The 256,388-nt window shown below is 35.9% G+C and overlaps 6 protein-coding genes, 2 long non-coding RNA genes and 1 pseudogene across 12 annotated transcripts; 7 read left to right on the forward strand and 2 right to left on the reverse strand.

The window, feature by feature from the left end:
• Window positions 1–4,277: 4,277 nt before the first annotated feature.
• Window positions 4,278–34,184, forward strand: LOC120417027 (transient receptor potential protein). Of its 2 annotated transcripts, none has more exons than XM_039578967.2 (14): window positions 4,278–5,112; window positions 11,079–11,223; window positions 11,283–11,378; window positions 11,449–11,591; window positions 12,141–12,342; window positions 12,428–12,601; window positions 19,254–19,488; window positions 19,556–19,854; window positions 19,916–20,476; window positions 20,645–20,809; window positions 20,880–21,108; window positions 32,591–32,753; window positions 32,811–33,198; window positions 33,274–34,184. In XM_039578967.2, the coding sequence occupies exons 1-14, from the start codon at window positions 4,892–4,894 to the stop codon at window positions 33,952–33,954; spliced, it is 3,702 nt and encodes a 1,233-aa protein (XP_039434901.1). In that variant the 5' UTR covers window positions 4,278–4,891; the 3' UTR covers window positions 33,955–34,184. The 2 variants fall into 2 exon arrangements, with proteins under 2 accessions (XP_039434901.1, XP_039434903.1); XM_039578969.2 differs by having other exon boundaries at window positions 20,880–21,102.
• A 20,398-nt stretch (window positions 34,185–54,582) lies between these two features.
• On the forward strand, window positions 54,583–67,871 carry LOC120417040 (cardio acceleratory peptide 2b). Of its 2 annotated transcripts, none has more exons than XM_039578987.2 (4): window positions 54,583–54,834; window positions 61,830–62,009; window positions 66,524–66,751; window positions 67,199–67,871. In XM_039578987.2, the coding sequence occupies exons 1-4, from the start codon at window positions 54,747–54,749 to the stop codon at window positions 67,318–67,320; spliced, it is 618 nt and encodes a 205-aa protein (XP_039434921.1). In that variant the 5' UTR covers window positions 54,583–54,746; the 3' UTR covers window positions 67,321–67,871. The 2 variants fall into 2 exon arrangements, with proteins under 2 accessions (XP_039434921.1, XP_039434923.1); XM_039578989.2 differs by having other exon boundaries at window positions 54,584–54,834; window positions 66,524–66,771.
• Window positions 67,872–76,424: 8,553 nt separating this feature from the next.
• Window positions 76,425–190,396, forward strand: LOC120417021 (guanylate cyclase soluble subunit beta-1). Its single transcript, XM_039578960.2, has 11 exons — window positions 76,425–76,583; window positions 94,617–95,288; window positions 107,472–107,545; window positions 184,537–184,637; window positions 185,358–185,847; window positions 186,314–186,492; window positions 186,565–186,676; window positions 186,739–186,898; window positions 186,958–187,040; window positions 187,101–187,647; window positions 190,235–190,396. The coding sequence occupies exons 2-11, from the start codon at window positions 95,286–95,288 to the stop codon at window positions 190,394–190,396; spliced, it is 1,911 nt and encodes a 636-aa protein (XP_039434894.1). The 5' UTR covers window positions 76,425–76,583; window positions 94,617–95,285.
• LOC120417030 (40S ribosomal protein S2-like) lies at window positions 121,241–122,720 on the forward strand (annotated as a pseudogene).
• On the reverse strand, window positions 160,322–163,242 carry LOC120417024 (uncharacterized). The gene is made up of 3 exons (XR_005605414.2): window positions 161,602–163,242; window positions 161,378–161,530; window positions 160,322–161,312 (listed from the first exon to the last, which is right to left on the reverse strand). It is a non-coding gene; the product is annotated as an uncharacterized LOC120417024 (long non-coding RNA).
• A 2-nt stretch (window positions 190,397–190,398) lies between the features above and the next one.
• On the reverse strand, window positions 190,399–191,877 carry LOC120417022 (uncharacterized). The gene is made up of 4 exons (XM_039578961.2): window positions 191,275–191,877; window positions 191,003–191,216; window positions 190,852–190,947; window positions 190,399–190,784 (listed from the first exon to the last, which is right to left on the reverse strand). The coding sequence occupies exons 1-4, from the start codon at window positions 191,594–191,596 to the stop codon at window positions 190,400–190,402; spliced, it is 1,017 nt and encodes a 338-aa protein (XP_039434895.1). The 5' UTR covers window positions 191,597–191,877; the 3' UTR covers window position 190,399.
• Window positions 191,878–198,240: 6,363 nt separating this feature from the next.
• Window positions 198,241–199,095, forward strand: LOC128092396 (uncharacterized). The gene is made up of 2 exons (XR_008211725.1): window positions 198,241–198,507; window positions 198,889–199,095. It is a non-coding gene; the product is annotated as an uncharacterized LOC128092396 (long non-coding RNA).
• A 13,188-nt stretch (window positions 199,096–212,283) lies between these two features.
• On the forward strand, window positions 212,284–225,641 carry LOC120417020 (protein mesh). Of its 3 annotated transcripts, XM_039578958.2 has the most exons (11): window positions 212,286–212,821; window positions 220,761–221,368; window positions 221,423–221,560; window positions 221,616–222,205; window positions 222,262–222,438; window positions 222,498–223,524; window positions 223,583–223,712; window positions 223,783–224,071; window positions 224,131–224,318; window positions 224,389–224,736; window positions 224,803–225,410. In XM_039578958.2, the coding sequence occupies exons 1-11, from the start codon at window positions 212,473–212,475 to the stop codon at window positions 225,126–225,128; spliced, it is 4,170 nt and encodes a 1,389-aa protein (XP_039434892.1). In that variant the 5' UTR covers window positions 212,286–212,472; the 3' UTR covers window positions 225,129–225,410. The 3 variants fall into 3 exon arrangements, with proteins under 3 accessions (XP_039434893.1, XP_039434891.1, XP_039434892.1); XM_039578959.2 differs by lacking the exons at window positions 224,389–224,736; window positions 224,803–225,410 and adding an exon at window positions 225,478–225,641 and having other exon boundaries at window positions 212,284–212,821; XM_039578957.2 differs by having other exon boundaries at window positions 212,285–212,821; window positions 224,389–225,410.
• A 6,960-nt stretch (window positions 225,642–232,601) lies between these two features.
• On the forward strand, window positions 232,602–246,935 carry LOC120417032 (probable 2-oxoglutarate dehydrogenase E1 component DHKTD1 homolog, mitochondrial). The gene is made up of 6 exons (XM_039578975.2): window positions 232,602–232,799; window positions 232,856–232,999; window positions 233,260–233,943; window positions 244,379–245,632; window positions 246,056–246,657; window positions 246,723–246,935. Exons 2-6 carry the CDS (start codon window positions 232,915–232,917, stop codon window positions 246,822–246,824), a joined length of 2,727 nt encoding a protein of 908 aa, XP_039434909.1. The 5' UTR covers window positions 232,602–232,799; window positions 232,856–232,914; the 3' UTR covers window positions 246,825–246,935.
• Window positions 246,936–256,388: the final 9,453 nt, after the last annotated feature.

Consider the following 256,388-nt stretch of genomic DNA (forward strand, 5'->3'; position numbering starts at 1 on the left):
AAACATTGGAAAGTGATAAACATTGCATAAAGAAGATAATTAGCAAAAAAAATGTGCACTGTATTCCGCCGGGGAATACAGTGCACAATTTTTTCGCTAATTATCTTCTTTATTCAATGTTTATCACTTTCCAATGTTTTTCACTATGAGACATGTGTTGCTCTAATTTATACGGTTACCCTCCTTCTGGGTCGAAAACTCAAAATAACTGCGAAACACAATGAAATCAAAAATTGTTCTTAGCAAAAAAAAAAAAGAAAAAAAAGTTAAAAATGTCAACACAAAATACCGTACAAACGCAAACTATAGGAAAAAATCCGTACAAAAGTCCAGTCGGACAAAAATACTCGAGAGATTTAAAAATCCTTATGGTAAGAATAAAACCCGTACAGTAACAGAGAAACAGAACAAATAGAGTAACAGAAAAAAAAACTAATAGACAATCTACTGTTAACTTGAAACAAACCAAAAAAAGGGCAGGACGAAGTTTGCCGGGAAAAGCTTGTTTTAATTAAAAAATAACCAGAAGCAACTTACACAGAAAAAAATAATGTAAATTTGGATGCTGTAATTTTGGAAGGTTGAATATTACCTCTTTTATAATGTAATTTTACCTCAATTTAGACTGAAAAAGTGACATTACACCAGAAAAGTGGTAAAATTACAAATTTCCAGAGGTAAAATTACACCTTTTTTTTGACATAAAAGATGTACCCCTTCCCAGATGTAATATTACCATGATTTTTTTTTTCTGTGTAGAGTAGCTTGGTCAAAATTTTCAACAAATGTTTTGATTTGGCATATTGTCCCAGTAGTTGGAAAAATGCCAAAGTAATTCCGATTTTGAAACCGGACAAAAATCCTGCCGATGCTTCAAGCTATCGGCCCATTAGTTTGCATTCATCTATTAGTAAATTATTCGAAAGAATAATGCTTAATAGAATGATGACGCACATTAATGAAAATTCAATTTTCGCTGATGAGCATTTTGGATTTCGTCTTGGGCTTTCAACGACTCATCAGTTGTTGAGAGTTTCAAATTTGATTCGAAGCAACAAATCTGAGGGCTATTCTACTGGCACTGCTCTTCTAGACATAGAAAAAGCATTTGACAGTGTTTGGCATAAAGGTTTGATTTCGAAATTGAAAAGGTTTAATTTTCCGACTTATATCGTGAAAATTATAAAAAAAAAATGACGGATCGTACTCTGCAGGTATGTTATCAGAATAGCAAATCTGATCAACTACCTGAACGTGCTGGCGTCCCTCAAGGTAGCATTTTGGGTTCAATTTTATAAAATATTTTTACTTCTGACTTGCCTGATTTGCCCCCAGGATGTCAGAAATCACTTTTTGCTGATGATACAAGCATCTCCGCCAAAGGTAGAAGCCTTCGTGTCATCACAAGAAGATTACAAAAAAGCTTGGATATTTTCAATTCTTATTTGAAAGAATGGAAAATTACTCCAAATGCTGCAAAAACTCAACTTATTATTTTCCCTCACAAACCAAGGGCTGATTTTCTTAAACCAAAAAGTCATCACATTATAAAGATGAATGAGGTAAATTTAAAGTGGCAGGATCAAGTGAAATATCTTGGATTTGCTTTTGACAAAAACCTTACTTACAAGGATCATTTTGAAAGTATACAGGTGAAATGTAACAAATATATTAAATGGTTGTATCCACTTATAAACAGGAATTCTAGACTTTGTCTCAAGAATAAACTGTTAATTTACATATATACAAATTTTCAGACCTTCCATGCTTATGCTGTGCCGATCTGGACAAGCTGTTGCTAACCAGGAAGAAAAAACTTCAGAGGATTCAGAACAAAATTCTGAAAATGATTCTGAAACTTCCTCCCTGGTTCAGCACCAGTGAACCTCATCAATTAGCCGAAGTTGACACTTTGGATGTTATGTCCAATAAGATAATTGATGCATTTCGACAAAAATCATTGCAGTCTTCAGCTGTATTGATCCGCTCTTTATATAGTTTATAAGTTAGTTTTAAGGTATCCCTTTTCCCTTTTGTACATGTAGGACCTCCTACATTTGAAATCACTGAATAGCGAAAGCTACAATATTTCATGAATAAATGAAAGTTGCTATTATTTAAAATTGAGCTGAAAAGTCATCGATTGTGATTGGACACTCAATAATATTTTAACTGAATGAATGTACATGGAAAAGAAAATGAAAATGTACATGAAAAAAGAAATAAATTAAAAAAAAATAAAATGCTTCTACAAACAATACAAAGAAAACAATTTTTTGATTGAAACATTCTGAATCAAGATTTGAATATTTTTCTAAAACGAATTTATTACTTTGATGAAAATGATGAGAACCATTGTTTGTTAACATCTCTAAGAAAAAAGTTTTCCGAATGTTATTCTTCCAAATTTTCCCATAAAACGTTAAAAATTGTTGTCGATCGGTACATCGATCGAAAGATCTCGAGATTTGCCTCCAAATGAAAGATAACGGTGTTCATTCTGTTCAACTATCCATTTAACATGATGTTATGAACATTGGACGATCTGTAAACTGTTCCAAATATGAGGAATGGCTATAGAGTCCCAGTTGGGAGGTCCATGCGAGATGGGTACGCCCTGCTCATGGACTCGCTCTTAGGTACAGAAAGCGTCGAAAATCGATCATTATTTTTAATTGGGGCGAATCGAAACTACTGTCTGAATAGGAACAGCAAATTTTAGAGCATAATAAAGCCCCAAGTTTTAAAATCGAATTTACTAATTTTGTTGTTACGTGTGTGTTTTAGTTGAAAACAATCAAAACATGATGCTAAATCTGGATCCTTTCCACCTGACTGACGACGTCCACAGGATGGCGAAGATGGAGCTGATCGACGATTGGCTCCAGCGAGTGCTACCGAAGTTCTGGATGGGGTGTGCCACCTCAGTCAATCACCTGCTGCAGCGGTTGTCCCCTTGAGATGTAATATTAGAATTAGTAACGCCTCCTTTCCTCTAACCATCCCACATCTATTAACTATTTCGAAGGTTATTTTTGCAATTTCTTTCTTTCTCTGTCCAATTCGTGTCCTGTCCCAAGTAACATTTTTTTCCTGGAGTTCTACAAGAGCTCTTCAAGATAGCTACAGCATAGCAGTTTGGACCGCGGTAGGATAAAACTCTCTTCAAGTACTCTTCCAAACTCTTGAAGAAGTAACTCTCTCCCTATTTCGAACAAATCAGCTGTTGAAAGGTAGTCCATATCTCAGCTCAGGATAACAATGGCACCAATGTTATTGTTAAAGCAACCTAATAAAAATGAAAATGAAATGAACAATCAAAACAAGTTTGTCATAGGCTGTGATTTTGTTGTCTTATTATAAAAGTATTCTAAAGTTCCGCAGATTTAAAACATTTTCAATAAAAACACTTCAATTGAATTTTCATACCGCAAATTGAATTTTTCAGTACCCGACTGCCTCGAGTCACGTGATCCCCGGTTATTGCACCCATGAACAGGGATCACATTTCGGGTAACCTTGTGGTTACGTAAACAAAACGCACAAAAAAAGAAGGCCAAAACCTCCCTCTAAACCAATCACTGTGCGATCTGACCATGTCCCTCAACAAAAACCTCCCGACCGGCCGTCGTTCAACATAAGACAATTAGAGCCAGGTGTGTAAGTAACTAGCTCACGGTCATGTCATCCGCTAGTTGTACCAAACGACAGAATAACCAGACACTAAACTTCCCGTAATTGAAAACCATGCAGCGGCCGGCCGCCCTCCCAAATGCCGGGGCAAACATGTGACCAAAACCGCGCGCGCGAAAGTCGAGGAAAATCGCGTGGAAAAATGTATCGATGACTTCGGGAAATAGAAGAAAAAAAGTGTGCAAATGTGTTCGGAAAAGCAACAGCAGACACTTTTAGTATTTTAGTTTGGGTTTTCAAAAGGTTGTATGAAGGATTTGTTAACAAAAGAGGGTTTGAAGGTCGTGATTCAGGTAGTATCCGGTTAACCATTTCCAAAGGTAATTAAATGTACAGACCTGGAGGTCCTGCGACGACCTTTTGAAAACTCACTCCGTAAACCCGATTCTGGCTTAACTTCTCAACGCGAAGCAGACAGACGGATACGAAGTCGTCCTTTAGGCTGGTCGAAGGTATTGGAGAACTGTTGCTGCTGCTGTTGCTACTGCGTTACATCATACTAATATTGACATAATTTAGCTAATTGAATTAGTGGCCGGACTTTGGGGGAACCCTTGTTCGAGTGCTCGCCAAGTTTCGCGCAACTATTCGCGTTTCGTGAGTCGACCTGGCTGGAGCTGCTTCGAAGTGGCAACACCAACGGTTTTCGGTATTCGGTTATTGGATTATCGGATTTTCAGTGAAGTTCTGTGCAGTTAAGCTTAAAATAAGAAACTAAAAATGTAGCAATATGGTCTGTTTTAGCATCTGAGGATGTTTTGTGAAAGAAGATAGTAAATCTACAAGTTCCTGAAGAAGTGCTACACCTTAATTTAATTAGTGATATTGTATAACCAGAAAACTGGCCATGAATCATTGTTTTAGTGAAAAATAATCAAGAAATAAAGTTAATTAATGTTACAAGTTGTTCGACAAGTGTTTAAGAAAAAAGAAGTTACTTTGTTGCAGCGATCGATTCGCGAATCCTTAGCAAATTCAATTAAGAGTGTAATTACGAAGATAAATCCCTCCTATGGGAATTGAAGCCACCGCTAAATCCCCAAACAGTGTGTTAAATCAGCGTAAAATCCGCTCAGGAATCGATAATCCACCAAAAACCCGGTCCGCGACTCCAATGGTTGTCCGCGGGCCACGAATCGATATCGAGGAGGATTAAAGTGTGACCCAAGCCAAGCCATAAACCAGCGCAGCCGCCGCCATGTTGAAAAAGCCGACCGAGTCCCGGGAGAACCTGGTCAGGTCGGCGGGCTCGCTGGCCTCGACGATGGCGGGCGATGGCGGGGACGCGGAAGCGGATAACCGCTCCCTCAAGAGTTCCGTGTCGGTGTTCGATCGTGAGGTGCCGGACATCATCCTGACCCAAACGGAGAAGAAGTTCCTGCTGAGCGCGGAACGGGGTGATTGCGCAACGGTTCGGAGGTACGATTAGGTCAGGGAGGGATTATCGTGCTTTGAGAGTATGGTATCGTGTTCTGACAAACAAGATTGTTTCCCTCGGAACCAGGGGAAAGACATGTTATTCTATCGGGAACCTGAGGTTGGCATATCAGCATTTTGACGTTCGCTTAATGGGAAGTTGGCAAGCAAGTTTCTATCACAACTTTTGCAGAATGAGTTTGCAAATTTTACGGAATTTAGAACGAGTCCTTAACCTGCAAAACATGCGTTAATTTCACCTACTTTTGATGTTTGTTTTCTTTTGGATAAAAAATAAACCTTCAAGTCTGGAGCAACATTTGAAAGGGGCGGTACGACATTGCTCTTACGGCCTTTCGTCCCATTTAAACGCGTGCAATGAAAGGCTTACGGCCAAGCAATGTCGTACCGCCCCTTTCAAATATTGCTCCAGAAGTTAAAAACTAACATCAAACTGTATCGATGTTTAAAACGGCTGGTTCAGAGCTTATCCCGAACAGACGGTAATAACTAAATTCATGCAATTTCAATAACAAATACTGTTAAAATAACAGAAAGTGTTATGGAATATTCTTGCAAAATTAATTATTGCATAAGAGTTCAATAACAAAATTTGTTATCGGTCTGATATTGATTGAAAGCTAGAACAACTTGAGAATAACATTTTTTGTTATGGAAGAATACCTCAAACTGTTATTGGGATGATCGGATTACTTGTTAAAATAACAAAAAATAATAACAAAGATTCGCTCGAAGAATAACTTCAAATGTTATTAGTCTGTTATTACTATAACAATCCAATAACAAAAAAATCATAACGACGAATAACAAATTTTGTTATAAATAACATGAAATGTTATTGGCCTAGTATTTTCCAATATCAAAAAATGTTATTCCCAAGTTGTTTCCGTCTGCTCGGGATTCTATCGAATTAGCACCTATTCATCAAATTGATATTGACTTTAAATTGTATTTAGTTTCATTAGCAGCTCAACAAAAAATATGATAAAACAAACAAACTATTCTTCAACCCTTCAATGAAACCTTCTTCAGAAGTAATGTAATCCCTTGCTGGATTAATTTAAATATAAAAGTGTTGGTTTGGGAAATGGTGGTGAAATTCAGAAAATATGTTAACGACGTCGATGTTTCATTTATATACTAATCAGGTACAATTTAAAACCATAGAATCAACCAAATGGAAATAAATAAGGCAAATTCAAATTTTATTTCAAGTCAAAAATTTTGTATGATAGGCTTGAAACATCAACTGGTGTGGGCAGGCATAATGTACCGCTTCCCGGACAAACTGTAATAACAAAATTCATGCCATTTCAATAACAAATACTGTTAAAATAACAAAAAAAGTTATGGAATCTTCCTGGAAAATCCATTTTTGCATAAGGGTTTAATAACAGTTTATGTTATCATAACAAAATTTGTTATTGGTCTGACATTGGTTGAAAGCCAAAACAACTTTGGAATAACATTTTTTGTTATGGAAGAATAACTCCAACTGTTATTGGGATGATCGGATTAGTTGTTAAAATAACAAAAAATAATAACAAGGATTTGTTCGAAGAATAACTAAAATTGTAATTAGTCTGTTATTACAATAACAATCCAATAACAAAAAAATCATAACGACGAATAACAAATCTTGTTATAAATAACATAAAATGTTATTGGCCTAGTATTTTTAGATATCAAAAAATATTATTCCCAAGTTATTTCCGTCTGCTCGGGTTGTTTAATCTTCAACATTGGTCCAAAAATTATGATATTTTAAGAAGCTACATACATGTAAATCGGTAAAATTTGTTTGTTTTGAAATTGGATCACATATGTGTATTTTCAAAATATGAGTTAAAAGCAAAAAAAAAAATTGTAAAATTTGGTCCAAATTTGTAAAATAATTAAAATGTCTTTGATTGAATAAAAATACGTAAATAAGCAATATGCAATGAATTCGGAAGTTTACAATCAATTTTACAAGTTATTTTCTATGAAAATATAAAATTTTGCAAATATTTTTGCCCTTATGATTTTTCAGGAAAATTTTGAAGGGGGAAGCGACAGAAACCCGGAATAAAATGGCCTCCCGAGCAGACGGAAATAACGTGGAAATAACATTTTTTGATATTTGAAAATACTAGGCCAATAACATTTTAAGTTATTTATAACAAGATTTGTTATTTGTCGTAATGAATTTTTTGTTATTGGATTGTTATTATAATAACAGACTTATAACATTTTTAGTTATTCTTCGAACAAATCTTTGTTATTATTTTTTGTTATTTTAACAACTAATCCGATCATCTCAATAACAGCTGGAGGTATTCTTCCATAGCAAAAAATGTTTTTTAAAAGTTGCTTTGGCTGTCAACCAATATCAGACCAAAAACAAATATTGTTATGATAACATAAACTGTTATTAAACTCTTATGCAAAAAATGATTTTTCAAGAAGAATCCATAACACTTTCTGTTATTTTAACAGTATTTGTTATTGAAAAAGCATGAATTTTGTTATTACCGTCTGCCCGGGCTTGTAAAAATTATGAAAATTATGCTAAAGATTTTCATAATTAAAAAACGCAAGTATTTGAATTGAAAGATTATTTTACCAATTTTAACAAAAAAATCATAACGACACATAACAAATCTTGTTATAAATAACATAGAATGTTATTGGCCTAGTATTTTCAAATATCAAAAAATGTTATTTCCACGTTATTTCCGTCTGCTCGGGTAATGGGTTTGTTTCTAATTAGTACGCTTGTTCGATTTGTTTGTGGCATCTCAGTCGAAAAAATAAAACAAACAATTTTGTTGTTTCAAATTTTCCGACGTTTTGGCTCAGGTTTGAGCCGACTTCGTTATGCAAAAAGTTTCTGAAAGTTTTCTCCTCAAATTTAGTCTATCCATTCTCGATATATCTTGGCACCCGTAAATGAACTTTGTCTTTCCAGAAAAACGCGTTGTAAGTTTGACATTTTGCTTCGAGCGTGCCAAATAATCAAACTTAAGGTGAAATGGGAAGGCACCGCCATCTTGAAGTAACGATTCGAGTTTTTAAACGGAGTTTTAGGAAAAATTTCGCGTCTAAGAACTGGCGTTCCGTATCACCTTAAATCATGTATAACTCGATCTCACTTTGAAAATTAAGTTACTGCTACCTTTTCTTTAGAATAAAACGTTACTTAACCCACCCTAAGGTGGTTGAAGCCTTTCTCACATTGATAAAGTTATATTATTCATTTGATAGGGTTGTTAGATCTTCAATCTTCAAGGGTGTTGGAGAGATCATCTTACTACGCACCAACGATAGGCTAGACAATAGATCCGGACAACATATTCATCAAAATATCTTAGATCTAGCTTTGACCAGTGTTAAATTAAAACTTAAGTGCTCATAACTTTTGATAGCATTGTCAGATCTTCAATGTTTTGGACTCGTTAGAAAGGTCTTACAAAAACACCCTTTCTACAATCTTCCGGATTTTTGTTAAAATCGTTTTTTAGCATAACTTTCCTAGTACATACTTTACAAAACTTCATAATTTTAACTAGGGTCTTGTGGGACCCAAGACGAATCGAATGAGCGCCAGAACGGTCCAAATTGGTTCAGCCAGTCCGGAGATAATCGAGTGCATTTTTTTCGGTGCACGGACTTACATTTACTATGTATACGTGAAGGTGGGTCTAGGAGGTCGAATTAAGAAGTTCATTTTTCGAGTGATTTTAAGGCCATGTAAGGTGAGGAAGGCAAAAATCCTTTTACTCAAGTATTTCTGAATTTGCAGAACATTACGAATAAAAAACTTTCAAAAACACACGAAAACCTGGTTCGAAGTGGTCAGATACATCACATTCTTGACAAAGTTTTTTTTTAACGTCAACATGATGAATATATATTAGCCTGTCCATTTTGAGGTCATGGAAGAAATTCTACGTGCTCACTTCTTAAATGATAGATTATGATGTTATGAACAATGTTTTCTTAGACAAGAAAAAATAATAAAATACTTTCTCGAAACACCTCTTCAGTTCATTCTAGGAATAAATATACAAACTGTTTCATTTGCTCAACTGAATTATGTTCCATCAGTGCGAGCGGATGGTTGTGTTTGTTTACAAAGTGAAAAAAACAGGATTGTGCATGCAAAAATATTGAGTGAAGGGACGCGCTGGACGGGGGGGAAATCATTCAATTATGTTCCATCAGTGTGAGCGGGTGGTCGAGTTTGTTTACAAAGTGAAAAAAAAAACAGGAATGGGCAGAGTCCGATTTGCGATGCCTTTCCGTCGGGTCGCAAGAATTTCCGCGTCCGTCGCAGTGTGTTTTTCGTTTTTTTCCGCGTGCGTGTGTGTGTTAAGGTGCGGCTGGCTCTGGTTGTCCCGATGACAGCTAGCCAGTCCAATTTGCGATCCCTTTCCGTCGGGTCGCAAGATTTTTCGTGTCCGTCGCGGCGTGCAACAACAACAAAACCCTATCATACCATTTCATCTCGATAAACATCGTAACTCGTCGTTCGCAAAGTTAATCAGTACCTCACTAAACATCAATCATTTAAAACTCGTGAAATCATCTTAAGTTAAAAATTACACTGTTTAACTCTTCAGTTTTAATTACAAATGATTTTGGTTCTATCTTTCCACAGCCGGCTGTTTAAGACTAAACCATTTCATTTGAAATTTAACAACCGATAAACGGGAAATGTCTCATCCGCAGCATCCGATTGTTTGCCTTGAGAATAATATGTAACACCTTTCAACAAACATTATGATTTTGGGTCGCATCATCATCTTCTATGATGAATCCTGACCAAACACCCTATCCTACTAACAAGTTTTCAGGTTCCTGGCGCTCGTGGGGTGTAAGCACAGAGTAAATCAGCTGCCCTAGTAGCAACCTGCGCTAACTAACATTCCCGACCCTTGAAATCGAGGTCTACAAACTGACATGGCGGGCGCCGTTGGTGGCCAATGACTGTTACCTATTCGCAATTGATCTAGCTTTAGCAATCATGGTGTTTTATCTTTTCGGCGCATTCATACATGCTGTTGATAAGGGAAACACTACTAGATCGTCGAAGCCTATGATCAGTAGTGCTGAAAGGATATTACGGTTCTGTTCAGCAACGGAGGGGCAACCATGGGTGATCTCTCATGCTCATGCTCAAACTGTTTCATTTGTTCAACTGTTCAAATGATATGTATTTGTCCATAGATTAAGATGCACTATCAATATTTGACCAAAAATTAAGTTTTTGTGTTCTCCCAGGGGGATTTACGTAAAAAAAACGCATTTTTTAAATACTTTTTTCAGAAATGCTCATTTAATTTAGGGTAGCCCACTTTTCACAGTAAAACTAATTCAAGCAGCTTGTAGCAAATTTCTCCACAAACTTTTTTCTTTCCGAGAAAATGCAATTTCGACATCCCAGAGCCGAGATATTTTAGTTTGGAACATTTGTATACTCTAAAAAGTAATTCTGCAAAGTTACAAATAACTCGCAAATTAAAAAAAAATATAATAAATGAAAAATAACTCTGGGTTATTCGTAAGGTACATAAAATTTCCCATAGAATGACAATCTATTTCATTCACCTTCTAATTTTAACGGTTTTTTTTAAACTATTGTTAAACCTTTTTGAATAAAAATCCCTATTTTTTCCTGGCGTCAAATTTTACACAACAGCCCATTTGACACCAAATTTTTATTACTTTACGGTTTCGAGCTATAAAGCACGTAAACGTGCCTTAAAAATCTAGAAAAATGAAAGGGATCGCCCCATTGTCAAGAGATATCATAAGATGAACCTCGGATTCATAATCAGGGATACAAATTACAAAAAGTCTCACAATGAGAGGTCTGGAAAACTTTTTTTCCAATTTCGTTTGAGTTGGCGGAGAATTATTATATTCTAAATAATTCAAAAGGTGTGAACTATTTTAAATTTCAGAATCATCGAGGAGTACAAGAACGACCCGGACGAGTTCGACATCAACTGCGTGGACCCGCTGAACCGTTCCGCGCTGATAGCTGCCATCGAGAACGAAAATATCGAGCTCATCCGGCTGCTATTGCAGTCCGGAATCCGCGTACAAGTAAGTCATGTTGCTCAATATAGATTTGCTGCACACTTATTTCAATCTCATCTCTACAGGATGCCCTCCTCCACGCCATCAAGGAGGAGTACGTGGAAGCGGTGGAAACGTTACTACTGTGGGAGGAGGAAAACCACGTGCCCGGAGATCCCTACGTAAGATATGACGCCCATTCATAAATCCCAACAACGCTAATCCGGTGCCCGCACCAATTCTCTCTTCCAGAGTTGGGAAGCCGTGGACCGGTCCTCTTCCTCGTTCACCGCCGACATCACGCCGCTGATTTTGGCCGCCCACAAGAACAACTACGAGATCCTGAAGATTCTGCTCGACCGAGGGGCGTCCCTGCCGATGCCCCACGATGTGCGGTAAGTTGTGGGCGGGATTGGGGAGGGGTCCTCCCAATGCAAAATCACGTAAAATGATTTATTTAATCACCGACGACGGTGGGGAAAACTGTTGCCATGATGCAAATTTATTAGCTGTACGTGCTAATTCGAGAGGTGGTAAACGACGGCGGTACATCTTGGCATGACCTACCTTAAAATTAAGGAATCTGCCGGTTTCGGATCTTTCCCGGCATGCCGAGTCACGTTTCGACCAGATTACTTGGAAAGTGGCTAAATCTGGACTAAATGATATTACTCACAATGGCATCGTCAAATCATCGGAATAACGTTGACCATGAAAAGCCGTGGGTTGAGTCCGACTCATCATTATGCATTTACACATTCGTTGCAGTAGTTGTATCTTGCCACACAATAAGTCAATTACCAAAGAGTTGAGCAGCATTTCTTTAATTTTAATTCTCATTTTTCGGATTAACACTTGTGGCAAGATAAATCATGGAAACATTTCTACAAACAATAATTGTTTCAATTCTTCACCTTACTAACAAACTCTTGCGAATTTACCAGCTGCGGATGCGACGAGTGTGTAACGTCGAGCGAGCAGGACTCCCTCCGCCACTCCCAGTCACGTATCAACGCGTACCGAGCGCTCTCGTCCAGCTCGCTGATTGCGCTCAGCTCGAAGGATCCGATCTCGACGGCATTCCACCTGTCCTGGGAGCTGCGCCGGCTCAGCCGCATGGAGTCCGAGTTTCGGGCCGAATATTCGGTAGGCTTTTTGAACAAACTTTTTAAAACTTAATGAAGAAATCTCATTTTTAATAATAAATTAATGTTTTTTTTTTGGTTTTTAGACCATGCGTCTCAACGTGCAGGAGTTTGCCACCTCTCTGCTCGACCACGCCCGCACCTCGAACGAGCTCGAAATCATGCTGAACTACAGCCCGGGCGAGATCGACAACTGGGAGCCCGGCGAGCGGCAAACGCTGGAACGACTCAAGCTAGCGCTCAAGTTCAAGCAGAAATTGGTGAGCCTCTCTAAACCATTGGTTTTGGCATGGTTATTAGAGTGTAACAGAAATGACTTTTTGGCGAGCATTCAGGGGTTTGTTCTGGTGGGCATACTGAGCCCAAACCCAAAATATGAGCTTGATCGGACGTAACAGAAGATGGCGCTTTGCATTTGAATTTTAAATGGGATTTGACCCGTAAAAAGAGATTTAAAAAAAAATCCATTTTCGAGGCACTTTGGCCACTGAAGCATTTATTTTCAACATTACTGGCGTGTAGGCCAGATCCTTGCGCATCTTTTGGTATATATAACATTTAAGTTTGGAGCACTCCGGAGCTCGGTAAAGACCTTCAAAGTTTGGCATTTTTTTCAAAAATCGGCCCCGGCAAAAAAGATATGCGTTGCACCTCGCGACGCCCGAGGCGTTATTTGATTTTGCTGGGGCCGATTTTTAGAAAAAAATGACAAACTTTGAAGGTCTTTACCGAGCTCCTGGGTGCTCCAAACTTCAATGTTATTTATACCAAGAGATGCGCAAGGATCTGGCCTACACGCCAGTGATGTTGAAAATAAACGCTTCAGTGTCCAAAGTATGTGAGTGGTCCAATCCAATACCCACTAACCGGTAGCGAAATTATGGGAAAGTATAATTTGTATCAGACTGTGTATATGCCGAATGCTGATACAGCTTATCTCAGTCCCGGGTATTAGGTGGTGACAGCCCTCGCGCTGCTTCCAACGACCCATTTCAGAATGACAGAGCTCCTTGCGGTCCACTTCCGAGGTCGCTGGGCATTGTTTGGCCCCGCCTTAACATAGAAGCAAGCACCTGAAGGAAACTCGATCTATATTTAGACTTCCAATCCCCTCAGGCAAATCAGGGATCAGCGTGTATTTAATATGAGAAGATAACATGTTTCAACACTACGGATCAATTCACTGCTAGAGTGTAAACCTTCTGATGGCCGACTGCTTAACGTCCCAGACCACCAATCCAAAGGTGTGAGTTCGAATCCCACCTGATTCATTTTAGTTTTTATTCATATTCAAATTCCTGATTCCAAATTTCAAACGTACCGACCGGGATTTGATCCCTGAACCTTCTGCTTGGGAGACAGAAGCCGTAACCATTAAGCCACGGAGCCGGTTATAAACGCTTCAGTGTCCAAAGTGCCTCGAAAATTGTTTTTTTTAAATAAAATTGACATTTTTGAAAAAAAATCTCTTTTTACGGGTTAAATTCCATTTAAAATTCAAATGCAAAGCGCCAGCTACTGTTACGTCCAATCAAGCTCATATTTGGGATTTTGGCACAGTACACAGCTAAAAAAGTAGTAATCCAGCTGCGTGTAAAAGGCCTGGGTGTAAAATAAATATTGCATTATTTTATGCAATTCAATGTAATTTTATACCTTGAAATATGTAGCCCATCAGTATGGGAAACCTACTTGACCGAAATGTCAAGCCCATATATGCGTTTATCCTTTCGGTCTGATGGCCGAGTGGGCTAAGGCGCCAGTCCTTACTGTTGGTGCTGGGTTTGAATCCCATCGGTTGCAACTTTTTTTTTGTGTTTGCAAAAATTGTACATGCAGTGTGTAATATTAAGTGTTTATTGTGACGAAGGTGATGTGCATGCTTTTGCATGCGATTTTACCATCGGATTTTTTGCTGTGTATGCCCACCAGAACAAACCCCTGATTGCTCGCCAAAAGGTCATTTTTGTTACATCCTAATGTTATTCAGTTGAATTAACCATTTTGTCTAAATTACCAATACAACGACATTAATTATTCAGTAAAAAGGGCTGAATAATTTGAAAGACCTATACAATAACCTATCTTAGAACAATGCCAATCAGGCTTTTTATAAATTTTGTGACTCCAATTTAAACTCTGACTTCAACTCCTGCTTCTGGAAATTAAGCGACTCTGACTACGCCTTTCAGATCATTAAAATGACCCGACTTCACCGACTTCGACTCCGACTCCAACAGTGACTCCAGCAAAGTAGTTGAAAATTTACTAAATCCGATTCCATCTCCGACTACGGGTCCTAAAAGATTCGACTACCGCTCCGGCTCCGTTTCTATACCCCTGGATTAAATGACAAATTCTCAATTATCCGAGGGTTTGTTTGGGACTTCGTATAATCGAATCAATCGGGCAGGTTTTGAAATTACTATGGAATCCAACCCACTAAGGAAGAAGTTTTCTTTTAAATAGAAAAAAGTAAAAAATATGGAAATTTAATCAAAAATGAGAATTCATAATTCAATTTTATTGCCTATTTTTATAAGGATTTGGGAAGTATTAAATAACCGTGATATCAATTTTAAAAGGATTTGAAAACGTTCAATATTTTTAATATATTGTAATAAAACTTAAGTTCTAAATATAATTGTGTTTCAAGATTTTATTTTATTTTATTAGATTGAAAATCACGATGCTTAACATGCGGATAACATAGGAAGAAAAATGTTCTAAACTGAAATCATCAAACATTTAATAACCTGAAATTATTTAAAATTAATTTCAAATCAAATCATCAACTCTGGACATAATTTGAACATCAAAGGGAAAGTTTTCTTAAAAGATGCTCTAAGTTAAAATATTGAATATGAGTCAATGAGTCATTTATATAAATCAAGAGAACGCATAATTTTGAAGAAATTATTTTCAATGAAAAAAACGAAGAAGCGGTTGAATCTTCATAAATGTGAAAAACAATCTGAACATGACAGATTTTTTAGTCCTAATTTTAAATTATATTTAAAAAAAACAAAATGTTTGAACCAAAATTATTTGGCTTGGAAACAAGCAAATTATTATAATGAGACTTTTTTTTAATTTTTCGCCAAAATTTCCTCTCGAATATAGGTACCAATCGAGCTGAAGAATTTTCAGTTGGCGTTCAATCGATGGGAAGTATTGTAATTTGGGTGATTTATATTTTATTCGAAAATGTGCAAAACACAAATTGCAAACAAAACAATTTAAATTTTCTTTTTCAATTTTAATTTTGATTCGATTCGTAAACTCATTATGTCGTTGCGTGTTAATGCCGCTCAAAAATGGTCAGTTCGGGCACTAATAACTTCGTGGGATTTTTTTTTGAAATTTTTGCAAACGCAGCATCATTATTTTAGATTTACACCAACCATAAACTATGTTTAAACTCAGTTTGTTATGTTTCAATTGACTGATCAAAAGATAATCTGAAAAGAGTCACGCAGGTGCTTTGACAACTGCAGTGCTGCAAGCTAATTTGACAGATGTGCATGTAGTGGTGCCAGTTTCAGTATTTTAAGATGTCCGTTCTCTAATAAGCTCCTGGCTCTCTAACATCGCAGAATGACACTCTTACCGCAGTTCTTCGTCATCCGTAAAAAAAGAAAAACCTCTTCTAACCGATCGAAACTTGAAAACACACACAATTTTCCTGCAAAAATGTCAAAAACTAGACAAATAAAACACATACCACTGATTATAAAACAGCTCATTTACCAGTAAGAAATAAGTCATTAGGGTGGAATCTAGTTATATGGGAAAATTGAAAATGATTAATATCAAAAAAAAAAGCAACACATTTTTTAGGTCCCTTTTAGGGTCCCAAAGAACCTCTCAAAATTTGGGAGAAATGTGTTAAGCCCACGTTTGGCGCAAAACGTATGAAATTTGTATGGAAAACACTATGGGAAAAGTTGCATTTTCACATTTTTGAATTTACAAAATTTATGCTTTATTATTATGAAACTAACACCCTAGACGTATAGCCCTAGATATCCTGAACATCTCTCACGAAGACAGTATGGTGCTAAAGTGCGTCAAAAAAAAAAGATACAGAGTTTTTTCAAAAGTTGTGTATAGAAATTATCAGTGAAACCATGAAATACAAAACAAACATGACTGTTCTTAAACTCTAAAACTCAATCGTGTGCGTTTGAAAGTATTTTTTTCGAAAAGTTCAGCTAATTTTGCATAAGAATGACCCCTTGGACGATTGTTGTGGCTTGTGCACTGCTTGTATGTGGGGATTTTTCAAAAATAAAAAAAAACAAACCGGATACACTCACTCATCACAAAAACATTTTTTTTTTAAATCTGATTCTCGCAATGCACGAGTCACAACAATCGTCCAAGGGGTCATTCTTATGCAAAATTAGCTGAACTTTTCGAAAAAAATACTTTCAAACGCACACGATTGAGTTTGAGGGGTTAAAAGTTCGAAAAACTGGTCAAAAATTGTCAATTCTAAAATTCTGATAACTCGTGAAGAATACATGCAAACCCCTTATGTCTATATATCAAAATTTTTGTTTTTGTCTGCTCTACAACTTTGTAGAACATTGTTACACTCTAAAATGTAACCCTGCAAAGTTAGAAAAAACACGTAATTTTAAAATGAAAAATTTTGTTCTAAATGAAAAAATGACCCTTCTGGGTTATTTCAGATTCGAAAAGTACATTAAATTTCCCATAAAATGACATGTCTCATGATTTTTGACAGTTGAGTAACGGGAAATGGCAGCGATTTTAAAACTATTTTTTAACTTTTTTGATGAAAAATACGTTTTTTCGGAATTTTGAGTACGCTATCAAATCGGGCGTCTAATTTTACACAAAAGTCCCTTTGACACCAAATTTCTATCTCTTCACGGTTGCGAGCTACAAATCACTGAAAAACGTGTCTTAGTAAAAAACCAGAAAAATGAAAGGGGTCGTACCGCCCCACCGTCACGAAATATCGAAAAATGGACCTCGGATTCGTGATCAGGAACCAAAATAACCCCTTAGAGCAAAGTTTTACGCAAATCGAAGAGGGGTCGGGGCAATTGTTGTGTGAGTTGGCGGAGAATGACCCAGATACAATTATGTTCAAATATTTATCGCAATGATCATTCTAAAAAAAATCAAAGGCTTGCATAACTTTCAAAATAAGTTAATATTGTGATAACTTTTAACTTTAAATTTTGCTAAGAGTTAATATATAAGGGGAAAAGTCCCAAAATGCGTGAAAATTTGATTTTTGATCAGGACTTTTAATTAGAATGAAATTTTATAGCAGGGACTAGATGGATGTATATTTTGTGAAAATTTTAAAATTGCACAACATGAATAAAAAATTGTGCGAAACGTAAGTTTAACCAAATCCAACAACCAAACTATTGAAATATTTCAAGTTTTAGTTCATTTTTCACATGCGACCCGCGGTACTACGACAAAATACAAAAACGGTTCACGAGGTTGAGCTGGCTGAGGATCACTGACCAAGACCAATGAAAAACACTCCCACAATGCTATTTCCCAGAAATCTATTGGCCAGATTTAAAAATTTCCCAGAATACCATTCCCAGAATTACCCAATCAACAAAATCCCCAGAATTATTGCATTTCCCAAGTTGATTATTGATGTTGTGTTAGGTACTAAAAGAAAACATATTTTTAAAAAACAACAACAATGCAAAAGCTATTTTTTTTTGTTTCTAAGCAACCAATTCTTTTTGAAGAACTAAACATGTTAAAAAGAACGCAAAAACTCCCAGAATTGAATAAAATCATCTTTCAAATAGTCCAATAAATTCGTCACGTAAAAGAAAATTGTGAAAAGTCACGCAAACATTTATTTAATTTTTTTAGCTACTGATTTATTCTTCACAATTCGTTTTTTGTAATTTTTTTCAATCGTAGATATGTCCATTCAGTGAAACGACCGTTGGCAAAACGTGCCATTCGGCGAAACGACTTTAAGCGAGATTTTTTGTCAAATTCTAATTATTTTTTGAAAGAATCTCTATATATATTTAACCTTATTTTATTATTTATATTTATATATATATATATATTAGAAAAAACATCACTGGCCAGATCCTTGCGCATCTTTTGGTATAAATAACATTGAAGTTTGGAGCACCCTGGAGCTCGGTACAGACCTTCAAAGTTTGGCATTTTTTCGAAAAATCGGTCCCAGCAAAATCAAATGGCGTCTCGAGCGTCGCGAGGTGCGACGCATATCTTTTTTGCCGGGGCCGATTTTTCGAAAAAATGCCAAACTTTGAAGGTCTGTACCGAGCTCCAGGGTGCTCCAAACTTCAATGTTATTTATACCAAAAGATGCGCAAGGATCTGGCCTACACGCCAGTGATGTTTTTGGTAAACGCATTGGTGGCCAAAATGTCTCAAAAAGTGACATTTTTGATAAAATCTTTTTTTACGGGTTAAATCCCATTTAAAATTGAAGGGCGGAGCGCCAGCTCCTGTTACGTCCAATCAAGCTCATATTTGGGATTAAGGCTCAGTATGCCCACCGGAACAAACCCCTGAATGCCCGCCAAAAAGTCATTTTTGTTACACTCTAATATATATATATATTTTATATAGAGAATTGATAATTTGAAGATTTGAAGTTTTAAGATACCAAAAAGAAAAGTGAATATCTTTGGGAATGGGCTATTCTGGTGAATGCATTTTTGAGAAATAATATTTTGGGGAATATTCTATTCTGAAGAATGACATTCTGTATCATGGAATTCTGCGGATTGGAATTTTACGAAAATGGATGATGAAAAGGAAAACTTTTGACAAAAAACATATCCAGAGAAAAACGAGATAAGGTCAAATCAGAGACATGAAAAATTGAGGAAACCAAACAATCTCTTTTCCGCACAGTTTGTAGCCCACCCCAACGTCCAGCAGCTGCTGGCAGCGATCTGGTACGAGGGGCTGCCCGGCTTCCGGCGGAAATCCCCGATGGGCCAGATCATGCAGGTGGCCAAGCTGGGCGCCATGTTCCCGGTGTACAGCCTGATCTACATGGTGCTGCCCAACTCCGCGATGGGGCAGTTTATGAAGAAACCGTTCGTCAAGTTTATCGTCCATTCGGCCAGTTATGCGTTCTTTTTGAGTAAGTTGCTGAAACCTCTGAATTGCCTATATTTTTGATTTAAATATTCTTTTGCTATGACTTCCAGTGCTTCTCTGTGGTGCCTCGCAACGGATCGAGCTGCAAGCGCTGGAGCTGTTCGGCAACGAGTGGCTCCAGGGAATCGTCCGGGAATGGAAACGGAAGGAGCGCGGATCGCTGCCAGGGCTGTGCGAGTGCTTTGTGATACTGTACGTGGTGGGGCTGATATGGCACGAGATAAAGTCGCTCTGGAACGATGGGTTGCTCGAGTACGTGTCCGATCTGTGGAACATTGTGGACTTTATCTCGAACTCGTTCTACATCGGCTGGATCAGCTTGCGGTTCACGTCCTGGTTTACGGTTTGGGTAAGTTCAGAAGTGATTCAATTGCTTAAAACTACAAAAAGTTCTTCATTTCTTCTTAAAGCGCGACGAAAACATGGGCCTCAACCCGTGGTACCCCCGCGAGCAGTGGGACCCCTTCGATCCGATGCTGCTGTCCGAGGGGGCGTTCGCCGCCGGCATGATCTTCTCCTTCCTCAAGCTGGTGCACATCTTCTCGATCAACCCGCATCTGGGACCGCTGCAGGTTTCGCTCGGCCGCATGATCATCGACATCATCAAGTTCTTCTTCATCTACACGCTGGTCCTGTTCGCCTTCGGGTGTGGCCTCAACCAGCTGCTGTGGTACTACGCCGTGCTGGAGAAGAACAAGTGCTACCATCTGCCGTCCGGGTTGCCAGACTTTGAGAACTTTGAAAAATCGTGCGCAATTTGGCGCCGTTTTGCGAACCTGTTTGAAACTTCGCAGTCGCTGTTTTGGGCCTCGTTTGGACTGGTGGATTTGATGGCCTTTGAGCTTGCCGGAATCAAGAGTTTTACGAGGTTTTGGGCGCTGCTTATGTTCGGTTCGTACAGTGTCATCAACATCATCGTGCTGCTGAATATGCTGATTGCCATGATGAGCAACAGCTATCAGATTATTTCGGTGAGTTGTGGGTGGAGAAAGTTAGCTCTCTGGAAAGGTGACATTTTCTTGTAACTCTATGAACACAGACAAATCGTAAAGTTTTTGAAAATGATATTCATCAATCTCCAGAGAACTACCTAAACGAAAAGGTGTAAACACGTGTCCCCTCATGATTTGCGGTATTAGGAACGTTCGGACAGCGAATGGAAATTTGCCCGCTCGCGGCTATGGATGAGTTACTTCGAGGACGGGGACACCCTTCCGCCGCCGTTCAATCTCGTGCCTTCGATCAAAAACTTTGGCAAACTATGCAAATGCAGCAACGAAAAGCGACCCACAACCAGCATCCTTGTGAGTTCCCACTCTAAATCTTATCAGTACTTTTACAAAACAAAATTTTTGCTCGAAACTCAATTTCCAGAAGCGTAACCGCGAAAAGGCCCAACGGCGCCACGAGAACGTGATGAAGCTGCTGGTGCGGCGTTACGTCACGGCCGAGCAGCGCAAGCGGGACGACTTTGGCATCACGGAGGACGACGTCATGGAGATCCGGCAGGACATTAGCACGCTGCGTTACGAGCTGATCGACATCTTCTCGCAGAACGGCATGAAGACGCCGCACGTGAAGCCGTCGGACGGGGGCAGTGCGTGTCTGTACCTCTTACTTCCGCCTCATTTCGTTTCATGGCGCTTTGGTTGTAGTTGTAGTTTCGGAACGCTTGAAAAGTGCTTGCTAGTTATGTATATTATTCTATGAAATTTTAAACTTTAAAAACTGTTGAGGAGAAATAATGTTTTTTTTTTTAATCAAAGCATCTTGGGCTGGTTACCAGTACTGCCCCTGATCGCATAAATGTCCCATATGCATTTTCATCGTTTTTGAGTTATTGATGCAGTTTTGTTTAAAATCGTGAGATCTTTCAGAAAAGCATATTACATCTAGTACTTTGTTCTAGAAATCTGGAGGAAATCCAGTTTTTCGTGAAAACTTAACACGTAGCCTTATGTGTGGGACAAACTTGCCTTGCGTTTTTCTCAGGTTGCTGTTTTTGCATATGGGACATTTATGCGAACATGGGCAGAGTAGATCTTTCAAGGCATCGCGACTTCGAACACTAATTGTTATTTTAATCCACAACACCTAGACCTGTTGTAATGGTTTTTTTTAGTAAAGATCCCCTTATGCGTTTAGGACATATAATGACCCCTCAGGTAGCCCCGGGACCTCCGGAACCGGTTCCGTAGAACAACCGTGGGGGACAAAATCTAGAAGTCACGGAAATATGCCATGCGACATGTCAAAAATTATCTACTGGCTCTGGAAAGTTTATTGCTACCCCTCAAAAGACTGTCCGAGGCCATCTGGACACTTTAGCCACCTGGAACCGGTGAATCCGGAACATGGTAGAAAAATTTTATCTGTGATTCCCACAGTTCGACATGTCAAAAAATATCTACTGGCTCTGGGAAGTTGCTTGCTTTCCCCCAAAAGACTGTCCGAGGCCAACCAGACACTTTGGCCACCTGAAACCGGTGAATCCGGAACATGGTCCATGGTAGAAAAATGTTGTCTGTGATTTCCATAGTTCGACATGTCAAAAAATATCTACTGGCTCTGGGAAGTTGCTTGCTACCCCTCAAAAGACTGTCCAAGGTCATCCGGACACTTTGGCCACCTGGAACCGGTGAACCCGGAACATGGTCCATGGTAGAAAAATGTGATGTGAAATTCCAATAGTTCGAAAAGTCAAAAAATATCTACTGGCTCTGGGAAATTCTTGCGTTCCCTCAACCGATTGTCCAAGGCCATCCGGACACTTTGGCCACCTGGAACCGGTGAATCTGGAACATGGTCCATGGTAGAAAAATGTTATCTGTGATTTCCATAGTTCGATATGTCAAAAAATATCTACTGGCTCTGGGAAGTTGCTTGCTACCCCTCAAAAGACTGTCCAAGGTCATCCGGACACTTTGGCCACCTGGAACCGGTGAATCCGGAACATGTTCCATGGTAGAAAAATGTTATCTGTGATTTCCATAGTTCGATATGTCAAAAAATATCTACTGGCTCTGGGAAGTTGATTGCTACCTCTCAAAAGACTGTCCAAGGTCTTCTGGACACTTTGGCCACCTGGAACCGGTGAATCCGGAACATGTTCCATGGTAGAAAAATGTTATCTGTGATTTCCATAGTTCGATATGTCAAAAAATATCTACTGGCTCTGGGAAGTTGATTGCTACCTCTCAAAAGACTGTCCAAGGTCATCTGGACACTTTGGCCACCTGGAACCGGTGAACCCGGAGAAAAATGTTATCTGTGATTCCCATCGTTCGAAAAGTCAAAAACTATCTACTGGCTCTAGGTAGAATATGTATATGTTCCGGGTTTACCGGTTCCAGGTGGCCAAAATGTACGGATGGCCTCGGACAGTCTTTTGAGGGGTAGCAATCAACTTCCCAGAGCCAGTAGATATTTTTTGTCACGTCGAACTATGGGAGTTTCACATCACATTTTCCTACCATGGACCATGTTCCGGGTTCACCGGTTCCAGGTGGCCAAAGTGTCCGGATGACCTTGGACAGTCTTTTGAGAGGTAGCAACCAACATTCCAGAATCAGTAGATATTTTTTGACATGTCGAACTATGGAAATCACAGATAACATTTTTCTACCATGGACCATGTTCCGGATTCACCGGTTCCAGGTAGCCAAAGTGTCTGGATGGCCTCGGACAGTCTTTTGGGGGAAAGCAAGCAACTTCCCAGAGCCAGTGGATAATTTTTGACATGGCATATTTCCGTGACTTCTAGATTTTGCCCCCACGGTTGTACTACGGAACCGGTTCCGGAGGTCCCGGGGCTACCTGAAGGGGTCATTATATGTCGTAAATGCATAGGGGGATTTGTTTTTGATAATACTTCAGTTTTTTACACTAACACTGCACACTGTAGAAGAAAAATATTGAGTAACCATAAAGTGACCCCACTGGCCAAAACAAAGGTACCCCAAGGGAATCTGCGATTAATCCGGAACAATCCGAAATTCGGGCCCAACTCAAAAATCATTCGAAACTAGACTAAAAACTGGACCTGCCCTGAAAGTTTCATCAAAATTGGATGGAACGAACCGGAGATATGATTTTTTACATTTTAAAATTTTGTTTCTAAGGAGGCATGGCCTTTAGGGTGTTAAAATGTTTTGTTGATTCATAATTATTTCTGTTATCAAAACAAATCTAGGACTTTTTGCGGATGTATTTTTTTTCCGAAAACATATAGTTTAAAAAAAATTGTGATATCAAATTCGAAATAAACTATTTACTAAACTGTACCTAGACTCTGGAAGAATAAAAAAATACTTTAAAAAATTATTTCAAATATTATTTTCAAAATTTTGCTAAATTTTAATGAATTCATGAATGCTTTTTTTTTCAATGAAGTTTCGCGTATTTTTCTTTTGAATAAATATGCATCAAATTAATATTAAACCTGCAATGAATTCTGAATAATTCACAAGTGATTTAAACCTTCCTAATTTACACAATTTTTTTTCTGTGTATATTAGGGTGGTCCAAATCCGGACTTTTTTGGGGCTACCCCCTGAAATCAAAGATTGACCCATCACTAAGCTAAATTCCAAATTTGAGCTCATTCTAACCATGGGAACCCCTCCCTCCAATCGCATAAAGTTTGTATGAGAAAAATCGTCAAAATGTATGGAGAAAAGCAACTGTTTTATTTTTTTACCTGTGGAATGCGCCATAATTATCCGATTCTTACCATTTCTCAAATGTAGAACCTTCATTAAATTTAGAACAACTTTCCCGAAGACACCATATTTTTAGGATTTTTTCCCGCGAAGTTATTAGCGCCCAAAACTGACCCTTTTTGCGCGGCCAGCTGTAAGGGGCTACCTAACAACGATGTTTATTTCCAATTCGTACACGCACGTGCTCTCTCTCAGGTTCAAACTCTCTCACGAGCTTGCTCGCCTGCCTGCCTGCCTGTTTACCTACAAGCGCGCGCTGTTTCTCTGCTTGGACTTTTGTCGTCGTCGTCGTTTTCGTTTGCTATTCGCTGCGCTGCGTTCTTGACATGTTTATTATAATTTTGAACGAAAATACCAGGTTTGTTTTGAGATATAAAATTTAATGTAATATGTGATCAACAAAACGAAAAAAAAACACAACAATAGATATCATATGCGTGTGAGAGAGAATACAAATTTGATGAATTAGTTCATCCATGAATCGTCATCTGTTTTAATCCAAACCTAATTGCAAACGTTTTGGATTTTAATTTATCGGCTTTTGTTACAATAAATACCATGCAGTTTTTTTAGATAAAAAAGGAAGGAATTTTCTTTAGATTTTTTTTTAAAACTGAATCCAAATGAGTATCTTAAAGGAAGGCCGCAACTGCAAGATCTGAAGGTAGTTAACTATTGTGCAGAAAGAGATGAGATCCTGAATCGAAAAATTTACAGGTAAATTGACAAAAAATGACAAACAGTTGCAATATTTGTTGCAGGTGGTCTAGGAACACAGAAAGAAATTTCCAGAAAGAATAAAAAAAATAATTTTAGAGAGTATTAATGAAAATTTGCAGCAATAATTGTAAAATTGCCTTGATTTGTTCTGATTTGTACTAAAGTATATTTTTGTTAAAGAAAACTACCTAAAGGAACAACATTTGTATTACCTGAAGATTTTTTTTATATAGAGTTTATTGTTTATTCGTCAAGCTTATGTAGACTACTTACAATTTTCTTACATACTAGATATTATTTCTATTGTACAGATTTTTTCGTAGTTCCGGTTTAGACATGTCGAAATGTATGTACTGTGAATTTTCATTATAAAAGCGCATCATTTGATTTAATGGCGAATTTTTTAAATAATTTGTCGTGTATGCAGTTATTCTAAAAAGTGGTGAATTTCTAAGAGTACGGCTTGGTTCATGAATACTATTGCATATTACTGAAAATAATGCTGCTGACTGTATGCGTTGAGAAATAATGTCGTTGATGAAAGAGAGCATGGCAAATTTACGACGTTCTTGTAATGATTGTATGTTTATGAGCATGCAGCGTGCTTCATACGATGGGAGAGGAAATGCAGTCCAGTTAAGTTTACGTAGTGCGTACAGTAAGAATTGTTTTTGGACAGATTCAATACGTGCTTGGTGTACGGCATAGTATGGATTCCAGACGATACTACAGTATTCCAAGAGTGGCCTGACATACGTTATATAGAGTAATTTAATAGTATACGGGTCCTGGAAGTTGAATGCAAAGCGCTTTATAAAGCCTAATGTACTTTTTGCCTTGTTTATTATTGTGTTATAGTGTTCTACAAAAGTTAGTTGTGAGTCTAGGATGACACCTAGATCACGTACTACTTTGCATTTTTCTACTGGTTGGTTTCCTAATAATACTGTTATGTTTGGTGTTTCATGTTTTCTGCTGAAGGCAATGGAATTACATTTCTTTACATTCAATTGGAGTAGGCTTTTATTACACCATGTGTAGAAAAGATTAATTTCGTTTTGGAATACATGACTGTCATTGGCATTTCCTATTTCCATATACAATTTCATGTCGTCTGCATATACAAGTACGTTAATTTTTTTAAGAATGAAGGAAATGTCGTTTACATACAAGATGAAAAGAAGAGGTCCTAGATGGGATCCTTGCGGAACCCCAGAGGTGACGTGAATTGATTCCGATAGTACATTTTGGAAGCGAACAATTTGTTCGCGCTTAGTCAAATATGACTTAAGCCATTCCAAAAGATTCGGTTGAATTCCAATTTTCTGCAGTTTGAAGATTAATAATGGTATGTCGATTCTGTCAAATGCCTTACTAAAGTCTGTGTAAATTGCTTCTACGAAATTGCGATTATGCATTGCATTCAGTGTAAAATTTACAAATTCTAAAAGGTTGGTGCTAGTAGAGCGGCCTTTAAAAAAGCCGTTCTGTTTACATGTGATGCGGTTTTTTACTTGCTGAAAGATTTTTTCATTTATAATAGATTCGAAAAGTTTTGGAATGCAAGACAAAAGGGCAATTCCGCGATAATTACGTATGTCTGATTTTGGGCCTGACTTGAAAATAGGCACCAAAAAAGACTTTTTCCATGTTTGTGGGAATTTTCCTGTATTTATTGACATGTTGAAAAGATGATGCAGTGGATATGTCAATTCTTCTGCAAGGTTCTTTAGGAATGCAGGTGCTATTCCGTCGGGTCCTGGTCCTTTTGATGAGTCTAAGTCCTTCAATGCCTGGCGTACTTCCGTTTCTGACAAAGAATTGACTAAGACGTCATTTGGAAATTCTGGTATATATGAAAAGTAGTCGCGGTCGCGGTCTTCTTCGGAAAATGAGGTGTATACTTCTTTGAAAAATTTTGAAAAAAGATTGCAAATTTCTTTTGAGTTACTGCCTACATTTTCGTCCAGTTGCATTTGCGATGGGAAGTTACTACTTTTGGATTTGGATTTTACGTAATTAAAGAAATTTTTCGGGCATGATTTGACTTCAGATTCGACTTTACTATTATATTCTTCGTTGGCAGAATTGAGTGCAGAAAAAAAATGGTCGGAAATATTCAGATAATTCAGAAGATTTGTGTCATTTGTATTGTTTCTGTATAGTTTGTAGGCTTTTTGTTTTCTATTTTTTAAATTTCTTAGTTGTGGAGTGAACCACACTGGGTATTTATTGCCTGTGTTATTACGTCGTCTTCTTCTAGTAGGTACGGTTTCAGATGTTATAGTGTTAATTTCCGTATAGAATTTTCCTACTAATTCGTCGACATTTCTTTCATTATTAAATAAATTTTGCCAGTCAATTGCAAGTAGTTTACGTTTGGCTTCTACAAAGTTTGTTTTATTGTATTCCAGGACTTCTTCATATTCCCAGTCAATGGGCAAAGTGTTTTTATGGACATAAATAGAATATTCAATTGCTGTATGGAAGACTTCATTCTTCCAAAGGGGGGTTACAGATTCTTGTACATGAAAGTCTTCAATACAGTTAGTGAATAAAAGGTCTAAAAATGAATTTCTTTGGTTTTTTACATGATTGATTTGGAAAAGTCCATAATTTGCAATATTGTCAAAGAGAAAATGCAAAGTTTCATTTTCCTCAATGACTGGGAGAAGAATTGCTTCATTTTCTTGGTCAGATATAAATTCGACTTTGCTTTGATTAAAGTCGCCATAAATGTGAAGTTTTACTTCCGGTTCCATTTTTGATGTTATGATTTCTACTGTTTTAAAGAATAGTTCATACGACTGTTTATTTGCATGGTCCGGCGGAAAGTATACTGATGCAAAAATGTGTACTTGGCCTGCAATAGTGGCTTTGGCCCAGACTTGTTCAAATTGAAAATGTTTTTCAGTTACAATTTCTTTTGGATTAAGTCTGGCATTTATGGCTAAGAGGACGCCGCCTCCTGACTTTTTCTGACTGAGATTTAAATTTCTATTGCCTAGGAATACAAAATAATTGTTTCCAAAAATTTCTTCAGGGTGGACGCTTTCGTCCCAGTTAGTTTCAGTTCCAAGAATAATGTCGAAAGAATGTGAGAGAATGTTTAAAGAAATTTCCTTCATTTTGCCTGGGCTTTTCATGCGATTGAAATTCTGACAATAAATTAGAATTTCATTCGCATTCTGTTGTTCCGTTGAAGAAATTTTTGGAGACATACTTAAATTATTAATAGTACTTACTGCCTCTTGCGAGGGTGTCATTTCTTCTTCCGTGCTAGAAGGCGTCAATGCTTGTAAAAATTCGACGATGTAGTCGGCAGGTAAAATTTGTTGGCGGCTTCGCGCGAATGCTGCAGGTATTGAAGTCTTCTAGTTGTTACATATTTCCTGTAGGTTTCCAGGTCGGTGAGGGTTTGCTTAGGTGAAATTCCAATTGTTGAGTTGTATTCCATGAAGATGTTCATAAGATGTTCAGGTTCAGTAGGCAGGCCATTGGATGCAAAAAAGACATGCATGCTGGTTAGTGTTAGTCCGTCTATGCAGACGTCCGGTTTTTGGTCCTTCAGATACGCCAAGTATAGTCTGAGATTGTCATAGACTTTAATTTCGCGGAGTCTGGCCAGCAGGAAACGGCCATCGCCGACTGCAGACTGTTCAGTTAGGCGTACTATGGGCGGCTTCATTGGGTCCAGACAGAACATACTGTCTGTTACTTCAGGAGTTTGTGATGACGTTTTTGCTGGCTGCGGCGTGGTGGCGTTTAGAGGTGGGACGATTGGCGTTTTTTCCTTCCGGTAGGGGTTGATGGTTTCCCCTTTTCGGAAGTTGATGAAGTTTGAATTCGATGTAGTTGGAGGTTGGCCAGAAAATTCGACCCTTGCCTGGTCTAGAAGTTCCTTGTCGGACAATTTGGTTGACGAATGAGTGAAAAAGTTGCTGCTACTTGCGTTGTCCTGGTCGAATTGATTGTCCTTTAAGTTAAAATGTGGCGTACTTGGGTTTCGGCCTGCGTCAGAGTTGCAGTTGGTCTGGTGCTGTTGCCGACGAAGATGTTGATGTGATTGTTGTTGCTGCAGGTGTTGCTGTTGCCGGCGTTGCTGATGATGTTGTTGTGATTGTTGTTGTTGCTGGTGCTGAATTTGTTGACGATGTTTTCGGTTGCGGCGACGTGCTTTTTCGGCTTCCTTTTCCTGAAGACGGCGAGTCCGCTGCCTGGCGTCGAAGTCGGTCCAGTCTGGCTTCCAAATTTTTTTGCTGCCGATAAGTCGCCAGCCAGATTCGATTTCCAGTACGGTTTGTTCGTTTAATTCTTCTGCCAGTGATTTTTGCCGGACTTCAATTTCATTGTCTTGCAGTTTATTGATGGATGAAGTGAGGGCCCTCACTTCATCGTGGACTGCTAAAATTATGTCCGAGGGGCATTTTTCTGCTGAGGCAATTGTTTTAATTATGTCATCCCGGTGGGATGACGTAATTTCCTGGATACGGCAGAATGATTCAGCGAGTTTTTGATTCTGGTCCGAGGTGGTGTCTTCAAATGCTTTTCTGACTTCGTTTAAGGGGAAGTCCATTGCCGGTGCCTGTGTTAATACTGCCGAAAGTATTCGACTTGCGATTTCTGCAGATTTCTTAATTTCTTCCTGCAGGCCTATGATTTTATTATGCAGTTCATTAAGGGCTTCTTGGTTTGTCTTGTCATTGGTCTTGATGTGAGTCAAGATCATATGACTGCCTTCTAAATGATGCTGCATTATTTTTCTAATGTCGATTTCCATATGTAGGTTATTTCGACAAAGGCTGCATATAGGAAGTACATGTAGTTGCAAGTCGTCTTCGGAGCCACGCTTGACCCCAATACAGGCTGCGTGAAATTTTCGATTACAAATGCCCGTACAGTTCCAGAGGTATTGTTGGTCGAAGGGTGAAGAGCACGTCGGCACATAGCACTGCATTTTGCTTACGTTTGTTAATAAGTGCACACGCGACGCGCGACAAAAAAAAATAAATATGTTTACGTTTACGTTTGTGGACTGGGTCAGTGAAGGTAAATAAAAATAAAGTGTAGAGCGAATTAAAAAACGCGTCCGTCCGGTAAAAAGACTCAACTGCAACTGAATTGAATCATTATCATGTTTCTTTAGCAAATACGAAAAACTGCGTGTATTGCTTGGAAAAACAAACAAACCCTGTTCTCATGACATTTGCTGTAATTTTTTAATTGAGCCTAAGCTGTCTTTTCTTTAAACTATTTTTTTCAGCGCATTTTTTTTTTGACATAATTTAAGAATTTATATGCTAAATATATCTCAAAACAATCCTGCTATTTGAGTTGAAAATTATAATAAACATGGAAAGAACGCAGAGCAGCGGACGGCAAACGAAAACGACGACGACGATAAAAGTCCAAACAGAGAAACAGCGCGCACTTGTAGGTAAACAGGCAGGCAGGCAGGCGAGCAAGCTCGTGAGAGAGTTTGAACCTGAGAGAGAGCACGTGCGTGTACGAATTGGAAATAAACATCGTTGTTAGGTAGCCCCTTACAGCTGGCCGCGCAAAAAGGGTCAGTTTTGGGCGCTAATAACTTCGCGGGAAAAAATCCTACAAATATGGTGTCTCCGGGAAAATTGTTTTAAATTTAATATAGGTTCTACATTTGAGAAATGGTAAGAATCGGATAATTATGGCACCTTCCACAGGTAAAAAAAATAAAACAGTTGATTTTCTCCATACATTTGATGATTTTTCCCATACAAACTTTAAGCGATTGGAGGGAGGGGTTCCCGTGGTCAGAATGAGCTCAAATTTGGAATTTAGCCTAGTGATGGGTCAATCTTTGATTTCAGGGGGTAGCCCCAAAAAAGTCCGGATTTGGACCACCCTAGTGTATATACAGTATTAAACTATATTTACTTGACCACTTTTTCCGTCTAAATGATGTTATATTACATCATTAAAGAGTTAATATTACACCTATAAATTTTACACCTTCAAAATTTACACATTTTTTATCTATATTCGTACACCATATTCTTGATTTACACAACGAAATAGGGGTGTTTAAATCGAGAATCGTATAAAAAAAGAATGTCCATGACTCAAATTGAGAATCTTACTTCAATCAAGAATCTTTTGGATTTCGAAGTTTGTCGGAGAATTTTCAAAATGTATCAATTGTATTTTGTTAAGATATGTTATTAGAACATTTTAGCATGGTTTTGGAACACCTGGGATGTTCTAATCCATCCGAAACTTCCGGGAATTTTGTGCAACTGGCTTACCAAAGAAACAAATCGGGGGCATCCAAGGATTAACAAAAAAAAGTGTCTGATGCTATGTTAAAAAAAAATGTGCAATATTACATCAGACACTGTAAAAATTTCAAAAATGGTTTCTGTTGGTTTCCACAATATTACACATTTTTTAGGTAAAATTACTCAAAAAAGTTGTTCAACCAACCATTTCAACCTTTTATATTTCTTTTTTTCTGCGCATTTGGCCCTCAATTTTTAATCAATGATATCTTGGAAACTTTTTATCCGATTTTTTATGTTTAATAGTAAAACTCGTGTGATTTTTTTCGTTTTGCCCAACCACCCGAAAAAAATATGTTCAGATTTTCAAAAGGGCTTGAATCGAAGTATTTGGCCCTTTTGAAATGTTGGTCAAGTCATATAAAAATCAGCAAATAAACCTGATTATTCAATAATACATTTCACCTCTAAGTTTCTGTGAGCTCATAATTTGAAACATTTTTTTTTTATTTTATTTTATTGTCCGTCAATTGATCTAATATCGATCGAAAAACAGCACTGTAGCACGAGAATCCTTAAAAACATTTAATAAACAAAAATATGTGTGTAATTTGTTTGGTGCCAGGTTGGTGTAACTATTTCGATGTTTGTTGTTGTTCATTCATTTATATACTATTTAAGTCATTCTCCACGGAGAAAAAAGAGTTCCCAAAATCGTGAACAAGCGTTCATGAAAATGGGAACCACGAACAAAGTGTTCAAATCTCATGGTACGATTTCGAAAAACGTACCATGGAATTTGAACACTTTGTTCGTGGTTCCCATTTTCATGAACGCTTGTTCACGATTTTGGGAACTCTTTTTTCTCCGTGTCTGCATTTCATTCAATGTCAATTGGGTGTCACAAACAGCAAAACAATGTCATAAGTTTTACAAGAGCTCAAGCGCTAGTTTTTCAGCTGTCAGATATGTTGGCAGTATTTAGCGGAACCATACCATTGCTGGTTTTATTTTAGCACTGGTTCCAGAAGGGAATAGATCACCAGTTGTGTTGGCCCAAGCCGACATTTAAATCCCGACCTACCACTTACGAGGCTGATGGGTTACCACTAGGCTATGTGGCTCGGTCAATATGAATAAATAATAATGTTTTATTAATAAACATTGATGTTGCAAAGTTGTTTTAAGTGACTTCCAGAATCACAATTTTCTTCTAAGATATTTAGATTTTTTTTTACAAAAATATCTTCAATTTTTAGTTTTAAGATTGCTTCATTTAACCGTCATTGCACCTCAGTCTTCACCATGCATATTGCACACATGCTTCACAATTTAGTTTTGTCTTAAACCGAAAATAAAACATTTTCTTCTTCAACCTCCTCTCTAGTCGCTGGCAAGAAGGGTCGCGTCATGGAGCGCCGCATCCTGAAGGACTTCCAGATCGGCTTCGTCGAGGGCATCCTGAACGAGCAGTTCAACGGGGACAACAAACCGGTTGACGTGTTCAGCACCATCGCCAAGGCCATCGGCGGAAAGACCAGCGCTAAAAAGTACGTTGTGCTATCTTGACGCAATACAACTGTTTAAAACTTTGATATTCTTCGCAGAAAACCCGAAGACTGGAACGCCCTGGTCCGCAAGAACACCACAGTCCGGGATCCCATTGGAAACTCGACCGAGGCCATCATGCGCCGCAGCCGGCAGAGCTTGCGCAAGCAGATCATCGACAACTCCAACCAGGGCCTGGAGATGGACACGAACAATCTGGTCGCGTTCAACCCGAAGCTGTCGGAGGTGACGCCGGTGACGCGTGTGGCGTACGTCAAGTTCATGACCACCAAGCTGAAAAAGGACATGAAGGACATCGAAGGAGGCGAATTGGAGGGTGAAGATGAAGGTGGGGCTGAAAATACGGCCGGAATTGCGAACGAACGGCGAGGATCGACCAAGCGGAGCTCGCTGAAGAAGCTGGTCGACCTGAAGGATAAGATCAATGTGAGTTTGAAACATTTTGAATTTATTTTAAGACACGGGAAATATTTTTAACCGTCTTCATAATTCTCTTTTCAGAGCATTGAAGCCGCCACGGCTGATAACAAGTCTCCTACATCCCAAACGACATCTCAAAAAGAAGACGACATTCCACTCCGAGAGTCCCCACCCACATCCTCCTCCCCGGTCACGATCGAACCCCCTCCGGGACTGGCCAACACCACCTTCAAGGATGAGGACCACCGCATCGACATGACCAAGGTCCGCGTCCGCTCCCCGGTCATCGAAGACCCCAACGAGGATGGCGTAGCCAGTGAAGACGGCGACGGTCACTGTCTGTCCCCGAAACGAGTCGACAGCATCCCGGAGCGACCTAACTCGCCAATTCCGACGTCCAGTCCACCGCTGGATAAGCGAACCGACGCCGGCAAGCCAAGCGCGGCGGACGTTTTGAAGGCTGGGTCCATCAAGAGTCGGACCACTTCTCCGCCTCTGGCAGTCGAAGCCGGTTCCTCATCCCGGTCACCCACTCCGACCCGGTTCGCGGAAAAGATGGTCAAACCCAGAACACCAACCCCGCCAAAGTCCCAAGACACCCTGTCGCCCACCGGTTCAACCAAGTGCCCGCCGTCCCCAACGCCATCCAGCCGCCTGGAACCGCCGAAATCCCCCGCCCGAAGTGCGTCCCCGTCGCCCTCAATCTGCTCCGACAAGGGCAAGTCCAAAGTCACCGGCAAAACAATAAGCGGTTGGATGTAGAAATTAAATTACTCGCGGTATTTTGGCTAGTATTTCCCTCCGAGTTCCCCAAACCTCCACCCCCAGAAAACCCCACCGACCAGCGTCCCTCGGCGACGACATTCCGGACACCAATTTGTGGCCCGGTTATGACGGTTTTCATTCAAACGTTGTGCGTTTTACGAAATAATAAAGTGATTTGAGTTGATTCTTGAATGTTAATAAATAGAGACGAGCAATCTTTGCTTTGATGTGTTGTCTTTCAATGTGGCCCAATTAGGGCGGGCTATTTTCGGTGGGGTAGGGAAACGAACGGTAGAGATGACGTGCAATAGAGATTTGCCTCGGGAGCAGATTGACCTAAAAGTTGTTTACAACTATGGTCAGGTGAGTAAACGTATTTTACATTTGAAATGCCACAAAGACTTGAAACACAGCATAAGAACAAGTTTTAAGAAAAACTAGTAATTTTTCAGTAAACGTTCAGAAAAAAGATAATTTTATTTTTGTTGCTGATTTTCATCATACAGTCCGTACACGATCATCTGAAGCGCGATTATCCGCAAATTCTATAATCCGAAGTAAACTTTGATGTGATGAAAATTTTGTGTTTAATTCTATGTGAAAAAGACACAATAAGTTTAGAACAGTTTTAGAACATATTTCCAGCCTGTTTTAGAAAGCTGGAGATTAAACTCCCGGATTTTTACATTTGGAATTTGCCTGCCAGATATTTCCAGATTGGAATCTTTCCAGAAATAAAACAATGTTAATCTGGCCACTTGCCACTCTGCAATGCACTTTTTGTTATACATAGGATATTTAATAAACTGTATTCTTTTTGTAGGGTCTCCCAAATCAGGTAATTGTAATATGCAATATGTTATAAAAAAAATCCCGAAAAATCAATGATTTGCAAATAATTTTTAGAATTTTGACCAGCATTTCTCAATTTTGATTCAAGCTTTCTTTGTAATCCAACTTTGATCTCGGAATCATTGTAATGTTATATAAAACAAAAAAAGTGGCATTCTCCGCTAACTCAGATAGGATGGAAGCAGAAGGTCGAAAGACCCAAGTTCGAATGGATAAAAATTTTAAAGGGAGAAAATGAGAAAAGGTTTCTTCCAAAATTAGTTATTTTAAAATTTTAATACATATTTTTTCGTGTTTGGTGCTAATCCTCCTAATTTAAATAGTTTTGCGACTTTTTTTTCTTCTTCCATTTTTTTTCAAAAGATAGTGTTGTGTTGTGTAGTGTAACATTTCATTTTAATTCTGTTCATTTTTGAGAGAGCAAAATAAAAATATCCTAAATGTATTCCTTCCCGTAAAAAAAATCCGTTGAAGTTGAAATTTACCTTAATTTGAATAATTTTGACACGCAGCCATTAATTAATCCTCACAAATAATTTGGCTATCAAACTTGCTGTCCTGTACACAGGAAAACAATTATTATGATATTCATCAGGGAATGGTGACAGATATTGTGCCAAAAAAAAGTGTAATATTATATCAGGAACCGGTGAATTTCCATCAGGTTCACATTTTTTAGGTAAAATTACTCAAAAAAGAGGTAATATTCAACCAACAAAATTTTCAAGCTACTGAAATTCAACTTTTTTTCCTGAGTTTACAATTATGTTACCAAATATTAATCAAAACCAAGATCAGAACAACTTTCAATAAATTAAAAATTTCTCGGAATTTCCCGGTAAATTTGTTGAAAATCTACCATCTTGATATCCCAATCTATTACAGTCCAGACTCGAATATCCGAAGGCCTCGGAAATATTTCATTTCGAATAATCAAAACTTCGGATAATCGAATCACGAAAAAAAAAATTATTTGGCTGTCTAATTTTTGATTGTCAAACTTAAGTATGATCCCTAAACTATGCTAAAGTGATTTATAATTTTTATATACATGATGGTGGCCAATATGGCAGTGATGAAATATTGAAAAATGCATTTTATTATTTAATAGGCATTCAAAAATCCAACTTTGACTACAATGGGGTCGCAGAACTCGAATTTGATGTTTAAAACAAGAAAAAGAAAAAAACCAAAAAAATTTTTTTTCGTGATTTGATTATCCGAAGTCCCATACAAACCTTCGGATAATCGAACTTCGGATAATCGAAACTGTACTACACAGTAAAAAATTGTGTAAATTTGGAAGGTGTAGTTTTGGAAGGTTGAATATTACCTCTTTTATGATGTAATTTTACCTCAATTTAGACTGAAAAAGCGACATTACAACAGAAAAGTGGTAAAATTATACATTTTCAGAAGTAAAATTACACATTTTTTTCTGACATAAAAGATGTAATATTACCATGATTTGTTTGACTGTGTACAAGATCACGCCTTCTATCGGATGGGGAAGTAAAACGGCGGTCCATTTGCGTAAAAAGTGGTTTTGAGTGACTCACCACACATAACTTTCGGACGCCTAGAAATGAGCAGAAACTTGCAACAGAGACTACAAAAGAACCGGGGGTCGTTAAAGTGGATTACTTTGCTTTTTTGTGTCATTGGTTCACCCATACAAGTCCACATACAATTTTGGCAGCTGTCCATTCAAAAATTGTACGTAAATATTCAAACAGCTGTAACTTTTGAGTGAATTTTCTGATCAACTGAGGACTATTGAGAAAAAAAGGTACATTGGAAAAAATGCCGATTTTTTAATTAACTTTTTTTTCAAAAAAAACTTTATTTCCCAAAATATGTATTTTTTGATTTACGAAATTTTTTATATGTTTTGGGGAACAAAACCCCGCATTTTTCGAGCCATAGTCGTATGGTGTCATCCATAAAGTATGTCACGCTCTAGGAGGGGGGGGGGGGAGGGGGCGGAGCGATAGCCGAGAGTGTTGGGGCGCGGACTTGGTAATCTGAAAAATGACTCTCGCCGGATTGATGTTATTTTTGGGGTGAGTAGACCTAATATTTTTCTTCGGTACATGCTTTTTGTGTACACGTTTTCTCCTACAATATTACATGCTTTTGCTCACAAAGGTGATGTGCATGCTTTTGCATGCGATTTTACCATCGGATTTTTTGCTGTGTTCTCAATCATTCTGCTTGTATCTATTTAATATTTTTTCACTTTGCAAAAAACAATTCTAGACCTATCAATGTCACCCCGGTTTACGGTAGCAGTTTTTCAAGAATGTAGTATTCTTTCAAAGATATGTAATCCAAGTTTGACGATACCCCTATTGAGAATCGCTGCCTCAGAGCAATGTTTGACGAAAATCGAAGAGGAGTCGGGCTACTTTTTCTGATTAAGTGTGCAAAACAAAGAACAAAGAATGACCGATTGATTACACAGCGTAACAAAATATTTTTTTTATTTTTTGGCAGCACGAAAAAAAATGCTCCTCTAGGGATCGGCTTCCCGAACAAAATGCAACCTGGCGCATATTTTTATTGTTATCCTAACTCGAGATATTCAATGCAGAAGTTTTGCATATGAATCACCCCCCGTCGGAAAATATTTTTTATTTTGTTTTCTCTGTAACTTCTGATCAATTAGGTCTTTTTGGACGCTTCCGGTGTCATTCGACGGTAAATTGTTAGAAAAACTCAAGATTTGGTCCCATTGGCCGGTTCCCGTAACCGGTTCCGGAGGAAATCCGGAATATTGGCCAAAACTGTGCAAAAACTTCAAAATTTTGAAGTTTTTTGCTCTTAATGCGAAGTGAACGCACTATAGCATAAAACAATCCATACAAACTAAAAAAATGTTGGTCCCAGCATGTTTGAAGGTGTTTAATTGAAAAGGTGGCCATTGAGAACCGGTTCCGGTGAATCCGGATCCGGAAACTCCGGAAAAAATTAAGCAATATTTTCACAATTCCAATGTGTCAGACAGATATAAATAAAAGTGTTGTTGAAGCATTCTTTGCTACTTCATATTCATATTACCACACAAACATGGCCAAGTGGCCAACGGGAACCTGCTCTGAATGTTCCGGATCAGGGAACCTGTGGAATTTTTTTTTTTTATTAATTTTATGAAGCAGTTTTTATTAAGACATTTTTAATGTATCTGGAAAAAATCAGAATTGATTCAAAATCAAAATCAGAAATGTGGCCAAGTGGCCAACGGTAACCTGTTCTGAATGTTCCGGATCATGGAACCAAAGGACACTTGACATTTTTTTAATTTTAATGGCAGTTTTTTATTAAGAAATTTTCTAGGTTTCTGGAAAAAATATGAATTAATCCGAAATCAGAATCAGCAATGTGGCCAAGTGGCCAACGGGAACCCGTTCTGAATATTCCGGATCAGGGAACCAGTGGTCACTTGAAATGGGTATTAATTTAAAATAGCATAATTTAATTAGGAAATTTTCTAGTTTTCTAGAAAAATCAGAATTAATTAAAATCAGAATCAGAAATATGGCCAGGTAACCAACAGGAACCCGTTTTAAATGTTCTGGATTAGGGAACCAGTGAACATTTGAAGTTTTTATCAAGTTTTCATATAACATATTTATATTAATGAAATTTAAAAATTCCTGTAAAAATTAAGAACATATTCGATATCAGAATTAGAAATATTGCCAAGTGGCCTACGGGAACTCGTTCTGAATGTTTCGGATCATGTTACCAGAGGAAACTTGAATTTTTAATTAATTTTAAAAACTTGACTTTTTTTTGTTTATTTTATAAAGCATATTTTCATTAAGACATTTTTTAGATTTCTAGAAAAATCTAAATTTATTTGAAATCAGCATTCGAAATGTTGCCAAGTGGCCAAGTGACTGGTCACAATTTTTATTAATTTAAAAAATATAGTGGTTTATTTGAAATCAGAATTAGAAATGTTTCCAAATGGCCAACGGGAACCCGTTCTGAATGTTCCGGATCAGGGAACCAGTGGTCACTTGAAATGTTTATTAATTTAGAAAAAAACATATATATATTAAGAAATTTTCTAGTTTTCTAGAAAAATCAGAATTAATTCAAAATCAGAATCAGAAATGTGGCCAGGTGACAAACAGGAACCCGTTTTAATTGATCCGGATTAGGGAACAAGAGAATATTTGAAATTTTTAAGTTTTCAAAAACATATTTTGATTAATGAAATTTTAAAATTCCTGTAAAAATTCAGAATTTATTTAAAATCAGAATTAAATATGTTGCTAAGTGGTCAACTGGAACCCGTTCAGACTGATCCAGATCAGGGAACCAGAAGACACTTGAATTTTTTTTATTAATATTAATAAAGCATATTTTCATAAATGACATTCAAAAATTCCACTTAAAATCTTAAAATTTTAAAATTCCTTTAAAAATTCAGAACATATTTGAAATCAGAATTAGGCAAGTGGCCGACGGAATCCGTTCTGAATGATTTGGATCAGGGAACCAGAGGACACTTGAATATTTTGTTATTAACTTTAAAAATGCAAATTTTAATTAATGAAATTTTTAAATTCCTGAAAAATTTAGAATATATTTAAAATTATACATAAAAATGTTGCAAAGTGGCCAACTGTTCCGGATCAGGGAACCAGTGTTCACTTGACTTTTTTTTTTATAAAGCATATTCTAATTATAAAATTTTCTAGATTTCTAGAAAAATCTAAATTTATTTGAAATCAGAATTGAAAATGTTGTCAAGTGGCCAACGAGAACCTGTTCTGACTAGTCACAATTTTAATTAATTTAAAAAAAATATATATTTACATTACTGATTTTTTTTTCAAATTTTTGGACAGTTAATTTGAAATCAGAATTAAAAATATTTCCAAGTAGAAAACGGGAACCCGTTCTGAATGTTCCGGATCAGGGAACCAGTGGTCACTTAAAGTGTTTATTGATTTAAAAAAAGCATATTTTAATTAAGAAATTTTCAAGTTTTTTAGAAAAATCAAAATTAATTCAAAATCAGAATCAGAAATGTGGCCAGGTGACCAACAGGAACCCGCTTTAAATAATCCGGATTAAGGAACCAGTGAACATTTGAAATTTTTATCATGTTTTCAAAAACATATTTTGATAAATGAAATTTTAAAATTCCTGTAAAAATTCAGAATTTACTTGAAATCAGAATTAGATGTTGCCAAGTGGCCAACGGGAATCCGTTCTGACTGTTCCGGATCAAGAAACCAGTGGACATGCAGGGTTGCTACGGGAAAGTCGAAAGAAAATCCGCGCTGACCGAAACCTCAATCCGCGCGAAATTCACGCTATATAAAAAAAATCGACAACAAACATTCAAGAAACATTATTTCCAAAGAAAAAACTAATACAGAAAGTATTTGATAAAAAAATGAATCTCGTTTTATGTTTAAAGGAATGATAGCAAAAAATCATTTTAAAAAATACCTAAAGAGACGTCATAAAAAGTGTCACCAAAAAAATCTTTTTTCAGAAGGACACTACAATAATTTTGACCAATATAAACGAAATAGAAAATTATAAACCAATATAAACAAAATTTAAAAATCTACTAAATGAAATTTAACTTCATAAATATAAGCTAAAAAAACCAAAATCTAAAATTTGAATATGATTAAATTTAAGATTTCGAAATTCTAAAAATTCAAAATCTATGATACAGATTGTATTCCATATTCCACACTCAATTTCGAATAATCCCGAAACAAATTGCATTTCCGATATTTAAATATTTTCTTCCAAAAATGAAAGATTTTAGGATTTTAAGAATGTGAGAATTTAAGAATTTAAGAATTCAAGAATTTAAGAATTTAAGAATTTAAGAATTTAAGAATTTAAGAATTTAAGAATTTAAGAATTTAAGAATTTAAGAATTTAAGAATTTAAGAATTTAAGAATTTAAGAATTTAAGAATTTAAGAATTTAAGAATTTAAGAATTTAAGAATTTTGAGAATTTAAGAATTTAAGAATTTAAGAATTTAAGAATTTAAGAATTTAAGAATTTAAGAATTTAAGAATTTAAGAATTTAAGAATTTAAGAATTTAAGAATTTAAGAATTTAAGAATTTAAGAATTTAAGAATTTAAGAATTTAAGAATTTAAGAATTTAAGAATTTAAGAATTTAAGAATTTAAGAATTTAAGAATTTAAGAATTTAAGAATTTAAGAATTTAAGAATTTAAGAATTTAAGAATTTAAGAATTTAAGAATTTAAGAATTTAAGAATTTAAGAATTTAAGAATTTAAGAATTTAAGAATTTAAGAATTTAAGAATTTAAGAATTTAAGAATTTAAGAATTTAAGAATTTAAGAATTTAAGAATTTAAGAATTTAAGAATTTAAGAATTTAAGAATTTAAGAATTTAAGAATTTAAGAATTTAAGAATTTAAGAATTTAAGAATTTAAGAATTTAAGAATTTAAGAATTTAAGAATTTAAGAATTTAAGAATTTAAGAATTTAAGAATTTAAGAATTTAAGAATTTAAGAATTTAAGAATTTAAGAATTTAAGAATTTAAGAATTTAAGAATTTAAGAATTTAAGAATTTAAGAATTTAAGAATTTAAGAATTTAAGAATTTAAGAATTTAAGAATTTAAGAATTTAAGAATTTAAGAATTTAAGAATTTAAGAATTTAAGAATTTAAGAATTTAAGAATTTAAGAATTTAAGAATTTAAGAATTTAAGAATTTAAGAATTTAAGAATTTAAGAATTTAAGAATTTAAGAATTTAAGAATTTAAGAATTTAAGAATTTAAGAATTTAAGAATTTAAGAATTTAAGAATTTAAGAATTTAAGAATTTAAGAATTTAAGAATTTAAGAATTTAAGAATTTAAGAATTTAAGAATTTAAGAATTTAAGAATTTAAGAATTTAAGAATTTAAGAATTTAAGAATTTAAGAATTTAAGAATTTAAGAATTTAAGAATTTAAGAATTTAAGAATTTAAGAATTTAAGAATTTAAGAATTTAAGAATTTAAGAATTTAAGAATTTAAGAATTTAAGAATTTAAGAATTTAAGAATTTAAGAATTTAAGAATTTAAGAATTTAAGAATTTAAGAATTTAAGAATTTAAGAATTTAAGAATTTAAGAATTTAAGAATTTAAGAATTTAAGAATTTAAGAATTTAAGAATTTAAGAATTTAAGAATTTAAGAATTTAAGAATTTAAGAATTTAAGAATTTAAGAATTTAAGAATTTAAGAATTTAAGAATTTAAGAATTTAAGAATTTAAGAATTTAAGAATTTAAGAATTTAAGAATTTAAGAATTTAAGAATTTAAGAATTTAAGAATTTAAGAATTTAAGAATTTAAGAATTTAAGAATTTAAGAATTTAAGAATTTAAGAATTTAAGAATTTAAGAATTTAAGAATTTAAGAATTTAAGAATTTAAGAATTTAAGAATTTAAGAATTTAAGAATTTAAGAATTTAAGAATTTAAGAATTTAAGAATTTAAGAATTTAAGAATTTAAGAATTTAAGAATTTAAGAATTTAAGAATTTAAGAATTTAAGAATTTAAGAATTTAAGAATTTAAGAATTTAAGAATTTAAGAATTTAAGAATTTAAGAATTTAAGAATTTAAGAATTTAAGAATTTAAGAATTTAAGAATTTAAGAATTTAAGAATTTAAGAATTTAAGAATTTAAGAATTTAAGAATTTAAGAATTTAAGAATTTAAGAATTTAAGAATTTAAGAATTTAAGAATTTAAGAATTTAAGAATTTAAGAATTTAAGAATTTAAGAATTTAAGAATTTAAGAATTTAAGAATTTAAGAATTTAAGAATTTAAGAATTTAAGAATTTAAGAATTTAAGAATTTAAGAATTTAAGAATTTAAGAATTTAAGAATTTAAGAATTTAAGAATTTAAGAATTTAAGAATTTAAGAATTTAAGAATTTAAGAATTTAAGAATTTAAGAATTTAAGAATTTAAGAATTTAAGAATTTAAGAATTTAAGAATTTAAGAATTTAAGAATTTAAGAATTTAAGAATTTAAGAATTTAAGAATTTAAGAATTTAAGAATTTAAGAATTTAAGAATTTAAGAATTTAAGAATTTAAGAATTTAAGAATTTAAGAATTTAAGAATTTAAGAATTTAAGAATTTAAGAATTTAAGAATTTAAGAATTTAAGAATTTAAGAATTTAAGAATTTAAGAATTTGGAGAATTTAAGAATTTAAGAATTTAAGAATTTAAGAATTTAAGAATTTAAGAATTTAAGAATTTAAGAATTTAAGAATTTAAGAATTTAAGAATTTAAGAATTTTGAGAATTTAAGAATTTAAGAATTTAAGAATTTAAGAATGTAAGAATTTAAGAATTTAAGAATTTAAGAATTTAAGAATTTAAGAATTTAAGAATTTATGAATTTAAGAATTTAAGAATTTAAGAATTTAAGAATTTAAGAATTTAAGAATTTAAGAATTTAAGAATTTAAGAATTTAAGAATTTAAGAATTTAAGAATTTAAGAATTTAAGAATTTAAGAATTTAAGAATTTAAGAATTTAAGAATTTAAGAATTTAAGAATTTAAGAATTTAAGAATTTAAGAATTTAAGAATTTAAGAATTTAAGAATTTAAGAATTTAAGAATTTAAGAATTTAAGAATTTAAGAATTTAAGAATTTAAGAATTTAAGAATTTTAGAATTTTATAATTTAAGAATTTAAGAATTTTAGAATTTTAGAATTTTAGAATTTTAGAATTTTAGAATTTTAGAATTTTAGAATTTTAGAATTTTAGAATTTTAGAATTTTAGAATTTTAGAATTTTAGAATTTTAGAATTTTAGAATTTTAGAATTTTAGAATTTTAGAATTTTAGAATTTTAGAATTTTAGAGTTTTAGAATGTTAGAATTTTAGAATTTTAGAATTTTAGAATTTTAGAATTTTAGAATTTTAGAATTTTAGAATTTTAGAATTTAAGAATTTTAGAATTTAAGAATTTAAGAATTTAAGAATTTAAGAATTTAAGAATTTAAGAATTTAAGAATTTAAGAATTTAAGAATTTAAGAATTTAAGAATTTAAGAATTTAAGAATTTAAGAATTTAAGAATTTAAGAATTTAAGAATTTAAGAATTTAAGAATTTAAGAATTTAAGATGTTTTATGTTTAATGTTTTAAATTTTATATTTTTTAGTTTTCAATTTATTTTTTTTTAATTTTGATTTTTTTTTAATTTGAATTTTTTTATAAATTTTGAATTTTTGATTTTTAGGTTTTTTGGAGATTTTTAAAATTCTGAATTTAGACATTTTGGTTTATTTTAATTACGATTTTGGAAATTCGAAAAAAAATTAATCTGAATTAAAAAAAAATTTGTTTAGAAAAACTATTAAAATATAAAAAAAAGTTTCAAATTGATGAAATTTAAATTTAGAAAAAAACATTACTCAAAACTCAAAAGAAATTACATATTCAGAGGCGGACATATTAAGAAATGAGTTAAGTGCAGTAATAATTTTATTTGAGAAATTCTCAACCATACATTTAAAAAATAATCTCTACATAATCTTCATCTTTATTTTTCGACGGTTCGTATTAAGAAAATACAAACATTTTCAGAAAAAAAAATCTATTAATGAGAAATTTACATTGCAATCAATGGAAAAAAAAAATCAAATTCGCGTAATTCTTGATAATATTTTTCTTAATAACTTGAAAGTAATTCTATATATTAAACAAGTTCTTCCCGGCAAACTTCGTCCTGCCCTTTTTTGATTTTCTGACGTATCTTGCTTATTTGCTTATTCAGCCTCCTGTGATCAAAATTTGATTTTACGCAGCTTTTTCCATACAATCTGCAGATTTTCCGGAATCGGTTCCAGAGTGGCCAAAGTTGTAACTTTTTGGGGTAAGAACCTTCCTTGGACTTATACGAACCCAACGCAACAAAGAGCACCTCGATACGACGTTCCGTGTTGAATTGATTCGCGTTCGAACAAAACCGTCGAAATTTTTTATATATATAGATAATAAACATTGTGACCAGTCAGAACAGGATCTCGTTGGCTACTTGGCAACATTTTTAATTCTGATTTCGAATATGTTCTGAATTTTAACAGGAATTTTAAAATTTCATTAATCAAAATATGTTTTTTGAATACTTGATAGTAATTTCAGATGTTCACTGGTTCTCTAATCCAGAAGATTTAAAACGGGTTCCTGTTGGTCACCTGGTTACATTTCTGATTCTGATTTCAAATAAATTGTGATTTTTTCCAAAAATTAATAAAAAAAAATCACTAATTTTTTTTTTAATTAATAAAAATTTTGACCAGTCAGAACAGGTTCTCGTTGGCCACTTGGCATCATTAATATTTTTAATTTTAAATAAATTCAGATTTTCCAGCAATTTGAAAAAAATTAAAATATGCTTTATTAAAATTAATAAAAAAAAAATCAAATGTTCTGGGACTGGTTCCCTAATCCAGAACATTTAATACGGGTTTTTGTTGGTCACCTGGCCACATTTCTGATTCTAATTTTGAATTAATTCTGCTATTTCTAGAAAACTAGAAAATTTCCTAATTAAAATATGCTTTTTTTTTAAATCAATAAACATTTCAAGTGACTACTTGTTCCCTGATCCGGAAGCTTGGAATCATTTCTAATTCTGTTTTCAAATAAATTGTGATTTTTTCCAAAAAATTAAAAAAAAATCAGTAAGATAAATATATTTTTTTTAAATAATAAAAATTGTGACTAGTCAAAACAGGTTCTCGTTGGCCACTTGACAACATTTTAAATTCTGATTTCAAATAAAATTTCATAATTGAAATATGCTTTATAAAATAAACAAAAAAAAAGTCAAGTGAACACTGGTTCCCTGATCCGAAACAATTGGCCACTTGGCAACATTTTGATTTCTAATTCTATATATATTCTAATTTTTACAGGAATGTTAAAATTTCATTAATCAAAATATGTTTTTGAAAACTTGATTCCCTAATCCGGATTATTTAAAGCGGGTTCCTGTTGGTCACCTGGCCACATTTCTGATTCTGATTTTGAATAGATGCAGATTTTTATAGAAAACTAGAAAATTTCCTTATTAAAATAAGCTTTTTTTTTTAAATAAATAAACATTTCAAGTAACCACTGGTTCCCTGAACCGGAACATTCAGAATGGGTTTCCATTGGCCACTTGGCAATATTTCTAAATCTGATTTTAAATAAACTGTGATTTTTTACAAAACTTAAAAAAAAATCAGTAAAATAAATATATTTTTTTTAAATTAATTAAAATTGTGACTAGTCAGAACAGGTTCTCGTTGGCCACTTGACAACATTTTCAATTCTGATTTCAAATAAATTTAGATTTTTCTAGAAATCTAGAAAATTTTATAATTAGAATATGCTTTATTAAAACAACAAAAATTAAATGAACACTGGTTCCCTGATCCGGAACAGTTGGCCACTTTGCAACATTTTTATGTATAATTTTAAATATATTCTAAATTTTTCAGGAATTTAAAAATTTCATTAATTAAAATTTGCATTTTTAAAGTTAATAACAAAATATTCAAGTGTCCTCTGGTTCCCTGATCCAAATCATTCAGAACGGATTCCGTCGGCCACTTGCCTAATTCTGATTTCAAATATGTTCTGAATTTTTAAAGGAATTTTAAAATTTTAAGATTTTAAGTAGAATTTTTGAATGTCATTTATTAAAATATGCTTTATTAATATTAATAAAAAAAATTCAAGTGTCTTCTGGTTCCCTGATCTGGATCAGTCTGAACGGGTTCCAGTTGACCACTTAGCAACATATTTAATTCTGATTTTAAATAAATTCTGAATTTTTACAGGAATTTTAAAATTTCATTAATCAAAATATGTTTTTGAAAACTTGATAAAAATTTCAAATATTCACTTGTTCCCTAATCCGGATCAATTAAAACGGGTTCCTGTTTGTCACCTGGCCACATTTCTGATTCTGATTTTGAATTAATTCTGATTTTTCTAGAAAACTAGAAAATTTCTTAATATATATATGTTTTTTTCTAAATTAATAAACATTTCAAGTGACCACTGGTTCCCTGATCCGGAACATTCAGAACGGGTTCCCGTTGGCCATTTGGAAACATTTCTAATTCTGATTTCAAATAAACCACTATATTTTTTAAATTAATAAAAATTGTGACCAGTCACTTGGCCACTTGGCAACATTTCGAATGCTGATTTCAAATAAATTTAGATTTTTCTAGAAATCTAAAAAATGTCTTAATGAAAATATGCTTTATAAAATAAACAAAAAAAAGTCAAGTTTTTAAAATTAATTAAAAATTCAAGTTTCCTCTGGTAACATGATCCGAAACATTCAGAACGAGTTCCCGTAGGCCACTTGGCAATATTTCTAATTCTGATATCGAATATGTTCTTAATTTTTACAGGAATTTTTAAATTTCATTAATCTAAATATGTTATTTGAAAACTTGATAAAAACTTCAAATGTTCACTGGTTCCCTAATCCAGAACATTTAAAACGGGTTCCTGTTGGTTACCTGGCCATATTTCTGATTCTGATTTTAATTATTTCTGATTTTTCTAGAAAACTAGAAAATTTCCTAATTAAATTATGCTTTTTTAAATTCAGCAATTCCCCACGAATACAGCATGGAAAAAAAACAAAAATGCTCGGATCGGGCTCAAAATTTTTCTGGGGGTTCCCTGGCCGAAATAATTCGACCTGTACTTTTTTGTTTGGCCATTACCGTGACCTACGCCGTGTTAAGGTGGTCTGAAAAATGGCCATTTTCGTCAATTTTCGCAAAAACCCTGTTTTGTAATTAAAAGACGCAACTTTTGGTACCCAGACATGTATAGGTCATCGCTGAAATTTTAAAGTTATCGCAGTTTTAGTGAAAAAAGTTGATTTTTTGCCAATTTCGTCATATTCCGGTTTTTGCGCGCGGCGCGTCAGAAAACACGGATTTTATTTTCAAAAAATCATATCTCGGAATCCTGTTAATGAACTCCTCCCATTTTTTAGTATGTTATGTAAAAATGTCAGGGGAATCCGATAAAAATATTTCCAGACATAGGCTCTTTGGTCCAGACACCGTCAAAACGGCATTTTAAAGTTGCATACGCCCTTTTCATATGTTAGGCTAGATTTTTGAAACTTCTTACTATTTTTCCTTGAAAGGCCAACTTATCACCTTTCATTTGCGTATAAGACAATTGAAATCGGTTGAAATGGCGAGGAGTTATGATTTTTCGAAAAAAAAAAATGGTTTTTGCGAAAATCGACGAAAATGGCAATTTTTCAGACCACCCTAACACGGCGTAGGTCACCGTAATGGCCAAACAAAAAAATACGGGTCTAATTATTTCGGCCAGGGAACCCCCACAAAAATTTTAACCCGATCCGAGCACTTTTGTTTTTTTCCATGCTGTTTTCGTGGGGAATTGCTGAATTAATACACATTTCAAGTGACCACTGGTTCCCTGATCCGGAATATTCAGAACGGGTTCCCGTTGGCCACTTGGCCACATTGCTGATTCTGATTTCGGATGAATTCATATTTTTTCCAGAAACCTAGAAAATTTCTTAATAAAAAACTGCCATTAAAATTAAAAAAATGTCAAGTGTCCTTTGGTTCCATGATCCGGAACATTCAGAACAGGTTACCGTTGGCCACTTGGCCACATTTCTGATTTTGATTTTGAATCAATTCAGATTTTTTCCAGATACATTGAAAATGTCTTAATAAAAACTGCTTCATAAAATTAATAAAAAAAAAAATTCCACAGGTTCCCTGATCCGGAACATTCAGAGCAGGTTCCCGTTGGCCACTTGGCCATGTTTGTGTGGTAATATGAATATGAAGTAGCAAAAAATGCTTCAACAACACTTTTATTTATATCTGTCTGACACATTGGAATTGTGAAAATATTGCTTAATTTTTTCCGGAGTTTCCGGATCCGGATTCACCGGAACCGGTTCTCAATGGCCACCTTTTCAATTAAACACCTTCAAACATGCTGGGACCAACATTTTTTTAGTTTGTATGGATTGTTTTATGCTATAGTGCGTTCACTTCGCATTAAGAGCAAAAAACTTCAAAATTTTGAAGTTTTTGCACAGTTTTGGTCAATATTCCGGATTTCCTCCGGAACCGGTTACGGGAACCGGCCAATGGGACCAAATCTTGAGTTTTTCTAACAATTTACCGTCGAATGACACCGGAAGCGTCCAAAAAGACCTAATTGATCAGAAGTTACAGAGAAAACAAAATAAAAAATATTTTCCGACGGGGGGTGATTCATATGCAAAACTTCTGCATTGAATATCTCGAGTTAGGATAACAATAAAAATATGCGCCAGGTTGCATTTTGTTCGGGAAGCCGATCCCTAGAGGAGCATTTTTTTTCGTGCTGCCAAAAAATAAAAAAAATATTTTGTTACGCTGTGTTATTTGTCAGTTTTTGTATCTTCAGCGATACAATCATCTATGTGATTCTTCAAGATTTTGGTGGATAAAACCGGTAAGTATTTTTTTTGGGAAAACTGTGCTTATTTCAAGATGTTTTTTGATCGTCCAAGGAGAGAAGGAGCAGCCAAAAGACAAACTTTTCCACGACGTATCGCCTAAACTTACCTACCCCTGTAGGTCAAACTCCCATTAAAGTACGCTCAAACATTCATTTTTTCTCCGTTACGTGCACCGCACAACCATCGATGATGGTTGTTCGATTAATCCCGCTCAACGTACCGGCACCATCGACAGCATAAATACCTGCAATTTATTTGAGTTTCGCTAATTTCGCCCATCGTTGTAACTTTGCCTTTCCTCAACCACGGCCAAAGGACTTTTCATTCATGCGAGATCGCCCTCGCGCAACACGTGGGTTGAACGAAAATTGATCTCCGGACATTTGTTTTAATGAAATTCCGATTGTGCTCAGCTTTCCGGCGTGGAAAAATAAAGTCCTCCTTTCTTCTGGAACCAGATTTAGATCGACGTCGTACGAAACCAGGAGGGCTAGAAATACGAGTTTTATTTTTATAGTTTTCTCACAGTATGAGCCCGAAATGTATGCAAAAGCGGCGGGGTTTGACGGGACAAGAATCGATTGGAAAGATGGTCGCGCCGGCTAGGTCAAACCGGCCTCAAGACAGTTTACTGAGGGTTGTGGGATGAGATAAGTTCGAGAATCGGGTGTGGAAAGCTGTCATTCGATGTACTACCCCCACTGACACCGAAGTCGACCGGTGAGGCTGGGTTATGGTTATTTCTTACTTTGACACGAAGAAAAAACAGTTTTGTGTTTTCCCCTTGTTAGCTGTTATTTTATTTTGTTCTATTTACCCAATACAAATATTTTTATACATTGAAGTTTGCTCTTCTCTTAAGTTTACTAAAAAAATTAAAAAAAAATATTTTCTTTCTATGTCATTTATAGGTTAATGATTTTTTACGGTATTTTAATTTACCTGACCTTTTAGGTTACCATGTTTTTTTGCACAAAAGTTAGATATGTTTTTTTTTGGAATCGGTTAGCAAAATTGATAAAATTAGTTAATCATTTATGATTTTTTTTTGTCAAAATAAGTTATTTTTGACTTTTGAAAACATATCATGATATTTTTATTCGCACTAAAGATTTAATGCTTTTAGTCTTTCTTATAATTGAAGTTAACTATTTAAAAAAGGAAAGATAAACTTTTACAGTGTAGGTATTCTTAAAAATTAGTGGCACTTCATGTTATTAATAGTTAAAAATTGTTTCGGCAGTTGTAAATATTTTACAAATTTGATGTTCCTCGGCTCTGACCAAGGAAAAGAGGCTTAGAGAATATAAACATACAAACTAGTTTAAAATAGTTAAATAAAATTTGCTCTCGTTTTATCACAATTCAAATGGTATAAATAGAATAACAAAAAAATATGTAAAGTAACACACTTTAAGAGGTGTAAAATACATTTTTGCTAAAAATCTGTCTACATTCGCAAATATTTTTAATTTGAGTTTTTATAAGAAAAATATATTTCGTGTTAAAAAACTGAAAGCTGCTTATCGAAATATTACAAATATCCAAAATATTATTGATCTCTCTATTTTTTAAACCAATTCACAGTGGACAAATACAGGTGATAAACGGATCTTCTGATGCTGTCAGTTTCTGCCTGTCAAAAGTATCATTTTAAATGTAAAAAAATACGAGGAATCGATTGGTGATACTCTTATTAGCGGCAAATGACGGCAAGTGGTCCATTTAACCACATTTAGTCTTTTTTGGGGTGTTTTTCTCAAATATCTTCAACTGCCGTAGTTTGCCGCACTTCTAAAGTATCTTATTTTATGTGAAAAATCACGAGAAATCGATTGGTGCAACTCTCAATCGCGGCAAATGACAGCAAGGGTCCATTTTGCCCCATTTACTCCTTATTTATGTGTTTTTCTTTAATGTTGATTTGCCGCCAATGGAAGTGTCATCAATTGATTTCTCGTGATTTTTCACACAAAATAAGATACTTTAGAAGTGCGGCAAACTACGGCAGTTGAAGATATTCGAGAAAAACACCCCAAAAAAGGCTGAATGGGGTCAAACGGACCACTTCCCGTCATTTGTCGCGAATAAGAGTATCAACAATCGATTCCTCGTAATTTTTTACATTAAAAATGATACTTTTGTTAGGCAGAATATGACGGGATCAAAAGAACCGGTTTTTCACCCGTTTTTGCCCACTGTGCAATTTCAAACGGGTGTCCAAAAAAATCTTTTGCTGAAATTTGATTCCAAAGAGTAATTTTGGAAATTTATTTATTTATTTATCTTGCATTTTTTCATGTTTTGTTATTTGGAACAAGATAAAAACTGTCTTGAATTGTTTTTATCATATTCTCAAGGCACTCTCTCAAAATGCACAAAACCTCCTATATTTATCGTATCAACAAGTACAAAACACAAATGGTACACGACGGGTTTACTCTCAAAACCAACTCAATAAATAAAAATGCAGGGCAGTGATTGAAGATTTTTTTTTATTTCTCCCCGGGCAGACGGTAATAACAAAATCAATAATATTTCAATAACAAATCCTGTTAAAATAACAAAAAGTGTTATTATTTTATCCTGAAGTTCAACATAAAGAAGAACAAATAATAACAGTTTCTGATAAAATAACAAAATTTGGTATTGAAGTGATATTATATTGAAAATGTTTAATAACACGCTAATAAGAGGAAATGTTATACATTTCAAAAAATCTCCTAGTAACAAAATTTGTTATTCGTTCGGTATACTGACTTAGGAATAAAATTACCATAAATCGCACAAATGAAAAAGTTTCTAAGTGTCCATAACACAATCTGTTATTATTTTTTCTTTTGTTAAATATGTTTAGATCTTTGGGATAATTTTGTCTAATTTCGTCGGGGTCATTATCTTGGCCATGAAATGGGGTCCTTAAGCTAAAGTTATTTTAAAAAGTAGACATTTTGAAAGCTGATTTTTTTTAATTATTTGATATACTTCCTAAGGGACTTTGCTAAAATTGGCTAACACTATGGGATAATTTTGACCAATTTCGTCGGGGACATTATTTTGGTCATGAAATGGGGTCCTTAAGCTAAAATTATTCTAAAAAGTTGAAATTTTGAAAGTTGATATTTTTAATTATTTGATATACCCCCTAAGGGACTTTGCTAAAATTGGCTAGAACTATGGGATAATTTTGACCAATTTCGTCGGGGTCATTATTTTGGCCATGAAATGGGGTCCTTAAGCTAAAATTATTCTAAAAAGTTGAAATTTTGAAAGTTGATATTTTTAATTATTTGATATACCCCCTAAGGGACTTTGCTAAAATTGGCTAGAACTATGGGATAATTTTGACCAATTTCGTCGGGGACATTATTTTGGTCATGAAATGGGGTCCTTAAGCTAAAATTATTCTAAAAAGTAGAAATTTTGAAAGTTGATATTTTTAATTATTTGATATACTCCCTAAGGGATTTTACTAAAATTGGCTAGAACTATGAAATAATTTTGACCAATTTCGTCTGGGTCATTATTTTGGCCATGAAATGGGGTCCTTAAGCTAAAATTATTTTAAAAAGTTGAAATTTTAAAAGTTGATTTTTCTAATTATTTGATATACCCCCTAAAGGACTTTGTTTAAAATGGTTAGAACTATGGGATAATTTTGACCAATTTCGTCGGGGTCATTATTTTGGCCATGAAATGGTGCCCTTAAGCTAAAATTATTCTGAAAAGTTGAAATTTTGAAAGTTGATTTTTTTGATTATTTGATATACCCCCTAAGGGATTTTACTAAAATTGGCTAGAACTATGAAATAATTTTGACCAATTTCATCGGGGTCATTTATTTCACCATGAAATGGGGTTTCAAGCTAAAATTAATCCGATAAAATTAACTTTTGAGAGTTAATTTTTTTTTTTAATTTTGTTATATTCCCTAACGGAATTGATTTATTTATTGAGAATTTTTGAAGTGTGAATAACAAAAACTGTTATTATTTTCACAGAGCCAGGAAGTCGGAGCTGACGTTGAAGTTCGAGCTGGAGTGAGACCTCGGAGACTGCATCGGATTCAGCAAATTTTCAGCAACTTTTACTTGGAGTCAGAGTCTCTGAAGTCGAGTATTTTTGGAGAGCTGAAGTGGTCGTTGACGTCATATCCTGCATCCAGAGTCGGAGTTGTCTTCAAGTATGGATTCAAAGTCGCTTGGAGGTACCCAACTCTGCAGCCCTGACTAGTACAGAGGAGTTATGGCAACTGCAGGTTTATTTGCAAATTACAAATAAACCAAAACAATAACTTTTTTTGTCATGGAGACATATCAGTTCAATAACATTTTTTGTTATTATGCTGCTCCACCTCTCCGCACAAAATAACAAATCTTGTTATTCCTTCATGATTCCTTCTGTGTTATTGGTTTGTTATTGCAATAACAACATAATAACAGTTTAAGTTATTCTTCGAACAAATCTTTGTTATTGATTTTTGTTATTTTAACAACTAATCCGATCATCTCAATAACATATTTCGATCTTCTCACAATATCAAAAACTGACCTTCCCAAGTTATTTCCGTCTGCTCGGGTCATCAAAAAAATTGTAGCCGGTTGTAATGAGATTTATCTAGAATCAATTGGTATATGCGAAGTTTGTTTTCAGATTATATGTAGTTTACAAATTTCAACAGTTGAACAACAAAACAATGCCCAAAAAAAATTACTTGCTTTATCTTATAAAAAAAATAGAAATTGAATTTTTAACAATTTTAGATCAATAAGCAGTTTCCTTTTTCCTTCAGTGAAATATGTTTTTTCTAATCACAATATCATCATCCCGTTTTTTTCTGCTTCTCCCTATTTTCCCCACCAAAACAATTCACCGCAATCCCAGTGATTCGACTCCCGAAACAACACCGGGCCAGTGAGGAGTTTAGAGCCCATCTTTATTAGCATCATCAGGGGCCACAGCATCAGCCAACACCTCACCTGTTTGCTCGTTGCTGTTACCGTGATTTTGCACCCCCCGAAACCATCCCTCCCTCCTCATTCCGTCCTGGGAGATGTCCTTTCGACCACCCACCACCTTCTAGTCCTGTTGCTCGGTACTGTTTTAACCCCCTCTAGCGGACATGCGCCAGTTGCCTGTTGCTTTTTCCCGGCTGGTGTGTGCTTTCCAGTCCAGAGGCCAGTGCAACCTAGTATATAAAGGAGCCAAGATCTTACGATAAGGCATCATTCGCCAATCTGCAGGTCTACGGGGAACTCACCTTAACCTTAACACGTGAATTTAACAAGCTTTTCAGTGAAGTGCTAATTTAGTGACAAAGTTTGTGACTTTAACAGTTTCATCGATTTCGAAAAGAGGACTAAATCGCTGGAACCAGAATGCTTCCCGTTGCACAGCTGAAGATGTTGGTTTACGTTTCGTTGGTGCTGATCGTGCTGTCCACGGCCAGATTCTGCCGGGCTGAGGGTAAGGTTCTGGAATTGGAAAACTGTATGTTGGAGAGCAAATGGCAGAAGTTGAAAAGTTACACGTTTGCGTGCTGTTATAGAACATCGAATATATTTTTAAGCTACGATTGATTAATGCCATTCAAAAGTGGAAAATTATAATCTTTAGGGTGATTTCAAAATAAATCAAAACTTTTAAATATTCCGGAAGTTGGACATGAAATACCCTAAAAATAATAAATAGAAAGATAGTGGAATACGTTCAATAGAAACAAACAGTCAACATTCAAACAGTTTGAAGTCTTCAAACAAGTGTATCTACCCTAAAATAACATCACTAACAATATCGAATGGTTGAAAAAAGCTAAATATTTTAGTAAATTGAAATGTGCTTATGATGACTGATACCATAAATTCCAAGAAAGTGATGAAAAAGTAGATATTAAAAAGTGTTTAAACTGTACGAAATGTATCCGTATGGTACGAGTGTTTATTAGGGTGGGTACGTTTTTCAAAAAGTTCTCGGATCAAGTTTTAGTATGGTTCCCCTTGTAGGGCATGCCCATAGGGACTTTCATGCCAAATATCAGCTAATTTGGTTGTAAACTGGCTGCGCGCATCAGGGTTAAAGTTTACATGGGAATTACTATGGGAAATTGGAACTTTTTGTTCAAACGCTCCTACAGGTCTGGGAAAATCACGCGCCAACTTCTGGTATGGTCAGGCCTAAGGGGAATGGTCTGGAGAACACTTTCCCGAAGAGAGCACACGGATTCGTTGTACCTAGAGCTGGCGCATCGGCAAACAATCCGATGTCTCCGGAATCAACGGTTTTCCCAGAAAAAGCATCAAATTTTCCTTAGCATGCTATGAAAGCTCGATGAACACCGCGACGCCATACGTCAGGCAGCTACCACGTGGTTGAAATATTTGCAAAAAAATTACAAATTTGCTATGCAAAGATTCTGAATTCGACTAAATAATATCAGGATTACTCGAAATGATCATTTTCTATTTAAAAGAAGGTTTGCAATTAAATATTCCAGCCGTTTCTCACCCACGCGGTAGCTGCCTGACGTATGGCGTCGCGGTGTTCATCGAGCTTTCATAGCATGCTAAGGAAAATTTGATGCTTTTTCTAGGAAAACCGTTGATTCCGGAGACATCGGATTGTTTGCCGATGCGCCAGCTCTAGGTACAACGAATCCGTGTGCTCTCTTCGGGAAAGTGTTCTCCAGACCATTCCCCTTAGGCCTGATCATACCAGAAGTTGGCGCGTGATTTTCCCAGACCTGGAGGAGCGTTTGAACAAAAAGTTCCAATTTCCCATAGTAATTCCCATGTAAACTTTAACCCTGATGCGCGCAGCCAGTTTACAACCAAATTAGCTGATATTTGGCATGAAAGTCCCTATGGGCATGCCCTACAAGGGGAACCATACTAAAACTTGATCCGAGAACTTTTTGAAAAACGTACCCACCCTAGTGTTTATACAAAGAACAGATTTCTAGCATATGGATTTTGAATTCTTTATCTAAAATCTAAAGCATAACTTTCAATGTCTTAATACCGATTACACATATTGGATCTGGATTATTAGATTTTTTTAGCTTTTTTATAATTTTTTATAAATTGATTTCTTTCAAAAATTACAATAATATGCAAATACTTTTCAAAGTTAATATTGCGTACACTGCAAATCAAGTTTGGAATAAATCAGAACTGTTTGATTTATTTAATAATGCTGATAAAGAATGGAGCTATTACCTTCTAAACACAAAATTGGCAGTAGTTAAAAAATAGCAACGTCTTATCAGCACATTCATTATATGTTCGATATTCAATTTTTTTTCTTTCAATTCATATGATACAATAATTTTAAAAATTTTGAAATTTGTTTTATTTAGAGATAAGAATATTTTAAAAAAAGTTTATATAAAAATGACCGAGCCAAGTAGCCTAGTGGTAACGCTTCCGCCTCGTAAGCGGTAGATCGGGGTTCAAATCCCGGCTCGGACCAACACAACTGGTGATCTTTTCCCTTCTGGATTCGATTGCTTAGTAAAGGGAAGGTAGTGTATCGTCGCAAACTGGACCTTATCAAGACACCTTAGGAAGACAACCTATGGAATGTTAACATTAACCTTAACATGTTAACATTAAACTGTCACTGAATCCGCTTTGTAAATGCCGGCCCCGATACTCTTTACGGGTGTTCCCCTCAGGAACAGGGAAAGATTTACTTACTTATATTAAAATCAAACCAATTTTTGTCGAGTTATCTTCAGTTGAAAATTACAGGCTATTTTTTTCATAAATTAATTTTTTTATGTCATTTTCGGTACTGAGACCTGGTTAGGACCGAGTCGGCTTTTGTAATTACAGTACAAAAGATCATGACGCATTTTCATCGATCACAACTGTCCAATTTTCAAAGTTTCAGAGTGAAAATTGTAAAATGTAAAATAAATTTTTCAAAGATGATGTTTCTTGCTTCCGGCAAAATCGGAAGTTTTTTTTTTTTTTTGAAAAGGCCCTATGAACAAAACTTTTATTTTTTGGGTGTTTTTGAACTCAAGGCGGTTCTTAAAACACCCAAAAAGCAAAAATTGAGAATATTGTTTATAGGACCTTAAAAAAAACTCTGGAAATGATTTCAACATTTCAATGGAGCAAGTGTTGTAAAACATATTAAACATCAGTACAGTTGTTTAAAAATAACTTGTTTAAAATAATCAAAGTTCTGACAGAATTTTTTATTTGCGATTTTTGTTTTGCGGTGCTGTAAATTAAAATTTTACAAAACTTCAAAATATGTTTTAAGTTATTTAATAATGCTTTAAGTAATCATCAACGCAAGAAAATGCATTTAAACTGGTTTTCAGTTGATTGCACGTCTAATTTCATTAAAATTATGAAGCATTCTTAACACGAATGCGAAAATTATGGTAAGGTGTCAATAATAAATAATAATAATTATAATGAAGTATTCTGAAAAAAATATTTGTTTGCCCTTTGGTTTTACGAGCCAGCACTGAAGGAAGAGGGGGGGGGGGGGGGGTCTTGACATAAACTATGTTTGCAAATTTCCTATAAAAAAATTATAAAAAACTCAAAATCGGTCCACTTTATCGATAATTCGGTCAAGTAGGTTAAATAAACCTATTCTAAACAAACACCTATTTTAGGCATATGAAGAGTTTGTTGCTCGAATTAAACTCCAAAATAACTGTTTAGTCCATAAACTTACCAGCTACAGTTCCGCCTCGAGTAAGCACAAAAATTAATGCCAGTTACTGGCCAAAAAGATCGAATTAAATGCATATTTGATGATAACTTCTATTTTGAGACACCATTTCTCATCACTTTGATTGCTCACAAATCCACACAAAAAATGAGAGCTCAACAGCTTTTCACTTATGAAAAAAGGGTGTGCAATTTTATCAGAAAATCTCCCAAATTTCCAATAAAACCTTTATAACTGTGTTCTCTTATTCCAATCACTTTACGTGCTTCAGGAAAAATGTTCCCTACATTATTTCCCATAAGAAATAAAATTATCTGAACCATAAATCATGTCCATGTAGACTCATAATAATAATAATTGAAATAGGCGAAATTTCGTCCCATAGGAAAAAAGTTCAAAAACTTCAAACGAGGATAACTTTAAGATTTTCAAATGAACGGGGATCTTCCACACTTTCATATGTATATGACAGTTTTCTAGCTATTTCTCAAAAAATACTACCCCTTCCCAAAAAAGACCCCGTGGCTCCCAACTACCGGTAACATGTTCTTTTGAACATGGTTTAGCCACTTACATGAAACATAATCCCGAAACATGTTATTCGAAACAGCGCCAGTAAAAAAAAACAAACGTCCTCAGTCACTTGACATTTTACCTATTCTCGTCGAAGGAAGCGAAAACCGAGCGAGAAGCGAAAGCAAATAAAGAACAAAGGCCGGCCACTAACACCTCCAGCGGCGTGTGTAAGGGTGAGCCAGTGAATATTACGCCCATTTAAAATGCTAGTCTTTATTTAAAAAAAACTTCAAAATATTTTTTTCGAAAAGATCGACAAATTTTACGAATATTTCATGTTTTAACATTGAAAATCGGACCATTAGTTGCTGGGATATCGAAATTAGAAAATGGTGGGTTGTTTGGGTGAGACTTAGAAAACTTCAAATTTTCGTGTTTCTTTTTCTTAAAGCGGCTGTATTTCAGCAACCCGAGGTCCAATCTTCAATGTCTCTTAGACAATTTTAAAGCAAATTTTCTGAACTTTCAAAAAAAAATTTAGAAATGGTCACTCATGGTCACTATTTTTAACAATCAAAAAACTGCAAATATTTCTCTAAAATCAAACTTTCGGTGGCTATATCTTGAAAACAAAGCCCTTTATCAAAAAATCTGCTCTGTACTTTTTGATTGTAAATTCAATTTTACATTAAAAAATTACGTCAAATTTGTTTTTGCATGAATCTTGGATTTTTTCCAAAAATCACTATTTTTTCAAAAAATCATAACTTGGCGGCAGATTTTTTACCATGTTTCCGTATGGCTCAAAAGTTGCGGATTTTTGTCCCCTAAAACATATCAAAAAAACTTGGAAATTAAAAAATATTTTGGGAAATTGACCATTTTTGAAAAAAGTTGATCAAAAAATCTGCTAATTATGTTTTCCGTGTACCTATTCTTTTCTTAATATCAGAAAATTCACTTTTTTTTTTGGATTTTCACAATTTTTCTTAATGATCAGAAAATTCACTCAAAAGTTACAGCTGTTTGTATATTTACGTACCATGTTTGTATGGACAGCTGCCAAAATTGTATGGAGACTTGTATGGGTGAACCAATGACACAAAATAGCTTCTTTGGCCATAGGGAAGGCCCCCACAAAGTTTGAGCCAAATCAAAAAATATAAAAAAAATGTCGAAATCGGCCGATTTCGCAGAGAGTTGTTCAATTGGGAAATATTTTTGTAAAATGCTTGTAAAAGGAATAAATAACTATAAGTAAATGTCAAATTAAACAGAAATGTTAACAAAAAGCTGTTCTATTGGTTGGTGTACTTGGTTTTAGTAAAGTTCAAGGAACACCCTAAATTATTCAGCATCATTCAGACACGACCGCTTAGTAGGCTGGGAATGGTTATATTTCCCATACTTTTCACTTGCAAATTTGGTGTAACTACAAAATTTTTATGGAGACTTGCATGTGAAAACTAATAGTGAAAAATTGCTTCTTTTGTCATAGGGAATGTATGGAAATATCGCGAAATAATTAGCGAACACTCAATTAGGAGAACTACTCAATATCATCAAAAAGGTTCAATAATGTGACTTTTTTGTATTCTAATATTTTCTAAATTTGATTAATACCAAAATAAGGTATCTAATGTCATAATCTGGTGTTGTTCTAAGAGTATTTCTGGTATTCCCAAGGTAATTTCAAAAATGGTTTCAGCCGTGTTTCATTTGTTTTGGCGAATGATATTTTAGCAACTTATTTTGGTTCCCCAAGGGTGTATTTGGTTCTGAAATTATACAAGTAAAACTTCTTTTTGAATTTAAATGTTATGCCTCTAACTCGAGAGTTCAGTATTAACGTGAAGACTTCCATCATTGCCATGATTTTTCGTTCAAAGATATAAATTTTGCGCCCTTATCAATATTTTGATAAAATTCCTCCTACAAGTTGTTTAGAATAGTGCCCTACACATGCTGATTCCTTTTGGTAACGATTATCCTATTCCTTGCTAAGTTATGGAAATCGTCATTAATCAATGATTGCCAACTAGGGCGTCAATGACTGTACCACAAAATTATATAAATTTTGAAGCACAATTGATTTAGATCAAAAATTCCTTCAGTGGCTTCAAGAAGGCAACAACCGGCACATGCTGATTCATTTTGGTGCAGAAATTCGTTAAATTGAATTCAATACAGAGAATTTTAGAGTGATGATCAATTTTCTTCGAAAATGATCAACGGCTTCACCTTAAGTGTAATGGAGATGTGATTTAATTTGAAATTAGTTTACTCTCTAACCTCATCACACCAAGGTGACATTCAATCATCTCGCCACTAATGTAGTTCAAAATGGCAAAACGAGATTAAATCTTGAGATAGAGAGAAGATTTCACTAATTATCCACCTAATCATCTTCAAATAGAATCACCAAGTCACATTCTGCAAACTGCAGCTTATTCCGAGATATTGTCATCCCCGCAAAACATAGACTATTATTACCACCCCGTCATAAGCCCCGTGTCTGAGGCTGCGACTGGTACAGAGATTGCCATTGCGGAGTGGCAAACCATAATATCACATCATAATGCCTACACAATCAAAGAGCATAAAGCATATCTCGCTCAAATCGCTTAAGGCACTTGCCAGTTGTGAGGGGGAGGATAATTAAAGTCCCATTATGAGCGAGAGCCCCAGAACGAGACTGGAACAGAAATGCAAATCTAGCACAGAGAAGGAAAAAACAATGCGAAATGCTGAAAAATAAAGATTTTTCTAATGAAAGCTCACTTGAAGCCTCCGGGAAACTCGCTGGTAAGCCTTAGGCTCATGATCAGCATGACAATTCCGAACGAGGACAAACAAGTACAATTAGAAGAACACACAGAAAAATTGTCACGATACATTTTCACTAAATTCACTATTTGTGAGAAAAAAAAACTATTAGTAAAAGTAATGCCAAGCAGTCTTAAAACATTCAGTGTTTTCGGTTTGCTCTGAAAACCCAATTAAAATTAATTAGTGAATATTTACAATTACAAGTTTAAGCTTTTGTGACTTTCAACATAACGTTAAAAATTGAATTTTATTTTCTTGGGCAACTTAAAAACATTAATGTTTGCTGTGAAAATGGTTAAGTCACTGCGACCAAGCCGTCAATGAAAAAACAACTTCCCGCGATAATTTTAATCTATCCTGCTTGTCTTCTGTTGCTATTGTTGTTTTCTTTCAATTGTCGCGGCCACCAACACACAAACTAGCTGATGGAAGTCAGGACGGTAGCATGCTGGGCGAATCCACCCGGCACAAGCGAGGACCCACCGTGGGACTGTTTGCCTTCCCCCGAGTTGGTCGCTCCGATCCGGCGGATCTGCTCGAGTGGGGCGATCTGGTGGAGCAACAGCAACAGCAGCAGCAGCAATTGGGAGCGGACGATTATGGTTAGTATGGATTGTACTTGGGTTTTTTTAATTGTTTTTATTTATTGATTTTTGGAAATAAACTTTTTTTGTAGGTACTCAAAATATTTTTGTTTTATTTTTAGCTTTTCCTGACATTCGTTTTTAGCTGTATTGAAAATGAAATTTAAGATAAATGATATTGAAATGTCTTGCCTTTTAGTAATCACATCAACCAACCTGATATTTTTTTCTTAAACTACACCTATTTTAATAAATTTAAGTATTTTTTTGTCGTTTTAAGTTTCCTTCTTTTAACTTTATTTATTTATTTAGATTTTCTATTCCATATAAAGGAAATTCTCTTATGTTTGGCAGGTTAAGCACTCGCTCCTAACTCCATCCAAATTGCCGATTTTCACTATTTAAACAACTAATTTTGCAAAACTTTTGATAGAAACTTGCTTGCTCACTTCATATTTAGCTATTTATCACTCGATTTCAGTTGAAAACGCTTTTAATTAGCTTTAATTGAATGTCAAAGCTCTGACCTGCCAACATTAGAGGCACGCTGGAATTAGATGCTGTTCCCCTACTCATTCATTCGGTTCAAATATTGTTGTGTGTTCAATAGGGTGACAAACATGAATTTAAGGAACACCCCTTGGCTCGATTTCTTATGCAAAATTATGCATCTTGAGCCAAATCAGTTAATGTTTCGGGGATGCTGTTGAGAGCTGGGGGTGTCACATAGGATATTCCCAAAAAAAAAAACATTTTTCTTGTCACTCTTATCTCCATCTTTTTAAATTAGATCTTTTCATATACAAAATAAAAAAAGTTCAAAAATTCGAAGTTGTCAAAGTAAATGGTATTAATTTATCTCTTTTGTGGATTTTTCTCTCCTCATATCAATATAATATAAATATTCATAAAAGATGATAATTTACACTTTTTTTCAATGAAAGTTTGGGCATCTGTGTTACAACCATTTTTATACTGTGTGGAAAGTATAACTCTTCATTTGAAAGCCCGGAAAAAATGTTTGTCTTTTGGTAAAAGTGTCAAAATTTACATAATTTAACACTGCAATTATTGTCGTCCTGGTGAGTAGTAACAATCATTGATCATTTAACGATTCTTAGCAAAGGTATAGCAGTTTTTCACTTTTCTTAATTTTGGAAAGATCTTTTCATAAAATTTCAAATCAATACTTTTTCTATGCATGAAAAGTTATTGCGGAGTAACAGTCTAAACGTGGAACAAATTTTCATATGTTTAACCCTCTACTACCAATATCTTTTGATAGCAACATAATTTGGTACTTTTCAAAAGTTACTGCATACGATTCTATTTTGTCATGAAATCAAGAGTAAATTAAAAAAAAACCCTATGTACTATGGGTTGCTACACCCAAAACTGGCAGCGCTAGTCCGAGAGAATGATGGTCTCGAGTCGAGAGAATAGTGGTACCATTCACGGACGCAGAGAACACAGCTCGAGATGGGCGATAGAACTATTCTCTCGAGGTTCATTTGCAAAAAAAGTTCATCCGTCAAACAAAAAACCAAAAGTGTCGACAACGGGAATCGAACCAGAGACCTTTGACAAACCAATCCAATGACTTAGCTGCCTCGGCCACCACAGCTTGGTGACCAAGGAGAAGTCAGAAGTCGATGTATGACACTTGTTGGAGATTTATTGATTCAACTAACGAATGAACTCATTTGTTATGATGGTGTGAGTTGGTACCATTATTCTATCGATTTTGGCACTGAGCCCTCAATAAATTTTGAGAGAACGATTATCTCGATTCTGAATTTTGGGTGTATGCGAACATGATCTTTTGGAAATTTAATCGAGAAAAAATGAAAATGTTGTTTCAAATACTTTGGCTAAGATGACCTCTGAAAAAATACGTTTTTCACATTCACATTCACAGAAAAAAAATCATGGTAATATTACATCTGGGAAGGGGTACATCTTTTATGTCAGAAAAAAGGTGTAATTTTACCTCTGGAAATGTGTAATTTTACCACTTTTCTGGTGTAATGTCACTTTTTCAGTCTAAATTGAGGTAAAATTACATCATAAAAGAGGTAACATTCAACGTTCCAAATTACCGCTTCCAAATTTACATTATTTTTTACTGTGAAGACTTCTTCATTTCAATGTATTTCAACATCTTAAATCGATTTAAAATTGGATTTTTGATGATTTTTTAGATCAAAGCTCATCTGGAGGTTTCATTTTTTTTTGTTTTTTTTTTCAAAATTTAAATATAATTCTAAAATTATTTCATTGGTAAATGATCAATTTCTTATTTCTTATAACCTTCAAACATAAAAAAATCTTAGTATTATTACATCTGTAAAACTTTACTTAATCCACCCTTAGGTGGTTGGTGCCTTCCTCTCATTCAAAGGGTAATGCTATCCAAAATAGACACGCTCATGGGAAGGTCTTTTTAGGTCTCATGATATATTTGGAATACGTTTTCATCAAAATATCTGAGATCTGGCCTCCAAAAAGTGTTTAAATAACACTTAAGTGCTTATAACTTTTGATAGGGTTGTCAGATCTTCAATGTTTTGGACGCGTTGGAAAGGTCTTTTGATTACCTGTTCAACGACGGGTTGCATGATAGATCCGGACAACGTTTTCATCGTGATATCTGAGATCCGGCTTCCAAAAAGGGCATAAATAACACTTAAGTGCTAATAACTTTTGATAGGATTGTCAGATCTTCAATGTATTGGTCGCGTTGGAAAGGTCTTTTAAATACCTTTCTAAAAATGTATAACATGTCGGGGTTTCTTACAAAAACCACCCTTTTTACAATCTTCCGGATTTTTGTCAAAATCGTTTTTTTAGCATAACTTTTGAAGTACTTAACTAAACTGCATAATTTTTAATAGCGACTTATGGGACCCCAAAACGGATCGAATGACGCCAAAACGGACAAAATCGGTTCACCCAATGTCGAGATAATCGAGTGACAATTTTTTGATCAACATCCCACCACACACACAGACATTTGCTCAGAATTCGATTCTGAGTCGATAGGTATACATGAAGGTGGGTCTAGGAGGTCTAATTGAGAAGTTCAGTTTTCGAGTGATTTTATAGCCTTTCCTCAGTAAGGTGAGGAAGGCAAAAGGTACATCGTTCATGTTAGAAAAAAATTCTAATTTAACCTCCGAAAAGGTGTAATTTTATCACTTTTCTGGTGTATTGTCTCTTTTTCAGTCTAAATTGAGGTAAAAATACATCATAAAAGAGGTAATATTCAACGTTCCAAATTTACACAATTTTTTTACACGTGCTAAGAATAGACGTGATTCTCGAATTGCCACGACTTGCTGTCATTCGTCAAGGGTAGAATTGCTGATTGTAAAAACCCATGACTGCTGGCAGCATAGTGGCAAAATACTAGTTGGATTGCAGCAAGTTGGCGATTAAACCCACACAAATAAGAGTGGACAACCTCCAAAAAAACTCCAAGAGATCTTTTTTCTTTGTTTTGATATGTATAGAAAACACTTGAAATTTATTTAGAAAAATATGTTTTTACGGGAATTGTTTAATAAACTTATCAACTACAAAGCCCTCAAGCATTTGACGTTAATTTAATCGTCAACCTTTTTTACAATAAATTGCTTAAAAAAGTGCTATTAGGGAGACTTGATCCCTGCATTTTTACAGTCACTGGAATCACCCTGGTTTGGTATTTCGTATTTCGGTTTCCTTCAGTATAGTTGTAAATGATTTTCTGCAGTTTGCACCATTTTTCCAATATTTTGTAAACACAAATTACCAGCTTTTGCAAACATGCTCAATTTTGGTCTAAAAATTAATATTTTAAGTTTAAATTTTTTTACATACTAAACTTGTTATATTTTGAACAAAAACTTTCAGGCTTTACGTGAACTTGCTGTAACTCATAGAAAATCAGTAGTTTGGATGAGTAAGAAACATTTTGCATAAGTTTTCTTCAAAATTTTGAAAGGGGGATCAAGTTACCCCAAATATTTTGAAAATGCCGGTTAAAAATATTTTTTTTAAACGCTTGGCATGACTCGAAGAGTTCGTCTGAATAAATACCCTTATCAGCCAAACATAGTTGAATGTTTAAGCTTTCAATTCATGTAAAAAGTTCATTGTTTTGTAAGAAATTAAGAGAGTTATATGTGCGATACAAAAAAGGGGATCAAATTTCCCCACTCTCCCCTACCTTAAAAACACTCCGGTAGCCGATTTCGTAAATAATTGCACAATTTAGAGAATTGTTGTTGATCCTGCATCAGATTTAAACTGGATTATTTCAATAAAATGTGTTATGTTAATTGCTATGTGAATGCTTAATTTTCTTGTTTTGTTAAGACCATGTTCAATTATATTTTTTTATATTTCAATAAAGAAATAATCAATACTCCAGAAAATTATTTATCCAAGAAACTTAATTGCAGCAACTTCTACTCAATCCCACTAATCACTGACACACTTTTCGTTCTCCTCCGACCAAAACCCACAACCACCTCCCTTTTAATCCACAGAGGACTACCCGTATCGAACCGGGCTCGAGATGGCCAAGCGGCAGGGCAAGCTCGTTGCGTTCCCGCGGGTAGGTCGCGCCGGACCGAACCGGTACTGGTCGTCTTCCTCCTCCACCGGCAGTGGCCTGCAGAAACGTGCCAGCGGTAACTCCGGTGCGGCAAACTCGGCCATGTGGTTCGGACCGCGACTGGGTAAACGTGCCCACGTGGCAAACGCCGAGATCAAAGGTGAACAATTGTAAACACAGGTGAATTACTTGTTCGATGTTGAATGGTGGAATTAAAATGGTTTGTTTTATTTTTTTTCTATTTTTACATCTGCAACAACAAATCTTCGTGTTTTCATAACTAGATGATGATGGTTACGACTGGTGCATGGGATAGAAGCACGATTTCTTTTTTTTCTTCCTGGGGAATGACATTCCGGTGTCAAATTCTGATTGTCCTGAAATTTTGCAGCATTCGCCTAGGGATGCTGGAAGATTTCACTAATTAACACTTAGTTGCATAAAAGAGTTCAATTGTATTGTCGCTTAAAGATTAAATTTAAAAAAAATCGTCAATTCTATGAGAAACTAAATAAATCTCTTTAATGCAACTGGGTAATATGAAAAGATTGTTTATACCAAATGCTAATACTCTTTACTTTTATCGAACATCAAATTAAATAACCAGGAACCGAAGTCTACACACCACGCTTGGGCCGTGATCCGGAGGAAAACCAAATCGCCATCAACAGCAGACTGGCTGACTTTGGACGACTCTTCCACGGATCATCGTTTCCACCGGAAAATTAAGCTAATTACGAGAAATTGAGAAGAAAAAACCCTGCGAACTTTAGTTAAACACGCAAGCACTGATAAAAAACAACAACAAATTGAGATAAAATTGTTCGTCAAAAGTTCATGACACATGTTCTAAAAATAAAAGTAAATAAAAAGGCTGGAGAAAGCTTGTTTCGCAAGTGAACCATCAAGGGTCATTGAAAAACAAGCTTTCTAACAAAAAAAAATATTTGAACATTTGACTTACAATTTTTGTTAATAATTTAAACCAAAAAAAATGCGAAAACGCCAACCGTAACTAAGCAAAACTAATCGTTCTACACAGTGTATCTAACTACTACTACGAATGGAATGTCACACAGCTCGGTTTGTCCCTCTGAAAACACACAATATTTAAACTAAAAAGAAAGAAAAAACTGCAAACAAAAATGATAAAGTAATATAAACACATACACATGTAATGTTGCTACTGTTCACGTTCGAAGAAGACAAAGAAAGTTATGTATACAAAGTTGTAAATAAAAGGATGGAAAAATATGTTCTTATTTTTAAACATTTCGAAATGTGGTGTTTGATTTTTCTAAGTTTTTCTCTTCATACTGTATTTTTTAGATTTTTTTTATTCGCCAGCTGTCCCTGAAAAAATGGTACCTGAATATTTTGGAATATGTTTCTTGATAACGGAATTCTTTTGCAAAGTTGTAGTTGTAGAGTTTCGAGATTCTCAACACTATGACAGCCGTCCATTGCCGGCCGCTCCCATCTCCTACGCACAGTCAGGTTCAAGGATAGGGGGTTTGGAAGACGGAAATTGTATGATGCTTTAAGAAGATAAGGGAAAGTCTCCAAGATATCCTCAAGTAAGTTCCGCTTGGAGTTGGATGGTTTTTTGGAAGCAAAATGGTCTGAGGAGCCATCCTAGGCGAGGGGTAACGACCGTTTGCATTGTTGTTCGAATTTATCTTGCGTTCTAATTTCTAATTGGAAAGCTTATACATTCTTCTCATTTCTTATTATATGAATTCTATAAATCGTCCAGGCTATTTTTAGAGGTTCAATTTCGAATACCCTTACGAGTCATCTTTGGTAGTTCTGAATATTAGAATGCATTTTTTTCCGATTCTTGGATTCAACTATACAGCAATTCCTTTTGAAAAGAGCCTAAACCGAAAAAAATGTTCCGTCCGATCGGGCTCAAATTTTTTCTAGAGGTTCCTTGGCCAAAATAATTAGACCCGTATTCTTTCTTTTGGCCATTAGGGTGACCTACACTGTGCTAGGGTGGTCCCAAAAAGGGCAATTTGCGTCATTTTTGGCAAAAACCACATTTTTCAAAAAATCATAACTCCACGCCTTTTTAACCGATTTTAGGTTGTCTTGGACGCAAATGGAAGGAGATAAGTTGGTCTTTCTCAGAAAAATAGCCTTAAAACCGAAAAACCTAGCCCAACATTTGAACAGGTCAAATGAAATTTTAAAATGCCGTTTTGACGGTGTCTGACAATTTTACGTATTAATTCAAAAACCGGAGGTGTTCATTAACCGGATTCCGAGATATGATTTTTTGAAAATTAAAACTGGGATTTCCAGTCCGCCGTTCGCAAAATCGAGAAAATGACGGAAACGGGAAAAAAACTACTTTTTCACTAAAACTGCGATAACTTCAAAATTTCAGCGCTGACCTATACCGTAAAACGGGGTGACTTTGATAGCCGGGGTGACTTACAATTAAAATACTTACGGCAAAGTTTAGAATCATACTGACTGTGGTATAGAAGTGTTCAAAGTACCTAAAGAAGAACTGTTCATAAAATTTTGAAAAGTTTAAAAAGTTAGTTAACTATGGTTAGGAAAATATTGATGAAAGTCATTAATTTTAACTTCTTAATGTGTCATGATTTTCTCAATGAACATGATTTTGAATCGGAAAACGGAATGCATTTTCGGATTCCTTGGACAATTTTCCACTATGAGAAGGTTAAGTAAGTTTGTAAATAATAAATATATGTGTTTTTGAAACACAATTAAAAAAATCTCCAAATTTATAGGCAAATTTCAGTTGAACAAATTTCATGTAAAATGTGAAAACTTTTGATTCGTGCTTCGAATTCAGTATTAAATGCAATATAAATTGATAATTTTATAAACAAAACTAGTTTTGACAAATTTCAGGCAAAATTCCGACTTTTTAACAATTTTACCTAAAATTTATATGTATTTTCTTATAAGCTTATAAATTTAGTAAACTAAATATAAACATTGATTTTTTTTCCTTAAAAACTATATCAGCTACTTTAGTGATGGTACATTTAACGTACAAATAAAGTTTGAACATCTTAAATATGATTTTAACAAGAAAAACTATGACTATCAAAGTCACCCCGGAATTTAAACTAAAAATTTTTAACGTCACTATTTTTTTAAACACTATTGAAAAAAACTTTTTTTCCAAAATAGTGTATGGACTTTGTGTGGCCGACCCCAGTGCATGTTTTAAAAATAATAATCTTGAGAAAAACCTTACCTGTTTGAAAATATTCCAAATACAAATTGAAATCCTATCAAAGTCACCCTGGTTTACGGTACATGTTTGGGTACCTACCAAAAGTTGCGTATTTTTGTTATGAAAATTTTGGGACCCAAACATGGGGTGTACCCCATTTGGCATAATGGATATTTAGCATAATGTCTTCCACAGGGAGGGACATTTGGAAGAATGGACGTTAGACATAATTGGTCCAAGACATCAGGGAAGTTTGGCATAATGGCCATTGAGCACAATGGGGTTTTGGCATAACTCGTTCAAAAACCATCAGGGACGTATGGCATAATTGACATTTGGCATAATTATTACTACACCCAAACGGCGGTCGCATGATTGTGATGCATGGCGGCATGAAAGTATATCAGAATCTGCATGAAAACTGTTCTCATGCATTTTTTGCGATATAGGGGTATGACATTTGAGTAATTCTCGCTGAAAGTGGACCACTATTTACACAAGGTGCTCAAAAATCAAAAGCAATGTACTTTTCCAATAGCCCCCACCAAGTTATGAAAGAAACCATGTTTGGTTGGTTGAATTTGTCCTCACCTCGGCGCCACGAAGCTAAAACATTTTTTTTAATTGGTTATTTTTTGACTTAGGCGCGTCTACAAAATTGCTAATAACTTTGCAAAACTTCAACGAACCCTTAATGTTTAGGGGTGTTTCGGAAAGGAAATGAGCAGAGCTTTCGAATGAACTTGTCAGAAAAATACCGTTCCATACATTTTTTAGCCACAAAACACCAATGTATTTTTAAAAGTCATTTTTGAAGGCCGGCGCCCCGCTTTATCGAAAAACTGACAAATCCATTCGAAAGCTGAGACGATTTCACATAAAGTACCAATAAATCTAAGGTGTATGTTTCTCCTATCTTTTTTATTCTAATTTTGATTCTGAGAGCGCAGCGCTCCGTTCGTATTTCGGGCTCCCAAAATGTTGCATTAGCTTGCCCCAATTTAAGATTTTGTCAAACAATATAGGTGCTCACTTTTTAAATGATAGTTTATTGTCCAAGGATCAAAATGCACTTTCGATAATTGACCAATATTTATGTTTTTGGGTTCTTCCAGGCAATTTAATGTCGAAAAATTGTTTTTTTGTAAAATGCTCACTTACAATTGGGTGGACTTTTTTTCAGTAGAACTAATGAATGTAGCATGTAGGAAATTTCGCTACGAACATTTTTCTCCAAAAGAAAACGTAATTTCGATACTCCAGTGCCAAGATATTTTAGTTTTAGTGAGAAAAAAAAGTGCCAATTTTACAAATTTCTCAGAATTAACAAGTACGGCCCATTATTTACAAGCGGCATATGTTTTGGAGGCCAAAGTTTGGTTTCTTATAGTTATTTTGGTCGTTGAATTCGGATCTGGAATCAAATTTCAGATAAACAGTGAACAGTGATATTTTAGTCACGCTCAAATATTATTTGCGTGTATTTCCCATAGCCACATAGGGATCGGCAGCCGAAGCCGCTAACCACCGCGCCACGAGGCCTCTCTAAACAATCAGAAGTTGAAAAAACATTCTCTATAAAAAATCCGTGTGTAAAATATCAATTAAAGGTGAGCGAAAGATGAAATAAGACCGAATTCACTAGCGATTAAAATTACAGCATATTACCGCAAATAACTTTTGGACGTGGCTCCAAATTTAACAGTTAATCTGAAATTTGATTCCAGATCCGAATTCAGCGACCAAAATAACTATAAGAAACCATATTCTGGCCTCCAAAACATATGCCGCTTGTAAATAATGGGCCGTGCTTGTTAATTCTGAGAAATTTGTAAAATTGGCACTTTTTTTTCTCACTAAAACTAAAATATCTTGGCACTGAAAAATGTTCGCAGCGAAATTTCCTACATGCTACATTCATTAGTTCTACTGAAAAAAAGTCCACCCAATTGTAAGTGAGCATTTTACAAAAAAAAAGTAAAAAAACAATTTTTCGACATTAAATTGCCTGGAAGAACCCAAAAACATAAATATTGGTCAATTATCGAAAGTGCATTTTGATCCTTGGACAATAAACTATCATTTAAAAAGTGAGCACCTGTATTTTTGACAAAACATTAAAATGGGGCAAGTAAATTGCAACATTTTGGGTGGCCGAAATGCAAACGGAGCGCTGTGCTCGCAGATTCAAAATTAGATTAAAAAAGATAGGAGGAACATACACCTTAGATTTATTGGTCCTTTATGTAAAATCGTCTCAGCTTTCGAATGGATTTGTCAGTTTTTCGATAAAGCGGGGCGCCGGCCTTCAAAAATGACTTTTAAAAATACATTGGTGTTTTGTGGCTAAAAAATGTATGGAACGGTATTTTTCTGACAAGTTCATTCGAAAGCTCTGCTCATTTCCTTTCCGAAACACCCCTAAACATTAAGGGTTCGTTGAAGTTTTGCAAAGTTATTAGCAATTTTGTAGACGCGCCTAAGTCAAAAAATTACCAATTAAAAAAAATGTTTTAGCTTCGTGGCGCCGAAGTGAGGACAAATTCAACCAACCAAACATGGTTTCTTTCATAACTTGGTGGGGGCTATTGGAAAAGTACATTGCTTTTGATTTTTGAGCACCTTGTGTAAATAGTGGTCCACTTTCAGCGAGAATTACTCATTTTTACACGTTACCGACAATTATCGACATTATCGACGGCTTTTTGGTTGTATTTCACAAAAAAACCCTTATCAGAACGAAGATTGAACCACCAACTTATTGGTTATTGATCCGACACGCTACCACCGCGCCATGGACGCTTGATGGGATGGAAGTGAAAGAGCACCAACATATGCTTCTCTTTGGAGTGTTGCTCGGGGACGGGCCAGCATTATATGTGTTGGTGAGAACTGCAGATCGCTGAAATGTTTACACGCGGGCAAAAATGATCTACGGGCTTGCTGCAAAAAATGTTATAAAATGTGAAATGTGAAATGCAAATCCACTGTTGCAGATTTTGAGATGTATTTTACCTTTGGGTTTAGCTAAATATTCCTCATTGTAAAGAGTAAAAATTTATTGTATTTTTTATTTTTTTTTTTATTATGGCCGTTGCAAATATTTTGCAAAGTATATGTCGCTTAACTTAAAGAAGGAATAACACACAAAAAGATATACTCTTTAAATTCTCGACTGTTGCTTTCTAATGCAATTTTTCCATCTTTTATTCAAAATTTATCTTGAAAGAGGGAAAAGCTCTCAAAAGATTCACATTTTGAACTTCTTTTTTATCAAATTCGATCTAAAGAAGGGATATAGATTTTGCCCTTCTTCAAATATTTTGTAATTAATGTTTTTTAATACAATTTTTCCATCTTTTTTTATATTCAACTTGAAGAAAGGAAAATTTCTTGAAGATGTACACTTCAAACATTTCTCTTCATTTTAGCACATTTTTCCTCTAAAATGCAAATAGATCTATTTTTCGAATAAAAGTAGGGAAAATACATAAAAATGACGAATATGTCAAACAATTAAATGATGGCAAAAAGTGAAACTTCAAAGAGAATTTACCTTCTATAAGTTGAACTTTAAATAAACGAAGAAAAAATTTCATAAACAAACTCAAATATTTAAACAAAAATGCAAAATATTAAAAGAAGGGCAAAATGTACATCTGATTGGAGATTTTGCCTTCTTTAATTTATTTTTTCAATAAAAGAAGGGAAAATTGCTTTAAAAACTTTATTTTCATTACTCTTTGAATTTAAAAAAAAAGCAAACAATGCACAAAAACCTTGTTGCTAAATATTTAAAGAAGGGCAAAACTTACACCACATTATTCAATTGAATTATAAAAAGAAAGAAAACTGCGTATAAAAATATGTTGCAAACTATTTTAAAAGCAGAAAAATGTACAAAATAAGAAGATTTTTCTTTTTCAAATCATTTTTTTATGGAGTATGAAAAATTACATTAAAACGCTTTTTTGAGAAATATTTTAAAAAGGGGAAAAAATTACAGAGATGCTTGATTTTTGAAAAATTATCATAATCTCTAAAGGTTCAATTATCTGTTAAAAAAGAAAACAAACTGTTAATTATTATTCTTCAAAAAAAAAAAACAAAGCAAAAATGCTAAAATTATAATTATGCCACAATTCCATTCTGTCAAACGTCCCTGATGCCTTCGACCAATTATGCCAAACATCCATTATGCCAAATCTCCTTTGGAAAACCCTTTATGTCAAATGTCCATTATGTCAATTGGGTACACTCTCCTTTTTTTGCAGTTTTTTTTTAAATGGTGGCCAATTATAAATGAAGATATCTCAGTAACTATTGATCCGACTTTTTATGTAAAAAATGCGTGGAATTGTCTAATCTCTTTGAATCAAATATAAACAAAATTTTAAAATCAAGACCATTTTTTCAAAAGGGTCGAACTTTATAGCTTAACCCTTTTCAACAATTATTCTAGATTTTTTTTTCTCAAAAAATTTGAATTATTCAGCAAATTGGCAACCCTGCCAAATGTAATTTGCTCTAGATGAGTCATAGCTTGAAGTTGCCTTTTTTGATCCTCGGAAATAGTTATTTAATTTTTGTGTGTTAAAAGATCATCTCTGGCCGTTGATTTTACTTAAATTCCCTATTTTTTATGTAAAAATAATAAAATAAATAAGTTATGCAGTGATTTTAGTCTTGTCTCATATTATGGTTTGATTCACTTCGCTGCGACTTACAAGCTTATGATTGAAGTTCATATCAAAAAAATCAGAGTTCCCAAACGATCCGGTTAGGCTAGGTTCACCAATAAAATTAATTCGGCTTAAACCTCCCTTTGTGGTTCAACCCTGGTTCAGTGAACCATGAACCATGGCTTAAGCCAGGCTCACCAGGCTAATGAAAACCATGACTATGCATTAGGGTGCCCAGAATATGGGACTTTTTATCAAAACCTCGCTTCACAAGCTGAATATTGTTCCTTGACCTATTTTAGGACTCTGGGCCAAATATGAGCAAAATCGGTCATCATTTACCCATTGATACTCGGAGGTGAAGTTTGTATGGGAAAAATCGAAAAAATGTATGGAAAACCCAAGTTTCTTACGGTTTGGTCTGCACGGTGGGCTACTTTCATCCAAATATTCTCAAAAGTGAGATTCTTATTGCAAATTTAATGCTCTACAACTTTGTAGAACATATCAAAGCTGTAAAACTCGATCCTGAAAAGTTATTAGCTATTTAAAAAAGTCATTTTTGTATGAAAAACAGTTTTTTCACCAACTTTAGGCTCGGGTATCAATGGGTTAATCTCATCAAATTTCGCTCAAAATTTACACAGATGCTTAAAATAACCCAAAAAACCGTTTTCCGCTTGTGGAGCAGGGGGTCATTTTTTCTGGGCACCCTACTATGCATAGATGTTAAGGTGCAACAATGCTACCGTGTAACAAATTGATGATGTAACAATGTTACAGTGTATCGAATGATACGGTGTAACAATGTTACGGTGTAACAATGTTACGGTGTAACAATGTTACAGTGTAACCATATTACGGTGTAACGGATGTTACGGTGTAACAAATGTTACGGCAATGGCAACACTGCAACATTAGTTACACCGTAGCATTGTAGCAACTTTGTTACACCGTAACTTTGTTACACCGATACATTGTTACACCGTAACATTCATTACACGTAACATTTATTACACCGTAACATTCTTTACACCGTGACACCGTAACATTGTAAACTTTTTGAGATACATTAAATAACGTTTATTTTTTGAATTAATTTTTTTTAATTTTGTGCAAATAGAGATAAAAGCCTTTTATCAACCTTTGAATTTTGGGACTACACATTAAAAATAGACGTAACACATTAGGATTTTTTTTATTTAGCTTAAAAATTCAGTTTTGATCAAATGCCAATTTTTATTTCCATCCGTTAAATTCCCCGAACTATTTTACATCAAAATAGCTCTTCGGATTTGCTTTAATAAAAATACTTTTAGTGGCCTAAAATAACTAGGACCCCAATTTGAATGAACAAAATGTTTATAAATAATTCAATAATTATTATTTGTTTGACAATAGGATACAAAATTATTGCAGCAAACCGTTTATATAACGAATTTCAACGATCCAATAAAACCTAGTAATAGAATGAAAGCTTTTGCCAAGATAAACCCAAATCCTCAAACCCAAAATGTTGCAACTAACGCCCTCTGTTGCCAGGAATTAAACCTAAATCGAACACCGCACACCCTCCCAGTATTATCCATTCAGGATATAAAACCCGGAAAACCGTAACGCCACCCTCATCCTGTGCGCCGAGTGTCCCTGTGTTCAAACCACTCCTCTAGCAGCCAGCACTCGAACCTTCGTCGAGGATAATATCCTCCTAGCTCACTCTCCCACTCAATATTACTGCGCTCTCTCTCTCCCTCTCCCTTTCTCTCTCTCACTTCCGGCAGAGAGTTCCGGGAGCGCGCGCTCAGTGGGAATCACAAAACCGTCCGCGGTCGCCCGTTCGCGGACCAGTCTCGGTCGGGATCTCGTGCGCAACGGTAACGCGGTAACGGATTAGTGCAGAACCTCAGCGGTCCAACTCGTTGTGGTGTCCTCCCGCCGCCCATTGTTCCGGAATACTCCTCCCCTGCTTCTGCTCCCAAACGGGAAGTCGGGGTCGGGAGAGCAGGAAGTACTCCGCCGTACTGCGCTGCACTGAAGGACAGTGTGGTGCGAAGGGAGTTTTGCTGTGTGTGGGTTTGTGTGATGTGAGGGTGTGTATTTGTACCAGTGTGGGGGAGTTCCTTCTTGGGGAAGACGAGTGCTCCCAGAAGAAGCTCCCGAACCCTTCCCCTTTGGAGGGGGAAGATGGGAAAGGTTCGGCAAAGTGGACATTCTGGCACGTCGTAGGAGAAGGAGGAGGACGGGAAAGTGGTCCAGGATATGATAAGAGAAGAACCAGAAGAGACGTGATGGTCACCCCAAAATAGATGACCAAGGAAACAAAGCCAAGTTCGAAAGAAGTGGCAGTGGCATTTTCAGCATCCGAGAACGGAAGTAGCTGCCGCTGCTCCTTAACCTGCAGGCTATACCCCAGCTACTAGGAATATCAGGGATCTGCAGCAGTAGCAACAGCAGGAGTGTGGGAAATATTAAATTCCATTCTTGTCGTCGTCGTCCGGACTTTGTCATGCACACCATATGAACGGGGACCATTCGAAGGCGAGCACTGCTTTGGGAGGAATTTTTGCCCTTATTTATGGCGTTTTTTGTTCTGTTAATCTCAGAGGAAAAGCACATATTTTCGACCGAATCAGCGGAGTTTGGGGAATGCAACGAATGTCGCTCGAATTCCCGATTTGATCCAACTTGAATTGAGAAGAACATTAGCGACTAAATCAGCCGGACTCAGCTAATGGATATTGCTTTCAAGTTTCTATCCTCACTTTAAATCATTTAGTTATTTGTTAGATTTGAGTGAATTTCACACATTTGAGTGGAACTGTGAGTGAAATCAGCAAAATCCAACTTAAAGCTAAACTGAGTAATTTTGGATTTGTGTGTCAAAATAGAATTGTACATGGAAATGAAGCATAATTTCAATGAATTATAATTTGTATGAGGCTGTATTTTTTAAGCAAACGCTATTTAACATTACTTTAACTGAAGAAAAAGATAAAGATGAATCGGAAGATTTGCTGAAATCTATACATACCTGAAGTATTTTAATAATCCAATAAACCAAATTTGTATTGTCTGCTTTCTGGTTGTTTTTGACCTGCTTTGAGGTTTTCAAAACACCAGAAAAGCAAAAATTAAAAATTTGATTTATCAATGTAAGTGCAAATAGTAAATTTGGTCAAATTTTTTGTCAAACATCTTGTCAAACATTTTCGGAAGTGTAATATATGAAACATTCAAAATGACTGATTAATTTACATCACTTCCACCGTGGGATTCGAACTCATGAAAGTTGACAGTTGAATCTGAATGATTATCATCTAATTCAGTCAGACAAAATTTGATAATATTTAGAACAATAAAGCTGTTGCAAATATTTTACAAAGATTTTATCCCTTCTCCATATTTTTTAAATTTTAGTGTATTTTCGATGCACAGTACCGCAAAATCCGTAATATTGAATATTTGGCCCTTTTGAAATGTTTGTCTTGACTAAAAAAAATTTTTTCGAAAAGATCGGAAAATTTCACGAATGTTTCATGTTTTAACATTGTAAATCGGACCATTAGTTGCTGAGATATCGACATTAGAAAATTGTGGGTTGTTTGGGTGAGACTTAGAAAACATCAATTTTCCTGTTTTTAAACCTTTGCATGGCAATATCTCAGCAACTAAGGGTCGTATCAACAAAGTTTAATAAAGCTAATTTTCTCAGCTTTTCAAAAATATTTTTTTACAAAAGTAGGCAAACATGTGCACTAATTACAAAAAAATGAATAACTGCGATTATTTTCAAAAAAGTCACCCTAAAAATGGATTTAACTTGAAAACGGTGCACTTTATCAAAATTTCACTACAGTACTTTTTGATTGCAAATTTGATTTTACATCAAAAAATGAAGTTGAAAAATTTTTGCGACCAATTTTTCGATTTTTTGAAAAAATCAGTATTGATTCAAAAATTTATAACTCGCTCAAAGATTTTTTGCACAACCTGGAAATTTCTGAAAAGTTGGCATTTGATGTCCTCTAAAACATATAAAAAAAAAAAAAAAATAGTGTTTTTTTGCAAATCAAGTTTTAGTGACAAAAAATTAAATAAAAAATCCCACTATTTTTTTTACCGTGTATCATTTTTTTTCAGTGTAGTCCATATCCATACCTACAACTTTGCCGAAGACACCAAATCGATCAAAAAAATCCTTCAAAAGATACAGATTTTTGAATTTTCATACCAAATTTGTATGGAAAATTATATGAACAAACTAATGATGCAAAATGGCTTCTTTGGGCATACCGAAGGCACCAAAAAAGTTTCAGTCGGATTAAAAAATACAAAAAAAAAATCGAATGACCGAAATCTGAGAGAACTGCTTTAATGTGCTTTGTTTTAAGCTGATTATTTTTTTTTTGTAAATTTTGCAAAAACATTTTATTTTCGCTATTTATTTCATTCATATCAAAAAAATTACAATGTTCATGAACATTTTTAAAATAGATTTTTTTTCTATTGCCATAATTATTTTTAAATATTTAAACGATAAGTCAGACACTGGTATTTTCAAACATCAAAACTTAAAAAGAAGGAGAAGCTTATTAAAAACTGTTATCTAAAATAAAACAATGTAAAAGTTAAAGAATAAGATCGTATAACAACTGAATTGATAAAAAAACTGAATTTCAATGTTATTCAAACAAATTTTCTCGGCTGTTGCCATGTAGTTTTTTGATTTTTTATAAAATTAAATGCTGAGATCGGAGGGGGTAAGACGGCCATGCTCTTGTTTCACTTCTAAATTTTATGAAAGTTACTCAATTAAAGGATGATACACCTTATGCTACATAAGTCACTTTGAGCAATTTTTTTGCAAAACAAATAAGTGATTTTATAACATGATTTTGATAGACCACAAACTTTGCCTTAACACTCAAACTAGCTTGGTAATTTAAGTGTTTATTATCAGTGTGGCAAAATATTATTTACTTGAAAAAGTGCTTGGTTTATTAACTGTTTTATAATCATTTTTGAGCATTTTACTAAATGTTTTACAATCATGATAATAATGTCCTTTACAAATATCTGGGTTTAATGCATTTTTATCTAAGTTCGCTAAGTTGCAAAAAAAACAGTGGCCATATTACCCCCGGAAGAGGAGAGAGTATCAAAAAGCACAGTTTTTTTTTAAATAAAAAGTAAAGAAAGTTGATTTAAATGATACCCAGTTAGATAATTTCTACGAAGAAGCTGGGTTGAGGTAAAAATAACGATTTATTTTGATTTTTTATGAGTTTTACCTTAGGAAGGCTGTCTTATCCCCATCTGCCCTAACCCCGTAAATTCATATTTGGATGGCTTTTTGTTGGGCGAAACGTTTTTCAACCAAGAGATTTTTTTTGAAGGGGTGTGACAGAAACCTTGAAAAATAAATTGAAACAAATGTTATTGCGACCAACAGTATTTTTAATAAATTTTCCTAAAGTTTCACATGCGGCCATATTTGAAAAAAGTAGGTAAAATGGCCCACAACGTTTATTTCGCTGAGGACCACTTGTTTAAAGCCAAACAAAATAAAAATAGTTTTTAAATAGGTCACTTAAAATTTGACTTGCTGTTTTCAATGTCAGATGAAAAAAGATTCCGTTATGAATAAATGGTAAATTAATTATTTAATGTTTACGGTTCTTAACTTTGAAAAAAATTAACACAAAACCAAACAGGATTAAAACACGATAAATAATTAAAAAAATGATTGATAATATTTTTGATTTGATGTCAGTAAACGCTTCAATTTCGTCAAGGTATGATAAACCTAAGCTCCCTGAACAAGCTCTCATCTGCAGAATTCAATTTCAGTGGATTCCCTTCCAAATTAATGAAATAGTAAATTTCGGGTATTAATTCTATGAAATAATCTTAAGAGCAACCATGCGCACCCACGTTTCTCTATTGGGATAGCTAAAATAAAGAGGTACGCATGGTTGCTTTTGTAAACAGGGATGCATCAAAAATTATATCGATGGTTCCCGAAGATTTAAAAATACTAAAATGTGTGCAAGAAAAATCCTCTGATTGATGCGCACTGCAAAATTCAATTCTGTCGATTAGAGCGTGTTCAGGGAGCCCAAATCTACCATAACTTGACGAAACTCAAGCGTTTACTGACATCAACTTCAAAAATGTCTAGTTGTGTAATCCAATCCATCAAAGATAGCAAGATGTGTAAAAACATGGGTTTTCTTCAAATTTTTCAAATAGATGTTACATTGGAAAAAAATTACAAAGAATATGCTTCAACAACGAAACAAAAACTTTAATTTATGAAATAATGCCACGGAAGTGGAAAGTGTCAAACAGAAGTCAGAAAAGTTCTGACACGTCTGGCATCCGAAACCATCAGTAAAATCAAGCAAAATTTCTCCCCACCAAAACGAAATCATTCCCAGCAAACTTTCGCTCTACCAATAAGGGAAATCGATCAATCAATCATCTTCCGTGATGAAAGTGACAGGAAAGTTGCTGGCTGCTTTTTGTTAGCTTACGAATCTTTACAGTTCATTTGAAAACGGAAGTTTCCGGGAAAAGTTGTTTTAGCAGCTGGGAAAAAGTTTTAATTTGTCGTTAGAAGTTCAAATTACGCAACTTGATGCTTTCATTTTATACTTTGCAAACTAATAAATCATTTGAAGGTCTGAGATTGATTTTTCCAATTAAATTAGAAGGTCAGAGTAAATCAACAAATTCTGCGAAATTTTGTGCTTCTCAAAACTCGCCTCAAAAACACAACTTCTTCCTCTTATCCCCTGCTCCAAACCGCAAAAACCCCAACCAACCTCATTCATCCTTTCGGAGCATCAAACAATCCTGAGAGAGTTTGTGTTATTCCATTCGGTCACGGTCCAACAGCTGGAATAGTCCACTTTTTCAAATCCCTCCGGAAGGCACAGAGGGCGGCCTCGCCACCACACATGTGTACCATGTCCCAAGCTTGTACCAGTGTGGGGAGATTGGGTGTTTTTATTTGAGTAACCGATTTTCCGGACTGGGTTCGCTAGTGCAAACAGGACCCATGTTTTCCGATTTGTACTTGTGAAGAACATGTTGTGATTGTGAAATATTTTGTGTTTTTCTTCACTTGCAGAAGAAAATTCTGCTATCTTTATAAAAAAAAGAAGTTTTGGATTTGTTTTTCAAACAGTACTGAAAAGTTTTTTAAATATTTTGATTTATTGGGTGTTTGGTTGCGGGATATTAAGCTCTACATTTTAGGAAAATAATGTCAATAACTGCTGATTTTTCAACACGGGCTGTTAGAATTGAGCCTCTCAAGCCGTTTCAATCGACTGAATGAAGTTGATTTTCGGCAAGCAATCAATAGTTCAAATTTCGGGCCCAAGTTTTTGACTTATTTTGAGATATCCTAAGTCGTTCAATGACTTACTAGAGTTTAGGTCAGTGGGTCTACCGCAGTAACCAGCAAGATGAATTTTGAACTAAGATCATACACCCACAGTTGGTCAGCGCCATCCGAGAGAGTGAAGAACAGTATAGAACAGTAGTATAAAGGTGCTGTGAACGGATACAAAGGGTAAATCCCGAAATGGACGAGAGCATTATTCTCATGGGTTCATTTTCAAAAAAGTTCATCAATAACAAAAGTGCCGATATCGAGACTCAAACCCAAGCCCTTTGACATATCGAATCACACCACACCACCACAGTTCGATGACTACAGGGAGAATGGAGTTACGTGGTGCTAAACATTCAATATTACGCCCAATGGCCAAACATGGGCACTAATTTTAGAAAATGAGTAACTGCGACTTTTTTGAAAAAAGTTACCTAAAACTGGCTACCGTAAAACGGGGTGACTTTGATAGGTTTAGTATTTTTCCGCAAAATGAAGAGTACAATTAAAATACGTACGGAATTATTTAGAATCATACTGACTGCGGTAGAGAAGTGTTCAAAGTACCCCAAGAAGAACTTTTCATAATTTTTTTACAAGTTTTAAAAGTTAGTTAACTATAGTTAAGAAAATGCTGATGAAAGTCATTATTTTAAACTTCTCCAAGTGTCATGATTTTCTCAATGAACATGATTTTGAATCGGAAAACGGAATTCATTTTCGGATTCTTTGGGCAATTTTTTCACTAGGAGAAGGGTAAATAAGTTTTAAAATAATAAATAATATGTGATTTGAAACACAATTAAAAAAAATCTCCAAATTTATAGGCTATTTCAGTTGAACAAATTTCATGTAAAATGTGAAAACTTTTGATTTGTGCTTCGAATTCAGTATAAAATACAATATAAATCAATAATTTTATAAACAAAAGTAAGTAAAGTTAATCTTTCCCTGTTCCTGAGGGGAACACCCGTGAAGAGTATCGGGGCCGGCATTTACAAAGCGGATTCAGTGACAGTTTATTAATCAACTTAATGTTAACATGATAAGGTTAATGTTAACATTCCATAGGTTGTCTTCCTAAAGTGTCTTGATAAGGTCCAGTTTGTGACGATACACTACCTTCCCTTTACTAAGCAATCGAATCCAGAAGGGAAAAGATCACCAGTTGTGTTGGTCCGAGCCGGGATTTGAACCTCGATCTACCGCTTACGAGGCGGAAGCGTTACCACATGGCTACGTGGCTCGGACTATAAACAAAACCAGTTTAAAAAAAATTCACGCCAATTTCGTCTTTTTTAATATTTTACCTAAAATTTATATGTATTTTGTTAAAAAGTTAATAAACTTAGTTAACTAAATATAAACATAATTTTTTTTTTCTTAAAAACTATATCAGCTACTTTAGTGATGGTACATTTAACGTACAAATAAAGTTTGAACATCTTAAATATGATTTTAACAAGATTAACTATGACTGTCAAAGTCACCCCGGAATTTAAACTAAGAATTTTTAACGTAATTTTTTTTCTAAACACTATTGAAAAAACTTTTTTTTCCAAAATAGTACATGGACTTTGTGTGGCCTACCCCAGCACAAGTTTTAAAAATAATAATCTTGAGAAAAACCTTACCTGTTGGAAAATATTCCTAAAACAAATTGAAATCCTATCAAAGTGACTCCGGTTTACGGTATAACTTGAAAACGGTGCACTTTATCAAAATTTCACTAATGTACTTTTTGATTGCAAATTCGATTTTACATCGAAAAAAGAAGTTGAAAAATTTTTGCGACCAATATTTCGATTTTTTGAAAAAATTTGTATTGATTCAAAAATTCATAACTCGTTCAAAGATTTTCTGCCCATTCTGGAAATTTCTGAACAGTTGGCATTTTATGTCCTCTAAAACATATAAAAAAAATAAAACCGTGTTAAAAATTTTACCGTGTATCATTTTTTTTCAGTGTAGGCCTTGTGTGAAAACTCAAAAATCTGTATCTTTTGAAGAAATGTTTTGATCGATTTGGTGTCATCGGCAAAGTTGTAGGTATATTCACCATACCTACAACTTTGCCGATGACACCAAATCGATCAAAACATTTCTTCAAAAGATACAGATTTTTGAGTTTTCACATATCATTTTTGTATGGACAGCTGCCAAATTTGTATGGAAAATTATATAGTAAGTAAAAAAGTAAATCTTTCCCAGTTCCTGAAGGGAACACCCTTGAAGAGTATCGGGGCCGGCATTTACAAAGCGGATTCAGTGGCAGTTTCATTCTCAACTTAATGTTAACATGTTAAGGTTAATGTTAACATTCCATAAGTCGCCTCCCTAAGGTGTCGTGATAAGGTCCAGTTTGTGACGATACACTACCTTCCCTTTACTAAGCAATCGATTCCAGAAGGGAAAAGATCACCAGTTGTGTTGGTCCGAGCCGGGATTTGAACCCCGATCTACCGCTTACGAGGCGGAAGCGTTACCACTGGGCTACGTGGCTCGGACTATGGAAAATTATATGGACAAACTAATGATGCAAAATGGTTTCTTTGGGCATACCGAAAGCACCAAAAAAATTACATCATCCTGCATAAATAAATGACAAGGTCAAGACAAGAGCTGTTGCCGATTGGTGCCCAACTGGAACCGGCTCCGGTGCTCCGTAGGACTTAACTATGTCAACTATGTTTGCAGGATGATGTATTAGAATGATGCCTTGAAGTTTTGCATCATTTCCGACATTGTTCTGTGAAAAAGTTTTTGTTATATTGATCAAAACCCCAAATAGGAGAGCCGAGGTACCCCAACGGAATCCGGAATATCTCCGGTAAAAATGGACCATATTTGTCCCCCATCTGGCAGTTTAAAATATAGACAAATCTGGATCTTTAGCAATCGGAAGCATCCAAATTGGTAAATTCTACCAAAAGTTATGAAATTTTTAAGAAAAAAAGGGAGTCAAATTACTACCCGAGCGTTTGAGTGTTATTGTTTACAACGATGAAGCTTAATGACACTTTGTAGGGGAACAGCATCTAATTCCAGCGTGCCTCTAATGTTGGCAGGTCAGAACTTTGACATTCTATTAAAGCTAATTAAAAGCGTTATTAACTGAAATCGAGTGCTAAATAGCTCAATAAAAAGTGAGCAAGCAAGTTTCTATCAAAAGATTTGCAATATTTGTTGTTCAAATAGTGAAAATCAGCAAATTGGATGGAGTTAGGAGCGAGAGCTTATCCTGCCAAACATACGAGAATTTCCCCTACGACAGCAATTTTTAAAAATTAACTTCGTTGCCCTTTTTGACAGAAAAGTTCCTACTTGACAGCTCGTTCCAAGGGGACCATAGTTGATCCATCGAAAAAATGTTGTCGTGTCAATTTATTTTCTAGCATTAAAATGAAAAAAAGTGATCAGAAATGGTTACTAATCGTGTTTTTTTACCGCTGTACATAAAATTTACATAGGGCTTTAGGATCCTATTATTGTTTATTCGTCAAGCTTATGTAGACTACTTACAATTTTCTTACATACTAGATATTATTTCTATTGTACAGATTTTTTCGTAGTTCCGGTTTAGACATGTCGAAATGTATGTACTGTGAATTTTCATTATAAAAGCGCATCATTTGATTTAATGGCGAATTTTTTAAATAATTTGTCGTGTATGCAGTTATTCTAAAAAGTGGTGAATGTCTAAGAGTACGGCTTGGTTCATGAATACTATTGCGTATTTCTGAAAATAATGCTGCTGACTGTATGCGTTGAGAAATAATGTCGTTGATGAAAGAGAGCATGGCAAATTTACGACGTTCTTGTAATGATTGTATGTTTATGAGCATGCAGCGTGCTTCATAAGATGGGAGAGGAAATGCAGTCCAGTTAAGTTTACGTAGTGCGTACAGTAAGAATTGTTTTTGGACAGATTCAATACGTGCTTGGTGTACGGCATAGTATGGATTCCAGACGATACTACAGTATTCCAAGAGTGGCCTGACTTACGTTATATAGAGTAATTTAATAGTATACGGGTCCTGGAAGTTGAATGTTATTGTCTTGATTGGTTGAGTTATGTCCGAGAACCAGCGAGTTGAAGTTACCGTTCCAACTTTTTTGACGGGTTCAATTCTGGCCTAACCCTTGGAGATTCCCTAGGGAACCTGTAATAATGACTATTTGCATGTTTTGTCCAAAACTAATGTTGACCAATTTTGCTCATATTTGGCCGAGAGTCCTGAAATGGTTCAAGTATAACAATATTCAGCTTTATACATGAAGGTTGTAATACGAGCTTTTTGTGAAGAGTTCATTTTTGGAGAAGAATTATAGCATGAGGAAAGGCAAAATAATCGAACTTAAAGTTGATCCTTAAGAGCTTTAAGAGCCTTTGTCTGAAAATGTTTTTATCGGATTCCTCGGACAATTTTACGTAACGTATGTAAAAATGGTGAAGTTTCATTAACAGGATTCAGAGATATGGTTTTTGAAAATGGCCCTAATGGCCAAACACAAAAAAAATACGGAACCCTCAGAAATTGGTTTAGCCCGATCGGATAACTTTTATTTCGAATCATGCTGTTCCGGGGGGTCCTCTAAAGCCCTATGTGCAACGATAAAAACACGATTGAAAACCATATCTGATCACTTTTTTCATGTTAATGAGCAATTCTCTACGAAGTCGGTTTTTTTTTTTTTTGAGGCCATTTTGCATCAATAGTTTGTCCATATAATTTTCCATACAAATATGGCAGCTGTCCATACAAAAATGATGTTTGTAAATTCAAAAATCTGTATCTTTTGAAGGAATTTTTGATCGATTTGGTTTCTTTGACAAAGTTGTAGGTATGGATAAGGACTACACAAAAAAAAATGATAAACGTTTAAAAAAAAATGTTGGTGATTTATAATTTAACTTTTTGTCATTAAAACTTTATTTGCAAAAAAACACAATTTTTATTTTTTTTTTTCAAATTTTAACATTGTAAATCGGACCATTAGTTGCTGAGATATCGACATTAGAAAATGGTGGGTTGTTTGGCTGAGAATTAGAAAACATCAATTTTCCAGTTTTTAAACACTTGCATTGCAATATCTCAACAACTAATGATCGTATCAACAAAGTTCAAAAAAGCAAAATATAGAGAATTTTCTCAGCTTTTCAAAAATATTTTTTTCAAAAGTGGGCAAACACGTGCACTAATTTAAAAAAATGAAAAACTGCTACTATTTTCATAAAAGTTACCTAAAAATGGCTTTAACTTGAAAACGGTGCCTTTTATCAAAATTCCACTAAAGTACTTTTTGATTGCAAATTTCGATTTTTTGAAAAAATCAGTATTGATTTAAAAATTCATAACTCGGTCAAAGATTTTTTGCACAACCTGGAAATTTCTGAAAAGTTGGCATTTGATGTCCCCTAAAACGTATAGAAAAATTCAAAATAATGTTTTTTTTTGCAAATCAAGTTTTAGTGACAAAAAGTGAAATTAAAAATCCAAAAAAAATTTTACCGTGTATCATTTTTTCAGTGTAGTCCTTATCCATACCTACAACTTTGCAAAGACACCAAATCGATAAAAAATGCCTTCTAAAGATATTGATTTTCGAATTAACATACATCATTTTTGTATGGACAGCTGCCTAATTTGTAAGGAAAATTATATGGACAAACTAATGATGCAAAATGCCTTCTTTGGGCATACCGAAGGCACCACAAAAGTTTCAGTCGGATTAATAAATACAAATAAAAACGAATGACCGAAATCTGATAGAATTGCTCTAATGCAAAAAATAAATTAACAAGACAACATTTTTTCGATGGATCAACTATGGTCTCCTTGAAACAAGCTTTTCAGGAACTATTTTGTTAAGAAGAACCGCGAAGTTATTTTTTTTTTAATTGATTTGAAAATCCATTTTAAATCCTTTGCGGTAAAAAAATAAGCTTGATCAGTGTGAACAATAATATCACAAATTTAATTTTAATTTTAGGACCCAATTGCTTTTAAATAAAGCATTCAAAAATAAATTAATGTCAATCCTGTGTCACTCAGATGCCAGACAGATAAACATAACAACGATTCATTTCCTACGACAAATTCTCCAGCACACGACACAAACGCCATAGTTGGAATAGAGTAAATCTTCCTTCCCATAATCGGATTCCGGGATAAGCCGGGTGGATAGAGCTGAAGCACACAATTAATATTTTAATCCCATCGTGCGCAATTGCAGTCTTTTTGCTGCGACACTTGACATTTTCCTGGGGAAAAGACAATACAGTGCCAGAAAAGGTTGTTTTAAGTTCTTGTGTAAGTCAATTAGTCAGCAGAAATTCGAAGATTAAGGATTCGATGAAATAGCAAGTTTATTAAATTTCTTGGTGGCCTTTTTCTGCGTGTGAAAATCCCAACAAAAAAGCTTCTGCTTTACCTTCAACCGCTGTGTTTTCCCAAAAAAAAAACTCGTCCAAAGGCACGATCTTAGGAAAAGGATAACGCAATTCGTCACCAAACAAGCACAAACACACACACAGGCAGGCACAAAGGATCCTTTTTGAAGGGGGTAAAAGCTTGCCGGATGCCATAGAAAAGTGTTTTGAAAGATGAAAAAGGAAAGTCCATTTTGCTTCTTCTAGGGGAAAGTAACCTATTTTTATCAACCTAGTTTCAAAATGAAGAATTGTGCCAAACATTTGGACCTTTCCCCTACATCCTTCCACAGCACTCAGAAATGATGCAGTGGGCAAAAATTGAATTAAGATGATGATAAATTTTTGAAGCCCTTGAACCTTGAGCTTCGTGCGTGCGTGAATCCGTGAAGGAAACGACCTAAAAAAAATGTAAAATCGCTTCACTAAGTTTGCGAGAACCCCTACAAGTCTGGAGTTTTTTTTGAAAAGGTCTTATAAACAAAATTTTCAAATTTTGCTTCTTGGGTGTTTTCAGAACCGCCTTGAGTCAGGGGTATTCAAAAACACCCAAAAAGCATAAAGTGAAAATTTTGTTTATAGGACCTTTTCAAAAAAAACTCGGGAAGTGTGTGAATGTATTCGACCAGATAACGGAGCCTGGCGAGGGTCATTTTGGAAAGTGTGTGCAGTGAAAAATATGTTTCCATACACAACACTCACCCGCACACTCGCAGTTGGGGTTCTCCTTTTGAATTGTTAAACACGTGGTGGGGGGGTGCCGAGAAATTTGTGCTGGCGCCGCCGCGGGGCTTGCACCTGCCAGGAAAACAGCGATTAAAACATGTGTTCAACCGATGATCAAAGGTGTCTGTCTGTGTCTGAGTGTGTGTGCCGGTTTGGTCGTTTTTGTGTGCGATTTATACACACATGTGATGCGGAAAACAGGCGAACTTGCCGGAATGGGACGGGTGAACAATTACTAGGCTGTGTTTGTAATCTGGATTACTAGCACTATACAGAAATAATCACGTGAAAATTTGATCAAAATCTTTTCAAGTCTGAATAAATTTGATAATATCTCAACTAATAAAATAAAAATAAATTATTCGCTCTACAGCATTGCCTTGGCGTTCTCGATTGCGAGATCCCTACTCGAAACTAGGTGTCCGAAGGCTTGATTGTTGAGCAATTGCAAACCTCTTTTTACACCTAAGCTTCCATCCACCCCGGGATTCGAACTGACGAACTTTGGATTGTGAGTCCAACTGCCTACAAGCGACTCCACCGAGACCGGACCCAGGGAACCGACTCCTACACCTGGACTGAGCTAACGACCTAACCTCTAGGTTAGACCGGTGCCAACATTTACTTCCCCGTCCGACTGAAGGCGTGAGCAGACAAATCTTGTCTCGAAAAGTGCCACCGGGACCATCTGGGATCGAACCCAGGCCGACTGGGTAAGAGGCAGCCACGCCTACCCCTACACCACGGGTCCCGGCTACTTTCAACTAATGAAAACACAATTTTGAAAATTTTAAGAAAAAAAAGTTCAAGATGGTATGTCAGAGACATAACCGAAAGACATAGGACCAAACAATTTGAATGAGTTTTTGGATTGCTAGTGAAATCTGGAATAAGATTATTTTATTTTGTTTCATAGATTTGTCGGCAAAATTGTCATAAATGTTCCCCCAAGGTGAACCTTCCATGAGGGCATCGGCAACTCCAGGTTGTGGCCACTACTGTCGAAATGGCCATTTGCAGGTTCCATATCAAAACTATGAATTTTGATACCCATATTGCCAAAACTCGTATGGTTCTGTAAATGTCCCCCAGGCCCCGGGGGAACCTTCTTTAAGGGCACCGGCCACTCCAGGTTTTGGCCACCACTGTCGAAATGGCCATTATTATGTTCAGTATCAAAAACCATGAATTTTGATACCCATATTGCAACAACTCGTATGGTTCTGTAAATGTCCCCCCAGGCCTCGGGGGAACCTTCTATGAGGGCAGCGGCCACTCCAGGTTTTGGCCACCACAGTCGAAATGGCCATTTTTCATGCGAACCGCCGTATCATAGCGACTTCCACCGGTCCGCTTCGCTCGAATTTCCTCCTTCTGCTGCTGGGGTTCTTCCTTCTGGTTGCTGGTCCTCTTCTTCTATTGGCTGCTGCTGCTGCTGCTCCGCGCCGGCCTGACGTGCACAGTTCGAGTGCTCGTTCCAAAGTGACTTGCTTTTGCGAAATTTTCTGCTTAAATAGCGGCACAGCCGGAGAACGGCACAAAAGGGGCGCGGCCTCGAATGCATACGCTCGCTCTGATTGGTCATCTGCCCGATTTGTACTGAAAATTTACTCATTTTGATTGCATGTTTTAAGTGCTTTAACTATGTTTAGTCAAACTTAAACGATAAACTGAAGTCTTCCCCTTTCGATTGGTGGTTCAACCGTCTGGATTAATTCACACGGAAAAAAGATATAAGCGTTCGAAATGTCCCCTTTTTTTGAACGCTCAAATGTGACGCTTTGGATCGAATTTCTGAACTGGCCCCCCAATATAGTAAGTAGAGACATAGTCCTATGTCAAAAATGCTTTCTTCATGATAACAGATAATGTTACTGTTGGTATAACGTCCCTATGATGCGGTGACTCATCTGCTGACAACGACACTAAAAAAATATTAACGTTAAAGTTACGTGAAAATCTTTGCAATAAAAACTGGGTCATTCTCCGCCGACTCACACAGCAGTTGCCCCGACCCCTCTTACTTTTTCGTGAAACTTTGCTCTAAGGAGTAATTTTGGTCCTGATCACGAATCTGAGGTCCATTTTTCGATGTCTCGTGACGGTGGAGCAGTACGAACGCTTTCATTTTTTTTTTTTTTTTTGTTTTTTACTAAGACACGTTCTTCAGTGATTTATAGCTAGCAACCGTGAAGAGATAGAATTTTTCCCGTAACTCAACTGTCAAAAATCGTGAGACATGTCATTTTATGGGAAATTTAATGTACTTTTGAAATAACCCAGAAGGGTAATTTTTCATCCAGAACATATTTTTTCTTTTTAAAATTACGTGTTTTTTTTCTAACTTTGCAGGGTTATTTTTTAGAGTTTAACAAGGTTTTAGTTGTAGTTGCAGGTTGTAGAGCAAACAAAAACTAAAATTTTGGTATACAATCATAAGGGGTTTGTATGTGTTATTCACGAGTTAAAAGAATTTTACAAAAATGTTTTTTTAAAAGTGATGATATTGACAATTTTTGACCAATTTTTCGAAGTTTTAACCCCTAATACTAAATCGTGTGCTTTTGAAAGTATTTTTTCAAAACGTTCAGCTAATTTTGCGTAAGAATGACCCTTTGGACGATTTTTGTGGCTCGTGGTCCAGATCACAAAATTAAATGGCGAAGTTATGTAGCTTTGTTATCTTCAGAAAAGTTGTTGCAAACAAAATGGCGCAACTTTTGGATTGGAAGAAAATTAGGATGGTTCACGATTAGGGTGATTTGGAAAATCTAACTTTTCAGGAATATTTTTGGGATTTTTTTTGTCTTCTAGAAAGTTGTTGAGCTTGCCAATCCAAGCAAATTTGACGAAGACACCAAAATTTTATCCCGCAATCTACGCCTTCTACGATTGATTGATTGATTGAAAGCATCTGAGCAAACCTTCAAAAATAAGTTTTTTAAACGATTCGAAAGAAGAGATTTGACCGGAGATTTAGCTCTGCAAACGCTGACAAAATCTCAGAGGTATTTTTCTTTAAACTCGAGATATCTTCATTAGAAAATGTCTAATTATCAAGGGAAAACCATATTGGACCACCCTAACGAAATTCGAATATAGTCCAACTAAATGTTTTTTTCATGTAATTTTGCCCACTGAATCTGAATCTGCCGTCAGAATTGAGTCAAAGTTTCAAAATATCGATATGGTCTTATTTTAAAATTTAGCCTTCGCCTTTTTGAGATATTTTAGTTTTAAATTTGCTTCTTTTTTACCTTAAAATGGCTGTAACTTTTGACCCTTAATTCCAAATTGACTTGTCAAAAAATAAAAATGTTTGTTTTTTGATGTTCTAAAAGTGTCCCCAACATCAGTTTTCTCTAAAACATAACCCTGATTGCTACGTTCAACAAAACTGATTTTTGAAGGTTTGCTCAGATGCTTTCAATCAATTTGGTCGTAGAATGCGTAGATTACGAGGTAAAATGTCTTCGACAAAGTTCCTTGGATTGGCAAGCCCAACAACTTTATAAAAGGCAAAAAAAAACTGAAAAATATTCCTGAAAAGTTAGGTTTTTCAAATGACACTAATCGTTAACCACCCTAATTTGCAGCCAAACCAAAAGTTGCGCCTTCTTATTTGCAACAACTCTTCTGAAGACACCAAAGCTTGAAAACTTCACCATTTTCGAAAATTTGCTATCTGGACCATTATGCAGTGCTTTTTGTAGATCAAATATTGGTTGAAAAATTGATTTTTGACATTTTTTTAGATCGAAGCCCGCCTAGAGGCAGTGTTGGGTAGTGGAGGGTTAAATTTAAGAGAATAGTGATATTAGGATCACTTTTAGAACATTGAAAAACAAACATGTTTTGGACTTATTGGTTAAAACTTAACTTAACTTAAAAATGCTTGAAACTTAAAAATTTTAATTTCTAGGAAAAGCGCATGCAAAATGTCAGGTTAAATTCGAAAGTAGATATCTAGAACTTCAAACGCTTAATAAATCTTTGAAAAGGTCTAATTGTCGAGGGAAAAGTGTATACCAGAGGTGCCCAACCTTTTGGTTGTGATTTTTCAAAAGTATGACGGCCCGAGAGAGTAACAAAAAAATAAACTTTCTTTTAAAATATTTATATTAAAACTTTGGTCACTGCAAATGTTTTTAAATTAAAGTCCAGGGTGCACACACAAATTTAAAAATTCAGAGCCCTGCTGTATGTAAAATTGTCCTACATTTGGTTTTCTTTGTTATTTTGCCCGCTGAATCTGAAAATCAGAATTGAGCAAATGTTTTTCTCTAATGCTAAATTAGTAATAGAAGACGTAGATTGCGTGATAAAATGTTGGTACTTTTGACAAAGATGCTTTGATAAACAATTTCAACCACTTTGTAGAAAAAGGCATTTGACTTGCACCAGGAATTTGTTAGCTCAGAGAACGATCGTTTGACAATTGAAGATTTGAAGATACCATAAAGAAGGGGATGTCTATGCCATGTATAATTCTCATAAAAATATGCCCTTCTTTGATAAAACAACAACAATAAACATTTCTGGGGAATGGGCCATTTTGGCGAATGGATTTCTAGGGAATGGCATTCTCGCGAACAGCGATGGAAGAATCATCATCAAAAGAAAATCAGTGAACGTTCATCAAGAGAAAAAATCCGAAGGGAACTTGGCTCTCCTCTCTCGCGCACGAAAGATCGGTAAAAGGAACCTAAAAAAATCATCATCTTGATTAATCGGCAGAACATCTTTTTCACTAGTACACTTGCAGGTGTAACGTCACACGTCGAAAAATGACCTGTCACTTTTTGTAGATGGACAATATGTGTAAACAAAGCAAAAAAAATAATTTTAAGTGATGCTGACAAGGAAATTCACAAAAAATCATCAATAGATTGATTTTCTTGGAGAAGTTCGGGAGCGATTTTCTTTTGCGTGATTTGCCTCCTCTCTCTTTCGCGGGTGAAGTAAGCTCGCAAGCGAAAATGATTTTTTTGCGATTATTCCATCCCTGCTCGCGAATGAAACTCTTGGGTATTGAATTCTGGAGAATGGGATAGATCGAATAACCAGGGTTATTAGGTCAAAATTTGAAAAATCTGGCAATGTATCGATTAAAAATCTGAAAAAAAAATCCGGTAGACAAAAATTTAACAATTCTGAATGGTGAAGGGGAGGGAGGATATACATTAACTCAAAGTTTGTAGAATTCAGATGGTTTAACTGATTTTATGGCCTCCAAATTTTTAAATTAACATTTTCTTAAAGAAAAAACACATTTTTTGGGGCCGGAAAGGGGTGAATCTATATTCTGGCTGGCACTTGAAAAATCTGGCATTCCCAGATTATTCAGGCAGCCTGGAAAACCTGCGAATAACTATCAAACGGACCAATCTTCGATTTCTCAATGATACTATATAGTGGAGTTTTAAAACCTGGACCAGTCTACCCACTCTCCCCACCTCCCTCCTGCCAACCACACATGCCATTAGTCAGTCAGTGTCAGTGAATGGTGGTGCTACTGCCGATTGCTGACTACCATACTATACTGACACTTTGCCATTCCAGGAAAGACCAGGACACCAACTAATGACGACGTCAACGGTAGACCCGACTACGATGCTGCTTCTGCCACTGCTGGTCCCTGCAATGATGGATCGATTGTATTAGTGTGGTTTCCCTACACCACCCCCTTAACCCGAGACCACCCTCTTCCCAAGTGGGTTTTCCGGGCGGCCATTCGTCAGCAGTTGTCAACGGCGAGTTAAAGTGCGAAACGTTGCTGCAGCTTGTTGCGCTCCACAACAGCTGTCAGCTTGCAAACTTCAAAACCTCGTAAAATTAGACCGCACTCTACCGGCGCAAGTGAAGGAGTCCTGTAAGCAAATCCAGAACCGGAAGGGAAAATCGATACGCGAGTGAACTGAAGATTGTGTGTGTGTGTGAGAGAGAAAGAGTTTAACAACAAACAACAACCGCACACTCTCCATTCTGGGAGGAAAATTCCCACGGAAGAAAAAGAAGAAGAAGAAGAAGGTGGGTGGTGCTGGTACAGTGGTGGGTGGTACACAAGAGTGATAATTAAGAGCGAAACAAGCTATAGCTACTGTAGGTGCTACTACTCTCATCATCATCATCATCCTTCAGCCGCAGTCAACCAGCATCCAGGTCAACGCCGGGCTGAAAAGCGGGCTGCAAATCTTCGGGCCAGATTAGTGCTAATAACCGGCCATAAAAATGGTAAGCGAATCCGCGATGGAGCTTTCTTTCGTTTGTTCTACAATATATAAAGGGAGGGTGGGCAGAGTGAAAAGTGATCCCGGGCGCTTTATTCGCGGCTCTAAGAACTCCAAAAACGTTAAATTGACGAGCTTCTTGGAGGGCTTTATTTCCCGTTAATTATAAGAATTAGGATCTGATTAAGATGCATAATCAACGATAATGAGAATCGGTTAACTCCATCAAATTTTAGGGGTTTTCTTTGATTTTTTTTGCAACATTACAAAGTTGGCCAGAATAATCAGGGGGCAATTTTTTTTAAATTTTAATGAAATTTTAAGTTTAATCAACTGAAAACCAGTTAAAATGCATTTTCCCGCGTTTATAATCATATTCAGCTTGTTTTAACTCCTTTGAAAACATTTTAAATTTTCAGGAAATACCAATGTACAGTCCCACGAAAAGTTTTTTTTTTGCGAAAAAAAAATCCGTCAATACCTCGATATTTTTAAAACAAATGATTGGAAAGCAACTGTACGCCTGTAAAATACATTTTAAAACACTTTTTTCATCCAAATGTGGAAACCTAGGCTTGTAATTGAAATTTTTATATTTTGTACGCTGTATTAATAATCGTCGCAAATTGTGACTGACGCGGGTTATCTGCATACTGAAGCTATCAAAATATCATATTGCTAGTTTTATATTTGCTTTTTTCCAAATAAATGTTTAAAATGAATTTTGTTTAAGCATTTAACTGCCGCTCGAAGCTAGTCCGTCCCATATGTAATTTTGTCAATTTTGAGGTAATGATGCATATCGGTTCAAAATCATGTAAACTATCAGAAAAACCAATAAAATTTAGTACTTTGTTCTAGAAAACCGGAGAAAATTCACTTTTTCCTAAAATTCTAACACGTAGCCTTATGGGCGGGACAAATTTGACATGCGTTTTTCTCGGCTTGCTGTTTTTACATATGGGACGGACTCGATTAGAGCGGCAGTTAAATAACTGTAAGTCAAAAAGATGTGTGACTTGGACTGACATATTAATAACATTTAAAACAGAAATACGCTGAATTTTCTACTTCAAGAATGATTTTATTTTAATATCTGCGATTATCTTTGATAAAAAAAAAGTTGATCTTGAATCTTGAAAGCGCATTCCGCTGGTGGAACTTTACTCGTTTCCTCGACCAGGGACTTGAACTTGTGTGGGTTTTCCTAGACCAGATAAGAACCGTAGATCCTAAAAAATCTGCACCGTGAACCTACGGACAAAGCAGATATCTGAGCTGTAGGAATCGGGATCAATCAGTTTCATGTTCTCGACGGTCAGGGTAGAGTCACTTACGACTAAAGACCGTGTGGCAGCCGCTGTAAACTGCATTTATCACCTCAAAATGAGGCACTCCTCCCGAGCATGGGTAAATAACAAGGGAAATGCGTAATAATACCTTTCTCTGATATCAATACCACATTTTGGTATTCCTGGACCCTTTAAAATTTGTCTTAAGGATTATGGAAGAGCAAAATGTGGTATCATACCAATTTAAGGTATTGTTTTGATATTGCAAAATTGCAGCATTTCGAACACCACATTTTGGTATTCTTATGGTATTACAGTATTTATTCAAATTCCTCTGAAACTATGGAAAATTTTGACCAATATTGACAAAATAATTAATTTTGCACTAAAATGATATCTCAAAGGGAATGCCTTCATTGAAAACCAGAAATTTCAAACATGATTTTAAACATTTTTGATATACCCCCTAAAGAAATTACTTGAAATTGTGGAAAATTTCCTAAGTCAGGATGCCACATTTTGGTATTATTTTGGTATTGAAGTGTTTCATCAAATTTCTCTGAAACTATGGGAAATTTTTATAAATTTTGTCGAGATAATTAATTTTGCGCTAAAATGACTTGAACCCAAAAATGTTAAAGCTGATATTATTATTTTTTCATATACCCACTAAGCTTTTTTTAAATCGTTGAAATTTCTCTAATTCGGGATTACCAAATACGTTGAAAAACGAGTCAATCGACAGATTATTGAATTTTGGTGAGTTTCAATCCAGTTTCATTTTAATAACACTTATTTTTCAATCTTGTTATTTTTCAGCACAGGCCGTTCATCAATGACAAATGCATTCGATGTGGTGAAGAATATCACTAAGAACAACATGGAACCATCAGGTGAGTACACCCAAACGAAAAATATATCTCAAAATCTGCAACAGTGGATTTGCTGCAAAAAATGTTATATTTTATTACATTTTTTGCAGCAAACCCATCGATCATTTTTGCCCGCGTGTAAACACGTCAGCGATCTGCAGTTCTCACCAACACATAGAATGCTGGCGCGTCCCCGAGCAACACTCTAGAGAGAACATTATGTTCGCGCTCTGTCCCTCACCATTCATCAAGCATCCATGGCGCGGTGGTAGCGTGTCGGATCAGCAACCTAGAAGTTGATGGTTCAATCCTCGTTCTGTTAAGATTTTTTTTCTACAATACAATCAATCTGCCGTCGGTAATGTCGATAATTGTCGGTAACGGGCAAAAATGTCATACCCCCATATCGCAAAAAATGCATGAGGACAGTTTTCATGCAGATTCTGATATACTTTCATGCCGCCATGTATCACAATCATGCGACCGCCGGTTGGGTGTAGATTTGGCTGTTGCATATGGATCATTTCCGTTTTTTCACTAACTGCAACTGATGCACTAAAAATGGTAAGAAAATACCAAATTTTGGTATTACTTGTGCAAATACCAGCGACCAAAATGTGCTCTTGGTTGCCCAGTAATAGATGGTAAAATACCATGAAATCATACCAAAATCATGTATGTACCACAGGAATACCAAAATCTGTTTTTCCAGGGCGCGGGAATACCTAAAAATAAAACCATGGCAATACCATGTTTTGGTATTCAAGCAATGTTCAAAAATCCAGAAGACCTCAACTTGGTATTGAACTGGTTTTATTTTGAGGTATTATTTTACCCTTGGAATAACATGGTTTGGTATTGTTTTACCCTTCCACATACAAGACTTTGGTATGATTTTATGGTATTTTACCATCTATTACTGGGCAACCAAGGGCACATTTTGGTCCCTGTTATTTGCCCAAGTAATGCCACAATTTGGTATTCCCGTGTTATTTACCCCTGCTCGGGCTTCCTCCTCCCGATCTGCTGTTCTGCTGGTTGGCCGTGACCTTTTCCGTTGGTGGATCTGCCTGATGCATAGATGAGCTAAAAAACCCGAATCACGGCCTTCAAACGGCCATAAAACGAGGACAAAAGCTGGAAAACCCAAACTTCATACGCTGGTGCGAAAACCGTGCGGCTGATAACAAAAATCCAAACATTTTGTCAAGAGTGTTTTCCTTCGGAACCCAAAGTTTACTTTCATTTGTTTGGCGGGATGATACCAACCCACATGCCAAACGGCGGGATTTAAAAGCCATTGTTTTGTTTTTGACATTAGTTTTCATAAAGAATACCTTGCAAACAAATAAATCCAAGATGGCGACCAAAATTGTGGAAATTAAATAAACATTGAAAAATTTTGAGGGTGTAATTTTAAAAGACTGAATATAATTTTTTTTATGATGTAATTTTACCTCAACTTAGACTGATAAAAGTGACATTACACCAGAAAAGTGGTAAAATTACATATTTTCAGAGGTAAAATTACTCATTTTTTCTGACATAAAGGATATACCCAGTCCCAGATGTAATATTACCATGATTTTTTTTTACTGTGCAGGCAATCGACAGTTCAAATTTTTCATAAATCGAACTGACGTCGACAACAACGTGACTACATAATTTTCCCATGATTCGATAATCCGAAGTTCCTAAGAAATCTTCCAAAATTGAACTTCGGATAATCGAGGATTGAAATAATCGATCTGGACTGTACTTGGTTTTTTATATGTGGTTGGATCAGTTACTTCATGTCGCTGGTTCTCCGTTATAACTCAACCAATCGAGATGAATCCTTTTTCCGATTTTTTTGTTCGCATAAATTTCAGATGTTATCAAATAGATTTCTGCCAAGTTCAAAGATCATCTAGACAAGCTTACGAATCAAGGGAAAATCAATTTGACGTTTTGACGTGTATTATCATTGATTTTGGAATTACATTGCACAGTGGTCTCGATCGCAAAATTCGCCGTTTTGAAGCTTTGTTGTCTTAAAAAGGAATGTTGCCAATAGGAAGAGGCAACTTTTGGCTTGATTGAAAATTAGGTTTTTTCATGATTAGGGTGTTTTTGATAATCTATCTTTGCTGGATTTATTTGTCTTCTAAAAAGTTGAAGGACTTGTCCATTTCAAGCAATCTACGCCTTCTACAACCAAATTTAGAGAAAGGATCTGAGCAAACATTTAAAATCAGGTTTTTGAAAAAAAAAACCCTAGATGGTTAAGTTTTAAAGAAAAGTGATGTTCAGCACTTTTAGAGCTCTAAAAAACAAAAAAAAATCCTTTCGTGTCAAAAAGTCACTGACATAATAATGAACTGTAGTTGAAAGGAACTCCAAAACTCAATCAGGTTAAAAAAGAACAAAAAACTAATAATAAAAAATAATAATAAAATAATTGAATTGAAAAATTTAATATTCAAAAAGGCTTCAATTTACCAAACTTTTTAAAAATAGTTAAAAAATAATTTCATAAACATTTATGAAAATGTTTTTGAAAAATCTATCTTAAATCCAAATCTAATTATTTATAAATAAATTTAAAATAAATTGGCAATAATTTTGCTAACTTTATGACTTAGTGCGGAGGATTTTCTTTCAACTTTTTTTTTCATCAGTTCGATATTGGTGTTATTTGCATTTTATAAATAACCATTGAAGTGGGTACAGATTTTGAAAAGTTCACAGATTAAGTTTTGATGTGGTTCCCCTTAACCATAGAAATTCTCACGCTCATTTGGTTGAAAACTGGCTGTTCAAGCGGGTTCAAGTTTATACAGCGATTCCATGTCAAACAGGAAGTACAAATCTAAAGTACCGTAAAACAGGGTGACTTTGATAGAATGACCAAGAAGGTTAAAGCTGCCAGAAATAAATGAATTAACAACAACAACATTGATAGCCGGGGTGACTTTGATAGGTTTGCGATTTTTTCGCAAAATGAAGAGTACAATCAAAATACGTAAGGAATGATTCAGAAACATGCTGACAGTGGTAGAGAAGTGTTCAAAGTACCTCAAGAAGAACTTTTCATAAATTTTTGAAAGGTTTATAAAGTTAGTTAACTATAGTTAAGTAAATGTTGATGGAAGTCATTATTTTGAACTTCTCAAAGTGTCATGATTTTCTCAATGACCATGATTTTTAATCGGAAAACGGAATGCATTTTCGGATTCTTTGGACAATTTTCCACTAGGAGAAGGTTAAATAAGTTTGTAAATAATAAATAATATGTGGTTTTGAAACACAGTTAAAAAAACCCGATTTAATCCCACCTGGGGTGAGATAGAGCCTTTCTTACTAAAGAATATAACGATGGTACTTCTTTCAATTCATAACATTGACTTTGTTTAGAAGAAGAAGAAAGTCTTATGATGAAAGCAAAGTATTATACATGATATGATTTCCAAAAGAAACAAAAAACGCCATTTTCACATAAAGAATATTTTTAATCGTACATATTCTTAATCAAACAAGCGTTTATGACAAACGCGAGCATAGCAAGCTTCACATGCGCCAGTGACAACGCACACCACGGTAGGCGCAAAGAAAACCCGAGGTATAAGTGAACCGCGTGTGCCGCACGGTGCAGGGAAGATAGCCATTCAGCTTCTTCGAATGTGACAGAGTCAGAGATAGCTATTTTTACAACCGCACCACTACACACTCAATCACGAGTACCTTAGGTAGAAAGCGATTGGCGTCGCCAGCATTGAAAACTTTGAAAACGATATAAACGATGAAAAGCTTAGAAAGCTCCAATTGGAATCCAATGAACCCTGTTAAATAAACTTACGAAATCACGAAAAAATTAAGTCTACTTTTAGGCGATTTTCGGAGCACACGGAAAACAAATAGATTGTAGCCGGATGAATGTCCTATGTCACAAAAGTTTTTAAATAAACATTGGACAGTTATGCAAAAACAAACAGGGCAAAAGAAACCGAAAAGCTACGATATCTTACATGTTGTAGGAAACATCGGTAGACAAGCTACTACAAACGAGTATAAGTCGAGCCAGCAAATATATGCGCCAGCATTCTCGCGCCAGTATTCGAAGCTCAACTTGACGAAGCGTCGAAGCGTCGAAAATCGATGCAGTGTGATTTTTTGACGATTTTTCCGATTAAAATTCATGCTGAATCGACATATTTACGAAGATGGAAATGACGTCCTGGCTTAAAGTAAAACCTATACCTTTCTTTAGTAAGAAAGGCAAAAAGTAAATCGTTCTAAAAATTGATCGGGATTGCCGATCGATGTCGAATTTGTTTCAGATGCTCACTCATGGTCTGTACTATGAATGTAGCAAGAAATTTTGAATAAAATCAGAAATGAAAAATGTTGGTGAAGGTCACCAGGTGGGCTTTTACCTTTTTTTAGGGATTTTTTTTTCTTCTGGTAGGTTAATCAAATGGCTCTAACTCCAGAACCAGATTATGGATCTGGATGAAAATTTGGGAGGTTGTAGAGCTCGAAAAATGCAATTTTTGAGATAAATAAAAAATATGAAAATGAAAAAAATTGACCATATTTTCATTTGAAAACTGTGTATTTTGTTGAAAGGTCTGGCCGCATCCGAAAACAGATGGATATTTCGAAATTTGCGCGGCAACTCGCCCAGGTTCAGCACACTAGCTTTCATCTGCACTCAGAAGAATCGAAATCGGATATATGCGAGCTGAGAACGGCGCGACACAAAATTTAGCAAAATTTTACCACATACGAACATCACTCGACCTCCACGGAATTTATTTTCTCAAAATTCGAGGATTCGAGATAGACGAGTTCTGTCAAGGTGAATCGATAGAGCGTCGAAAATCGATGCAGTGTGATTTTTTGACGATTTTTCCGATTAAAATTCATGCTGAATCGACATATTTACGAAGATGGAAATGACGTCCTGGCTTAAAGTAAAACCTATACCTTTCTTTAGTAAGAAAGGCAAAAATCTCCAAATTTATAGGCATTTTCAGTTGAACGAATTTCATGTTAAATGTGAAAACTTGTGATTCGTGCTTCGAATTAATTATAAATTGCAATATAAATCGATAATTTTATAAATAAAACTAGTTTTAACAAATTTCAGGCAAAATTCCGACCTTTTAACAATTTGACCTAAAATTTATATGTATTTTGTTAGAAGCTTTTAAACTTAGTTAACTTAACATAAACATTGATTTTTTTCTTACAAACTATATCAGCTTCTTTAGTGATGGTACATTCAACGTACAAATAAAGTTTGAACATCTTAAATATGATTTTAACAAGAAAAACTATGACTATCAAAGTCACCCCGGAATTGAAACTAAGAATTTTTAACGTAACTATTTTTCTAAACACTATTGAAAAAACTTTTTTTTCCAAAATAGTGCATGGACTTTGTGTGGCCTACCCCAGTACATGTTTTAAAAATAATAATCTTGAGAAAAACCTTACCTGTTGGAAAATATTCTTAAAACAAATTGAAATCCTATCAAAGTCACCCCGGTTTACGGTACACCGATTTGGCATAAATTTGGCAAGGGAGTTTCTTGGCAAAAATAATAAGACCCGTTTTTGATTTGTTTGGCGATTAGGGTGCTCCTATCCGAATAAGGTGGTTCAAAAAATGACGTTTTACGTCGATTTTCGCAAAAACCCACATTTTTCGAAAAAACATGTCTCCGGGACGGCTAAACCAATTTAATAGCTCCACAATTAAAAAAAATGGTTTTTTGTTGGGCTTTTCAGGAATAATATGTTAAGGTCCAAAAAACTAGCTGAATATTTGAAAAGATCCTATGAAAAAAATATTTGAAGATTTGATGTTCTCGAGACTAAAGAGCTCACATCTGAAAATATTTTTCCCTGATTCCTTGTAATAATTTACATAACGAATCCAAAAATTGCGAATATCTATTAATACGATTCGGAGATATGTTTGATATTTCGACGTAGCGCGCAAAAACGGGAAATTGACGAAAATCCAGTTTTTATGTTGAAAAAATCATATCTCCGAATCGCAATTTTATGATATTTTATGTGAAATATTACAATATTACAAATATTACAGGGAAAACTATTTTCAGATATGAGCTATTTGGTCCCGAGACCTTAAAATCAGCAAATGAATTTTTCATATGACCTTTGAACCAAATTGGAGCACGTTTGATTTGTTTACGTCCTTGTTAACGTGGAATCGCTGTATTTGTGAATTACTAAAGGAAATTTTGATTTTCTTATGCTCTCGCTTCTACAGGTCTGAAGAATACAAACAGCAACTTCTAGTAAGGCTATTTATGGACGGAATCGTCTGAAGAACAACTTTCCTGAAAAGACCAGGTCGATGCGTTCAACCCTGATCGGGATAAACGAAAATACATTAGGGGTCGTCGGAATCAACGGCTAACCCGTGATAGGAGTATTTTCACCATAGAGCAATTCTCTGAGATTTCGGTCATTCGATTTTTTTGTATTTTTTAATCCGGCTGAAACTTTTTTGGTGCCTTCGGTATGCCCAAAGAAGCCATTTTGCATCATTAGTTTGTCCATATAATTTTCCATACAAATTTGGCAGCTGTCCATACAAAAATGATGTACGAAAATTCAAAAATCTGTATCTTTTGAAGGAATTTTTTGATCGATTTGGTGTCTTCGGCAAAGTTGTAGGTATGGATACGGACTACACTGGAAAAAAATGATACACGGTAAAAAAAATTCGGTGATTTTTTTTCTAACTTTTTATCACTAAAACTTGATTTGCAAAAAAACACTATTTTTAATTTTTTTTATTTTTTGATATGTTTTAGAGGACATAAAATGCCAACTTTTCAGAAATTTCCAGGTTGTGCAAAAAATCATTGACCGAGTTATGAATTTTTTAATCAATACTAATTTTTTCAAAAAATCGAGATTTTGGTCGCAAAAATTTTTCAACTTCATTTTTCGATGTAAAATTGAATTTGCAATCAAAAAGTACTTTAGTGAAATTTTGATAAAGTGCACCGTTTTCAAGTTATAGCCATTTTTATGTAACTTTTTTCAAAATAGTCGCAGTTTTTCATTTTTTTAAATTAGTGCACATGTTTGCCCACTTTTGAAAAAAATATTTTTGAAAAGCTGAGAAAATTCTCTATATTTTGCTTCTTCGGACTTTGTTGATACGACCTTTGGTTGCTGAGATATTGCAATGCAAAGGTTTAAAAACAGGAAAATTGATGTTTTCTAAGTCTCACACAAACAGCCCACCATTTTTCAATGTCGATATCTCAGCAACTAATTGTCCGATTTTCAATGTTAATATATGAAACATTTGTGAAATTTTCCGATCTTTTCGAAAACAATAATTTCAAAATTTTCAAATCAAGACTAACATTTCAAAAAGGCCAAACATTCAATATTTCGCCCTTTTAAAATGTTAGTCTTGGTTTAAAAATTTTGAAAATATTGTTTTCGAAAAGATCGGAAAATTTCACAAATTTTTCATAATTTAACATTGAAAATCGGACTATTAGTTGCTGAGATATCGACATTGAAAAATGGTGGGCTGTTTGTGTGAGACTTAGAAAACATCAATTCGTCAGCTGTGTGCTATCTTGTGACATAGACCATTTAGTACTATTCGAGAAAATCGATTTTTAAAGTTTGATGATAAATATTTTCAAAATTATGAATGATAGAGCCAAACTTTTTGAAGCAATCGATTCGTATACTATCGCTTAGCAAACGCTCCAAGTTTCAACTAATTTGGTTACACCAGTTAAAAGATACAGTAAATTATGTAAACAAAAATCTGAAAAGCACGTGTCACAAGTGTGTTTTGAAAGTAAAATTGTACTACGTGTCACAAGTGTGCACAGAATTCCCATACAAACTAAAATAAGCTCAAATCAATAGTTTAACAGACTTAATCAGTATATTTTCAAAAGCAAAAGATTGCATTGCCCTAAGAAAATGTGTATCAACATAAATTTGTGAAAAACCAGAAAAAATTTAAACATTTTCCAACAACATGTATGACGTGTCACAAGTGTGCACGATCATTTTGATGATAAATTGGTCTATGTCACAAGTGTGTATTGCGATATCCGGGAAACGGAAGCGAGTTTCCAAAATCGGGTTAAAGCATCTTGTAGTGTTTGTTAAGTATAGCAAAACGTCATCATTAACTCATTTCCGACCAAATTGGTCTATGTCACAAGATAGCACACAGCTGACGAATTTTCCTGTTTTTAAACCTTTGCATTGCAATATCTCACCAACTAAAGGTCGTATCAACAAAGTCCGAAGAAGCAAAATATAGAGAATTTTCTCAGCTTTTCAAAAATATTTTTTTCATAAGTGGGCAAACATGTGCACTAATTTAAAAAAAATGAAAAACTGCGACTATTTTGAAAAAAGTTACATAAAAATGGCTATAACTTGAAAACGGTGCACTTTATCAAAATTTCACTAAAGTACTTTTTGATTGCAAATTCAATTTTACATCGAAAAATGAAGTTGAAAAATTTTTGCGACCAAAATCTCGATTTTTTGAAAAAAATAGTATTGATTAAAAAATTCATAACTCGGTCAATGATTTTTTGCACAACCTGGACATTTCTGAAAAGTTGGCATTTTATGTCCTCTAAAACATATCAAAAAATAAAAAAAATTAAAAATAGTGTTTTTTTGCAAATCAAGTTTTAGTGATAAAAAGTTAGAAAAAAAATCACCAAATTTTTTTTACCGTGTATCATTTTTTTCCAGTGTAGTCCGTATCCATACCTACAACTTTGCCGAAGACACCAAATCGATCAAAAAATTCCTTCAAAAGATACAGATTTTTGAATTTTCGTACATCATTTTTGTGTGGACAGCTGCCAAATTTGTATGGAAAATTATATGGACAAACTAATGATGCAAAATGGCTTCTTTGGGCATACCGAAGGCACCAAAAAAGTTTCAGCCGGATTAAAAAATACAAAAATTAAAATTGAAGAAAAAAGACCGATTTCGTAGAGAATTGCTCCATAGCAATATTTTCTTATAAGGAGGTTTAGAATAAAGCTAAATATAGTCAGGATCACGTGAAATGCAATTTTAAAGCGATAATAATCTACGTGAATCCACTTGTTGGCCCTGGCAAATCTGTGTAACTTAAGATTTTTAGTTGTAAATCTTTAAAATAATGTTAACTTTCTACATGTATTATTGGAAAGAGGATCACTGATAGATAATATACCAATCTAACAATATTTGACAAACTTTTTAGTTTCTGGTTTGCCCCGGTTGATTTTCGTTCTCGAAAAAACAGTTTTTTAAAACAATCAAACTGTCGAACCATCAGCAGGGGAGACATTGGGTCTGGGGGAGAGATTGGCTCATTAGGGTGGAATCGAGTTATATGAGAAAATTGAAAATGGCAAAAATCCAATCAGCAACACATTTTTTGGGTTCCTTTATAGGTCCTAAACAAACTCCTAAAATTTGGGAGCCCACGATTGGCGCAAAGTGAATGGTTTATATAAAGTTCTGTAAATTTTTAATATCCGATCTTACCCCAAAACAGAATGTCACCTTGCTGACGGAACTTAAAATGATATCGTTGTTCTGAGCTGTTAAAATTTGTTTCAAGAAACTTCTTTAAAATTCTAATCTTACCAAACTTAGCCTACCAAAAGATTCTCCACCATTAAAATTTGAACGCAGAAAAACAAAACAAAAATATGTTTACTTGTGCGCCAACAAGATAAGCTTAATTTAATTAGAACGGCAAAGCAACAGCTCCGCCCACACCCACTCAACGCGAATCCTTTGCTCGCAGGGCGAAAAAGTTTTTAATGAAAATTTAAAGCTACACGCGGGAAAATGCACACCACGAATTGTTTCTAACTGTGTTAAAGTGATGCTGCTCAACTTCATGGTAATTGTTTGAATTTATTTGTTTTGCTAACAAAGTTTGTTTTATTTTCTCTCCCAATATTTCACGCCCTCGCTCACACTAAAACGCATCGGCAGTACGGATTTGTGAACTACGCGCTGGAGCTGCTGGTGCTGAAAAACTTCGGAACAAACATATGGGAACAAATAAAGTAAGTACCTTTAAAGCTCTTTTTTTTTGTCCAAACCGCAAACCAGTCACTCAATATGTAAAAGCCTTCGATATCGTTGAAAGCTCTCCTAAATTTATGGATTATTTCCCCCCAAACCTCCCCACCACCCCTTGAACGCATACATCAAGCGGGACTATAAACTAGGAAAATATCCATATTCAATTGCATCGCCATATTTATGAGGCAGGCACTCATAAATAACATCGAAGCCGAAGCCAAGAAGGCGTTCATTGGCAGGATATTGGCACCACACCGCCAATGAATACATAATAGCTAGAAACGCAGCTGGGAGGGGTGGTGAAGAAGGGGTAGGGGAGTTCCTCTCAGACCTCAAGTGTTGATGACATCTTGCCTGAAGTTCTGTCAAGGCACAGAAGATTACGCAACATGTGATTGCATTCTTCAGATTTATAGATCGTTCAATTGAATTCAATTAATCATAACGAGATGTAATACACATTTGCCACAGTGTCACAAATTGAGCAATCATTTTGTCAGGATGTGAATATCGAAGAGTGTTGTATGGGTGGCAATCAACGAACAAGTCAGGAATAACTCGGAAGAAACTGTGACATTTTTGTATCCAAATACTTGGAAATCAGTTTTGTTCTGTAAATTAGCAAATTCAAACTTTTGATATTTTTTTAATAATAATTTCTTAAAAAAGCTTGTGGGTAAAATAAGACTGAGCAACTGGTTAGATTATTTGTTTCAATTTAGTTTTACAAAAATCATGAAATAAATAAAACATAAAACATAAAACATAAAACATAAAACATAAAACATAAAACATAAAACATAAAACATAAAACATAAAACATAAAACATAAAACATAAAACATAAAACATAAAACATAAAACATAAAACATAAAACATAAAACATAAAACATAAAACATAAAACATAAAACATAAAACATAAAACATAAAACATAAAACATAAAACATAAAACATAAAACATAAAACATAAAACATAAAACAGAAAACATAAAACATAAAACATAAAACATAAAACATAAAACATAAAACATAAAACATAAAACATAAAACATAAAACATAAAACATAAAACATAAAACATAAAACATAAAACATAAAACATAAAACATAAAACATAAAACATAAAACATAAAACATAAAACATAAAACCACAGAGAACAGATGTACATCTAGGCTCTAACTTGTGTGTAAACAAAGTTGCACAAAAAAATGCTTTGCATACAATCTTGCATCAAAGAAATTAGAGTGTGCAGGATACGCTTGGCGGCGCCACCGTTGCGGCTGAGAATACTTGACTTAACAATGAAAAAGGCTCAATAATTCCGAAAGAAAATAAATGTTAACCTCGTTTAAATCGAAAATTCCCTTCTGTATAATTCCAGTTGACTAAAAATAATGCAAAAATGCATAAAGATTAACGAAAACCTAACAGAAATTTTATTCAAAAATGATTTTTCAAGCGACAACTTAAAATAGTCCCTTTACACATGTTATGTCCGATTTCGTTTTGTTTACCTTCTTTGGCGCGTAAAATTGCAACCCTCTGATGAAGGACAGTCAGACATTGGTCTGATGTCGTTCGTACGGAATGTTTTATGTAGTGATTAGATGGTCCAACGTTCTGCTACTGTAGGCCATCATGATTTTGGAAGTGGCGCTATCTAGGCGGATGGTGCACACCCTAGCTCTTTTCAACGTATTTTGGTTTGAATTTTTACACACGTTTTTCAATGCTGTTTGTTCAATGATATACATCTGTTCTCTGTGATAAAACATAAAACATAACCCTGGTAAAAGGCTCGTTTGCCACGCAGTTTTTTTTTTTGAGTGATTAGTGCTAATTATTTTTCTACAATGATTAGTGAGTTCAAATTGTACAGTGGTAGCGAGCGGTTGATGACAGACATTGTGTGTGAAATAGAAAAAAAAAGTGGTGTACTAATTTGTTTGTATAATTAAATAAGTCCTTCATATATCATCGTTGATCGAAAGCCACAACGCCGTGTGCAATATTGTATTAAAATATGAAATGATGTTTAAGGGGTTACATACATGTAGAAAATCACAACATTTGTATTACAGAAAACATATTGAATCCATTTAAAACATGATTTTCAATCACTCCTGAAAGTTTCATGAATATATTTCATGATTAAACAGTAAGAGACGACTTATGCTCAAAATTTTGCCTTTCACAAAGCGAACTGTCAAACTTTGTGAGCGTTTTTCTCTAAACACAAAGTTGATTTACGGGTGCCACGATATCTCGAGATAGGATGGATTAAATTGGCTGAAATTAGAGGTGAAAATCGCAAGACATATCCTGTGTGCATGAAAAAGTCCGATTTTGAAATTTTGCTTTAAAAAAACAAAAATAAAAAAAAACTTTATATAAAACGATTTTTTATAAGAAAAACATAAAAAAAAATTATCTTTTTTTAAAATAAACTTTTTGAAAATCGGCCTTCGTCATGCACACAGAACCGGTTCAACGAGTCTTCACCAAAATTATGAGCCGATTAAATAGCTTTATCTCGGCAATGATACAACCAAATGTCTTCAATTTGTTTTGTTAATAGATGAAAATGTATATTTTAATGTGCTGAAAACAGATTTAAAAAAAGTTTAAGTGCGCACTCAAACCAACCTCTAAAATTTTTGCCAATCTACATGTATGTAACCCCTTAAGTGTTTAAAGTAAAATTACTGTAAAAAACTCCTTTCTATATCATCTGTGATCGAAAGGTACGCTGACGGTTTAACTCCTCTGGATAATAGTAGTGCAAAATATTAGTATTGAAATGACTGTGCGTGAGTGCTTTGATGTGTTAATAAGAAAGACCTTCCCATAGCATCGTAGCTCGGAAGGCATCGAAAACCAATACCCTATCCGGCAAACAGAAAGAAAAGAAGATCGGAAGGCACGTTGACGGTTGAGTTCGTCAGATGTGTCGCGTTGCAACATTTTTTGCTATATCAAGAACTTTGCGTGGTGCGTGAGTGTTTTTGTGTTGAAAAAAATATTCCCATAGCTTCGTAGCTCGGATGGCTCGACGTTGGGACCAATACTTTATCCTACTAACCTAAAAAAAAACAATCCCGTGATGCTTGAAGGAGATGCTGTGGATTCAACGGTCTCATGCGGTGTCAACAGGTATATAGCGAAAAGCTGTGTGCTTGATGAGTCTGCAACTTCAACTATCGGACTAACATTCCTCCCTTTTGTCAAACTGCAGGCTTCTTGGGAGGGCCCCGGTATTGACTAATAAAGAAGGGATCTTCAGAGGTTAAACAGTGAATGGATGGTTGGCTCCCACTGATCATTTTTGATTCATTGTTTAACTTCAGCTGATCTGTCAATAACGGAGTAGCAGCTCATTGTCAGTCAACCATACTCATGCTCATGAATTTTTCGGCAATCCCGCCAATGTCTCGTATGATATCAAAACCTTTCCAAAACTTAAACGTTATTACAGATTCGGATTAGAAATTGGTTGCACACACACACACACAAGTTTTCATTTGCCACTTCGATTACTCCGTGGTGTTGCAACAGATTGAAAAATTGCGAAATTTCGACCCTTTTTGGTTTCAAACAAATTAGTAACACATGTTTTAGTTATGATAAACATTTTTAATTGTTAATCCAGGTACGATTCATGATTGGACCAATAAAAAAACGAATAAATATTTTAAAATGTTCGACCTTTCAACCAAAACGTAAAGTTTTTGTCGCTGGAGAATGTGTCAAAAACAAAAAAAAACATCCACACAAACAACATAGCATGTTGAAAATCATAAATAATTTTGTGAAGAGGATTTTTTAAGATTAATCAATTATCTTCATATTTCGTTCTAAACTGAAAGTGACTTTCTCTCGAATATCTTGCAAAAGCATAACTGACCTTTCTGATTCTTCCGATGGCCCACGAAGGAATAAAAGTCCAAATTTTTGAAGTTTTCGTTCCACAGAAAAGCCTTTTTTTAGGACGATTATTTTTGGCTTGAGCTATTATTAATTTACTCAAAATAAACAATTTTCAAAGAAACCAATTAACCCAAACCATCGTTTTCTAACCCCGTAAAAGACGATCTAAACTTTTCTAAATGACTCCATCACATCCCTCGATGGCTTTTATCACATTACATCACAATATTTATTAGCCGGAAAAGACTTTTCATCGCTAAACTTGCCGCCATGAATCACGGTTATTAGCACCTTTGCTAAGTTTCCTTCCGTTCCCCACGTCAGAAAACTGACCGGAAAAGGGGGCCATTATTTATCGTGTTTGGCCTCTCACTGAGTGTGTGGCCCAAACCCAAAATGGCCATCATTTCTCCAACCAAAATGCATAACCCTTCAAACGAACACACCCATAAAAGTCGTAACATGTTCCCCTCCTTGGCGGGAAAACAATTGCTGTTGGGAAATCGGATGAAAGGGTACAAATTATGCTCATCTGTTTGTGAGTGTGAATGTTTGTGTGCGTGTGTGTTAACGTATGTGTGTTTGAGGTGCCAGTGATGAGGGTAATAACGAGAGAAACTTTTCTTGTTTAACCGTGTTGTGATGGGCTTGTTTTGGAGAAGATGCTCCACTTTTCCTCTCCCTCAGACATAAAAACCAAAGTCAATTGGTTTTCTGCCTTGGAAAACACAGTCGAATTGATGTTGACAACATCACAGGATGAGGCTGAAGTGAAACTGAACTGAAACTGAACTGAAACTGAACTGAAACTGAACTGAAACTGAACTGAAACTGAACTGAAACTGAACTGAAACTGAACTGAAACTGAACTGAAACTGAACTGAAACTGACCTGAAACTAAACTAGAACATTTCCTTCATTCTGGCAACCCCGTGCATGTCTAAATCTGGAGGAACTCGTTAATTAGTTACGGCACTTGCCACCCGTGAATGGCACTTCTGCGAAGACAAAAGGGAGGCCAAACTTAAATATGAAAAGCGAACCATTTCACGTGAAGAGCTCTTTTTCCTTCCTTCTACTTGAAAGTGTACCTGGTGCAAGGCGAACATACAAAAGTCACACACAGTCGTTTGCGAGAAAACAAACAAATAAGCCCATTCGCCATTGACATTGCCTAAAACGGGTCCACTTGTATGAGTGAAGAGGGGAGAAGCTTTTCATATGTTTCTGTAGCAAAATTTAAATGGTTTAAAACACTCTAAATTGAGACAAAAAATTGTTCAGCAAAAAAATCAAAATGAAACATTTTAAAAGCTTTTGAGTGCAAAATAAATAAATATTGCAGCACTCGGCCAAGTTTTTCACCGAACACTCAACTAAAGTTTCAATCCGGTTGCCAAACTGCCAACATTCACCCACCACCCTCGTGTTCGAAAAGCAGCTTATGCGTAAGCGTTCAGGGTGTGGGAAAACTAAAATTGAAACAAAAATAAAGTTTCCAATTCGCCTGTAACTTGATTTCTCCTCACCCCCAATACTCTCACACCAAGTAAAAGTTGTTCTCTTTTTTCACATTTCACTTCATGCAGTACTTATGTGTATGTGCAGTGCACGTCTGAAACAGTGGGCAAAAGTATTATACACACACTGCTTAACCCATCAAAATTGGGTTGACAGGAGGGAGAGAAAGAGAACGAGAGTTGAAAAAAATTGTATAAAATGCAGTATACAAAGTTGTTGCAAAATGTGGGTTATGTGGGGTAAAACGATCTCACTTTCTAGATTTTTTACCGAGATGCGATTGAATTTATTTGTGATTTCTAAATAAACTCTTGATTTGGTTTGATCAGGTCTAGAATAACAATTGAACAAACTTTTTCAAAACTACTTTTTTTATTAAAAAATGATTCAAGAGATATGAAAAAAACTTTTTATCAAAATTCGATAAATTGACAACTTAACAGTAATAAAAACCGATGGTAAAATGACATACTGCCTTCGTCAGAAAAGTCATTTAATATTACACATTGATTGTACAGTTTCTCTGCACACCAAGAAATAAATCAAATCTGCGGGATTCAAACTGAACACTTAGAGTTTGTTCAAATATTACGTCTAGCGATTTTTAGGATTTCATACCCAACCCACCCCCCCCCCCTCCCTCCCCACTGTCACGCACTTTTCGTATACCTTTAACATGGGCTGACACAAACTGCAAAACCCCCCCCCCGTCCTCCCTCTAATCTTGGTCGTAATTTTTGAACGAACCCTATCAGTTCATTGAGAACACAGCAGAAAAAAGTTGAATTTGGGAATGTAGAAAGGTTGAATATTACTTCTTTTTTGGGTAATATTACTAAAAAAGTGTGTAAAAATGTGAACCTGATGAAAATTCATCAGAAACTGATGAAAGTTCACCAATTCCTGATGTAATATTAAACATTTTTCTTTGACACAAAATCTGTCTCTATTTCTTGATGAAAATTACCATCATTTTTTTTCTGTGAGGAAGGGAGGATTTAAGCTATATTTGACAAGTAGAGTTCCAATACAGATTGGTTAATTTTTTAGTCTCTAGAAATAGTCAAAACCCAGCAAAGTTGATTCTCAAATTATGAATATTTCGATTTATAATGAGATGGGGTACATAATTTATGTCAGAAAAAAATTGTTATTTTACCTAAGAGAATCTGTAATGAAATAGGTGCATCGATGTCTCTTTTTCAGTCTAATTTGAGGTAAAATTGTATCATAAAAGAGGTAATATTGAACCTTTCAAAATAACACCTTCCAAATTTACACAATTTTTTACTGTTTTGTACTAAGCTTGCTGGTTTCCCTATCTAGTTACCTAGATTAATTAATAGAGCGCAGAGGCATCGATTATTTTAGAATTTGAGCAAAATTCTCTAATTGATATTATTTTGATTGTTTAGCAGAACAGTTATTTTTAGCTGTGACCTATTATTTTTATGACATTTTTTAAAAAGTTTATGTTTTCTGGAAAATATTGCAAACACACTCAATTGTACATAACCCCCATTTTAAAAGCAAATTTGAATTTGTAAATTGGAATCGACAGGTATTTTTAGGATGTTTGCTAATATTTTTTCTGCTTGTCAGATTTAAACATAAAATAAATTCAATTAATGAAATAGTAATGTACCATAAATTTCTTCTGCCTCTATTTAAAAAATAAATCAATCGAAGATTGTTCAAATTGACTCAAACAAAAATAAACGATGAAAAATATACCGAAAGCAATTTAAAGTTATTTGCATTGTTTCAAAAAATTAAAGTTTTTTACCGTAATCTGGGGCGAATCGGAAAACATGTTGCGAATCAGGACAACTATTTTAGCTAGCTTCTTGCAGAATATTTTGATATTTTTTTATTACGATTAGAACAGATACAAATCAACTAAAAAAGTGAATAGATTTCTTTGAAGCTTTTGAATGCTTTAAAAACTGCTTTCCCCATTCCGACTGTAGTCCCGATTCGCCCCATTCGACGGTACAGTCCAGAGTCGATTATCCGAAGGCATCGGAAAAATTTCACTTCGGATAATTTAAACTTCGGATAATCAAAACACGAAAAAAAAAATTTTTTGTCTGATTTTTGATTCTTGAGCTTATGAATGACCCCTAAACTACGCTAAAGTGATTTACAATTTTTAAATCCAAGATGTCAGCCAATATGGCCGTGACGAAGTATTGAAAAAATGCATTTTATTATTTAATAGACAATCAACTACTCAAATTTGACTAAAATGGGGTCGCAAAACTCGAATTTGATGCTTAAAACAAGAAAAAGAAAAAAACGATGATTTTTTTCCGATTATCCAAAGACCCATACAATCCTTCGGATAATCGAACTTCAGATAATCGAAACTTCGGATAATCGATTCTGGACTGTATTAAATATTTGTTGTATGGAACAACATATTATGAATCGATAAATTGATTTTCTATGATTTCAAAACAAAACTTTTTACTTTTGAGCAATATTGTTAAGAATGTTAAGAATTTTTTTTTAGATGACAGAAAATGCAATCTTTTTAGCTATGGCTAAAGTTGGTCAAACTCATTTGGCAGTGTTGCCAAATTTTAGAATAATATGAAATTTGAAAGACGTTGAAACGTTGAAACGTTTTCAAGTTTTATTAACATTATTTTTAGACGTAAAATTAAATTGGTAATCAAAAAGTTAACATGAGTTAAGTTTTGTTGACTTTTTTACCAGTACAAATCATTTTTTTTTCGAATAGATCAGAAATTATCCATAAACTTGCTTCAAATACATTGAAGATTGTACCACTGGTTGCTAACACACAGCCTCTGAAAATAAAGCATATAGGAAAAAAATTGTTTTCTCTACATCACCAAAATAGCATAAATTTTGTAAGAGATGATAACTCAGCAAATATGCTTCAGATTTATTGTGAAATTATTAGAAAATTTTCCTCTCAAATAAAGAAATTTCAACCTAATATTGCAAAGCCACCGAAGTTTATTTGAAAGTGTGTCGAGATAGCAAAACGACGATCTACCAAAAAAATCTTTGATTTGAGTATTTGTTTCAGCCATGTGTGGCACAATATTATGATTTATTTTTATTGGTTTCAGTTAGAACAGACACATCACAGCTAATTTAGTATATTTATGTAAAAAAATAAGCTTTAACATATTAAAAAATCGCAGTTCCTTGCAGACTTTATATTTGACCTTAACAGTTTTTTTGTTTCACAAAAAAAAAAATAATTTCGACAACCCCACATCTCCCTCTCAACAAAAATTGCACTCAACAACGTCAAACTCGTTCTAGCTCACTCTGTGTAAGCCCTACTATTGACTGTTTTTGGGCTGGAGGTGGAAAACCTGTTCAGCGAGCTGAAAAATTCCAGCAGTTTTTATTTTTTGTTTTCCCCCCGCTCTATTTTCACCAAGTTGTTGTACCTTTAAATCCCCCAGCATTTCAAACAACCAGCAACCGCGCTCCAAGTTTTTAATGAACAAAACTGCTGAGGATGCCATAGAGTCCCAGATTTTCCGCCCGAGCTTACCTTCTGGTTTCTGGTCCTTTGCGCTAAAAGTTGCTCCACTGCGAAATAAATTGTTCAAATGTTTTCACTCGCGGGGGGAAAAAAATACAAGTCTGCAGACCTCTATACAGTGTTGAACTGGGAGCCCCGGTGAGAAGCCGTAGTTCTCTCTTTATTTTTTCCCCGAGAGCTGAATTATATTGTACGGAAAAGTTTCAATTCGACAGAGTGCAGCCTCATTCACAGGTGGGAGCGAAATCAGTCGGTTGGAAAAATTATGGCCACAAAATGTGGGAAATTATTGCGACCAGCACTGCAGCTTCACTGGCGCGATTTGTCTTCTGTTTTTAAGAGGGGAAAATGATAAAACTGCTGAAGTTTCAAGATGGAAAACATGCCTTCCCGAAAATTATGATTGAAAGTTCATGAATGCTTTATGATGGCATTAAAACTTTCCCATCACGTCACACCGTCAATTTCAGGCCCAGTGCCGTTTCTGACCGATTTTATGTGCACTATTTGATTGCGCGATTGCGCTGAAATGGAGCCCGTCAATATTTAATTTCAATTAAGTGGAGAGTTAGAGGGCTTGAGCTCGGATAGTGGAGTAGTATGTTGTGCATATAAATATAATAACATTTATGTGCTTTTCCCGAAGGAAAAAAATGACGTGGCCAAACAAGCACCAATTACGTGCAAGTGAACTGACTCGTTGATGAATTATGCAGCCCCATGATAAATGGTTTTAATTAGCGGAGCAATTAAATATCAATCGATCTCCCGTATTCCGGCGTCAATAAGTCATAATTAATCAAACGAACGATTCGCAAGTTAAAATGAACAGCAGAAATCATGTCACAAAATCAATGTCTGTTACAATGAAAACAAAATCAATTTATCTACATAATATTTGTCCGACATTAATTATTAAATATTACTTCACTCGCTAATCATGGTTTCAATGTACAATAGATAAAAATAGACTTTAAAATATATGTTTTCCATTTCGTGCCAAGATTTCAGTGCTGATTATTTGCCATTGAAAAAAAAACATTTCTGCAAGAAAATCATAAAAAAACAACGTTCGAGATCAGAAACTGCTGTCATTTTTGGTTTTGAAATAGTTTCAGAAAATTTATTAACATGTAACTAAAATTTTGATTTCTCTTTAAATTGATAAAAAAAAATCGTGCGCCTTTTTGTTTCAAAATATTACTTGAACGATCATGATGTGCAGTGAGCTGAAATAAGACAATTTTACTTGAGAATTTTTCGTAACAATTTCTAGTAAGGCCGTGAGGCTGTTAAAATCTTGTGTTTATAAGCACGGAAAGAAGGTTTATCGTGAATCTTACTAATTTTCGGTTAAAAACCCTAAAAAAATTGGTTGTTTTTTCAACCACGATTTTTTTTAGCTGGAAATCCTAAAAAAAATTCCTGGATTTGACAGCTGGATCCAGGTCCTAAAAATGATAAATCTAGCTAAATTTTTAGTAAATTTTACTAATTTGCAAGCTGGAAAAATGCTGTCAGTCTCAAAAGCTGTATGTTTTGAGAAGGTCTGTTAGCTATTTTAGCTAGATTTTATGGTATTCTTGCGCGTTTTCTAGTTAGTCCAGCAATTTTTTTTACTGTTTCAACCATTTTTTTTGGAATAATTTTCAAAATTTTCCATTAATGCCACCACAGCGGAAACCTTTTACCCAGCCTCTTGGCTGGTATAGCTAGCTTTTTTGCTGTTTTTGCAGGTATTTTGGTTAGTCTTACTAGTTTTTGCCTTTCTTACTAAAGAAAGGTATAGTGTTTGCTTTTGGCTCCGACTCCAATTCATGCTTCGTTCTCAAATCATTTCTCGAGAAATATAAATTCGAAAAATTTGCAAAAAATCATGGACGATCGATTTTCGACGCCCGATCGATTGACAATGACAGAATTGGTCTACCTCCAATATCCGAATTTTGGCGCTTAATTTACTGTAGAGCACGCGTGACGTCCGTGTGTGGTAAAAAAGTGCTCAATTTTGTGGTAGGGGGTTTCTCAGAGCCCACATTATGGATTTAAGCTCTCTTGGGCGCATTTGAAAGGGGATGTGCTGAACCTGAACCAGTTCCATACCAAATTTGAATTTATCCATTTTTTATGGGAACTCGGAGTGTGTTTTCACTAAATCAGGCGATTTTCAAATGAAAATTCGGTCGAAAATTGAAGTATTGAAATCGTTTATTTATCCAAAAAATTGCATTTTTCCAGCCTTACATCCTCCCAAATTTTCATCCACGTCGGTAATGTGGTTCTTGATTTACAGCTTGTGGACTAATTCACTGTGAGGGGGAAAAACCCCTAAAAAAGGTAAAAACCAACTTTCACCAAATGCCAAAACTATTCCTTTGGCATTTTATCTAATTTTTTTTCTCCACATCATAATCTAGACCATACTCGATGTTCTGAAACAAATTTGACCTCATTCGGGTTTACCGTTCTGATTTTAGAAAATTTCCATTTTTGCCTTTCTTACTAAAGAAAGGTATAGTGTTTGCTTTTGGCTCCGACTCCAATTCAAGCTTCGTTCTCAAATCATTTCTCGAGAAATATAAATTCGAAAAATTTGCAAAAAATCATGGACGATCGATTTTCGACGCCCGATCGATTGACAATGACAGACTTGGTCTACCTCCAATATCCGAATTTTGGCGCTTAATTTACTGTAGAGCACGCGTGACGTCCGTGTGTGGTAAAAAAGTGCTCAATTTTGTGGTAGGGGGTTTCTCAGAGCCCACATTATGGATTTAAGCTCTCTTGGGCGCATTTGAAAGGGGATGTGCTGAACCTGAACCAGTTCCATACCAAATTTGAATTTATCCATTTTTTATGGGAACTCGGAGTGTGTTTTCACTAAATCAGGCGATTTTCAAATGAAAATTCGGTCGAAAATTGAAGTATTGAAATCGTTTATTTATCCAAAAAATTGCATTTTTCCAGCCTTACATCCTCCCAAATTTTCATCCACGTCGGTAATGTGGTTCTTGATTTACAGCTTGTGGACTAATTCACTGTGAGGGGGAAAAACCCCTAAAAAAGGTAAAAACCAACTTTCACCAAATGCCAAAACTATTCCTTTGGCATTTTATCTAATTTTTTTTCTCCACATCATAATCTAGACCATACTCGATGTTCTGAAACAAATTTGACCTCATTCGGGTTTACCGTTCTGATTTTAGAAAATTTCCATTTTTGCCTTTCTTACTAAAGAAAGGTATAGTGTTTGCTTTTGGCTCCGACTCCAATTCAAGCTTCGTTCTCAAATCATTTCTCGAGAAATATAAATTCGAAAAATTTGCAAAAAATCATGGACGATCGATTTTCGTCGCCTCGTCGACAAGTTGTCAAGTTGAGCTTCACATGCAGACGCGAGCAATGCTGGCGCGTAATGCTGGCGCGAATAGAGTTTTGATACTAGATTACCCCCTTTTAGTGCAAGTTGCTTTATCGATTGCTCGTTCATCACATATCGCCTATCATTATTTTCTATGCTAAGCTTCAGTGAACGCAAACTTGACGCAAGCAGCTATCTGTTCTGAAGCCTCATGCCCATTCTTTTGCCTTTTTTTTTGTTTTGCTCATTCTCTGATCGAACTCTGAGCGAACGAATTTCTGGGAAACGTCTAAGCTTCCCATGTGCCAGTGACAACGCACATCGCGGGTTTGGTTTTCTAGCTTCGGTACTAGCCTTTTTGTGTATTAGTATTTTTGTGCATCGTACCAGCACACCAAGGTGGTTTATTCGGTACGTTTGCGTTTGTCGTAGTGAAGTCCCACCGAGCGCTCAGCCGTTGTATGCTTCCCAATCCCAAAAACGCCTAAATGCATACTACATACTCATGCATACTTATTGAAAGCTCACAATTTTGCATAACGCCTAAATGACAGTTTAGTGAATTACAGTAGGCGTTTCAAAGCTTTCAAGAACATTTATGCGGCTTTACCGTTACATCGTTGTTTACAACACGGAAAATTCTCGGGTGTTGAAACACTTTCTGCTAGTCATTTTGTAACCACTTTAACGCATTGGAGCAAGACGGAATTATTTTGTTTTCTCGTTAATTCTTGATATTTTGAAAAGTGCAAAAAAAAAAACACTCAGAGAATACGAACAATTTAGCGATATGCAGAAAACATTACGAACATCGCAAATTGTGAGCTAATTCTCTGTCTCAAAAACAATGTGTTCTGATTTAAAAAATCGAAAATGCTTGTGTGCGAGCACAGCTTACAACCGGCCATGGCAAATGAGGCAAAAACCAACGCTTTTCAGTTATATGAAAAAATATGGTTGAGTTTCGAATTGTATTATGCTATTTCTTTGAAAAAAAATCAACTGCCGTTAACTTCCTTTTGTAAGAAAGGCTCTATCTCACCCCAGGTGGGATTAAATCGGGTTTTTTAGCAAGATTTAAAAAAAAAAATCTTTTTTGCCCAAAAAGCTGCTCGTATTTACCCAGCCTTTTGGCTGGTTTAGCTTGTTTTTTCGTTGTTCTTGCTAGGTTTTTTGGTTAGTTAAGCTAATTTAGCGATTATTCACACTAGTTTTTTAAATATAATTTTCCAAAAAAAAGGCGTTTCTGAGTTTTAAGACTAAATAAGTGCTTTGGCCTAAGTACTATTACACGGTTCAATTGCAATTTACCTCCAATTTTGCGGTCCAAATTTTCATTCTTTTCTCACGCGCTCAGCTAAACTCTGGTGATCCGACGTACTGCGAAGAGGAGCAGGAACCAGGTTCGTTAAAGATTTGGGCGGATTTGGCGGACGCAGCTCCAGCCCGTGGTGGATTCAGAGGAGGATTTGGTTCTCGCGACGGTGCTGGTGATGGCAAGATCCGCACCTATGGAGGATATGTACCTGATGTACTCGCTCACGATCAAAGAGTTCGAGATCATCGATTTTTCCATGAGCCGCTCGCTCAAGGACGAAGTGCTGAAGATCATGCCCGTCCAGAAGTAGACCCGTGCCGGTCAGCGTACCCCCTTCAAGGCGTTCATCGCCATCGGTGACTCCAACGGTCACATCGGTCTCGGCGTCAAGTGCAGCAAGGAAGTGGCCACCGCCATCCGTGGTGCCATCATCCTGGCCAAGCTGTCGGTCATGCCGGTTCGCCGTGGTTATAGGAGTAACAAGATCGGCAAGCCCCACACCGTGCCCTGCAAGATCTTCGGCAAGTGTGGTCCGCTCCTGGTGCGCCTCATCCCGGCTCGCCGTGGTACCGGCATTGTGTTAGCTCCGGTCCCGAAGAAGCTGCTCCAGATGGCCTCAGTATCAAGGATTGCTACACGCTGACGCGCGGTTTGACGACCACGCTGGGTAACTTTGCCAAGGCTACCTACACGGCCATCGTCAAGACGTACGCTTTTCTGACGCCCAATCTGTGGAAGGACCTGCCGTTGGCCAAGACGCCGTACCAGGAGTACGTCGACATTCTGGAGAACACCAGCAAGACCGGCCAGCGCATAATTGAGCTGATTACGGCGAATAAAAACAATGCAAGCGACCTTCACGGGTAGTGTTTTGTGGCGAGAACTTCAAAACTTGGCAAATTTGCGCGCGGTTTACTTGGATCGAGCTTGCAGCTGACTGGTTTTGTTTGTTTGTTTATGTTTTGTTTTCACAAAAAAAAAATCTGTGAATTGACCGTGTACACGATCAGATTTAACTATTCATTTTGTAAAAATCGAGCAGTTAGGTGTCGAATGGAGCACCGGATTCAAGTGGTACAAATATGAAAGTTCTCCCATTAGACTGGTTGCAACGCGAAGTTTTATAATTGTTTCAAATTGCGAGCAGTTTTAAATTTTTAAGAACTGGTGGAAATGAAACTAGAACACGGTGCTCGCAACGCGCTGATCTAAATGTTGTTTCAAATAAATGCTTTTAATTGTGTGCGTATGATTATCAACACAGCATCATAGTGTGTGTGTAAGAATACGTGGATATCTCTATATATCTGATTTTTTTGAAACTGAGTTCTATTCCAGTTCCAAATCGTCTCACGTTTGATACAAACTCGTCGAGCAGTTTTACTCCGGTTTCAAAATACTGCTCGAAAAATAAAACTGCAACTCCGCGTTGCGGGTGGTCTGTTTCAGTTCTATTTGAAAAATGAAACAGCTAGAACAAAGTAGAGCCGCGTTGCAACCAGTCTTAGGAATAATTGAGTGGAAGTGCTCCATTGTGATGCATATTTTTTTATTAATAGGGTCCTAAAGCTCCATGTCAATTTAATGGTAATTCAATTTTGATTTCTTTATTTTTTCATTGCTAAAAAAAATTACAAGAAAACATTTTACATATGGTACCCTCACAAAGAGTTTTTTGTGAAGCAATGCTTTTTGCCACATGCAACACATGCGTTGCCAGTGCCAGGTTCGAAGACTGTTACGCTTCTTACAAAAGTTATGTGCGGATATTTGGAAACGATGGTGGAGAGGGAAAAACATCAATCTTTACATAAAACAACAAATTACAAATTACAAGTAAAGCGTTACATAGTTAAAGAATGCCCCCATTAAAGCCTACCATCAACATAGTCGCAAATTTGGGTTGTTCGTACTTATTATTGAGTTTAATTAATTCGAGCAGTTTGCTTGACGTTTCAAATCAAGTTCCAAAATCGCGCTGGTATGTTTACAAATACGTTCTGGCTTTTCGGAAAATTTGCAAACGTTGCTGCATTTGCTGGTAGTTTAAGCAGAACACTCGGGAAAGGTAAACTTTTCGTGTACTCGGTTTTCTCAAATTAATATAAATATTGCTTTTATTTGACAGGGAATTATAATTCATGACACCTTTGCAGAAGATGACCTTGTACTGGGATTAAATCAATTTAAAACAACAAATCATCATCAGGTAAGGTAGTTTGTAAATAATCATTGTGTGATTGATGTTTGTTGGGGTAAGGAATCATTTCTCGAGTTTTTTTTTTATGAAATGAGATTCTGGGAACTTGTTAAGGAAGAACCATAGTGATAATTTTTAAAAAAAAACCAGACTTACTCGTTGATTTTTTGTCGCCCGGGTGGCCGATCCTAGCTCAACATCGTAAAGTGCCCTCGGAGTAGTAAAACTCGCCATACAATGTCACCAGATTGTTAGCCCGATTCCACCTGTTTTTGCCAGTTGCCAAACAAACCCATTGTTTTTTCTGAAATTATCAAAATTATGATTAGAATTTTAAAAAACTTTTAACCCTTTTCAACAGTACTGTCTTACAGCCTTCCATGTATTTAAATGGAGCGAAAGAGAACATTATCAAGACCTAGAACTGGACACCGTAGAAATGCTGGAACTTTAAGCTCTGCCGGTCGAAAAAGATGCGACGGGTTTCGGTAAACACGTCCAACCGGTAACGCCACTCGGCGTTCCGCGATCGTCTCTGGACTACGATCACCGTTGAGGTGTTGCTAAGGGCGCCGATAGAGGAAAGCTGGTTGGCCCGAATGGACCATGGATGTTACGTGCGATCTTTTCGAAGCGTCGTGCGTCGATTCGTTCCCGACAGTTGCAACTTTGGTGGCTGTTAAATTTACTTACATTACAGTCGTAAATGACAACAATCACTGCAAAACACTTTACAGAATCACTTAGTTTCACTTCGCGTCACAGCACCTCACTGTTTTATTCTTTTTGCGTTAATTTATAAAACATACAACCACTCAGAATTCAAGGCAAACATGAACTGACAAGCGAATCCGTGAGCTGTCATTTCTACCTAATTTGTCCTTAAAATTTAGATAAAATTTAGCTAAAATAGGAGCTCTTTTAGCAAAAATTTTACTGTCAGTGGAATGCAGGCAGTCAGTTGCTGTCAGCAGAATAGCAATCGGTGTTCCTAAATTTCAACAACAATGGGTCCTGAATTTTTACTAAATAATTAGCTGGTACAACTAAAAAAGTTGTGTTTTAGCCAAAAACGAGCCAGCTAATTGCGATTGTTAAATTCACGATGGAACTACTTTCCGTGAGTACGCCCAAATTTGCCATCCAATTATGTTTTGCAATCTTCGTATTTTGTTGCTGTTTTTTTTTTAGATTTTAATGACATTACAAACATGTCAAACAGGATTTTTTTATTGAAAATTTAAGTTTTCTGAGCCTCATCCAAAGGGCCCCCAATTTCCTAGCAACTAAGGGTCCAATTTTCAATGTTAAATAACGAAACATTTGTAAAATTTTCTAATCTCTTCGAAAAAAATTAATAACACTTGTTTCTATTGCGGGATTTCTACTCGAAACTTTGTGTCAAAAGGCTTGAAACGGTGATTCAATTCAAACCTCGTTTAACACCTCAGCTTCGAACTGACGGCCTTTGGATTGTGAGTTCAACTGCCGACCAGCGACTCTACCGAGACAGGTCTTTCATCTACGGAGACGCATGATCCCCATTCTTCAAAGTTTTAAAGGAATTTTCTGAACTTTTCTAGAAAAAAAAGGACAAGATGGTATGTCAGAGATATAACCGAAAGACATAGGACATTTAAGGGAAATGTGGTTTTATTGGTTTTGTGAATTGTTAATAAAACGGAGTCTCAGTTTATTAAGGATTAAACGAATCTCAGTGAATCGTTTCTTTCATGATTATTTTGATGTTCCTGGAAAGAACCATTAAATTAAAGGAATGAAAGAAAGAGGGAAGTTGAAATTTCAATTTCACCGATCACATCACAAGTTAAAATTTTGCTTTTTTTCATTTTGCAAAGAAAAAAAACTATTATTAAAACTAAAATTGGATTATGGGTATCATTTAGTATATCGGAAAAAAAAATTTTTAGAATCGCTTTAAAGAAGACTTATTCAATTTGTTTTAAGGTGACAAAAAAAAACTCACTTGACTTACAATAACTGCTGACACAAGATTAACTTTAAGTAGACACAAGTTGAATTTCACCACCACTAATTTTGAAAGTTTTAAAATTTTTAGAATTTTTTTTAAATTTTATATTTTTTTAAATTTAATTTTTTTTAGAATTTAAATTTTTTTTGGATTTTTTGTAATTTTTGGAAATTTTAACTTTTTTGGAATTTTTAAAAATCATGAAAATTAAAAAAATTGAAATTTTGGAAATCTTGAATATTTGAGGCAGTTTGAATATTTCAGAAATTTGAAAATTTTGGAAATTTTTTGGGAAACTATTGGAAATTTTTGGAAATTCTAAAATTTCAAAAAATTTCAAATGATCAAATATTTAAAATGTTTCAACTTTCTAAACTATTCAAGATTTCCAAAATTTCAAAAAAATTAAAAATCCCCAAAACTTCCAAAATTTTAAAAAATTTCAAAAATTTCTAAAAATTTTAAAATATAACTAAATCTAAATTTATAAAAATTTTAAAATATAACTAAATCTGAATTTAAAAATTTGAAAATTTGAAAATTTAAGAAACTTAAAAATTTTAGGAAAATTTTGAAATTATTGGATTTTTTTTGGAAATTCTAAAATTTTTCGTTTGCTTAAAACCATGATAAGAAACAAATTGATATTTCTCCTACTTCACGGATTTTGCTTTTGGAGGATTTTTTGTTTGAAATTTGCTTGGTATTTAACATACTTTAGCAAATTAAATTTACAAAACTAATTTAATCCACCTATGTGGTTGGAGCCTTCCTCACAACAATGGCTGTACACAAATTTCATCTATTTTTTAGATCCGGCTTCCAAAAAGTACATCGATATTACTTAAGTGGCCATATCTCGAGACAGGGTTGCCAGATCTTCAATGTTTTAGACTCGTTGGAAAGATCTTTTGATAATCTAATCAACGATGGGTCGGATGGTGGATCCGGACATAGTTTGCATACATATAAGTGAGATCCGGCTTCAAAAAAGTACATAAATGTCACTGAAGTGACCATATCTCGAGGCAGGGTTGCCAGATCTTCAATGATTTGGACTCGTTGGAAAGGTTTTTTGATAACCTAACCAACGGTGGGTCGGATGATGGATTCGGACATCGTTTACATGCATATAAATGAGATCCGGATATATGTGAAAACAAATTTTTATACATAACTTCTGAACTACTTATCGAAACTTCAATCTGTATAAAACTCGATCTATGGGACTCTAAACCAAGTCGAATGCAACATGTTCGGGTCAAATCGGTTCAGCCAGTGCCGAGAAACATGAGCTAGTTTGTTGGTCACAAACATACACACACACACACATACACACAGACATTTGTTCAGTTTTCGATGCTGAGTCGATATGTATACATGAAGGTGGGTTTTTATACACAGTTCATTTTAGAGCAGGATTATAGCCGTACCTCAGTGAGGAAAGCAAAATTGCAGTGAAAATAGGATGGTTGTATCCAATGCTTGAAAAAGGATCTATCACTGAACGGGACTGCTCGATATTCGATAGAACTTTCTGTCAGCGATCATTTCCCAAAATGATATTTGATCGCTGACACACAACGCCTATCATGACCGTCATTGCTTGGCGACGGTCGATGAACGTAAACACGAAGACGAAACGAACGAAAAATGAGCTCCACTCAAGCAGCCGCTCGGACGAGACAACGTGCTCTTTCTCTTTCTCTCGTTTTTGTCTCTCTCTTCCTAGTATATGCTGCGTGGTGACAGAAATCATATGATAGCTATCATTGGAGAGATGATCGGAATCTCGGTAAAATGTCAAACGACCGCTCTCGAAGCGATTTTTCTCCTGGAGGGAAATCAATGATTGTGTGAGTGACTTTGCGTAGCACTCATTCCTTTGTGTGTGAAACGAACGAAAGTAGAATGTAAAAATCAGGTTGTCGTGGTAAAGACGATTGGAGTGTTCTGTCAGCTATCACAAACAAAGTCGAAATTTCGCAAGCCCTGTTGTATCATAAATTCTGCTGATGAAAAATCTTCCAAATTTCTCAATACTTAATTCTTTTTCATGAAAATTATGCTAACTGCTAACTTTTTTAGTATCTTGAAAAACACATTTTTGCCGAAACAAAGTTACCGAATGCTGCTCGCTGACTGAGCTGAACGAAAAATAACGAGGGGACAACCGATGCATATTTTTTTCCTGATGAAACATAAAAACAAAACTTCCTCAAATTTTGTTACCATGTTTACTTCTTATTTTTCTCTAATTGTAACTTTAAATTTGTTAAATGCTGGAAAATTTTTTTTTAGTTGTTCAACGTGATGTTTGCATCTACCAACTTATCGGTCATTTTGGTTTTGTTTTGGTTTTTTGACGTTTGTCAATTAAACAACGCCCAGTTACCGAACAACGACTGTATTCGAATATTTACAAGTTTGAGCCAAATAAAAAAAAAAATGAAAGGATTAAATCTGCCGATATCGCAAAGATTTATTCATCCGTCATTTTTATCTTAAAACAAAGAACCTTTTTTGTCCAGTTTTCCAAATTTCATCCAATTTTGCGACTCTTATTTTTATATTTTAGTGTGAAGATCGTTAATTAAATAATGTTTTGCATTTTAGATTTCAGCTGAAAGTCAATGTTTTATACTGTTCAGTGCTTCGTATTCAAAATCATAACCGTTTGATAAACGAATCTGACTTATATTATATTTTGTTCAAATGTTCCACAGCCGCTTCAAACACGACCGAAAATCTTGTTATTTTTTCGCATTTTTCATCCCGCTTCAAAGTCCCATTAAGCCCGCTCGCTCAAGGGTCGATTGGAGTGGAATTACTGCGCTAAAGTATTTCACCGATACAGAATTACATACCAGCTAGGGGGAGACAACAATCTGAAAAAACGCACTCTTCCTTCCCAGAACCGGGGCTTCCTTCCATCTTCCAGAAGGCTGACGCCCAAGGTCACGACCCAGATTTCCTAAGTGTGGATATCGGGTTGTCAGGGAGCTGCCTGCTCATTCTTCGAAGCCATTTTTATTGATTCGCTATGAAAACATCTCGCTTTCTCTCTGGAGAACTTGTGGTGCACTCAATTCCAGTCAGTAGCTTCCAATTAAAACTTAATTGCAAGGGACTTGTGTGCCACAGCAGATGATGACAGTATCCGTAACGAGTTGCGTGGGAAGGATTGAGGAAAAAAAACACCCCCACTTGATTCAATTTCCACTCTGGATACATCGCGAAGTATCGGAAGCTCCCCTTGAGCGAATCAATGAATCCTATTGAGATGCGTAAATCATATTTGTTCAATTTGCTACCGTTCTTTCGGGTACACAACTTTGAGCATTCTCCAAAGTTCGTTCTGTGCACGAGCTGTGATGCAAGTCGGGCGCAATTTTCCCAACAATTGTCAAGATGTTGAAGGGCGTGCAAGAACTTGTGAGCGGTGCAAACAAACTGAAAATTGATTTTGAATAGCAGTTTTTATCCCTCTTTGGAATCGTGCATGTCGGACTTGATCCAGGATGAGTTTGGCCTGAAGTGTTATTGCATTTCTTCGTAAGTTCTTCGATAGTAAACCACAAGTTTATTGGTGGGTAGTAAAACGCACTATGGAAATGACGCAAACTATTCGCAAGAGAGTACACCCAAACGAGAAGCGTCTGACCAAAAAGGTCGCAACACTTTTTGACAGCTTTTCCATCGTTCGCGTATTGTTTTTTGCTTTCCTCTTTGTTTGCATCTTTCGTGGCGCCCTTACAACTGCAACCACTTGACTTTGGGTGTACACAATCCGATTAAGTCAACCCCTAATGGAAAAGATGATATCAATCTCTGGTAACGTCCCAATAAAATCCAAGTACCAATTGTTGGTGGGGTGGCGACCGGAAATCAGCTATCGATACCAAAAATTGAGCCATAAAAATAGCCATTCCCTAACGACTCTACGCAAGAGCCAAAATCTGCGAACCACCCCTCCCCCTTCCTGCGGGACTAAAATGGCGCCGAAAATATCGCGTGTGCGTGTGTGTTTGCGCGTACGTGTTTTCCTGTGCCTGACAAAAAAGGTGACGAAATCGATTCCCATTGTGAGGTGAAACGGTGGAAAATGCCTCTGGCGGTGGCGGCGACGGCGGCTTCCCGGTGTGTATGGTTTTTCCCAGGAGACCCAACGAGAGGATAAAACGCAATCAAGCGAACTTATTTGGTGGTGCTTTATTTGGCCGCGAGCCGTTCGGTGTCATGGAGTAAATCTCTTCTGGGGGCCCCTTAAGGGAATAAGGGACGGGGATTCGGAACTGGGAGAAGGCTCCTGTTATTCCAATTTTGACATCGAATAAATTAGTAATGATTAAATATCAAACATGCTATCAAAAGGAGGCAGAACCTACCCCGATATTTTCTAAGTTGAAGTCACCAAATCTGCATTAATTGCGTAGGAATGTTCAAAAGCAGTAATTCTCTGAGACTTCTGCTGTATGTAGTTTTGCTATGACCAGAAAATACTATTATTAGTTCGACCATACAAGTCTCTTTTGGCAGCTCTCCATCAATGTTGCAAATGAGTGATAGAAAAGCTATCAGTTGATTATCTCTGCACCAAAAACATCCGAGAGTATAGCGGCCGTCACTATAGATTCTGAGATCTCTTCTTGTGGCTCGTGATTCCCAGCGATGGCATTCTCTCTTTATCACTCCTTCCCTTTTCTTCGACTCTGTGCTTTCATCGCTGAGTCTCTCAATTCCTCCGAAAACTGTAATGAAAGAACGCGAGATGGTGATTAGGAGCCGATCACGCATGACGTCCCGTTAAACTGCGTTTGCGAAATTGGTTTTGTGGCGGCTTTTGTGGTTAAACGCTGTTGCGGTAGGATGATCGTGGAAGCGGGAATGAGAGAGAAAAGGAAAATGTCAATCGCGAGTGTGTAAACACGAAAACGTGTTCGGCTATGTTCGGCGCTGACACTTTCAATAAGGAGAGAAGAGCAGTTGTATTTTGGGCATGATTATTCAGGCGGGATAATTGTAGTTGCTGAGAGCTGATATTTTGATATTTTAACAACCCTGCTCTCCATACAAAAAGGCAATTTTAATAATCGAACATCTGTGTCTTGAGAACGGATTTTCTGATCGATTTGGTATTGGGCCAAATTTGAAAATATTGCTTAGGACCCCTCAGTTTTTTTTTTTAAATAACATCTTTTAAAAAATGTTCCCTTTTTAAAATTTGACTTTCCACACATAAAATTGATGCTGCGCAAATTTTTTTCTTTCATTCTCAATTTTGGTATGTTAAGAGCCAATTAACAGCTCCAAAGGAAAGGAGACAAGAAACAGCTTTACGGACAGTAGAACAAAAAGAGAAAGAGCGATTTTTTTTGGGGGCTTGTCTTTACCCTTTCTCAGCGATGGAATCAAAAGAAAATCCTTTGACACTCATCAAGACTAAAAAAACTCGGAACGAAACATGGCTAAAATGGGTAAAAAGAAACTCAAAAAAAAATCATCTTGATTATTCGGTGGAACATCTACACAGCAAAAAATGCGATGATAAAATCGCATGCAAAAGCATGCACATCACCTTCGTAAAAAAAAACCCCTAATATTACACACTGCATATAAAATTTTTGTAAACACAAAAAAAAGTTGCAACCAATGGGATTCAAACCCAGCACCAATAGTAAGGACCGGCGCCTTAGCCCGCTCGGCCATCAGACCAATTAAGAATGTATAGGATAAACGCATATATGAGCTTGACATGTCGTTCAAGTAGGTTTCCCATACTGATGGGCTACAATTTTCAGGATGTAATATTACATAGAATTTCATAAAATAAAGCAAAATAAATTTTACATCCATACCATTTACACGCAGCTGGATTACTACTTTTTTTGCTGTGATATTTTTCTACTACACTTGCAGGTATAACGTCACACGTCGAAAAATTACCTGTCACTATTTGTATACTAACAATGTGTGTAAACAACAGGGTGATTCACAAAAAATCATCAGCTGATTGATTTTCTTAGAAAAGTTCGGGAGCGATTTTCTTTTGCGTGTTTCGCCTCCTCCCTCTTTCGTCTCTCTTTCGGTGAAGAAAGTTCGCAAGCGAAAATGATTTTTTGCGATTATTCCATCCTTATTGCTGCTCTTTCGAAGTTTTCATTGACTGGTTCCTATCCAAATGCGTATACTGCTTAAAGATGAAAACAAATGCTAATTTTTGAACTACGACATAAGTTGGTCAAAATTCATTTGTCAGTATTGATATAATTTAGAAAAAAAAATTATTGTGAAAAATTTTTTCAAATATGTTTTGGAATATTTGCAATCTTTATATATTTTGCAGAAATCTCGTAATCATGACCCCTTTTCAAGTTATAACCACATGGCTATTAAACCTGTTGTAGTCATGACCAAGCTTGATCATCTCTGAATCCAATCGAAAAATGCTTTAAATTTTTTGATAAAATGTACCGTTCTCAAGATAAACTATTGGGTATTTATTTAAGATTTCTTTTCGTTATTTTGCATTTAAAAATACATCTTGAAAGAAAATCACCTCCAATAAAAAATGTATCCAAGTGTCACCTGATTAGCTTGTAATTTTGAACTGACTATATATCGGAAACTATTAATCCGATTTGCAATGTTAAAAATTAAAACTTTTGTGAAATTTTCTGATCTTTTCAATAAATATTATTTCAAAATTTGAAAACAAAGCTTAACTTTTGAAAAGGTCTAAAAGAGAATATTATCCTTATTTCAAATTTAAGACCAAAATATAAAAAAATATATATCATATTAAAGCAATCAGGAATTTTCACAAATTTTAAAAGACCAATAATTATCGAACCGAATACTTTGTCAGACTATGTATCAGAAACTAGATGCCCGATTTTAAAAGTTACAAAAACAAATTTAGGAAATTTTCTCAACTTTTCAAAAACATTTTTTTTCAAAGGAACTTTTCTTTTAAGAAGTATATTTGAACTCAAAAACCTGATCTAATATCACCGAGAGGTGAGGTAGAGCCTTACTTAATAAATTATAAAGTAAATCCGATAAAAAATGGGTGCAATTTATTTTTCACTTACATTACAAAATTTATTGAAGTTCATCTTTAAAATAGTTCAAAAAATACTAATAAAAAATAGTTCCAGAATCCATAAAAGAATTCTCGTCTCCGAGAAGTATGAAAATAGAGGGTTTTTTTTTTTAACTAAAAGTAGCTTTCATTTGAAAACGAAGCATTTAATAACCCGGGTAGACGGTAATAACAAAATTCATGCCATTTCAATAATAAATGCTGTTAAAATAACAGAAAGTGTTATGGAAAATTTGTTATTGGTCTGATATTGGTTGAATGCCAAAACAACTTTGGAATAACATTTTTTGTTATGGAAGAATACCTCCAACTGTTATTGGGATGATCGGATTAGTTGTTAAAATAACAAAAAATTATAACAAAGATTTGTTCGAAAAATAACTGGAAATGTTATTAGTCTGTTATTACAATAACAACCCAATAACAAAAAAATCATAACGGCGAATAACAAATGTTGTTATAAATAACGTAAAATATTATTGTCCTAGTATTTTCAAATAACAAAAAATGTTATTCACAAGTTATTTCCGTCTGCTCGGGAAAAACATTTAAAGCATTTTTCGATTTTGCTTCAAAAAATGATTTTAAATAACTTTTTGTCCAGATTTTCGATATTTTCCAAAAAACATTTTTCAAATCACAAGGTTAAATAAAAATGGGTGTTTTTTTCTTAAGGGGTTACATACATGTAAATCGGCAAAAACTTCAGAGGTTGGTTTGAGCACACGCTTAAACTTGTTTTAAATCTGTTTTCAGGGCATTAAAATATACATTTTCATCTATCAATAAAATAAATTTGAACACATTTGGTTGTATATTTGCCGAGATATAGCTATTTGAAGTTAGCAGTTTCAAAAAACGGGTGCCACGATATCTCAACACTGCTTTGACCAAATCGGCTCAAAATTTTGGTGAAGACTCATTAAACCAGTCTCGTGTGCATGACGAAGGCCGATTTTTAAAAAGTTTATTTTACAAAAAGATAAAAATATTTTTGTGTTTTTCATATAAAAATTCGTCTGTTTTTGATTTTTGAATTTTTTTTTTACAAAATTTCAAAATCGGGCTTCGTCATGCACACGGAATATGTCTTGAGAGTCTTCACCCAAAATTTCAGCCAATTTGGTCTATCCCATCTCGAGATATCGTGGCACCTGTAAATCAACTCGGTGTTCAGAGAAAAACGCTCACAAAGTTTGACAGTCCACTTTGCGCATGGCAAAATTTTAAACTTAAATTGTCTTCTATTCACTTAAATCATGACATATCTTCATGAAACTTTCAGGAGTGATTGGAATTCATCTTTTTAAAGGATTTAATGAATATTCGGAATTATGAAATATTGAGATTTTCTACATGTATGTAACCCCTTAAACATAACCTACAACTTTGCCGTTTGAGTTTGAGAACCTCTGTCTAGCCTTCAGGGCTCTGACATTGCAAAAACAAAGTTTAAAAAATACACGCTGCCCAATACATTAACCTGCACTTTTCCCAAGATGCCTTTGGACATTTCATTTTTTTTTTCCTTTTTGACTTCATCGAAAAATATTGGGAAGCCCAAACCGTGTGTATGTGTACCTCTACCCACTGTACGTGCGCGAGAGTGGGAGGCAGAAGGATTTGAACCCCGTCAAGTGTGAAGCCATTATACACCAATTCGTGACTTGACTGTCTATATACAGACACATATATCTCGACCCCCTGCTCACCCGAATTTCGCGCGTGTGAACCGAACCATCATCGATTCCTGGGAAAGTCAACCTCAGGTCCCGGGGTCAGAATTTGCGAGGGTAAGTCATACTTTACCACACTCTCGTTGAACGCCTTTCCAAACTGACTCCTGGAACTGATGGCGTTCAATGATCTACGACCTCGCGGCGCGCATACCTTCAGGCCAGAAGCTGACCTTTGGAGGGCCCTCCTTTTTTTTTGGAGGAGTAATGTTCACATAGATGACGTACTTTTATGGATTTTTGAATGCGCGGTTGTATCTATGTGGTTCAAAGGTGAAAAAATTAGAGGTTATTTAAAGCCATTCTTAATGCTTCACACATTATATGAATCATTCACAATTTTTGAATTGGGAAAAACACCCTTAAAATAGCTGCATCATTTACGGACGATCCCCGAGATGAAAGCACTAGTCAGCGCTCGCGGTGACTCATAACCTGACTGTGAGTGTGGAGGTGGAGAGCCTGGGAAAACGCTTCCAGCCTTCGTGATGGAGTGGAAATTTCTGACGGCTGTGAGTGCTGTTTTTTTGGTTCGATCTTTTTCGGGAAAAATATATATATTGCTCAATGAGTGGGGCGTGAAGGAGTACTCATCGTTGATTCATGGCTTTTATTTTTCGGCGAAATTTTGGGCGGTCAAAATCGATCCTTTTTGGCTGTAATTGAATAACGTTTGCAGAGGCAAATTTTCATGAATTGTGGAACATGAAAGAATATTTTTCTGGAAATAAAATTATCAAAAGTGTTGCAAATAAAGACAAACAACTTCCACGAATAAACAATCATGAGCTGTTGGAAGTACCAGCCATTAAAACGCTTGAAATTTCTTCATAAGTGCTACAAACTTAAACTTAATTTTTTTGAAAATGACTAACTGATACCTGGTAATTTGAATTTTAAAGGTTGGAAATAAAGGAAAATTGTAAAGAAGTTATTATAAAAGCACTGTTTTTAAATGGTCAAGAAAAATAGATTCAACTTATTCTACCACAAATTCTATAACGTCTTCAGAATCACTCTCTACCATATAAATGATAGCAATATTACTTCCAGGAAGAAAGGGCTTCCCCTGGGAGCATAAGTAAAACTGGAGTCGCATTACATTCATCGTAAGAAGCGGTTTGATTAATTTTCCCTTTGCCTTCCCAAACCCCAATCCTCATCCATTTATTTTTCCGGGAAGCTTCTTTTCCGCACTCGGTATTGATTTCCATTCAAGCATCCTTTTGATTCGAGCCGAAAGAAGGAAAAAATAGACGCAATCCTTTTCGAAACAGAAAGCCGTGTTACATGTAGCAGCAGCTGTGGGACAGAAAAAAATGTTGTCCCAAAACTCTCGAATTTGTACAACATTCAAGAAAGGCGGCAGTAGCAAAAAAAAAAGCTCGAGAGGCACAGGCTGCCGCCAAAGATTACAAATTGGATTATTGGATTAGCAATCCATCCTCGAAGCAGGGTTCCCGGGGATCCTGCTGGGTATTTGTACTTTCACCATGTTTGAGTAGGATTTTAACAAGATCACGTTCGAGGCAATTTTTGCCTCCGACGCGCCTAAAACATTTCGAAAACAAGTCCCCGGAAAATGTTGTACAAGTTGGTGATTGCGAGCAGAGTGCAACAGGAAAAAAAATATGTGTGGAATATATGCGACATGGCACTTGATCCCAGGCAAATCAGTCGGAATTGATACTGGAGGGCATGGTTGGACGGCTGTTAGGTAGTATATTGTATAATTTGAATCGAATAAAAGAGATACAAATGACGATGTTTATGTTTATACTTTTTTAAATACCGTTAGTGGAGTGTCATTGGGTCTGTGGAGTGAGATTGGATCCTGATGATTATTTTTCGAATTTTTCAATTTCTCAAGTTTTTCTCATTGAAAATTAATGCTGTATAAAGTGTTGTACAGGGGACATCTTAAGAAAACCTTGTTGAAAAAATCACGTTCTTAGAACAAATCCTGACATTTGGCAGCTGTCTAAACTTGACCTCTGAAAAATTACCCCCTAATATATTTGTTTAAATTTCTCGAAAAATATAAATAATTGAAAATCTCCGTTTCCAATATTGTTCCATGTCAATACGATTCCCTTGAACAAGTTGAACAAAACACAGTTGAATGACTTGTTTTGACCCTATCCTTGTATTCAAGCATTATTTTAGTTCCCTTCGACCCAATGTCACTCCCTTTAGAGGTCAGTTTTCAAACGATTGTCACTAAAGGCTCTACCTACCAAACTCCACAATAATTTGGAAAAATGTTGATAAACTATCTAGAAACCATCCTACGTTAATAGTTTTTCGATACCATTTAAGTTGTATTGTTATTTGGAAATTAAAACAGGTTGATATGTATTCTACAGGCCTGTCCATTCCTAGAAAAAACATTACAGTTTAATTTCAATTACATTCTCATATAATCATATAATATATTTGATTGAATTTTATAGACTCAAAAAGGGATACAAAAATCTCATACCTGGGTCTGAGTCTGAGTCATAGTCAGAGCTAGAGAATACAGCTTGAATTTGTACATTCCCTGTTCCTTCACTATCTATATTTTGAAACGCCAAATCCTGAAAAGTTAAGAAAATTGCAGTTCTACCGAAAATTAAATTATTTTATGAGTTTTTATTGATAAAAAATAAGTTTATGAAATTGAATTGTTTCCTAAACATAACGATTTTCCGACTTGTTCTTCCAACTTCCAAAATTAAGTAATAGATTAAAAAGCCTTTATTTGATCAAAAATGCGTGAATGGATTCAGCAGAAAAAAATACATTAAAAATGATTCATCAGATTGATGAGTCCTTATTTTAAATTCGGCAGAGCATTTTTGAATTTTTTATTGATATCCTACACCCAAAGGAAAAATATATATCAAAATCTGCAACAGTGGATTTGCTGCAGAAAATGTTACATTTTATAGCATTTTTTGCAGCAAGCTCATAGCTCATTTTTGCCCGCGTGTAAACATGTCAGCGATCTGCAGTTCTCACCAACACATATAATGCTGGCGCGTCCCCGAGCAACACTTTAAAGAGAAGAATATGTTGGTGCTATTTCTCTCACAGTTCATCAAGCGTCCATGGCGCGGTGGTAGCGAGTCGGTCGATTCGTCTTTGGGTCCCACAAGACCCTAGTTAATATTATGAAGTTTAGAAAAGTACTTCAAAAGTTATGCTAAAAAAACGATTTGAGGTTAGACCGGGACCAACATTTACTTCCCTGTCCGACGGAAGGCGTGATCAGACAAATCTCGGCTCAAAATTTGCCACCGGGACCTTCTGGGATCAAACACAGGCCGACTGGGTGAGAGGCAACCACGCTTACCCCTACACCACGGTTTTCTTATAAATTTCTAAAACAAGCTTGAGACGCGAAAAAGGAGTTACCTTGGGGTGAAATGATTCATTCAACATTTTGTTGTTGTCTAAAACTGCTTAATTTAGTAAATATTAGTTTATTTTTAGCACTTCAATAAGTTGGAATGTGTTAACAAAGCCATCAACCAGCAATTACCGTCAAAATTGAGCCTTTTTTGGAATTTACCAATTGTTGAATGTACTATTTGTACCCTTATGTAACCCATCTTTTGAGGTTTCACGAGCCACGAGTCCTTTTGTGATTGTGTCACCGAGTTGAATTTCTGGAATTTATGGAAAATTTACAAATTTCCGGGAAGCGGGATATATTTGTCAAAAAGAAATTCCTGAAATTTCCTGGATGGGGACAATCACTAAAAACTAGAAGTACGGAGTTAGAAACTGAAGAGGTAACTAATTTTAAGTTTTATAATATTTATATTCAGAAAAGTGACTAGCGACGATTTTGAGAAAAAAATATAATTAAATTAAATTTAAGCTGTTTTTTATCCTTGCTAAATTCACTTTTTGAACTACCAGATAGCTTTTATTATAATTCTTCTGTTACAAATTATCAACTCAGCAAACTTTTGCCCTGTCGACCGCTTTCTCTCAAGTCAGCTTTGTTTGTCTCAAGTTACAATTTAGATTGAAGAAAAAAACACAAAGATAAAGTGGGATTTCAGTTTTGTTTTACTGTGCTTTTTTGAGCTTTTGTTTTGTTTTTTTTTTTTAAATTAATTATCCAATCAAAATAACGATTTAAACTCCATATGCCACCATAACCAATGTTTACGATAGAATTGGATGTAAGTAACTTTTCATCAAAAATGAGCTGATAATTACTCCTGATTTCTTCGTTGAGGATTTTATATATTGTTTTTGTTTTTTTTTTTATAAACGAACTTTGAATAAAGGCTTCCCAGATACCTTGAAAATTTCAAAGATTTGAATAAAATTCGTAGTACTCTGAAATATTGGGTTCTTGTTTTCCTTAATGAAGTCCACAGTGGAATTTTGATTTTGAATAATAAATTTATATTTCGAATTATTGCCAAAAATCATCATTTTTGAAACATTTATGTTTACTTATTCTCAATAGTAAACTCTATATTTCCTCAAAAAAAAAATCAAATCAAAATCTTCTCAATTCAATCATCCCTAATGAGCGTCTAAAAATAGCTCACACAATGACTACACTGCTTCATGATGGACAAGCTGGATATCAATTCAGCCCTTATTTTTTTTTCGCAACTCCATCATCATCATCCGAGCGCCGATTTTCGTGCGTCATCGGGACAGGTCCCGTCAAAACAGCCGCGCCCATGATCCTTTTCCGCGGACCTAGCTGATCCCGTTAGGGTTGCCAGACTATGGGAGAATTTTTAAAAAACTGTTTTTTTCTGTTAGAATTTTTGAATTATTTTATGGTCAAAAGTTTGTCGACACAAAAAAGACATTTTGTATCAAATTTTTCACCATTTTCATCTCCCAGAAATAAAATCAGAGTCAAAGACAGAGTCCTTGAATAGCCTTAAAAACCCATTTCCGCTAGTGGAACATGTTTTTTTGGACACCCTACTGCCCCATTCAGGAGGCTCTTTTTACTTCTTTCTGTCCATTAGCATGGCGAACCATTCACGAAAGAGTGTTCATTCCGCGGCAGCCATTTTCCCTTCCTCAAAAGTTCGTCCTTGTCGTTTGCTCTTGTCCTTGGAGCAAAAAGCGCACGAAAAAAATGGGGATTAATATTAAATTAAGGAGCGTGCCTATAGTCAACTATGTCAGGCTTGAATAGAGCAAAACTTGAAATACTTGAACTATTTTCAATTTAAATGATTGCTAAGCGATGCGCCCCTTTGAAATGTTACACCCAAAATTGTACGGCGAGAACAAGACAAGCCTGCCAAAAAAAGATTCGCCGTCCTCATCTTCCTTGTCGGTGGAATCGAACAAGGCTGATATTTACTTTTTTTTCGCAAGAAAATTTAAGGAAAACGGAGGCTTGAGTATTTTTGTTATTGTTGGGCTGGCTGGCTGCCACGCTACTTACAAGCTGTTGTTGAACGGTTGATTGGTTCCACGGTCGTGGGAAAACCTAAACCAGATGGATAGTGGGATTGATGTCTCTTTCAAAGTTGAAATCTCTTAAAAAAAAAATCTGACCATTGAAAATTTGATTAAATATCAGCCAATTTGATAGCCAAAGCGAAATTAACCACAAAATTGTAAACAAAAAGTGTATAGGGGAAATATACCCATTTTAAGCTCAATAAGCGGTCGTGTTTGAATGATTCTGGATAATCTGGAGTGTTCCTTGAAATTTACTTAAACCAAGTCACCAACGAGTAGAGCAACTTTTTGTGAACATTTCTGTTTATTTTCACTTTTATTAAAAGTTATGCTATTCTTTTACAAGCATTTAAAAAAATATTTCCCAAATGTATTCTTATCAGTCGAGAGCCTATTTTCAGCTTAGTTTTTTTTCCAGCGCTCTTTTGGATCTGCTTACCCAAGTAACCCTCCAGCACTAAAATAAATCATAAATTAGTTATTAAACAGCATTCACCAGCTAATCAGTCATAAAACAGCTAAGGTGTTTGCAAATCAGCTCTAAATCAACTGCTCTGAGAACAGCTGAAATAGAGCTGATTTACAGCAGTCACTAGCAACACTGTTTTTATTTTTTTTTTAAATCTAGCATCACGTCTGCCATTTTGAGTTAGAGTGAGAGAGAGTGAGCGAGAAGGAAAACAAAATAATACAAAGCTCTCGCTCACTCGTAAAAAAATCAACATGGAAATATCCTAACTGGGAAAAGTTGGACGCCTTTTTTAATATTTTCGTAAGTATAACACGAATGAACAGTTTTGCATCATTAATTAATAAACTCATATTTTTCAGTAAGCAACAACCGTCCAATGGAATTCCAACAACGGTGAGAAAACACCGTTGAAATCAATATCGGACCTCGACAGGTAGGACGATCCACGACTTCTAAGCGATCCACGAATTCGGACGATTCGGATTAGGAGGACACTTCGTGGTTGTGGTGCCACAGCTGCAGGTACGAAAGCGAATTCCGTGTTTTTTAGTTTGTAATAATTTAACTGTGTGATGTGAGGTGTGAAGTTTAAATAAGATCAATAAAAATGGCTTTGAGCTTAAATTCAATTGCGTTTTTATTTTTTTTCTCGAAGAAATATATGCAGGTACTTTTGTATTCGGTGGGCAAACATTTTTACAATGGTTTGATTTCGAGTGTTTTGCTAGAGCATATAACGGCACTTGAAGCTGTGAAATCACACTAGTTAAACATTTCCCAAACATGCGTGACAACACGGGCGCAGGAACCATCAGATAACATCGAAGACCACTTCTCGGATCTGGCATCACATCCCCAACATAGTAAATTCAATCAAAAAATCGGCTGCTCCGCTCGGACAGCTGAGTTGGTAAACAAACTAAAAATAGAACTGAGAGAGAATGTGAGAGAAGAGAGCAATATTTTTGCCTCTCCCAACTCTGTTGTCATTTTGCAGGGGTGGAACAACAACAGTAGGGGCCAGCTGGAAATCAGAAATATAAAGTCCAAACTCAGCAGCAAATTGGCTGTAAAAGCGCTTTTGATGCAGATGTAAAAACTCTTTTGCATTAGCTTGCAGCTGTAAAAGCGCTTTAAGTGCTGAACAGTGATTTGTTTTAGTGCAGGATGGTTACTTGGGTAGTGCTGCCAAAATTGATGAAATTTTAAGCGAACACTCACGAAAAGTAGCATTTATAGAGAAAATTTCCTGGCATCACTGGCTCACTCCAACAGGCGCTGCTGGTGGTGTTGGTGGCCACCCTTTGTTCTTTATTTGCCTTCGCTTCTCGCTCGGTTTTCTTCAGCCGTCGATTGGAATGGACCGTCAAAAGTCAAACGTCAAAAGACTTGGCGCGTTTGTTTTTTTGATGGCGCTTGCTAATTATTTACATGTTTCGGGATTATTTTTCAAGTGAGTGACTGACTAATGTGCAAAAGAACATGTTTCCGCAAGTTGGAAGCAATTTTGTATCTTAAGCGCTTTGAAAACGTTAGCGCAAGTGAAAAGATATTGATGGCGACTTTCGTTTAGCAGTTGAGCCCTCATCTTGCGTGTGGATGTGTGTGCCACCAAAATGATGAGAAATGGTCTCGCAAAATAGAAATTATGATCAAAAGTGCATTAAATTTGATCTTTTTGGCCAGTAAATGGCAAAAATTTGCGTGCTTACTTGAGGTGTTTGATTAGAAAGGGTATATTTCCCCTATTTAATTACCCTAGAACCGATTCATTTTGCCTGGCTGATATTGGTTCAGAGAAGAACGTATAGGAGAAGAGAGTATTTCTGGAGTTTTTTTCAAAGGTCCGATAAACAAAATTTCATTGGGGGCCTTTTGGGTGTTTTAAATACAGCGGTAAAGGGAATCGTTTCATATCAAATAGCTCAATCTCGAATCTCGTTTCTGTTATTACTTTTTCCCAAAATCTTGGGAAAAATAGGGAAAGAACAACCCTCAACAACTTGAAAAGACTTTTTGTCCACAATGTTTTTGTAGGCGTTTGAAACATCAACAACCAGCGAGCAGCGAACCAAAACAAGTGCAGTTCTGTGTTCTTGTGACTAAGCAAAACAACGCGGAGATGTTTCTTCCGCTCGTAGGAAAAACGGTCCAGAACTCACCGCGTCGCTGATTTTCCGTATACTTCCGGGTCATTAGCCAGAAACTCTTGGCGGATCCAAACCCACTCCCAACGCGGACAGTGATAAAAACAGGGTGTGATGATTTGATCATTTTGTGCAACCATATCGCAGCAGCTAGGATTGTGCCATTCTGAAGCCGCCGTAAAATAACGCCACCGGGATGGCCTCATTTGGGGCCGGTCCCTGGCGGGTAATGAAGTGGTTGTAGAGGTTTTGCGCGATGCAATCAACAAAAAAGGGGTTTGTTTAATGGGTGCAGGCAGGGCTTCCGCCATTAGGGCAGCTATTAAGCGGTTGTCAAACAAGGAGTGATGGGAAGAATCCGTGAAAGAGTGAAACAGGCAAGCCGTAACGGTTTGTCACCTTAGAGTTTGACATTTAAAGTTTTTACTTGTTGGTAAGTAAACTTTGAACTGAAAAGGCAAGCTGAAGTTTCAGCGTTTTAATAACTCTTACAAATGCACATTATATCATCAAGAGTTGAACATGACAACAAAATAATCGGAAAAATAAACAATTTACCTGTCACTTTTCAAATCCGCTCATGCTCAAATCGATTGAACAACTCAAAAGCAATTCCATTGAATGTGGCTTTATGGGAAACCCAAATCCATTCGTTTGGCAAATACAACCCACCTTAATTTATTGAAAAGCTTATAGCGAATTCTTACCTGCTTGATAAAACCAATACAGCATTATATCCATCATTTTAAAGTACAGTTATGTATCTTTCGAAAGAATTATTATAAATCTAGATTTCCATGTAACTATTGAAAATAATTGTTTAAAATCCACAGAATGAACAAGTAATATTCACACAGATTTTAATTATTTTCCCAAAAAAAAGGGTTCATCATTCATATTTTTACTTCAAGCGGACAACCAGTTTTCCGATCAAAAGATGCCAAGTTGCAGGAAATTTTCTCATCTTTTCGATAATATTAATGTAGGAGTTTTTTCTTCCATAATAGTTGCTTATGCAACAAGTTGCAAAAACGGCATATTTATTCAATGAAGTTTTCCGAGTTTGCTAAATACAACAAATGCTGAAAAAAGTACGTATTTCCACTAGTTGCATACAGCATTTTTTTTAAAATCCAATTACACACTTTACATTGAATTTTAAGCAAAATGTTCATGTGTTTCGTCAATTCACCGTTAAAATCAAAACAAGTTTTAAACAGTACTCATTTCAGTGCTGAAAAGTAAAATCTTAAAAAAAAAACATTTTTTTTATAGCAAAAACAGAACATTTTTTCAAAATGTCAGCTTGAAAATGCGTGTAACTTTGAAACGACGCACTTTATCTAAGCAAAGTTTAAAAAACACGAAATTTTAAAATGAAAAATACTGTTCTAAATGAAAAAATGAACTTTCTATATACTTATACGCCCCACCGTCACGAGATATTTATATTATATTTTTTTAACAAAACTTTAAAACTTATGCATTGTTTATAAGTTTCAACCTGTTTTAGGATTTCTTTTTGCAAAAACAAGTAGTTTATTGAACAAATGGCAAAATGATTATTTTTTGCGCACGAATCGTTCATTGATAAATCTAGTTTTGCAAATAGTTGCTTAATTGGATTTTTCAGTCAAACTTTTGATTCCCAGCTATAGTTTCGAAAAGTTCCCTATGTTTTCGCAAATCGACATTTCATTGTATTTTTTTTTTATTTGGCTGAATATTTGTCCATCGATTTCATAGACCCAATTAGCAAATTTAGGAGCTGTCTATAGGAAATAGGCTGTGCAAATATTCGAAAATCGAATGAAATAGATACACGGTAAAAAAGTTACCCATTATTTAACTAACTTTAATCTATTTTTTTTACTTTAACAAACTTTCCCCTCTTCGATTTTATTCGTTTTTTTTTATATATTTCAATTTGTTTTTGGAATATTTTCCAACAAGTAAGGTTTTTCTCAATATTATTATTTTTAAAACATGTACTGGGGAAGGCCACACAAAGTCCATGCACTATTTTGGAAAAAAAAGTTTTTCAATAGTGTTTAGAAAAATAGTAGTCATAGTTTTTCTTATTAAAATCATATTTAAGATTTTAAAACTTAATTTGTACGTTAACCCTCTACAACCTAACCCCGCCTTTAGACGGGCTTTGATCTAAAAAATCGCCAAAAATCAATTTTCCAACCGATTTTTGATCTTTAAAAAGCATTGGAAAGAAGAACTCTTAAAATTTAAGAAAAAAAATCAGGGATGGAAGTTTAACTTGTTTTATGTGACTTTGCCAATGTTTTTAAAAATGTCATTTTTTTAGGGGTCAACTTTGGCTGTGTTTTTTAGTAACATTTTCTATATTTTCAGTAAAAAGAAGTATGCAGTATTTTTTGTAGTATCCCAGACTGTGCCTCTCCGCATTTTTTTGCAATTTAAATAATGATGGTGCCATTTTAAAGCAGAAAATGTAAAAAACATGCAAAACATTTAAAAAGTGACTGTAAAAACGTGAAAAAAATAGATAGGCAAAATGTAATTATATTAGCTGGTAGAATAGGCCAAATACTACCAAAAACAAACATAAACTAAACAAGATAAATGTTAATTAAAATACTAAAAATAAAACAAGAAAAACATAAAACAAGAGAAGTAAAGTTTTTCGTAGAACAAAAGTTGCTCAAAATGACCTCCTGAACACGGGAAAAATAAATATTTTCGAAAAAAAAAAATTGGGCAGTAGAGGGTTAAATGTACCATCTTTAAAGAAGCTGATATAGTTTTTAGGAAAAAAAATCAATGATTATATTTAGTTAACTAAGTTTATAAGCTTTTCAACAAAATACATATAAATTTTAGGTAAAATTGTTGAAAAGTCGGAATTTTGCCTGTAATTTGTTAAAACTAGTTTTGTTTATAAAATTATCTATTTATATTGCATTTTATACTTAATTCGAAGCAAGAATCACAAGCTTTCACATTTTACATTAAATTTGTTCAACTGAAATTGCCTATAAATTTGGGATTTTATAAATGTGTTTCAAAAACACATATTATTTACAAACTTATTAAACCTTCTCCTAGTGGAAAACTGTCCAAAGAATCTGAAAATGCATTCCGTTTTCTGATAAAAAATCATGTTCATTAAGAAAATCATGACACTTTGAGAAGTTTAAAACAATAACTTTCATCAACATTTTCTTAACTTTAGTTAAATAACTTTTTAAATATTTCAAAATTTTATGAAAAGTTCTTCTTGAGGTACTTTGAAAAGTTCCCTACCACGGTCAGTATGAGTTTAAACCATTCCCCGTAAAACGGGGTGACTTTGATAGCCGGGGTGACTTTGATAGGTTTGAGATTTTTCCGCAAAATGAAAAATACAATTGAAATACGTACGGAGTGGTTTAGAATCATACTGACCGCGGTAGGGAAGTGTTCAAAGTACCTCAAGAAGAACTTTTCATAAAATTTAGAAAAGTTTAAAAAGTTAGTTAACTATAGTTAAGAAAATGTTGACGAAAGTTATTATTTTAAACTTCTCAAAGTGTCATGATTTTCTCAATGAACATGATTTTAAATCGGAAAACAGAATGCATTTTCGGATTCTTTGGACAATTTTCCACTAGGAGAAGGTTAAATAAGTTTGTAAATAATAAATAATATGTGTTTTTGAAACACAATTTAAAAAAATCTCCAAATTTAGAGGCAATTTCAGTTGAACAAATTTCATGTAAAATGTAAAAACTTGTGATTCGTGCTTCGAATTCAGTATAAAATGCAATATAAATCGATAATTTTATAAACAAAACTAGTTTTAACAAATTTTAGGCGAAATTCCGACTTTTTAACAATTTTACCTAAAATTTATATGTATTTTGTTTAAAAGCTTATAACCTTAGTTAACTAAATATAAACATTGATTTTTTTCTTAAAAATTATATCAGCTACTTTATTGATGGTGCATTTAACGTACAAATAAAGTTTGAACATTTTAAATATGATTTTAACAAGAAAAATTTTGACTATCAAAGTCACCCCGGAATTTGAACTAAGAATTTTTAACGTAACTATTTTTCTAAACACTATTGAAAAAACTTTTTTTCCAAAGAAGTGCATGGACTTTGTGTGGCCTACCCTAGTACATGTTTTAAAAATAATAATCTTGAAAAAAACCTTACCTGTTGGAAAATATTCCAAAAACAAATTGAAATCCTATCAAAGTCACTCCGGTTTACGGTATGACAAGCTATGATTTTTAATAGAGATTTTGGGAAAATATCTAAAATTCCCCGAAAAAAAATCCAAAACATATAAAAGGATGTAAAAATCAATCAAACAGTGCTTTGTCAGTGAAAACACATTTTCTACTTTAGACAACGACGAACCGTCATTTTTGCCGCGGGTAATCGGCTCCCCTCCCACTAACATTTACACACAAGATCCTCTGTAATTATTAAGTAAAATGTAATTACAAAAGCCGACTCGGTCCTAACCAGGTCCCAGTACCGAAAAGGACCTAATAAAAATAATTTTATGAAGAAAAAAAACCGTCATTTTGCGAAAAGTTAGAGAATGTTAGCGTCAATGTTAGTTTTAATGTATTCCAAAAACAAACTCTATCTAGTATGCATAAACTTAATCCACTTAAAACTGTTGCTACCGAGAATTTTCAATCTCACTCGCTTCGGAAAACATTCATCAACAATTCAAAAGATTTCGTCGAAACTGTCGAACCAGCGTTCGGTGTGAGTTTTCTTTCCATCAGCGTTAGTGGGAAAAATCACAGTGTTCAGAAGGAGTTTAATGTTCCCAAACGCAGTTATTACCGTCAGAACGAACCTCATAAATTGGTAACAAAAGTTACCAAAGTAACTTCCTGCCCAGGCAGCGGCAATTTTCCAATCGATTGGGCCTCAAAACTGCCTCGCAGAAATCTGAACTAACCTGGTATTAATAACTTCGTAACCAACGCCGAGTCACTAAGTTTTACGAGAATGAGATGCTGCTACACTGTGAGAAATTTTGTTGGAAAAATCTTGAAGATTTAATTATGATTTCAACCATTTTAGCCAAAAGCAAATTATACAGTTTCATTAAAATGTTTTTAATTTTGATAAAAAGGCTTTTAAAAAAAATTCAAAACTCGCAACTTTGATTGCAAAATTTCCACCAGTGCACCTAAGGGGAGGCTGGGGGCGATCCCCAAAGAACGTCACTGATCCAGAACCTGATTTCAACTCGAGGACCAACCTGGCAACGCGCTGGAATGGCTTTGCTTTGCTACACTACTGCTCCGCTGTAACTGCTGTAAATAATGTCGCTCATAAAAATAAAAATAACAACAGGGACGACGGGAAGCAATGGCGATGGTGAAGTTCAACAGTGCCGGAAATGAAAGGGAGGGAACAGTTGATGCTGGATTAGTACGGAAAATGGTAAATTTTTAGGTAAAAAATCGAATCGAATTAGAAAAGTGTGGAATAGTTCGTTAGTTAGTGTATATGTTGACAATGTACCCATTTTCGACCTAAGTCGTTAAATTCTGTTGATTCTTTTAACTTGAAAACCAAATCTCAAGATGAAGTAAATGTTTGCATTGAGTGTAAGCAGAATGACTTGCTTGTTTACATCCAAGTTTAAGCTTTTTTTTTAAATTGACAGCTGAATTAAGCTTCATTACGAGTAGGTTCAAAATAGGCACATTCCTAGATTTAATTTGCCAATAACTTGTCCATACTCCAAGTAACCTCACTGTAACCTACTGTAACCATTCACAAGGACCCGTTGAGTTACGCCACCGGTGGTCGTCGTTGGTGACTGTTTCCACCGTCACCGTCTCTTGTACCCCCCAAGAGGACTCAGATTGCGCGATGGTTGGTTGGACGGATTGCTAAAAAAAAAAACTGCGACGCTGGAGGTGTTGGCCCTGGAGGAAGTGCGCTGGAGGTGGAGTGAGAATGAATGTGCTGCATAATGTAGCAACATAAGTGACATGGTAACGATGATGACGATGAACGAGCTCCAAGAACTGCTGCTGCTGGGTTGAGTCCTTGGTATAGCTTTGTTGTTCTGCGGTGGCCGGCACAGAGGCTGGCTATATTTTCCGGGCAGCTGATTTTATCTGGGCAGGTGTTGCAGCGTATGTTTATGTTTTCACTGCGCTTCGAGGATTAAATACGTAGCGTTTAAACAGAACACTGTTTGTTCAACACCTTCTAGGTGAATGCCTAATGAATACACTGTACTGTACTGGGAATCTTTGCGATAAACAATCAGATTTCAATAGGCAATATTGCAGATGACATGGGTTTTGTCCTGCCCATAGCATTGTTGCTTGGAAGGCAGCGGTTTGAACTCTATTCTTCTGTGCGAGAAATCATGTATTTCGATTCATGAATTCGTGAATAATTTTGTTCATGATTTCGTGATACCTTTCATAATTTCATGAATTTTATTCATGAAATCGTGCATAATTCATGAATATATGAATTTTATTCAAGGCTAAACTTTTTTTAAGAATATTCATGAATTTTTATTCAAGAAAACATGCATCACTATTCATGATATCATGACTGATTTTCATGAAGTCATGACTTAAATTCATGAATTCATGAAAAATATTCATGATTTTACGATTTTTTATTTACGCACAAAATTTACGTCGTAAAATTTTATTCGCGAATTTGTGATTATGATTTTTATGATTTCATGAAAATTTTCATGTTTTCATGATTAAAATGCATGAATCCGTGCAAAACATTCATGGGTTTATGATTTTTTGTTTATGTTTATGATGAGTGATCTTGATCAATCAAGAACAGTTTCGCTCGATCTGTCAAGTTTGTTTTTCGCTTGCCTTATAAGATGCTGATAATTCATCAGTACAGACACACCCCTATTTATGCGATGCCTTCCAAGCTATGATGCTATGGAAGAACTTGGTCAGTTTTTTAGTTGCAAATAAGTTTCACAGCAGATTTTATAACCGTTGTCTGACTGAAAATGGTTGCTTCTATTCAACAAGTTTGCTACTTGGATTCCGTCGACGTGCCTTGCGAGTTGCAATGTCATGAAAATAGCTTTTTATCATTGTTGATTAAATTTTATTGTAAAAACAAGCTTGAAGTTCAATACAAATCAACATTTCTCTCAAAATTTAAACCATCGACCTCCAACCGTTACCACACCCACTCTTAAACCTCAAACTTAGGTCGTATTTCAGCTTCCTTTTCGAAATTTATAACTCCCCTTCCCTTTTCCGCAAAACCGAGTAAGGGTTTCCCATTAGGGCGCGATTTGTTGAGCATACAAAATCGTCACCCAGCCAGCCAGCGGCAATTCCACGTTATTTATACGGTCGTCTCCGAAATCTGTTACGAGACAAAATTTGCCCAAATTTGCATACTTCCCGCAGCCTCCGAAATGGAAAAGGAATCTTGCAAAGTTGATAAAGTTGTGGAGTCCATGTGATGATGGTCAAATAGAATACTCTTACGAGACATTTTATCGTAAGAGAAGTGCTCTGTTGGCGCATTTCAAGATATGTCACAGCTGTCAGTTGACTTCTACTCTGTTCTACTCTACTCTACTCTACTCTACTCTACCTCTAGCTCTAACTCTAACTTTAACTCTAACTCTAATTCTAATCCTAACTCTAACTCTAACTCTAACTCTAACTCTAACTCTAACTCTAACTCTAACTCTAACTCTAACTCTAACTCTAACTCTAACTCTAACTCTAACTCTAACTCTAACTCTAACTCTAACTCTAACTCTAACTCTAACTCTAACTCTAACTCTACCTCTAACTCTACTCTACTTTTATTTCGTCGACCTCTGCCAATTTCGGGTTTCAAAATATTTAAATTTGACAATTCTAGTTCAAATTGCGTGCCCAAACAGGCAACAACTCTGCGGTTCGAATTGAATTCGAAAGCAGAGCTCATTCAGCGGACTACATGTTGAGCTTCCCTCGATTAAGTGATGTTCCAGCAAACCGAAAAGTACATAATGGAAATTTATTACGTGTACGAGACAATTTCTGAATATTTTGGTGCGTAGTCCTCAAATCGGGGGGTGTCCCGCTTCGTCGTCGTCGTCGTTTGGCCTTGTCCCCATCGGCCGAATCTCCGCGGGATGCTGGTCATGGTTCTTTCAGTCTGACGACGTTTGTTTGAGGGGGGAGGCGCAGGATGGAAAAACCTTGACGAGCGACTCGTTTGTAGGGCTGTTTGTCTGGACGATTATGGCCACCGTTATGTACTCTACTGCCCTCCAGTTGTGGAAATGCTGCTTTTGCTGGTAAAGGAAGATGAGCTATGCGTGAGTGCTGCTCTTGTACACGGTGGAGCAGGTCAGGTTTTGAGGTTAGGGTGGTTCATTGGAAAGAATCTGTTTCTTTTAAATCAATTTTCAACATTAAAGATTTTTCAAACATAAAGGTTAACCTTTAAAAAAAATCATTAAACAAAACCAACAAAACTAGGACCACCCTACGCCAAAAAAGCCCTGCGCCCAAAAACTTCCCCCTAACGAGAGAAAGGTTCTCGTTAGGACCTTCCGTGCACGGCCGTGGTTGGACGTGATTTTCGTTGACTGTTTGCGGACGCGGCCACTGCCGCTTGGCGGATAAACCACCGAATTGGAAAACAGGGGTTATCTTTGTCTTGTAATACAAGAAGGCATGAGCATGGTCGTTCCTGGTCGGAACACCATGCCTCTGGTAATTTGTTCCATTTGTAAAGCAACGGGGAGTAGGGGTGACTTTTGAGAGGACTTCCTTCCAGGATTTGAGTACTGAGGAGTACTTTAATTTTTTGGACAAATCCTAGGAAAATATTTTTATTCGGCTCAGAAAGTTTTATTTCAAATGGGCTTAATGTTGAATGATGGGCCCTTTTAAAACGGTAGTTTTGATTCCAAAATTTTCAAAATATTTTTTCGAATAGATCAGAAAATTTCACAAATAGTCGTTGTCATGCTGTCTTGTCGCACGTGCATTTTTAGCCAAATTAAGTTAAGAACGCCATTTTGTGCAGCTTTCACAGATCCAAAAATTCGATTTAATCCTGAGATATTCAATAAAAACCGAAAAAACTCCGTGCATTTTTGTCACTCTTCATATGATGAGCGTTTGTCATTGTTTACGTTGCGTGCTCTTTATTTTATTTATTCAAGGTCAAACATTTAACCGCGTTAGGGATAGTGAATTTTCACGATTTCGCGGACAGCGTGAAATTCATGAAATTTGGAATTTTATGAATGAATGAATGCTTGCAAATAAATATATTTGGGTAATTCTCTACCAACTCACACGAAATCGGGAAAAGTGGCCCCGACCCCTCTTCGATTTGCGTGAAACTTTGTCCTAAGGGGTAACTTTTGTTCCTGATCACGAATCCGAGGTCCGTTTTTTTAATATCTCGTGACGGAGGGGCGGTACGACCCCTTCCATTTTTGAACATGCGAAAAAGAGGTGTTTTTCAATAATTTGCAGCCTGTTTGTTTGGTGATGGGATAGAAATTTGGTGTCAAAGGGACTTTTATGTTAAAATTGTACGCCCGATTTGATGGCGTACTCAGAATTCCGAAAAAAAACGTATTTTTCATCAAAAAAACACTAAAAAAGTTTTAAAAATTCTCCCATTTTCCGTTACTCGACGTTTTACGTTTTTTCGTTTTTTCGGAATTCTGAGTACGCCATTAAATCGGGCGTCTAATTTTACATAAAAGTCCCTTTTACACCAAATTTCTATCTCATCACCGTTTCAGGCTGTAAATTATTGAAAAACACATCTTTTTTCGCATACTCAAAAATGGAAGGGGTCGTACCGCCCCCCCGTCACGAGATGTCAAAAAACGGACCTCGGATTCGTGATCAGGGACAAAAGTTACCCCTTAGGACAAAGTTTTACGCAAATCGAAGAGGGGTCGGGGCAACTGCTGTGTGAGTTGGTGGAGAATTACCCATTTACCACATATTTCATCCAGTGAGCCTATTTTATGTTAATTAAATGATGTTAATTGAAATTCATAAAAATAATTGAAGTTAAACAAACATTTTTGAATAAAATTAAAATTGATACAACATTATGTAATAAATTAATGCCATGAATACCTTAGTTAAGTAATTAACGATCATTAAAGCCAAACAAAATATTTTCGGAATCATCACAAAATGCGATCGGTAAATTTTTGAGCGTTTAAAATCACAAAGCCTCATCATTTTCATTATGTTTATGCAAAAAGTTAGCAGCAAAGTTATATTTGATTTTTGAAAGTATTTTGTTGTCTTTTATTTATTAATATTTTCTGTTCCGCGTTTGAGTGAAATAAATGTCATTTTGACGATTTTTATACAGATTATATTTTTGCTTCTCGATTTTTTAATGAAATTGATTTTTTAATAAAAATAGTTCTAAAAAATGTCGGATATAATTCAAGTTATATTATTAATTTCGGTAGGACAAGACAGTTAAATCATGTTTTGAATTTGAATGCAATATTTAAACTTTAAAAGGAATAAAAAAAAGATGCGAGTCAGAAAAAAACTTCTAAGCTTTTTTGCAAGAATATTTTGTAAACAAAAAAACAAAAATACATGCGGATGCGCAAACATTTATTTTAAAATATTTAATATTGATGTTGATCAATCTCATTTTCTGCCTTAGAGTTAGAGTACTTTTTCAAGTTTATTTTGGATCCTCTGTAATTTTCCTATTTCCTAAAGTGTCTTCCTTGACCTGATCAAAAGTTTTAACTAACAAGTTATCGTACCCAATAAAACAACAAATTACAAAAATCACAAAAAAAAATCTGCTTTATTTCTTTCCAGTGGATAATGTGACGTTGAAAATAATCAGAGATAACTTTAAAAAAAAAGATTTCTTTTACCTGGTACCACGTTGAAATTGGTGATGAAAATGTATAATTGAAGAATAATACAAAATAATGTAGAATAAGTTCATTTTTTAATTATAACATGCAATTTTCCAGGTTATTTGAACATTTCCACGTTCCGTAAAATTCCCGTGATTATTTTTGTTTCAGAATTACGGTTCCCGTGAAAATTGCAATTTTTGAGCGTGAAAAATCACTAAGCCTGGTTGAAATTAAACTTTAAGTGGCTATGTCTTGAGAACGACGCACTTTATCAAAAAATGTATGAAAATTTCAAGATAATTTTTGTTAATTTTGTAACGAAAGTAAGCGAATGTTGCAAATTGAATTTATGCAAAAAAAACTGATGACATAAATTTTAAGAATCTGCTCCTTTAAAAAAATCTATCAATTTTTTTGGCATTGAAGCTTTTTAAGAAACTCATGAGTAATTCTCCACCAAATTCGGGAATGGATATTCGAAAATCTGTAACTTTTCAAGGGACTTTTTGATCGATTTGGTGTATTCGGCAAAGTTTCAGAAAAAAATGAGAAAACGGAAAGAAAAATGGTAATTTATTATTTATTTATTTTTTCACAAAAATTCAATTTCCCAAAATCCGCATTTATTAATTTTTGATTTTTTTTTAAATATGTTTTAGGGGACGACACCTCGCATCTTTCAAGCCATTTTAAAAGTATGGACCAAAATTTTGCCGACGGGTTATGATTTTTATTTAAATTAGTGATCTTTGTAAAAAAAATTAATCTTGTATTAAATTTTTTTTACATAATTTTTTTATATAAAATCGAATTTGCAATCGAAAAGTACCGTAAAACGGGGTGACTTTGATAGCCGAGTGACTTTGATAGGTTTGAGATTTTTTCGCAAAATGAAGAGTACAAATAAAATACGTACGGAATTGTATGGAATCATACTGACCGGGGTAGAGAAAGGTTCAAGGTACTTCTAGAAGAAGTTTTCATTCAATTTTGAAAAGTTTAAAAAGTTAGTTAACTATAATTAAGAAAACGTTGATGAATATAATTATTTTCAAATTCACAAAGTGTCATAATTTTCTCAATGAACATGATTTCAAATCGGAAAACGGAATGCATTTTCGGATTCTTCTTACAATTTTCCACTAGGAGAATGAAAACGAAATTTGAAAATAATAAATATCATGTGTTTTTGTAACATAGTTTAACAAAATCTTCATATTTATAGGCATTTTCAGTAGAACAAATTTCTTTCAAAATCTGAAAACTTTTGATTCGTGCTTCAAATTCTGTTAAAAATGCAACGTGAATCGATAATTTTATAAACAAAACTATTTTTAACAAATTTCAGGCAAAAATTCTGACTTTTTAACATTTTTACCTAAATTTTTTATGTATTTTGTTGAAAAGCTTATGAACATCGTTAACTTAATACAAACATTGATTTTTTTTGTTAAAAACTATATTGGTAACCTTAACAATGGTACATTCGACGTAAAAATAACATTTGAACACCTTTAAACTGATGTTAACAACAAAAACTATGACTATCAAAGTCACCCAAGTATTCAAAATAAGAATTTTCAACGCAATTATTTATATAATCACTATTGAAAAAACCTTTTTCAAAAATAGTGCATGGACCTTGTGTGGCCTACCCTAGTACATATTTAAAAAATAAAAGTCTTGAGAAAACCCTCACAAGTTGGAAAATATTCCAAAAATAAATTAAAATCCTATCAATGTCACCCCGGTTTACGGTACTATACATTTTTTTTATTAATTGCACCCTTTTTAAAAATAAAGCCATTCAAAGTGAAATTTTGTCCGAGAAATTCCGATTTTTTTAAATAGTGTTCATGATTGTCCACATCGAAAATATTTTTTTCGAAAAGTTCAGAAAATTTCCTACAATTTCATCTAAGAAACATTGAAGATTGGACCACTGGTTGCAGAGATACAACGAATAAAAAAAACAGGATTTTTTTTTGTTAAGGTCTCACCCTAACAACCCTCCATTTTCTAATGTCGATAACTCAGCAACTAATGGTCCAATTTCAATTTTAAAATATGAAACATTTTTGAAATTTTTCGATCTTTCCAAAAACAATATTTTGAATCAAAACTGACATTTTAAAAAGGAGTTATAATGAATATTTTGCTTTTTTGAGTGTTGTTAAACTTTTCATAACTTGTACTATACTTTTCAACACTGTTTTGGTTTTTTAATTGACCATACACACGGCCGTCTAACTAAAATGGGGAAAACAAATGTTTCACTTAAAAATTCATTTCAGAAGTGTCTTTGGGAATTGCACAAATGTTGTATGAAACTCGATGCAAACTCATTTTTTTGAATCATTAAATACAGTATTAAAAATTAGGCTTGATTGTGCTTTGTTATGTCAAATATTGAGATTGAGATCTTAGCAAACTTTGAATCGATTTTTAATGTTACACAATAATATTTTTTGTAAAAAAGCTCTTGCAGTTTATTGTCTTTTTTAAAATAAAGAATGCATAAAAACTACAAAACATTTTTTTTCCATGCAAAATTTAAAAAAAAACTCCACGTACTGTTGAAAAGTTAAGAAAAGAAAATAATTTTATTTATTCAAGCAATTTTTAAGAAAACTAGGCCCTTAGAGGAGTAATCCACGAAAGTGTTTATATTTGTTCAGAGCAAAGGCAAAAGCTCAAAATGACGACTAACATCGGAATCGTTTTCCACTTCTACTCCTTCCCCCTCCTTCCAACCTTTTCCCATTTTAATACCCCTCGATTGCTGTTCCTCGCACGTGAAGGAAAGCGGGTTCGAAATTTGAATTTTATTGAAAACTTTTCGCCGCCGAAATTCTGCGACATCTTACACCACTAAGCCTTTTCAATTGGGAAAGTGTCTGTTGCGTGAATCTGGTGAATATCCTTTTTTTTTTGTTGCTTGAGTTCGTGCCTTGCTGCTTTAATGTTGCGGGGGAGGGTTGAAATCGTATTTATTTATGACTTCTATTAGTGTCTCTTTGTGTACAAATGCAGAGTACGGGTTTTCGCAATATTGTGCCCGCGTGTTAAGAGCAACAACATTCAACATTTCCATAATGTGGAGCTATTTATTCAAATTGGTGTGGCATTTGTGTTTGTATTATTTTCCGCTCTTTTGGGCTATTTACATATTCAAAATTGATATATAGTGTTTGTGTGGGAAGATTATCTCTGAGATGAGCGGAATGACACTAGAGGATAATAACTTAGAAAATTATCCGGAAGCAGCTGTTTGGTAAACAAATTAGAAAATATAATTGAAAATTTCACAACAAATAGTTGTACTGTACACTTTTAATGAAAATCGTGATCAACGAACAAAGAGGAAACAAAATCCAATTAGTCGCACGCTGAAAACAACAAAGTAAAAGCAAAATGTCATTTCCACTCGTCTCGCAGGCCCGTCACAATAATGCCGATCATCGAAACAACAGAAAAGAGCACATCGAGCAATATCGAAACAATGCGAGCGCCAATATCAACAGAACGAACGTGACTGGATGGCATTTTTCCGAGAAAAGCCACCAAAGAGCCGGCAGAGGAAAAATAGCTGATCCATAACAGTAATAAAAACGCAAACACCCAAGACAAATGAACGCTACTTAATTACAATGAATGGGCAAATTTTCGGTCTCGGACGCACTGTTGCCGCACTCTGAAACTGTTGCGTAAAGGATTTTTTGTATGGAACTGGATGTTGACTTATTTACAATACAAATACGTGATTTTCCTTGACGAAATCAGAGGTTTGTCAGGTTATAATTTTTTTCTAAGGACAATCCAAATCTAGACCAGAAGAACCAAACACTTTGTCCTGTTTTCAAATTATCAGTTTAAATACAAAATCCACCATTTTTAGATATGTTTCACAAGGATCTGGAAAATCTTTCATTCATTCATTCGGTTTTATTTGTGAATAATCAAGTTACAATGAGTTCATTTAGGTACACAACAGAGTTTTGGTGTTCCTTTCAGCTGTGTTTTACACCGTAATTCAATCGAAAAATTATTACTTATAACTATGGAATAGACAAGAGTAAGAAAAAGTTTTCAAAAAACTTACAGAAAATCTGGAAAATCTTAAAACAATATTTTCAGGAAAAGGTATATTTTGCATGTTTATTTACAAAATCCACCATTTTTAGATATGTTTCACAAGGATCTGGAAAATCTTAAAACAATATTTTCACGAAAAGGTATATTTTGCATGTTTGAATTACAATCATTGTAATCAGGATTGTCAAAATATCGAAATCTTATATCTCAGAAACTGCAACTGTAATGCCTGAAAACTCATGCCCCATTTAACATTGCTCTACTCTCCGTTCTGAAATGCTCAGCGCCAAATAAGCCGACCACGTTTTTGTGTTTACACAGTCGCAATTGAAATTCTTCTCTCATATTCCCATTTTCACAATCTTCCCCAGTCGACAGTGTTAAACCTCAAAAGCTACCAAAAAACCATTTTGCCAGAAAAGTTTAAAGGGACGTAAATCGCGGTCAGTTCCCAAATCGCCCTGCTTGCTTTCATTGCAGTTTGCTGAGAGAAAGCAAAACTCAGCGTAGAGCGCGTAGTCGAGTGAAAGACGCTTTACTCTCTGATATGAAATGATAGATTGCTGTCACTCATTGTCAACACTTCGTCAATCATCGTTTTTCATGATTTGTGTGTCTGAACATATGAAATATTTTTTCAAATTTTAATTGCAAAATTAAACTGAAATTAAACTAGAAAATGCGTTTTTTGTCGTTGTTAACTGTTACATTCAACTAGAGGTGGGCAAAAAAAGAGCGAGCCGCTCAAAGAGCCGGTTCATTATAAAGAGCGAATGAACCATGGTTCACAAAAAGAGCCGCGGTTATTTTTTGTAACGCCGATCTTTTGAAATAATCGTTCCAAGATGAACAGATTTCTAAACCTCTGTTTTTTTTTTATTTAAAAATATAATTCATTGAATTACCAACAAATTGTAGTATTATATTTGCTTTTGAGGATTAAAAATGTAATTTTAAACATTTCAATGCTTATATATTAATGCCTTATAAGTAGAAGTTGTCTAACTTGTACTTTTTCAAGCACTTTTGGCTAAAAAACGGCAAGTTAAAGAAAGGCTATTTCCGAACATGGTGAAAGCTGAATCGACATATTTTATTGGCAGTCTACTGCAACCTTTTCATCAATACACATAAAAAGACACTAAATTGCATTTTTACCAATATATGAACACATAGAAATAAAATTTCGTAAAATTAAATGGAATTTTTTTCAAAATACTAGACTGCCAGACCTACGGTTTGCAAGCAAATAATGGTCTCGTTTTTTTTTTTCTTCAAATTATTGATTAAAATTCAATTTCAAACACAAAAAATCACACGAAAAAAACGTAGTTGTCTTTATTGCTTTCGGCCACCATTGCTAGTACCAACCACTAGTGTCTTCCTTTTTATCTACAAGGACTTCGCCACCCTGGGCTCCTAAGTGTATGAAAGTATGGCACGGAGCGACGGCGCCGAATACCCAAATTTACACAAAGAATTTTAGAGCACCCACACATGTTTAAAATAGCATTTTTAACCAAATTTTTAAAAGAGCGTAAGATTCATTCAAAAGAGCCGCTCTTTTTTATGAGCGGCTCCTAAAAAGAGCGATTTCGACCACCTCTACATTCAACTGAAAAAAAAAACCAGAAAAAACAATCCACTTTGCAAACAACAAACTAAAAATTCAAAATCAAATATATTAGCAAATTTTTTAACGAATGTTCCTTATCATTAGGGCTAGTAATTTTTACGCAAAGAAATAATTATAATACTGAGTGTTCTTTGAAGGATTTTCATCAGTACAATTTACGTTTCAAATATTCTTACTAAACTGCGATTTTAGTAATTTGCTCCAAAACGATTTATTAAAAAAAGTAACATAAGTGAAATAACAAGGCATGTTTGAGTATTCCAAAAAAGTTTACACTAAATTCTATCAATAAAATTTTGTTCAACATTGGTTATTGACAATTCTAAAAAATTATAAAATGGTAATGTTTTATAGTATTCCGAAATTGTCAATGCCAAATTTGATTGAAAAAAAAACATTTATTTCAAAATATTCATATTTTCTAGATTATTCTCTTCTTATTTACTTTCATCGTTATTTTAATACATTTCATAGAGATTTGGAAAAAGAACAAACTACTTTGCGTTTTCTTTCAATGAAATTTTGAAAAACATTCTTTCACATTCCTTTGGATTTTTTTGTGACAAAGAAAAAATGTCTTGTGTTATAAAATGCATAAAACTTCAAATTTATAATCCATGGCATGCTAAATTTACAATCAACCATCTTCATTGTGTAAAACATTACATGATTTCCCTGAAAATGCCTGTTAAAAATGTTGTGTAGTTTAAATTTTAAAGTCAAAGTTTAAATACAGCAATTTAAAAATAGATAGATATTTACCAAATTTCAGGTACCAAAGATGCGCAAGAATCTGGCCTATACGCCAATGATGTTGAAAATAAACGCTTCAGTGGCCAATGTGCCTAAAATCTACATTTTTGAAAAACATGTCTTTTACGGGTTAAATCCTATTTAAAATTCAAATGCAAAGCGACAGCTCCTGTTAAGTCCTATCAAGCTCATATTTGGGATTTGAGCTAAGTACGCCCAACGGAACCAGCCCCTGAATGCACGCCAAAAAGTAATTTTTGTTACATCCTACTGAGTATGATCGTAGAAGCTGTTTATAACAGGAATGAGTTAAATATCGAAGAATTTTGAAAATTGGCAACATCTTTACTGAAAATTGATAAAATGTCATACTTTTTTCTGCAAAATTGTTCTTCATTTTGTTTGCAACAATGCTACAACATAAGTTTTTGAATTCAGACATACAGTTCTTTTACCAGAGCAAATTGAAAATATTTTTTAAGAAATAACACTGTTTTACACCTCCTGATGACGCTGGGACTCAACTAATGGACCGATTTAAGGTTTACTATGTCAGGAATATATTTTGGGAACTAAGAATTGATATCCTGATGAAAATTAACTTTTTGTCCAGAGTTAGACCGAGATTTTCACGTATTTTTGAGGTTTAAGGTGATTTTATCTCGATTTGAAGTTTAAAAACCTAATATTTTTAAACTTCAAATCGAGATAAAATCAGTTTTCACCGACAGAATATTTTGGGAATCGATTTTTCTGACTCAGAATAGTCCCCCCAACAACCTCCAGAAGGAATTTCCGAGGCGCAATTTTGACATCAGAAGATTTTGTTACACACTGTTACAAAACAATCAAAACTAGTGATTAAGAAACTAGTTGTATCTCCTTTTATTGAAGTGAGAAAATCATGACACTTTTAGAGCACTCAATTAAAAGCTCCTGGCCCAATAAAACTACAATAAACAACTTTCTCATGCAAATGCGACACAATTGCGATTTCGTGCAGGTATGGCGATAAATTAAACACATTTTTCCAACCGTCAATACTCATTAGGGAATCAATTCGGAAAAGCGTTTGTACTTGCACGCAAGAGGAACAAAAAAAGAGAGAGAGAAAACAATAAATAAAACACAATTTTATCGATATTAATTAATCAATTTGTACTGCTGCTACAGCAGCTCAGCTCAGCTCAAGGGAGCGAAGGGAATTTCATTAATTTTCCCTTCCACGTGTCACGCAAGTGTTGCCAGTTTCACATTGCATCGTAAAGCCCAGCTTAACTGACCTGGTCCACCGACTGGAAGGTTAATTCTGGCCCGCGTTTTCTTGTCAAGGACGCCACGCGTAATGACTTGGGGGTAGTGAATATTTTATGCCACCTCCAAGCTACTTGGAATGTGCGGGGTGGTGCCTGGAACGTGTGAATATTTCAGGGACCTGCTAATGGTCGTTTTGCTTGACTTAGCTCTCGTACACGAATACGCATCCGGAGAAGCGACGGAAGCTGCAAAAAGTCACTGGACTGCTGGCTGAATATCTCTCAAGTGTGTGTGTATGTGACCTAAAGTTGGTTTGGCCGCTCTGCGTTTTGTGTGGATTATGGAGGACATCGTTTTGACAGTGCCGAGGCTGAAAGATGTGCCAAACGGGTAGTTTGACAGTTGTTGAACAAATTCTATTGTGAAACTACTTACTTTTCCTGACGTTCTCAAATTACGAAACTGCCAACACTGTACTTTTCAGCACTTGTGTGGAAAAGTGACACTTAGACAATTCCAAACATGAACCATGATCATGAGTTTTTTTGAAAATTTGTTAAAGTCGTCCAACATTTAGCAAACCTTTCGCTTAAAGAGAAACACACAAAAAATATAACTTAAAGGCTGGGAAAATTGAAACCTTGAAAAGAAGAGCTCACCCACCAAATAACCAGAAACGACGACGACGACAGAGAGAACAAATGAAAGATGAAAAGTGACTCCACCGCACCGGAGCCAACACCACCGTCAGGTCGGAAGACAGAAGCCAAAGGCCTCACGGGCAAAAGAAGGTCCAAAAGACAGCTCCAGCTCGGTAGTCTGTGTGCATTACAGATTGTTTTTTCGACACAACTTGGCCAAATATTTGCGTTTTGGCGCGCAAAATTGACAAGACAGCGAGAGAGAGAGAGAAGGCACAGACTTAGTGTAGACAATCTTGGTACAGTAAAACTTTGACAGTTGGACAGTGATTGATGTCAAACTTACCTTTACTTTTAAATTAAGCAGTAACAATTCATAAGAGCCTAACGTAAAAAATAATTTGAGCAAGTGACCACCGGAGGTTCAATGTAGTAACCTTCAAATTAAACAATGGCGGCTATTGTTTATATTTTGTTTGAAGTGAAAGTCAAGCAAAACAATACAAAATGGCTAAAGTGAGTCTGTCAAAGAGCAGTACCATTTTTGATTCAAAAAATGATTGTCCCACTTTTGTTAGAATTTGTCAACCCCTGAAAGAAAGATATCAAACCATCGTGGTTCAACCGTAGGCAATAGGTCAGAAGCGAAGCGGCAGTTCGGCGATGAGTACAAATAAGGTTTTGATCTCTTGTCATCGCTTTGTTGTTTGGCTGTCGGGTGACAAGCCGTCGTGGCCGATGGCAATAAGACAGTTCGATATCAGCAGGCGATGAAAGTGAATGCGATGATGGTGATGGTTATCGGGCAATGGAGTGGGTGGGTTGAGGCGCAGTAAATAATCAATACACGAAATTCGCAATGTGTTTTGATCTTCGATGTTGATTAGCTGTTTGCCGTTACGGCAGCGAGATAGGAATTATCTTTGATCAAAGGAAGAATATTGTCTCTTGTTGAAAATAAGCAGACAAAAACGAACAGATGTTCCAATAAATTTATTTAATATTTTAACTTCTAGCCTTTGGATGCTAGACTAAGACGTTAGCGATGGACGTTAGACGTTAGACATTATACGTTAGATGTTCACGTTAAACGTTGGACGAAAAATTTTAGTCGTTAGACAGAACAATTGACAATGGTAAAAAAATAGAGGAAAGGTTTTGCCTTCCTCACCTTACTGAGGAAAGGCTTTAAAATCACTCGGAAAATGAACTTTTTAATTAGACCTCCTAGACCTACCTTCATTTGTACATATCGACTCAGAATCACCAGCTGAGCAAATGTCTGTGTGTTTGGCTGCATGCAGACATGTATACCAAATCAATGTCACTGGAATATCTCGTCACAGGCTCAACCGATTTTGGCCGGAATGGATTTTATCGATCCGTCTTAACGTCCCCTAAGTTGCTATTTAAATTCATGCAGTTTTATCATGTATTTAAAAAGTTATGTTAAAAAAACTGTTTCATATTAAATTAAAATTATGGTAAAAAGAGTGGTTTTTTCATGAAACCCTCACATGTTATATATTTTTAGAATGCATATGAGAAGACCTTTTGGGTGGAGTAAGAATTTTCAAGATCTGACTTACCTATCTTAAATAACAAGCAGTTTAAAAATGGTCTAAATTCACATAACCTCAACTGGTCGGGTCTGATCGCCACGAAAAAGCCGAGTAGAGAGATGCCATTTTCCTCAAAGGCCGTGTCTGTATAATCTTGACAAAAAGTCTGTTGGTAGTCTGTTTTTTTACTCATCACTTATTTTTATTAGGGGGGATTAGAGCGTCCAATTTCCCGGGGTTACAAATTTCCCGGGAAACGGGAAATTTTCAGCCAATTTCCCGGAAAATCCCGGGAATTCCCGGGAAATTTTAAATTTATTGAAAATTGTTATGATCTTGGTTTTAATTAATATTATGCAACAAAATTATATATTTTTGCATTTTTTGAAAACAAACAATAGAATGTAATTTTTCAATGATTTTTTTTCATGATTGAAATTATACGATAAATTAACATCATTCCACAAAAAGTCTTCTATTTTTTCCACATTTAACCCTCTAACACCTGTAGTTGCACCAGTGCTCCATAATTCTTTTACTTCAAATTGTAATTTCTTTAGTACCATGTATTCAACCAATTGAATTAATTCTTTTTGCACAAGTTCGATTTTTATCTCATTTGATCATGGTAAACAAAAACGTAAAAACATCTCAAATTGAATGTGGAGGTAAGGAGTTAATATTGTTTTGATGAAATAACATCAATCTGTTAAAAGCTTACCTAATTGTAATAATTTAATACTCATTAAGCAAGATCTATTCCCAGTTGCTTCAAAAATTAATATTATCAGAAATAATTCTGAAATCATAATTTCTGATAATCTGATTAATTATATATAAACCAAATAATACATTTAATTGAACAAAATCATGTTGAGTTTGTTCATTTATTATTTTTTCAGAGCAATTTCAAAAAATAGTTCCAAAAATTTAAGAAAATGTATACTTCCGCTTGAATTTCGGGAATTCCCGGGAAATTTACAAATTTCCCGGGAAACGGGAAATATTTTTTTTCGGGAAATCCCGGGAATTCCCGGGATTTTTTTTCCCGGGACGGGAAATTGGACGCTCTAGGGGGATCCATAAACATGTGGACACTTTAGGGGAGTTGGAATCACTATAAATGAGAGGAAGGCACCAACCACCTAAAGGTGGATTAAGTAACGTTTTTTAAGTAATATTTTCAATTGGTTTACTGTCATATCTTTCAAACTGCCCTAAACTGATTTTACTGAGAAACGGGAAACATTACGGCTGTAAAAGGTAACATTCACCGGTTTAACATTAGTCGTCTACGTTTTTTTTTTTTTTTCAGAAAAAAACATCAAAGTGGTGAAAAACATCAAAGTGGTTTAGGATGCATCATTCAAAAAATTATTTTCAGGAAAAAATAAGTACCTACACATGAAAAACAATTACCCATTTCTTTAATTCGACTGTTAAAACATTTAATTGCGCAAAATTACAATTTCTTAAATCTATTTTTTTTAAATCTATTTTTTTATTATGTTTTAGATAACTAAAATGGCATCAAATAAGCTATGACACAAATGGTCAAATTTTTTTGGCATTTTTGCTATTTTTTTGAAAAAATCATAATTTTTGATAAACGTCTAAATAGTCAAATAACTTATGTTAAAAGTTTTTACCCCAAAACGTTTTTTTTTCCATATCAAATGGTGGGGTTCATTACAAAATTTTGAACATTTTTTTTAGCAAAAGTACAGAACATTTTACGAATGTTTTGATCTTGAAAATCGGACGCATATTTGCAGAGTTGTCGTCATTTAAAGAATCGAGGCTTTTTTGGTGATGCACTAAACATTATTTTTGATGCACTAAACAATATTTAGATTTTTTATGAAATTCCAATCTACAGCACCGCAAAAACTTTTTTTTTCTCGCAAAAAAACTTTTCCTTGATACAGTCCAGATTCGATTATCCGAAGTTTCGATTATCCGAAGTTCGGTTCTTTTCCGATAATCAAATCAGGAATAAAAAAAAACGTATCTTTAATTTTCTTACTATAAATATCGAATTCGAGTTCTGTGACCCCATTTTAGTCAAATTTAAATGGTTGATTGCCTGTAATATTAAAAAATGCATTTTTCAATATTTTATCATCGCCATTTTGGATTTAAATATTCTAAATCTCTTTAGAGTAGGACTGTACTACGATATATCGGAAACTAATTATTGCAAAACAACTGGACAGGTGTATAATGGCGTCATTCATAAAGTATGTCACGCTAAAATCGACCAATATTTTGAATTTTGTATAATCAAGACTAACATTTCAAAAGGGCGTAATATTGAATGTTTGACCCTTTTAAAATGTTAAAAAATATCAAAATATTGTTATCGAAAATATCGGAAAATTTCACGAATGTTTCCTGTTTAAACATTGAAAATCGGACCATTAGTTGCTGAGATATCGACATTAGAAAATGGTGGGTTGTTTGGGTGAGACTTGGAAAACTTCAATTTTCGTGTTTCTCAGCAACCAGAGGTCAAATCTTCAATGTCTCTTGGACAATTTTACAGCAAATTTTCAGAACATTCAAAACAAATATTTTTAGGAATGGTCACTTATAGTCCCTTTTAAAAAAAAAATCGAAAAACTTCAAATATTTCGCTGAAAGTAAACTTTCGGTGGCTATATTTTGAAAATTGGGCCCTTTATTAAAAATCTGCAAAGTATTTTTCGATTGCAAATTCAATTTTACATGGAATAAATTAGGTCAAAATTATTATTTTTTGTAAAATTCGGATTTTTTTCCAAAAATCACTATTTTTCAAATTTTATAAGTCGGTGGAAGATTTTTTTACCATAATTCTCTATGGCTCACAAGTTGCGGGTTTTTGTCCCCTAAAACATATCAAAAATCTCGAAAATAAAAAAAGTAAAAAAGTTTTGGGAAATTGAGTTTTTGTAAAAAAAAAGTTAATTAAAAAATCGGTATTTTTTCCATCTACCTATTTTTTTCAACAACAATACCTACAACGTTGCCGAAGACACCAAATTGATCAGTAAATTCACTAAAAAGTTACAGCTGTTTGAATATTTACGTACCATTTTTGTATGAACAGCTGCCAAAATTGTATGGAGACTTTTATGGATGAACCAATGACACAAAATAGCTTCGTTGATCATAGTAAAGGCCCCCATTAAGTTTGAACCAAATGAAAAAATAAAAAAAATAAAAAATTGTCGAAATCAGCTGATTTCGTAGAGAATTACTCATCTGGAAAATAAAATTATCTGTTATCAGATATTCTTGTACTATTTTTTGATGATAGAAAAAAGGTATTTCCACCTGCTCGGGTTATAAGGAAGAAGTTTTATCACGTACTGTCTTATACTTTCATAACATAAGGCAAAGTTCATACAAAATTCTTTCTCCAAACAAACTTCCCCTCTACAAAAGCTGCTTATAAATCTTCCCAGCTTTCCTGAAGTGTGGAAAAAAATGTCGAAAGCTCATCAGAGCATCAAAAGCTTAAACGCGCTTTTTCACCCAGAGAAACAACTCAATGAAAGTAGGTATGTGCCCGGCTCACACACACAAAACTCAGGAAAGCGGGAAATAATCCTCGTGATATTTTTTTCTTCCTGAACATGAAGGTCGACAGTTTACGTAACATTCACGGCACAACACACACACACGTGGATTTTGCGTGGCGAAAAAGTGAGATAGAAAGAAGCATAATTATGCTGGGAATGTATTTCATTTAATTCCGGACGAGACCCGTATTTTTTATTTTCTCCTTCCGACGTGCAAAATGGAAGAAATTTTCCCCTCGCAAAGTGGTGGCTGTCTGGCGGAAAGGTGGATCTCGAAGGGGGTAGGTAATGGGTGGGAAAAAGTGAGCAAAATGGAAGGGAAAAGCCGATGGGTGGAAAATTTTACCAGGGAGGTCGGAGTGGATCGTGAAATTTCATTGTCTTCTAAGAACGCATATAAAAAGAAAATAAAGCAAAATATTTTTCCAAAACATATGCTTTAATTCTTATAATTGTGTTGTAATTGCGTTCTCCAAATAAATATACACATTATGCACAATAAATGCGAGGGTAATATAAACATAAGTCGAGTTATAGCCGTTCTTAAACATTTATTAAATGAAGGCTTCAAATATCCCTCAGCCTCCCCTATCCTGTCAGTTTGCTGATGATAATGAATTTCCTGCCGCTGGCTCTTCCCTGCCGATGGGCTCAATCTCAACGAACGTGGGCCACACCGACGGAGATACAGGAAGTGACGTCGGCAGATCCGCAGGCCCCCGGGGGAGGAAAAGTGGTGCCAAAGTGGCATTAGACATGGAGGAGCTGAGGGTTGTCTGAAAAATTGTCCCCCGGGCGCCCGCCAGAAGGTTGCCTCTAATTTCAAATGACATCAATTTGTCTTCTTGTGTTCTTCCCACTCTTTTTTTCCTTCTCATAATGGGGAAGAGGAGGTCAAAGGAAATGAGTTGGGTGTGGCCCCGGGGGGGGGAGAGAGAGGACGTTGATTTGCGCGCCAAAGAAGCCGGAAGTTGGTCCAAAGCGGCTGCCGGAAGGGCTGTATAGAATATAACTTTTTCGTACCCAATTCCCCCCCAGCTTTCCCCCGTACCACCGGTGATGCTGTCACACTGTCACTGTCGGTAAACACCCGTAATCTGCTTATTCGGTAAGGTGACACCAGACGGGTTTTCAGGAGCGACGACGACATAAATCAACAGACTTAATTGCCGTCGGAAAATTATGTCAAAATAGGCGAACTTTTAACGGTTAGCCTCGGTACGGAGTTTACCCGGTAATTTCCGGTGTTTGAACGGGATTTTATTACGCACAAATTGCTGGCGAGATTCGGGTTGGGAAAATATACAAGGGTAATTCTCCGCCAACTCACACAGCAGTTGCCCCGACCCCTCTTCGATTTGCGTGAAACTTTGTCCTAAGGGGTAACTTTTGTCCCTGATCACGAATCCGAGGTCCGTTTTTTGATATCTCGTGACGGAGGGGCGGTACGACCCCTTCCATTTTTGCACATGCGAAAAAAGAGGTGTTTTTCAATAATTTGCAGCCTGAAACGGTGATGAGATAGAAATTTGGTGTCAAAGGGACTTTTATGTAAAATTAGACGCCCGATTTGATGGCGTACTCAGAATTCCGAAAAAACGTATTTTTCATCGAAAAAAACACTAAAAAAGTTTTAAAAATTCTCCCATTTTCCGTTACTCGACTGTAAAAAATTTTGGAACATGTCATTTTATGGGAAATTTAATGTACTTTTCGAATCTACATTGTCCCAGAAGGGTCATTTTTTCATTTAGAACAAAATTTTTCATTTTAAAATTTCGTGTTTTTTCTAACTTTGCAGGGTTATTTTTTAGAGTGTAACAATGTTCTACAAAGTTGTAGAGCAGACAATTACAAAAATTTTGATATATATACATAAGGGGTTTGCTTATAAACATCACAAGTTATCACGATTTTACGAAAAAAAGTTTTGAAAAAGTTGGTCGTCATCGATCATGGCCGTTCATGGTCACCCGCGACAGACACGGACGACGAAACAAAGAGAAACGCAAAAAGTAACTTTTTCAAAACTTTTTTTCGTAAAATCGCGATAACTTGTGATGTTTATAAGCAAACCCCTAATGTCTATATATCAAAATTTTTGTAATTGTCTGTTCTACAACTTTGTAGAACATTGTTACACTCTAAAAAATAACCCTGCAAAGTTAGAAAAAACACGAAATTTTAAAATGAAAATTTTTGTTCTAAATGAAAAAATGACCCTTCTGGGACAATGTAGATTCGAAAAGTACATTAAATTTCCCATAAAATGACATGTTCCAAAATTTTTTACAGTCGAGTAACGGAAAATGGGAGAATTTTTAAAACTTTTTTAGTGTTTTTTTCGATGAAAAATACGTTTTTTCGGAATTCTGAGTACGCCATCAAATCGGGCGTCTAATTTTACATAAAAGTCCCTTTGACACCAAATTTCTATCTCATCACCGTTTCAGGCTGCAAATTATTGAAAAACACCTCTTTTTTCGCATGTTCAAAAATGGAAGGGGTCGTACCGCCCCTCCGTCACGAGATATCAAAAAACGGACCTCGGATTCTTGATCAGGGACAAAAGTTACCCCTTAGGACAAAGTTTCACGCAAATCGAAGAGGGGTCGGGGCAACTTTTCCCGATTTCGTGTGAGTTGGTAGAGAATTACCCACAACCCTTTCTGTTTATTGTACGTAGAGGTTAGGAGTTAAATCGCATAATTAGTGGCTGCAATTTTTAAATAACTTTTTCCAAATGAGAATGTGCAAATACTTTTCAAACATTTTTAAATGACAACATAGGAACGTAGAATCCACACCTGCACAGAATTTTCATATTTTTTAAATTTAATACAAGCAAATTTTCAACCGCTGTTTTGACTCATAATTTCTATACAATTTTATTGTTCATTTTTTTTCTTAACAATGTTTACCCGCCCTTTAAGGGCTTTAATCAAAAACTATTTACCACTCATGACTTTTGTGTCACTGAAAACAATTTAAATTTTTTTAGAATTTTTTTTTTAAGCGAGGTCAGAAAAAAAACTGAATACAAATCAAATTTCCACTTTTCTGTATATCAATCATCACTTAGCATGAGCATGAGAGATCACCCATGGTTGCCCCTCCGTTGCTGAACAGAACCGTAATATCCTTTCAGCTCTACTGATTATAGGCTTCGACAATCTAGTGGTGTTTCCCTAATCAACAGCATGTATGAATGTCTGAAAAGATAAAACACCATGATTGCTAAAACAAGATCAGTTGCGAATAGGTAACAGTCATTGGCCACCAACGGCGCCCGCCATGTCAGTTTGTAGACCTCGATTTTAAAGGGACGGGAATGTCAGTTAGCGCAGGTTGCTACTAGGGCAGCTGATTTACTCTGTGCTTACACCCCACGAGCGCCAGGAACCTGAAAACATGTTAGTAGGATAGGGTGTTTGGTCAGGATTCATCATAGAAGATGATGATGCGACCCAAAATCATAATGTTTGTTGAAAGGTATTATATATTATTCTCAAGGCAAGCAATCGGATGCTGCGGATGAGACATTTCCCGTTTATCGGTTGTTAAATTTTAAATGAAATGGTTTAGTCTTAGACAGCCGGCTGTAGAAAGATAGAACCAAAATCATTTGTGATTAAAAAATGAAGATTGAACAGTGCAATTTTTAACTTGAGATGATTTTACGTGTTTTAAATGATTGATGTTTAGTGAGGTACTGGTTAACGTTGCGAACGACGAGTTACAATGTTTCTCGAGCTGAAATGGTATGATAGGGTTTTGTTGTTGTTGCACACCGACAACGAACGCGAAAAATTTTGCGACCCAACGAAAAGGCATCGCAAATCGAACTGGCTAGCTGTCATCGGGGCAGCCAAAGCCAGCAGCACCTTCACACACACACACACACGCGAAAGATAAAATCGAAAAACACACTGCTACGGACGCGAAAAATTTGCGACCCAACGAAAATGCATCGCAAATCGAACTCTTTCTGTATATCAATCATATCTTAAAAACGTTTATGTAGAAACTACCATGGTAATTCTCTATGTTTCCACAAATTGACTTTTCTTTGTATTTTTTTTTATTTGAATGAAACTTTGTAGGGGAAAGTGGGGCAAGTGTAACAAGCTAAGGAAAAACGTTAAAAAATCTGTCGGATTGTTTTATAATCATCTTAGGGTATTTGTCCCTATTTTGGGCCTAGTACCTATTTTAGGTCTACCAAACTTAATTCAACGAAATTGTTCCTTTCACCAAATCTAGCAGGAATCTGCCACTTGAGAATGATTCGTGCTGTCATTATCTTAATTTTGGTGGGCAAGAATAGTTCACGCTTTCCTCGTAAATTAGAAATAATGCAAAAAATATATCACTCTCAGGGTTGTTAAAATATCAAAATATCAGCTCTCAGCAACTACAATTATCCCGCCTGAATATTCATGCCTCAAATACAACTGCTCTTCTCTCCTTATTGAAACTCTCAGCGCCGAAAATAGCCGAACACTTTTTCTTGTTTACACACTCGCGATTGACATTTTCCTTTTCTCTCTCATTCTCGCTTCCACGATCATCCTACCGTAACAGCGTTTAACCACAAAAGCCGCCACAAAACCAATTTCGTAAACGCAGTTTAACGGGACGTCATTCGTGGTCGGCTCCTAATCGCCATCTCACGTTCTCTCATTGCAGTTTTCGGAGAGATTGAGAGACTCAGTGGTGAGAGCGCATAGTCGAGGAAAAGGGGAGGAGTGATAGAAAGAGCATGATATCGCTGAGAATCACGAGACACAAGAAGAGATCTCACAAGATATAGTGACGGCCGCTATACTCTCGGATGTTTTTGGTGCAGAGATAATCAATTGATAGCTTTTCTATCACTCATATGCAACACTGCTGTTCACAATAATAAAGTTTATTTTCTGAGTTCAATGACCCTTTGTTCGACCGCAAAGGATTTAAAATGGATATGGAATGGAAATAAACTTCGCGGCCCTTCTTGACATAAAGCGCTTGATAGCTCGTTCCATGGTGTTTAATCGTGTGTTCAGCAATGGTTTTTAATCGTGTTTTTACCGTTGTACATAAAAATTTACATAGGGCTTTAGGACCATATTGAGGTAATAATACATCACAAAAGAGGTAGGTAATACACCTTCATATATTACACATTTTTGAACTATCTAACTGTAAAGTATTTTTCTTTTGCAAGTTTGATTAATATTTTTCATTGAATCGAAGATATGCATACCTTTTTTTGGCTATAAATATTATTAAATTCAAATTAGGCCGATGCAAATATTTTTCAAAGTTTTTGTCCCTCGGCTCTTGCCGAGGTCAAGTGAGCAAAAAACTAAAATTTGCATAGCAAGCCGCAAATACAACATTTCAATGAAAAACTTGTTGGAAAATGCATCATACACTAGTACAGTTAGTTTTTAATCATAAGTTTTCAAAAAATCTAAGTTCTGAAGAAAACATATTATTGCGAAAAAAAAACATTTTGCGGTGGCGTATGTCGAAAATTCACTAAAATTTAAAATATTGTTTTAATCGAACTTAAACAAAACATGTTAAAATGATTAAAAACGCTTTTCGCTGATTGCGATCAAATTTTCGGTGAAATTTTGAAGTATTTTGAAGAAAAAAAAATTGTGCTCAGATTTTTTGGGCCGATTCTGAAGCGGGGGAGACAAAAATGGTTAATGGTTTAGTTTGATTTTTTTTAATTTCATTGTGTCATACAAAATGTGGAAACTCACCTTCTAGTTTTTGTTTTAAAATTTACACATTGAACTAAAGCCAGCACAAATTCAATTTAATTTTTTTGTCTCACTCACCTTCATTTATTCTCAAATATAAGGGGGCAAATCATACTAATAAGAAATTAAAAAAAAAATCTTGTTCATTCAGTTGTTAATTTTTGACATTTCAAAACTTTTTTGTTATTGTTATTGTTTGGTCATGGTCATGGTCATACAATAAAATGCGTTTTCTCTAGCGTAAAAATGCAAATTTATTTGATATAAATGATTGAAATATTGTTGCAACTTTCATATTTAATTAAATTTCATTCCCAGAAACCACATAAAATCTCCACTGATCAAATTTCACAACAACACACTATCACCGCCACTACTCGTGCCAATCAATTTGACCTCCTCCCACACTACCCAGGACGCCCACCAAACTCCCCCGCAACCCTGCCCCGTCCCGTCAATTGGCAAAACATTTGCGAACCGCAATGTTTGCTCTCGTGTTTCATTCAATTCACAACCAACCATATTGCGTTGGCATTTCGTGCCAGGATATCGTTAAGAGGCACTTTGAATGAAGTTCCGTGGAACGAACGTGGTCCATCCTTCACAATTTCCCAAGGGACGACGGAACTGCGACGCACTTTTGACCGCCCCCACGACGAACGTCCGATGTTCGTGGAAAAACCACTGCCGCGTGGTTTACTGTTTGCTGGGAAATTCTTTGGAAAATTAGTGTTTGGCTATATTTTGCGAATTCCAAGAAAAATCGCCTGATTTGGAAATAATTTCTACCATGTTGCATGAACTGATCCCGAGCGTTTTGTAAGGTATGTCTACGCATCCCCTCTTCCTTGTAGATTCTGTGAAATGTGATCCGTTCATAGAACCCTCTCTCTAAAGGGAAGTGTGAGCACAATAACCACATGTTCTCCATGGATGCTTTCATCGGATTAATTTTCAAAATGTGGAGATTTTTTAAACTATTACAACTTTTACAATTACAAGTTTTCAAGCGATTTTCCGTTCCGTTTCCGTTATTGGACAAGCTTTGCGTAGGCTCTCCCCTCCCATTCTCTTTCTCTCAGCGATGGTTTCAAATTGGCACATCAAACAACATTCATTGCCTTTCTAGGAGAAAGCACTTCTTTTTTTTTCAAAAATAGATGGCAATGGGGGAAAAGCCCCCCAAGGGAAACCAGATGGAGATGAAGAAAACACAGGAAAAATGCGCAGCTTCTCTTTTGGGTACTCTAGTGAGAAAAGTTACGTCACTTCCTGTGCCGGTCCGTCTCCAGAGTCGTCTTCGAGGACGTCGTTCTTTTTTAAGAGCAAAACTTCCAACAAGTGTCACTCGAGGTTGGCATTTAATTCCAGCGACGTCTCCGAACACATTCACCAACCTTCTCGCGCCGAACGAAATTATCCTCATCGTCAGTTGGAAATGCGCGCCATGAAAAACCCCATTTTCACCACCATGCCATCACCATCGCACACACACACCGTTCATTTTCGATTCGATTCTATTGTTGAAAGCAATTTTCCTTCTTTCTTTCCATTTTCACGATTTTCACCCGGGGAAACCCGCGGGAAAAATATACATCAAGCGAAAGAGTGCCCCAAAGCGAAGCTCGCCATAATGAGATTAGGCCGTTTTTCTCCGTGCCCACTTTATTTTCCACCATCCTCCCTAAACACCACCATCCACCTAGGAAAAAGCCACGAAAACTGCTGGGGAGCCGGCTGGGGAAGGGCATTGTTTCGTTATGCAATCCCGCAACGGTTCGTCTTTTACTTCTTTTTTGCTTTTGGTGACAGGATGGCTATACCGGGGAAGATGGCACGAAATATGTCTCCCTGGCCCCCAGGGTTGGAGCAAGATGGTGGGGAATTGGTTGTGAAGTGATGAAACGTTTATATTTTTCAAAGTTTGTGTCACTCTTGTCCTTCAGGTGGAGTTGTATTGGATATCAGGTGGGAAACAAGTTTTTACAAACATTGAAATTGTAATGAAAATAATAAGACTAATTTGTTTTCAGAGTTTGCCTCCAAAGTTTGTAGAGAGAATAAGGTCCGTCATTATTCCATACAACCCACAAATTGAATGCAATTTGTACAAGAAGCAAATAAAAAAGTGTTTCATCCAGATATCAACTCGATTCGACCTGGAGCTTGTAGGGGACATCTGGGACTTCCATCTGAGACTGATAACTAGAGCGTCCAACTTCCCGTCCCGGGAAAATATTTCCCGGAATTTCTCGTAAAAAAATATTTCCCGTTTCCCGGAAAATTTGTAAATTAAATACATTTTCTTAACCTTTTGGAACCATTTTTTTTTCAATGCTCTGAAAAATAAATAAATGAAGAAACCCAACATATTTTTTTTTTCAAAACAATGTATTGTTCAGTGCATGCATGTATGTAAGTATGTATGTATGATCTCCATACCCGCAGGCAACTTGGTCCTGGAATCGAATGTGAGCGCTAGGTGAACAATTCAATCATCTTTTACTCCGTAATCTGTATACCCACGTGCATAAGTTGTTTTACACGAATTTTAGTGCTACAAACAATGCTTGAAAAGGGATCTATCACTGAACGTGACTGCTCGAGATTCGATTAAACTTTCTGTCAGCGATCATTTCCCAAAACGATATTTGATCGCTGACCCACAACACCTATCATGACCGTCATTGCTTGGCGACGGTCGATGAACGTAAACACGAAGACGAAACGAACGAAAAATGAGCACCACTCAAGAAGCCGCCCGAACGAGACAACGTGCTCTTTCTCTTTCTCTCGTTTTTGTCCCTCTCTTCCTAATGTATACTGCGTGGTGACAGAAGTCATATGATTGCTATCATTGGAGAGATGATCGGAATCTCGGTAGAATGTCAAACGACCGCTCTCTAGGCGATTTTTCTCCTGGAGGGAAGTCAATGATTGTGTGAGTAACTTTGCGTAGCACTCATTCCTTTGTGTGTGAAACGAACGAAAGCAGAATGTAAAAATCAGGTTGTCGTGGTGAAGACGATTGGAGTGTTCTGTCAGCTATCACAATCAAATTCGAAATTTCGCAAGCCCTGGCTACAAATACCGGCGCCAAGAATAAAAATAATCCACTTTTCCCTCCCCAAGCACCAGAAATTTGTAGCGGGTGTAGGGAAACTTTGTATAGACGCCCTTGCTCCCATCACGTCACTAAAGGTATGGAGCGACGAAAAATTAATAAGCATGCCCCCTCCACAACTTACAGCAAACGACCAAGGGAACACCCTACCGCGTATATAATATGGTTGCCGTATTTGTGTTGAATGAATTGTCAATATGTGTGTGTAAATGAAAGTGTTCTTTTGTAATAAAAAGGAAAGCTCTCACCAAATTACGAATTCTTCACATCCAGATGGGCATTTCTATCATGAAGGCCCAATTTTTTTCAAGCCCTTCTTTGAAAATCCATGAAAGCTTCATTCTTGAGTTGCTTGAGAAGCTTCTCGATCTTATGTTCCTGGCACTGTTCCCGTGTTTTTTTTTTCTCTCAGACATCTTCCGGTGGGTCTTCTTAGAGATCCGGAAGTTCAATCTTCACCCGGCATTCATCTGGCTTTAAGCTGGCCGTATCGCGAATGCAGTCATTCACCCGATTGATGATCTTGTCTCGAACACGTACGACACAATGGCCGGAGGTTTGGGCACTTCCTATCACGGCGCAAATGAAGCAAATTTCTCCAATTCCACCTGGTGCACATCGAAATCCGGAACATTCACAAACCATCAGAATTACTTTGTCAAAAAATAAATTTTAGTTTAAACTCAAACACAAAAAAAAACTCCAGAAAAATTACAAGAAGCAGAAAAATTTGCGTCCGACCCGCCACAATTTATTGTTCAGTGCATAAAGAATTAATGAGATGGTCAGAAAATTTTATATTAAGATATATTTCTGATGATATCAATTTCTGAAGCATTTGGAAATAGATCTTGCTTAATGAAAACAAACTTTTACAATTTATGAGGGGTTTTTAAAGAATTAAGGATAATTTAAACCGCTACCTGCCAAAGCAATAATGAGATTTTTATTTTGTTTTGTTTTTGTATGCTATGAGATGGAAATTTAATTGGTTTCATTAAATATTTCAAATAGGTTGATTCAAGAAGAACTACTTCAATTCGTTCAATACTTGGTATTCAACAAATTACAAATAAGCACTGGTGCAAAAACAGGTGTTAGGGGGTTAAATATGAAAGAAATTGAAGACTGATAGTAAAATGCTGTTAATTTATCATGTTTTTATGCTAAAAAAAATCAACCAAAGTCAATTATAAACGGAAAAACCATGTGACATAATCAACAAAGATCAAGAACATTTAAAAACTTTGTACTGTAAATGTAAAATTTGTTCCAAATATTCGAAAAAAATAGTTGTCAAAACACACACAATTAATGATTTTAAATGAAAACCTAAAATATTTTTTTATTTTTTTCAAGAGCTGTTGTAGCCAGTATGGCTTGCTTCAGATAATTTATTTTTCATGATTAATATAAATTCTGTATGTTTTTAATTCATTTCAACTTTAGGTGTCAAACCACACTCTTTCAAACTGGTCACAAAGGCAAGTTTAAATGAAATTTTATGAGTGTCGAGTATGGATTAATTTTACTCACTGTCCAAACACTTTGGTAAAAAATACTTCTCAACAAAAAATATCTGGCATCATTTTCTGATTTATTGTTCGATTTAAGCTTTTTAAATTAGAAAAAATATACTTTTACTTGATATTGTTTGATTTTTCAACATGCAGTCAAGCTATTGATTGATCTTCACGCAGTTCCATACAATTTTGTTGCAAAATATTAATCAGAGACTAGATCAGAACAATGTTCAATGTTCACTAAATTTAAATATTTCCCGGGAATTCCCGGGGAATTGGTTAAAAATTTCCCGTTTCCCGGGAAGATCCTATTTTCTGGTGATAATTTTAACATATTCGTGTTCCTGAGACAATTTCACAATAGAGTAATTCTGGTTTTTTTTAAAGGGTCCAGTAAACCAAATTTTCAGTTTTTGCTTTTTAGTTGTTTTTTAATACCCCTGACTCAAGGCGGTTTCAAAAACACCCAAAAAGCAAAAACTGGAAATTTGGTTTATTGGACCTTATCAAAAAAAAAAACTCTAAAATTCAAGCCCAAAACAGGAATTTTTAAGGATTTTTTTCTCGACCCTCTCCGATTTCATTGAATCTTTGTAGACCTGTTATCCTACGCTTTTGTAAGCCATTTTTGTGTATATGGAGCCAGTTTCACTCGATAATGACATTTGAGAAAGGTGTATTGCTGTATCTCGAAACCGTTGCCTCGTATCAAAAAGTGGTCAAGACAAACTTGTAGGACATTTAACGAGCCTAAAAAAAAAAGAAAAAACAAGCAATTTTTAAAGAGATTTTTCCATTTTTAAGTTAAAAAGTTAAATTTAAAGGTGAGCCCACGTTTTTTCGTTCAATTTTTTTGTGAAAATAGCCTGAGATGTTGAAAAAGACTCACGAAAACTGCAGGATGGAGCAACTCACCTGAAAAAAAATTAATTAACTGAAACTGTTATTTTGAAAAGTGCAATATTTGAATTCCGAAATACAAAAATATTGAAAACACTTACGCCCTTCTCAAATGTCATTATCGAGTGAAACTGGCTCCATTTACACAACAATGGCTTACAAAAGCGTAGGATAACATGTCTACAAAATTTCATTGAAATCGGAGAGGGTCCGGTTCAATCTATTCCTTATTTGACATGGAATTGCTCAATAGAAACATGCATAAAAATGTTTATTTTCATCCATTTTAAACGTTTAAAAAATAAAGTTGAAAAAAATATTCGATTCACATTTATTGAAAATGGTTTTCGTTTCCAAGGATACTAACCCGAGCATGAGAAATAAAAAGGGAAACGCGTAATAATACCTTTCTTTGGTATCAATACGAAATTTTGGTATTCCTGAACCCAATCAAATTTAAAAGTAGAAAGTTGTGTTTTGCCTCCCCGTGTTTTGTGTTTTTTTTTATACAGAAATGAGTAAAGCTTTTGCTGTTGAGTCTGTGGTAGCGTACGGTTCGTCGGGTAGAGCACGGTTGTTTATAACGGATTTTTTTTTGTGAAAAACTGAATTTGAGGTGTCGAATTTGTGCCCAAAAGATGCGCTGGTAACTCTTTTAGTGTTTCCATGTGAAATTTTCCTGATTTCCGAGTTTGTAGAAGTGTTTTGAGACGAATTTAGAAATTGTAAAAGTTGCCTTCTTCATCTTCTTGTGCCGCGTCGGTCGATCCGCGTTTCGTGTCTCTTTCGTAAACGTCAGTTTTTCTTGGCCCAGGAAAAGTCAGAAATGTCAGCTGCTGCTGCATGGGTTCACACCATGCAATCAATGACAGATGTTTTTTGAGGACTTGTTTACAAACATATAACGAGTTTGCCGTCGCGAGCCTCTTTTAATCTTTGTTTTGATTTGGGGAGGTGTTTATCGGGTGGTGATTTTTTTTTTCATTCGTATTAAGTCCGGTTTGAAAATTAGGAAAAATATTCGGACATTTTAGCTGTTAGCTGATTCTGGAAAAATATCGGTTTTCTCTACAGTTCCGAAAATTGTGTAATCGAATCGATGATATCGCGTAGCCAGGAAAATTAGTGTTGGGGTTTTACGGAAGAAAATATAAATCTTTTGGCCAAGGGAAATTCTGTGGTATAGTACTGGCCAGGTGTGTTGTGATACGTGATGCATTTTTGTGATGAATTTCGGACGGAGCTTGTCCGATTCCGGTCGTCAACTAACCGGCCATTGAGCGATGGTTCTGCCTGCACCATGGAGGGCGTCCATGATCAAGAGCCAGAATGAAGTGGTCAGGGTGAATCAGATTTGAGGTAAGCCCGTTCTTTTTTAAGTCGCATCAGGGGGCACACTTCATTGAATGTATAAAAAGGTGAGTAAATTCTTATTAGTTTATTCTTAAAAACCGAACAAGTTGAATCTCCGAAGTTTATCTTATTTGAAGATTTAGTTTTGGAGCCGTAGGAAGTTAAAATTGTTTTTTTTTTGACAAAATAAACTGTACTTTATAACAAATTTCAATTTTGCAATGCGTAATGCATTTGAATTTAAAATAATGTAGAATGTTTTTCATGAAAAATATTTATCTATTTTATTATCTATCAACAGAAAGCGAGTTGTGGCGCTTTAACCACGGCAAATAGTGCCCAGGGCATTCGTGGAAATACAATGTCCCATCCCCGAGGGTCCCGGAGCACCAAAACTTTTTTCATTTTTATAGAATCGTTTATTGTACGACACGCTGACATTTAGCATAGACCATTAGCGCGCGTTTTTGAATTTTTTTGATTCGATGTGAGTAGGGGAACTCGCGTGTAAACTCTGCAACGTTTTTTCGGAGCCTTTTATTTGATATTTAACTTTTCATAAGTCCTTCTTTTATCATCGTTGACTGGAAGGCACGCCGCCGGTTTAGTTTGTTTAAGTTATTGTTTTAATTTCATTACAATTGGTCTGTGGTGTCCTGTTTTCTTTTCGTTTATATCCGTTGATCGTTATAATTTATTCCAACTGGCAGTCTTATTAGTAACTCATCTATTTATTAACTATTTTTGAAATTTGCTCGCGTTATCTAAATTGTACAAAAAGTAAACATATACTGGTAAGTCCAGCCCATAGCACTACTGCTCGGTTGGCACGCGTCCGTTTAACAAACTTTTTAAACAATCAGTTATTTATCTTTCCGCAGTCGGCTGCCTAAGATTTAAAATTTTCAACCGATAAACAAAATGCTCATGGTCACATCACTGCCACTCGTGAATCCTGACTACGTTACCCATCTACTTACCCCTCAAAACTCATGTTGATACTTTGTCGGAGGGGAAAGCAGTCGATTGGGCGGTCCTCTATCACTCAAGTATCGGAACTAACCATTCCCATCCACTTCCCCGTGACTCTACCACTGGTCGTGGCCGGCGCCGGTATTGATCAGCATGATAGGGGCCTTTGAGAAGTTGCGAAGCGAGGAAAGATAGCACCCACTTATCTTCCACGGCTCGTGGATGTAACTTCTGGAGGTCCTGGTCAATAACGGAGTAGCAACTGCGGGTGGGCACCTATGCTTATGCTTATGCTTATACAGAAATGAGTAAAGCTTTTGAAGCTAATCCGACTCCAATTCCAGCTGTAATAATGTATCTTTTTGAAATGGAATCAAATTTGAATAGGGAAAATAAACCCATTTTAAGCCTAATAAGCGGTCTTGTTAAAATGATGCTGGATAATCTGGAGTGTTCCTTGAAATTCACTAAAATCAAGTACACCAACGAGTAGAGCAACATTTCTGTTTATTTTCACTTTTATTAAAAGTTATGCTATTCCTTTTACAAGCATTTTGAAAAAATATTTCAAAACCCCATTCTAATCAGTCGAGTGCATAGGGCCACGCCCATTTTTCTATTTTCAGCTTAGTTATTTTTTTCTTCCAACACTCTTTTGGGTCTGCTTCGTGCTGCCAAAATTGATGAAATTTCGAGCGAACACTCACGAAAAGTAGCATTTATAGAGAAAGTTTCCTGGCAACACCACAAGCGCTGCTGGTGGTGTTGGTGCCCACCCTTTGTTCTTTATTTGCCTTCGCTTCTCGCTCGGTTTTCTTCAGCCAGAATGGATGGTCAAAATTGAAACGTCAAAAGACTTAGCGCGTTTGTTTTTTTGATGGTGCTTGCTTATTATTTACATGTTTCGGGATTATTTTTCAAGTGAGTGACTAACTAATGGGCAAAAGAACATGTAGCCGGTAGTTGGAAGCAATTTTATATCTTAAGCGCTTTGAAATCGTAAGCGCAAGTGAAAAGATATTGATGGCGACTTTCGTTAAGCAGTTAACCTCTGATCTTGCGTGTGGATGTGTGTGCCACCAAAATGATGAAAAATGGTCTCGCAAAATAGAAATTATAATCAAAAGTGCATTAAATTTGATCTTTTTAGCCAGTAAGTGGCATACATTTGCGTGCTTACTCGAGGCGGTGCTGTTGCTGGTAAGTTTATAGCCTAAATAGTATTTTTGGAGCTTTAATCGAGCATCAAACTCTCCATATGACAAAGATAGGTGTTTGATTAGAAAGGGTATATTTCCCCTATATCTTAAATATTTTAAGCCAACAACCAAACAAATGTATTTACCATTACGCCATCGTCTTGTCCCCCTATCAAAAATCCCTTCGTTTGACGAGCCCCAAACCGCACAAACATTTTTTTTCCTTCTTCACTCGGGAAGCAGATAATTATAAAATCATACCGTACTTGAGCGTACCCTTAATGATAGCGGGAGCCCGGTTCCACACCTTCCCCCAGGGGGGTGGGTTCTGGGGGGAGGGTTCACATCCTGAGGGTTGAACCGGGTTTTTGTTCAGTTCTTTTTTCTTAATTTTTTATTTTGTGGTTTGCTTATTCCTAATTGGGTAGTAAAGCCCTTTGTCAATTTTTATCTACAACGGTAAAAAACACGATCAAAAAAACCATTTCTCATCAATTTTTTTTCATTTTAATGCAAAAAAAAAATGACAAGACAACATTTTTTCGATGGATCAACTATGGTCCCCTTGGAACGAGCTGTCAAGTAGGACCTTTTCTGTCAAGAGAGACCGCGAGGTTATTTTTTCAAAATTGATTTAAAAATCCATTTTAAACTCTTTGTGGTCGTCAGGCTTCACTGAACACCAAGATCTGGTGCACCGTGGTGCGGTTTTCGTGTCACTCTAGAACCCAAACCGAGCTGTTTATTGTCACACCATAGGGACGTGGCGTTACATCGTGCTGCCACCTGGTTTTTTTAAGCGCAAGAGTGTAAAAGTGCTGAGTCATCGTCTAAAAATAGACGGCGTCCTATCTCGCCCAGCAAAATGAAGTCGATAAAGTAGTCGGTTTCGATGAGAAAAAGTGGAAAACGTGGTCTAAAAATAGCGACGCCATCCCCCTATAGCAACTGTACCGAAAGCACCTTGGTACACCACCGGTGCACCCAACTGTATACCAAGATGCAACTCTTCAGAATAGGGGGATGGCGTCGCTATTTTTAGACCACGTTTTCCACTTTTTCTCATCGAAACCGACTACTTTATCGACTTCATTTTGCTGGGTGAGATAGGACGCCGTCTATTTTTAGACGATGACTCAGCACTTTTCCACTCTTGCACTTAAAAAAAACCAGGTGGCAGCACGATGTAACGCCACGTCCCTATGGTTGATCCAAGTAAACCGGAGGCAACATTGTTTTGATTGGGGTTTGTCAGCCATCATTCACATCTTCGGGGTGGCCTGGTGGCTGTTATCTCCGTCTTTTAATCACGAGGTTCCTGGTTCAATCCTGAGTACAAATATTTTTGAGGTTTTTTTTTCAATATTGATTGTCAAAATTACTGATTATATACATTTTTTAAATAACTTCTTCAAACCTGTGACGCTTTAGTCAAAGGGTAAAAAAATTAGATGGATTTGTGTAGTGGAATAGAGAAAATGCTCCGTATTATGCAGGCAGATTTTAGTGAAAATGTCCATTTCAGGATTATATGCACGAGGAGTTAGAGTTTATTTTTCATGACTCTACGAAATTCTCTTCCTAAAGAATTATTCTCAACAAATAAAAAAAACATTTTGAAAAATAAAATAAAAAATGTCGAGATTCGAACCATGAACCTTTAACTTAATATTGCACTGCCTTTGACAACCACACCATTAAGAACTGTTGGCTACAGTTGGCTTGCTAGGCATCAAGAGTTCCAAACTTCTTCCGTGTGGTAGGCGCAGAAACCATGTCATTTTTGTGTACCCGATCCACACCGCCGTCACACTTAACTTCGGTTTCGGTGCACCGATCAAGCTACCGAGCTGTGTCGGGTTTGGGTTGTGACGAGAAATGGTGCATTAGCATTAGCATTAGCATTTGGAGGACGCCCCACCACCGGAAGGCTCCACAACGCTTATCCCACTGTTTGGTGTGGTTGTATTAGACCCTCATCCGGAACAATAATCCAACACGGGAGATACCATGTCTTCATCTTTTGATGAGTGTGTAATACAGCCCAGGGCATAAGGGGGTCCAGGCCGGGTCCAAGCTATCCTCAGGGATATGAAGGATCGTTAGTAAACACCTATCTAAAGTGCGCAAGGATCCCTACGTCACCTTAGTGGTATAGATGTTTGTAGGGAGGTTTTGGACTCAATGTTAGTAGGAGAGGTAGAACCCTAGGATACACCTCGAATGGCGTTGCGGGTTGGTTGTAACAGTATTCCTAATTCCAGTCTTGGCTCACCAAGTCGCCATGGCCTAGTGGTTAGCATTTTTGCTTACCAATCCAAAGGACGGGGGTTCGAACCCCGCCACAAGCGACTTTGATTTTTCGTACATATTCAGCATTTCAAGTATTTCTATGTCCTTAACTTTCTCGATAGGAGCAGATGGGAATCGAACCCAGAACCATTCGCTTACAAAGCGAACACCGTAACCATTCAGCCACAGCCGCTCCGGGTTGTGACGAGAAATGGTGCGCATAGAAAAACCGGTATCATAGCAAACCGTTGTCGCACCCGTCAAAAGGTAAGTCTGGTGGTCGTACAAAGGGTCATTGTAATCAGAAAAATAAGCTTTATCGCTGTAAACAATAATATCAATAATCGAAGCTTCATTTTAGGACCCAATTACACGGTTTTCAAAATCTGCGCTTCACCGGAGGAAAGAAAAAAAAACAATCTGCGTGACATTTTTTGGGAGGTTGGGAAGGGAGGGAACTTTTTGTTCGTGCTTGCGGGAGCAAAATATCCCCTTAAATATATTGAGAAATTATGCTTGACGAAGCATTTTAAAATAGAGAGCGAGAGACTGGTTGCGGTTCCCGAGACGCTCGAGTCTGGGCAAGATTTATGCCATTCCGGTCACGGCCGCCGGAAGCGCCCCGTTTGGAATATTTAAATTTCGATAAATTGACAGCCAATAGATTAAAAGTATATCTTTTTCTCGTTTCTCCTCCCTTTAGGAAGCAAGCTCAGGTCAACATGGAGGGCCAATTTCTGGTCCGCCAGATCTACGAGGACGACATCACGTACAACCTGATAGAGGCTGCCGTAGCCATACTGAGTGAGTTTTTAGTCGGCGTTCTCTTCTTTTTGGGCAGCCGTAATTGCTTTTAAAATATTGCCTGCGTGCGATTTGCTCAGTGGTCTTGCTTAAGAATGATTAGGGGGGCTTGTTGAAGGAAATTAGCTCTCGTCGGAGCGAGGTGACACTTTCAAGAATTCCCCTTCAGAATGCTGATTAGGGTCGACAAGAGAGATTTATTTTAAGATTACTTCCAAAACCGACCACCAGGAGCGTTGCAGTTTCCAAAGGGAATGTTGACGTTATTGTTCTGTCATACCTCCTTTTAGGAGCGTTCTTTTATAACGTAACGCAAAATTTGGAATTTTTGACCCCTCCCCCTTCGTAACAAATCGTAACAGATGAGCGACCCCCCCTACCCACCACCCCCACCTGTAACGCGTAACGCAAGGTCTTTTTGCATTTTTTTAAGAATTCTTATATGAAAATTTTGCGTTACGTAACAGAATTTTTCAGCACTCCCCCCCTCCCCCTATTTTCGTAACATTTCGTAACAAACACCGACACCCCCTCCCCCCCCCCCCTAACTGCGTTACGTAATAAAAGAACGCTCCCTTAGAGTGTGACAGTCGTCAAAGAGAACTCTCTTCGGCGATAACAGCGCTTTAGTGGTCAGATTTGGAACTATCTTCAGTCAACTTTTTAACAACTGCAATGATCGAATAAAGTAGCAATTCTTAATCCAACGTTTCCCCACAGACATTCCCGCCGGCGACATCCTCGAGCTGTTCGGCAAGACGTTCTTCGAGTTCTGCCAGGACTCCGGCTACGACAAGATACTCCAGGTGCTAGGCGCTACGCCGCGGGATTTTCTGCAGAACCTGGACGCCCTGCACGACCACCTGGGCACGCTGTACCCGGGAATGCGAGCGCCCTCGTTCAGGTGTACGGAAACGGACGGCCAACTCGTGCTGCACTACTACTCCGAACGGCCCGGCCTGGAGCACATCGTGATAGGTATCGTCAAAGCAGTCGCCTCGAAACTCCATGGAGTGGACGTGGAGATCAAGATCATCCGGCGGAAGGGTGATCCGATCGATGACAAGCCAAAATCAGCACCGCCGGTGCAACCCGTGCCAACGCCGATTCCCGTAGTTCCAGCGGCGGCAACGCCAACCGTAGTAGACAACAGACCAGTTCCTATCTTCATCTCCGCCGACCCGGCTGCCGCCGAGTTGGCCAACCTAGGGTTATGTAAACGAATACTAATGTCTAAAACGTACGGTGAATCTTATCTATCGAATAGACTGAATAGTACGTTGATCCCCACCGGTATTGCACTGTCCGAACACCGTAGCGCTAACGAGTGGCATTCTCCTCTCCTTTTCTCTTTCTCTCTATTTCTCTATCTCTTTTTCTCCAACGCACAACCAACCATTCCGACGCGTGTGTGACCCCGTGGTAGATTTAGCAACCTCCAAAAGCTCGACAACGCTTGCACACCGAACCGAACCTACGTCTTGCAATGGCAATAAACCTAGCTTAAGTAGTAGTCAAAACGGAAGCAATAGTAGACTGTTTTTCGAAGATCATCAGCTACGCCACCAAACGAGCACTAGTAGTAATGGTACCATAAATTGTGATAGAACCACCACCAGCAGCAGCAGCCTACCACACCCGCAGTCTCCCGCGCTAAAGTCCCCGCGATCCAAAAGTGGACCCGTCACGGCAGCGACCAGCCCGGCCAAGGTCGAACTGTACGACCACTTTCAGTTTCTGATCACGGAAATCTCCGGCCCAAAAACGCCCACCCGAAGGAGCGAGGAGAAGGAACAGCAGGCAGACTTCCAGCTGGTAGCCAAAGGTACACGAATTCACCACAAGGATCGCTGCAGTCACCACAGAGAAGACTGCAGCGCTTCCGCGGTCGGATTTGAAACCTTCTAACTCACTACCCCTTTTGCAGCCCCAATGATCTCACCAACGACGTTCTGCAAGGTGTTCCCCTTCCACCTGATGTTCAACCGGGATCTGATCATCGTGCAGGCCGGCAGATCGGTGTCGCGAGTAATTCCCAAGTAAGATCACCCTCCCTTCCTAACCTCGTGGAATCTACAGTAACCTCTTTCGATTTTTCAAGAATCTCCGAGAAGAACTGCCACCTGCTGACGATCTTCGAAGCGGTTCGGCCGCACCTGCAGATGAGCTTCGGCAACATTCTGTCCCACATCAACACGATCTACGTGCTCAAGACAAAGTCGGGCGTGATGTCGATCAGCGAGCGATACCTAAGACTGAAGGTTTGCTGGCGAATGATCGCTGTTTGTTCGTCATTAACAAGAGTCTTCTTTTCTTGCAGGGTCAAATGATGTACATCCCCGAGTCGGACCTGATCCTGTTCCAGTGCTACCCGAGCGTTATGAACCTGGACGATTTGACCAAGTGAGTACCACGATCGCGATGCATGATCTACTGATCTTACACATTCCCAACAAATTTCAGGAAAGGCCTCCACATCTCGGACATCCCGCTGCACGACGCGTCCCGTGACCTGGTGCTGCTGTCCGAAAAGTTCGAAGCAGAATACAAGCTGACCACCAACCTGGAGATCCTGACGGACAAGCTGCAGCAGACGTACCGCGACCTGGAGAGCGAAAAGTCCAAAACCGATCGGCTGCTCTACTCGGTGCTACCGAAAACGGTCGCCAACGAGCTGCGGCACCAGCGGCCGGTTCCCCCGAAGCGGTACGACAGCGTGACGCTCATGTTCTCCGGGATCGTGGGCTTCGGGCAGTACTGTGCCGTTAACACGGACGCCGAAGGTGCCATGAAGATCGTCAAGATGCTCAACGAGCTGTACACGATCTTCGACGAGCTGACGGACTCGAAGAGCAACAGCAACATTTTCAAGGTGGAAACGGTGGGCGACAAGTACATGGCGGTGTCGGGGCTGCCGGATGAGTGCGAGAACCACGCCAAGTGTATAGCGCGGCTCGCGCTGGACATGATGGACATGGCGCGGAACGTCAAGATGGGAGCGGAGACGATGGTGAGTTCGACCAGGACTACTTCAGACTACAGACTTTGAGTGATGTGAATCAAGAATTTAAAAAAAAAATGATTAAAATTTTACAAAATTTAAAAAAAAATTACAAAAATTAGAAAAGTAAAAAATTTACAATGTTTACAAAATTTACAAAATTTACAAAAGTTACAAAATTTACAAAATTTACAAAATTTACAAAATTTACAAAATATACAAAATTTACAAAATTTACAAAATTTACAAAATTTACAAAATTTACAAAATTTACAAAATTTACAAAATTTACAAATTGACCAAATTGATCGAAATTACCAATTTGATCAAATTGCTCAAATTGACCAGATTGATCAAATTAACCAAATTGAACAAATTGGCCAAATTGACCGAAATGCCAATTACCAGTTTGACTAAATTTTCCAAATCGACCAGATTGACCAAATTGACCAGATTTACAAAATAACCAAAATGACTAAAATTACCAAAATGACCAAATTGATCGAAATGACCAAAAGGACTAAAATGGCCAAATTGAACATGTTGATCAAATTGACCAAATTGACCCGATTGATCAAAATTACCAAATTGATCAAATTGCCCAAATTGTACATAATGATCAAATTGGCCAAAGTGACCGAAATGACCAAAATTACCAGTTTGACAAAATTTCCAAATCAACCAGGTTGACCAAATTGAGTAGATTTACAAAATAACCAAAATGTTAGTCAAATTTCCTAAATTGACCAAATTACCAAATTGACCAAAATAACCAATTTGAACAAGTTGATCAAATTGCCCAAATTGCTCAGATTGATCAAATTGACCAAATTGGCCGACATGACAAAAATTACCAGTTTGACAAAAAATTCCAAATCGACCAGATTGACCAAATTGAGCAGATTTACAAAATAACCAAAATGACTAAAATTACCAAATTGACCAAAATTACCTAATTGATCAAATTGACCAGATTGACTAAATTTACCAAATCGACCAGATTGGCCAGATTGACCAGATTGATCAAATTCACCAGATTGATTAAATTGACCAAATCAATTAAACTGACCAAAATAACTAAAATGACCAAATTAACCAAATTGATTAAAATTACCAAATCGACCAGATTGATCAAATTGACAGAATAGATCAAATTGATGAAATCGACCAAAATTACCACTTTGACCAAATTGACCAAAATTACATCATATTGATCATTAAACAAACAAACGTATTTTTTTGAATACTTTAGAATTGTAAAAAGACAAAACTCTAATAAGATGAAAATGCACTCCAAATTTCGCTTCGTTTGATACCCATAATGTTAATTATACAAATTTAGGTATTTTAGAAAAAAATGTATTGTGAAAATTTGAGTATTTAACAAAAAAAAAATCTAAAGTGAAAATACATTCAAAATTGCGCATCTTTTAAAACCCATATTGCAAATTTATGGAAATTTTAGTACACAGCAAAATAAGTAGTAATCCAGCTGCGTGTAAAAGGCGTGGGTGTAAAATAAATATTGTATTAGTTTATAGAATTATGTGTAATATAACACCCTGAAATATGTAGCTCATCAGTATGGGAAACCTATTTGACCGAAATGTCAAGCTCATATATACGTTTATCCTCTCCATTTTTCATCGGTTTGATGGCCGAGCGGGCTAAGGCGCCAGTTCTTACCGTTGGTGCTGGGTTTGAATCCCATCGGTTGCATTTTTTTTTTGTGTTTGCAAAAAATGTACATGCAGTGTGTAATATTAAGTGTTTATTTTGACGAAGGTGATGTGCATGCTTTTGCGTGCGATTTTACCATCGGATTTTTTGCTGTGTACTTTCGAAAAAAAACAATTTTTCGTGGAGTTTGGACATTTTCAGCAACAAAAAACTCTAACAACAGTAAAAAGTATACAAAATTTCACTATGTTTGATACCCATATTGCAAATTAGGGGGCTAATAGAAATAGATTTCTATTCAACTGAAAACAATTTGAAATGCATTTTCCTGCTTTTATAATCAAATTTAGCACGTTTGGATTCGTTCAAAAATATTTAGAATACTTACTTACGAAAATACTTACATATTTTGAAAACCAATGCAATGATTACAAAACATCTAGACTGGTGAATATTGCATGTGCATGTAATTACATTTGACAGCATGGAATATCTCTGCATACTTTTTGGGACTTGGGACAAATTTGAACAAAGACTTGATACTTGGGGCAAGGGATTGCTTGAGACATGGAAATTTTATGAACTTGAATGAAATTCAAGCGATATCGAACCTTTTTGAGACTAGAAACTGCGAGACAAAGTATTACTTGATACAACGATCGAATTGGAGCAAGATATTTTTTTAGAACTGAACTTTACTTGGAACTATAAATATCTTAAGATTTGTTCCTCGATTTCTCGAAACAAGGATTTACATAGGACAAATCTGTCTACTTGACAACACTTGTGACAGGGACTACTTGAAAGCTATACAAGAAGTATAAGTGACTTATTGGGACTTAGAAATATGGTCTATGGGTCATTGCCAAGAGTCGACCAACCATAAAAGGAATTGTGATATCTCCCCCCTCCACAGAAAATCACCATCGGTATTCACTCGGGCGAGGTCGTCACGGGGGTGATCGGCAACCGGATGCCCCGGTACTGCCTGTTCGGCAACACCGTCAACATCACGAGTCGAACGGAGACCACGGGCGTGCCCGGCCGGATCAACATCAGTGAAACCACGTACAAGTAAGTATCAGTCGAGCAGATCAATGTATTTCTTAATTTTGCGAGGCACGGCCAGTTTGGCGATTCCGCGCGGTAGCTGGAACGCGTTCCGCAGCAGGTTCCGCACGCGGCATCGACAGATCAGCTTCAGCTTGGGCACCCCGAAGACCTGCTCGCGCGGGATTAGGTTGTCCTGGAGCAGGGTGCCGTACTTGAGCTCGAACATCTCCTTGCGCACGTGGAAGAGGTGGGGTTTGTAGGGAAGCTCGACCATGACGGTGCAGGTTAGGAGCAGCTTCAGGCAGGACACCAGCTGGTACGGGTAGGACCGGTTTTCGTTCTCGCGCAGTTTGTCCAGCAGGCTGATGATTGGGGGAGCTCCGCCGTCGTCCGGGTTCGGGTCGGCACCGTGGCTGACAATTTTGAGGGGGTGGGAATGTTAGTATGGAGGTTTTGATATGTTTTTTTGGGGGTTTGTACCGGAGAAGAATCATGACGATGTCGGGAGCTGATGCTTGGATAGCTGTCCTTAGGGGTGCAGCCTTCCCACAAGATTCTATTGGAATATCTATGAATCTTGTTGAGACGAGATGTTAGTAGGGAATCATTTTAAAAGAACTGTTAGTATTACTTGGTTGGCATGGTGTTATGGTACGCGTATGAGTAATGCGGAAAGCAAAGTTTCGAATTCCCTGCATGGTGTAGAAAGAACACCAGCGCTCGCAGATTCTCGTCCTGATCCTTGAAGTCACTCTTCCAGCCGGCTATGAAGTGAGGCGCATTGGCTCCAAACAACGCTCCCAGGAAGATCCTCTCGAACGTATTTTCGCACTGGTAGATCTCCTCTAAAGGATCAAGGTTGATCAGGTATTATGAGAACCTCCACTAAAGATCGAGACCTACCCAACAACGTCCGTATCACCTCGGAATCCTCCAGACTCCAATCCCACGCCACCCGTACCGCAATATACAACACGTTATGGAACTTCCCCATCATGCAAACCTCGTGATTCCCATACTTCATCTTCCGGTGGTAGTCTATGGCGGACTTCACCGCCAGCGCCACCGCCAACTGCGCCGAGGCCGTCTGCCGACCCTCAATACATCCGGATATCACCGCGTTCAGGTGGTCAATCACGTCCCGGCGACTCTTGCGCGACTTGAGTCCACTTCGCTCCAACTTCCGGAACGACTCCTCGAAGAACACCTCGAATACGTACTCCATCTCCCCCCTAATCCAAAACCAGTTGCGCAAATCCGGAATCACTGCAGAAGAACAACTTTTCTGATATTGTTTCCGCCCCTACTCAGTATTATTGCCTTTTCCGTTAATTAATTTTCCTTCCTTCCCTTCCCCCTTCGCACAGAATCCGGTTTCCTCACTCGCTCAAAGTTGGTCCTCCTTTGTGGTCCAACGAAACAATACAAGCTGCCCTCAAATCTCAACGCACCCGTCGTATTGTCCGGTAGTAAGAATTAAGTCAACAACCAGTCGGAACCACCCCCCGATCGGAACTGAGCAGCAGTGCCAGTGTAGGGAAAAATTTAATTACCTACCAGAGGCCGCCTGACCAGCGAGGACGGGGCTACCTTTATTTTCGGCCTCAAGAGACACTGTTACCCGGACCGTACCACCTTCGGTGTGTGGTTGGGGAGGGGTCGAAAGTTATTTTTTTCAGCATGTGGGTGGTTTCTTGAGGCGGAAGCGGGGTTTATCGGTATTTGAGTGCAGGATGGAAATACGGTTTGTAACCAAATTATTGGAAACTGAAGGACCAGACTCCTATGATTTTTTTACAATATACAGTGGCTTGATGTTTGTATGGAAAAACTTCAAAAATTGCCCAATTCAATCAGAACCAAGATCAGAACAGTTATTTCCTGTTCGTAATTTGTCCCCAAAACATCCCACAGACATACTTTTTTCTGATTTGAATGAAATTTGTATTTCCTAACCCGAGCAGACGGAAATAACTTGGGAATAGCATTTTTTTGATATTTGAACATACTAGGCCAATAACATTGTATGTTATTTATAACAAGATTTGTTATTCGTCGCTATGAAATTCGTGTTATTGGGTTGTTATTATAATAACAGACTAATAACATTTTTAGTTATTCTTCGAACAAATCTTTGTTATTATTTTTTGTTATTTTAACAACTAATCCGATCATCCCAATAACAGTTGGAGGAATTCTTCCATAACAAAAAAGATTATTCCCAAGTTGTTTTTTCTTTCAACAAATATCAGACCAATAACAAATTTTGTTATGATAACATAAACTGTTATTAAACTCTTAAGCAAAAATGGATTTTTCAAGAAGATTCCATAACATTTTTCGTTATTTTAACAGTATTTGTTATTGAAATGGCATGAATTTTGTTATTACCGTCTGCCCGGGAAGTCAATAGAAGCCATTTTATACCATTATTATTTCCATACAACTTTTAATGCACTAATCTGTACCTTGGGAAAGGATTTTCGTATCGATTTGGTCTCGGCCAAGTTGTAGTTAGGACTTAAAAAAATGGTTCAAAGAAAAAATCACGACTTTTAATTTAACTTTTTGTCACTAAATGTTAAATTCCCAAAAACTTATTTTGAAATTGTCTATTGTTTTTTTTTTTATGTCCAGACTAGAAATGGCAACTATAGTACAGAAGGTGCAAAATCTTATACCAGAGATATATTTAAAAAAAAGGTTATTTTTGAAAGAATCTGAAATATTGTCAATACACCAATAATTATCAATCGCAGCGAGATAAACTATTCCAAATGTTTATCATAACTCAAACATGAGGTACCAAACGAAAAAGTGTGGAAATTTTGCACGAAAACTTTAAATAAAATTTGTACCAGCCTTAGGAGTCGAAAATAACTTAACATATTTTCACCGTTTTCAAGTTGCAATTTCAAAATACTTTATGAAGAAAAGCACCCCGAAAAATAAACGAGAAAATTTCTGGGACAAAGAACAGTCAGAAGAAAAGTCATTTTATTTTTTGGCTCCATAAGCTGGATTCAGGCGGGCAATATATGGCGAAAAGGAACCACCCAGTCACGACGTTCTAGCAGAGTTCTTAGACAGAGCTGGATATTCTCACAGCAATCTGGCAGAAATTTTCCACTGGTCTAGCAGGATTCTGGCAGAACAAGCTATGCTAGAATATTTCGTGACTGGGCAAAATAAAATGCCAGTGTTTTCTCTGTGCTGCTGGTTGCTGCTACAACTTTGTAAAGTTTAAAATATGTGAAAATGATTTTTTTTTTTCATCGTCATCTTATCAGCTCCTTTTCTCAACTAGCAATTTCTTGTAAACTATTGGATTGATTTTTAATGCAAAGAACTGAAACTTAAAAAAATGGTCTTCTCTATCAAAACATTTTGAAAATTAAAAAATCATTTGAAAGTGTTCAATATAAATGTTTTCAGCTTTTTCAAAAGGTTAATCGTGATTCTAAAATATCAAAATTATGTCCTTTGAGAAGAACAAAAAATTTTACAAAAGTTTTATTTTCTAGCATTGAAAATCAAACCATTAGTTTCTGAGATATCGCGAGTTGAAAAATATGAAGTTTATTAGACGGCTATGAGAAAACCTCATTTTTCAGTCAACAGATCACATCAGAGTCCAACGAAAGGAAATTTCAGGTTTTCTTTTTAGCTTTCAAAATATTTTTTTCAGGGAGGCTTATCCTACATCCCGATCAGACGGTAATAACTAAAATCATGCCATTTCAATAAGAAATAATGTTAAAATAACGGAAAATGTTATGGAATCTTGTTGAAAAATCAATTTTCGCATAAGAGCTGAATAACAGTTTATGTTATCATAACAAAAAATTTTATTGGTCTGATATTGATTGTGCGCAAAAACAACTTGGGAATAACATTTTTTGTTATGGAAGAATATCTCCAAATGTTATTGGGATGATCAGATTAGTTGTTAAAATAACAAAAAATAATAACAAAGATTTGTTCGAAGAATAACTAAAAGTGTTATTAGTCTGTTATTACAATAACAATCCAATAACAAAAATTTCATAGCGTCGAATAACAAATCTTGTTATAAATAACATAAAATGTTATTGGCCTAGTATTTTAAAATATCAAAAAATGTTATTCCCAAGTTATTTCCGTCTGCTCGGGATCAAGTATTTTTAAATTGCAAAAATGAACATTTTCAGAAAATAATCACCATAAAAATGAATAAAACTCTAAAACGGAGCACTTTGGCAAACAAACTGTGAAGGCATCGCAAATTTGATATTATATCTAACAAAAAAAATGGAATTATGCTTGACAAATTTAATTTTTTTTCAAAAAATCTCGATTTTGCACCAAGTTAAACTGAAGCGGAAAATTTGTTTTTTTAGTTCTCTACCAATCCCGTAATGTATTAAAAAAATCGAAATGCGCAAAAAAAGTTTCCGTGTTAAAAAGGTTATTTTGACAAACTTTAGTTTTACAAAAATCTATACTTTTCTTGTTTTGTATCTTTTTTGATTGATTATTTTCACTTGAATTTGTATTTATCTCGTTTAGTTTATGTTTGTTTATGTAAGTATTTTGCATATTCTACCACCTTTTACCTCTTTTGTATGTTTTTTTTTTCATTTTTTTACAGACACTTTGTTCCATTGTTTGCTTGCTTTTCATATGTATGCTATAGAATGATACCATTACGATTGAAATTGGAAAAAAGGCGTAGAGGCAAAGGCATTACAAAAATGACTGCATATTTATTTTCGCCTAAAGTTTAAGAAATGTTAGAAAGAAACACAAAGTTAACCCTTGAAAAAAACTACATTTAACAAAACATCGTTAAAGTGACATAAAACAAGTCAATCTTCCAACCCCATCATTTTCCTATATTGGATGATTTCTTTTTTCAATGATTTTTGCCTTCCTTATTGAGGAAAGGCTATAAAATCACTCGAAAAATGAACTTCTCAATTTGACCTCATAGACCCACCTTCCTTTAAACATATCGACTCAGAATCTCGTGCCAGCATGGAAGAAGGACAAACAGACTCCTGCAGGAGCCGTGTTTACCGCGGCGGATTTTCCTCCGCTACCTGGAGCGGTACCGGAAGAGAAACATCCTCGTCCCGCAGGAAGAAGTCAAGGAAATACTGGCGCCGACGCCGGTGCAACCCCGAAGGAGCAACAAGGTGAACGGATGCTGTACAGCGAGTCGGAGCTGTGGGCCATTTACCGAGAGTACAGAGTTCGCTTGAGGCAGTGCAAGACACCCGAGGAACAGATTGACGTGATCGCACACTTGCTGACACATGGCACGAGAAAATGATCATCTGATTCAGTTGCGTTTTTTTTTTTATTATTTATTATTTGTTGTATTTTTGATCCTCGGTCCTAACCTGGTCGTAGCACCTAAAAGGACCTAATAAAAATAAGTTGTGAAGAAAAAAAAAATCTCGAGCTGAGCAAATGTCTGTGTGGATGTGTATAGGTGGGTGGACAAAAAATGGTCACTCGATTATCTCCGAAATGACATTACGGATTTTGACCGTTTTGGTCTCATTCGATCCGTCTTGGGGTCTTATAAGACTCTAGTTCATATTATAATGTTTCTTTTCCAAACATCAAAAGTTATGCTAACACACGATTTTGGCTTAAGTCCATGAGATTGTAAAAAGGGTGGTTTTTTGTAGGAAACCCGTTCTTGTTATATATTTTAGAAAGGTATTTCAAAGACCATTCCAATGAGCCCAAAAGATTGAAGATCTGACAACCCTATCAGAAGTTATGAGCACTTAAGTCAGGGGTGACCAAAGTATGGCCCGCGGGCCAATCGGGGCCCGCGAGGTGATTATTTGTGGCCCGCAGACCCATTTTAAAAGATCATGTAAAGAGGCCCTTTGAACCATCTGAAATATGATTTTATAATTCTAAAAAAATAGCTCATACTTTTTTTTGAGAAAAACTTTATTATTGTTCATTTTAAAGAAATAGTTGTTTATCCATGCTTTGATCCTGACTATACGACATACATATGTTTGATGAAAAGTCTAAATTAATCAAAGTTAAAATATGATAAAAAATTGAAACTTCGTTAAAAAAAATAAACATTTCTGGAAATTAGAAATAAAACGTTAAAATTTTACTAAAGTAAAAAAGTGTAAAAATTGCAAAAACAAAGGTTTTCAATACTAATTAAAAAATACATCTAAGCTGAGCCTTGAGACTCGAACTTATGACATTTGGGTTTTGAATCTAATTGACTAACATCTGATTCAGGCATACAATGATTTTTTTTCATATTTTAATTAAATTGGAGGAATAATTGTTAGAAAATCCGTTTGCAATGACCACATGATAGTCGAAGTCCATATAATCAGTAGTGCTGAAAGGATATTACGGTTCTGTTCAGCAACGGAGAAAGACAACCATGGGTGGTCTCTCATGCTCATGCTCATGCTCAATTCCACAATTTGTGGGTCCCATTTTTATTTATTTTTAAATGATAATTAAAATTTTAGGGACAAAAAACATCCAATTCAATACCTTTTCCACTTTTATTATATTTGAGAAATTACGATCGTCTTCAGCCACAAAATGATCAACACCCCCACGACCTGACCTAGACCGTTGTTTATAAACTTCTAACAAAAATATTTGCAGGAGCCTAACCTGATTGCCATGTTTGATGAGGCATGCAAATTTCAATGAATAGCCCATGGATATTTTTTAGCATTTTTAAGTACTGTGGATTTCAATAAATTTGAATTAACTTATTGGAGCTATTTTGAAATAATTTTTTTTTTTGGAAAACTGTCCCTTTTTGTTCTCTTATATTTAAATGACGAAAATGTAAAAAATACATAGAATTACTTTAAAATCTTCAGCTGATCAAAGTATTCTCAGTCTTTAGGTTTCAAAAACGTAATTATTTTTTTTTAAATAATCATTTTTTCACAGTTGGCCCGCATGCTCATGTGAGCTTTAAATTTGGCCCGCCATTCAAAAACTTTGAGCACCTCTGACTTAAGTGATATTTTAGTACTTTTTGAAGACAGGGCTCAGGTATTTTGCAGAAAATGATGTCCGGATCAATCATGCAACCCATCGTTAGATGGATAAAAAAGATTTTTCCAATACAAAACCAATCGTCACCAAATTTTGGAGGGTTGCAAAATGTTTAATTTAAAAAAATAATAAAAAAGGACCAGTGTGTTGTGAACATATTTGATTAAACAATCATGGATTCTTCTACGCTCTTTTTCGATTGAAGTACTTTTTTGATACTTTTTTTTAATGTTTTTAAAATTAAGCTTATTTTTTCCTTTTTTGTAACTGAACTCATATTTTGATTAAAAAAACAATTAGAACAATTAAAATATTTTACATACTTTTACATTTTACTTTCAAAAATACCAATTCCATATGACATCCTAAATTTCCATACCCGAAATAATTGGTTGACCATAAAGGGGCCTAGATTTCAAGCTCTTTGGTCCAGCATTGATTTTTCAGCACTATCTTTATTTATCGAACTCGGTAAACCACGTTGAATATATGTACGACTCATGCTGAAAAAATCTTCTTTTGCAACTTGTTAAATAAACTACTATTAGAGCAACGACTAAAAAAACTCCATTGCCAAAAAATGTTTTCAACTCGTTGCAAAAAAATATTTTTTCAGCACTTGTCGTAAAAATTAAAACCTCTCCTCCTAATTGAAAAGATACAAATTGATTTGAATATCACAAAAATAAGCTGTTTTTTTTTGTAAAAAAGGTATAAGATGTTTTTCCGTGCCCAGATCCCACATGTGCATGGTTCAGAAGCCCTCGATGCGATTACGGAAGGGAATTGGAGTGCGGGGTGGTGGGTTGATGTCTGTAAGCAAAAGAACCGTTCCGTAAAAGGTGTACACACATTGATTGCTCCTGTTCCGGTGCTCTGTACAGGTAGGGCTTCCTTTTCCAATACCCTCCCCCTCTTTCGGCCAGAAGTGGAGTGCTGAGTCGTTTCGTAATCCTCCAACAAAATACAGTGTCGAGTGTGTGTGTTGGGAGCGGAGGGGACTTTAGGGAGGTTTGCTTCAAAGGCAGTTTGTTGTTTGATTTCATTCAAAGTTTCATCGATTCCGGAAAGCAAAGCAGAAAGGTAAACAGTGGTTAAAGTTTGCTGGGAGGACAACACTCCACCTCCTTGTTCTAAGTACACTCAGATGCATTGAATAAAATTCAAGTTAGGTTTGTGAAGAACTAAATTCCACAAAATTGCAATGACGTCAACATTGGTAACAAGGTTTGAAATAATAGAACTCTCAAGATCATCTGGCTTTTCGACGCTACTGAGTGTAACACGTATTTCGGCATTGGTTTAGAAGTCAGTCTTTCCGCTCCAATCTGGTCCAGTCTGGTACGGTCTCGCCTTAATCGGAAGCAACTTTTGCTGTTTCAGCACCGCCCAATTATAGCTTTTAGTAATTTGATCAAGCAATTATAATTACATCTTCCCATCCTGATTCTTCCCGTTCTGTAGGCTGCTCTGCGAGCCGGTCAATCAGGATCCCTTGTTCCAGCTGGACTACCGTGGCTCCGTGACCATGAAGGGCAAGCCGGAACCGATGGAGTGCTGGTTCCTGACCCGGAAAACTCCCAGCAGCAACGGACAGCCTCCACCGCTCGGGAGTCCGGCCATTTCCGTAACGCCGGACAAGCAGTGAACTGCAAACTAATATGCAGTGTAGATGTGAAAAGGGGAACTTTGTTACCAAAGGTTAGGGATAAAGAGGATCCAATTAAGTGAGATTAGTAGCAAACTATTCATTACGGTTTGATAAGTCGAAACAAATAACCATTCTGTAGTGTGAGGAAAATAACAAACAATAGTTCGAATGTAGAGTAATTTCATAACTTGAAGAAAGAATAAATCCAAACAAACCAAAACAGAAAAAGAGAGAAATCTATTTATCAATCATCTGAAGAAGCAACTTAACCAACTTAACTAAAACCAAAAATGGCCAAAAACTCGTCAGAACCTGCTTCGTGGAAGTGACTTGATGTTGTGTTTGCTACCAAACAAATAATAAACTCTATCGTGAGAGAGTAAAAATATGAGAGAACAAAACAAACAACTGTATAGAACAAAAAAAATCTCAAACCAAACCTGATGAAAGCTATTTCTAAAACTGTAAACTAAACAAAACCAATTAAAAGCAAACCTGTTGTTGTTGTTGTTTACCCCCCTTTTTTGTTGACTGTGGTGATGGTAGGAGGAGCTTGTTTTGTTATCCTTTTCTACAAACCTACTTGTTACGGACGTTTTGCTTTGAGAACCCGTATGTTTTTTGGTACAAGCTATTGAATTTTTTAACTGGGCGCTACCTTTTCCTGTAAGCAGCAAACTTTAAAACAAAAACACTAGAACCTAGAGAGACGCGAAAAACGAAGGTTTTGAGGGGAATTGAGTAGCGAAACACGATAGGAACAAAACACTCTACAAACAAAAAATAATTAGTGGAAAATCGCAACTTTGTCCATAACCAGAAGAGAGAGAAAAATCACATACAGAAAATAATCAAAACAAACCAAAAATAGCTAACAATTTTGCGTGTGCTGGAACAGTGTAACAACCAATAAAACAAAAAATAAAGGAATTGTGCAAGGAAATGGTGTCAGTATGGAACAAATAAAGCAAACCCTAAAACGAAAGTGGAGCGTTGTTTTATTTCAAAAAAGAAATTGATTTCGAGGGAAGATACCTTGGCTTTGAAAAATCAAGCTTCAAATTAATTTTAAAAAAATGTATTTTTTGCATAAAAAGTTTTCATCTTGTCAAACGATAAGTACAGAACACGGAGAAAAAGAACTCCCGAAAATAATGAACAAGCGTTCATGAAAATGGAAACCACGAACAAAGAGTTCAAATTCGTTTTTTTTATTTTTTTTTTTTTTTGCAAATACACTTTGAACATTTCGTTCGTGGTCAAACGTACCATGCAATTTGAACACTTTGTTCGTGGTTCTCAATTTCATGAACGCTTGTTCACGATTTTGGGAACTCATTTTTCTCCGTGTAATCTCGCTGGTTCTCGAGCATAGCTCAATTAATCGGGACGATTCTTTTTTCAAGTGATTTGAGGAGCGGTGGCTGAATGGTTACGATGTTCGCTTTATAAGCGAATGGTTTTGGGTTCGATACCCATCTGCTCCCAACGAGAAAGTTCTGAACTTAATAAAATTTGAAATGAATGAACAACTTGTAGCTCACGGCAGGGGTTCGATCCCCCGTCCTTAGGATTGGCAAGCAAAATGCTTTCCACTTTACCGTGGAGCATTGGTAGCTTGAGGAGGACTTAGACTGATATAGTTGAATCCAAGAATCGGACAAAGAATCAAATTGAATGCAAGTTGAATATCAGAACTCAAACAAGATTGCATGCAAGATTGCAAGCGCAGTTGAAATTGAATCTAAAAAAACCTCGCTAAAAATAGCCTGGGCTGACTGATAGAAATCATCCAATAAGAGATGAGAAGAATTGAAAGCTTTCCCATTAGAAATGAGATCACACGAAGAATTCGAACAACAATGCAAAAACGGTGCAAAAACTCGCCTATGGTGGCTCCTCAGACCATTCACCTTCCCAAAAATCTTACAACTCCAAGCGAAACTTACTTATTTCAATTCAATCAGTATATTTCTTTACATAATCAACTAACAATGTTTTGTTTTATTTGCAAGCACCAAACAGAGTTGATTGATAAGTGCAGCGCTTCTGGGGACGCGCAGTTCTGTTTTCTCGCGATAATTTTCGTCTCTTTTGTGTCGCTGTTTATGTGCATGGGGTGATTGGTCATAATTAGGGTTAGTGAATTTTCACGATTTCGCAGACAGCGTGAAATTCGTGAAATTTGAAGATTTCCGTGAAATCCCGTGAAATTTATCAATTTCTCAAATCATTGCTTAGAAATAACAACATAATAAATATTTCATCAACGAATACTTTTTAAGTAAATTTTATTAGTTTTCAATTGAAAAATTTATTGAAGAATTGTGAGCAAAATATACATTAACATAAAATTGTTACAACTTTTACTGAGAAGTGAATACTACGAATACTTAAATAATGCTAACAAAAATCAGTCAAAGTATCAAAAATATTCTCGTTATCATCAAGTTTTCACAAGGATGATATCAACAATCATTTGATTGCAGTTATTCTAATACCAAAAAGTTATTTTTTTTACAAATGCTTTTAAAACCAAAACTTGTTAAAATTGACTAAACAAGTATTTTGTAATTAGTTTTTAAAAGATCGCGCAGTTTTTTTTTTTTAATTTAATTGATTTATTTTTAGAAATCTTCTAAAAGATTAAATGAATAGTATTTTTGATCTTTAAAAAAAAATGATTTTTGCTGAGTCCTGTTTAATTTGCACGATATTTATTATTTAGGTGATTAGTTTTCTTGGATATAAAAAAAAAATCTTTTTTTTTTGTTTGCGCTGTTTTGATTTTGAATAACAATTTGAAGATTTCGTTATAGATTAAATAATTTTTGTTTTTTTGGATTTTTATTTTAGTTTTAGATAAAATAGAAGCAAATTAGCGCAAACTTCTTAACTACATTAGTCGAATATTTAAAAAAGCTTTTCAATAACAGAGAATACGCATGTCCTACATTTCGTTTAAAAATATTTATAGAGCCCATCCCAGTTATGAATCAATGAATTTTTTTTTAAATTAAAAAAATGTTTTTTTTTTTTTTTTTTTGGAGGAGCTTGGCCGCACTGGCCAAGTGCGGTTGGCTAGTCGTGGGCGAGTCGGGTTTTTGTGTTTTTTTTTCGATGTTGAACGCGCGTGGTACTGTCTAAATTGTGTCAAAAAGATTGTTTGTAGCCTGCTTGAGTGGGGCAAAGTGAATGTTTTCTGTTTTTTTGTGTTTTCTGTATAATTTGAGGCTCGCAAAGATTTTCATTTTGTGGTTTATTTTTGCTTTGTTTCTGTGGCACGTTGCTGATTTCATCGATCTTGCGCCCATCAGACGCTGTCAGACGTTATGCCTTTCCTGCAGGGCAAGCTGTTCACAGCGTTGACAGAAGTGACATTTGTTTTGTTCGAGTGCTTTGTTTTGAAGCCAATCATTTCATTTGGGCCCAGTTGCAAAACTTTATCTTCACAGTTTTTTCTTTATAAATATTTTATTTTTCTAATTAATAATGCAATGCGTGCTCCGCGGTTCGGAAAATCCGAATTTAAAGTAGTTTTTTTGTTTTGATGAAAATGTGTACAACGTGGGTGCTGATTCGGCAACCCAAACTCGCTGCGTTTCTGGTTACCGATGACACTTTAACGCTGGAAAGTGTTATCCGAAGACTCTACGGTGACCGGCGAGTATGGTGATGGAGCGGTGTGTCAAAGCTGCAAGCAACCTAAGGCCGCTTTGTTGGAGACAAGGATGGAATCATTCCGGTGAGATTGTTCCTTTTAAATCTTAATATACTATTTTATTTGCCTACAGGTCAGTAAGATTTGGTTCTGTGCATTCAGCCGGTTCACGTCGGGGCGTCGCATTTGATTTTCATCGCCGTTGATTTGTTTATTTCCCCCCGTTGTGTGTATGTGCATTTTCTGGAGTGTATCTACTTTACGGGTGGTTTGCCTGAGTTGACAGTTGCTTCTGTGTACTCTACCGATTCACGTCGCGCTTGATTATGTTGCTCGGGCGGTTTTTGCAAGAAAACTGAAACGGCTAGTTAAATTCGGACGAGCTCGTTTCATGACGGTTTCTGTTAATTTTGAGAATTCTGCTAATGAAATTTGCTTATTTCCAAACCTTATCGTTGTCGCGTTATTGATTCAAGACCGTACATTTTCGTTATTTTAATTTTTGTTTTCAATCAGCTCCTCACGATGTCATGAGTTGCGTTGGTGATCTTGAACGGTGCGCGTTGCGGTCGTTACGAAGGATTTTCGTTGCCGTTTCCGTCTTTGTTGTCCCACGATTGCGTGTTTTTCTATCCGGGCGGTTTCGCGTTTTCGCATATTATTTTGGTTTTATCTTTCCACAGCCGGCTGTCTAAGATTGAATCATTAATGCTAAACTCAACACCAAATAACCGGGAAAAGTCTCATCCGCAACATCCGATGTTTTGCCTTGAGAATGCATAATACATAATACCATTAAACCAAATTTATTGATTATTGGGTCGCATCATCATCCTCTATGATGAATCCTGGCCATTACCCTTACCCACTAACAAAATCCCAAGTAGAAGTAGTTTTTCCGGCACACGTGGGGGTGTGGATATCGTATAGAACCCACCCTTGGTAGCAACCTGTGTTAACTAACATTCCCGTCCCAATCCCCCCAAGATCTACAAACTGACATGGCGGGCGCCGTTGGTGGCCAACGACTGTTACCTATAAGCTCCAGATCTAGTTTTGATGATCTTGATGTTTTATCTTTTCAGCGCATTCATACATGCTGTTGATAAGGGAAACACCATTAGACCGTTGAAGCGTATGATCGTTGTATTGATAGGATTTTACGGTCCTGTTCAGCAACGGAGAAGGACAACCATGGGTGGTCTCTCATGCTCATGCTCATGTTCAATTAAAAAAATGTTTTTTTTTGTGTCACGTTAAAATTTAGTTAAGAATTTTTATTAGCTTATTGAAAAATAATATTATAATTAAGAATAAAAAGTAGTTTCTGCAATTTTTACATCACATTTTCAGGGTTATTTTTAAAAAAATCTCTTTCCGCGAAATTTCCGTTAAATTTGGTGTTTTGAAATTAGGGTCCCCGTGAAATTTGCAATTTTTGAGCGTGAAAAATCACTAAGCCTAGTCATAATAATTGAATAATGCCTTCATAAGTGCAGTGCTTCTTGGGACGCACAGTCTGGTTTTTTCGCGATAATTTTCGTCGTAAATGATCGTAAAATTTTATTCCAACTTTCAGTTTTAGTATTAACTCATCAAACTATCGTTTTTATGAAGAGTAAAGCGTCATTTATTTACTATTTTTGAAATTTGCTCGCGTTATCTAAATTGTAAAAACAGTAAAAATATACTGATAAGTCCAGCCCATAGCACTACTGCTCGGCTGGCACGCGTTCGATAAAAATAAACCACTTTAAATAATCAATTATCTATCTTTCCGCAGCCGGCTACCTAAGATTTAAAAATTTCAACCGATAAACAAAATGCTCATGGTCACATCACTGCCACTCGTGAATCCTGACCTCATACCCATCTTACTAACCCCTCAAAACTCATGTGATACTTTGTCGGAGAAGCAGTCGATTGGGCGGTCTCTATCACTCAAGTATCGGACTAACATTCCCATCCACTTCCCCGTGACCCTACCACTGGTCGTGGCCGGCGCCGGTATTGATCAGCATGATAGGGGCCTTTGAGAAGTTGCGAAGCGAGGAAAGATAGCACCCACTCATCTTCCACGGCTAGTGGATGTAACTTCTGGAGGTCCTGGTCAATAACGGAGTAGCAACTGCGGGTGGGCACCTATGCTTATGCTTATGCTTATTTGCAAGCACCAAACAGAGTTGATTTTTCAAGCTTTGTGTAAAATTTGTATCTCAGTGGATAAAATTAAAAACTATTTTTACAGGAAAAAAAGTGTAATAGACGGTAACTTGTTTGGAACACATTTTTAAAACACTTTTTTATCTATTTTTGATCAAATCGGACACTTTCAAGTTTTTCATTATAATTCACTAGATTTAAAACTAAAGGAAAAAAATGCTCACAAATGATAGCTTGACATGGGTTTTTCTAGCCTGGAATATTTTTTTTCCAAAATTTATTTGAATAGAAAATATTTTTTTATAAAAAATAATACTAAACATTGAATGAAAATCAAGAAACCTCGATTTTAAATTTATCCGGGACCGTGGTGTATGGGTAATCGTGATTGCCTCTCACCCAGTCGGCCTGGGTTTGATCCCAGACGGTCCCGGTGGCCTTTTACGAGACGAGATTTGTCTAATCACGCCTTCCGTCGGACAGGGAAGTAAATGTTGGCCCCGGTCTAACCTAGAGGACTAGAGGTTAGGTCGTTGGCTCGTTAGCCTTCGGATACCTAGTTTCGAGTAGGAATCTCGCAATCGAGAACGCCAAGGCAAAGCTGTGTAGCGAATAATTTGATTTTGATTTTAAATTTAACTTAAATACATTTTCCCAGTGTTTCAGCAGAATTTCTAGATTTTTCTCGGTGGAATCAAATTCCATTTTTTCCCGTGCTGACGCTGCCTCAAAAATAGTTATTTGAACAATTATCTAACACTTCGGATATTTTTTAAATTTGTCCATACAAAAAGTATCTTTAGTATTGATTTTCTAATCAATTTGGTGTCTTCAGCAAAGTTGTAGATATTGCATACGAAATTACACATTTTTTTATTCGTTTTTTTCATCCAAAAAAATGATTTGCGCAAAATTATCATTACATGACAAAAAATGGCATTTTTTCAGCTACGGTACAATTTGGTCAACATTCATTGGCAGTTAAAAATCATAATTTTGGAAAAACTTGGCAAAAAGTCGTAAAAAATGTAAGAAATTAAATCAAATTTGCAATCAAAAAGTATTCTACATAAAATTTGATAAAGAGCACCGTTAGTTAGTTATGACCTGGGTATACCTATAGAACGGAGAGAATCTTCTGCACATGGAGGTGGCTCGCACTGTCAGCATTTCGCATCTTCTCAGCTTGCTTTAGGTTATAACCACTTAAAATTCATATTTGGTTAAAACCATGTCTCTGTTTCCTGTTGAAGTGAAGGCCAAAAAACGGATTAAATATGTTTTCAAAGCCGAGTCCGGTGGTGCAATGGTTAGCGTGGTTGCCTCTCACCCCAGTAAGGCCTGGGTTTAATCCCAGACGGACCCGGTGACATTTTTTGAGACGAGATTTGCCCACGCCTTCTATCGGATATCAGATGAGGAAGTAAACCGTCGGTCCATTTGCGAAAACGAGGTTTTGGGTGACTCACCACACATAACCTTCGGACGCCCATATATTATGCCGAGGCCAGAGATTGACGCTGCTGCTGTTGCGGATGGTCTGGGACGCATGTACCGAGGCATTAAGGTTGATCCCCGCTTCCCCGTCACAACTGAGCCCCTCGCCGCTTCCGTCGCTTCGAGTTCCAGCCATCTCAGTCGTCCCGGCCTTGTGAACGGGACCAGAAGCGGGGTCAACTACAGCCTGCTCTCAGGCAAGTACTTGCACTTTCCCAGTACAATTCCGCCCCCTGATGATCCTTTGGTTTCCAGCCATTTCCACCCATCTCATGCCGAGCACGATCAACCGCTCACCGGTCCTTGCCAGCAAAATCTTCACGGTGCTGACGCTGAAGTTGCTGATCATCCGGGACGCACGTACCACGGCAATGTGGAATGCCCCCGCTCCCCCGTCACAGTCGCGCCATCCGTCAGTTCCGGTGAATATGTCTGTTCGAGCTCACCTAGTCGTCCCGGCGCTGTGTGCGGTCAAGGATGCGGGGGCTTCCGGCCTGCCAGCTCAGGCGAGTACACATGCATTGATCCCAACTCTCCCGCACTCAATGATTGCACTTTGCAGCGGCCTGCTGTTCCAAATGGCGTAATCAGCGTTTATTACCAAAACGTAAGAGGCCTCAGAACGAAGATTGACGACATGTACTTAGCATCGCAAGATTGTGGGCACGATGTAATCATTCTGACGGAGACGAATTTGAAAGACGACATCACATCACTGCAACTCTTCGGATCAGCATTCAACGTGTTTCGTTGCGACCGGAGCCGGAAGAACAGCGAGAAGCAGAGCTTTGGCGGAGTCTTGATCGCAGTATCTAAACACTACAGCAATGCACACGAAGTCGAAACAGCTCGGGGCAATGAACTTGAGCAATTGTGTGTAGCAGCGAGCATTCAGGGCGAAAATTTTCTATTCTGTGCCATTTATGTTCCACCTGAGAAGAGATCTGATGTTAATCTTATCAATGAGCACATTGCGACCATCGATGAGTTGCGAGGTACGAGGTGCGCAGACCACACAACCGTTGTCTGTGGCGACTATAATCAATCCCATGTTCAGTGGTCGCTGATTGGCAGCACAGCTCGCCCAACGAGCCCCCTGACTGCCGTATCCGCCATGGCTTTGGTCGATGGAATGGATTATCTCAACCTGTGTCAAACTAATCTGGTACATAATTGCTTTGGGCGGATTCTAGACCTCGTCTTTTGCTCGTCGCAGAGATCTGTCGCTGTGGATGTGGCTGCATCTGCTCTGGCGCTACCGGTTGATTCGCATCATCCTCCCCTAGTCTGCCACTTTCCCATCTTCAAGCGACCTCAGGAACGCAGAGGCAACTCGGCGAACCCAGCGCTGCGCCTGCTAAATTTCCGCAAAATCGATTTCGCTGCTATGACGACATTCTTGCTCAGCGTAGACTGGAGTCTATGTTTGACAAACCTTGGTGTTGATGAGATGGCTAACACCTTTTGCAGCATTATTCGGAACTGGATGAATCAACACGTGCCTACAGTAAAGCCCCGCGTGTTTTGGAGCTTTGTGAACGCGAAAAGAAAGAGCAAAGACATCCCTGACAGTGTTTTTCTTGACCAACACGAGTCTGGATCTCCAGAGATGTCCTGTGATCTGTTTGCACAGCATTTCAAAAGTGTTTTTGCTGCAGGTTGCGCCACTGACGAGGAAGCTGCGGTTGCTGCAAACAACGTTCCCGAGAACCTTCTTGACCTTTCAACATTCGACGTGTCAGCTGATATGGTAAAGCAAGCGCTAGCAAAGCTAAAGTCGTCTTTCTCCCCAGGGCCAGATGGTATCCCTTCTGTGGTCTACCGCCGGTGTGCTGATGCGTTAGTTGCTCCTCTTTTGGCCATTTTCAACAAGTCGTTTTCCCAGCAAACGTTCCCGTCAACTTGGAAGCAGTCATTCATCGTGCCTGTGCACAAGAGTGGTGACAAAAGAAACGTCAGAAACTATCGAGGAGTGACGAACCTGTCCGCAGCCTCCAAATTGTTCGAGATCATCGTCAGCAAAGTGATCCAGCGTCAAGCTATGCGCTACCTGTCCGATGATCAGCATGGTTTCATCCCGAAGCGTTCGGTGACCACGAATCTTTTGGAATTTACCTCAACATGCATCGGCCACTTGGAGAACAAAGCGCAAGTCGACGTGATATACACCGATCTCAAGGCCGCATTTGACCGCATCGACCACAACGTCCTGCTGCGTCCACAACGTCCGCCTCGGCTTATCTGTACAACTGGTAAACTTTCAGCTGTTTTTGTGAACAATTCGGGAGTACCGCAAGGAAGCAATTTGGGACCGCTTCTATTTATCCTGTTTTTCAACGACGTGCTGTTTTTGCTAGGACCTGGTTGCGCCCCTGTGTACGCTGATGACCTAAAGCTATTCCTGCCGATCAAAACAACAGATGATTGCTGTCGATTACAAGCTCTTCTGGACATGTTCGTCTCCTGGTGTCGGCGCAACAAGCTCGTCGTAAACATTTCCAAGTGCTTGGTCATGTCATTCACACGTAGCAAACGGATGATCCCGTTTGACTACAGCATCGATGGAGTCGTCCTGCAAAAGGTTGACCAAGTGAGAGATCTTGGAGTTTTGATGGATCCTAAGCTGACATTTGACCTCCAACGAGTTTCGGTGATTTCCAAGGCCAATCGGCAGCTTGGATTCATTTCCAAAATTTCGAAGGATTTTCGAGATCCGTACTGCTTGAAATCACTGTACTGCTCCCTCGTTCGGCCCATCCTAGAGTACGCTGCCATTGTGTGGTTGCCCTACCAGCTAACGTGGATTTTGCGAATCGAACGTGTGCAGAAGCGGTTCATCCGGAGGGCCCTGAGAAGCTTGCCCTGAAGGGATCCAGTTAATTTGCCTCCGTATCCAGCTCGATGTCGGCTGTTGAACATCCAACCCCTTCAGTCCAGGCGTATAACACAGCAGGCAACTTTTGTTGCTAAGTTGTTGAACGGTGAAGTTGACTCTCCGAATCTGCTCTCTCTTATCAACTTCCGCACACCGCAAAGAACGCTTCGTGACTCAACGCTACTAGCCCGCAGATTCCACCGTACAGCCTATGGTTTCAACGAACTAGTTTCCAGCATGATCCGAGCCTTCACAGCAGTAGAAGATTTGTTTGAATTTGGTGAATCATCTGTCCGTTTTCGTGATAAAATCAACCGTACTCAAACTTTTATTCATTAAGACAAACATTGTCAGATGAATGTAAATAAACAATTAAACAGCAAATATGAGCAGAAACTTGCAACAGAGACCACAAAAGACCCGGGGGTCGTTAAAGTGGATTGCTTTGCTTTTTATATATTTTCAAAGAGATCAGAAAATTCTTGCAAGTTTTCTTAAAACACATTGGAGATCGTAAATCGTTGCTAACATAGGGGAAATATACCATTTCTCAGCCTATTTCTATTATCGGCAAATCAGCACTTTGATCATGAATTACAGCTTTCATAAGGTGTTTTTGACTGTTCCAAAGTAACAAATAGCTCAAATAAAAGTGAGCAAGCAACTCTCCATTGTTGATGTATCTAAAAATGTTGATTTAGTAGCGGAAAACTGCGAAAGTGATGGGAATTGGTCAAACGGCTTAGAGTGATTAAGATGGGTATATTTTCCCTACAACTTCTGAAACAAAAGCAAACAGGAAAATGAAGTTTTTTATGCATCTATACGAAGTAAAAAAAAATCACTGCAATATTAAATCTGGGAAAGGGTACATCTTTTCGGTCTAAACGGAGGTAAAATTAGAACATAAATTTATTAATATTTAGCCTTTCAAAATTCCATAATTTTTCACAGTGCAACATAGATTCGTTTTTTTAAGTGCCAATAACTAGGGCTACTGATTTTTTTACAAAAAAAAATTCGCGACATGTCATTTACAAAACATTGGAATAACAAGGCAATCTCACGGTACCCTTAAAATCTGCTTAAAATAGACGCAAAAATAAATATTTTAGAATGACTGTGTACAGTAGTTCAGATAAAAAAATTAATCCCTCCAAGCAAAATATTGATTGCAAACAAAAAGAAATTCTATATTGGGTAATTTTGTAGAATTATAAACTCTAGAAATTTCATGTACTAAAATATCTCCAAATAGAGGACATCTTAAAAAACCAATTCACTAAAAGTAAAATCAACAAAATTAGTAAAATATTTTTTTGGTTTTCTACTAAAGGAAAATATGGGAATTTCAAAAAAGTTTAGGGTAAAATTCAGTTTTAAGCAGAATTAAACATTTGTTAATTATAATTCCTGAAAGTTATTAAACATTGCTTAACCAATAAAAAAAAAATACAGGGACTGAGACTGAGATCAAACTGCTTTGCTTTTTATTTCATTGAAGTTTCGAATAATGTTCATTCACATTCTTTTTGGCATTTTATGTAATAATGAAACAATGGTCAAGTTGACATTGTATATTTCGGGGCTTATACATATGGCTGCCCAGAATAGTTCCATATTCTCTCAAAACCTCGCTCCACAAGCTGAATATTGTTTCTTGAGCTATTTTAGGACTCTGGACTAAATATGAACAGAATCGGTCAACATTTACTCATTGATACTCAAAGGTGAAGTTTGTATGGGAAAAATCGAATAAAATGTATGGAAAACTAATTTTTCTTACAGTTCTTACAGTGGTCTGCAGGTTTTGCTACTTCCATTCATATATTCCCAAAAGTGAGATTTTCATTGGAAATTTAATGCTCTACAACTTTGTAGAACATACCAAAGCTGTAAAATTCGATCCAAAAAAGTTATTAGCGATTTAAAAAAGTCATTTTTGTATGAAAAACATGTTTTTCACCAACTTTATGCTCGAGTATCAATGGGTTAATCTAACCAATTTCAAAAATTTGCACAGATGCTTAAAATAACCCAATAAATCGTTTTTCGGTTGTTGAGCAGGGAGTCATTTTTTCTGGGCACCCTAATGTACATTCAGCGCTAATTTCACTGGAAATGTGAAATCAATTTTCAAAATCTTCAAAAATTAGTTCTAAATTTATCATGATTTTGTTTTACTGCTGCTTCCAAAATGAACGTTCAAATTCTTCATAAAAAAATCTAGGTTTCGTTTATATTGATTTTCGCGGCCTTTCACGGTATTTAGCGAGGTTTCACGGCCAAGGGCAAATATCACGGCTTCCGCGAAATCGCAAAAAGTTACTAGCCCTACCGATAACCCAGCAAGTATGTCCGATTTCAAATTTAAAAAGGAACCCTCGTAAAGTGTTTCGCTTCATCGAAAAAATATTTTACGAACTATCAGAAAAACCTCAAACAAAATAGTACTTTGTTCTAGCAAACTTGATATAGCCCCACAATTTAACGAGACCCCTTTTGAGACAGAAAAATTTGCTTTGCGTTTTTCTCAGCTTGAAGTTTTTGCATATGGGACATTCATGCGTACATGGGCAGTTCAGCTTGAGCACAAATTACCAGATCTTCGAAATTTTAGACGCGTTTGGAAGGTATTCAGGACTATGCAACGGTGCATAACATGACGATTTCCGAAGCGTTCTGGAATTACTTTTTTGACTATTTATAGAGGGTAATAAAAGGTATAAATTATGCAACAGAACCCAGCGGAAGCAATTTCCCTAAATTCTTTAGAATCCCTCAATGAATCACATTTCTACCTGCGACAACAAAGCCACTTCACGTTGTACTAAACCATAGCATTACAACACTAATCAAACTTAGTCATCCGCCGTTAACCACCCCTTTAGTCGCACCAACTAGCAAGGTGAAATCTTTCCCGCGACGCACCTGTACTAAAAACCCCTTATCTTATCAATTTCGCTAACGGTCGCTACCATCACGATTCCCAACACACTTCGGATCGCCGAATCTGGTTCAGTCTACGACCAGACAACGCCCCGACCGGACCGAATTCCAACGGATCTCCCGCGCGCACGCGGTCCGGAATGTTAGTGATAAGGTGATTAGTGTGATAAGGTGTGACTAACAGGTGGATAATATTTTATGTGGGCGAAGAAAAGTGAAAATTTGGTGGAAATTTCAAAAGATTGTTAAGCGATGCGCTGGAAGGGGCTCCTGCTGCTGCTTTGTGCAGTGGCCCTGCTGGACAGGACAATTCCGGTGAGGGCGGATGATGGGGATGGTGATGACGTCATCGCTGATGACGTCACGGAAGAACCTAGCGAAGATCAGGATACGGAGGTGGCTGTGAGTGACGGTGAAGAAGATGCTAAGGAAGAGGATGAGGATGGTCTGGCAGCACTGACCAGGGTGGACGAAGATGCCGTCGAAGTGGATTCTTCGGCGACGGCTTCCGAGAAGCCTGCCGGGAAGAAGGGAAAGTACTACAACTACGACGACTTCCTGTCCAACCTGGATACGTACGATCCGAACTACGATTGGAATGGTAAGAATCAACTGTTGGATATTGTTAGTTTAACCAATGAGTGATCACGGTTGATCCACTAACCTGAATCAACCTAGTAGTGCACGGAAAAAACTTCAGTCGTGAACAATTCACTTTTAAATCGTGAATAGTTATCATGAATATTACCAAAATTGTGAAATTCTGGCATTACTCATAACCGTGAACATTATAAATTCTATTGGTCGTGTTCCAATCAACAAATTGTTTCAAAAAGATTGCAAAAATGTTGTGTTGATTTAGAAAAATCGACAAAATACAAAGCGTAACGCCCGCGCACTGTCATAGGTTGAATTTTATTCATGAACAAATTTATTAACGCTGCCATGAATGCAAAATTCGCAGCATACTTTCCGTGTTGTGCCTAAAAATTAAACCTACTTTTTTTCGTTTGCTCACATAGTGAGTAACGGTGTAACCTATTGCGTTATCTTATCTATGCGCCCAGAGCAGATAGCTGGCACCCCTTCTTCCCACCACCGCGTCATGCCCTGAATTCCCTTCCCCGTAAGGAAGAGCCAATGTTCACCTGTCGCAATCGACGAGCGCGCGTTGGTTGGTTGGTTGGTTTATTTCGTTATTGATTAGATTACCGCGAACGGACCAACTTACCAGCCAACCTGTTATCACAGGGCCTAAGAGAGACCTCAAGTGGTTTGGTTGGCAGCACTGTCTGAGCTTGATATGTTGGCTAGCCGTTTGCTCGTTTGGCGCGTCGAGTGTGTTGTTTGGCAATGTTTGGTCAGTGATAAGGAGGAAGCTCACTCGCTTTCGAGGGTTTCGAGGGAATAAAGCGTTCGATTGATAAACGATTTGCACAGAAAGGTGACGGATATTTTATTTCCAACGTTGTGCAATTTGATCGAGCGAGTGACGGTTGGATAGGGTTGAGCTTGATGAGGCAATTGAATTATGCAGGATTACAGTGATGTCAACAACTTTTAATAAGACGATTTTTTTTAAATCAACAGCAAGTTTATACTAAGAATAAACAAATGAAATAAAACTATAAGCTCAAAAAATAATGAACTTCGACTCATTTTAAGTTTATATAAAAACGTGTGATCCTAAATGATATAACAACAATCGATGTAAAACCTTAGGGAATTCTCAAAAATATGTTTGCATTTGTAGACAGAGCCCTCAAGGTTGTTCCAATCGTTGGGTCATTTCCCGAACCATAAGAGTTTGGGCAATATGGGTGTCAAACTTTATGGTTTTTGATTCAGTGAAACCTCTTTTTACGTGGTGGCGTTACGCTTTTTATTTCGTCGATTTTTCTGGAACGACGCAACATTTTGGCAATCTTTTAAAGGCAGTTTGTAGGTTTTGTTCAGATCTACAAAACGCTTTTTGAACCATACAAAAATATTGTATGGTTTAAGAGATATCGACGAAATAACAAGCGTAGCGCCACCACGTATACAGAGGTTTCTCTGTACGGGTGCGGAACATTTCGCCGAATGTCGTTTCGCCGACGGTCGTTTCGCCGAATGTCGTTTCGCCGAATGGGACGTTTCGCCGAATTACCAAAATATCGTACAATGCTATATAAAATGGACACAAATATTATAAAAGGAAATCCACACCCAACTGGCAGTCGCATGATTGTGTTGCATGGCGGCATGAAAGTATATCAGAATCTGCATGAAATCTGTCCTCATGCATTTTTTGCGATATAGGAGTATGACATTTTTGCCCGTTACCGACAATTATCGACATTACCGACGGCTTTTTGGTTGTATTTCACAAAAAAAAACACTTAGCAGAACGAGGGTTGAACCACCAACTTCTTGATTATTGATCCGACACGCTACCACCGCGCCATGGACGCTTGATGAAACGTGAGTGAAAGAGCACCAACATATGCTTCTCTTTGGAGTTTTGCTCAGGGACGGGCCAGCATTATATGTGTTGGTGAGAACTGCAGATCGCTGAAATTTTTACACGCGGGCAAAAATGATCTACGGGCTTGCTGCAAAAAATGTTATAAAATGTGACATTTTCTGCAGCAAATCCAATGTTGCAGATTTTTAGATATATGTTTCCTTTGGGTGCACACAGGAACTACTTTTTAAAGTTTTTTTTTGTCACTTTACCGCTACCATCAAGGAATTCATACAATTTGTGCATACTGCAAAATGAGAAATACTTAGAGTATTTGTGGAAGCTATATTGTTTTATGCACATAATGAATTGTAGCCATTTATCTTTTAATTCTCATATTAATTTCTAGAGGAAAAAAAGTAATTTAAGTAATGTTATAAAATTTTAAATAATTTCTGTTACTTTTTGCCTTATTTTTTTTATTAAAACAAGTTATTTGTTTTATTTCTGTGAATTTTTGCATTCTTTCAAACATGTCCGCTCTTTTTTATATTTTCATAATATAATTTAAAATAATTTCTGTGATTTTTGGCATTCTTTGTTTGTCATGTAAGTTGTATGATTTCTGTGAGTTTATGCATTTTTTCAAACATGAGCTGTTCTTTAAATTGTCTGCCTGTGTGGATCAATCGGACCGCGCACTGGACTCACAATCCAGAGGTCGCCGGTTCGAATCCCGAGGCGGACGCAAAAAATTCTAACTGTAAATATAGGTATTCGGTGCCCTCTCCCCGTGCCCATACCTTCACACTTAGGAGACCCGGGAGGCGGAGTCTTGTCGCAAAAAGAACGATACACGCCTGTGGATCCGTTGACGAAACCGCAAGGTTTAAGAGGGCCACATTATAAGGTGTTACGTCGATTCCGTTTTTTTTCCGTTCTTTAAATTTTCAGCATATAATATTGAATAATTTTTGCCTGTTTCGCATTCCTTGAATTTTCAAAGCAACTTATGTGTTACTGTGAGTTTTTGCATTCTTTTAAACATGAGCAGTTCTTTTTAAATTTTCATCGTATAATTTGTAATAATTTCTGTGATTTTTTGCATTCTTTGTTAATCATGTAAGTTGTATTATTTCGGTGAGTTTTTGCATTCCTTCAGACATGAGCAATTCTTTAAATTTTCTGCATATAATATTGAATACTTTTTGTTTTTTGCATTCTTTGTTTTTTCAAAGCAACTTATTTGTTTTATTTCTGTGAGTTTTTAATTCTTTCAAACATGAGCAGTTCTTTATAAGTTTTGATTTTGTAACTTGGAATAATTTTTGTGTTTTTCTTTTCTTTTTCATCAAATATTTTTTAATAAATTCTGTGAATTTATGCATTCTTAGTTTTCTAAATCGAATTAATTAATTTATTATTTCTGTGGGTTTTTGCATTCTTTAAAACATAAGAGGTTATTTTAATATTTAAATGACGAATGACATTATTAAGGTAAAAGCCAAATCAAATAAACTATAACAACTTTTTAATTCAACATATAATTTTAAATTATTTCTGTGATTTTTGCCTTCCTCACCTTACTGAGGAAAGGCTATAAAATCACTCGAAAAATGAACTTTTTAATTAGACCTCCTAGACCTATTATCATTTGTACATATCGAATCAGAATCACCATCTGAGCAAATGTCTGTGTGTTTGGCTGTATGTAGACATGTGTACCGAATCAATGTCACTGGAATATCTCGTCACTGACTGAGCTGAATTTGACCGTGTTGGCCTCATTCGATTCGTCTTGGGGTCCCATAAGTCCCTATCAAAATTCATAAGATTTAGTAAAGCACATCAAAACTGCCCACCATTGAAAAAACGGCTAATATCCACATTTGGCAAAAACGAGATATTAGCACTAGGTGGTAGAGGATGTTCCAACGCATCTTCGGGAACTTGAATTTCACTGAAATAGTGTTTAGACTTGGCTGCCGATGCGAAAAACTAAACGGCTAATATGCCACTCTTATGGGAAATTGCCTTGACGGAGATTTTGTGACAAACACTAAAACGCGTTTTTCTCGGAATACTTGATTTGGCATAATAGCCGAATTTTCAATTATGGGCAGAAAATTTCTGCTTAAAAAACTGCTGCATATAAATTTCACAATTTGCAAAAAAGGGTGGTTTTTGCATGGAAACCTGCCATACAGTATATTTTTAGAAAGGTTCTGGAATTACCTTCCTTGTGGATTAAGAATTTTCAAGATCTGACATAACTAGCTAAAATTACAAGCATTTTAAAAAATGCTCAGAATTTACATAACCTCAATATATTTCCCCACGGCGGTGTACGTGCCAATGATGCCAGATGCACAGATTTGTCTGTGTTTCACAGACATTTTAGCTTGTGCCAGACATTTTTTGAGGTGCACAGACTTTTTAAAAACTTCATTAAATTAATATTTTGTTAAATTATCAACCGCAACTTATTTCGTTTGTTTTCTAATGCTTAAAAACACAATTTGTGATGGATTTCCATGACTGTAAATTAATATATTTGAATTTCAGAAAAATACACAGACATACACAGACTTTTACACAGACTTTTTAAAAAAACCAGATGGCATCCCTGGTACGTGCAGTCTTGACAAAAAGTCTGTATTTTTTACTCATCACTTATTTTTATTAGGACCTCTATGTTGCTGCGATCACGTTAGAGGCGATCCTTAAACCATGGGGACACTTTAGGGGGGTTGGAATCACTCTATAAATGAGAGGAAGGCATCAACCACCTAAAGGTGGATTAAGTAACGTTTTTTAAAAAAAAGGTTATTTATTGCAAATAATTTATATTATTTTTGTGAGTTTTTGCATTCTCTAAAATATGAGCAGTTCTTTTGTAATAAAGCATATAATTTTGAATAATTTCTGTTAGTTCATGCATTCTTCTATTATTTCTTCTATTATTTCTGTAAGTTTTTGTAAGTTTACTTTTTATGATAGATATAATTTTATTATATTATTATCTTGCCGCTCCTTCATAGGTATGAAATTGATTTTTTTACCTCCTACCCCTTCGTAACAACATTTTCATAGTTTTTTGTTATGGAGTGTAACACAGACTTTGAGCACTACACTCAAAGTAAAAAGTATCCTTTTTTCAAGTTCACCCGTCGTCACCCTTTAAAAGGGTATCGAAAATGTACTGAACTGACATACCTTTTTAAAAGGGTGACGCCGGGTGAACTTTAAAAAAGGATAGAAAGTATCCTTTTTGAGGATTGAAAGTAGCCTTTTGAGGGATACTTCTGACTTTGAGTGTTGGCTGCTCATAACAAATGACAAAGTTGTAGAGTAACGTGGGGGTGACATTGTGTCTGAGGGGTGAGAGTGGGTCAAAGTATTTTTGTTTCGGATTCTACCATTTATCAGGATATTCTCAATGAAACTAAATTTTGTTAAAAGGGTTGTGTAGGGTACATCTTAAGATTATTTAGCTGAAAAAATCTTATTCCTAGATCAAATCGTTCCATTTTGGCAGCTGTCTTAAGTTGAGGTACGTTTTTGGTCCTAAATTGTGAATCCATAAAAGAAATCTCGTCTCCGACTCCACGAAGAAATATAAGGAATATAAAAATGGTGGGCTTTACGGGTGGTTTTCCAATTATGGGAGGCACACATTATTAAAAGTGGATACAGACATCGCTCAAGTATTTCAAAAAAACTAACTTAATCCACATATGAGCAATTCTCTACCAAAACCGGAAATGGATTTTATTTGTATTTTTTGATTTGGCTCAAACTTTGTGGGGCCTTCCCTATGACAAAAGAACATTTTTGGGCGTAATATTCAATGTTTGGCCCTTTTAAAATGATAGTCTTGATTTAAAAATTTCAAAATATTTTTTTCGAAAAGATCGAAAAATTTCACGAATGTTTCATGTTTTAACATTGAAAATCGGACCACCAGTTGCTGAGATATCAACATTAGAAAAAAGTTGGTTGTTTTGGTGAGACTTAGAAAACTTCAATTTTCCTGTTTCTTTTTCTTAAAACGGCTGTATCTCAGCAACCCGAGGTCCAATCTTTAATATCTCTTAGACAATTTTATAGAAAATTTTCTGAACTTTTCAAAAAAATAATAATTTAGAAATGGTCACTCATGGTCACTATTTTTAAAAATCGACAAACTGCAAATGTTTCGCTAAATTCAAACTTTTGGTGGATATATCTTGAAAACAGAGCCCTTTATCAAAAAATCTGTAAAGTACTTTACGATTGGAAATTCAATTTTACATAAAAAAAATTACGTCAAATTTCTTATTGCATGAAATTTCATTTTTTTTTTAAATCACTACTTTTTCAAAAAATTGCCGGCAGATTTTTTGACCATGTTTCTCTATGGCTCAAAAGTTGCGGGTTTTTGTCCCTTAAAACATATCAAAAAATCTCAAAAATCAAAAAATACATATTTTGGGAAATTGAGTTAATGTGAAAAAAGGTGATTAAAAAATCTACAAATTTTTTTCCGTGTACCTATTTTTTCTCAATAGTTCTCAACAATACCTACAACTTTGCCGAAGACACCAAATTGATCAGAAAATTAACTCAAAAGTTACAGCTGTTTGAATATTTACGTACCATTTTTATATGGACAGCAGCCAAAATTGTAGGAGGACTTGTATGGGTGAACCAATGACACAAAAAAGCTTATTTGGTTATAGGGAAGGCCCCCACAAAGTTTGAGCCAAATTAAAAAATACAAAAAAAAAATGGTTGAAATCGGCCGATTTCGTAGAGGGTTGCTCGTATGTGGTTGGTACCTTCCTCACTACTTTCTGAAAATGGATCACATAAATTAAAGATCTCGTAATAATTTTCATCTGAATTATTAATTCTTTGGAATGTACATCATAACATGAGATAGGGTTGCCAGCTCTTCAATGTTTTGAGCTCATTAGGAAGGTCCCTCGGTTAGCTATCCAACCATAAGTCGGATGATGGATCCGGACATTGCTTACATACAAGTGAGTGAGATCCGGCTCCTAAAAAGTACTTAAATATAACTTAACTGGTCATAACTTGAGACAGGGTTGCTAGATCTTCAATGTTTTGGACTAATTAGAAATGTTTTTTGATTACCTATCCAACGATATATAACATGGTGACATTTGGTACGATTTCAGGTCATTTATCTAACATCCGGATATATGCGAAAACTCATTTTTATACATAACTTTTGAACAACTTATCGAAACTTAAATGTTATTAAAACTCGATCTATGGGACCCTAAACCAAGTCGAATACGACTGGTTTGACCAAAACCGGTTCAGCCACTGCTGAGAAAACTGAGTGACATTATTGGTAACACACATACACACAGACGGACGATAGGTATACATGAAGGTGGGTTTGCGAGCTTTCTGTAAAAAGTTCATGTTTAGAGCAGGATTATAGCCTTACCTCAGTGAGGAAGGCAAAAGTTCCGATTTTCGGGCCAAAGTACAATCGAAAGAGCGCATCGAAACCTTCAAATTGGTAATGGAATTTTATTCTGGGACGACCCCTTTCTCTTGTTAGAAAGGCAAAACATGAAACGAATCACTTTACGTTGATCAAATTTCTTCTATCTTTTCTAAACTTGTTAATATTGTGTTACATTAAATTAAAACCTATATTAAAAAGCTCGACAAAAAAATGTTTTAGTTCGAGTACGCTGTTGAAACGTTTCCTAAATATTATAACTTTCCAACGAACCCACGAAACTCGATTGAACGTGAATCTATATATAACATTTGATACTTCGCTCAATGAGTGAACGTTCCGGAAGCTAAAAATTGGAGAAAATGTCACAATTGAATACCTGTCTAGCGACAAATTGTTATTGAATCATATTTTCCCATGTTATTCGCGGAATCACACTTGACTCAGCCAGCAATATCTCGTAATCAAGAGTCTTGATTCAAGACTAACACTACTCCTGACTGATAAGCCACCGAAGGCAACGCAAATAGTGATTACTCACCATCAATAACCGCCATTCAGGTCCACGCCCTTCATATCTAACAAACTACGTTGTATTTTCTTTTTCCCAAGATCCCATGCAGCGAACCCAGCCCAACATTCCGCCCAACTTCCAGAATGACAGCTCGGCGTACACAATCACGCCGGCCCGCCTGGCGGAACTCCGCCGCCAGTTCCTGTACCCGTTCTACGATCGCGGAGGTCCCGAGGACATCGGTGACCTGCAGCGGGACATTCACGCGTCGATGCCCCAGGTCCACAAGAACTTCAATTTCCAGCTGCCGTTCTTCGGGTTCCGATTCAATTATACGCGAGTTTCCATGAACGGATTCTTGGAGTTTTCGGATCCTCCGGAGCACTACACGTACCCGCTGAACTTCCCGATCAAGGACTGGCCCCGGCGGAACGATCCGTCGTTCATTGGGATCTTCTTCTCCAAGTGCCGTATTGGCAGGATTTACGATACGGACATTGACCAGCGATCTCCCGGGGTGTACTTCCGGATGGAGCGCGATCTGCAAACGAGGACCGATCGGCTGGGCGTGGAGATGCGCGAGCGAGTCATGTGGGACATCCGCGAGGGTGTGGTGGGATCGGACACGTTCGTGCCGAAGCACGCGATCGTAACGACGTGGAAGAACATGAGCTTCGCCGGCGGTATCGACAACTCGCTGTTTAGGGTAAGTTCTGATTGATCACTTGGGTTACTTGGGACTAAGTGCTTTGCTTTTTAGACGAATTCCTTCCAAATGATTCTGGCTACCGACGAAGTGTACACGTACGCGATCTTCAACTACGTCATCATCAACTGGTCCTCGCACACTGAAGCTGGAGGTGATACCACCGGTGGAGAAGGAGGTGTTCCTGCTTATGTAAGTACCCTGAAGATCACCTGTGAATTGCTTGCAATACCAATTTTCTCAACAGATCGGCTTCAACGCCGGCAACGGAACGCAAGCCTACGAGTACAAACCTTACAGTCAGGCGTCAGTTCTGCGAGACTTGACCGGTCGTGGCTGGGCTAACGGATTCCCCGGACGTCACATCTTCCGTCTGGACGAGCGAATCATGCTGGGAACGTGCAACAAGGACATAGACGCGGCGCATCTTCCGCTGGTGTTCGCACCGGAGTCGGGTAACATGTTGGGCGGTACGATCGTCAACATTACGGGACCGTGCTTCGAGCCTACCGATCGGGTCGCCTGTCGATTCGATACGGAGGAGGTTATCGGAACGTTCGTCGATCGCAACCGGGTCATCTGCGTGCAACCCTTCCTGAAAGCTCAGGGTTACATTCGGTTCGAGATTTCCGTTGGAGTGGAGCGATTCAAGTGGAAGGGAAGGTACTTCGTGGAGACCCCGCAGACCGCTACCGATCGAATCTTCTTCGAAACGGACGACGTGCATCGGCGCAATCCATCGGAGATTCGCATCACTTGGAACAGGTTCAACTTGACGACCAACTTGAACGCAAACATCCAGATATCCCTTTGGGGTTACCGGGAAGCTACGATTCGGTAAGATTTTCACGCCTTCAATATAACACTTCGACTAAAACTGTTGAATCTTTCAGACCGGAGCTGGAATACATCGACATGATCGAACCACAGCTCACGAACACCGGTGTCTACACGATCGTTCCCGCCAACTTCCGCTTGAGAGATAATCCGCGAAACGTTGACATGCAGTTTGGCTTCCTCCAGATCAATTTGACCGACCCGCTGCAAGCGAACCGGCTGGGCATTTCTCCGTGAGTATAAACCGATCTTCTGATTAGTGATCTTGTACTAAATCCCGACCTCCTTACAGAATCCTCTGGTCCAAGCCGATCCCGCTCGGATGGTACTTTGGTCCACAGTGGGAGCGAATCCACGGACGGAACTGGCCCCGTGCCCTCTGCGACAACTGGCTGATGACGGATCGATTCCTGCGTAACTTTGCCCACGAGCTGTCGCTGTGCCCCTGTACGCTGGAGCACGCCCTGCTGGACAAGGGTCGCTACCTGCCCGATACGGACTGCGATCGCGACTCGAACCCGACCTGTCTGCAGCACCGCGGCGCGATCCACTGCGTACGATCGGGTCAACCGTCGGCGCAGGGCTCGGAACAGCAGTGCTGCTACGATCGTAACGGATACCTGATGCTGTCGTACGATCAGATGTGGGGATCGCGACCCCGCCGGAACCACAACATCGGACAGATGCCCTGGAACGAAGCCAACAAGGTACCGACGCTGTCGACGTGGTTCCACGACGTCCGGCCGTACTACTCCTGCTGTATGTGGCAGGACGAGCAAGCCGTTGGTTGTGAGACGTTCCGGTTCGAGCGACGACCTTCGCAGGACTGTATCGCGTACCAATCACCGGCAGTTGGTGCCGTCTTCGGCGATCCTCACATCGTAACCTTCGATGGACTGCAGTACACGTTTAACGGCATGGGAGAGTTCGTGCTGCTCCGCGGCAACAACGGCCGGGAACGCATCGATGTGCAGGGACGCTTCGAACAGGTCGCTCGTAACATCCACGGTCAGGTTATGGCGACCCAGCTTACGTCTGTGGCCGCCCGTGGTAACACCTCAACGGTGATCGAAGTCCGGCTGCGACCGCGGGACGCCCAGTGGCGTTACCGGCTGGACGTGTTCGCCGACGACCGTCGCATCTACTTCGATCGGCAGAGCCTGAAGTTCCAGCACTTCCACGGTGTTACGGTGTACACGCCAACGTACATCTTGAACCAGTCCGAGGTCGTGATCATGTTTTCCTCCGGCGTTGGAGTGGAGGTCGTCGAGAACAATGGCTTCATGACGGCGCGGGTGTACACGCCGTGGTCGTTTATTGTAAGATTGAGATATTTGTAGATTTTGAAGAAATCTTACTTTATTTGGGTTATTTTAGAACAAAACGATGGGTCTCTTTGGCAACTGGAGCTGGAATCGAGCAGACGATCTGGTGACTCCGGGTGGCGCCATCGTAACTCCTAATTTGAACAACTTCGAGACCGTACACAGGCAGTTTGCGATGCTTTGTAAGTTGAGCCTGCATTCGGGACTGAAATGTTTCAGATTTCACTAAATCTCTCTCCTCCCCTTCACCAGGGATGCTCTCGGACCGCGAGCAGGAAGGCATAGGGAGGGCGCTCTTCACGCGCGAGTTTGGCCGCACGTCCAGCTTCTTCGCGAATGAGTCCTTTGTGCCGGAGTTCCGCGCCGAGCCGGCGATGTTCCTGCCGCCGAACCGCACCCACGACGTCCAGCGGGCCGAGGAGCTGTGCGGCGAGAGCTACCAGTGTCGGTACGACTTCGGTATGACGCTGCACCGGGAGATGGCGCACTTTACCAAGAACTACCACGCGTCGGCTATCAACATCCAGACGATCAACAATGAGTGAGTGGATTTGTGGTGTTAGGTGGGAATGTTAGTAACTTTTGGTTCTACTTTTTTAGACGGGTCATATCGTGTGGAATCTTGGAGACGCCTCGGTTCGGACGCAAGTCCAACTTCCAGTTCACACCAGGTGCCCGCGTGTCGTTCGAGTGTAACGAGGGATTCTTCCTGATTGGAGATTCGCGTCGGATTTGTCGCGAGAACGGACAGTGGGACGTGCCAGAGTACGGGTTCACCGAGTGTCTACGTAAGTATCCGGGAAATTCCCCCAGTTTTTTGGGCAGTGCGTCTAACCGGAGGTTTCTTCGCCCGTCTAGGCAAGGTATTCTTTACTCGCCGGATGGCTTGGATCACCACGGGCATTGTCCTAGCCGTAATGTTACCACTGATAATGTGTATCGTGTGCGGTGTGTACTGCTTCCGGAAGCGCAAGCTCAAGGAAGACCCGGACTGGCGTATGCCTCTGCCGTCGAGATCGGCTTCGCGAACGACCCTCCGAAATTTGAACAGCGACGGTAGCGAGTACGAGGACAATACGATCAAGAAGGTCCGCCGGTACGATGCGACATACAACACGCACGAACCGCTGGCCGGCAAGCCGGACATTCAGTTCGAACCGAAAAAGATGGACCTGGACGAAGAGGACATCACGTCGTCGGAAGGAGGTGAATATAGAGATAGAGTTGTGCATGATTTCCAATTTACCAACTTGGCTGGTCAAAAACAACTAGGTCGCCGGCGCATGATGATGGACAACGACGGAACGGGCGAGGGCGGCGGCGCCGGACCTTCCATGTTCAGCGAAGACGAGGACAACACCTACCCGCCGCCTCCGACCGAATCGCCGACGGCCGCGTACGGAGCGTACAGCCCAACGTTCAGCGGAATCGACCGGAACAGTAGCTTCGCCACCGAGGACGCTTCACCCGTCAACGTGCGACGTCCCGCTCCGTTCCCTCCGAACGCCTACGGCGCCGGAGACCCCAACGCAGGTCAACCCCTGAACCAGAACGTTGGCCTGCCGGCCCGAATGGACAGCCGTTCGACCGAGGTCTAACCTTCCCCCCCAATTGTTTTGCCTTGACATAACCAAACCAGTAACCCAGATATTGCCGGTTACTGGACCGTTCATAACCCTCCAGTGAAACAAATCAGGTATTTTAAGACAGCATTCATCAACTTCTTTTTTGTACCACAGTAAGCTCAAGTAGACGATAGATAAGACGCGACAGTTTTTCCTCTAGTGATAAGGCCAACCCCCCCTTTTTAAATGTATGTAATTAGTGATAAGCGAGTGAGAAACAGAAATAAAAATCAATAAAGTGCCCGCTCAAGACAATGCCCGCTGGTGACCACCAATTCCTTTCCATACACTTAAGCTAACACACATATTTCCGACGCGACAGGTCAAGAGGAGCACGCCGCTCGGACCGCGGGCCAGGCGGTGAGCTTTGTGGTGATTCTGTTGGTTCCGCTTGCCCTGCTGGGGCTGCTCATCGGCCGGGGACTGCTGCAGCGGAGGATGGCCCGCCAGCAGAACGATCTGGAAGGATGAGTTGACGCGGATTGTCCGACGCGAGGAGGAACCTATTTTGAGCCCATTTAATCTGTTTCTATATAATGCCATAGTCTTTAAATCTCAGTTGTAAAACCTTAACTCATCTACGTTGTTTATGGATAAGCCCCACATCAGATATCTTCTCCCATTGGGCTGAAATAGGTTTTTTTGGGTCTATAAGGCCGCTTGATGCATTTTTATGGAAGTGATATAATAAACGAATATTTTATTGAGTTTTATTCTGGCCCCTTATCTACATACAAATCGATATCAGTGTGCTTTCATGTATCAACCCAAACATTTCCTTAAACATTTCGACAAACAACCTATGCATTAGCCTGTCCCATTTTGAGGTCATGTCGAGGAATTGTAGGTGCTCACTTCTTAAATGATAGATTATGCTGTTAGGAACAATGTTTTCTCAGACAAGAAAAAAATAATAAAATGCTTTCTCGTATCCCCACATAAATTTACTGAAAAAAGTCACTTTTTGGCTTGAAAATAATACAAAAACTGGTTCAATCAGGTGTGAATTTATTCTAAACAATAGGTTTTTGTTCATAGATTAAAGTGCCCTTTCAATATTGGACCAAAAATGAAGTTTTTGGCCAATTTTCAAAATTTCGCAGAATCCAGATACAAGACCTACTCATTACACGAAGTTGCTAGCATATCTCTTGAAGGCCAAGGTATGTTTTCTTAAATAAATTTTGGCTACTGAATCCGAATCTGGAATCTAATTTCATGCAAACAGTGATGTTTTGGAGCTACGCCCTTTTCAAATGTTATTTATCGTGTTAATAGTTGGTTCTAAAGAACGTTGGCATAGATGTCCCATATGCAAAAACAGCAAACTGAGAATAGCGCAAGACAAGTTTGTCCCAAACATAGGGCTACGTGTTAAGTTTTCGCGAAAAAACAGGATTTGCTCCTGATGTCTAAAACAAAATACTGGATATTGTAGGCTTTTCTGAAAGAACACACGATTTTGAACCAAACTGCATCAATAACTCAAAAGTCTTGAAAATGCATATGGGACATTTTTTGTGCTAATTGAAGTTGATTTTAATTAGTTTTGTGCAGGCTTCGTGGACACGAGTTTGAATTTTTGTAATTCTTTTTTTTATCCGAGTAGTGCGCTGGCTGGGAATGCGAAGTGTTCATTTTTCATGTTTATTTTCATTTTTTTGTGTCGGTGTTTGATGAGTCAACTGCGGGCGATCGTTTTTTTCGACGTTTATTTTTTCGCTAGCAATGAAAATATCAGTCCTTCCTTAATCATCGTTGATCGGAAGGCACGCCGCCAGTTGAGTTCGTGGAAGTAATTGTGTTCCAAAATTATAAATCATCATTATAAATTATCATTATAAAATGGAAGCAATCGTAGGGGAAATCTACCCATTTTAATCCTAATAAGCGGTCGTGTTTGAATGATGCTGGATAATCTAGAGTCTCCCTTGAATTTTACTAAAACCAAGTACACCAACGAGTAGAGCAAGTTTTTGTGAACATTTCTGTTTATTTTCACTTTCACTAAAAGTTATTCTATTTCTTTACCAAGCATTTAACAAAAAAAAATCCCAAGGGTATTCTAATCGAGGCGAATGCATTGGGCCACGCCCATTTTTCTAATATCGGCTTAGTTCTTTTTTCTTCCAACACTCTGTCGAGTGTTGCCATTTGCGCTGACAGTTCAAACGAACACTCACGAAAAGTGGCATTTATAGGGAAAGTTTCCTGGCATCGCTGGCTGTGCTGCTGGTGGTGTTGACGGCCAGCCTTTGTTCTTTTTTGCCTTCGTCTCTCGCTCGGTTTTCTTCAGCCTTCGAGTGGAATGCAAAGTGAAAATTGAAACGTCAAACGACTTGGCGCGTTTGTTTTTTTCATGGCGCTTGCTAATTTATTACATTTTTCGGGATTATTCTTCAAGTGAGTGCCTTACTAATGATCAAAAGAACATGTTGCCGGTAGTTGGAAGCAATTTCATATCTTAAGCGCCGTGAAAAAGTAAGCGAAAGTGAAAAGTTAATTTTGGCGATATTCATTAAGCGTTTGAGGGATTCTCGTGTGTGTCACTGTGTGTGCCAACAAAATGATGAGAAGTGGTCTCGCAAAATACAAATTATGATCAAAAGTGCATTAAATGTGATCTTTTTGGCCAGTAAGTGGCATACATTTGCGTGCTTACTCGAGGCGGTGCTGTTGCTGGTAAGTTTATAGCCCAAATAGTATTTTTGGAGCTTTAATCGAGCATCAAACTCTCCATATGACGAAGATAGGTGTTTGATTGGAAAGGGTAGATTTCCCCTACCACGAGATGTTGGCAAGGAAAATCCCAGGTTAAGGAGTTACATACATATAAATCGGCAAAAATGTCCGAGGTTGGTATAAGCACACACTTGAACTTTTTATAAATCTGTTTTCAGGGTATTAAAATATACATTTTGATCAATCATTAAAACAAATTTGAAAACATTTGGTTGTATAATTGTCGAGATATAGCTTTTTGAAGTTAGCAGTTTCAAAAAAACCGGTGCCACAATATCTCAACACTGCTTTGACCAAATCGGCTCAAAATTTTGATGAAGACTCGTCAAACCGGTCCCGTGTGCATGACGAAGGCCGATTTTGGAAAACTTTACTTAAAAAAACAATATTGTTATGTTTTTCATATAAAAATCGTCAGTATTTGAATTTTGTATTTTCAAAAAGCAAATTTTCAAAATCGGGCTTTGTCATGCACACGGGATATATCTTGAGAGTCTTCACCCCAAATTTCAGCCAATTTGGTCCATTCCATCTTGAGATATCATGGCAACCGTAAATCAACTCGGTGTTTAGAGAAAAACGTTCACAAAGTTTGACAGTTCGCTTTGCGCATGGCAAAATTGTGAACTTAAATCGTCTCTTACTCAGTTCAGTCACTAAATATCTTCATAAAACTTTCAGGAGCGATTGAAAATCATCTTTTTAAAAGATTTAGTAAATTTTCTGTAATATGAAATTTTGTGGTTATCTACATGTATGTAATCCTTTAAAAAACGTCCAAAAGCCAAAATTTTAGTAGCTTCTAAATTTTAAAAAGCACCTGAAAATGCTCAAAAATGCAGCAAAATGAAAGATGTAACATCCCAATTGATCAAATCAAATAAATGATAATGGCATTTTAGTGAAAAATACAGGGTGACAACTCAAATCAAATTTAAGAATTCCCGAAATATTCAAAACTTTTCCAGAGCCGCAAATATCTATTTTTACACACAAAAATGTATGTGCAAATCAAAAACGAAACTTAAACCACCTCAGTGATTGGTGCCTTCCTACTTGCGCATGAATAAATGCAAGCAAAATGCTATAAAAGCTAACTTACGTTGCTACCAAAAAAAAGCATAGGCTAACGAGCTTTTTGCTGCCACCTATGGGAAATTTGAAGAATCATCTCAAAAAGCGATAACATTGCGGTGAAAGATCCAGCCTACGTCATCAACCGGAACTTTTGCAATTTTCACCCGGCTGAAATTGTATTACACACTCTTTTATAACTACATACACAGCTGTTAATCAGTCTTAAATTTATTACTGAATCCTACTCAAACAGGTAATTTGTCGTATTATCGACATTTTTATTTCTTTAGTTTATTTAGTTTTTAATTTAGTTTTCAGTTTTAATGAAACATAAAGTCCTTATCATTCAAGTCAATGTATACAAAAAAGGTTGTACCTTCGGTATATTTTTGAAAAATAAAATACAAACACAAATACAAATACAAATTCATCCAGTTCTGATATAATCGTGTGGAAAAAAATATCTACACACATCCCCACATACATTTGCTCAGATAATGATTCTGAGTCGATATGTATAAGTGAAGATATATCTAGGAGGTGTATTTGAGAAGTTCAAATTTCGAGTGATTTTTTAACCGAGGAAGGCAAAAAGACCAACATAAAAAAACCAAACACTTGAAAAAAATTATGACAGTTTTATTAAAGAAAAAAATTAGTTACCACAAATTTATTTTAAAAAATTACATCAAAAATTGATACACAATATGAAAAACCGTTGAACAACCAAAAATTTAAAAATGAATGTATAAGAAACTTCAAAACAGAATATTAATTTTATCATGAAAAGAAAAGGGAACGACAATTTTTTTTAAATATTGTAATTTAGTAAGGCTACCAACTGTACGGATTTTTTCCTTACCGAACGGATTTTCGACCTTCTCTGCGGATTTTTAACAGGCCGGAATTTTTATACGGAATTTTTCGCATAATACGGATTTGTACGGAATTTTAACAACTTTTTAAAAATTTCATTGCTTTTTTGATTGGGCCAAAGCTTTCTCTAATTAGATATTTTTATTTAACTGTCAGTTTGATTTTAACGGGATAACTTGCATAATTTTCCAGGTCTTCCTCAGTTCAATCTTGATTGTCAATTATTGTTCTTTTCAAAATCCTTACAAAACATATTTATTAAATAAAAGATCAAATTTTGCCTTGTGAAAACCTTGTGTTGTGCTTGTTTTTATAGGACCTCTAGAAATGTTTTCGTTAAAACACTAACAACGATATTATTCGTAAAAGCAAACTTGACATTTCGTAAACTTTTAAACATTTAACAAAAATATTTTTAATTCCCAAATTCCAAACTTATCTAAATAGTTCCTTGACTGTTTTTGTTATACCATGGTGTCATATCGGTAAAGTATACGGATTTTGGCTCAGCAAGAGTTGGTAGCCTTATAATTTAGTATTTTTAGGAATGCTTTATTTTTTCATTAAATTCAAAACATTTTGGAATTCAAGTTAATTAATTTCATTAAAAAGATAATTTGTGGGTTATGATATTTTATCCTCATGTCATTATAATTGAACTATTATTGAGTTTAATTTTTAAAGAAAAAATAAATAAATAAATAAATAAAATAATAAAAAAATAATAATCAATTTCACTAAATTAAACAGAATTACAATTAAATATTACTTAAAAATTGGGTTAGTGGCTTAACTCATTAGATATTTTTAAATATTTTTAAAAACATTTTCATTGTGAAATTGATTGAAATAATGGAATGAACCTTAAAATTAAAAATAAGTGCTCAAAACTACTAAGTAAAAAAAAAATATGCACGGATAGAAATCCTGTAAGCACTGTGATGTTGAATTCGACAACATGGAAATGTTTCCAAAATCGTCAACATTTTTTTAAATTTTGAAAAACAATGTTATCGATTTTGAAAACATTTGTCACGATTTTTAACCAAGCTAAAAGTACCTAAAAAAAAAACCTCAGAACGGTAAAATAATGATATAGGAAGGACTTCTTAAAACACTCGAAACATTAAGGAGCAAAAATGGAATTCCCCTTATTTTTGAATATCGATTAGGCAAATGCAAATTTTGTATCATATTTTGTCTCCTACTCGCTTCAAAATTTCCCCAAATCAAGGGACAAAAAAATGAAATTTGCATGAAAAAATCGGTTAAAAAATATTAAAAATCTATAGCGATTACTTACAAGATAAATCATGTCTTTGCAATCAAATATGACTATTTGAAAATTAAGGACGCGCAGTCTAGTTTCTGCATGCTAAATTTCGTTCCTTTTGTGTCGCTGTTTGTGTGCTTGGGTGAGTGGTTACTACAAATAGGTGGAGGGATTCTATTAAATGATCATTATATTGCATTATTATATTTAATTGATTTTATAACAACACTATATTTTACCAGTCTTCCCGAAACGCGCGCACGCCGTACACGCCGTACAAGTTTTCAGTGCAGATGAACCTCAAACACACCAGGCTGCCATGTTCGAGTTCTCCCCGCACGGCGCACTCAAGTTTACACGCGGTGTAAACACGGGGTGCACACCTCGGGTACAACGCCGTGCGAGCGAAGAGCGTGTAAAGAGACGAAAAAATGACTGCTTCTCACTCTCTCTGTGGCAAACACTGTAGTGTGACTGCAGCGGAGAATGAAACACCGCTTTACAGCAGAGGGAGCGTGAGGGAACTATTTTTGTCTCTTTTCTGCGTCGTCGGCTTGCACTGGGTTTGTACCCGGGGTGCAAGGTTCGGTTTTAAACTCGAGGTTCGTGTGCGCGTACATACTGTACACGGCAGAGTTTAGGTTTGCTTGTACGCGTGCACACGCGGTGCTGGTGTTTGATCGAGTACAGAAAACAGAGAACGCGGTTGAACGCGGTGCACGGGGATCACTGTATTTTACATTAAACACATCCCACAAAACACATATAAAACTGGAGCGTTTGGTACGGCATGTCCACGCATCCTTCCTCCCCTGTAGATTCTGTGAAATGTGAATCTTCTCTGCGGTAAACACAACGTAGTAGGGCTGGCCGCTTTAATTTTTGCAATATATTTTCGGGTGTTCTCGGATGTACTGCAATTATTAATAATGACAAGAAAGGTAGTTGACAAGACTTTCCAGCATTCTTTCATCGAACTGGCTGCGTTTGTGTTACATTAGATTAGATTAGATGAGATTACAATCAAATATGACTACTTAAATCTGATATTTCAAAAAAATACAGCAGCACAACTGTAAGAACGCTTGAAGTATTTTGAATAATTTATGTTTCAATTTTATTAATAAGGCTAGGAATTTGAAATTTAGCAATACTGAAAACATAAAACACATCCTCTTATTCCAGAATGTTTCGGATGATCAAGAACAATCTAAAACTCGCATTTTGAAGTACTTAGAATCCTATGATCGATGCAAAGCATGCATCGAATACAATATTGAGCTCTCATATGCATGTCAGCATTCAGGAATACATTTTGCTGAAAATAACTCTCTAGATTTGCATACCGGCTTCAAACTCTACCCCGAACGAGCCTCCAAGTCGCGACATCCACTCACTTAAACCCTCACATTCTCACTCGAGCACGCCTGCCCCAGTCCGGTCAGTACAGTTATCAAAACACTTCTCCGAGCATGCACTGCATTCAGCTCGGTGTGTCCGTTCATCCCGCAAAATTGATAACATTCTACACACTTCTCTCAAGTTGTTTTCGTACCTCTCCTGAATGTATTTGTGAACTTTTGGACGGTCGCAGGCAGGCTGTCCGACGGCGACGACGATCACTCTCAGTTTCATTTCGTCGCTCGTGCCGTCCTGTTGGTCCCACAGTCGCTTTGGTAGGTAGTGAGATTCTTTAAAATCATTCATTAATAACGTCATTTTATCGCTGCAGACACAGGCCTTAATTGTACTACGTGGACGCGCGCGATCCTACCGGCGAGACTTGGCAAGATGTACAGCAGGATCCTCAGTCGACAGTACCACAGTACCAAGGGGGTCTTTGGATTCCGGCCCAAACCCAGGAAGGAGTTTCAATGTAAGTTTGGTGGAAGTTTCATTCACGAGGTCTACACCGCTTAGTTGGCGAAATCTTGTTTGTCTAATTACACGGTGATCTCTTATCACTGCGTGGAGATAATGTTGGCTAGGAGAACCACTTGAAGTTTTTTTAAAGTCCCTCCTGCCAGCATTTATCATCTCAAATGCCTTAAAAACGGTCAGATAACGCAGAACACAGGCCGCGTATACCTGTTGCCACCAACGATAACACCGTAACATTGTTCTTCTAAACCACAGTGGACAAGCACATCAGCGAGGCGCGAGTTCAACGCAGCAATGCGTTCCGCTGGGTCGAAGCCTACCGGAACCATGCCCACCGGACGGCCTCCGTCGATCCCGTCAAGTTCCGCCCATCGGACGAATCTGTCACGGAGCGCACCCTAGACTACACCCGCTACGGACTCACCGTCAACGATCGCATCAACCCGTTCGGACTGGTCAATACCGGCGCCAGCTCAACCATCACCACGGAACAACTCCAAGATCTCCTCCAGACCATGTACTGTGGCACGACCAGCATCGAGCTGGCCTTCATCGAGGACGAACACGAGCGGGAATGGCTCGCCGAACAGTACGAACGCTCCTTCCAGACGACCCTCGCGTCGATCGAGAAGCGCGAGATCGCCGAACTGTTGCTCCAGTCGCAGGCCTTTGACAACTTTGTCGCGACCAAGTTCCCCACCGTGAAGCGGTACGGCGGCGAAGGGGCGGAAAGTATTATGGCCTTCTACCGGCAGCTGTTCCGATGTGCGGCGGAAGCTGACCTGACGAACGTGGTGGTTGGAATGCCCCACCGCGGCAAGCTGAACGTGCTGACGACGCTGTTCCAGACGCGGCCGGCGAAGATCTTCCGGAAGTTTAAGGGACTGCCGGAGTTTCCCGAGGGGGTGAAGGCGATGTGCGATATTGCGAGTCATTTTCGTGAGTAGATTTACTTTCTATTGAACTTTGTGTTTTTGGGTTTATACAATTACAATTATTTTAGGAATTTTATAGATTCCGTCATCAGGGGTGGCATTGTGTCTGGGGGTAGAATTTAGTCATACAAAAATGCTGAAATTGGTATTCATGGTGTCGATTCAAATCCCAAAATAAAATTCCCTGACTTTTCCCTGACCTCTCCAGACCACCAATTCTTTTTTATTTTCTATTTTTTACTAACATATTGTTTGGAACGTTTTTATGGTTTCATGCATTTTCCTTTTGGATTATTGGAAATTTAAAGAATTGAAAAAAAATCAATGACTTTTTTATTTTAATTTTTAACGATTTTTTTCTGCAAAAACTTAAAAACTTTTTTTTTATTTTGTCAATCATTTTTTTCTAATCGAACATCCAAAATAAGCAACCATAAAAATTTCCTATGTTTTTTTATCTTGTCATGCCATTTTAAATGTTGCCTTTACCAAAAAAAACTAGATTTTTTTTTTGAATGGGTCCTATAAACATGTGAAACACAATAGCTTACAGGACCTTTAAAAAAAACTCTAGAAATAATTATAATTGTTGCAAATTTCAAATTGCGATTAGTAACTTTCACTTCATTTCCTAAAGAAAATTTAAAGTTAATAGTTTTCAAAAAAACAATTGAAAATTTGAATTAAAGTAAGAAGTCATGTTTAATTTTAGAATTGTTGCCTTTTGCGGAATTTGCAAACGAATTAGGCCGATGCCATTTTTGATCGTGTTTTTACAAAAAAAACTAAAGGTTTTGGATACAAAAACATGGAAAAATATGTAATTTTGTAGAACCTTAAGAAAGATTAAAACAAAACTGAAAAACTAAGAAAAATATACAATTAAATGTAAGTTTTTCAAGTACATGTTTACAGTTTTAAAAAAGATCTAGGTCTTTTTCAACAATGATTGTATTTGAAGTTAACGGTTTTCTGGATATTTAAAAAACATCTTAAAAATAATTAAAAAAAAATGTTTGCTATAAAATTAAAAAAATGGTTTCTACCTTGACCAGAGCCTACAGACGATCATTCACACGATCAATACATTTTATAAAAACAAAAACAAAATACAGCCTGCTCGAGCTTTTCAAAAAGTCAATATTTATCACTGGAACGCCCAACGCATGTCCAACTTACACGGACGCCCAAGCCTGAAGCCCAAGGTGGAACGGTAACTTCTACTCGCTGGTTTTTAGTCATAACTCAACCAATCGGGGCGATTCTTGTTTCCAGTGATTTGTAAGAATGTCTAGATGATTCTAGAACTTTATAGAACTTAATTTGATCAAATCTGTAATTTTTGCGATCAAAAACATCGCTCCACCTTTTTTTAAACGACTGCCTCCGCGGAATTTTTGGCGATTTTTTTTTACACGCGAAAAAAAGTTGGAACGATGTTTTTGATCGCTAAAATTACAGATTTGATCAAATTAAGTTCTGCATAGTTCTAGAATCATCTAGTCATCCTAACAAATTACTGGAAAGAAGAATCATCTTGATTGGTTGAGTTATGCCCGAGAACCATTGAGTTGAAGTTACCGTTCCAACTTTTTTGGAGCCTTGGGCGTTGGAATGTTATCAAACTTAGATATTTGGGTGGTTTGGAATAGACTCCAAATTTAAGCTCGATCTGACCACAGGAACTCCTCCTTGTAACCCCTTGAATGTTGTTTGGGGAAAATATGTGTAATGTAGTTGCACAATCCCTATGAAATCTCGGATGCTGGAAACAACTTTTCCGAAGAGACCATTTTTTTTATAACTTCTTGAACTCTCAAATTCCTTTATTCAGAATTGTTACGGAGAAATCGAAAAAAAACCGCGCCATCCCAAAACCCAATCCGCGCAAAATCCGCGTCATTTTAAGAAAAATAATTTTGCGACAAACATACAATAGAGTTTCATAATAAATTCATTTTTGTAATCTCAGAATCTTGAAACCCTGAATATGTATTTTTGCTAAGATTAGGTAAAGTAGGGGAAAAAGCCGAAACAAACATTTTGGCAAAAAAAATCAAAAATTTTCCAAAAAAATTGGATCTAAAACCCAAATGAAATCTTAATAAAAAAAATAATAAAATTTAAAAATTGTGATAAATTCTCGATCTTGTGGTTTTAAATTCAAGATACAGTTCATACTCGATGATCTTACCAAAGCGTCACTTAGAAAAACCGAAGCAAATTTTCCTACATCTTCTTCTCAAAATTTCTCTAACCGAAAAAAAACTCCAAAAACACTTCAAATTATATCAGGTTTTCTGTAATCTACGATGGTGACAAAAATGGCAGCATTCAAGAACCTAGGAATTTAAGGATTTAAGAATTTAAGAATTTAAGAATTTGAGAATTTAAGATTTTAAGATTTTAAGAATTTAAGAATTTAAGAATTTAAGAATTTAAGAATTTAAGAATTTAAGAATTTAAGAATTTAAGAATTTAAGAATTTAAGAATTTAAGAATTTAAGAATTTAAGAATTTAAGAATTTAAGAATTTAAGAATTTAAGAATTTAAGAATTTAAGAATTTAAGAATTTAAGAATTTAAGAATTTAAGAATTTAAGAATTTAAGAATTTAAGAATTTAAGAATTTAAGAATTTAAGAATTTAAGAATTTAAGAATTTAAGAATTTAAGAATTTAAGAATTTAAGAATTTAAGAATTTAAGAATTTAAGAATTTAAGAATTTAAGAATTTAAGAATTTAAGAATTTAAGAATTTAAGAATTTAAGAATTTAAGAATTTAAGAATTTAAGAATTTAAGAATTTAAGAATTTAAGAATTTAAGAATTTAAGAATTTAAGAATTTAAGAATTTAAGAATTTAAGAATTTAAGAATTTAAGAATTTAAGAATTTAAGAATTTAAGAATTTAAGAATTTAAGAATTTAAGAATTTAAGAATTTAAGAATTTAAGAATTTAAGAATTTAAGAATTTAAGAATTTAAGAATTTAAGAATTTAAGAATTTAAGAATTTAAGAATTTAAGAATTTAAGAATTTAAGAATTTAAGAATTTAAGAATTTAAGAATTTAAGAATTTAAGAATTTAAGAATTTAAGAATTTAAGAATTTAAGAATTTAAGAATTTAAGAATTTAAGAATTTAAGAATTTAAGAATTTAAGAATTTAAGAATTTAAGAATTTAAGAATTTAAGAATTTAAGAATTTAAGAATTTAAGAATTTAAGAATTTAAGAATTTAAGAATTTAAGAATTTAAGAATTTAAGAATTTAAGAATTTAAGAATTTAAGAATTTAAGAATTTAAGAATTTAAGAATTTAAGAATTTAAGAATTTAAGAATTTAAGAATTTAAGAATTTAAGAATTTAAGAATTTAAGAATTTAAGAATTTAAGAATTTAAGAATTTAAGAATTTAAGAATTTAAGAATTTAAGAATTTAAGAATTTAAGAATTTAAGAATTTAAGAATTTAAGAATTTAAGAATTTAAGAATTTAAGAATTTAAGAATTTAAGAATTTAAGAATTTAAGAATTTAAGAATTTAAGAATTTAAGAATTTAAGAATTTAAGAATTTAAGAATTTAAGAATTTAAGAATTTAAGAATTTAAGAATTTAAGAATTTAAGAATTTAAGAATTTAAGAATTTAAGAATTTAAGAATTTAAGAATTTAAGAATTTAAGAATTTAAGAATTTAAGAATTTAAGAATTTAAGAATTTAAGAATTTAAGAATTTAAGAATTTAAGAATTTAAGAATTTAAGAATTTAAGAATTTAAGAATTTAAGAATTTAAGAATTTAAGAATTTAAGAATTTAAGAATTTAAGAATTTAAGAATTTAAGAATTTAAGAATTTAAGAATTTAAGAATTTAAGAATTTAAGAATTTAAGAATTTAAGAATTTAAGAATTTAAGAATTTAAGAATTTAAGAATTTAAGAATTTAAGAATTTAAGAATTTAAGAATTTAAGAATTTAAGAATTTAAGAATTTAAGAATTTAAGAATTTAAGAATTTAAGAATTTAAGAATTTAAGAATTTAAGAATTTAAGAATTTAAGAATTTAAGAATTTAAGAATTTAAGAATTTAAGAATTTAAGAATTTAAGAATTTAAGAATTTAAGAATTTAAGAATTTAAGAATTTAAGAATTTAAGAATTTAAGAATTTAAGAATTTAAGAATTTAAGAATTTAAGAATTTAAGAATTTAAGAATTTAAGAATTTAAGAATTTAAGAATTTAAGAATTTAAGAATTTAAGAATTTAAGAATTTAAGAATTTAAGAATTTAAGAATTTAAGAATTTAAGAATTTAAGAATTTAAGAATTTAAGAATTTAAGAATTTAAGAATTTAAGAATTTAAGAATTTAAGAATTTAAGAATTTAAGAATTTAAGAATTTAAGAATTTAAGAATTTAAGAATTTAAGAATTTAAGAATTTAAGAATTTAAGAATTTAAGAATTTAAGAATTTAAGAATTTAAGAATTTAAGAATTTAAGAATTTAAGAATTTAAGAATTTAAGAATTTAAGAATTTAAGAATTTAAGAATTTAAGAATTTAAGAATTTAAGAATTTAAGAATTTAAGAATTTAAGAATTTAAGAATTTAAGAATTTAAGAATTTAAGAATTTAAGAATTTAAGAATTTAAGAATTTAAGAATTTAAGAATTTAAGAATTTAAGAATTTAAGAATTTAAGAATTTAAGAATTTAAGAATTTAAGAATTTAAGAATTTAAGAATTTAAGAATTTAAGAATTTAAGAATTTAAGAATTTAAGAATTTAAGAATTTAAGAATTTAAGAATTTAAGAATTTAAGAATTTAAGAATTTAAGAATTTAAGAATTTAAGAATTTAAGAATTTAAGAATTTAAGAATTTAAGAATTTAAGAATTTAAGAATTTAAGAATTTAAGAATTTAAGAATTTAAGAATTTAAGAATTTAAGAATTTAAGAATTTAAATTAAGAATTTAAGAATTTAAGAATTTAAGAATTTAAGAATTTAAGAATTTAAGAATTTAAGAATTTAAGAATTTAAGAATTTAAGAATTTAAGAATTTAAGAATTTAAGAATTTAAGAATTTAAGAATTTAAGAATTTAAGAATTTAAGAATTTAAGAATTTAAGAATTTAAGAATTTAAGAATTTAAGAATTTAAGAATTTAAGAATTTAAGAATTTAAGAATTTAAGAATTTAAGAATTTAAGAATTTAAGAATTTAAGAATTTAAGAATTTAAGAATTTAAGAATTTAAGAATTTAAGAATTTAAGAATTTAAGAATTTAAGAATTTAAGAATTTAAGAATTTAAGAATTTAAGAATTTAAGAATTTAAGAATTTAAGAATTTAAGAATTTAAGAATTTAAGAATTTAAGAATTTAAGAATTTAAGAATTTAAGAATTTAAGAATTTAAGAATTTAAGAATTTAAGAATTTAAGAATTTAAGAATTTAAGAATTTAAGAATTTAAGAATTTAAGAATTTAAGAATTTAAGAATTTAAGAATTTAAGAATTTAAGAATTTAAGAATTTAAGAATTTAAGAATTTAAGAATTTAAGAATTTAAGAATTTAAGAATTTAAGAATTTAAGAATTTAAGAATTTAAGAATTTAAGAATTTAAGAATTTAAGAATTTAAGAATTTAAGAATTTAAGAATTTAAGAATTTAAGAATTTAAGAATTTAAGAATTTAAGAATTTAAGAATTTAAGAATTTAAGAATTTAAGAATTTAAGAATTTAAGAATTTAAGAATTTAAGAATTTAAGAATTTAAGAATTTAAGAATTTAAGAATTTAAGAATTTAAGAATTTAAGAATTTAAGAATTTAAGAATTTAAGAATTTAAGAATTTAAGAATTTAAGAATTTAAGAATTTAAGAATTTAAGAATTTAAGAATTTAAGAATTTAAGAATTTAAGAATTTAAGAATTTAAGAATTTAAGAATTTAAGAATTTAAGAATTTAAGAATTTAAGAATTTAAGAATTTAAGAATTTAAGAATTTAAGAATTTAAGAATTTAAGAATTTAAGAATTTAAGAATTTAAGAATTTAAGAATTTAAGAATTTAAGAATTTAAGAATTTAAGAATTTAAGAATTTAAGAATTTAAGAATTTAAGAATTTAAGAATTTAAGAATTTAAGAATTTAAGAATTTAAGAATTTAAGAATTTAAGAATTTAAGAATTTAAGAATTTAAGAATTTAAGAATTTAAGAATTTAAGAATTTAAGAATTTAAGAATTTAAGAATTTAAGAATTTAAGAATTTAAGAATTTAAGAATTTAAGAATTTAAGAATTTAAGAATTTAAGAATTTAAGAATTTAAGAATTTAAGAATTTAAGAATTTAAGAATTTAAGAATTTAAGAATTTAAGAATTTAAGAATTTAAGAATTTAAGAATTTAAGAATTTAAGAATTTAAGAATTTAAGAATTTAAGAATTTAAGAATTTAAGAATTTAAGAATTTAAGAATTTAAGAATTTAAGAATTTAAGAATTTAAGAATTTAAGAATTTAAGAATTTAAGAATTTAAGAATTTAAGAATTTAAGAATTTAAGAATTTAAGAATTTAAGAATTTAAGAATTTAAGAATTTAAGAATTTAAGAATTTAAGAATTTAAGAATTTAAGAATTTAAGAATTTAAGAATTTAAGAATTTAAGAATTTAAGAATTTAAGAATTTAAGAATTTAAGAATTTAAGAATTTAAGAATTTAAGAATTTAAGAATTTAAGAATTTAAGAATTTAAGAATTTAAGAATTTAAGAATTTAAGAATTTAAGAATTTAAGAATTTAAGAATTTAAGAATTTAAGAATTTAAGAATTTAAGAATTTAAGAATTTAAGAATTTAAGAATTTAAGAATTTAAGAATTTAAGAATTTAAGAATTTAAGAATTTAAGAATTTAAGAATTTAAGAATTTAAGAATTTAAGAATTTAAGAATTTAAGAATTTAAGAATTTAAGAATTTAAGAATTTAAGAATTTAAGAATTTAAGAATTTAAGAATTTAAGAATTTAAGAATTTAAGAATTTAAGAATTTAAGAATTTAAGAATTTAAGAATTTAAGAATTTAAGAATTTAAGAATTTAAGAATTTAAGAATTTAAGAATTTAAGAATTTAAGAATTTAAGAATTTAAGAATTTAAGAATTTAAGAATTTAAGAATTTAAGAATTTAAGAATTTAAGAATTTCAGAATTTCAGAATTTCAGAATTTCAGAATTTCAGAATTTCAGAATTTCAGAATTTTAGAATTTCAGAATTTCAGAATTTCAGAATTTCAGAATTTCAGAATTTCAGAATTTAAGAATTTAAGAATTTAAGAATTTAAGAATTTAAGAATTTAAGAATTTAAGAATTTAAGAATTTAAGAATTTAAGAATTTAAGAATTTAAGAATTTCAGAATTTCAGAATTTCAGAATTTCAGAATTTCAGAATTTCAGAATTTCAGAATTTCAGAATTTCAGAATTTCAGAATTTCAGAATTTCAGAATTTCAGAATTTCAGAATTTCAGAATTTCAGAATTTCAGAATTTCAGAATTTCAGAATTTCAGAATTTCAGAATTTCAGAATTTCAGAATTTAAGAATTTCAGAATTTCAGAATTAAAAATATAATGTTTTTTTATTGTTCTCTTGATTGTTTTTATTTTTGAATATTGATACATATCTTTGATTTGTGTTTGTAATATGAATTTGTTTATTTTTTTGGGTTTTTTAATACTATTTTTCCTTGTTTTATTTCTTAATTTCTGAATAATATAATTTTGAATGTTGGAGCGGTGATTTTTGATAGTTTTGATTTTTTTAATTTTTCTTCAAGAAAGTTCAAATTAAAAGAAATATTTCTACACCCACTGGAACATGCTTAATAATATTTTTTGTAACATCCAAATGTCCGTATCTTCAGGAAAAGTTTGAAATGTGATTAAATTTTCAAGATTAAAATTAAATGTATCCAGTATAAAAGAACAATTAATAGGGATAAAAAACATTACTCAAAACTTAAAAGAAATTAAATATTCAGAGTCAGTATGTTTAAAAATGCGTTGAGTGTAGTCCGCAACTACCCTGTTTATTCCATAAATTTTTGTTTTATTTCCCTAATTCTTGAATTTAATTCTTTAATTTTCAATTCCATTTCAACATCAGCTTACATTTAAGATTACACAAAATTAGACTACTTTGGATCATTTTTAAATCATAGTTCAGTTAAATTTTGAGAAAATAAAAATTTAGATAGCGAATACTAATGTGAAATTTAGGAAAATTTTCTAACCTTACATTTATTTTAAAGAATTTTAGAATAAGAATTTAAAAAAATAAAAATTCAACAATTCCAAAATATCAGAACTTCCAAATTTTAAAAATTTAGAATCTTTATGCTTTAGAATTTCAGATTTTTTGTTTCAAATGTTAGAATTTTTTAACTTTTGAATTTTTAAATCATTCAATTTTTCTGACAAAATGTATGATTTTCTCTATGGTCCCTATATGCTAAGCAAACGACCAATTTTAGAACAAATCTCTGAGGATGGTGGGGCAACTGCCTCATATTGTCTTACCCTGTGTGCGATAGTAATTTTTAATTTTCAGTTGAACGGAAATCCAAATCAAATCCAAATTATTTGATTGTTAAACCTATACATATTGCAAACAAGCTACACGCTTTTCAACGTGAGCCTTTTGTTCAGCATTTTTTATATATAGTTCTGCGTTCCTTCCGGACTGACCAATATAAAAAATTAAATATTATTAATGTTGCAAAGTTTGGCCTAAAAGACATTCAAATACATCATCAAGGGTGAATTTTCAAAAATAAATGAAATTTTGTAGTATTATTTTTAAGATCATCGAAATTCCCTGACCCAGCTTAAAATTCCCTGACTTTCCCTGACTTTTCCAGGTCAAATAAAATTCCCTGACAATTCCAGGTTTTCCCTGACTTTTCCAGAAATCGACACCATGTTATGATCCATTCCCAACCCAGACCCAATGTCACCCCTGTTGACGGTTGTTTAAAAATGTGACTATTCACACATTTGGCATATGAGTAGTTCTGTACAATTTCGAGATTTTGTTTATTTCATTTTGCATCACTAGTTTTTGAATACAAGTCGCTTTACAATTTTGGGGGCTGGTCACACAAAATGAATTTGTAAATGAAGCAATTCTCTGAGATTTCGGTCATTTGATTTTTTTATTGATTTTTTTAACTTTTTCAGTGCATTTGGCACGCCCAAAGAAGCCATTTTGCATCATTATACAAATTTGGCAGCTGTCCATTAGGGTGGAATCTAGTTACAGTATGGCCCATAAAAAAATGCGACATTGTTATTAGGTGTAAATCGGGACTATTTTTACTATTTATGATGTATGTAGCATGTTAACATGTTAAATAGGTTCAAAACAAACAATCAATGCCTTTAAAACCATGCACATGTCGCATTTTTTATGGGCCATACTGTACGTCGTAACGTCGCGCTTGATTTCTGCTCGCGAGTGAATGAGTCGTTTTGAAGCAATCAATTTTGAAGGACCCTTGCTTCTAAACTACTCCAAAGTGATTTAGAATTTCAAAATCCAAGATTGCAGCCAAAATGGCGGTGATAAAGTATTGAAAATAGGTATTTTATAATTTAATAGGCAATCAATTATTTCAATTTGGCTAAAATAGGGTCGCCGAACTCGAACTTTATGTTAAAATATGAAAATAAAAAAAAATACACAGCTAAAAAAGTAGTAATCCAGCTGCGTGTAAATGGCCTGGGTGTAAAATAAATATTGCATTATTTTATGCAATTTTATGTAATTTTACACCCTGAAATATGTAGCCCGTCAGTATGGGAAACCTACTTGACCGAAATGTCAAGCTCATATATGCGTTTATTCTTACAGCGTTTCATCGGTCTGATGGCCGAGTGGGCTAAGGCGCCAGTCTTTACTGTTGGTGCTGGGTTTGATTCCCGTCGGTTGCAACTTGTTGTATGTTTTTGCAAAAATTGTACATGCAGTGTGTAATATTAAGTGTTTATTTTGACGAAGGTGATGTGCATGCTTTTGCATTTGCACTAAAAATATTGTTTTGGTCGTGATTTGATTATCCAAAGTCCTACAAAACTTCGGATAACCGAACTTCCGATAATCAAAACTTTGGATAATCGAGTCTAGACTGTACAGCAAAGTTGGGTTACTTATGCCCTTAATTTGGAGTAATGGGCTTGGGTCAAAAATAGGTACTAGGTCCGAAATAGGGTCATTTGCCCTACTTACGGTTGAAAACGGCTAAAATCAGGCAATTCAGACATTCTTTTAACGTTAGTCTTGATTTCGTGATAAAAAATCTACAATTTAAAAATACAACTTATTGTTTCATATAGTTTTAAAATAATCTTGAACTACTGAAATCATTACTAACAACCTTCCCTCTTCCAGACACCTCCACCGACCTCGAGGTGCTCGGCAAAACCATCCACCTCAACATGCTGCACAACCCGTCCCACCTGGAGGCGGTCAACCCCGTCTCGATGGGGAAAACCCGCGCCAAGCAGCTCTCCCTCCGCGATGGACCCTACGGAACCTCCGACTGTGGCGACCATCCCTCGCGTGCCCTCAACATCCAACTGCACGGCGACGGTGCCTTCGTCGGACAGGGCATCAACCAGGAGTGCCTGATGATGGCCGACGTGCCTCACTTCGACGTTGGCGGGTCGATCCACATGATCGTCAACAACCAGGTTGGATTCACGACGCCCGGGGATCGTGGTCGGGGGACGAGGTACGCGTCGGATTTGGCGAAAAGTATTGCGGCTCCTGTGTTTCATGTGAACGGGGACGATCCGGAAGCGTTGACCCGGGTGACCAAGTTGGCGTTTGACTATCAGCAAAAGTTTGGCAAGGACGTGTTTATTGATTTGAACTGCTTCCGGCGGTGGGGACACAACGAAATGGATGACCCGACCTTTACGAATCCGCTGCTTTACGGAGTGATCCACAGCCGGGACTCGGTTCCGGATTTGTACGCGAGGAAGTTGCTCGCGTCCGGGGATCTCGCTCAATCCGAGGTGGACGCGATCGTGAAGAAGCACATGGAATACCTCAACTCGGAGCTGCAAAACCTGAGCAGCTATCAGCCGGAAAAGAGTTACTTTGAAAAGCAGTGGTCCGGAATCGTTCAGGCCGGTTCGGAAGTGACCACCTGGGATACCGGCGTCGACTACTCACTGCTCAGCCTGATCGCTCAAACGAGCGTTAAATGTCCGGAGGACTTTGCCCTCCATCCGCACCTTCGGAAGCACCACGTCGAGGCTCGCTTGAAGAAGATCGCCGAAGGAACCCGTTTGGACTGGGCCACAGCCGAAGCGATGGCCCTCGGAAGTCTCCTGTACCAAGGTTTCAACGTTCGCATCAGCGGCGAAGACATCGGACGGGGAACGTTTTCCCAGCGGCACGCCATGTTTGTCGATCAGAACACGAACGAGATCTTCGTGCCGCTGAACGAGCTGGAGGGGGGAAACGGGGGCAAACTGGAGCTGGCCAACAGTATTCTGTCGGAGGAGGCGGTGCTGGGGTTCGAGTACGGGATGGCGATCGATAACCCGAACAATCTGGTCATCTGGGAGGCCCAGTTTGGGGACTTTTTCAACGGGGCGCAGATCATCATCGATACGTTCCTGACGACGGGGGAGAGTGAGTATTGATTTTATTTTTGATTGAATTCTGAACTGATCTCTTTGAGTATTCCTACGGAGATCCGATCTATCCCTGGCGGTTCCCGAACCACGCAACACCACACAAACAAAGAGGACAACAGAGAAAGAGCCATCGGGCTTGAGTGTTGAGCTTGGTTCCGTTCGTTTCAACTTTGTGTGCGTTCAATGACAATCGCTGACAAATGTTAAAATTTTCAGCATAGAGCTATCTAAGCCCGATCTCACACACACTAGCGCACCATTTGTTTTGCTGGCCGGTACAAATTTTAACCTCACTTTTTTTCGTGTACGTACACGCAATACATGCGCACGTAGATAACTCTATTGTCATGGCTTGCTCCGACACTAAGGACAAAGATTTTGTAATCAACCACAAACTTTCCCCTTGTTCCTATCCCAGCCAAATGGATGGTCTGCAACGGTCTCGTCATGCTGCTCCCGCACGGTTTCGACGGCGCCGCCTCCGAGCACAGCTCCTGCCGCATGGAGCGCTTCCTCCAGATGACCGACTCGCGCGAGTCCACCCCCGACGGAGACGACGTCAACTTCCAGGTCATCAACCCGTCGACGCCGGCCCAGTATTTCCACGCCCTGCGCCGCCAGATGATCCATAACTTCCGCAAACCGCTGGTCGTCGTCGCGCCCAAGACGCTGCTCCGGCTGTCCGAGTGCGTTTCGTCGCACGCCGACCTAGCGCCGGGAACGTACTTCCAGCCGGTGCTCGGCGATCGCCACGTGGCGGACCCCAAAAAGGTCAAACGGGTGGTGCTGTGCAGCGGAAAGCACTACTACAATCTAAACGCGGAACGCGTTGCGTCGGGAAGGGGCGATGTGGCACTGGTTCGGGTTGAGTCGCTGTGTCCGTTCCCGGTGCAGCAGATCCAGGAGGAGATGGCACGGTATGCGAACGCTAAGGAGTTTGTCTGGAGCCAGGAGGAGCACCGGAACATGGGCGCGTGGACGTTCGTGCAGCCGCGGTTTGAGAACATGTGCGGCAAGAGGGTAAGCGAAAGACTATGTCAAGCTTCAAGATGTTTGTATCAATCAAATTTTGTCGTTTTCTGCAGATCAAGTACCGAGGACGTTACGAGGGAGCGACCGTGGCTGTTGGAGTTAGTTCGTGGCATGCCAAGGAAGCGGAACAGGTCGTCAAGTCAGCGTTTGAGTGAAAAATTAACTTCATCCATTGAAGTAGTGCCATATAACAAAACAGATAATTCATTACGTTTGCAGATTTTTATAAGTGCTTCAAAGTTTTAAAAGCTAATATGAGTGAAAATATATGAAAAGTTTAAAAGTCCAAAACTTGTTTGACGATTTGCATTGAATTCCGATTAAAAATTCGAATTGACTAGATTGAGTGATTGAAGAAAGATTAAATTTATAGTTTTACTCTAAATAAAAAAGGGTTTGTTGGCGTATGAGAGTTCCGGACTTTCGGAGGGATCGATGTATATGGGCTCCAGACCTGTCGAAGAACATGGCAGCGATCTAGGGGGTGTACAGAGTCAAAGTTTTTACTATTCGTCAACATATTGACGCTGCCATTAATATATTGGTTAATTTATTGACGAAAATTTGAACCGGCGTTCCCACCGTATAATTTTGACCTCGGTTAAATTTGACAGTTCATTCAATAAACAAAAAAACGCTATCTGATCGACGACAACGGAAACAACCAGTGGCCGAATTTTCTGCAGTTTATGTTCCTGTGTGTGAGTGCCCCGACCTGGAAGGATGCAGGAACCGGCGCTGCGAATCTTGTTGTCGTTGCCGAGTGTCTTCGGTAACCAAAACGATCCGTCGTTCAATCCGGAGATGCGCGGCTGTCCGAAGACGCTTTGATGGCGGGGATGGTTTTGTAACCGGAGCACCAGTAAGTACGTGAAAAGAACGATGTTCGAACCGAGACGGATGAAAGCGGGATGACGGATGCATCTGGTTCCAGCAAGTGCACTGGAGAGAACATAAAATACGAAGACTATCAGAGTAACCGAAAGCGGTCCCTTTTCACTCGCGTACTCCAGTACGACGAGTATCGAAGCAACGCTCCGAGGTCACCGATGAACGGAACATCGGTTAGTCATCACCCTGTCAGGCGAGGCGAGGAGGACACCATGATGAACGTAGGACGTTACGATTCTTGAGGGCATAATCATCCGGAGGCGATCGGTTTGAAGAGTCTTCCGGGTAAGTAAGCAGATTTTAGCTTGCAAAAATAAATTACGACACTAATCATGATTAATTCTTCAGCCACCGGGATCACACTCTCATCATCAATCCTCCGGGGACAATCATCCAGAAGAATACTATCAGGAAGAACGTGGTGGACCACGCCGTCAGAATTTTAGCAAAATGGGCGGAAGGAATCCCCTCATCACGGCATAAATTTCGTGACAGTTCCAATGAATACGGATGCTGTGCTTCCTACTTTCGAAATGGTGCTTGACTCACGACTTCACACTCTTTTCCTTAATCACTCTGAAATTTATCAACCTTCTTACCAATTATTCACAGTCTGTTTTTTTTGCCTTCCTCACTGAGGTAAGGCTATAATCCTGCTCTAAAATTGAACTTTTTTATTTAAAGCTCGAAAACCCACCTTGATGTATACATATCGACTCAGAATCGAAAACTGAACAAATGTATGTGTGTATGTGTGTGTGTATGTGTGTGTGTATGTGTGTGTGTATGTGTGTGTATGTGTGTGTATGTGTGTGTGTGTATGTGTGTGTGTATGTGTGTGTGTATGTGTGTGTGTATGTGACCAATAATGTCACGCAGTTTTCTCAGCACTGGCTGAACCGATTTTGACCAAACCAGTCGCATTCGACTTGGTTTAGGGTCCCATACGGTGCTATTGAATTGTTTGAAGTTTCGATAAGTAGTTCAAAAGTTATGTATAAAAATGTGTTTTCACATATTTTCGGAAGTTGAATAAATGGCAGTAATGTTATACATCGTTAGTTAGGTAATTGAAAGACCTTTTCAACGAGTCCAAAATATTGATAATCTGGCAACCCTGTCTCGAGTTATACCCACTTAAGTGATATTTATGTACTTTTTTGTAGCCGGATCTCACTTAAATGCATGTAAAAAATGTCCGGATCCATCATCCGACCATTCGTTAGTTAGGCAATCAAAAGACCTTTCCAACGAGTCTAAAACATTGACGATCTGGCAACCCTGTCTCGAGTTATAACCACTTAAGTGATATTTATGTACTTTTTTGTAGCCGGAACTCACTTAAATGCATGTAAACAATGTCCGGATCCACCATCTGACCCATCGTTACACGGATAGAAATCCTGTCCGCGAAATCGACAACATTGTTGTCGATTCGTTCTAAGATTCGTTTCGGAATGTTTTCGACCAGTCGTCCGGTAACAATTGCAACGAAATCGATAAAAAATGTTGTTGATTTCGTCAACATCAATTTCACGGTTAGAATGCGCCTAAATGTATGCAATTTGCAAAGTATCGATATAGCGTCGATATTTTGCTTTTCAAATTGGCCGTTATAGTTCAAAACTGTTTAGGAATAGTAATTCATATCAGAAAACTATTTATTTGCTTAAAATTTCTTTTAATTTTCAAAAAAGTTTCGCACAAAGGTGTACACTCGATTTAGGTATAATGTGGATTAAAATCTAAAAGATTAATGGTAAATTCCGTCAGTTTTGGGCCAGCACAGGCGGACGGTCTAATGTCCAAATTGATGCCGGAACGTGGCATGTCAGCATCGTTGCGTAGTCGGGTTGACGAACTCCTTTGGCGAGAACAGAATCACTTCTGGACCGACGATGCGGAGCCCTTAAGTATTCGCGCAGTGTAAGCAGGTGTTCAAAGAGCTGAATGGATTAGGAGAGAGATTAGTGAATGTACAAAGGAGTTTGAGCTTTAGAATCTCACCCGCTGCCTTTTTAGATCAGCACTTGGAGCGAATCAGATGCGATGTACTCATCGGGCGAAGTCGGTGCGCAGCATCAGCGTAAAGAAGTCCGGTTAGTCAGACATGAGCGAACGGCAGGCGCCTTGACAATCGGCATTTTGGAAGTTACTGCTTGGAGTCGCCGAATAGATGGAGGACTCTGACCTGTAGAAAGTGGTGGTTAGCCTGATGAAACATGAATATATCTTAAGACTACTTACTTCCAGCAGACTATGGGACACAGCTGGATTGGGATACACGTCGGGGTCCCAGTAGCTTTTCCTCGCCACCAAGAGCAGACCGTTGACTACTTCCAACGCCGACGACGTCGCCGAAATCAACCAACAACATGGTTGCGGTCTCTGGACAACGACAACGGGTAATGGTCATCGAATTAGACCACATGGAATGACACGAGCTGCATGCACCAAGCAAATCTCACGATCGTCTAGCAACCCCTGCAGAAGAAAGGAATAAGTAAAAATCTAAAAATCTAAAAATCTAAAAATCTAAAAATCTAAAAATCTAAAAATCTAAAAATCTAAAAATCTAAAAATCTAAAAATCTAAAAATCTAAAAATCTAAAAATCTAAAAATCTAAAAATCTAACAATCTAAAAATCTAAAAATCTAAAAATCTAAAAATCTAAAAATCTAAAAATCTAAAAATCTAAAAATCTAAAAATCTAAAAATCTAAAAATCTAAAAATCTAAAAATCTAAAAATCTAAAAATCTAAAAATCTAAAAATCTAAAAATCTAAAAATCTAAAAATCTAAAAATCTAAAAATCTAAAAATCTAAAAATCTAAAAATCTAAAAATCTAAAAATCTAAAAATCTAAAAATCTAAAAATCTAAAAATCTAAAAATCTAAAAATCTAAAAATCTAAAAATCTAAAAATCTAAAAATCTAAAAATCTAAAAATCTAAAAATCTAAAAATCTAAAAATCTAAAAATCTAAAAATCTAAAAATCTAAAAATCTAAAAATCTAAAAATCTAAAAATCTAAAAATCTAAAAATCTAAAAAACTAAAAATCTAAAAATCTAAAAATCTAAAAATCTAAAAATCTAAAAATCTAAAACTCTAAAACTCTAAAAATCTAAAAATTTAAAAATCTAAAAATATCTTAATATCTAAAAATCTAAAAATCTAAAGATCTAAAAATCTAAAAATCTAAAAATCTAAAAATCTAAAAATCTAAAAATCTAAAAATCTAAAAATCTAAAAATCTAAAAATCTAAAAATCTAAAAATCTAAAAATCTAAAAATCTAAAAATCTAAAAAACTAAAAATCTAAAAATCTAAAAATCTAAAAAATCTAAAAATCTAAAAATCTAAAAATCTAAAACTCTAAAACTCTAAAAATCTAAAAATTTAAAAATCTAAAAATATCTTAATATCTAAAAATCTAAAAATCTAAAGATCTAAAAATCTAAAAATCTAAAAATCTAAAAATCTATTATTTTTTTAACTCTTAATTTTTTTTAAGTTCTTTCAACTTTTAAATTTTTTTAATTTTTTAAATTCTTTAAATTCTATAAATTCCTTAATTTTTTGAAATTCTATAATTTCTTTAATTTCTTTAAATTCTTTAAATTCTTTAAATTCTTTAAATTCTTTAAATTCTTTAAATTCTTTAAATTCTTTAAATTCTTTAAATTCTTTAAATTCTTTAAATTCTTTAAATTCTTTAAATTCTTTAAATTCTTTAAATTCTTTAAATTCTTTAAATTCTTTAAATTCATTAAATTCATTAAATTCTTTAAATTCTTTAAATTTTTTAAATTCTTTAAATTCTTTAAATTCTTTAAATTCTTTAAATTTTTTAAATTCTTTAAATTCATTAAATTCATTAAATTCATTAAATTCTTTAAATTCTTTCAATTCTTTCAATTCTTTAAATTCTTTAAATTCTTTAAATTCTTTAAATTCTTTAAATTCTTTAAATTCTTTAAATTCTTTAAATTCTTTAAATTCTTTAAATTCTTTAAATTCTTTAAATTCTTTAAATTCTTTAAATTCTTTAAATTCTTTAAATTCTTTAAATTCTTTAAATTCTTTAAATTCTTTAAATTCTTTAAATTCTTTAAATTCTTTAAATTCTTTAAATTCTTTAAATTCTTTAAATTCTTTAAATTCTTTAAATTCTTTAAATTCTTTAAATTCTTTAAATTCTTTAAATTCTTTAAATTCTTTAAATTCTTTAAATTCTTTAAATTCTTTAAATTCTTTAAATTCTTTAAATTCTTTAAATTCTTTAAATTCTTTAAATTCTTTAAATTCTTTAAATTTTTTAAATTCTTTAAATTATTTAAATTCTTTAAATTCTTTAAATTCTTTAAATTCTTTAAATTCTTTAAATTCTTTAAATTCTTTAAATTCTTTAAATTCTTTAAATTCTTTAAATTCTTTAAATTCTTTAAATTCTTTAAATTCGTTAAATTCATAAAATTCTTTAAATTCTTTAAATTTGTTAAATTCTTTAAATTCTTTAAATTCTTTAAATTCTTTAAATTCTTTAAATTCTTCAAATTCATTAAATTCATAAAATTCTTTAAATTCTTTAAATTCTTTAAATTCTTTAAATTCATTAAATTCATTAAATTCATTAAATTCTTTAAATTCTTTAAATTCTTTAAATTCTTTAAATTCTTTAAATTCTTTAAATTCTTTAAATTCTTTAAATTCTTTAAATTCTTTAAATTCTTTAAATTCTTTAAATTCTTTAAATTCTTTAAATTCTTTAAATTCTTTAAATTCTTTAAATTCTTTAAATTCTTTAAATTCTTTAAATTCTTTAAATTCTTTAAATTCTTTAAATTCTTTAAATTCTTTAAATTCTTTAAATTCTTTAAATTCTTTAAATTCTTTAAATTCTTTAAATTCTTTAAATTCTTTAAATTCTTTAAATTTTTTATTCTTTAATTTATTTTCGATATTTTAAGTTTTTTGGATGAACCAGTTTAGCTAAATCGGTTCAGTTTTGAAACAGATCGACTATTCATGAAATTTTGAGAAGTTAGATGTAATCATTATGTTTCTGATGAAAAGTCATGTTTTTTGTTCTCTTTCTGGAGTAAGTATATAGAACAATATAAGTTTACCACCCTTTTAGTAAAACTTTGTTGAAAACCTACTCTTTTTATATTTTTAACGCTAAGTTTAGATAAAAAACTTTCGAAAACACTATTAAACTTTGAGTTTTGGTCATGTTTTGCATGAAATATAAATTTTACAAATTTACTTTAACACATTTTGCTATGATATTTTTTTCGTTCAGCCCCTCTCCCCCGTGCCTCGCCCAAAATACACTAATTTGCATATTTTCTCCTTCAAGTAGACATCCTGACGATTCCAAAGCACTATAAAACATTAAAGTTGCGATTATGCCTATTTCCCAAGCCTGCGAAAATTTACTTTAACGCATTTTGCAGCCTTCGGGTTGAACAGGGTTTTTTTTCCTTCGGGTTCGGACTGTTAAGTTGTCCCGAAGGTAAGAATTGTTGGTGGTGGCCAATGTGGTTCACTCTATAACACTCACTTGGCTGATTCGGGCTGTTCCGGCTGAAACTTACCAAACTAACCCATCCAAAACTGCGACCAAAGAAAAACACTGACAAAGCTCTTCATCACCGCACCGGGACTGTTTCGTATTCGAAAGCTTGGACGAGGAACCGATCGCGTCTGCCGAATTCGCCAATAAAAAAACGACCACCGTAATCAAAACTCCGGAAACATTTACGACATTGGAGATACTAAGCCACGGTATTTGCAAAACGGCCCGGAAACCCGGCGCTACGCGACTAAGTGGCCAAAACGTTTGTTTTGATCTGTTTCCCAAAAAAAACAAAGTCCCGAAACGTCATCACTGTTTACCGTGGTGGTCGATATTTTGTAAAGCAGAAAACGGCGGGCGCCGAAATGTAGGCAACAAAATCGCCGATTTCGTCGACATTGTAGACATAATCGAAAACTTTGTTTTCAAAATCGAAAACATTCAATGTTTTCGATTTTATCGCCAAATGTTTCCAAACACACGGACAGGATTTCTATCCGTGTAGTTAGGTAATCGAAAGACCTTTCCAACGAGTTTAAAACATTGAAGATCTGGCAACCCTGACTCGAGTTATAACGAAAGACCTTTCCAACGAGTTTAAAACATTGAAGATCTGGCAACCCTGACTCGAGTTATAACCACTTAAGTGATATTTATGTACTTTTTTGTAGCCGGATCTCAATTAAATGTATGTAAACAACGTCCGGATCCATTATCCGACCCATCGTTGGTTAGGTAATCAAAAGATCTTTTTTTTTTCGATGCCACTATCCACTGCGACCAGGAATTAGATCTATTGCGGACTTGCAATTCTATTTATAGAATCACAAAGGCTTCTTCTGTTATTAGGCAGATGGGACACGCACACACGCTATTGTTGAGCGAGTGTGTCGAGCGATCCACTGCCGTAACTTCGCCGCCGAAGAGGTTTGAATGTTTTTCCAATCCTCTTTGGCTCTGCCTTTTCCACTCTGTACTGTCCAAATGTATCGCTAGAACCGAAGTGCACATTTTACGTTTACTTATACCCAGCTAGCCCTTAAATTCTGGTTTCTGGAAAACTCGTCCCTTCAAAGCACTTTTTGCGATCGGGCCGTGGAGCTCTGCAGGGCAATTATACAGAGAACAGTTGGTCCTTATACATGTGAAGAGTACAGGGGAAAGGATGTGCCGAGCCATGTGGGTTTGAAATCACGACCTTCCGCTCATAAAGCGAAACCTGTAACCATTAGACCACAGGAGCTCGGCATCAAAAGATCTTTCCAACGAGTCTAAAACATTGAAGATCTGGCAACCCTGACTCGAGTTATAACCACTTAAGTGATATTTATGTACTTTTTTGTAGCCGGATCTCACTTAAATGTATGTAAACAATGTCCGGATCCATCATCCGACCCATCGTTGGTTAGGTAATCGAAAGATCTTTCCAACGAGTCTAAAACATTGCAGATCTGGCAACCCTGTCTCGAGTTCTGACCACTTAAGTGATATTTATGTTCTTTTTTGTAGCCGGATTTCACTTAAATGCATGTAAACAATGATCGGTAGATCATCCGACCCATCGTTAGTAAGGTAATCGAAAGACCTTTCCAACGAGTCTAAAACATTGACGATCTGGCAACCCTGTCTTGAGCTATGACCACTTAAGTGACATTTATTTAATGTCCGGATCCACCATCCAACACATCGTTGGTTAGGTAATCGAAAGACCCTTCCAACGAGTCTAAAATATTGAATATCTGGCAACCCTGTCTCGAGTTCCGACCACTTAAGTGACATTAATGTACTTTTTTGTAGCCGGATCTCCCTTAAATGTATGTAAACAATGTCCGGATCCACCATCCAACCCATCGTTAGTTAGGTAATCGAAAGACCTTTCCAACGAGTCTAAAACATTGAAGATCTGGCAACCCTGTCTCGAGTTCTGACCACTTAAGTGATATATACGTACTTTTTTGTAGCCGGATCTCACTTAAATGTCTGTAAACAATGTCCGGATCCATCATCCAACCCATCGTTGGTAAGGTAATCAAAAGACCTTTCCAACGTGTCTAAAACATTGAAGATCTAGCAACCCTGTCTCAAGCTATGACCACTTAAGATGCGACTTATGAGCCCTTGAGTGATATGTGTGTTTTTTGTATTCCGGAACTTAACGAAATCAGACGAAAATTGTGTCCAAACCCATCATATCACATATCACCCATTGTTGGAAAAGAGTGAGGAAGGCACCAACCACATAGGTGGATTAAGTTAGTTTTTTTTCATAGTCACGACTTCACAGTCCCCCACCAATCACATTTTCTTCTCAACCACAATCTTGACTTCATACTATTCTTTCCAATCACAAAAACGTTTTTACACTTTTCTTTGCAAACACTCACGACTTCACAGCATGAAGTTATACTCTTCTCCTCAACATGATTACTATTTCACAAGCACTCTCGCGTTTTCACTATCATTCACAAACTCATTCTTAATCGCTTTCACGAATTCACCAGAATTTTTGACTTCACGCTCATTTTTTTTAATCACACTAACCTTTTCGCATTCTTTTTCACTATCACGTTCACAACTTCACATTTTTCTCGTAGTCATACTTACTACTTTACAATATTTTTTACATTCACACAAGTAAGCATAAGGAATGTGGGGTCGATCGAGTTAGATCTTTCATCCGATTTGTTTCGAATAAATAAAAAAATAATTTTGTTTTATTTAGTTTATTGACAATTTTGCTGGAAAAATTCATCAAGAATCACCAATCCATCGGCTCGTGTCCATCGAAGCCGCTTGGTGTTTTCGATATCAAAGATTAATTAGAGTTGGCCACCAGCAGGGAATGTTGATACTAAGTCACGTGGCCTCCTGTTGGCGATGCTGGATCTGTACTTCCGTCGATCGTAGGCGCAATTGTAAAGTTGCGTCTGGGGTTTTTTCCAGACACTGCTTGGGAAAGTGGCAGACGAGACGGCGCCGGCATGTACCGGGCCGTGTTCTGGAACTCAACGTTGCGAGAATTTTCGATGTTTTTCAACAGCACGCGATTCTTTAGACCGTGTCACGTGAGGTGCGGGTTGTTTGGCCGGAAAATGTGCGGGTCTTGAATATTATCGTGACCGAGGGGCAGGACACAGTTAATCGATTATATTTACACTAATTAATTGGAGCTGATTTTGGTCAATTAGCTAATTGATTAGCGCTGATCTGATATCTCATTCCTATCCCACATCAAATTACCTTG

Source organism: Culex pipiens, chromosome 1 (assembly GCF_016801865.2).
Source record: "Culex pipiens pallens isolate TS chromosome 1, TS_CPP_V2, whole genome shotgun sequence".
Taxonomy (NCBI): Eukaryota; Metazoa; Arthropoda; class Insecta; order Diptera; family Culicidae; genus Culex; species Culex pipiens.

Bases quoted from the DNA above. Each gene is read 5' to 3' on its own strand.
- LOC120417027 (XM_039578967.2), top strand. From the start codon at position 4,892: ATGTTGAAAAAGCCGACCGAGTCCCGGGAGAACCTGGTCAGGTCGGCG. The intron at 12,343-12,427 runs GTAGGCTTTTTG...TTTGGTTTTTAG, and splicing joins AGTTTCGGGCCGAATATTCG to ACCATGCGTCTCAACGTGCA. The intron at 19,489-19,555 runs GTAAGTTGCTGA...TATGACTTCCAG, and splicing joins CAGTTATGCGTTCTTTTTGA to TGCTTCTCTGTGGTGCCTCG.
- LOC120417040 (XM_039578987.2), top strand. From the start codon at position 54,747: ATGCTTCCCGTTGCACAGCTGAAGATGTTGGTTTACGTTTCGTTGGTG. The intron at 54,835-61,829 runs GTAAGGTTCTGG...CACACAAACTAG, and splicing joins CAGATTCTGCCGGGCTGAGG to CTGATGGAAGTCAGGACGGT. The intron at 66,752-67,198 runs GTGAACAATTGT...TTAAATAACCAG, and splicing joins GGCAAACGCCGAGATCAAAG to GAACCGAAGTCTACACACCA.
- LOC120417021 (XM_039578960.2), top strand. The intron at 186,677-186,738 runs GTAAGATCACCC...CGATTTTTCAAG, and splicing joins GTGTCGCGAGTAATTCCCAA to AATCTCCGAGAAGAACTGCC. The intron at 186,899-186,957 runs GTTTGCTGGCGA...CTTTTCTTGCAG, and splicing joins AGCGATACCTAAGACTGAAG to GGTCAAATGATGTACATCCC.
- LOC120417022 (XM_039578961.2), bottom strand. From the start codon at position 191,596: ATGGAGTACGTATTCGAGGTGTTCTTCGAGGAGTCGTTCCGGAAGTTG. The intron at 191,217-191,274 runs GTAGGTCTCGAT...TTGATCCTTTAG, and splicing joins GGTGATACGGACGTTGTTGG to AGGAGATCTACCAGTGCGAA. The intron at 190,785-190,851 runs GTACAAACCCCC...CAAAATTGTCAG, and splicing joins ATCGTCATGATTCTTCTCCG to CCACGGTGCCGACCCGAACC.
- LOC120417020 (XM_039578957.2), top strand. From the start codon at position 212,473: ATGCGCTGGAAGGGGCTCCTGCTGCTGCTTTGTGCAGTGGCCCTGCTG. The intron at 222,206-222,261 runs GTAAGATTTTCA...TGAATCTTTCAG, and splicing joins TACCGGGAAGCTACGATTCG to ACCGGAGCTGGAATACATCG. The intron at 223,525-223,582 runs GTAAGATTGAGA...GGGTTATTTTAG, and splicing joins ACACGCCGTGGTCGTTTATT to AACAAAACGATGGGTCTCTT.
- LOC120417032 (XM_039578975.2), top strand. From the start codon at position 232,915: ATGTACAGCAGGATCCTCAGTCGACAGTACCACAGTACCAAGGGGGTC. The intron at 233,000-233,259 runs GTAAGTTTGGTG...TCTAAACCACAG, and splicing joins ACCCAGGAAGGAGTTTCAAT to TGGACAAGCACATCAGCGAG. The intron at 245,633-246,055 runs GTGAGTATTGAT...TTCCTATCCCAG, and splicing joins GTTCCTGACGACGGGGGAGA to CCAAATGGATGGTCTGCAAC.